At 44.7% G+C, this 284,526-nt stretch overlaps 3 protein-coding genes across 7 annotated transcripts; 2 read left to right on the top strand and 1 right to left on the bottom strand.

Annotated features, from left to right (window-relative positions):
- Positions 1-21,513: 21,513 nt before the first annotated feature.
- Positions 21,514-54,805, top strand: MAF1 (MAF1 negative regulator of RNA polymerase III). 3 transcript variants are annotated; one of them, XM_075211488.1, is made up of 9 exons: positions 21,514-21,607; positions 37,173-37,395; positions 40,586-40,694; positions 43,174-43,302; positions 44,870-45,035; positions 45,999-46,120; positions 46,398-46,517; positions 51,169-51,264; positions 53,657-54,805. In XM_075211488.1, the coding sequence occupies exons 3-9, from the start codon at positions 40,612-40,614 to the stop codon at positions 53,676-53,678; spliced, it is 738 nt and encodes a 245-aa protein (XP_075067589.1). In that variant the 5' UTR covers positions 21,514-21,607; positions 37,173-37,395; positions 40,586-40,611; the 3' UTR covers positions 53,679-54,805. The 3 variants fall into 3 exon arrangements, with proteins under 3 accessions (XP_075067589.1, XP_075067590.1, XP_075067592.1); XM_075211489.1 differs by lacking the exon at positions 51,169-51,264; XM_075211491.1 differs by lacking the exons at positions 21,514-21,607; positions 37,173-37,395 and having other exon boundaries at positions 40,603-40,690.
- Positions 54,806-87,649: 32,844 nt separating this feature from the next.
- On the top strand, positions 87,650-216,707 carry WDR97 (WD repeat domain 97). Of its 3 annotated transcripts, XM_075211486.1 has the most exons (24): positions 87,650-88,598; positions 88,857-88,960; positions 96,489-97,078; positions 104,985-105,106; positions 109,551-110,205; positions 118,455-118,603; positions 130,470-130,706; positions 152,334-152,424; positions 156,326-156,458; positions 166,546-166,670; positions 173,817-173,886; positions 173,957-174,112; positions 177,120-177,278; positions 179,294-179,410; positions 180,183-180,416; positions 187,250-187,297; positions 190,027-190,239; positions 194,071-194,247; positions 195,353-195,474; positions 196,097-196,262; positions 197,272-197,346; positions 201,560-201,735; positions 214,418-214,476; positions 216,331-216,707. In XM_075211486.1, the coding sequence occupies exons 2-24, from the start codon at positions 88,904-88,906 to the stop codon at positions 216,528-216,530; spliced, it is 4,131 nt and encodes a 1,376-aa protein (XP_075067587.1). In that variant the 5' UTR covers positions 87,650-88,598; positions 88,857-88,903; the 3' UTR covers positions 216,531-216,707. The 3 variants fall into 3 exon arrangements, with proteins under 3 accessions (XP_075067587.1, XP_075067586.1, XP_075067588.1); XM_075211485.1 differs by having other exon boundaries at positions 87,650-88,960; XM_075211487.1 differs by lacking the exon at positions 179,294-179,410 and having other exon boundaries at positions 87,650-88,960.
- Positions 216,708-223,897: 7,190 nt separating this feature from the next.
- On the bottom strand, positions 223,898-232,540 carry LOC142157597 (fucolectin-like). The gene is made up of 4 exons (XM_075211200.1): positions 232,323-232,540; positions 232,100-232,191; positions 228,848-229,124; positions 223,898-224,201 (listed from the first exon to the last, which is right to left on the bottom strand). The coding sequence occupies exons 2-4, from the start codon at positions 232,176-232,178 to the stop codon at positions 224,039-224,041; spliced, it is 519 nt and encodes a 172-aa protein (XP_075067301.1). The 5' UTR covers positions 232,179-232,191; positions 232,323-232,540; the 3' UTR covers positions 223,898-224,038.
- Between the last annotated feature and the right edge of the window lie 51,986 nt (positions 232,541-284,526).

Below are 284,526 nucleotides of genomic sequence, written 5' to 3'. Positions count from 1 at the left end.
GGGGGGGATTAGACTTAGTGTGGTGGTCGAGGGGAGGTTAGGCTTATGCATAATAGATAGGTAGATAAAGGATGGATACTTCAAAAAATGCAACAATAAGACCATCCCAATAAGTAGCAGCACATTAGACAGGGCAGAAAGAATACAACTTGCCTCGCCCCATATTATTGACTGCTGGCTCAGTTGGCGTGTGTTCGACCATGATGGAGCCCACGCGGGTGCTTAGCGTGTCTCTGCTTTTATAGCATTTAAGCGTCGCATCAGAGAGGTGCTGCAGTGTCACCTCCTCCTGCTGGAACCAAACAAAGGAGCCCGGCAGAGCGGGTCCTCTGGTGTGCAGGTCACCAGCTTTATGAGGATGGCTTCACGTACATGCCCTGCGCAGTGAATGAGGTGGAGCCATGGGGGGTTATGGGGGGGGGAATAAAGATGAATGAAATTTAGTTTGATTGTGTAGAGCTAAGGGTGAGCAGAGGGGAGTTAAACCCTTCCCAGATCCATAATGTAGGAGCTATGACCTGCTAATACCAGGATGTAGCTTCAACCTCCTCATGATGCCCCCATATTGGAAGCAGAGGGGTTGGTGTTGTGTGTGCCAGGTGTCCCCCCACACAGAGCAGTCTCAGAGGCCGCCCTGTTCTCTAACCATGGGTCAGCAACATTTATGCTGCTTATCACTTTTATGCTTAATTCTAATTTTCTTTAGTGTCTCCTATGATGGCGGAGAAAGGAAAAATATATTGAAAAAAACCTTCATCTATTACAGTTTCCATGAACATCATACACACAACCTGAAGTAGGTGCACAGTTTGTTTTCCCTGTAGTTAGAAGTAGAGAAGATAAAGCTGTTTCCTTCTTCCCTGTTTTAGGTATCGTGGAGAAGTAATTTTTGGGTAAATACCCTTTAAGGTAGTTGGTGGTGGTCACCTGTGGTCTTTATTTGGGACCTTGAAGGTTTGTTTTCTTGTTCTGGGCCCCACAAGAGGCGGAGCCCACAGGTTGTGGACTGGAGAAATGTTACTGTAACAAAGGAACCCGCTTGGGTAGGTAACGGGGGGCAGACAGGTTTTACAGAGCGAAGACTGTGACACTGATCTCTCAAGTTTATAATAAACTTAGATTTTAAGAAGGTTTTTAATACTGTTCAACACAAAATGTTTATAAGCTAAACTAGGTAGATTGATACATTCATAGCAATAATGTAAAGTTACATTCCAGAGACTGAGTATTTATAGACACCACTACAGCCAATCACAGTGCTCACTCCACACAGACACGCCCCTAGAATTACCTTGTAGTCCATACCAAGAAGCATCATCTGCTCAAATATAATATAATGGTGAATATTCTATAGACACAGAGCCAAATATAAAGGATGTAATATGGTGAATATTCTATAAACACCGCGCCTAATATAAAGGATGTAATATGGCGATTATTCTATAGACACAGAGCCTAATATAAAGGACGTAATATTGTGATTATTCTATAGACACAGAGCCTAATATGAAGGACGTAATATTGTGAATATTCTATAGACACAGCGCCTAATACAAAGGATGTAATATGGTGAATATTCTCTAGACACAGCGCCTAATACAAAGGATGTAATATGGTGGTGGATATTCTATATATACAGGGCATAATACACAGGATATATGTTGGTGAATATACTATATTTACTGGAGATAATATGAAAGATACAATATAGTATGTATATTCTATATATACAAAGTATAGTACACAGAATATAATAAAATAATAGATATTTTATATATATTAGGTACAATTCACAGGATATACACCGGCTACAATATAATGGTGGATATTTTATATATACACACAGTGGTACAGTATGTGAATTGGTTTGAGAGGACCTGTGCTTTGTGACATGGTGCGTTGTTCTGCTGGAAGTAGCCACTAAAAGATGGATGGACTGTGGCCATAGATGGAAGCGCTGGTAGTCAGGAGAATTCCGATGCCTATTCTAGCGCTGCCAAAGTTACATGTTTATAAAACAGACCCTACACTTTTTAAATCTGTTTATTATCCACAACAATAATAAAAATGAGGGTAGAAAAGAGAAAAAGGGATTGATTATACATTGCATGTGAGGTTTACATACATACAGTAACAGAGCATAAACCGATCAAGTGTATAATTATAAGAGTACAGACAGAAGTAAAAAAAGATATTAATAATCAAAATTTGTAACCTCTACGGTCCAGCTAGTAGATGTCATTGAACGAAGGTACCCTATAGGGTCCCTAAGGGATTCCTCAGAAAGATACAAGTTGTTGGAGTTTTCCATTATAGGGGAGGAGGAAAGAAAGGGAGAAAAATAAAAATAAGGGGGTAGGGGGAGGAAGGGTCTCAGAGGGAAAAAAAAAAGAGAAAGGGGGAAGCTGGGTCCACGCAATGGGGGTAAAAAGAGAGAAAAGAAAGAGAGGCTTAGCTGCAGACAAACGGAGGGTGGTGTGATGTGTACCGGCTGTGGAGAACCCAGGAGCAGAGAGTTATGGCAGACAGCGTATCCAGGGAACAGGCCGAGGTCAGGGGTCACTTGCTTGGTAGAATAGTCAGAAAACACGCCAGGGGTCGGGGTCACGAGCAAATCAGCAGTATCCAAGGTTCAAGCCAGAAGGTCAAGGGCACAGCAAACAGACAAATCCAAGGTACAGGCAGGGGTCATACACGGCAAACGAAAGTCCAGAGGTTTAACACCAACAGCACAGCAGCAGGCAGCAAACAGTAGTCTGCAAGCTATAACCGGCAGGGAGGCTTAAATACCAAAAGCGACCAATCAGAGCCTAGCTCTGAAATTGCCCTCAGCCTGTGCCTAAATAATAAATTAGTAAATAATTAGTCCACAGGCTTGTTAGTATCTTGCGCATGCGTCCAGCTGCCTCATAGTGCCGGGACGCAGCGCTGAACAGAATAGCGTCTGACCGTTGCCTTAGCAACGGTCGGGCTGACCCCGGAAGTGATGTCCCGGTCGCCATATCGTCGGCCGAGACGCAGGTAAGAGAGTCGCGGCGGCTGGGCACCGCCGCGGCTCGTAACAGTAATGAGATGTGTGTGACAATATAATGGAGGTTTATAGGCTATAATATAATGAAGGTATATATAGGGTGTGTGTGTGTGTTATAATTAGATATGCTCACTGACCCCCGTGTTTTGGTTTTGGATCTGGATTACCATCGTGTTTTGGTTTTGTTTTGCTATTTTGTTCAAAAATCAATGTTTTTGGGCCTAAAATAACCAAATTTAGTGCTCCACCTGTTTCTTGGATAAGTAATGTAATTGTAAAGCTAATAAATTATCAAAAAAAGAGTTTAATTCCTGGTAGGCCTTCATTAATTCTACACACAAACCAGATTGTCTTCCTCTCCATCTATGCATATTGGCAATGCAGCCATCATCTTTGGGTGTATATTACACCCTACACTTATAGTTAAATATGTAAAGAAATGGACAAAGGCAGTTTGGTTTCTGTCTCTCTAGGCCCCCCTCCACTTGTAGAAAATACAAACAAATTCAGCCGTTATAGACTGTACAATATTAAGAGAAATGGACAAAGCCAGTTTAGGGTCACTCTGTGTATGACACCCTACCCTTAAGAAGAAATTGCCCAAACAGCAGCCTTTCAAGACGGTACGTGATATGGAAATGCCCCAAGTCCCTTTCCTCTTTGGGGTTAGATTGCACCCTACACTTAAATAGAAAGTTTTAAAAAGATGTTATCGTCATCATCTTCAGCTTCATCCTCACCCTCATCAGTGTGTACGTCATCATTACAGACTAGCAATTCATCGCCGCTTGTATCCGCCATTAGAGAACAGTCAGTTCTTGGATGGTGAAGGCCTTCCTCGTGGAAAATGTAGTTCATTTTTATAAACATAAATTTCTCCACATTTTTGGGAAGTAACCTTCTACGGCGATCACTGACTAAGTTCCCTGCTGTGCTGAACACTCGTTCAGAGTACATACTGGAGGGTGGGCAGCTTAAGTATTGCAAAGCAAGTTTGTACATGGGTTTCCAAATTGCCTGCTTTTCTTCCCAGTAAGGAAAGGGACTGTCTGACATTTCCATATCAATTGCCTCTTGAAAATAATCCTCCACCATCCTTTGCATGTTAATACTCGTATTGGATGGAGTTATGGGCAAGGTCACACATTTTTTTGAAAAATCCTTCAAACCAGCCCAGATGTTAAACTGTTCTAGTCTGCCCTCTGCATCTTCCCTGCTTCTTTTTTGAAAATTAAATTTTTTACGAGCAGCAGCTGCTTGAGAAACTGAAGGAGGACATGTCGTCAAGCCAAGGCCCAGTTCAGCGGACAACTTGCTGAGCAATATCTCCTTGCAAAAGTTCACATCTCGTTCATTTTGAAGCAAAGACTCAATGTAGGTCTTAAACCTTGGATCAAGCACTGTGGCCAAAACGTACTGATCCGAGTTCAAGATCTTAATAACTCGAGGATCATTGTGAAGCGAATTAAGTACTTGATCGACAAGGCCAACATACTTTGCTGAATTGCTTGCTTTGATCTCCTCCTTCAGTTTGTCAAGCTACTTTTCCAATAGTCTAATTAAAGGAATGACTTGGCTCAAACTAGCAGAATCTGCACTCACTTCACACATCACAACTTCAAATGGTTTCAGCACCTTGCACAGCACTGGAAGGATTCCCCACTGTGCAAGAGTGAAATACATCCCCCCTCCTTTCCCAATGTCATGGCTTGTGCAATACACTTGGATGGCTTTGCGCTGTTCCTCCATCCTCTGAAGCATGAACAGGGTGGAATTCCACCTAGTTACCACTTCTTGCTTAAGTTGGTAGCAGGGCAAGTTAAACTGCTCTTGCAGCTGCTGTAATCTCCTACATGCTGTGGCAGAATGCCTGAAATGGCCTGAAATTTTACGGGCCACTGAAAGCATCTCCTGCACCTCACGGTTATTTCGTAGGAAGCTCTCCACCACCAAGTTGATGGTGTGTGCTAAACCGGGAATGTGATGGAATTCACCCAGCTGTAATGCTCGCACTATATTGTTGGCGTTATCAGAAATGACATATCCTGGGGAGAGTCCAAGTGGTATAAGCCATGTATCAATCACATCTCTTAGTTTGCGTAACAAATTGTCAGCTGTATGCCCGTTAGTGAAGCCGGAGACACAAAGAGTGGCCTGTGTGTGACAAATGTTACGTAGTGGTGTACATGCTGCTGCTGTTCCTGCTGGTGAAGGTGAATGACCAACCCAGTGGGCTGTCACAGTCATATAGTCTTTGGTTTGACCACTTCCACTTGTCCACATATCTGTGGTTAAGTGGACAGTGGGCAGAATGGCATTTTTCAGCGCAATCTCTACATTTGTACACACTTTTTGCTATAGTTGTGGAATAGCTTTACGGGAAAAATGGTGTCGCAATGGAATTCTGTAACGCGGACACAAAACCTCAATTAACTGTGAAAAACTAGCTGCATTTATTGTGGATATTGGACGCAGATCTAACACTAACATGGCAGCCATGGCGTCTGTGATTCGCTTGGCAACTGCTATCATATTTGCTTCCCCTCGCAAATGATTGTTTCACAGTTAATTGTAGAAATGTAGGACTGCTCTTTTTCTTGGCCTTCCTCTGGGCTGACAACTCACCCCCAGCAGCAGCAACAGCAGCAGCAGGACTAACGCTTTCTTCAGAGGAATCAATTATAGTGCAGGAGTCATCCAGCCTTAATAAGTGGGATGCAGGGCTAACTCCGAGCACTACTGAGGATATTGATGAGGATGGTGTGGTGGGTGTATTTTGTAGCCGTCGGGATGTCGGTGACCGGAGGGTCCTAGCTGATGATGGAGTGCTTGTAATTTTTTTGGAAGAACTTTGAGCTTTTCCCAACACTTTGCCATGAACTCTCGTTAAATGGCATAACATAGACGAGGTTCCAAGATGGTTAAGGTCCCTCGATCGACTGACTGTGGCTTGACATACACTACAAATGGCTATACAATTGTTGTCTGAATTTTGGTAGAAATAATTCCACACATAAGAAGTGGATTTTTTTGTTTTATGCCCAGGCATGACTATGGCCTTTTTCTCGTCACGTGCCAGAACTGCTGCCACTGGTGCAGGACTTACACAAACAACCTCATCCTCATCAACATCCTCATTAGCGCCCTCGTCGCCTAAACAAATCTCCCCCTCATCCTCTTCTATTTCCAAAGTGGCATCCTCAATTTGTGTATCACCGGCTACACTCGGGCTGTTCAGGCACACATCAGCAGAAGTGCTGAAAGGGCCCTTCTTTATGGGTACACTAACAGAATGCTCACGATTAGACATACCACTGTTGGATGGACTCTCCACAGGGATTGGTGTCATTTCTGATTCAGAGCATACATTATCCTCTAATGCCTTACTGTTATTTTGCAGCTCGGCTTTGACGCGTAACAGTAGTTGTGCACCACTTTTAGACTCCAAATTACTTGGTCTTGCTTGGTCACGAGTGACCGTACAAGAAGAAGGCTCGGTAACATTTTTGGATCTGCCACTAATAGAGCAAGGCGAAGGCCTCATTCTCTCTTTGCCACTGCGTGTGTAGAATGGCATGTTGGTAAAAAAAAAATTATCGGCAGTTAACTTTTCCTCAGTTACACTTCTTTTTCGCATCAACACAGTAAATTTTTTGTTGGTGTGTGTTTTTTTGCCTGATTTAAAAAGACTATGTACTTTGACATCGCCTTTCCCAGATGATGTACTGGGAACACTACCATCAGGACTGGTGAGAGAACCTGGTTGCTCATTCTGCTCATATGTGGACTGCTTTGAATCCATTTTAATGAGCCCAAAGCACTTGGAGTGCAAAATATTGTTTTAGATACTGCTGACAAATATGACTTTTGACAACCAGAAAAATTACTGTAAAACACTGGGGAATATGGGACACCCCAAAAGCACTTGGAGTGCCAAAAATTGTAAAAAAAAAAAAAAAGCCTCCTCTATCCTACTCTCTTACTGCTCTAACAATTGCTAATACAATTGGTATTAATATTAGAATTGTATAGAATAGAATCAATAATGTGTACAATTATTTAACTTGACTTAACCCTGCTCTTTCCCTCTGGCGATGGATTGCTGTGGAGGTATTTATGCTTTTCAAATCTCACAAGAACTGAACTCAGAAATACGAATCCGTCACAATGACGTTTTGCCTCGATTTCGATACCGAACGGGCGAGAGAGTACCGAGCGTGCTCGGCTCGGTACTCGGATAGGCGAAATTCGGATGGATTCGGATCTCGGAGAACCGAGCCCGCCCATCTCTAGTTATAATGTAATGGAGGTACATAAGGTATGAGATATATATGGGATATAATGATATATACATTGTGGCAAAGAGAGGTCCTCTCTGAGTGGAATTAGCTCTGCAGCTGACAGTCTGGTATAGCAGTGCACCTAGGGCCAGAAATATACAAGTGTGAGATGTGTGTCAGCAAGCTGAAGCGTAAAATGTGATTGGATCACTTATAAATAGCGTATGGTGTAAATTTATTTAAAGGAAATAGAGCAGGACGCTTATTTCTATTATTGCAATGTATTAATTTTACCATATCGTGTGGCACTTTGTAGAGGAATGGCATTCATTTCTGAAGTGTTAATTTCTGATGCAATAAGCATTTGTTGAGGATGTCTTTTGTGTATTTTGGTAGAGGAAATTTTTTTGGGGGGGTTTGTAACTTTGCTCCAGGAAATCTCCAATCAGGCATATGTGCGAACTCCGTTTTGTGGATAGTGAGTGACCAACACTTGAATGCATGTCAGGGACTGCAAATAAACCATCACTTGTTTCAAAGACCTGCTTGAAAACATCTTCCATGCTGAAAATCCAGGGTGGCACAGGCGGTCCATCCTGTCACAGATTTCTGGTGGTGGCAGCGGTGGGATAACCCTAGGTGACTTTTCATGCACCAGTCAGGAGAGCCGAGTTATTCAGGAGAGGAATAACTGCAGCCAGGAGAACGCACAGGATGTCTGATTACACCAACGTATCCAGGGCGGATCTTGAGACTCTGTGCAGTGCCAAGGGCTTTGACCTCAGCCATTCACAGAACAGGGCAGAGATGAGAGAGTTTCTGAAAGAATGGGACAGCATGGTACCCAGCAAGAGGAAACTGATGGCGGCAGCGGCCCAGTTGACGACCGGGAGCTAGGTGAACCAGACCCCCAGACAGCAGCAACCTATTCTCAACAGACTGTATTCGCACAACCAGCCTCTCTGTCCTATGATGAGTGCAGGGCTGCCGGGTTGAAGATCCAGCTGGCGGCCTTAGGTGACAATGCGACTGCAGCTTAGCGGGCAGTAAAGGGCACCAGCCATGCAGCCTAGGGGGGAGGCGCCCCCTAGAGGATCAAGACTTTCATCTCTACTTTGCCCTAAATTTGAGGACTGTGTTGGGTATTTGAGAGTACCTGCAGGCTACACACTGTACTCAGGGAGGAATGAGTTATGCATCTGGTGCCCACACTGCAAGAACGTGCAGTGGACGCCTACTGTGGGGTGCCCTCAGACGACTGTGCGGACTATGATATAATGAAAAAGGCACTCTTTAAACTGTACACTATTACCCCAGAGACCTATCGTCTGAAGTTCCGGGAACTTACCGAGAACCTCCAGGCCACTGTTGAGGAGTTTGTTAACCTGCTGCGGGAGTCTGCCAGGAAGTGGGTGCATGAAGCACATGGATGAGGTAATAGACTTAATATGCCAAGAACAGTTTCACCACCACTATGTGCACCGGAGGTGAAAGAATGGTTGCTGGACAGGAAGCCAGGCACCCTGGAAGCAGCCGCCCAGCTGGTGGATCAGTATGTGGCAGTGAGGAAACACTAGCAGAAGCGTCAGGTTAACAGACAACACCAAAGGACTGTACAATCAGGGGGACACCTCTCTTTTACTCACCCCCAAAAGCAAGTACCTAACCCTTCGTGTAACCCTCGCCAGCCACCATCCCGCCCCTGGGAGTTATCAGAGACCATCGGAGTCCAGGCTGGAGAAGAAGAGCTACAGCTGCGGGAAAACCAGTCATTTAAGGATGAAATGTCCCACAGCCCCAGCACCCCAGACTCGTGCCCCTTATCCGAGTCCTGGGGCCTGGCTGACTTGCTTAAGTGGCGAAGGTAAGCCAGAAGAGACTGTTTCCACCCCTGCCAGCCCAATGGAGTGTGGCATGTCTGAAGGTGATTCAGCAGAGAGAATCACTTGTTTGTCCAAAAGACCCCACAAAAACATGTGAAGGAACCTGCAGCAGGTCCAAGTGGGACCACTGCAGGGTGAAGGACTTAGAGACGCAGGGGCCTCAATTACTGTTGTGAGTCCCCATCTTATTGATACTGCTGCAGTATTGCAGGGTCGCACTGCCAAAGTTACTGTAGCAGATGGACTGGAGAAGGAAGTGCCTGTCCCAAGGGTGTATCTGGACTGGGGAGATGGCCAGGAGTTACGAGATTTTGCCGTTATGTATGGCCTCCCAACTGATGTGATCTTGGGCAACAATGTTGATGGTGGAATTGTGACCTCATTTCTCAACTCCATTACCCGGAGCCAAGCTGCCCGACTACAGTCTTAAAGGTCTACACCTGCAGAGCCCAGACCAGAGGAAAAGACCACAGCAGCTAGACAACAGCCATCACCAGCAACCACAGCTTCAGCCAGACCAGAGAAAAAGACCACATCTGCTATTTCTTCAGGAAACAGCCAGCCCTTTACCTCTGGAAAGACTATGTCCCCTAGCAATGCAGAGGATGTGTCTCCTGCCAACCTGATATTGTGGGGGTGTCCGGTGATGCTCCTGTCCCTAGCAGTATGCCAGCTCCAGCGGTGAGTATAGCTGACCACAGTGACCTCCCTTTAACTGACCCCACTTTGACTGCCCCTAGTCACCCCAGCATTCACCCCCCATGCAGCGTATACTGACTTAGATGATACTAAGGGCCACAGGGAAGAGTTCAGGGCAGCTCAGCTCTCTGACCCCTCACTGGAAGGCATGAGGCGCCAGGCTGACGGCACTCTTCCAGCGATGGAGGTGGGGAGTGTGACTTGGCATAAAGGGTTGTTGTACCATGTAGCTAGGAAGGTAGATGGGGATAGATCAGTCCGGTAACAAGTTCAATGGTGGTACCACAGGGCTTTCGCGCACAACTAATAGCAGTTGCCCATGAAATCCCTATGGCAGGACACTAGAGAAGAGACCGAACACTGAAGCACCTGACACAGAACTTTTTCTGGCCTGGAATGTCGGATAACGACGGGGGCCTACTGTAAGTCCTGTGATGTGTGTCAGCGTCTGGGCACCCCAGTGCTCGTGCTCCCCTCAGGTCCTTGCCAATAGTTGGGAAACCTTTTAAGCGAGTGGCTGTGGACATAGTAGGTCCCCTGCCTGTGCCCAGTACATCGGAGAAGAGGTACATCCTCACCGTGGTGGACTACGCCAGCCGGTATCCAGAGGCTGTAGCTCTGTCCTCCATAACTGCGGAAAAGGTAGCAGACACGCTGCTAGGAGTATTTAGCAGAGTAGGGTTCCCTAGTGAGATTCTAACCGATCAAAGGACACGAGTTCATGAGTGACCTGGTCCAGTGTCTCTGAACAAAAAGTGTGACGTGCAGCAACTCCGTACTGCTCCCTACCATCCCCAGACTAACGGACTGTGCGAGCGGTTCAATGCACTCTGGAGCACATGTTTCGGGCATTTGTAACTTCCGAGGGGGGAGACTGTGAACGCTACCTGCCGCACCTCCTGTTTGCTTTCTGGGAGCTGCCGCAGGAGTCTACTAGCTTCTCCCCCTTTGAACTACTATATGACCGCAGAGTCCCTGGACCTCTTGACCTGTTCCGGGAGTCTTGGGAAGGGGAGCTACCCACCCAGAATGTCTCTGTGAAGGATTATGTAGAGATCGGTTAGAGAATCTCATGAGGTTCTTGCAAGCTAACCTAGTGGAAGCTCAGGCGAAACAGAAGAAGTGGTATGATCAGGGCGCGCGTGCCAGAGTGTTTGAGGTAGGGCAGAAGGTCCTTGTTGTGATGCCCACACACCAGAACAAGCTCCAGGCTGCCTGGACTGGACCGTCCATGGTCTCAAAATGGCTCAGTGACATCACTTACGTGGTGTCATTTGATAGCGACGGTAGGCGGCAGCGGACCCACCACGTGAATATGTTGAAGGCATACCGGGAGCGTGTGGAGTCGGTAGCAGCGGTTTTCTGCTTACCGACTGAGGAACCAGGAAGTGACCCACTACCTGACCTCCTCGTGGATGCCAGAGAGGAAGGTGGTGTAGAGGAAGTGAGCTGGGATGAGCAGTTGTGTTCCTGCAAGAGGGAGCAACTTAAGGCAGTGCTGTGGCCTTTTGCGACTCGGTTCAGTAGGAAGCCCAGTCGGACTTCCTTGGTGATGCACCATGTGGACACTGGTGAGCATAGGCTAGTTAGGCAACCTGCTTACCAGCGGCCAAGGAAAGTATACGAAATGCTTGAGCTAGGGGTGATCAAGCCATCGCATAATCCGTGGGCATCCTCTATTGTATTGGTTTCCAAGAATGAAGAATGACAAAACATGGTTTTGCGTAGACTACCGCCAGTTGAATGAGGTGACCGTGTCTGATGCCTATCCCCTGCACCAAATTGACGCTCTGTTAGACGAGTTAGCTGGAGCAAAGTATATTTCAACCTTTGACTTGAGCAAGGGGCATTGGCAGATACTGCTGACCCCTGAGGCTCAGGAACGGTCGGCCTTCATCACTCCATTTGGCCTGTTAAGTCCATGCCATTTGGGATGAAGAATGCACCAGCACCTTCCAGCGGGTGGTTTATTACCTGCTGGAGGCGTGTAAAGGCTTTGCTCAGGCTTACGTGAATACATTGTCATTTCTAGTAAGTCTTGAGAGGACCATCTGAAACATGTAGGGCAAGTGTTGGAGAAAATTCAGTGGGCAGGTCTGACCATTAGAGTATCAAATGGGGATGTCAGAGGTACAGGGTCATCTTGTGGGGGGAGGCAGGGTTAAGCCAGAACCAGCTAAGGTAGAGGCAATCAATGACTGGCCTTGGCCCACAACCCAGAAACAAGTACTGGCCTTCTTAGGGACCTCAGGGTACTACAGATGTTTTGTCCCAGACTTTAGTACTGTACCAAAGCCCCTGACAGATCTCACTAAGAAGAAACTCCCCAAAGTAGTTACCTGGATACCCATTCGTGAGCTGGCATTTCAGTGATTAAAGGAAACCCTGGTTCCTGCTCCAATACTGTTGGTGCCCAATTATGACAAGAACTTTATTGTGCAAACTGACGCGTCACAGTATGGATTGGGAGCAGTACTTAGCCAGGTGAGCAGGAGCACCCTGTGATCTATTTGAGCAGAAAACTGCTAAACCGGGAGGTGGGGTATGCCACAATTGAGAAGGAATGTTTGGCTATAGTTTGGACAGTGAAAAAACTTCAACCTTATTTGTATGGACAATATTTTATTGTGGTGACTGATCATAATTCTTTAAAGTGGCTGCAACACACCTCAGGGGAAAATGGCAGATTGTTGCGCTGGAGCCTTGCCCTTCAAATTTATGACTTTCACATAATTCACAAGCAAGGAAAGGCTCACAGCAATGCGGAAGGACTGTCTCTGCAGGAAGAGCTGGATCCCCCGGTCATCCCCGGTAACCCTGAGAGACTGCGGGACAAGGAGCGATATCGTGGGGTCATGGCACACTGCCGCATGGACAAGGGGGGGGGGGGGGGGATTGTGACTGGATCACATATAAATAACTTATGGTATGAATTTATTTAAAGGAAATAGCACAGGTTGCTTATTTATATTATTGCAATGTACTGATTTTATTATATCGTGTGGCACTTTGTAGAGGAATGACATTCATTTCCGAGGTATTCATTTCTGATGCAATAAGCATTTGTTGAGGAAGTCTTTTGTGTATTTTGGCAGAGGAAATGGCTTGTTTGGGGGTTTGTGACTTTGCTCCAGGAAATCTTCAATTGGGCATATGTGAGGAGGGAATCTGTTTTGCGGATAGCAGGAAATGCTAAGTAAGTTTATTCAATGTGAGTGACCAGCAATTGAATGCACAGCAGGGGGTCGTTACCTGTGTCCTGGTTAAAGTGAAAGGAAGTCTCCAATCAATGGGATTCAGGATATCGCAGAAAAGTGTAAATTTTGTTAAGTATAAATTGCATTTAAATCCATGTTTGGGTAAACACATTGCATCCTGTTACTAAAAATAACTCAGACCTCAGGGGGCTGCTCACCCTGTGAGGCTGTTTCCAAACTGTATAAAACAGCACTAGTTTGTACTGAATGTACCATTCTTGTTCCATCTGACCTGATCACTGGTACCTTCAACCAGTGTGAAAGCAAATAAACATCACTTGCTTCAAAGACCTGGTTGAGAACTTCTCCATGCTGAAAATCCTGTGACCTACAGATGAGACCCAAAATCGAATCCGTTTCCGGCTGTCTGAGGTTTGGACCCAGCTTTCCAGCACCGCTCTGCCGCTACCCAGCAGCTCTGGTCAGTGTGATCGGCCAGGGGAGATCCATCCACAGCAACCCTGATCCATAGTAAGAGGTCAGGAGTACCAGCCCAGGTGTACCAGCAAGGGGGTACCCTAGCAGTGACAGTTACCCAAAAGGAACGTGGTACTGGATGCCGGTAAGGAGTCCAGTGGTGGCAGCATTTGTAAGCCCCTCCTACTGCGGTCAGAGGCGCATGTGGGATAAAGAATGGGAACGGTGGCAAAGTAAGCCCAGCCGGTTCTCATCAACAACAAACAAGGTGGCATAGGCGGTCCATCCTGTCACAGTGATTTTACTTACATACTTTCAGTTTCTTTTCCACAGCTAACAAGAGCCAACAAGGTGTGTCTGCAATCAAGAGATGTTACATTACAGGGAACTCCTTTTAAAGGGGGAGTGTCACCTGTCCCTCAAGCCAAGGCTGTGGGACGAGTCTCAAGAATAAAAAGCTTGGTTATGCATTGCGACCGTTGCCAGCTATAGACCGGTGACCAGAGAGGGAAGCTGGGATTAGTAAGTGGTCGGTTTCCTGGTGTCATCCTGACAAAGAGGTGACGCTGTGGTTATTGTGAAGGAACAATAAAAGCACTTCATTCAACCAAGAACTCGTCCATGCGTGAGTCACCTGAGGATGTGTCACTATATAAATATGATTATATTATAAGGGCACAGTCGTGCCCTATTAAGGTTACATCTAAAAAACGCCATTTTGCCACTGGAAATCTGTGAGGGGGGGGGCATGGTGTTTGAGGGTCTACATTTTAAAACGTATTAAAGCTGTTAAGCTGAAATTTGGCATGTGAATGGAGAACTGCCCACATGTGCTGCATGCCAAATTTCAGAAGAATAAAAATTTACAAATTAGGAATAATCTAAAGTTCAAAATCTCGCCGTTTTTTTCCCATTTCCTGTTTTGCAAAAGTCGCCGTTTTTCTTTTTTTTTTGGGAGAGCGTAACTTGGTGTACAGGGCGTTTAAAGACCTGTAGTTTGTTTTGTAAGAAAGCTATTAGGGCTGAGGAGTGCCTTTGAGGGTTTAAAAGTTTGAGAAAGTTACAGTCTTTTTACAATTTGGTAAAATATGCCCCATTTTAAAGATAGGGGATTTCAGAAAAGTTCATAACATTGCGCATGTCCGTTAGAGGCTTATGATGGGTGTAGTATATATGGCTTCACTTGGGAGCACAAATATGGTTGTGCTTTCCCCACATACCGATTTTGATTTGTAAACTGCAGACAAATTAGAGATATTTGTTGGCTGTAGATGGGTTGGTTAGTGTTTTGGGTCTGAGGGGGGGGGGGGGGGGGACATTGTATCATTACTAGCCCTGGCACCGCTTTTATTTCAAAGTTTATCCCTCAGTGTGATGCCAGAGGCGGCTGTTAGGGAATCCATGTTAAACCTCCTTAAATGTCCGGGGGCGGGAGATTTAAAACTGCTATGTGGTTTCTGCACTGATCAGTGGGGGAATAGGACATGATAACTGTTTTGTGCTTTGTGCCAACTTGACACTAATTATCCTCAGGGAACAATGTGGATTGTAGTCATAACCTAACAACTCTCCCCTAAACTGGAGATGTCCTTTCTCTGTTCTTAACAGGGCTTCCAGGCAGCTTTGTCATTCTCAAGGCAGTCCATCACTTCAGCGCCTGACTCCAGCCTCCTAGGTGTCTTGCATTCCTAGTGTCTTACAGCCCTGCTAAAATGCATGTCTCCTGCACTTCACACCACTGCACCCGGATCTACTACTTGCAGCCTAGCATTCACTGTAACCGGGCTGCTTAACTTGGCCATCAGTTCCCATTTTACACACAGCGCCTCAGCCCTCTGGAAACACAGAAGTCTCTCCACTAATCCACTTAACCATCCACCAGCTCAGCCTCCAATCACTCTCAGGACTCGCTGCCAGCTTGTGACCGACTCTGGGAGACCTGTCCCTGCTTCCACTACCATAACTACATAGCGGATACCTCAGTCCTCTATACTTCTTACAGCGCCAGTACCCTATCTAGCATACCCAGTGATAATCAGTGCATGAAACATGGGGATCCTGCACGGAGCCGACAGCTCAGCAGCAACGTGTTTGTACACTGTCTTCAGAGACTCACTTGGTGATTATAACACTATTTAAGAAACTAACTTACAATGGAAAATATGAATGCTAAATGAAGTTTGAGTTAAAGAGCTTATAGATACCTTAACCCTCTACAAGACATGTAGAATAGCCTTAATCACTACGGAATATGTCCGTACAGTTTCCCTCAGATAAATGAATGCATGAGTCTGCTATTTATTCAATATGAGGTCAGCAACCAATGTCTCATTATGTCAAAACAATATAATGATTAGTACTACACGGCATGCAAAGGAAAACTGCTAGTTTAGGTAATGCTACCTAGATCAGAGCTGAGAGATAACTTCTTACCCTGAATGATGTTAGCCGACAGCAGGCTAACATCCAACACTCAGCCCCTCCTCCGTCAGAAAGCAGTACAGCTATCAGGAGAATAAGGGATATAGGTCGACTAACCGGCGTCCCACGCAGTGAGCTAATAAAGAAAGACTCTGAGACAAGTATTTGGCAAAATTATTTTGGTCACAGCTTTATTAAACACTTTCAAACTTGGCAGACAAGCGGCGTGCAAGGCTAATAAAATGTATCACCTTTTCCAGTTCCATCTGGAAAAATAGGGCGTGTTCTGCCTACTACCATATAGGCACTGCAACAATGCCCTCCGGAGACTAGCCCCTTGGCATAAATCACCCTCCAATAAACCTGGCACACTACCAGTATTGGCCCAAACGTTGAAGCTGGAACCAGACGTGTGTCCGTCTTCCCTGGGTGATACTGCCGGGCCTGCTGACTGAAAAACTATGTATAATAAGCTTCCTTACCCCTCTCCTTTAACTACTCTCACCATGTCCTGCCTCCTGTCTCGCCCCCTGCCCCCTCCTTTGCCTGAGTGGCTACCTGCACTGCTCCGGTGTAACAAAATAGGACGGACTTTGTTGTCTGCACCCCCTGTCTGCATGTCACTTGGATCGGGCCACCTAGCGACCATCCTCCCTTATTCCTCTTCAGCGCTATTGCTGCACCTGTGATTCCTTCTAGCTTTGTAATTAACAGTGATAACAGGGATAAAGCAACGCAAGATTAAAGCTAAGAGATAGTGACAGCTCAGCCAGCAGAATGTAGGTAAGAGTCTAACAATCAAACCCTCCTCTCTCTAAAAACAACAACCTTATCATTAATACAATGTTTTCTAACTAACACTCATAAGTAACACAAGATTGTAGCTACAAATAAGGACAGCTCAGCTGGACAGTAAAAACCCATTGGAGATAGGACATAGTGTGGGAAAGGCTGCACAGGAGATACAGCTGTGCATTCTTGAAAGATTAACCCTTTGAGTAGGATTTTAGGTTGGTGCTGTATTCACATAATTAATTACTAATCCATTCATAGGAGAATAACAAAACTGATACTTATTGTAAACTGAGGTTGAAACGGGAGAGTGAGAGCAGCAGCTACTATAGATATAACACAGAACTGCTGAACGGACCTGCACAGTGTGTAGCTGTCAGCAGCAAGCCCCTGCTAGGGGGGGCGATCGCCCCCCCCCCCCTGGATCTGCCACTGTATAGATATAACACAGAACTGATGAATCGGGGTCTCTGGGTTGATTTGCAGGGCAGATTCTGGATTGGCTAGAGGGTATAGGAATAGTCTGTTAGCCCTTGGCTTTGAGATTTACTGCCTGGATCAGTTTAACTTGTTGAGCGTGATAGAGAGTGTCCCCTCTGACAGTGAGAGATGCTGCTGACATGGATTTCTATCTGGAAGATTGAAATGACACTTATCAAAAGAAAAAGAAGACAACTGATATTGTTACTAATCAATATGTAACATTTCCATTGAACAGTAATCCGATTGTTTATGGTTAAATGTGTAGTAGTGTGGTTATCGGTTATCATCATCATAAGCAGCAGCTATTTATACAGCACTACTAACTCCACAGAGCTGGACAGAGCACTCACTCACCCTGCCCCATTGGAGCTTACAGTTTAAATTCCCTAACACACACACACAGACAGACAGACAGACAGACAGACAGACAGAGACAGAGACAGAGACAGAGACAGAGACAGAGACAGAGACAGAGAGAGAGAGAGAGAGAGAGAGAGAGAGAGAGAGAGAGAGAGAGAGAGAGAGAGAGAGAGAGAGAGAGACACTAGGGTCAATTTTGATAGCAGCCAATTAACCTACCAGTATGGTGTTTTTTATGGAGTGTGTGAGGAAACCAGAGCACCCGGAGGAAACCCACACAAGCACAGAGAGAACATACAAACTCCACACAGATAAGACCATGGTTAGACATTGAACTCATGACCCCAGTGCTGTGAGGCAGAAGTACTAACCACTAAGCCACAGTTATTATGATTAGCAGCAGCTATTTATACAGCGCCACTAATTCTGCAGCTCTGCACAGAGAACTAACATCAGTCCCTGCCCCATTATATTACAAATTACCTGTTTGCCGGTCACAAATGCTAATAAACATTCACTCCAAACAATATTTTGGGTTATTGGGTTTTATATAAACGGTATAAACTAAAAGGTATCCTTAAAGATATGGTTTAATACTGCGAAGTGCAGAAGAAATTAGGGAATATTAGGCTTTTCAACCAAGGGAGTCTCCCTTTATTGTTGCAATAGCAATATTTGCACACACACTCTGCATATTCCCTATCGCTCACTATGTTTTAATATTTCACCATCTATTGATTTCAACACGTGGCAGTTGAAATATGATTTTAATCAATGAAATAAAGTATTTTGGATTTTAATAAAAGCAAATTCAAAGTTATTGTGAGTTTATCTGGCATATTCAATTGGTAGCGTTACACTGAAAAGTAATGTGGTGCGCGCACTATTACCGTCATTACGGTACCTTTCACGCTGGACAGCTCGTGGCTCAGGGAGCTGTGAGCTGAAATCCGGCTTAGTATTACCGTAAGAACGGTGATACTTTTAACGCTGCGGGGAATTCAAACAATTGAATATGCCCCTATGAGTGCCCCGTTACAAGAGACTTTTTCTTTTCAATATGTCTACACTGACAGCTCAAACATAAACCTCACTAGAGCAAAAAAAATAATCTATTTAAAAACATGGTACCACATAAGGCATTAACAAGAAGGGAGTCTGGAAACTCGCATTTGCCCGGCAAAAATGATCCATGTCAGGCAACAATCGTCCGGGCGCCTGTGCTGAAGAAGAGGGACAGTGAGAACAAGCAGCCCAGACACCGCTGGACCGACACTCTGTCTTCACCACATACTTCTGGACGTCATCACTTCTACCCACAGCCTGAACTTTCCCCATTTCCCCTCTGTCCCGGCCCCACAGACAGCACCTACCGTGCTCTCCATACGGGTTACAGTTTCTATCACTGCAAGAGCGCAGCCGTGCTGGAAATGACTACTTACCATTATGAAATATATGAGATAAAGGGGGTGTATATATAGTGTATAATGATATAATATAAGCTATAATGTAATTGAGGCATATAAGGTATAATTATATAATATAATGTAGGTTTATAGTATATAATATAATGAGGTATATATAAGGTATAATGATATAATATAATGTAGGGTTATAGTATATAATATAATGGGGTATATATAAGGTATAATGATATAATATAATGTAGGGTTATAGTATATAATATAATGGGGTATATATAGGGTATAATGATATAATATAATGGGGTATATATAATGATATAATGTAGGTTTATAGTATATAATATAATGATATAATGGGGTATAATGATATAACATAATGTAGGTTTATAGTATATAATATAATGGGGTATATATAATGATATAATGTAGGTTTATAGTATATAATATAATGGGGTATATATAGGGTATAATGATATAATATAATGGGGTATATATAATGATATAATGTAGGTTTATAGTATATAATATAATGATATAATGGGGTATAATGATATAACATAATGTAGGTTTATAGTATATAATATAATGGGGTATATATAATGATATAATGTAGGTTTATAGTATATAATATAATGGGGTATATATAGGGTATAATGATATAAAATAATGGGGTATATATAATGGTTTAATGATATAACATAATGGGGTATATATAAGGTATAATGATATAATATAATGTAGGTTTATAGTATATAATATAATGGGGTATATATAGGGTATAATGATATAATATAATGTAGGTTTATAGTATATAATATAATGGGGCATAATGATATAATGCAGGTACACAGGGTATAATATGATGATATAATATAATGGGGTATATATAGGATATAATGATATAATATAATGGGGTATAATGATATAATGATATAATGCAGGGACACAGGGTATAATATAATGGGGTATATATAGAGTATAATGATATAATATAATGGGGTATAATGATATAATGCAGGTACACAGGGTATAATATAATGATATAATATAATGGGGTATATATAGGGTATAATGATATATTACAGGTACACAGGGTATAATATAATGATATAATATAATGGGGTATATATAGGGTATAATGGGTATAATGATATAATACAGGTACACAGGGTATAATATAATGGGGTATATATAGGATATAATGATATAATACAGGTACACAGGGTATAATATAATGATATAATATAATGGGGTATATATAGGGTATAATGATATAATACAGGTACACAGGGTATAATATAATGATATAATATAATGGGGTATATATAGGGTATAATGGGTATAATGATATAATACAGGTACACAGGGTATAATATAATGGGGTATATATATATAGGATATAATGATATAATACAGGTACACAGGGTATAATATAATGGGGTATATATAGGATATAATGATATAATACAGGTACACAGGGTATAATATAATGGGGTATATATATAGGATATAATGATATAATACAGGTACACAGGGTATAATATAATGGGGTATATATAGGATATAATGATATAATACAGGTACACAGGGTATAATATAATGGGGTATATATATAGGATATAATGATATAATACAGGTACACAGGGTATAATATAATGGGGTATATATAGGATATAATGATATAATACAGGTACACAGGGTATAATATAATGGGGTATATATATAGGATATAATGATATAATACAGGTACACAGGGTATAATATAATGGGGTATATAATGGGTATAATGATATAATACAGGTACACAGGGTATAATATAATGATATAATATAATGGGGTATATATAGGGTATAATGATATAATACAGGTACACAGGGTATAATATAATGGGTATAATGATATAATACAGGTACACAGGGTATAATATAATGATATAATATAATGGGGTATATATAGGGTATAATGATATAATACAGGTACACAGGGTATAATATAATGATATAATATAATGGGGTATATATAGGGTATAATGGGTATAATGATATATTACATGTACACAGGGTATAATATAATGGGTATAATGATATAATACAGGTACACAGGGTATAATATAATGATATAATATAATGGGGTATATATAGGGTATAATGGGTATAATGATATAATACATGTACACAGGGTATAATATAATGGGTATAATGATATAATACATGTACACAGGGTATAATATAATGGGTATAATGATATAATACATGTACACAGGGTATAATATAATGGGTATAATGATATAATACAGGTACACAGGGTATAATATAATGGGTATAATGATATAATACATGTACACAGGATATAATATGAAGATATAACATTATACCGGAGCTCGCGGTAATATAACTGTCAGGTAGAACCGGCCCCGCCCCCCGCTGACGGGCAGCCAACCAGCGGGCGCTCTGTGATGACGTCACGTGACAGAACCGCCCGAGCTCAGACTGTTTATAACGAGCAGCCGGAAGTGACGTCATCACAGCAGTGATATCACGGAAATAACATCGCCGCTCAGGTATGTTATATAATGTCCTCTGTACACAGCTGTAGTGTAATAATGTCACCCGGAATTACTGTGTGTGCCCGGATATCCCCCGTCCCCTCCTTGTGTCTGCGGGGGTGTCCCCCTGCCCCCTCCCTATAATACCGGGGCTGTCCCCCTGCCCCCTCCCTATAATACCGGGGTTGTCCCCCTGCCCCCTCCCTATAATACCGGGGTTGTCCCCCTGCCCCCTCCCTATAATACCGGGGGTGTCCCCTCGACCCCCTCCCTATAATACCGGGGGTGTCCCCTCGACCCCCTCCCTATAATACCGGGGCTGTCCCCCTGCCCCCTCCCTATAATACCGGGGGTGTCCCCCTGCCCCCTCGGTGTAGCGCCGGGGGTGTCCTCCTGCCCCCTCCCTATAATACCGGGGGTGTCCCCCTGCCCCCTCCCTATAATACCGGGGGTGTCCCCCTGCCCCCTCGGTGTAGCGCGGGTGGTGTCCCCCTGCCCCCTCGGTGTAGTGTGGGGGGTGTCCCCCTGCCCCCTCGGTGTAGCGCGGGGGGTGTCCCCCTGCCCCCTCGGTGTAGCACCCGGGATATCCCCCTGCCCCCTCGGTGTAGTGCGGGGGGTGTCCCCCTGCCCCCTCCCTATAATACCGGGGGTGTCCCCCTGCCCCCTCCCTATAATACTGGGGCTGTCCCCCTGCCCTCACGTTGTAGCACCCGGGGTATCCCCCTGCCCTCTCGTTGTAGCACCCGGGGTATCCCCCTGCCCTCTCGGTGTAGCGCCGGGGGTGTCCCCCTGCCCCCTCGGTGTAGCGCCGGGGGTGTCCTCCTTCGTTGTAGTGTGGGGGTGTCCCCCTGCCCCCTCAGTGTAGCGCCCGGGCTGTCCCCCCTGCCCCCTCGGTGTAGTGTGGGGGGTGTCCCCCTGCCCCCTCGCTGTAGCGCCGGGGGTGTCCCCCTGCCCCCTCGGTGTAGCGCGGGGGGTGTCGCCCTTCCCTCTCGTTGTAGCACCCGGGGTATCCCCCTGCCCCCTCGGTGTAGCGCCGGGGGTGTCCCCCTGCCCCCTCGGTGTAGCGCCGGGGGTGTCCTCCTGCCCCCTCGGTGTAGTGGGGGGGGGTGTCCCCCTGCCCCCTCGGTGTAGCGCCCGGGGTGTCGCCCTGCCCGCTCAGTGTAGCGCCCGGGGTGTTTCCATGTGCTGGAAGTAGAAATGTGTCTTGTGATGATGTCTTGTGTTGAAACCTTAACCAGTCTGTTCCTCATTTCTTACAAAATGTGGAGTATAACAACATGTACTTTTATAGCCCTGTTAGTGTTCCCCAGCTCACCAGAGTGCAGTGTCTTTGTACCTTTTTTTTTTTTTAATCCAGTATTTTTATTGGAAATTTTCAAGGTACATACATACTAACAACAAAAAAAAACAAACAAATACAGAAAAAAGAAAATAGTCGCAAATATGCCAATATTAAATACAAAATATCAGATAAATTGTAAGACACCAGTATCGCATAATGATAACATTTGTACAATACTCAATCAGGAATGTACATCGTAAATGCTCTTGCATACGTACTCTGCAGAGACGGGGCTCTACTTTTTACTATTGTTATAATGTAATCCAGGGGAACCAGACCCTCATGTATTCGGGACATCATGACTTGGGGATACAAAATAAAATGGAGACTCCACCCACCTATACCATATATTCTCAAACTTTGACAATGCCTGCCTGCTCGTGTAAACAAATCTTTCGTGCCCTATAGTGGCGTTAACCAGGATTTTCCAACTCTTAATTGTGGGACTCGCCGAGGCTAACCATAAGCGGGCTTTGCTAACCTTAGCCACCACAAACAACTGGGAAATATACATTTTTGTCAGCTTGTTGACGTTTCCCTTCAGACGGAGCCCAAATAAACAGGTGGCCGATGACCTAAGTGGGACTTCAATTCACGTTTTTTGAACACATTGTATGACTCTTCGCCAGAAGGTTTGTATACAAGGGCATTCCCAAATGAGATGCCAGAAATTGCCATTTTCCGAGTTACACTTTGGACAATTAGAAGTGCTATCAGGGCGGAACTTAGCCAACTTAATAGGAGTCAAGTAGGCCCTATGCAGAATGAACACCTGTATTTGCTGGAATTTTAATGATGCTGTGTAAGCAATAGTGCTATCCATGACCATCCCCCAATCTTTGTCTGTTAAGGGACCAAAATCTATTTCCCATTGATTTCTCAGGTCATTCAAGTCATTTACTGTGGATTCATGCAAAAGACAGGAGTACATACAGGAAATCAAACCCTTGTTACTCAAAGCCTGTAACTGCTTTCTCAGTGAGGCTATGGCAACCACTGGTGGCTCCCCTTTGAATTGTGTGTACATGGCATGTCTCAGTTGGAGGTAGGAAAAGAACATTGTTCTAGGAACAGAAAATTCCCTGAACAAGTGTTCAAAAGATTTAAGAACATTTACTTCATATAGTTGACCTACAGCCACCACACCATACCGGGACCACCGCCTGGATCCCACCACTGTGTCCAACTCCCTCAATCTCCTCGTCCCCCAAATAGGAGTACATGGATCTATATCTGTGAATCCCACCATTTTATTACTGACTGTCCATATCTTAATTGCCTGAATCAGGAGCGGAGAAGCCTGTGGGCCGAGCCGCCCGGACAACGGTGACTGCAAAGGCGTATGATTGGCATTAAATTGATGAACTAATATCCAGTGTAGATCCTGGTATCCCGGATCAGAAATCTATGCCTTAAGGTGAGTCAGTTGAGAGGCAATATAGTACAATTTTAAATTAGGAAACGCAAGACCACCACTAGCCCTGGACCTACACAACGAGCTGAGCTTAACCTTGGCCCTCCCCCCTCCCCAGACCAGAGAGGTCAAATAACGGTCAACACTACGAAAGAAAGAGGGTGGGATATATATATGTGATTGCTGAAGTATATAAAAACCTTGGCTGCACCACCATCTTGATTAAGTTTATCCTGCCAGACACAGAAAGAGGGAGTTTCCTCCACACATGTATTTTTGATTTAAGATACTCAACCTGAGGCTGTAAATTTAGTTCCATAAATTCTGAGGGGGTGTTAGTGATCCACAATCCCAGGTACTTAAATTTTGGTGTCCACCTCAGTTGGAGATCTTTTAGTGGAGTAACTGGACATTTCCAACCCACTGGGAACACACTGGACTTATCCCAATTAATTTTCAGACCGGAGAATAACCCAAAACAAGCAACCACCCTCAGGAGAGTACCCAGAGACTCTTTATGGTCAGCAAGAAACAGCAGCATATCATCAGCATATAACGCCACCTTATCCTCCCTTTGCTCTGATTGAAGTCCCTTAATATCTTTATTGTTACGAATAAGGCAGGCCAGTGGCTCTATTGCTAGTGCGAACAAAGCAGGAGACAATGGGTATCCCTGTCTAGTGCCCCTTTCCAATTGAAGTGGCTGGGAAACGTGGCTGTTTACACATACCCGAGCCACAGGATGTGAATAAAGTAATTTAACCCATTTTATGAAATTGGAACCCACCCCGAAACTGGATAACACCTCCCACAGGTACGGCCACTCCACCGAGTCGAACGCCTTAGCCGCGTCAAGGGATACCACCACTTCGCTCTCCTCAGGAGGCGACCGCACCTGTAGGAGGGTATATAACCTCCTAAGGTTAAAAGATGTGGACCTGCCCGGCATGAACCCAGTCTCATCCGGGTGAATCAATTCCAACACCACCCTATTTAGCCTCAGTGCCAGCAGTTTAGCCAAAATCTTTATATCACACGTCAGGAGTGAGATCGGGCGATATGACTCTGGGTACAATGGATCTTTACCTGATTTAGGTATCACCACCACTGCCTCCGCCATGGAGGGGGAGAGGGCGCTGGCCTCACACAGCTCGCCGAGTGTTCCCAACAATTTAGCTGCAAAAAGGATCGATGTTTTTTATATATTTTAATGGGTATGCCATCTATTCCAGGCGCCTTTCCATTAGGGAATGACATAATGGCCATATCAATCTCTTCTTCAGTAAATACTCCCTACTAGCCGCAGAGAGTGTGGGAAGAATAATAGCATCCAAGTATACTTGTAAGGTGGCCAAATCATATTTAACCTGTGACTTATATGGACTAGAGTAATATTTGTAAAAAACCTCAACAATATCAGGCATCAGGAATATCTTAGCCCCGCTTCCATCACAAATAACTGGAGCAGCTGCATTAGCCCTCTCCACCCTCGCCAGCTATGCCAAGAAACTGCCATCTCTGTCTCCCTCAGCATACTGCACATGTTTAGAGAAAAGAAACTTACGTTTACCCACTCCCTCTGAGCCACCTGCCAAACACATCCTGAGGCCTCAGTCCTACCCTTTATATATCGCCTTTCTAATAATTTGCATGTCTCCTCCAATTCTTTTTCTTTATGCCTAGACGACTTTTTTATTTCCGCCACACTGGCAATTAATGTCCCCCTCAGAAAAGCTTTAAAAGTGTCCCACACCATGGGGGGTCGTGCTGTACCAGAGTTATCCATGAAAAACCCTTCCCACTGAGTCACCAATGCTGCCCCTGTACCCATCAAGGAGAGCCAAAAGGGGTTCAACTTCCAAAAGGACTGACCTCTAGCAATAGCAAAATCAATATTCAGAAGAAGAGACGAGTGATCAGAAATTCCTCTAGCCTTGTATTCCACCCCCCGTACCGCCGGCACCAGAGAGTGCGACAACAAAGGCATATCAATCCTAGAGAATGCATCACATATGATGAAGAAAAACCGGAGAATTGCACCTCTTCTGGATATCTTAAGCGCCAGACATCAACCAAGCCCAACTCCCCTACCAGGGCAGCAAAGGCCGACACAGAGTCACTGACTGCAAGATTTTGTTCCCCGCCATCTATCTATAGATTTATTCATCACATTGTTAAAGTCCCCTATACATATAGTAGGAACCTCTGGAGACATTGCCATAAACTCACCACATTTTTTTTAAAACTTCACTATTATACGGAGGGGGTATATACACCACAAGAAGGAGCACCGGAACCCAATTAATGACAGATTTCATTAAGGCAAATCTCCCTATCGGATCCACCTGTATTTTTTCCAGGGTGAAACTAAGACGCTTATGAACCAATACAGTAACCCCTCGAGAATTAGTTGTGTGTGTGGAGTGGTACGCACCACCTACCCATGACTTTTTAAGGGAGAGTGTTCTTTCACCATGCAGATGGGTCTCCAATAAACAAATTATGTCAGGATCATTTTTCCTAATTTGACGTATAACAAGGGAGCGCTTTACACTGTTGTTTAAACCTCGCACATTCCAGGAGAGGATTCCCAGCTCCCTGTCGGATGTACCAGAACACATACATAAAGCATAAAATCTTGTAACGGTTCCCCTGAGACCCACTGCCCCGTATCCCACAGCCCCGCAGAGCGTACATAATCAAGTATAGATGTAATCTTACAAAAAGATTGGTCATATTTTTGCGAACACATAACTGCACTCGCATCCCACACCCCTGCAGAGCGTATATTGATATACTTGTAAGCACACATCATTTTTCAATCTGTTTATGTATTTGCGAAAACATTAAAACTATCCACAAATTAAATAAAATAACCTTAATACTAAACCCACACCCCCACCCTGTATACTCCACCCAACTTGAGTATACCTTAATCCCTAACTGAAGTTAACCTGAAGGTCTTTGTACCTTTTTAACTGCATTTGACTGAGTGACTGTAAGAACCCTAGAAGTTACTGGGTATGGTTCCCTGGCATAGTAAGGTACCTTTGGGTGGCCAGCCAGTGTGAAGTGGGTATAATTGGACCAGAGAATTTTTTGGTTTCTTTACAATTAAATTTAAATAAAGATTATTTTTCCCCTGTAGTCCAGTGAAGTTTGGGGTCCTTAGTGGAGCTCTGGTCCCCATTTTGTGGGAACTGGAGCCTGGGGCTTCCAAGGGGTCCCTCCATCTCCTGCCAGTTTAGTAGGGGGCTGCAGGAGCTGCACAGGATCACCTTTGAAAGGCCATCCCTTACAGCAACATCTCGCATTTCTATGCCAGCTCCCCAACTGAGACATTCTGTCGCCATGGGCACTTCTTTCAAATCCATCTGCCACTGTGACACTCTTGCCCAGCAATATTTGAGCAGGATCAGCAGGGGAGAAGGATCTGAGCGCTGCAGGAGGTGGTGCCTACTTGTTGCCCCACAACTTAAGCAGCCGCCCTGACTCTGTTGTTCTGTCTACCTGGTCTCCAGCTGCTGCATTAATACAGAAACGCTGACATCCTCAGGACATTGAACTTTCGCCGCTGGTTCCCTGTGCAGATACTGCTAGGTTTGGCACTGGCCCCTCCTCTTAGTCACAATCCGCTTCCACCTCTGCTGCTCATTATAGGTTATCAACACGCTTTTTGTTTCAGTCCTTGTCGCTGAATAATGAATTTAAATGTTCTTTGCTTGGCACAAGATCTCGAGCTCCGCCTTGGACACTGCGCTGTATTTGGCCATCCTGTACGTTCCCCTGTGCTGCAGGTACTCTTCACTTGAGTTACTCGTCTCTCCTCAGTTGGTTTTCATCAAGCCACCTGGGATTATCCCACCGCTTATAAACTGTGACCGTATAGACTTACTTTGCCCCCCAGCCTGGAGGTGGTCCTTGGGTGAGGGACCTTACACAGTGTTTCTGGGTTCTTTTCTCACCGTCAGTATCCGACTGTTACTGACCACTCCTACTGGTGTCATCTGCCACCAGATACTTGTTTACTGCAAGGCAAACTGTGCAACAGTTGTAGAAGGATAGTGCTGCCACCACGAGGCTCCTTCACTGGCGCTTAGAACTGCTTACTTCTGGGTAGCTGGTATAGCTGCTGCAGCGCCTCTTTGATGTGGGCTGGCTGGTACCTCCTGACCGCTTACTATGGATCAGGCCTGCTGGGTAGCGGCTAGAGCATTGACACAGAGACACTGGGGTTAACACAGGACAGCCGGGGAATGGATTAGAGTGTAAGCTCTTATCTGTTGTTCACAGGTTACAGCGGGCAATAGGCATCAGGCAGAATCTTCAAGCGGTGATGTTTATTTGCTCAAGGGATCCTTACAAGGACCATTACACACTAGTTTGAGGTTGTAGTGATCATCCAGAAGTACAGATAATATACAAAATACAACTCTTTTTTTTTTTTTTTAAACTCTTTATTTGAAGAGGAAACAACAGGAACAGTACATACAACATTTTTGACAAGAAAAATCTTAATAATCAAGGTATTTCCTCTGAGTTTTTATACTTTTATATCGGTGGGGAGGGAAGGGGGGGAGGGGGTAGAGAGGCACAAATATTGTCAACAAAATAGCTAATAAATAGATAGGCGCGTAAACTTGGAACAATGCTAAGAAAAGCTGGAACACACAGTTACAGTTGTTACGTGAGAGAGAGGTAGCGTATAGACATTACTCACCCACCGCGCACCATATCCAGCCTGGGGGGTCCAGAGGCGGCCCAAAATCTATGTTCCAACTGTCGGGGGAGGAGCCGTATTGGATAGGCAGCTACGGCTTTCTAGTAAGTACCACGGGGCCCACACCTTATCAAAGTTATATGATTTATCATGAAGGTAGCACGTTATACTCTCCATGCTTGCGACATGACCTATGTACGACCGTAACTCCTGCATAGAAGGAGCCCTAGGGTCTTTCCAGTGCTTTGCTATTAGGGATTTAGCGGCTGCCAGAATATGGGAGATAAGCTTGTTAGAAGGCGCGCTTTCATCAGGTATAGGGCGAGAGAGAAGGAATGACCAGGGGTCTTTACTTATCTGTTGTTCTGACACAGAGTTTATGAGTGTAAGAACCATGTTCCAGAAAGGAACTATGCGAGGGCAGGTCCACCATATGTGTAGCATCGTACCTCTCTGGCCACATTCCCGCCAGCAGCTCGGAGTGGCCGTAGGAAACATTTGAGACAGCTTATCGGGAGTATAGTACCACCTATAGTACACTTTGTAGGCAGTTTCCTTAATCAAAGTAGAGATTGAGCTCTTGGCAATCCCCTCCCTGACTTCCTCCCAGCATAAGTCGTCTGGGGGAGGACCCAAGTCATTTTCCCATTCCCGCTCATGTCGTCCTGGAGTATCGAAAGTATAATCTATGAGCCAATTATAGATCTGGGAGATCATCCCTTTGGTGAGAGGTGAATGTAAACACATGTACTCAAAGGAGGTCGGGGCCCGGAGAGCCTCCTGGGGGGGCAAAGACATGGCGAAGTGTCGAACCTGGAAGTACTCAAAAAAGAGCGGACGAAACGGTTCAAATTTATGATTAAGTTCTGACATAGAAGCCCAAGTTCGATTAACCACCAGGTCCGAAACCACCCGTAATCCCGCCTTTATCCAGAGTTTAAATTGCTGGGTCGAATTGCCAGGAGGGAAGTGTGGGTTGCCCCAGAGGGGGGTCAGAGGTGAAATAGGGGAGGACAATTTATATTTGACCCGGCATGAGTCCCAGAGGGATAAGCTGAATTTAAGAGATTGAAGAGAGGAGGCCGCTGGTGGTCTATCTATGTTGGCCAACCCCCAGAGTGAAGCCATGGAGGGGACCCCCACATAGTGGGTCTCCAAGTCCACCCAAGCTATGGACTGGTAAGGCGCATAAGTTACCGCCACCTGGGTCAGATGGGATGCTAAATAGTAAAATTTAATGTCAGGAAAACCCCTGCCTCCCCGAGCCCTGGGCTTCTTAAGCACTGCTATCGAAATTCTAGGGGGCTTGGCACGCCATATAAACTTTAGAAAGGAGGAATGCAGATCCCTAAACACAGAGTCGGGAACCCTCACTGGGAGAGTCTGGAAAAGATACAGAAGTTTAGGGACCAAGTTCATCTTAATAGCAATAATCCTCCCCAGCCACGATATAATATAGCTCTTCCAAGTCTCCAAATCCTGTTTGATTTTTGACAGAAGGGGGGGGAAGTTTTCCCGATACAATCTCTCATAGGACGAGGTGATATAAACTCCAAGATATTTGATCTTATTTACCTGCCAACGTAGCGTAAAATTTGTCTGTAAGCTGGACCTAAGGGAAGGGGAAGCGTGGAGGAGCATGGCCTCTGATTTAACAAAATTAATTTTATAGCCAGACAGGAGGCCATATTCATCGATAAGTTTATATAAGGCGGGTAAAGACTCCTGAGGATTCGTCAGAGAAAGAAGTATGTCATCCGCGAAGAGAGATATCTTGAAATCCCGCGGCCCCACTGTCACACCCGAGATCAATGTCGACTGTCTGATCATCGCCGCCAGGGGTTCTATCACTAGAGCAAAGATTAAGGGCGAAAGGGGGCATCCCTGTCTCGTCCCGTTGGAGAGGAAAAGAGGGTCGGAAAGAGACCCATTAACCAGGACCCTAGCTGAGGGAGAATTATAGAGGGCAGACACCCCAGTCAGAAATTCAGCCGTGAAGCCGTACGCCTTCAGCGCTAGGGTCATAAAATCCCAAGAAATCCGATCGAACGCCTTCTCGGCATCTAGTGAGAGCATCATGGCCGGGAGGCGCCTGTGATTAATAATTTGAACAAGGTCAATCGCGCGGCGAGTGTTATCCCTCGCCTGGCGACCCGGGATGAAACCCACTTGATCATGATGAATTAGACCCGGAAGGACTTCATTCAGCCGGGTAGCCAGGATCTTTGCATATAACTTAATGTCAACATTGAGAAGGGAGATGGGACGGTAGCTTGCACAGTCGCTAGGGTCTTTTCCTTCCTTATGTATAACTACAATCCGCGCCTCTAGCATTGTTTTCGGGAAGGGTTCACCATGTAAGACAGCATTGAACAGGGAGCGGAGGTGAGGAACCAAGGTCTGGGAAAATCTTTTATAGTAGGCTGCGGAGAAGCCGTCAGGCCCTGGGGTCTTGGAGGTCTTTTGGGCTTTGATGACTGCCAGTATTTCCTCCGAAGTAATCTCCTCATTTAGTTGTTGGATTAGGCTACTGGAAAGGGTAGGGAGGTTCGCTTGCCGCAAAAAAGCTGCTATTGTGTCCGCAGGGGGGGCACTCCCGGGATTCAGAGCATCCAAGTTATACAGTGAAGAATAAAATTTCTGAAACTCTCGCCCTATCTGATCGGGACGGTAAATAGGTAGGCCGGAAGAAGACTTCAGGGCCATGACGTTGTTTTGAGATCTCTGGGCCCTTAGACGGGAAGCTAGTATTCTGTCAGCTTTATCTCCCTTTTCGTAGAACGTCTGCTTCAGCCGTTTCAAGGCCGAGGCAGTGGATTCGGAGAGTAGGAGGTTCAAATCAGATCTCACCTTTAGGAGTTTGGTCAGTATCTCGTCATTTGGGGAGAGTTTATGCTGTCTCTCCAGAGTCTGGAGTTGAATGGTTAGTGACGCACGTTTGGAGGTGGCCAGCTTCTTACGGCGCGAGGCCATGCTGATAAGATGGCCGCGCACCACTGCCTTATGGGCTTCCCAGAGGGTCATGGGGGAAGTATCAGGGAGATCATTAAAGAGAAAATACTCGTCAAGAAGGTTCCTTAGCTCTAAGATAAGTAACTGATCATGGAGAATGGAGTCATTGATACGCCACGAGGCGGGGCGAGGACGGGGTACAATATCTGATAGGTCAGCTGATATAGGAGAGTGGTCAGACCAAACCATCGGGTGTATGTGAGCCGCCCTGAGTCTTAAAGACAAATCGTGGCTGAGGAAGACCATGTCTATTCGTGAGTAGGTACCATGAACCGGGGAGTAGAATGTGTAATCTCGGGATGAGGGTTCCCTGAGCCTCCAGGAGTCAAAGAGGAGATGATGGGAAAGAAGGGAAACCAAGGCCTTAGATTTACGGGACTCCGAGCCACAAACGGGGGGAGGCAAGGTGGACGATCTGTCTATGGTAACATCTACTACAACATTAAAGTCCCCTGCCATAATCACTTCTCCCTGGCGTACCTGAGAGAGCAAAGAATCTAGGGCAGCCAGGAATGAACGTTGGTTTTGGTTTGGGCCATAAACATTAACTAGGGTGCATATAGTATTATTAAGTTTGCCCACTAGGATTAGAAATCGACCTTCAGGGTCAGAATGAGATGTCAAGAGCTCAAATGTTATGTGAGATGCAAAAAGTGTAGCTACTCCTCGCTTTTTCTGTCTGGGGTCACAAGCATGGAAAGCAGAAGGGTACTGTTTAGATTTCAGTTCTGGGTGTGAATGGCGGGTGAAATGTGTTTCCTGAAGAAAAACTATATCTGCTCTATGTTGTTTAAGTGTGAGATAAAGTGTTGTACGCTTTTGTGGGCTGTTCAAACCTTTGACATTCAATGAGAAGATCCTAAGAGCCATCTGAAGATGAAGACAGGGCCGCCTCAGGTCCCCCAGCGAGGACCGGTCGCACTAAAAAAAAATAAAAAAACAGTTCCAAGTTAACACAAATGCAATAAGGACAAAAAAGATATAAAAGTGCCTGAGGAAAAAAAGGAGAGGAGGGAAAGGAAAAGGGGGGAGTAGGGTAGTGGACAGGGCCAGCGTGTGAAGACACACCTGGTCCATGGAGCCGGCCAGGGAAGGTACGGGGCAGTGCCAGTGGCAAGGGAGGGCCGGGCAAGGGCAATATGCCCATCATGGGAACGTGGCCAGGAAAATGGGCACTAGGAAGGTCTGGGAGAACCAACTGAAAAATGTGGACAACCACACTACCTCCCCGCCAGGGTCAGAGGAGCGATAAAGCAAGCTAGATGGGAAAGGACTGTCGTGGGGAAGAGGAGCAAACCACTACCCAAAGTCAATAAAATGGCCAAACGTATAGAAAATCAACTAAGGGTAGTAGATGAGTAGCATAATAAAACAATTAGAAAATAATACAGTAAAGTAATTACACAGAAAGTTAACTAACAGATTAACCCAATAACTGGGGCGAGTAGCCCCTGCTACCTCCCAATCTACATGAGGGAGACCGAAAACCAGCGATCAGTCATGTAGAGAGAAGGAACAAGAAACCGGGTGGTTTCAGAAATAAAAAGAAAACAAGGCAACACTGAGAACATATATCAAGGCGGTGGAATATTAACAGATGGTTTAACGGCTCTTGTCACAGTCGTCCACTCTGTAGTTGGAAGCTTCCGAGAGGCAGGGGCGGATCCCGTAGAGCCGGACTGCGATCCCGATGCCGCCGTGGGAGGATGAGAAGACGGGGCCGGGAGACCCAGAGTCCCAAGGAGCTGGACTGCTTCCGTCATGGAACGAGCAGAATGAAGCTTGTTATTATGCCAGACCAAAAGGCGGAACGGGAAGCCCCATCGGTAGCGAATGTTACTGTCCCTGAGAATAGAAGTCGCCGGCTTCAATTCACGCCTCTTGAGAAGCGTAAGTGGAGCAATGTCCTGGAAGATCTGCAAGGAGGCATCTTCAAACGTAATTGAGTCAGTCTTACGAGATTCCCGCAAGATCGCTTCCTTGGTGGTATAATAGTGACAACGGAGAATGACATCCCGAGGTTGAGAGGGCTCTTGAGAACGAGGGCGGAGAGCTCTGTGGGCCCTGTCCAAGAGAAGCTGATCCTCTGGGGTAGCAGGAGCTAGGCCGGCAAAGAGTCTTTTAAGATATTGGTCTAGGAGGGATTGATCCACCTCCTCGGGGATACCCCTAATGCGTAGATTATTACGCCTGGCCCTGTTCTCTTGATCCTCTTGTTGTTCTTGCATATGAAGCATATCTTGTTTCAATTGTTGGATGTCGGTCACCGTGTCCTTGTGGGAAGAAGCAGCTTCATCCATTTTAGTTTCCAGGTGGTCCGTCCTATTCCCGAGGTCCTGAACCTCCGCCCTTAGGGAGCCAATGGCTTTCTGTACTTCTGACTGGACAGCCTGCACTGATTTTCTTGTCTCCTTAACCTCCCGAAACAGGGATTGTAGATCCTTGCGTGTCAATGGCGAGGAATCCGAGTCGTCAGAGTCGGAATGAGCTTCACGTTGTGGAGAGGAGGTGCTTGGGGTCTTAGCCTCTGAAAACCCAAATTTCTTGAGGTTCTGAGAGAGATCCGGACCACCCGTCTTCCTGCCACCCTTCGGCATGGTACACTCGGGGGGCCAATCGCCAATAGATCAACTAGCGAAAGCTGTTATGAAGGTTTCTGTGTTTAGATTAGAAGAAAAGACATCCCCACGGCTTTCCAAGCGAGGGCCCTGGCGCAGTGGCCATGCGGGTCGTCGTAACTTACTCCATATCGCGGCTTATATTAAAGCAAAGCAAAGTCCGACCAGGTAGTTGTAAGTATGAGGAAAGGTGTCCGGGGACTGTCGCGACTCGAGCTCTTGGATGGGATTGACACCCAGAGATATGCACTCTTTCTTGATAAAGACAATAGATAGATGATGTAGAGTAGCCAACTCTGGTGAAATGCTCAGACCCTCTTTGTGGAAACTCTTCAGGAAGAGCGCAGGAGGATAGATGGGTACTAATATTTTAGATCCTGTTGTCTCTTGCAGCTACAGAACCTCTCTCTGTAGTTGGGGATCTGCAGCTTTAGTAATAGAGATTGTAGTACCGATTATCGGCCACTGGAGGGCAGCAAAGAGATATTAGACACAGCTTGCAGCCAACACTATATAGTGAGACTGCACAGCAGGAACAGAACGCAGGAGAGCAATCAACACCTTAGACTGAGTCAGCCACTCTTGATTCCTGCATGGGTTTTCTCAGGAGGGAGGCTCCGGATAGACCGTGGAACAAAGCCAGATGTTTAAGCAACACAGGGGGGTCCAGGTCGCCGGATCGATGGAGCGCCGCAGAAACGCCCCCACCGGATGTATATCTCCTGGGAGGCAGCTACCACCCAGCTCCGGGGACCGCTAACCGGAAGTAGGCCTCTTCACAGCCAGGCCGCTTCAGGGCAGCCCCACACAGCGCCGCAGCCTCGAGTGCAGGCACCCACACGAAGGTCGGCGTCTTCAGCTACAAGGTGAGTGCTAAGATGGAGGGGGGGCTGAGCGGGTAGCGGGAGAAGCGGGACTCACTCAGGGCGATCAAGGGGTGACCGCAGGGGGGTAATCAGCGGGGCCACTTATGCGGGCTGCACAAAGTCACTGCTGATCAAAGCTTTACAGAAGGGCATTTAAGGAGCAGGCAGCAACAGGGTGCCACAGTCGCGCCAAACGGGCCGCACCTCCAGCCAGACACCTCCCGCGCCGAAACCGGAGATCCCTCCGGCAGTCTCATAGGCTCCTCCGCCTTCCAGATGTGATGAGAAGAATGCGGGGACTGGATTTTGGGGCTAGTTCTTAGTTTTTGGAGCTTTTCCAAGCTCGTTGTCGGGAGCCCCTGTGAAGCGTGTCTGTCTAGTATGGCGTCCTGGCCACGCCCCCAAAATACAACTCTTTTTACACATGTTGGCAGGGGATAGTCCAGCCCTCTGTCCATACCGGGCACCACCACATCTGAGATATTACATTCAATGTTTAGCATCAGGATGCAATATATTCTCTAAAATTGGATTTGAACACAATTTAAACTTAACAAAATTTACATCAATCTGTAATTTCTAAAATTACTTATGGTTTAATTTTTCAGATCGTTCCCCTATCTCTCTAACAGGATACAAATGATAACAACCCACTGCTTTGCATTCAGGCTGAAAATATGTGTTGGTCACTCTCAGATAAAAGGCTTAAGTAGCATGAAACTTACTTTCTTCAGAAAATGTATCTGCCGATATACTCTGTGCTGCAGTGGCATCCTGCTCCTTCAACTATTTAACTCTCAGTCTGTGACTTCCTGCTCCCTCCATTTCCCTCCTCATATCATGTCACTGCCCCTGTCACATGCAGCACTGTCCTCACTAACACATCACTCATCTCCTGATATACTCTGTGCTGCTGGGGGACCCTGCTCCTTCCGCCATATAGCTCTCAGTCTGTGACTTCCTGCTCCCTCCATTCCCCTCCTCACATCATGTCACTGCCCCTGTCACATGCAGCCCTGTCCTCACTAACACATCACTCATCTCCTGATATACTCTGTGCTGCTGGGGGACCCTGCTCCTTCCGCCATATAGCTCTCAGTCTGTGACTTCCTGCTCCCTCCATTCCCCTCCTCACATCATGTCACTGCCCCTGTCACATGCAGCCCTGTACTCACGAACACATCACTCATCTCCTGATATACTCTGTGCTGCTGGGGGACCCTGCTCCTTCCGCCATATAGCTCTCAGTCTGTGACTTCCTGCTCCCTCCATTCCCCTCCTCACATCATGTCACTGCCCCTGTCACATGCAGCACTGTCCTCACTAACACATCACTCATCTGATATATTCTGTGTTGCTGGGGACCCTGCTCCTTCCACTATATAGCTTTCAGTCTGGCCCTCTCCTGTGAAATTCACTTATAGGAAACTTAGTTCATAAATTCCGTTTGTGTTTCATATGTGCAGCTTATGTTCAGTGTGTGTAACATGATCATGTTGTGCAGAGCCCTTCTCACAGAGCTGAGGACAGATACATGTATGATCCTGTATGATAATCATATGACTGTATCCATACTGGATTAATACTGCATATTGTTCCTTTTTTCAGGATTTGGCCTTAACTCAGGAAAGTGCTATTGAGATCTGGTTTTATTAACGCAGTGATGTCGTGGCTGAGATTGTGCTCGTGTTGTACGCCGAGTCTTTGTGAAATGATGTCAGGAAAAAGACTGAACTCCAGCCAGAAATACTAAAGTGTTGTTTATATACGTGTCGGGTGCTTGGTATCCAAGTGTTGTGCCGAAGAGAAGTTGCGTATTCTTAGGGAACAGGTAAGATGCGGACATGACTCAAGCAATTAGATATAAAAATGCTGCTCAAATGTCTCAACGTTATATATCACAAGCTCTGCACATGTTATGGAAACATATTTTATTAATCTCTGCGTGGACCTTATTGTTTGTGTCATATGTAAGCTAATTACTAGTTCTATAAACTGCAAATATGTGTTTGTGAATTAAGTCAAAGTATTAGCCTGATAGTGCTCAGAGGAGCTGTGAATCCAGCTATGAGTTAAAACCTAAATCTAAATTAATATATTCCTTTTGATTGTTTCTAAACTCTTCTGTTGTCCCCATGATGTATTTATGGATGAGAGTCCTGGACATGTGGATACAGAGGAGTGCCCAATACCAATTTATGGCACGGGACATAAAAAATCTGAGGTCTTTGATATGTCTCTTTAAGGTTACCTCAATAACGTCTGGGATCTCAGAACATCTCAACAGGGAGTCCAGAGCAGCTGAGATAAGTGTGAACGAAGGGCAATAAGGACACATGAAAATGTCATGATATATTATCAAATATCCTACTTACAGGGGTCATATTTGGTATGCAAATGAAGGGAAATTTATAATCTGTTGTGTGGAGGTATCTTTGTAGGACATTCTGGTAAAACGTTAGTCCAGTGTAAAGAGAACCTGACTTAAAAAGTGTTTAAACAGAAGTCATAAACAACTAAATTGCATTTACACAGACTTTCTAGTTCTGACAACACAGTGGAAGGGGGGTGGTGGGTAACTGCAGCATTTTTAAAATTTATTAGCGGTACAGTTAGTCCTGTACCTCTAAGAAATGTGTACATGTATTTGGGAGTGCATGTGATATTGAGAAGTGTCCCTTTATTTTGTGCTCTCCCAGCAAGGCAGAAACTGGTCATTTGTAAGTTATCATTTGTTGTTTTATTCCTTTTTTATTTTACAAGAAACAATTGTATTATGTTTTTGTCATTTTGTTAATTGTGTTTATCTTAAGCATTGTGGATTTATTTCCATATTAAATTACACTCTGGTCTCTGTGTTCGATTGAAGTCACACGTCAGACAGATTGGTTTTAGAACACTACATAGTTGAAATAGATGAGATCATTTGGTTTATGATAACTAATGAAAGGAAATTGTGATAGATTAGTTTAATGGGAGAACTGAAGGTTTCCTGAGTAAGAGTGTCAGCTCTTCACACAAATACCTTGGTGGTGGTATAATTGGTAAGGAGAAGTTAGTGTGTGGCATAGACACGGACGTTATAATCATTTTCAACAGACCAGGTGGTTGTTTTTGATTAACCCTTTGTCACAGATACGTTACGCAGGTGAGTGTAGGATCGTGACAATCTGTAATAAAGTCACCTGAATTTGTTTGTTTTGTTTTTGCTCCGCGGCGGGATAAAGCATGGTGCAAGAAAACATGTCAAGTTATTAGGCGGAAAAATAAATTTGCTCAGAATTGAATTCTCCCCATTTTATCAATTCAGCTGTGTGTCCCAGTGTAATAGTGATAATCCCTGCAGTACATGTTATTGCCATCAGGTGGCAGTGACACATGTCAGAATGTAACACTCTTCAGTGCAGGTAACTGTCAGTCATTTACAGAAAACACCCCCCACCTGCTGGATAGCAGAGAAAACATGAAGACGCACATAACTACAATAGTCTTCAAATAAATAAAATTAGTCCTCCAAAAATATTGCAGTACAAAACCTAAGAATTCTGGAATAAAGTGGAAATGTTTGGTCTTAAAGCCACATAACCACCTAAGATGATATTTTCCTAAAGTCCCCCCCCATCAGGTACATTGTTGTTTTTATATCCCAGATGAAATGGTGGTGGAGTGGGGGTGTGAGGCCTAAATGCACCCACCCCCCTTCCAGCCTATGAGATTGCAATGTTTACATTATTGGGCTTGTGGATTAGATGATTTATTTATGTCCTGAAATATAAAAAGGGCATGTAATTATGTGTGTATAATATGTGTATTATCATATATGCCCTAATAGGCACCAGCTGGATCTTTTCTCCACATTGGACATTAGATCTGCACATGCGCTAAGTAAGTAGGACAAAAAAGGGGGGGAAAGAAATGGATTATTAGAGCACTCCTAATCAAGATCTAATTAAGATTAGGAGTGCTCTAATAATCCATTTCTTTCCCCCCCTTTTTTGTCCTACTTATGTTGTATAATGGACAGAGCACCCCCTCATCATGTTAATGATTTTTTGATCTCTAGATGAGGCATATCCTAACCCTGTGCGGATTACTTTCTCCTTCCTTTCGACATGCGCTAAGTTACCAGATGCCTGGCAGCTATTATATAATGTTTTCATACACATTGGGGGTGTTGTGCTGTCCATTAGTACTGTCTTGTAATTAATGATTGTGTTGCGCAGACCCCATGCGCCCCCGCGTGTCGCGCAGACCCCATGCGCCCCCGCGTGTCGCGCAGACCCCATGCGCCACCGTGTGCCGCGCAGACCCCATGCGCCCCCGCGTGTCCCGCAGACCCCATGCGCCCCCGCGTGTCGCGCAGATCCCATGCGCCCCCGCGTGTCGCGCAGACCCCATGCGCCCCCGCGTGTCGCGCAGACCCCATGCGCCCCCGCGTGTCGCGCAGACCCCATGCGCCCCCGCGTGTCGCGCAGACCCCATGCGCCCCCGCGTGTCGCGCAGACCCCATGCGCCCCCGCGTGTCGCGCAGACCCCATGCGCCCCCGCGTGTCGCGCAGACCCCATGCGCCCCCGCGTGTCGGTGTTGTGCAGACCCCAGTTAGTCTCATTACAATAACCTCATCATTGTAATGAGATAAAGGGGAAGATATGGCATGTTTTCAGGGCACTTTCAGCTTGGAGTTGTGGGCGCCATTTGCACTCTGCAATAAAAAATAATAATTTGCAAAGAGCGTATGAGTTCCTCGTGAGATCTAGCTGGTCAGCGCAAGGCGCTTTATAAGGTGGGATACATTATATTACGGGTGACAACAAGATTATTCACTTTTATTAAAATTAAACTACTACAAAATTCCAAATATAATATTTAGTGCAAAAAAAATCAGTGGTGAGTAATTTTGCAGACTGGCCCACAGGGTAACTGTTTATAGTCGGCCCTATCCCAGGAGGAATCTGCTGCATGATCTTGGTGGGTACATTACGGTGTTATACTATTTACTTGTCTCTTGCTTGTGTTTCAGACTTTGCTGTTTTTGGAAACACTGAGATGAAACTGCTGGAAAATTCTCTCTTTGAGGCTGTGAACTCCCAACTGTGTGTAGAAACTGGGGATTCTCACATCATAGGCAGGTACATAACTGGGTCACTGCAGGAAATGTCATTACTTAATGATGCTCCTCTGGTTCTCTTCTCTTTGACATCTGTCCGTCCCCCCAACGTGAATGTACACTAAGTGTTAGTTGTTAGGATTTATCGCAAGTATAAAGTATAAAAATCCTCCATTCTCTTTCATCCTATCTGGGGGACCCTGCTTCCATGGGTTGTTGGCACTCACACAGTTAATTATTTGTGTGTAACCTACAGACTCTGCCTCTCGGCATCCTTAGTGTACTTTGAGCATTATCTTACAGACTTAGAGAAATTTCTTTTATTTTCATTTATATTATTTTTTCATTACTTAAGAGTAATGTTTTTGTGTCCTCAGATGCCAGTTTTGGCCGCAGTGTTTTGTGAGCAGGACTATCCGATCGGTCCCTCCATTAGGGGGCTGCTTTTGTCCCCCCCAGATAGGATGAGAGAGAAAGATTTTTATACTTGCGATAAATCCTTTTCTCGGAGTCCATCTGGGGGACACTGCGTTCCCTCCCTTCTGCTCTTTTCTCGATTGTCTTACCCTTCCTTGGGGCTTTATAAATACCCTAAAGATGCAGAGGGAAGGGTCTGTCTGTAGGTTATACAAATAACTGTTTGATTGCCAGCTCCTAGCTGCCCTCATACAACCCATGGTTGTAGTGTCCCCCAGATGGACTCAGTGAAAATGTTCCTCCTATATTTACACTGCTACAAACACAGCGTTGTATTGTGACAGGAGGTCACCTATGAAGTTGGTGTTATTGGACACATACAAGCCCTTGCAGCATTACACTGATTATCCTTTTGTACTCTGATAATAAACATAACTGGTTTATTGTCATATTGCTGATTACTAGTACCTGCAAGAATATGTCAGCTGGGACTGATTGTCTTCTTGTCTGTACCCCTAAATATGTCATATTTCTAAACTGTCTTTATCCCCATATTTAGTTGGTCTGCAATTCACTAGGTGGCGTATCTATACAAATCTTCTAAATGTCATTCCTTACAGACCATTATCTGTTTGGAGTTATGCTAGGTACACACTGACCCAATGATTGCATGAAAAATCTCCAATTAGCCGACATCCAGCCGTTGGGTCAGATATTGTGTGAATGAGTAAACTTACACTATGTACTAAAGTCGTCCCAAAGTGCCGATCATTGTTTCATTAGATTGGTCGTACTGTTTAATATTTTCCGACCAATCGCCTTCCGATCCTGCAGTATGTATGGACTGTCGCCAATAGAGGATCTCAGTGTGACAGGTCACATTACAATATGTGTCTGCTGTCATCTCCCTGCACTGTTCCTAGACTCATGTTACAAACTGATTTCCTGAATGCCGCATTAATCACCCCGGGAGGGACCCTCCCGAGTTAGGACTTTACCCTTTTCAGAGCTTCCCTCAGTCGCATTTCATAGTCCTTAGTGCTGGGCTGTCATCGGTATTTCTGTGCAGTGTTACGTCATGGATCTTGCTGTATGTCACTGTCCCTGTGCTCTGTCATTATGTGTGTGACAAATGGCTCCAGTGTTGAGGGGGTTAATGTGATCAAGCATAGGGTCATACAGCTTCTGAACACACATAGCAGACTGAACGCACAGCATACAGATGGTGCTACTGGGCTGCGCCTCTCCAGGGTCCCCCTGCAGCATCGTCTCCGCTAATCCCAGCTCAAACAGTAACAGAACATGCAAGAAAGCCGGTCAGCAGTGAATAGGTTAACAGGGCTTCGTCCCAGGGATGCAGTCAATGAGGGAGGTTATCGGAGAGGTGTGAAGGTCCCTGGAACAGCACATAGCACTCGGCTATACCAGAGCTAGACAAATGTTAATAACATCACAAGAACAGAACATGATGGCACAGCACAGAGTATCAGGTCCCTCACTAAATGCCGGATGAGCCACACACATCGTTTCCACACCCACACAACTGTTGCTAGCAGCCAATGGCTATAAGCACAGATCTGAAGGTAATTGGTTATAGTGTGTACGGGTGAATCTGCAGACTGATCAGTCATTTGTAAAACTGCAAATGATACCGTATCATTTGAAAACTTCTGAGTGTGCACCGAGCCTTGTTTGTATTACACCTACACACAGCATGACCGCTCTCCTGCTGTATTACATGTAGAGTGCATCTAATATGCATCTCCTACACTAGTTGTTTGGTCCAACCCTACCCTAATTAATAATTGTGACGCTCTATCCTTCATTCTTGTTAATTGGCCTTTGACATGAGGGAAATGGATTTCTCTAACTTTTTGGAGCAAAGCATTTGCTATGTATATACTGTATGTAACGTTAAACTGGAGGATTTAATTCTTCCCCATCTCTGTCCTCTCCGTCCCCCGACTACACTGCTGGATTCTATGCTATCTACTGGGATGCAATAAGGCGCTTCTACCTGTAGAGACATGCTGTAATGTGTTCATATATGATAAATACGTCTGTCTACATGTATGTTTTTTCAGGATAGAGAGCTACTCCTGTAAAATGGCTGGCGATGACAAACACATGTTTAAGCAGTTCTGCCAGGAGGGGCAACCGCATGTCCTGGAAGCGCTGTCTCCTCCCCAAACTGGTGGGGTCAGTCCCAGCAGGTAATATAAGACCTGTACACAATGCCATTGTATTAACCACCATGGGTTCAAAAGCCTTAGGAAAAATGCTCTTCTTGCTTATATAATGGTCAACAGAGGGATGGTCAGCCTGGAGATGGGGAGGCCTGATTATGTACTGGAAGGCTTGGTGATATGGGTGAAGGAGGGTGGAGAGGGCTCTGGTAGACTAGGTACGGGGAGGATTGATGATAAGAAGCGTGATATGGGTGGAGGAGGGTGGAGAGGGCTCTGATAGACTAGGTATGGGGAGGCTTGATTATGTAGTGGAAGGCTTGGTGATATGGGTGGAGAGGGCTCTGGTAGACTAGGTACGGGGAGGCCTGATTATGTAGTGGAAGGCTTGGTGATATGGATGGAGTGGGCTCTGGTAGACTAGGTACGGGGAGGCCTGATTTTGTACTGGAAGGCTTTGTGATAGAGGGTGATATGGGTGGAGGAGGATGGAGAGGGCTCTGGTAGACTAGGTACGGGGAGGCTTGATTATGTAGTGGAAGGCTTGGTGATATGGGTGGAGAGGGCTCTGGTAGACTAGGTACGGGGAGGCTTGATGATAAGAAGGGTGATATGGGTGGAGGAGGGTGGAGAGGGCTCTGATAGACTAGGTATGGGGAGGCTTGATTATGTAGTGGAAGGCTTGGTGATATGGGTGGAGAGGGCTCTGGTAGACTAGGTACGGGGAGGCCTGATTTTGTACTGGAAGGCTTTGTGATAGAGGGTGATATGGGTGGAGGAGGATGGAGAGGGCTCTGGTAGACTAGGTACGGGGAGGCTTGATTATGTAGTGGAAGGCTTGGTGATATGGGTGGAGAGGGCTCTGGTAGACTAGGTACGGGGAGGATTGATGATAAGAAGGGTGATATGGGCGGAGGAGGGTGGAGAGGGCTCTGGTAGATTAGGTACGGGGAGGCCTGATTTTGTACTGGAAGGCTTGGTGATATGGGTGGAGGAGGGTGGAGAGGGCTCTGATAGACTAGGTATGGGGAGGCTTGATTATGTAGTGGAAGGCTTGGTGATATGGGTGGAGAGGGCTCTGGTAGACTAGGTACGGGGAGGCCTGATTATGTATTGGAAGGATTGGTGATATGGGTGGAGAGGGCTCTGGTAGACTAGGTACGGGAAGGCTTGATGATAAGAAGGGTGATATGGGTGGAGGAGGATGGAGAGAGCTCTGGTAGACTAGGTACGGGGAGGCATGATTATGTACTGGAAGGCTTGGTGATATGGGTGGAGAGGGCTCTGGTAGACTAGGTACGGGGAGGCCTGATTATGTACTGGAAGGCTTGGTGATATGGGTGGAGAGGGCTCTGGTAGACTAGGTACGGAGAGGCTTGATGATAAGGGTGATATGGGTGGAGGAGGATGGAGAGGGCTCTGGTAGACTAGGTACGGGGAGGCCTGATTATGTACTGGAAGGCTTGGTGATATGGGTGGAGAGGGCTCTGGTAGACTAGGTACAGGGAGGCCTGATTATGTACTGGAAGGCATGGAGTTGAAGAGCATTGAGAGGTACATATAAAGGGGCACTCACACTCTGGTTTTTTTTCAGGCTGGGAAAGAGCCTTGGAGCAGATGAAGAAGGACCGCTGAGTGATAAATGCAGCCGGAAAACTCTCTTTTATCTGATTGCAACTCTGAACGAATCTTTCAGGCCAGACTATGATTTCAGCGCAGCACGAAGTCACGAGTTTAGTCGGGAGCCCAGTCTCAATTGGGTGAGTGACAGTTTGTGTTCAGCATTTTCTTGTTGTTTTGCTATCACCACTGATGAGCAACAGTGAGGAGACACTTGGAAAGATGCAGTGTGGGCAAATGTGACGTGATCCCTGTAGATCTAGTAGATCACAGGTAAATGTCGCAGATCCCGGGAGACCTGGGAAGCCAGGAATACAACCGCTGTCTCATGTATCTGTCTCGCTGCTAACGGGGTAAGAGGAGAAATGTGCTGATATTGGGGGGGAGGGGGGTGTGCATTATAGGAAGTTAGCCATGCCCCTCCCCTGTAAGATGTGACCACACCCACTACATGGGATGGAACAGATTCTGGTGCAAACACTGCTGCTCTCGTGGCGAGACGTTGGCAATACTGCCAGAGCTTCCTATTTTCCTGTAGTAAATTCTATGTATATTGTAGTGGACTCCTGTGTCTTATACACTGTATGAAGGAGGTACTGAGTTTTTGGTAAGCACGTTAGTTTAAGTTTCTGAGGGTGTGACGTATTACACGCTGTGATGGCAGAAGCTGGTCAGATTGTTCCTAGTAACAAGGCTGAATAGTATAATGTGGGCTGGGGGCCCTCCTTTTATCGGGTGAGATATCTAAATGACTCAGTTGGGGGTCTCCCCTTCCTCCCACAGAAGGACTGAGGTGGTGGCGTAATAATGGGCTGTCCTCTTCTCTCAATCCCCTCTACTTCCCCAGGAGCATTTGCAGAAATAGTCATGAAATAAAGACAATAATATGTGTAATGAGGACTGTGCCAATGTCCCGCTCTCCAGAATTCATTTACGACGAGCAGTATTTTAGGGGGATATAAAGCAAAAGTTGAAATAAATGAAGGGTGTGGTCCTAAAGTTGCAGGAGGGTGGACTTTGAAATGACAGTTGTTTCCCACCATGTGCATCTCTAGCTGGACCCACAGATCACATGTACAGGCTGCCTTGTCTGTCGCCCTCAGGTGGTGAATGCTGTGAACAGCAGCCTGGTGTCAGCCCTGGGTGAAGACTTCACCTCTCTGAAGCCTAATTTGTGGGATGCTGTGGATGAAGAGATCAGCCTGTCGGAGTGTGATATCTACAGGTGCTGACGTGTGTCTATATCTGTGTGTGTGCTGTGTATTACGCTCCTTACACAAGACTGACGAGGATTTATGTTGGAGAGAAATGTGCGCCCTGCATCAATGTTTTCTTGTGTCTTTCAGGTCCTCTGTCTTCTTTAACTTTAAACTGTATTTTACAGCATGAACTGTAGAATTTATCTTCTAGAGCTAGAAATCCTAATCTGTGTGGGCCCCCTGTCTGTGGGCCCCCTTGCCTGCCTTGGTCACTGAATGCCACACTGTCCTCTGTCATTGCAGCTACAACCCAGACCTAGATTCTGATCCCTTCGGAGAGGATGGAAACTTGTGGTCCTTCAATTATTTCTTCTACAATAAGAAGCTGAAGAGAATTGTATTTTTTACTTGTCGGTCTATCAGGTGAATTAGGAAATGATTTCCATATTAAGTTTTACAAGACCTCTTATGTGCACAGCTCTACACATTGCCATTTAGAAGTCTCGAGGATGTCCTGATACCAACTCACTTCCCTGTATGGATGTAGATTCTGTGTGTGTGTCTGTCTCTGTGTGTCTGTCTGTCTGTCTCTGTGTGTGTGTCTGTCTGTCTCTGTGTGTGTGTCTGTCTGTCTCTGTGTGTCTGTCTCTGTGTGTGTCTGTCTGTCTGTCTCTGTGTGTCTGTCTCTGTGTGTGTCTGTCTCTGTGTGTCTGTCTCTGTGTGTGTCTGTCTCTGTCTCTGTGTGTGTGTGTCTGTCTGTCTCTGTGTGTGTGTGTCTGTCTGTCTCTGTGTGTGTGTCTGTCTGTCTCTGTGTGTCTGTCTCTGTGTGTCTGTCTCTGTGTGTCTGTCTCTGTGTGTCTGTCTCTGTGTGTCTGTCTCTGTGTGTCTGTGTCTGTCTGTCTGTCTCTGTGTGTCTGTCTCTGTGTGTCTGTCTCTGTGTGTGTCTGTCTCTGTGTGTGTCTGTCTCTGTGTGTCTGTCTCTGTGTGTGTCTGTCTGTCTCTCTAATTTTTTTGTCCTCTAACTGAAGGACACTGTAGACATTGGGGGTACAGTGTGTGTAAGTTTCATTCTAGCCGCCCCACCCTACACCCGGCCTGCTGGAAGCTCTGCTTCTTCCTTACCTGCAGCTTGGCTGTGAGGTGCCTGGAGCAGGGTGCAGAGGGACCACTCCCTTCACTGGAGGACCCCTGGGGAGCCGGGCATTGCTCGTGTCATCTGTACAACCTGCTGGCGCACAGCGCACCAAGGGTGACAATATCAGTGATTACTAGTCACGGTGGGCTTCAATTAAGGGGGGTCTGCACAACTAGGGTACTCATTGGGGCCAGGTCAGGTGGGGATCACTGATCAGTGACCCCCACCTAGCCACTTAGTTGGTAGAGGGGACAGTCTTTAGTGACGGCAGCCATGAAAGAGCACATAGAGGGGACTGCTGAGTCCAACTCTCCCTTTGATACCACTGTTGCTATGGGAGATGTGTTGCTGAGTGATGGACATGTGACACTTCCACTGGGACAGCTGGCCAGTCTGAGGATTGGTTGCCGTGTGCATGATCTGACGGGGGCTTTGCGTCAGGTGTTGGACATCCAAGACGCGATCCGGCGGAAACTTCCCTGTTTATATGTAAAAAGAACATTTTTTTCTTCCCAGCCAGAGGATTTGCTGAGACCTGAAATACACCAGACCGTAAGTTCCCACTGTCCTATAGGCTGAAGAACTGGTGTCCTCTTCCTACTGAGGACTCTCTAGCTTAAGGCCTGTGAGGGGGACATGGAGACCCTTCCATTCTCTGGAGGTGGATAATATTATCAGTCAGGATTTTCTCCCGGTTAAAGCTCCCAAATCTATAGGTCCCATGTTTTGGTTCTTTAGTTTGTTAGGTAAAATGAAGAGTCCGTATCCCAGAGGGCAATCGTCTGCCCCTGGGGAGTTATGCTAAGGGGGGGTAATGTGGCCTTGCTCTACTCCTCTTCCAGGAACAGTGCTTCACTTCTACCACAGATGTCTGTGGATCTGGAATACGTATAATTTTTAAAAAGTTATTGGCGCATTTAGTTTGTAAGACTGTTGCTCTTTTCTAGAATATTAGTATTTATATTATATCCACTTTTTGCTTGTTTTTATAGGTACTTAGGGTGGTTATCAGGTGTGGATCAAGATAGAGGTGCTACCAAATTAGCCAGAATTAACATCTGGAAAAAGAGGAAAGAAGAAAAAGCTGGTTTTAGTTGTGGTGCACAGAAAAGTCTTTGTAGACATATTGTTTATGTTTTACATGTAACCCATGAATATATTAAAATGTAACTTTTTATTTGTATTTCTCATTAAAATTCTCTAAATGTTACAAAACAGTGAAATATTATAATGATCGTAATTTAAAAATGCATTATGCATTTTACACACTAGCAGACGAAATAGGGGAGATAAAATAAAGAGAACATGGGATGCATACAGCAATTTTAAATAACTTTATTCACTTTATCACTAATATTTTGCTGTTTTTTTTAACACTTAGAGAATTTTAATGAGCAATACAAATAAAAGTTACATTTTATTATATATTAATGGGTTACATGTAAAACATAAATAATATGTATGTACAAAGACTGTCTGTCACCATAACTTAAACCAGCTTTCTCTTCTGGAATACATTACAGATTGCCTCCTATCCTTACCCAGGCGGGATTCTCGCATGACCAGACAAACTGGCTCTGCAGCAAGTCCTTCAATCTGTTTGCTGCAGCGGTGTTTGTTGTGGTCCTGGATCACCAGAAGTGTTTGCAGTATCACTGAAACCTGTTTTTGGCTCAAGAATCTGAGGGTTCGTTCAAGCCTATATTGAATCTAAAATCTTTAAACACCCAGCTTCAGTGGACAGATTTAAGATGGAGTCCCTGAGATTAGTAATAAACAGCATGGAACGGGACGAGTTCATGGTGGCTATGAACATCAAGGAGGCATATGAACACAATCTGATCTGTCCGGGACATTGGCCTGATTCATTAAGGAAAGTTAAGTAAAAAATGAGTACATTTTCTAGACAAAACCATGTTACAAATCAAGGGATGCAAATTAGTTTATTATTTTGCACATAAGAAAATTACTGTCTGTTTTTTCATGTAAAACACAAATACTTGATAGCTTATTTGTACACTGAAATTTGGCGTTGATCTAGGACATGTCCTACCCCAACTATAAATCTGCCATCACATTTTAAATTTACCTCCATTTCCAATGCAACTTGGTTTTGCTTTACTCACTTTTGCTTATTCATCGGGTCATTTATCAGATTGTGGACAGGTGAGGTCAGCCAGACGTAAACATGATGGCGTCTCGGTGAGGTCAGCCAGACGTAAACATGATGGCGTCTCGGTGAGGTCAGCCAGACGTAAACATGATGGCGTCTGGGTGAGGTCAGCCAGACGTAAACATGATGGCGTCTGGGTGAGGTCAGCCAGACGTAAACATGATGGCGTCTCGGTGAGGTCAGCCAGACGTAAACATGATGGCGTCTCGGTGAGGTCAGCCAGACGTAAACATGATGGCGTCTCGGTGAGGTCAGCCAGACGTAAACATGATGGCGTCTCGGTGAGGTCAGCCAGACATAAACATGATGGCGTCTCGGTTGAACCACAAGGTGAATCCAGTTGACCTTTCCCTCATGTTATTATGGTGGTCTTTATGCCATGCTTCGGGCAAGGAAACACGTGTGGAGGACATATATTTCCTGGTGGAAGGGGGTTCCTATGTCCTCTTTAGTTACCTAGGTTGCTTATGTTCCTACAAGAAGGATTGGAAGCTAGGTTCCTTTAAGGTTCAGGTGTCCACTCTGTTGCTGGAGTTTCAAATGTTTTTGCAGGAAGTACTACACGTACAACCTTCATACCTTTTTCCGTTGGTTCTTTTAGACTTCATCTTGGTGCTGAATGCTTTAAAGTATTCGCCCTTTGATCCTCTAGACTGTAAGTTTAAAATTTTTGATGGGGAACACTGTATTCCTTTTTAGCCATTTCTATTACTAGAAGAGTTTCAGTGCTGGCAGCTCTGTCCCACATGTCTGCTCTTGTTTTCTTTCTCCATATTTCACATTAACCAGGAAATGTCATTTGGGCCTTGGTTCAGGCTATTTCTGGAGAGTAAGAGGGCTGACTTCAGTCTCTAGATGTAGTCAGAGCACTGAGCACCTAAGTTCACAGGACTCGTGACATTCACATAAAACAGCGGATCGTTTGGCCCTCGTAAGGGGGTTTAGCAGCATCCAAGGTTTCCATTGCTGGACAATCTTACAGTCGTGCAGAATATTTTACATAATACAAGAAAGAACAGTACCATATTAAATAGGTCATTTGTACCCAAATCCTTTTTTCCTTATTCTTTCAAATATTAATAATATTCTGGGGGTCCTACCACTCAATACCTCCTAGTAACCATTTGTCTGGTGCACTGGAGTACTTCAGTGTTTATTGGTGGGCTTTAGAACTAGTTTTAGTGAGATACATAATATGTGGAGCAGTCTTAGGGCTCACTCCAGCAGCTGGGTGAGCGCCTCTTCAGTTCACCAGATCCTATATGTTTGTGTTTAGGGGTACCAGGCTTTGCACTGCTTCCACTGAGCCTACCCACTTGTAAAGTACTTAATGTCTCCAGTGTCTCTCAATTGGATGCCTGAGAACATAGGATTTTCATATTTGTGTTGCATCCATTGGGGGCCACCAGATGTGCTCCCTTTACACCCTAGTTCTCCTTCTTAAGTGTTTCTCCTACTCTGTCATGCTGGGCTTGTAAGCAATAACTGGGGCTATGGCAGATGCTGCTGACACTCCCTATACCCAAAATGTCTCTGGCGCCCCCCAATGGATTAAGAGAAGAGAATTTAACAAGTATAAAAATCCTGTGTCCTCTCTCGTTTTATTTTTTTTCTTGCTCTCCCTTTCTCTGGCCCTTCGGGTAGTTCCATTGGTGGTAATAGTGGCACAGGAGAAGTGTTGTCGGCGGGAGACACACCTGACCTGATATTTATTCCCCCTCTCTCTCTCTCTCCTGCTTCTAATATGAATTTGTGCACGTTATCAGTGGATATACCTATAAACGTGCGGACATAGGTTCTGAACTGGATATGTATCTTGAGGAGGAAATGGAAGATGAACCCAGCAACATTGGAGGAGACAGGTAAGACAGACTCTCCCAACTCCTTTCTTATGACCAATTATGTATGTTACTGGGAGTAATCTGGGTCAGCCACATATATCCATGTTATCCGTACCTCGCTACGTCCGAGGTTGTTCTATATTCTGGTGATTGTGGAGGACATTACAGCAGTATTTCTCCAGCTGTGCTCCTGTAAGACGATCCACGGGTGAGGTGTGAGGATAAGATTCAGAATCATCTCTAGTTATAAGGAATCGCACTAATACCAGATGAAGTGTGAGCTTCTAGTATGATGGGTCACACAGGATTATATTATTTAATGCTGTCACTGTAACTAGATACAAGTCAGGTGTATGTGCTGGAACCAAGGCCTAAAGGATCTGGGTCACCTTCCTATTCCTTATTTGTAACCTTTATAAACCACTGAAATGCTGCACAGTGCTGTACACGGAGGGGATTATGCCACAACGTGATGTGAAACTGGGTCTGCCAGGTGAGCTTACAATCTAAGAGGTGTGGGGATTGATATCTAAGGGAGTGGACAGGGGTGGGCTGGGGGGGGGCAACGGCTCCCCGGCCGGTCCCATACTGGGCTACCTTTGGCTGGGTCACCTTCATTTTTTTGTTTCCATAAATTAGGCTGCTTAGTTGAGTTTTGCCCCCCCGGACTGAAATCTGCCAGCCTTCCCTTGGGAGTGGAATAACCTTTGTAGCTGCTGGTGGGAAAAGTGTGGGTGACTGTTATTGGGCAGAAGTGTTATCAGCCGCCTATAATAAAGCTGCCATTTGTGATTGGCATTCCTATGCAGCTCCTGGTGGTGGACGTGGAAACATGAAACATTAACCCGTCGCTGTAGAATCTTAAGGCAGCTGCTGGCAGCCATGACTGTTAATCGGGATTACCTGAACCTCCTTCCTCTGCTGGTCCTACTGCGTGGACACCTGTGGTGATCCGCCAGCTTGGTGGACAGATGATACTTTTCTTAGGCATCATGTTCACAGTTGGCCACACAACCAGAATAGTTGTGCCAGCAGGGAGGTCACGGAGATCACCAGATAGTGGTAGCAATGATAGACCTGAGATGGTAGTCAGTAGATGTTCCAAACAACCCTGTCCTCTATGGGATAACTCTACCAGTAGCTCTGATCCTGTCTGCTGCACCCACACTACTGTGTACAGGCTCAGATTGTGCTAATTGCCCTTCCCCCCTTCACTCTAGTCAATGTTAGGGCCCCCTCATGCAGTTTAGCTATGCGTTTGCTGTGTACTGTATATTACTGATTTGTCTATTTTGTAGTGCACTGGTTTTGCCTTTATTGCAATATCCCATTTATGATTTGTACTAACTTACTGTATCCTCCATGTACGGAGCTTCACATCCTTTGTGGCGCCTTATAAAAAAAAAAAGCATAATAATAGTATTTGGTTCACATTTAGGTGTATCAAAAAAGAAAAAAAAAGAAAGGGTTAATTACAACCTCCCAGACAGTGTCTGAATCTCTCGTCTAACATATTTATTATATCCTTATAGTGTCAGAGGGAGAGCCGGTCCTCAGTAACCCTGTGATTAGCCAATATTTATTCAGTGGGTAAAGGCCACAAGATGGTTATTACTAATTAGTTATTAAGATCTCAATTTTTACTCTCAACCATTTTACAAAGGAGAAGAAACCCTTTTAAGCCTGGATAAAGGAAATATTAAACATTAGAAATAGAGGTGGGAAAGATTTAGTAGTGGATTCAACAGTTATCAGTAACAAAGTGAATTTCTCTAAATAAAGATAATTTTCTGAATGTTCTCTGTTATTGGTCAGTATTACTCAGCACCTCTCTAGAGATTGCTGCATACCCTGCTCCTTGGGCACTGAACCACATAGAGGATTAGCAGCTGTCTGAGCATACAGGTAGCTGGAACTGTGCTACTTATAAATGTACCTCTTCAGCGCTACAATCCCTATGGACAAATAATACAATACAGAACCCAACTGCTTGCAGGAGATGTGCTCAGTTGTGCTGCAATAACTCTGACCACTTCATTGTTAATGGAAGGTAATGCTCCATGTCACAGGCTGTCTATAGGGGATGTGCTCCACCTGGCTGCTGGGTTTATTCTGCTCCTAAACTCCACAAACCAAATCCCTTCCCTGGGATTAATGTTGTTTATTGCAGATATCTTGAGAAAATTACCCAAGTTAAGGCAGCTTGGATTAGATAATCTACACACACATGCCATATTCTAGAATGTTTACTACATAATGTTCTCTTGTGTATCTGGCCCCTGCGCCTGACTGGTGGGTCATCTGGGTGGGCTTTGAGAGTTAGTATAGCAAATGACTATTTAAACACTTTGCCAAAACCTTATATAATATATATATATTCAATTGTGCCATTGATGTGGTTGTTTCTTTTCAGACTTTCAATGATGTGTACCTAAGAAGATTATGAAAGCGATGATAGAGCACAACACTCAGACTTGCTCCGTTTTAATGAGATTTCTGTCACCTCGCTCTCCTAGTTTTCTTCTATTCATTTATAGTTCTTCCCACAAGGCTCCTTCCCGCTTGTTCCGTCCGCCACATCCCCCCCCCCCTTCCCATGCACTTTCCTTTCCGCGTGGTAGGCCCCCCCACCCGTGCTTTCCTTCCCATGTGCCTTGCTGTACATGTTCATGTGCATTAATCTCTGGTACCACCTGGTTAGATCAGCTCTCCATTTTGTGCTGTTTTACTGAAGCCTCCAGACTGAATGGAAGACTCTATATTGATCTGATTCTCCACGATAAAGAGACCATCCGGCCACCGGGAATGAACATTTTTGTATATAGTTGCTAACTAGAAATTGGTACCATCCTTTGTATATGTATAACGGGACAAGAGTAACGTCATAAAGTGTATGTGATAGGAGAACCGTACTGGGTGATATATATTTGTGTGTATTGAGCTTTCTTCTGTCCTTGGGCCGTGAACATATGCGATATTGGCTTGTGCACTGATGTACAATTAGAGTGTGTTTATGTATATACTGAGATAAGTCCCTTGTACTTTGTATAAAGAGCTTTTCTTTCTTTCAGCAGCCAACACAACAGATGTAGTAGGGATGAGGATGATTCAGGAGGTTCAAGGTGTGAGCAAACTTACTATATAGCTGATCTATTCTCTTGGACTGATGGATGGTCAGTGACATAACTGGACTATCACAGTTCGTCCCTTATTTTGCCAACTGCTAAAATTTCAAAGGTTCAAATTTATAGAGCCTGAAAAAGCACATGGACAACTAATGATAAAGCCTAATTTCAGTAAACGCTGACATTTGTGGATTGTGCTTTATCATTAGAGCAGAGCAGGAATACTCCTGTTAGTCATAAGCTGGATTGGTTAGACTTTATCCAGAGACTGAAGACGCAGTAGATACAAGTTGTCCAGTAATTCCCTTTCAGAGTCCAGGTGAGGGAGTTTATTATGTGAAATGTTTCTTGTACAACTTTATATAATTGTTGGTTGCAGAATGTTTGTGTTTTTAGAAGTTTTTTTATGCAGATTAATAAAGATTCTTTAAAAAGAGCATCTGTTGGTACTCCTTGTTTGGTCAGATGATGTGAACATCTCCTTTGAACTTTGTCAGCTGGATCACGATGGGCATAGATGCCCATCGAATAGAATAGAGTTTCATGGGCGCCCCTGACCCAGACTAAATGTTCCCAGGAGCATTCTCCTCTTAGATAATCTTTGGGTGAAGGATCATATGAAAGTACAGTAGATCTTCCACAAGGCCACGGTAAGTGTACATTGATCCAACTGTCTTCACCAGCACCACACACTGAATCCACAATCGTAATTTGTCACCTATGAAACTAGGCCTTGTTTTTGTGTAACAATATCATAGCTACAAGGCAGAGGCACGTCCTTAAGGTAGGACATTACCTCTATATCGGCTCTATGTCCTAAACCAAACATAAGGCTGGACGACAAGATTTCTTCAGCTGCTGGAACCACAGAACTCAACTGTCAGCATCCTAAACCACATGTCAGCTGCAGGCACTGCCTGTTCTATTAGCCCCAGCCAGGGGGGCGATAATGTAGCCTCCACTTTCCTGCTCAACTTGGATCAATTGTTCCTTCCCACTTGCTCTCTAGCTAATCCACATCTCTCCTTCCCCTACTCAGTCACAACACTTCTCTCCAAACTCCTCTCTCTTTCCTACCAATGGGGTACAGTAGGTGGGACTAGGCGTTAGGCACTTATCATACATGTTTGATCCCCATGCTCCTCCTCTCTGTACAGACCTCAGTTTTTGCTAAGTGCTTAGGAAAATAGGTCATTCGGTCCAGGCTCCTGGTTATACTCTTATTAGCTTTGGGTTTCATGTTTTTATTTTGTTCATTACTTTTTAGGTGCAGCACAGGGATTGAATTCGACCCAGATGAGTGAATACCGTTGGCTTCCCTCACTCTGGGCCCCTGCGGAGGAGGAGCTTCTCGGCTTACTCCTCGCACCAATTGTCGGCAATCTCCTTCCCCTAGTCAGGACGAGCAGGACCTGGGAGCTGAATTCAGGGTGGGTGGGAGTGAAGCTATTAGAGCCTTTCCTCACGTCCTGTGACCTTCCGGCATTGTCCCCCCACCCCACCTGGCAATGAGCATCTAAGGAGAGATGGGTCAGCGATCACACTTCACAGGAGGCGATATGCTGACCAGATAAGCGCTATTTAATTTAGCTAGCCACACTTACAAACACAAATGGACAGCCGCATTACAGTACAGGCTGTTCGGCTGCGCATGGAGGTGGACATGGCCGAGGGAACTGGTGGTGGAATGTCTCCCTTCTACAGTCCTTGGCCGGCTTCTTGCATGGCAGCCATTTCCTGGCATACTTCGAACAGCTGTACACATGGCGCTGAACCTCCTCTGCCTCTAACTGGCACCTCTGTATTGTTTATGCATTTTTAGTGATCTCTCTCATATATATATTCTGGTGCCTAAATTCAGGAGTTACCCACTATATAGACTGGGTATTTTATCCTGCCACACAGGTTAAATTTATATATATATATATATATATATATATAGTGTCTGAAAAGGGTACTTCCAAGGGTAAGACCCTCTGGAACGTCTCTGCTGCATTATATATGTGCACAATGTACTACTAAATCATCTTCTGGACAGCCAACCCCGGGAAGCCCTCTGCTTTATGCAAAGCTGAGATCCACGAACAACGTGCTCCCTCGCCGGTATCGGCAGCTCTGGTGGAGCTGGTCTGGGTCGGATCACTGACAGCATCAGTGACCGAACTCACTAAGGTGATGTTAAGGTCTGCAGAGGTTCGTGAATCTTCCCTTTCTCACACTCAGACCGCACAGTCAATATCTGTAGCAGACACTTCTTCTCAGAAAGCAGCAGATATGCCATTATCCCAGTCTGAGTTCGCCCATGGAGCGGCAGGTTTGCTGACCATCTCTCACAGGGTAAGCGGATTATTTTAGAGGCTGTTCAAGATCCGGATTTGGAACATTCCTCAGCAGAGGATGGCGAGTTGGATCTTGATTTACAAGAGGAAGAAACTTAGCTCTGAGGATTCTGCATCCACTCCCAATATGGATAATCTCATCCTAGTAATCGGACACTCTTTGGATTTTGCGGGATCTGAGCCTATGGCCCCTTCCGCATTCACCCGATTTAAGAGACAGACATCGCAGATAGCCTGTAGGTTCTCCTAGGGTGGGCACTTGGGTAGCTCCTCTGTCCACTACTTCTGCTGTCCCTTCAGAGGACAGGGTTTCTCTAAGGGACCCCACTAACAAGAAGTGTGACTTAGCCCTCCGCTAAGCTTATGTGGCGGCAGGCACTTTGTTTAGACCCTAACATGGCCATAACGTGGGTTAATAAAGCCATCCAGTTATGGTCAGGGCAGCTTGTGAGAGGTATCCAGAATGGCGGAACGGAACTTCTCACCTTAGCAGACTACATTCAGGAAGCCTCTGATTAGGTCAGGCAGCCATGGATGTGGTGTCTGTTAACTTTAGATTTCCGGGCCTCATCATTGCGGCCCGCCACACCTTTATGGTTACACTCTTGGGCAGTGGAAACTGAATTGAAGCGCACCTTAGAAACCTTGCCTTTCAATGGTATTACTGTGTTTGGGTCAGAATTGGAGAAAGTTTATCCAGGTGGCCACTGGAGGTAAGAGTACCTATCTTCCCGTCAGCTCCAACAGGCCATGACAGGGATGTTTTCGAGCCTTTCGGTTGTTTGGCCAAGGTTGGTGTGCCCCATCGTGTGGTCACTCCTCGGCTCCCAGGAGAGCATATAGTAGAGGCAGAGTAGCAGTTAGGCGAGGAACCTGGTGACAAGCCTGTGGCATGACAGAATCCCTCTAAGGGAATCATTGTTGGGGGCTCATCTTCGCTTCCAGCAGCAGTGGTGGGAATCCAACACAGATGCTTGGGTGCGGGGGATAGTGTCTCGAGGCTGTCATCGACCTAGTCCAGTTTCCAGAGGTTCTCCACCACAGCCCTTACCATTTGTCCACTCAGACGCAAAGCACTTCAGAAGGCTATCCAGAAGCTCCTAGCGTCCAGTATTATTGTCCAGGTTCCACAGCAGGAAAGGGGTCAGGGATTTTATTCCAACCACTTCCTAGTCACCAAGCCAGACGGGTCCTTCCATCCCATTTTAAACTTGCAGACCCTCAGACAAGATAGAATTCTCAGGTTTCGGATGGAGTCCCTGCACACAGTCATTGCAGGCATGGAGCGTTCCTGGCCTCCATAGACATCAAAGATGCCTACTTACATGTACCATTTTTGAAGGGGCACCAGTGTCTCCTCTGTTTTGTCACCGGGAGTTCTCACTTCAAGTTCAGGGCCCAGCCCTTCGGTCAAGCCACAGCGCCCCAAGTGTTTACCAAGATTATGGCGGTCATAGCAGGGGGCTACTGTACTCCCGGGGAGTCACGATTTTACCACATCTTGACGAGCTCCTTCTGAAGGCTCCGTCAGCTCCTATTCTCTCACATCACATGCAGCTCACCATTCAGTTTCTGGAAACGCATAGCTGGGTTCTAAACCTCAACAAGTCTTCGCTCAATATAGTGCAGCAGATGCGCTTCTTAGGCCTCATCTTCAATACGGTGACCCAGAGAGTCTACCGTCTACCTACCAAGGGACAAAGACTTTGCTCTTCAGCTCAAGACCAAGACTCTCCTTCTGTGAAAAGAGGCCTCCCTTCTTAGTTGCATGAAGCTTCTGGAAACTATGGTATCAGTATTCGAAGCAGCACCATTTGCACAATTCCATTCTTGACCTCTACAGAGGGAGATTCTTCTAACGTGGTCCGGCTCCCATGTTCATCTGGATAGGCAGATCATCAGTCTGTCCAGGCCCACTCGACTATCCCTCTTATGGTTAGACAGAAAAAGGTCAGTCGTTTTGCGCCAGGCCCTGGCCACAACAGACTAGAGTCTGGTAGGCTGGGGCGAGGTTTGATAAGCAGAGTCTTTGGCGCCCTCTGGAAACTGTTCTTCCAATCAATGTCCTAGAGCTCAGAGCGGCGCATTGGGTGTTGATTTGGGCCCAGCAGTTCCTAACCGGGAAACCTCTGAAGATTGTCACACCCTCAGACTGAATTAATCAATACTATGACGATTCAGTGGCACTTCCGGCTTGTGTACCTGTTCCCTCCAATTCTCTTGCTTTTGCGAGTGCTAAGAAAGTTCAAAAGAGAGCGGGTTCCCGCGATATGGTGGCCCCTCATTGGCCTCAAAGGGCATGGTTCTCAGAATGAAGGGAGACATCGCCACCAGCCCCAGGATGTCTACCAATGCGGCCAGACCTTCCATTTCAGGGACCTCTTCTCTGTCATTGTTTAGATCGTCTAAGCGGCGGTAGGGCTGTTGAGACCCTAATTGTTAAGGCCAGAGGATTTCTACAAAAGGAGATTGGTACTTGATTAAAGTCCATAAAGCATCTTCTTCGGCCATTTATCATCAGGTCTGTAAGGTGTACAGTGGCAGGATGGACCGCCTATGCCACCCTGTCTGTTGTTGCTGGGAACTGGCTGGGCTTACTTTGCCACCGTTCCCTTTCTTTATCCCAAAAGCGCCCTCTAACCGCAGTAGGAGGAGCTAACAAATGCCACCACTGGATTCCTTACTGGCATCCAGAACCATATTCCTTCTGAGTAACTGTCGCTGCTAGTGTACCCCCTCCCTGCTGGTACACCTGGGTTGGTACCCCTGATCTCTTACTATGGATCAGGGTTGCTGTGGATGGTTCCCTCCTGGCCTATCACACTGGCCAGAGCTGCTGGGTAGCGGGCAGAGAGGTGGTACTAGGAGCTGGGTCCAAACCTTAGAACAGCTGGGAACAGATTAGATTTGGGTCTAATCTCTACGTCACAGAAAATTACAGCAGGAAAGAAGTTGTCAAAAGGTCTTGAAGCAAATGAAGTTTATTCACTCAAGTGCTTTGATAAGTACAGTTCATGATGGTTGAAGGTACCAGTGATCAGAAAGTCAGATGGAACAAAAAAGATACATTACATAGTCAAACAGCTTGCTTTTTATACACATTCTGAAACACCTCCGCAGGGGGTAACACCGCCACCTGAACCTAGCTCACTACAACACGATTTTTAGTATCAGGATGCAATATGTTTCCCCAAACATGGATTTACAAGCAATGCAAAAATTAACAATATTTACACTGTTCTATCCTAACTTGCTGCTTGCATTATTTAAACAGGATCTGAGATGCAGACACAAAGGCAGAAGCCCCCTGTTGTGTGTACAGGCTAAACAGACGTATTGGTCACTTCACATGAATAGGTCTAACTAACATGAGTCCACCTATCTCCAGACAGTCACAGAAAACATGTTTCCTCACCTGGCATATGCTCAGAAATAAATACATTTCCTACACACACAAGGTTATTGAATTGGAAATCAATATATGACAATAAGTACATTTATACAACCCAGTGCAGGGATACAGTCCTTTCTGGCGCTGTGCGTCTGTTATTAACCGGCACCACAATGCCAATACATTAAATATTTACCTTTAAATTAACAAATATACCCTTTAATACATCTTTAATGCTTTAGTGCTGAGGTTTAACCCATTTGATGCTGCCCCGGCCACATGTAAATACTTTGGTGTGAATCCAAGGGGTATCACACGTCCTGATTTAGGCTCCCTAGGTTGCTTTCTTTTATTCAGGCCGGTCTGGAAAAGGGGCTTCACCTTGGTTCCCTAAAGTTACAGGTTGCGGCGCTCCCCATTTATGTTTATGGCCCGGCTGACAGACTTATGGGATGTGCAGACATTGCTTCATGTCCAGTTCCCCCCCCTTTAATCATCCTATGGAGCCATTGGATCTCACATTAATATAAGAGGACACACATTAGGGGGTACACGTTATATAAGGACACACATTAGGGATATACGGTATATGAGGACACACATTAGAGGTACACGGTATATAAGGACACATTAGAGGTACACGGTATATGAGGACACACAGAGGTACACGGTATATGAGGACACACATTAGGGGTACACGGTATATGAGGACACACATTAGGGGTACACGGTATATAAGGACACATGAGGGGTACACGGTATATAAGGACACACATTAGGGGTACACGGTATATAAGGACACATTAGGGGTACACGGTATATGAGGACACATTAGGGGTACACGGTATATGAAGACACACATTAGGAGTACACGGTATATGAAGACACACATTAGGGGTACACGGTATATGAAGACACACATTAGGGGTACACGGTATATGAGGACACACATTAGGGGTACACGGTATATGAGGACACATTAGGGGGTACACGGTATATAAGGACACACATAGGGGTACACGGTATATGAGGACACACATTAGGGGTACACGGTATATAAGGACACACATTAGAGATACACGGTATATGAGGACACACATTAAGGGTACACGGTATATGAGGACACACATTAGAGGTACACTGTATATGAGGACACACATTAGGGGTACACGGTATATGAGGACACACATTAGAGATACACGGTATATGAGGACACACATTAGAGATACACGGTATATGAGGACACACATTAGGGGTACACGGTATATGAGGACACACATTAGAGGTACACGGTATATTAGGACACACATTAGGGGAACACGGTATATAAGGACGCAGGGGTACACGTTATATGAGGACACACATTAGGGGTACACGGTATATAAGGACACAAATTAGGGGGTACACGGTATATAAGGACACACATTAGGGGTACACTGTATATGAGGACACACATTAGGGGTACACTGTATATAAGGAGACACATTAGGGGTACACGGTATATGAGGACACACATTAGAGGTACACGGTATATGAGGACACACATTAGGGGTACACTGTATATGAGGACACACATTAGGGGTACACGGTATATAAGGACACACATTAGGGGGTACACGGTATATAAGGACACACATTAGGGGTACACTGTATATGAGGACACACATTAGGGGTACACGGTATATGAGGACACACATTAGGGGTACACTGTATATAAGGACACACATTAGGGGTACACGGTATATGAGGACACACATTAGGGGTACACGGAATATGAGGACAAACATTAGAGGTACACGGTATATGAGGACACACAGAGGTACACGGTATATGAGGACACATTAGGGGTACGCGGTATATGAGGACACACATTAGGGGTACACGGTATATGAGGACACACATTAGAGATACACGGTATATGAGGACACACATTAGGGGTACACGGTATATGAGGACACACATTAGAGATACACGGTATATGAGGACACACATTAGGGGGTACACGGTATATGAGGACACACATTAGGGGTACACGGTATATGAGGACACACATTAGAGATACACGGTATATGAGGACACACAGGGGTACACGGTATATGAGGACACACATTAGGGGTACACGGTATATAAGGACACATTAGAGGTACACGGTATATGAGGACACACATTAGGGGTACACGGAATATGAGGACACACATTAGAGGTACACGGTATATGAGGACACACATTAGGGGTACACGGTATATAAGAACACACATTAGAGGTACACGGTATATAAGGACACACATTAGAGATACACGGTATATGAGGACACACATTAGGGGTACACGGTATATAAGGACACATTAGAGGTACACGGTATATGAGGACACACATTAGGGGTACACGGAATATGAGGACACACATTAGAGGTACACGGTATATGAGGACACACATTAGGGGTACACGGTATATAAGAACACACATTAGGGGTACACGGTATATAAGGACACACATTAGAGATACACGGTATATGAGGACACACATTAGGGGTACACGGTATATAAGGACACACATTAGAGGTACACGGTATATGAGGACACACATTAGGGGTACACGGTATATAAGGACACACATTAGAGATACACGGTATATGAGGACACACATTAGGGGGTACACGGTATATAAGGACACACATTAGGGGTACACGGTATATAAGGACACACATTAGGGGTAAATGGTATATGAGGACACACATTAGGGGTACACGGTATATAAGGACACATTAGAGGTACATGGTATATGAGGACACACATTAGGGGTACACGGTATATAAGGACACACATTAGAGATACACGGTATATAAGGACACACATTAGGGGTACACGGTATATGAGGACACACATTAGGGGTACATGGTATATGAGGACACACATTAGGGGTACACGGTATATAAGGACACACATTAGGGGTACACGGTATATGAGGACACACATTAGGGGTACACGGTATATAAGGACACACATTAGGGGTACACGGTATATGAGGACACACATTAGGGGTACACGGTATATGAGGACACACATTAGGGGTACACGGTATATGAGGACACACATTAGGGGTACACGGTATATAAGGACACACATTAGGGGTACACGGTATATGAGGACACACATTAGGGGTACACGGTATATAAGGACACACATTAGGGGTACACGGTATATGAGGACACACATTAGGGGTACACTGTATATAAGGAGACACATTAGGGGTACACGGTATATGAGGACACACATTAGAGGTACACGGTATATGAGGACACACATTAGGGGTACACTGTATATGAGGACACACATTAGGGGTACACGGTATATAAGGACACACATTAGGGGGTACACGGTATATAAGGACACACATTAGGGGTACACTGTATATGAGGACACACATTAGGGGTACACGGTATATGAGGACACACATTAGGGGTACACTGTATATAAGAACACACATTAGGGGTACACGGTATATGAGGACACACATTAGGGGTACACGGTATATGAGGACAAACATTAGAGGTACACGTATATAAGAGGACACACATTAGAGGTACACGGTATATGAGGACACATTAGGGGTACACGGTATATGAGGACACACATTAGGGATACACGGTATATGAGGACACACATTAGGGGTACACGGTATATGAGGACACACATTAGAGATACACGGTATATGAGGACACACATTAGGGGGTACACGGTATATGAGGACACACATTAGGGGTACACGGTATATGAGGACACACATTAGAGATACACGGTATATGAGGACACACAGGGGTACACGGTATATGAGGACACACATTAGGGGTACACGGTATATAAGGACACATTAGAGGTACACGGTATATAAGGACACACATTAGGGGTACACGGTATATGAGGACACACATTAGAGGTACACGGTATATGAGGACACACATTAGGGGTACACGGTATATAAGAACACACATTAGAGGTACACGGTATATGAGGACACACATTAGGGGTACACGGTATATAAGGACACACATTAGAGATACACGGTATATGAGGACACACATTAGGGGTACACGGTATATAAGGACACACATTAGAGATACACGGTATATGAGGACACACATTAGGGATACACGGTATATGAGGACACACATTAGGGGGTACACGGTATATAAGGACACACATTAGGGGTAAACGGTATATAAGGACACACATTAGGGGTAAATGGTATATGAGGACACACATTAGGGGTACACGGTATATAAGGACACATTAGAGGTACACGGTATATGAGGACACACATTAGGGGTACACGGTATATAAGGACACACATTAGAGATACACGGTATATAAGGACACACATTAGGGGTACACGGTATATGAGGACACACATTAGGGGTACACGGTATATGAGGACACACATTAGGGGTACACGGTATATGAGGACACACATTAGGGGTACACGGTATTTGAGGACACACATTAGGGGTACACGGTATATAAGGACACACATTAGGGGTACACGGTATATGAGGACACACATTAGGGGTACACGGTATATGAGGACACACATTAGGGGTACACGGTATATGAGGACACACATTAGGGGTACACGGTATATAAGGACACACATTAGGGGTACACGGTATATGAGGACACACATTAGGGGTACACGGTATATAAGGACACACATTAGGGGTACACGGTATATGAGGACACACATTAGGGGTACACGGTATATGAGGACACACATTAGGGGTACACGGTATATGAGGACACACATTAGGGGTACACGGTATATAAGGACACACATTAGAGGTACACGGTATATAAGGACACACATTAGAGGTACACGGTATATAAGGACACACATTAGAGATACACGGTATATGAGGACACACATTAGGGGTACACGGTATATAAGGACACACATTAGAGGTACACGGTATATGAGGACACACATTAGGGGTACACGGTATATAAGGACACACATTAGAGATACACGGTATATGAGGACACACATTAGGGATACACGGTAGATGAGGACACACATTAGAGGGTACACGGTATATAAGGACACACATTAGGGGTACACGGTATATGAGGACACACATTAGGGGTAAATGGTATATGAGGACACACATTAGGGGTACACGGTATATAAGGACACATTAGAGGTACACGGTATATGAGGACACACATTGGGGGTACACGGTATATAAGGACACACATTAGAGATACACGGTATATAAGGACACACATTAGGGGTACACGGTATATGAGGACACACATTAGAGGTACACGGTATATGAGGACACACATTAGGGGTACACGGTATATAAGGACACACATTAGAGATACAGGGTATATAAGGACACACATTAGGGGTACACGGTATATGAGGACACACATTAGGGGTACACGGTATATGAGGACACACATTAGGGGTACACGGTATATGAGGACACACATTAGGGGTACACGGTATTTGAGGACACACATTAGGGGTACACGGTATATAAGGACACACATTAGGGGTACACGGTATATGAGGACACACATTAGCGGTACACGGTATATGAGGACACACATTAGGGGTACACGGTATATGAGGACACACATTAGGGGTACACGGTATATGAGGACACACATTAGGGGTACACGGTATATGAGGACACACATTAGGGGTACACGGTATATAAGGACACACATTAGGGGTACACGGTATATGAGGACACACATTAGGGGTACACGGTATATGAGGACACACATTAGGGGTACACGGTATATGAGGACACACATTAGGGGTACACGGTATATAAGGACACACATTAGAGGTACACGGTATATAAGGACACACATTAGGGGTACACGGTATATAAGGACACACATTAGAGATACACGGTATATGAGGACACACATTAGGGGTACACGGTATATAAGGACACACATTAGAGGTACACGGTATATGAGGACACACATTAGGGGTACACGGTATATAAGGACACACATTAGAGATACACGGTATATGAGGACACACATTAGGGATACACGGTAGATGAGGACACACATTAGAGGGTACACGGTATATAAGGACACACATTAGGGGTACACGGTATATGAGGACACACATTAGGGGTAAATGGTATATGAGGACACACATTAGGGGTACACGGTATATAAGGACACATTAGAGGTACACGGTATATGAGGACACACATTAGGGGTACACGGTATATAAGGACACACATTAGAGATACACGGTATATAAGGACACACATTAGGGGTACACGGTATATGAGGACACACATTAGGGGTACACGGTATATGAGGACACACATTAGGGGTACACGGTATATGAGGACACACATTAGGGGTACACGGTATATAAGGACACACATTAGGGGTACACGGTATATGAGGACACACATTAGGGGTACACGGTATATGAGGACACACATTAGGGGTACACGGTATATGAGGACACACATTAGGGGTACACGGTATATAAGGACACACATTAGGGGTACACGGTATATGAGGACACACATTAGGGGTACACGGTATATAAGGACACACATTAGGGGTACACGGTATATGAGGACACACATTAGGGGTACACTGTATATAAGGAGACACATTAGGGGTACACGGTATATGAGGACACACATTAGAGGTACACGGTATATGAGGACACACATTAGGGGTACACTGTATATGAGGACACACATTAGGGGTACACGGTATATAAGGACACACATTAGGGGGTACACGGTATATAAGGACACACATTAGGGGTACACTGTATATGAGGACACACATTAGGGGTACACGGTATATGAGGACACACATTAGGGGTACACTGTATATAAGGACACACATTAGGGGTACACGGTATATGAGGACACACATTAGGGGTACACTGTATATAAGGACACACATTAGGGGTACACGGTATATGAGGACACACATTAGGGGTACACGGTATATGAGGACAAACATTAGAGGTACACGGTATATGAGGACACACATTAGGGGGTACACGGTATATGAGGACACACATTAGGGGTACACGGTATATGAGGACACACATTAGAGATACACGGTATATGAGGACACACAGGGGTACACGGTATATGAGGACACACATTAGGGGTACACGGTATATAAGGACACATTAGAGGTACACGGTATATAAGGACACACATTAGGGGTACACGGTATATGAGGACACACATTAGAGGTACACGGTATATGAGGACACACATTAGGGGTACACGGTATATAAGAACACACATTAGAGGTACACGGTATATGAGGACACACATTAGGGGTACACGGTATATAAGGACACACATTAGAGATACACGGTATATGAGGACACACATTAGGGGTACACGGTATATAAGGACACACATTAGAGGTACACGGTATATGAGGACACACATTAGGGGTACACGGTATATAAGGACACACATTAGAGATACACGGTATATGAGGACACACATTAGGGATACACGGTATATGAGGACACACATTAGGGATACACGGTATATGAGGACACACATTAGGGGGTACACGGTATATAAGGACACACATTAGGGGTAAACGGTATATAAGGACACACATTAGGGGTAAATGGTATATGAGGACACACATTAGGGGTACACGGTATATAAGGACACATTAGAGGTACATGGTATATAAGGACACATTAGAGGTACATGGTATATGAGGACACACATTAGGGGTACACGGTATATAAGGACACACATTAGAGATACACGGTATATAAGGACACACATTAGGGGTACACGGTATATGAGGACACACATTAGGGGTACACGGTATATGAGGACACACATTAGGGGTACACGGTATATGAGGACACACATTAGGGGTACACGGTATTTGAGGACACACATTAGGGGTACACGGTATATAAGGACACACATTAGGGGTACACGGTATATGAGGACACACATTAGGGGTACACGGTATATGAGGACACACATTAGGGGTACACGGTATATGAGGACACACATTAGGGGTACACGGTATATGAGGACACACATTAGGGGTACACGGTATATGAGGACACACATTAGGGGTACACGGTATATAAGGACACACATTAGGGGTACACGGTATATGAGGACACACATTAGGGGTACACGGTATATGAGGACACACATTAGGGGTACACGGTATATGAGGACACACATTAGGGGTACACGGTATATGAGGACACACATTAGGGGTACACGGTATATAAGGACACACATTAGAGGTACACGGTATATAAGGACACACATTAGGGGTACACGGTATATAAGGACACACATTAGAGGTACACGGTATATAAGGACACACATTAGAGATACACGGTATATGAGGACACACATTAGGGGTACACGGTATATAAGGACACACATTAGAGGTACACGGTATATGAGGACACACATTAGGGGTACACGGTATATAAGGACACACATTAGAGATACACGGTATATGAGGACACACATTAGGGATACACGGTAGATGAGGACACACATTAGAGGGTACACGGTATATAAGGACACACATTAGGGGTACACGGTATATGAGGACACACATTAGGGGTAAATGTTATATGAGGACACACATTAGGGGTACACGGTATATAAGGACACATTAGAGGTACACGGTATATGAGGACACACATTAGGGGTAACGGTATATAAGGACACACATTAGAGATACACGGTATATAAGGACACACATTAGGGGTACACGGTATATGAGGACACACATTAGGGGTACACAGTATATGAGGACACACATTAGGGGTACACGGTATATGAGGACACACATTAGGGGTACACGGTATATAAGGACACACATTAGGGGTACACGGTATATGAGGACACACATTAGGGGTACACGGTATATGAGGACACACATTAGGGGTACACGGTATATGAGGACACACATTAGGGGTACACGGTATATGAGGACACACATTAGGGGTACACGGTATATAAGGACACACATTAGGGGTACACGGTATATGAGGACACACATTAGGGGTACACGGTATATAAGGACACACATTAGGGGTACACGGTATATGAGGACACATTAGGGGTACACGGTATATAAGGACACACATTAGGGGTACACGGTATATGAGGACACATTAGGGGTACACGGTATATGAGGACACACATTAGGGGTACACGGTATATAAGGACACACATTAGAGATACACGGTATATGAGGACACACATTAGGGGTACACGGTATATAAGGACACACATTAGAGATACACGGTATATAAGGACACACATTAGGGGTACACGGTATATGAGGACACACATTAGGGGGTACACGGTATATGAGGACACACATTAGGGGTACACGGTATATAAGGACACACATTAGGGGTACACGGTATATGAGGACACATTAGGGGTACACGGTATATGAGGACACATTAGGGGTACACGGTATATGAGGACACACATTAGGGGTACACGGTATATAAGGACACATTAGAGGTACACGGTATATGAGGACACACATTAGGGGTACACGGTATATAAGGACACACATTAGAGATACACGGTATATAAGGACACACATTAGGGGTACACGGTATATGAGGACACACATTAGGGGTACACGGTATATGAGGACACACATTAGGGGTACACGGTATATGAGGACACACATTAGGGGTACACGGTATATAAGGACACACATTAGGGGTACACGGTATATGAGGACACATTAGGGGTACACGGTATATGAGGACACATTAGGGGTACACGGTATATGAGGACACACATTAGGGGTACACGGTATATAAGGACACATTAGAGGTACACGGTATATGAGGACACACATTAGGGGTACACGGTATATAAGGACACACATTAGAGATACACGGTATATAAGGACACACATTAGGGGTACACGGTATATGAGGACACACATTAGGGGTACACGGTATATGAGGACACACATTAGGGGTACACGGTATATGAGGACACACATTAGGGGTACACGGTATATAAGGACACACATTAGGGGTACACGGTATATGAGGACACACATTAGGGGTACACGGTATATGAGGACACACATTAGGGGTACACGGTATATGAGGACACACATTAGGGGTACACGGTATATGAGGACACACATTAGAGATACACGGTATATAAGGACACATTAGAGGTACATGGTATATGAGGACACACATTAGGGGTACACGGTATATAAGGACACACATTAGGGGGTACACGGTATATAAGGACACACATTAGGGGTACACGGTATATGAGGACACACATTAGGGGTACACGGTATATGAGGACACACATTAGGGGTACACGGTATATAAGGACACACATTAGGGGTACACGGTATATGAGGACACACATTAGGGGTACACGGTATATGAGGACACACATTAGGGGTACGCGGTATATGAGGACACACATTAGGGGTACACGGTATATGAGGACACACATTAGGGGTACACGGTATATGAGGACACACATTAGGGGTACACGGTATATGAGGACACACATTAGGGGTACACGGTATATAAGGACACACATTAGGGGTACACGGTATATGAGGACACATTAGGGGTACACGGTATATAAGGACACACATTAGGGGTACGCGGTATATGAGGACACACATTAGGGGTACACGGTATATGAGGACACACATTAGGGGTACACGGTATATAAGGACACACATTAGAGATACACGGTATATGAGGACACACATTAGGGGTACACGGTATATAAGGACACACATTAGAGATACACGGTATATAAGGACACACATTAGGGGTACACGGTATATGAGGACACACATTAGGGGGTACACGGTATATGAGGACACACATTAGGGGTACACGGTATATAAGGACACACATTAGGGGTACACGGTATATGAGGACACATTAGGGGTACACGGTATATGAGGACACATTAGGGGTACACGGTATATGAGGACACACATTAGGGGTACACGGTATATGAGGACACATTAGGGGTACACGGTATATGAGGACACATTAGGGGTACACGGTATATGAGGACACACATTAGGGGTACACGGTATATGAGGACACACATTAGGGGTACACGGTATATGAGGACACATTAGGGGTACACGGTATATGAGGACACATTAGGGGTACACGGTATATAAGGACACACATTAGGGGTACACGGTATATGAGGACACATTAGGGGTACACGGTATATGAGGACACATTAGGGGTACACGGTATATGAGGACACATTAGGGGTACATGGTATATGAGGACACATTAGGGGTACACGGTATATGAGGACACATTAGGGGTACACGGTATATGAGGAAACACATTAGGGGTACACGGTATATAAGGACACACATTAGGGGTACACGGTATATGAGGACACACATTAGAGGTACACGGTATATAAGGACACACATTAGGGGTACACGGTATATGAGGACACACATTAGGGGGTACACGGTATATGAGGACACACATTAGAGATACACGGTATATGAGGACACATTAGGGGGTACACGGTATATAAGGACACACATTAGGGGTACACGGTATATGAGGACACACATTAGGGGTACACGGTATATAAGGACACACATTAGAGGTACACGGTATATAAGGACACACATTAGGGGTACACGGTATATGAGGACACACATTAGGGGTACACGGTATATGAGGACACACATTAGGGGGTACACGGTATATGAGGACACACATTAGAGATACACGGTATATGAGGACACATTAGGGGGTACACGGTATATAAGGACACACATTAGAGGTACACGGTATATGAGGACACATTAGGGGTACACGGTATATAAGGACACACATTAGAGGTACACGGTATATGAGGACACACATTAGGGGTACACGGTATATAAGGACACACATTAGGGGTACACGGTATATGAGGACACATTAGGGGTACACGGTATATAAGGACACACATTAGGGGTACACGGTATATAAGGACACACATTAGAGGTACACGGTATATGAGGACACATTAGAGGTACACGGTATATGAGGACACATTAGGGGTACACGGTATATAAGGACACACATTAGGGGTACACGGTATATGAGGACACACATTAGGGGGTACACGGTATATAAGGACACACATTAGGGGTACACGGTATATGAGGACACACATTAGGGGTACACGGTATATAAGGACACACATTAGGGGGTACACGGTATATAAGGACACACATTAGGGGTACACGGTATATGAGGACACATTAGGGGTACACGGTATATAAGGACACACATTAGGGGTACACGGTATATAAGGACACACATTAGTGATGTGATAGTAACGAGAAAGGAAATCATGTGATCATGCCACGCCCAATCCTCCCGCTAAGCTCCTCCCCCTCATTCTATTACTGTTCGATCCAAAGCCCCGCCCCCGGTCTCCTTGGTAACCGGACAACGCGTCCGAGAGAATCACTGAGGTAACATCGGGAATATAATGTATAATATATATATAATGTGTCCTCATATACCGTGTACCCCTAATGTGTGTCCTCATATACCGTGTACCTCTAATGTGTGTCCTTATATACCGTGTACCCCTAATGTGTGTCCTTATATACCGTGTACCCCTAATGTGTGTCCTCATATACCGTGTACCTCTAATGTGTGTCCTTATATACCGTGTACCCCTAATGTGTGTCCTTATATACCGTGTACCTCTAATGTGTGTCCTTATATACCGTGTACCCCTAATGTGTGTCCTCATATACCGTGTACCCCTAATGTGTGTCCTCATATACCGTGTACCCCTAATGTGTCCTTATATACCGTGTACCCCTAATGTGTCCTCATATACCGTGTACCCCTAATGTGTGTCCTTATATACCGTGTACCCCTAATGTGTCCTCATATACCGTGTACCCCTAATGTGTGTCCTCATATACCGTGTACCCCTAATGTGTGTCCTTATATATCGTGTACCCCCTAATGTGTCCTCATATACCGTGTACCCCTAATGTGTCCTCATATACCGTGTACCTCTAATGTGTGTCCTCATATACCGTGTACCCCTAATGTGTGTCCTCATATACCGTGTACCCCTAATGTGTGTCCTTATATACAGTGTACCCCTAATGTGTGTCCTCATATACCGTGTACCCCTAATGTGTGTCCTCATATACCGTGTACCCCTAATGTGTCCTCATATACCGTGTACCCCTAATGTGTCCTCATATACCGTGTACCCCTAATGTGTGTCCTCATATACCGTGTACCCCTAATGTGTCCTCATATACCGTGTACCCCTAATGTGTCCTCATATACCGTGTACCCCTAATGTGTGTCCTTATATACCGTGTACCCCTAATGTGTGTCCTTATATACCGTGTACCCCTAATGTGTCCTTATATACCGTGTACCCCTAATGTGTGTCCTTATATACCGTGTACCCCTAATGTGTCCTTATATACCGTGTACCCCTAATGTGTGTCCTCATATACCGTGTACCTCTAATGTTTGTCCTCATATACCGTGTACCCCTAATGTGTGTCCTCATATACCGTGTACCCCTAATGTGTGTCCTTATATACAGTGTACCCCTAATGTGTGTCCTCATATACCGTGTACCCCTAATGTGTGTCCTCATATACCGTGTACCCCTAATGTGTCCTCATATACCGTGTACCCCTAATGTGTCCTCATATACCGTGTACCCCTAATGTGTGTCCTCATATACCGTGTACCCCTAATGTGTCCTCATATACCGTGTACCCCTAATGTGTCCTCATATACCGTGTACCCCTAATGTGTGTCCTTATATACCGTGTACCCCTAATGTGTGTCCTTATATACCGTGTACCCCTAATGTGTGTCCTCATATACCGTGTACCCCTAATGTGTGTCCTTATATACCGTGTACCCCTAATGTGTGTCCTCATATACCGTGTACCCCTAATGTGTGTCCTCATATACCGTGTACCCCTAATGTGTGTCCTCATATACCGTGTACCCCTAATGTGTGTCCTTATATACCGTGTACCCCTAATGTGTGTCCTCAAATACCGTGTACCCCTAATGTGTGTCCTTATATACCGTGTACCCCTAATGTGTGTCCTCATATACCGTGTACCCCTAATGTGTCCTCATATACCGTGTACCCCTAATGTGTGTCCTTATATACCGTGTACCCCTAATGTGTGTCCTCATATACCGTGTACCCCTAATGTGTGTCCTTATATACCGTGTACCCCTAATGTGTGTCCTCATATACCGTGTACCCCTAATGTGTGTCCTCATATACCGTGTACCCCTAATGTGTGTCCTCATATACCGTGTACCCCTAATGTGTGTCCTTATATACCGTGTACCCCTAATGTGTGTCCTCATATACCGTGTACCCCTAATGTGTGTCCTCATATACCGTGTACCCCTAATGTGTGTCCTCATATACCGTGTACCCCTAATGTGTGTCCTTATATACCGTGTATCTCTAATGTGTGTCCTTATATACCGTGTACCCCTAATGTGTGTCCTCATATACCGTGTACCTCTAATGTGTCCTTATATACCGTGTACCCCTAATGTGTGTCCTCATATACCATTTACCCCTAATGTGTGTCCTCATATACCGTGTACCCCTAATGTGTGTCCTTATATACCGTGTACCCTCTAATGTGTGTCCTCATCTACCGTGTATCCCTAATGTGTGTCCTCATATACCGTGTATCTCTAATGTGTGTCCTTATATACCGTGTACCCCTAATGTGTGTCCTCATATACCGTGTACCTCTAATGTGTGTCCTTATATACCGTGTACCCCCTAATGTGTGTCCTTATATACCGTGTACCCCTAATGTGTGTCCTCATATACCGTGTACCCCTAATGTGTGTCCTCATATACCGTGTACCTCTAATGTGTGTCCTCATATACCGTGTACCCCTAATGTGTGTCCTCATATACCGTGTACCCTTAATGTGTGTCCTCATATACCGTGTATCTCTAATGTGTGTCCTCATATACCGTGTACCTCTAATGTGTCCTTATATACCGTGTACCTCTAATGTGTGTCCTCATATACCGTGTACCTCTAATGTGTGTCCTCATATACCGTGTACCCCTAATGTGTGTCCTTATATACCGTGTACCCCCTAATGTGTGTCCTTATATACCGTGTACCTCTAATGTGTGTCCTCATATACCGTGTACCTCTAATGTGTGTCCTCATATACCGTGTACCCCTAATGTGTGTCCTTATATACCGTGTACCCCCTAATGTGTGTCCTTATATACCGTGTACCCCTAATGTGTGTCCTCATATACCATGTACCTCTAATGTGTCCTTATATACCGTGTATCTCTAATGTGTGTCCTTATATACCATGTACCCCTAATGTGTCCTCATATACCGTGTACCCCTAATGTGTCCTTATATACCGTGTACCTCTAATGTGTGTCCTCAAATACAGTGTATCTCTAATGTGTGTCCTTATATACAGTGTACCCCTAATGTGTCCTCATATACCGTGTACCTCTAATGTGTGTCCTCATATACCGTGTACCTCTAATGTGTGTCCTTATATACCGTGTACCCCTAATGTGTCCTCATATACTGTGTACCCCTAATGTGTGTCCTCATATACCGTGTACCTCTAATGTGTGTCCTTATATACCGTGTACCCCCTAATGTGTGTCCTTATATACCGTGTACCCCCTAATGTGTGTCCTCATATACCGTGTACCCCTAATGTGTGTCCCCATTTACCGTGTACCCCCTAATGTGTGTCCTCATATAACGTGTACCTCTAATGTGTGTCCTCATATACCGTGTATCTCTAATGTGTGTCCTTATATACCGTGTACCTCTAATGTGTGTCCTCATATACCGTGTACCTCTAATGTGTTTCCTTATATACCGTGTACCCCTAATGTGTCCTCATATACCGTGTACCCCTAATGTGTCCTCATATACCGTGTACCCCTAATGTGTCCTTATATACCGTGTACCTCTAATGTGTGTCCTCATATACAGTGTATCTCTAATGTGTGTCCTTATATACAGTGTACCCCTAATGTGTCCTCATATACCGTGTACCTCTAATGTGTGTCCTCATATACCGTGTACCTCTAATGTGTGTCCTTATATACCGTGTACCCCTAATGTGTCCTCATATACCGTGTACCCCTAATGTGTGTCCTCATATACCGTGTACCTCTAATGTGTGTCCTTATATACCGTGTACCCCCTAATGTGTGTCCTTATATACCGTGTACCCCCTAATGTGTGTCCTCATATACCGTGTACCCCTAATGTGTGTCCTCATTTACCGTGTACCCCCTAATGTGTGTCCTCATATACCGTGTACCTCTAATGTGTGTCCTCATATACCGTGTACCCCTAATGTGTCCTCATATACCGTGTACCTCTAATGTGTGTCCTTATATACCGTATATCCCTAATGTGTGTCCTTATATACAGTGTACCTCTAATGTGTCCTTATATACCGTGTACCCCTAATGTGTCCTCATATACCGTGTACCCCTAATGTGTCCTTATATACCGTGTACCTCTAATGTGTGTCCTCATATACCGTGTACCTCTAATGTGTGTCCTTATATACCGTGTACCCCCTAATGTGTGTCCTTATATACCGTGTACCCCCTAATGTGTGTCCTCATATACCGTGTACCCCTAATGCATGTCCTCATATACCATGTACCCCCTAATGTGTTTCCTCATATACCGTGTATCTCTAATGTGTGTCCTTATATACAGTGTACCCCTAATGTGTCCTCATATACCGTGTACCTCTAATGTGTGTCCTCATATACCGTGTACCTCTAATGTGTGTCCTTATATACCGTGTACCCCTAATGTGTCCTCATATACTGTGTACCCCTAATGTGTGTCCTCATATACCGTGTACCTCTAATGTGTGTCCTTATATACCGTGTACCCCCTAATGTGTGTCCTTATATACCGTGTACCCCCTAATGTGTGTCCTCATATACCGTGTACCCCTAATGTGTGTCCCCATTTACCGTGTACCCCCTAATGTGTGTCCTCATATACCGTGTACCTCTAATGTGTGTCCTCATATACCGTGTATCTCTAATGTGTGTCCTTATATACCGTGTACCTCTAATGTGTGTCCTCATATACCGTGTACCTCTAATGTGTTTCCTTATATACCGTGTACCCCTAATGTGTCCTCATATACCGTGTACCCCTAATGTGTCCTCATATACCGTGTACCCCTAATGTGTCCTTATATACCGTGTACCTCTAATGTGTGTCCTCATATACAGTGTATCTCTAATGTGTGTCCTTATATACAGTGTACCCCTAATGTGTCCTCATATACCGTGTACCTCTAATGTGTGTCCTCATATACCGTGTACCTCTAATGTGTGTCCTTATATACCGTGTACCCCTAATGTGTCCTCATATACCGTGTACCCCTAATGTGTGTCCTCATATACCGTGTACCTCTAATGTGTGTCCTTATATACCGTGTACCCCCTAATGTGTGTCCTTATATACCGTGTACCCCCTAATGTGTGTCCTCATATACCGTGTACCCCTAATGTGTGTCCTCATTTACCGTGTACCCCCTAATGTGTGTCCTCATATACCGTGTACCTCTAATGTGTGTCCTCATATACCGTGTACCCCTAATGTGTCCTCATATACCGTGTACCTCTAATGTGTGTCCTTATATACCGTATATCCCTAATGTGTGTCCTTATATACAGTGTACCTCTAATGTGTCCTTATATACCGTGTACCCCTAATGTGTCCTCATATACCGTGTACCCCTAATGTGTCCTTATATACCGTGTACCTCTAATGTGTGTCCTCATATACCGTGTACCTCTAATGTGTGTCCTTATATACCGTGTACCCCCTAATGTGTGTCCTTATATACCGTGTACCCCCTAATGTGTGTCCTCATATACCGTGTACCCCTAATGCATGTCCTCATATACCATGTACCCCCTAATGTGTTTCCTCATATACCGTGTATCTCTAATGTGTGTCCTAATATACCGTGTACCTCTAATGTGTGTCCTCATATACCGTGTACCTCTAATGTGTGTCCTCATATACCGTGTATCTCTAATGTGTGTCCTCATATACCGTGTACCCCTAATGTGTGTCCTCATATACCGTGTACCCCCTAATCTGTGTCCTCATATACCGTGTACCTCTAATGTGTGTCCTTATATACAGTGTACCACTAATGTGTGTCCTCATATACCGTGTACCTCTTATGTGTGTCCTTATTTACCGTGTACCCCTAATGTGTGTCCTCATATACCGTGTACCTCTAATGTGTGTCCTTATATACAGTGTACCACTAATGTGTGTCCTCATATACCGTGTACCTCTAATGTGTGTCCTTATATACCGTGTACCCCTAATGTGTGTCCTCATATACCGTGTACCTCTAATGTGTGTCCTTTTATACCGTGTACCTCTAATGTGTGTCCTCATATACCGTGTACCTCTAATGTGTGTCCTTATATACCGTGTACCTCTAATGTGTGTCCTCATATACCGTGTACCTCTAATGTGTGTCCTTATATACCGTGTACCCCTAATGTGTGTCCTCATATACCGTGTACCTCTAATGTGTGTCCTTATATACCGTGTACCTCTAATGTGTGTCCTCATATACCGTGTATCTCTAATGTGTGTCCTCATATACCGTGTACCCCCTAATGTGTGTCCTCATATACCGTGTACCCCTAATGTGTGTCCTTATATACAGTGTACCCCTAATGTGTGTCTTTATATACTGTGTACCTCTTATGTGTCCTTATATACCGTGTACCCCTAATGTGTGTCCTCATATACCGTGTAACCCCTAATGTGTGTCCTTATATACCGTGTACCCCTAATGTGTGTCCTTATATACCGTGTACCCCCTGATGTGTGTCCTCATATACCGTGTACCCCTAATGTGTCCTCTCGTACCTCCTTCCCCTCTGACCTCTCCATCACTGTTGACAACTCATCTATCTCCCCTGTTTCCCAACTCCGCTGCCTAGGTGTCATCCTCGACTCCTCTCTCTCCTTTGCCCCTCACATTCACTCTCTCGCCAAAACCTGCCGTTTCCAGCTTCACAACATTGCCCGCATTCGGCCCTTCCTCTCCCAGGATGCCACCAAATCTCTCGTCCACTCTCTGATTATCTCCCGCTTGGACTACTGCAACCTTCTCATCGGCCTCCCCCTCTCTCATCTCGCTCCCCTTAGATCTGTACTTAACGCCGCTGCTAGGCTTATTTTCCTCTCTCGCCGTTCCACCTCTGTATCCCCACTCTACCGAGCCCTTCACTGGCTCCCCTTCCCCTACAGAATCCTTTTCAAGCTCCTCACTCTGACTTACAAGGCCCTCGCCAACTCCACTGCTCCCTACATCTCTAACCTTATCTCTATTCACACTCCCTCCCGCTCACTGCGATCGTCCACTGATCGTCGCCTCTCTTCCCCTCTGATTACCTCCTCTCACGCACGTATCCAAGACTTCTCCCGCGCCGCTCCCCTCCATTGGAACAAGCTCCCCCGCTCCATCAGAACTTCCCCTAATCTGTCCTCTTTCAAACGAACATTAAAAACCCACCTTTTCCTTAAAGCCTTCCAGTCTCATGCCTAAACTCCCACCGGTCGGCTTCCTCTCTTTCTCATCCCTTCTTCCCTTCTCCCCCTTCCTCGACTCCGTCTCCGTTTCTCCCGTCACCTCCACTTTTTTCAAATCAGTCGACTGTAACAATTATCTTCATTTTTCAAGTGCTCATCACTCAAAATGGAAGACCAATATTCCGAAAGGGCAGTTTATACGTTTACGTCGGAACTGCTCAGACGAAAGGGTCTTTCAACAACAAGCAATTATGATGTCTGGGAACTTCATTGATCGTGGCTATCCTCCATCTTTAATTAATCAAGCCCTCGATGAGGTTTCTAAAATAGATAGAACATCATTACTAACTTGTCATAAAACCAAAGACAGATCCGATATGTATAAGACTGAGTCTGTGGGTATACAAATTGAGCAGAGTTCTTGTAAACCAGTGGGGAAAAAAGGAAAAAAGAACTATAATGCAAGACTGGAATTCCGGCCTTCATCTCTAAGTTCAATAAAGCTTCTTCCAAAATTCAACAAATAATTGGTTTAAACTACTCCATCCTAAAACAAGATCCAGTACTTAAGTCACTTCTACCCAAAACACCAATAGTGGTTTTCAAAAAAGCTATTAATCTGAAGAACATTCTAGCCCCGAGTTTTTTGAAAAAACAAAGTATAAAAAAACCGCAGATAAAATCACAGAAAAATTTAAATCCAAATAGTGAAGCAGTTGTTGATACAATACAACCAGATAGGGTACATGGGAACTGGATCCCCTCTATCCCAGATGGGACGTTCAGATGTGGAGGTACACGTTGTATTACATGCAAACACATCTGTAATAGAACTTTATGTGTAGAATCAAAAGAAGATGGAAGACAGCTTAAGGTGCGAGGGTTTATCAACTGCAATTCTGTTTTTGTTATCTATTTGCTTAAATGTAGCTGCAATTTATACTATGTGGGACGGACCACAAGAAAATTGAAAATAAGATTCAATGAGCATAGAAGGAATGTCATGAAGGGTCTGATGACACATAGTGTATCAAGGCACTTTCACGACAAACATAATTGTAATCCTGATCATCTGTCTGTTATGGGTCTAGAGGTCATCAAACCCACCCCCAGAGGGGGTGACAGATTTAGGACACTGTGTAAACAAGAGGCCTACTGGATATACTTTCTTAATACATTGTCTCCAATTGGTCTAAACGAATCAATTGAACTAAATCAGATAGTATAGAGAGGATTTTAAATTCAATAGACCATTATGGCCTATGTTTTGCTTCCAAGAGATGTATAGATAGCCTTGGTTTATACAATCTAATAATACAGATAGAAGGTTGACTGCGAATATGTTCTATAGTGAATCTTTTCGGATGTTTGAAATGTGGGTATAGATATATAATAATCCCCTATAATTCTTTATACTTCTTTCTATATATATATATATGTATTTTTAGAACCTATGTGGGATTATGTGTCTCAGGAAGGATTCTAACAGATACATATGGGAGAAAGGTATGATTGGTTAAGATAACGAGAGGCAAATATCAGAACACAGAAATGTATATTTTTAATACAATATTCTTTTTAGTTTATTGATCGTTTTATAAGATATGGGTATATACCCTTCCAAAGGTTTAAAGAAACTATTGGCTTTAAGACTACATCGTTTGTGTGCATATGCGTACTGTATAATAATAATCTCTATCTAAAATTATGATATAAAGAGGGTCCTGATAAGACCAGTAAGTCTATGATCTCTACTACCAATACTGGCACTATCGCTCATATGGCTCAGTGTCCATAAGGGTTGTCTGGCTCATATAGGGTTAATAGCTAAATGTTTTTTTCCGTAACGATGAATGGAGCTTGAAAAAAGCGGAGGTCTGTTATGCCAAGACTAGCTACCAATATATCGGAGATATTTAGAGCCATATAAATGGATGTGTTTTTAAAAAGTATAAGTATATATATATATATACACAGAAAAATAAGGTCCTTTTTGATCCAATGTGGTTTGTTACTAAATTTCTCTACTGATGCGGTATTTGGTATATAGTTGTATAGTTGTGTAAGTGTGTAATCATACAGCAGTGTAGGGGGCTGTGTGTAATCATACAGCAGTGTAGGGGACTGTGTGTAATCATACAGCAGTGTAGGGGGCTGTGTGTAAGTGTGTAATCATACAGCAGTGTAGGGGCTGTGTGTAAGTGTGTAATCATACAGCAGTGTAGGGGGCTGTGTGTAATCATACAGCAGTGTAGGGGGCTGTGTGTAATCATACAGCAGTGTAGGGGCTGTGTGTAAGTGTGTAATTATACAGCAGTGTAGGGGGCTGTGTGTAAGTGTGTAATCATACAGCAGTGTAGGGGGCTGTGTGTAATCATACAGCAGTGTAGGGGGCTGTGTGTAAGTGTGTAATCATACAGCAGTGTAGGGGGCTGTGTGTAAGTGTGTAATCATACAGCAGTGTAGGGGGCTGTGTGTAATCATACAGCAGTGTAGGGGGCTGTGTATAAGTGTGTAATCATACAGCAGTGTAGGGGCTGTGTGTAAGTGTGTAATCATACAGCAGTGTAGGGGCTGTGTGTAAGTGTGTAATCATACAGCAGTGTAGGGGCTGTGTGTAAGTGTGTAATTATACAGCAGTGTAGGGGGCTGTGTGTAAGTGTGTAATCATACAGCAGTGTAGGGGGCTGTGTGTAATCATACAGCAGTGTAGGGGCTGTGTGTAAGTGTGTAATCATACAGCAGTGTAGGGGGCTGTGTGTAAGTGTGTAATCATACAGTAGTGTAGGGGCTGTGTGTAAGTGTGTAATCATACAGCAGTGTAGGGGGCTGTGTGTAAGTGTGTAATCATACAGCAGTGTAGGGGGCTGTGTGTAATCATACAGCAGTGTAGGGGGCTGTGTATAATCATACAACAGTGTAGGGGGCTGTGTGTAATCATACAGCAGTGTAGGGGGCTGTGTGTAATCATACAGCAGTGTAGGGGCTGTGTGTAAGTATGTAATCATACAGCAGTGTAGGGGGCTGTGTGTAATCATACAGCAGTGTAGGGGGCTGTGTGTAATCATACAGCAGTGTAGGGGGCTGTGTGTAAGTGTGTAATCATACAGCAGTGTAGGGGGCTGTGTGTAATCATACAGCAGTGTAGGGGGCTGTGTGTAAGTGTGTAATTATACAGCAGTGTAGGGGCTGTGTGTAAGTGTGTAATCATACAGCAGTGTAGGGGCTGTGTGTAATCATACAGCAGTGTAGGGGGCTGTGTGTAATCATACAGCAGTGTAGGGGGCTGTGTGTAAGTGTGTAATTATACAGCAGTGTAGGGGCTGTGTGTAAGTGTGTAATCATACAGCAGTGTAGGGGCTGTGTGTAATCATACAGCAGTGTAGGGGGCTGTGTGTAATCATACAGTAGTGTAGGGGGCTGTGTGTAAGTGTAATTATACAGCAGTGTAGGGGGCTGTGTGTAATCATACAGCAGTGTAGGGGCTGTGTGTAATCATACAGTAGTGTAGGGGGCTGTGTGTAAGTGTGTAATTATACAGCATTGTAGGGGGCTGTGTGTAAGTGTGTAATCATACAGCAGTGTAGGGGCTGTGTGTAAGTGTGTAATCATACAGCAGTGTAGGGGGCTGTGTGTAAGTGTGTAATCATACAGCAGTGTAGGGGCTGTGTGTAAGTGTGTAATCATACAGCAGTGTAGGGGCTGTGTGTAAGTGTGTAATCATACAGCAGTGTAGGGGGCTATGTGTAAGTGTGTAATCATACAGAAGTGTAGGGGCTGTGTGTAAGTGTGTAATCATACAGCAGTGTAGGGGGCTGTGTGTAATCATACAGCAGTGTAGGGGGCTGTGTGTAAGTGTGTAATCATACAGCAGTGTAGGGGCTGTGTGTAAGTGTGTAATCATACAGCAGTGTAGGGGCTGTGTGTAAGTGTGTAATCATACAGCAGTGTAGGGGCTGTGTGTAAGTGTGTAATCATACAGCAGTGTAGGGGGCTGTGTGTAAGTGTGTAATCATACAGCAGTGTAGGGGGCTGTGTGTAAGTGTGTAATCATACAGCAGTGTAGGGGGCTGTGTGTAATCATACAGCAGTGTAGGGGGCTGTGTGTAAGTGTGTAATCATACAGCAGTGTAGGGGGCTGTGTGTAAGTGTGTAATCATACAGCAGTGTAGGGGGCTGTGTGTAAGTGTGTAATCATACAGCAGTGTAGGGGCTGTGTGTAAGTGTGTAATCATACAGCAGTGTAGGGGCTGTGTGTAAGTGTGTAATCATACAGCAGTGTAGGGGGCTGTGTGTAAGTGTGTAATCATACAGCAGTGTAGGGGCTGTGTGTAAGTGTGTAATCATACAGCAGTGTAGGGGGCTGTGTGTAAGTGTGTAATCATACAGCAGTGTAGGGGGCTGTGTGTAAGTGTGTAATCATACAGCAGTGTAGGGGGCTGTGTGTAAGTGTGTAATCATACAGCAGTGTAGGGGGCTGTGTGTAAGTGTGTAATCATACAGCAGTGTAGGGGGCTGTGTGTAAGTGTGTAATCATACAGCAGTGTAGGGGGCTGTGTGTAAGTGTGTAATCATACAGCAGTGTAGGGGGCTGTGTGTAAGTGTGTAATCATACATGTTTTCTAGGGCCTCTCTGGCCAGCTACAGTGAGAGACATTAAAAGAACACAAATGTTAATATCTACCTATTATTGTCAGGAACCTAATTTTCCAGCATTTGCATTCTGTATATAAATAGCTCTGGCCAAGATGCGGGTAATATTCTTTTGCAGCGTAATATGTTAGTTATCACAGTGCTGAGGACTGATATTAGAGACACCAGCGAGCACTGGGTGAACCCATCTATCTAATAAACAGCTGTGTGGGGAATACAGAATTGCCAACTGTCCTGGAATCTCCCGAAGACTCCGGTGTTAGCAGACTATCTCCCTGATGCCGAGCTAGAATAGATGGAGAATGATGATGTAATCCTGCCACATCCTCTGTAAGCCAGGGGGAAATCCAGACACAGAAGGGTCTCTACAATCTATCCATAGTGCAGAGCATGGAGTAAGGCCATGATATAGATATAGATATAGATATATATATATATACATATATATACACACACACACACACACATATACATATATGTATACATACATACACACACTGGGTTTTCCTGCCAGAGTGCATACAAACGGCGGGGCTATCATTTGTGACAACGCTAGGTTGCTCTCCAACTCTTTCCATCCCCTTCTAATACCCGGGTAATGGTAGCAAGCTGTCCTGATTGTGGTGGAGTAGTCCCCGTTATGTGTGACTGTCCCGCTCAGTCAGGACATGAATAGATGGGATGTATGTCCTGATTTATACTGTGCTTCTTATTAAGCTGTTTGCCTCTACCTCTAGTGCATGTTACTTGCACATAACGAATAGTACAGTGTGAGCTGGACTTACATCCCAACTATCGTCTCAGTCGGAACAAAGTCCAAGCTGACCAGGACAGTGCCAGAATCTTAAGAGAGTATCCCAACGTCTTATGGAGATGGAATCAACTTCATAAATGTGATCTTGTCTCCAAACATAAGAAGTCTCAAATTCAAGAACAAAACATAGTCCCAAGTAGAGGCAACATCCACTGGATGGAGTTCTCACTGGCAGAAACTTGTGGTAAAATACTCAGATTGTGCAGAGACGGTGGAGCAAATACAAGGTGACCATCAGATGCAAAGTTTCCACAGTCCTTCAGAGATCTGGGGGTAAATGTATCAAACTGCCAGTTTGCCAGCGTGTTTAAATCGCGGCAAATCGCCGGTGTTTACCCGCGATTTTTTTAAAAAAAACGAAATGTATCAAGCTGCGATTTTGACACTCATGTTCAAAATCGCTGGTCATCTCTGGCGATTTTGAGCGATGTAAACACTCCCGAGTTTAGCTAACTCTCCTTTGTTTGGCAAACTCTCCTGTGTTGTAACAGTGAGTTGTGAACACATCACTGTTACACTGACCTGTCATACAGTTGCCAGAGCTCCGGCAGCTGTTAAAGAACAGATAAAAGTTTTTTTTAAAAAAAAGCGTGGTGTCCCCCTGCTATTTATGCTTAACCCTAGTGCTGCCTGACTAGTGCTGGTCCCGTGAAATTAGGGGAAAAATTTTGCGTGGGGTTCCCCCGATTTTCACTTTACCAGCACTAGGCAAACCAGCCAGGGTTGGCGGCACTATAGCAGGGGGACGCGCGGCAGGGGTCCCCCTGCCATAATGACTAACCAACCCTAGACTGTTCAGCGCTGGGCTGGATTTCCTAGGGAGTGGGGTCCGCTGAAAAAAACGAGCGGTCCCCCCCCTAGAAAGAACCAGCCCAGTGCTGATAGCACTAGGGCTCTTCCTACTACCCCTGGGCTGTGGGTAGTAGGGTAATACGGCGGTAAATAGTAGAAAAAAACAAACTGACACCAATTTTGTTTGTGGAACTATAAGTCCCAGCCAGCCAGGTTGCCAAAAACAGTGTGGCCATGCTGGTGCTTGTATAACTACAGGCACCAGCATACCCACGGCAGCCAGGGCATGTTGGCACTTGGAGAACCACAAGTGCCAACATGCCCTGACGTCCCTGGCTTGCTGGGCCCTGTAGTTGCATAAAGAAAAAAGTTTACAAAGCCACAACACCCTCTTATAAACCACATACATTTATTAAAAATAAAAACCCCACAATAAAGACACTAGCCACCCTCTTGTTAACCACCACTATTTATTAAAAATAATAAAACCCAAATACTTACCAATGATGTCTTCTTTCTTGATGGCTTGGTCCTGTCCTTAAGTATTTGTAAATCCATCTTGCCGGCTTGCCCCAGTCCCAGCCATTTATACCTCCATAAGGCAATCTTTCCCAACAGGAACTCTTCGCCCAGAAGGGGCACATATTTGTAACATCCCGACTCTTTAGGCTTGATTGAAGTTCCCAAAAAAAATAAACTTGAGGCGCCGCAAACACCTCCTACCTAGTAGGAGGTCCTAGCCGCAATGCTCTTACGCCGTTTGCATAAGAGCTGACTACTGTATTATGGTATTTTCCCACGCTAGTGGGGAAATCACATATTACAGTATCTAGCGCTTACGCAATTAAAGTAGCGCATTGCGCATGCGCTACGCTACTTGCGTAACCTGTAATACAGTAAATTCAGGTTACGCAAGTTGCGTAGCTCATGCGCAATGCGCTACGTTAATTGCGTAAGCGCTAGATACTGTATCTGGCGTGTTTAGAAGCAAACTCTCCTGAGTTTGCTAACTCGCAGCTTCACACATTGGAGACTTGTATAGCTGCAGTGGCAAACAGTGGTGAGTTTGATCTCTGGCGATTTTGCAAGTAGCGATTTTGACAGAAGCAGAACTCTGGCGATTTTGTATGAAAACTCAGCTTCATACATCGGCGAGTTTCAACCCTCTAAGAAAATCGCTGGAGTTGCAAACTCGCAGCTTGATACATTTACCCCCTGAACTCTGATAAGAATGAGGAAAGTCACAGAGGAAACTTCAATAAAGGTATTAAGCAAAACGCAGAAGCACAGTCCCTGTTCACTTGCTGATGCCATAAGTTGATGTTCCTGGCGTACAGTGTTAGAGCAGCGGCAGTATTTGTACTCCAGGAACATGATGATCAGGCAGCACCACAGACACACTATTACCAAACAGAGATAATGATATCTGCACTTAGGAACCCAAGCAAATAGTTCAGGAGACAATCGGTGTTAGAACAAACAGCAGGGTCAGAATGGCAGGCAGCCGTCAATGGAGATCAAACAAAGATGGGTCAATTCACAGGAACACAGATAACAGTTTTGGGGAGACTTCTTGCACGGACTGGCTCTTACTGCACCTTGGCCCCCTGATAACATCACTAGTCATCAAGATACACATAACCCTTATTCTGTGTCCTATGCCTGACACCCACTGACAACCTAGCCTGCCTTCTTATTTACAGTCACTCTAGTGGGTATATATACTAAACTGCGGGTTTGAAAAAGTGTTTATTAGGCAATCAGATTCTAGCTGTCATGTTGTAGAATGTACTAAATAATCATCATCATCATCGTCTATATAGCGTCACCATTTCCGCAGCGCTGTACAGAGAGCGCTCTCACATCAGTCTAAAATTTCCCAACACACACACACACACACACACACACACACAGACTAGGGTCAATTTGATAGCAGCCAATTAACCTACCAGTATGTTTTTGGAGTGTGGGAGGAAACCGGAGCACCCGGAGGAAACCCACGCAAACACGGGGAGAACATACAAACTTCTTACAGATAAGGCCATGGTTGAGAATTGAACTCATGAACCCAGTGCTGTAAAGCAGAAGTGCTAACCACTGAGCCACCATGCTGCCCCATAAATGATAACTAGAATCTGATTGGCTGCTATAGGCAGTTTAGTAACTATACCCCTAGGACTCTGAGCCTCAGATGTCCTCACAGCTGAAACAGCTCTGACCCTCTATAAAGAGCAATGTGGTTATATAGTAACTGATATGTGATTGTGTTTATATAACTCCTCAGCTGACTCTTCATCACTATCGTTACCTCTTTCCAAACTATATGCTCCTCAAATAGGACGTATCTGGAGCTACCTGGAGCTATAGCGACATTTAAATATTGTATTAAGTACAGTAATTAGACAAGTAGCTTGATTCGGTGATTGAGGGAATGCCATTCCTAGATCAACCTTGGACAGGAGGTACCAATGGATGAGTTGTTCCTCAGGGAGGCTGTATAAGGTCAGGATCCTTTGTCTTTTGTCTTTGGTAAGTGGATCAAAGCAGCATTCAAAAGCAGGTATCAAGCCTCAGGCTCAACCTCAGCTAATTCTGCTGCTGCGTTTTCCACTTTGCTCTGTCATTATCACTCTGCTCCGTGAAACTTTGCTTTTATCCTGATTCCATTCCCACTTCATTGTCTCTGCTATTTCCCTTTTGGATGCCATTTTCTCACCACTCTTCCCACTTCCTTACCCCCTTACCATTGCTTCCATCATTGTGTAATGTCTCTTATCTCTTACATAGGTCTTCAAGTATTCGGCTTTTCCGAGGCTGATAGAAGACTGAAGGATATGGCTTGTCGCTTGTGGATTCGTCTTAGGAAAGAATTTCCAAGTGTTGTTACTAAGGTGCTTAGTATATCCATACACGCTTCCCCGGCCGATATAATCACAAGTGCCCTGGCCAAAGTTACTAATGACCTCCTCTAGACCAAATCCAGGGGTCCCTTCTCCCTGCTCATTCTCTTGGACCTGTCTGTGGCCTTCGACATTGTGGACTACTCACTCCTTCTGCAGACCCTTCTCTTTCTCAGCCTGACTAGCACTGTCCTCACATGGTTCACCTCTTACCTTTCCAAACGCTCCTTCTCTGTTACCTCTCCTGACTCTTCTTCACCCTTGTTATCTTTCTCTCACACCGCTCTTCCTCTGCCTCCCCTCTTTGCCTTGCCTAACTCCCTTTCCCCTACAGAATGCTCCTTAAACTCCTCACCTACAAGGTCCTCTCGCACTCAACGGCCCCTTATATCTCTAACCTCCTCTTCATTCACACTCCCGCCCGTTCCCTGCGTTCGGCCAATGACCGTCACCTCTACTCGACACTAATCACCTTTTCCCACGCCAGAATTCAAGACTGCTCCCGTGCTGCCCCCTCCACTGACTCACAAAAACAGGTAAAGATTTTTAAGAAGTTTTGTATCCATGAGCCATGACCTGACCAAGCCGTCCTGTTAGATCGTAGATTCCAGGTGATTTCTAAGGTCAGATCCCTCTGAGGATCCCCGAATGTGTGCTGATCTGCAGTATTGTGACATAGAAACAGCTTTTCGGACACAACTGAATGAAAATATAATCCAATATGATCTATTGGAAATTAGTATTTATATCAGTCTGATATTGTTACTAAAAGGTGGAATGAGAAGACTGATATTTGGAAGCAGCTCCTCAGATAATATAGAGGAGTAGTGTGATACTGTGACGAGTAGTGTGATACTGTGGCGAGTAGTGTGATACTGTGACGAGTAGTGTGATACTGTGGCGAGTAGTGTGATACTGTGACGAGTAGTGTGATACTGTGACGAGTAGTGTGATACTGTGACGAGTAGTGTGATACTGTGAGGAGTAGTGTGATACTGTGACGAGTAGTGTGATACTGTGACGAGTAGTGTGATACTGTGACGAGTAGTGTGATACTGTGGCGAGTAGTGTGTTACTGTGAGGAGTAGTGTGATACTGTGAGGAGTAGTGTGATACTGTGACGAGTAGTGTGATACTGTGACGAGTAGTGTGATACTGTGACGAGTAGTGTGATACTGTGGCGAGTAGTGTGATACTGTGACGAGTAGTGTGATACTGTGGCGAGTAGTGTGATACTGTGACGAGTAGTGTGATACTGTGAGGAGTAGTGTGATACTGTGGCGAGTAGTGTGATACTGTGGCGAGTAGTGTGATACTGTGACGAGTAGTGTGATACTGTGGCGAGTAGTGTGATACTGTGGCGAGAAGTGTGATACTGTGGCGAGTAGTGTGATACTGTGACGAGTAGTGTGATACTGTGACGAGTAGTGTGATACTGTGAGGAGTAGTGTGATACTGTGAGGAGTAGTGTGATACTGTGACGAGTAGTGTGATACTGTGGCGAGAAGTGTGATACTGTGACGAGTAGTGTGATACTGTGGCGAGTAGTGTGATACTGTGACGAGTAGTGTGATACTGTGAGGAGTAGTGTGATACTGTGAGGAGTAGTGTGATACTGTGACGAGTAGTGTGATACTGTGGCGAGAAGTGTGATACTGTGACGAGTAGTGTGATACTGTGGCGAGAAGTGTGATACTGTGAGGAGTAGTGTGATACTGTGACGAGTAGTGTGATACTGTGAGGAGTAGTGTGATACTGTGAGGAGTAGTGTGATACTGTGACGAGTAGTGTGATACTGTGGCGAGAAGTGTGATACTGTGACGAGTAGTGTGATACTGTGGCGAGTAGTGTGATACTGTGACGAGTAGTGTGATACTGTGGCGAGTAGTGTGATACTGTGACGAGTAGTGTGATACTGTGACGAGTAGTGTGATACTGTGACGAGTAGTGTGATACTGTGAGGAGTAGTGTGATACTGTGACGAGTAGTGTGATACTGTGAGGAGTAGTGTGATACTGTGGCGAGTAGTGTGATACTGTGAGGAGTAGTGTGATACTGTGGCGAGTAGTGTGATACTGTGACGAGTAGTGTGATACTGTGGCGAGTAGTGTGATACTGTGACGAGTAGTGTGATACTGTGACGAGTAGTGTGATACTGTGACGAGTAGTGTGATACTGTGAGGAGTAGTGTGATACTGTGGCGAGTAGTGTGATACTGTGAGGAGTAGTGTGATACTGTGGCGAGTAGTGTGATACTGTGGCGAGTAGTGTGATACTGTGAGGAGTAGTGTGATACTGTGAGGAGTAGTGTGATACTGTGACGAGTAGTGTGATACTGTGACGAGTAGTGTGATACTGTGACGAGTAGTGTGATACTGTGACGAGTAGTGTGATACTGTGAGGAGTAGTGTGATACTGTGGCGAGTAGTGTGATACTGTGAGGAGTAGTGTGATACTGTGGCGAGTAGTGTGATACTGTGGCGAGTAGTGTGATACTGTGAGGAGTAGTGTGATACTGTGGCGAGTAGTGTGATACTGTGACTAGTAGTGTGATACTGTGACGAGTAGTGTGATACTGTGGCGAGTAGTGTGATACTGTGGCGAGTAGTGTGATACTGTGACGAGTAGTGTGATACTGTGACGAGTAGTGTGATACTGTGACGAGTAGTGTGATACTGTGAGGAGTAGTGTGATACTGTGGCGAGTAGTGTGATACTGTGAGGAGTAGTGTGATACTGTGACGAGTAGTGTGATACTGTGACGAGTAGTGTGATACTGTGACGAGTAGTGTGATACTGTGGCGAGTAGTGTGATACTGTGGCGAGTAGTGTGATACTGTGGCGAGTAGTGTGATACTGTGACGAGTAGTGTGATACTGTGACGAGTAGTGTGATACTGTGACGAGTAGTGTGATACTGTGGCGAGAAGTGTGATACTGTGGCGAGTAGTGTGATACTGTGGCGAGTAGTGTGATACTGTGACGAGTAGTGTGATACTGTGGGGAGTAGTGTGATACTGTGAGGAGTAGTGTGATACTGTGAGGAGTAGTGTGATACTGTGACGAGTAGTGTGATACTGTGAGGAGTAGTGTGATACTGTGACGAGTAGTGTGATACTGTGAGGAGTAGTGTGATACTGTGAGGAGTAGTGTGATACTGTGAGGAGTAGTGTGATACTGTGGCGAGTAGTGTGATACTGTGACGAGTAGTGTGATACTGTGAGGAGTAGTGTGATACTGTGAGGAGTAGTGTGATACTGTGGCGAGTAGTGTGATACTGTGAGGAGTAGTGTGATACTGTGGCGAGTAGTGTGATACTGTGACGAGTAGTGTGATACTGTGGGGAGTAGTGTGATACTGTGAGGAGTAGTGTGATACTGTGAGGAGTAGTGTGATACTGTGACGAGTAGTGTGATACTGTGAGGAGTAGTGTGATACTGTGACGAGTAGTGTGATACTGTGACGAGTAGTGTGATACTGTGACGAGTAGTGTGATACTGTGGCGAGTAGTGTGATACTGTGGCGAGTAGTGTGATACTGTGGCGAGTAGTGTGATACTGTGAGGAGTAGTGTGATACTGTGAGGAGTAGTGTGATACTGTGGCGAGTAGTGTGATACTGTGGCGAGTTGTGTGATACTGTGAGGAGTAGTGTGATACTGTGGCGAGTAGTGTGATACTGTGACGAGTAGTGTGATACTGTGACGAGTAGTGTGATACTGTGAGGAGTAGTGTGATACTGTGACGAGTAGTGTGATACTGTGGCGAGTAGTGTGATACTGTGACGAGTAGTGTGATACTGTGACGAGTAGTGTGATACTGTGACGAGTAGTGTGATACTGTGAGGAGTAGTGTGATACTGTGAGGAGTAGTGTGATACTGTGACGAGTAGTGTGATACTGTGGCGAGAAGTGTGATACTGTGACGAGTAGTGTGATACTGTGGCGAGTAGTGTGATACTGTGACGAGTAGTGTGATACTGTGACGAGTAGTGTGATACTGTGACGAGTAGTGTGATACTGTGGCGAGTAGTGTGATACTGTGACGAGTAGTGTGATACTGTGGGGAGTAGTGTGATACTGTGACGAGTAGTGTGATACTGTAAATGACGGCCTCACATAATGTATGAAGATACCTGATAAAAATAGAAAGCAAATGAGAATATATCCTAGGATAAGGGAGTGTCATATAGCGACCGGCAAGTCTAACCATAATCACAGAGGGCCTGATTCATTAAGGATCTTAAATTAAGAAGTTTCTTATTTGAGTCTCCTGGAAAAAACCATGTTACAATGGAAGGGGTGCAAATTAGTTTTCTGTTTTGCACATAAGTTAAATAATGACTGTTTTTTTATGTTTTCATTTGCACTTTGCGGAATTTATAGTCAGAAATAGACTGTGGGGGCCTTGGAATAGGACTGGGGATAATGTAGTACATACACCAGATGATATTCATACCATGGAACTGGTGTCGCCTACTGATCACTGTGAGGATTGTAGGAATTGTTATCTGTTATCAGTCACACTTGCAGCATCTATGGGCCCTCGATTCAATAAATAAGTCTTTAAAATTAGCAGAAATTGGGTACCAAATTAGATAAAGAGGCAGAAAAGAAAAATAAATGTCCCGAATGATGTGCATCACCCCATGATCATAGACTAAATAAATCTTTTATTGAAATATTAGCATCAGACAGACTCGCCCGATCACCCACCTGTTATGTACTCCTGACGTTCCACCAATGACAACATGATCTGGGAGGGAGAAGAAGGAAAGTGAAGTCTAATGTTGTCAGAGGCCACCGTCTATCTGATGTAAAATCACGAGATTCAGTAAAATAAAGTATTATGACTGTACTTTCACAGCGTTATATAGTGGAAGGAGCAGGGTCCCCAGCAGCACAGAGTATATCAGGAGACTAATGATGTGTTAGTGAGGACAGGGCTGCATGTGACAGGGGCAGTGACATGATGTGAGGAGGGGAATGGAGGTAGCCGGAAGTCACAGACTGAGAGTTATATAGTGGAAGGAGCAGGGTCCTCCAGCAGCACAGAGTATATCAGGAGATGAGTGATGTGTTAGTGAGGACAGGGCTGCATGTGACAGGGGCAGTGACATGATGTGAGGAGGGGAATGGAGGCAGCAGGAAGCCACAGACTGAGAGTTATATAGTGGAAGGAGCAGGGTCCTCCAGCAGCACAGAGTATATCAGGAGATGAGTGATGTGTAAGTGAGGACAGGGCTGCATGTGACAGGGGCAGTGACATGATGTGAGGAGGGGAATGGAGGTAACCGGAAGTCACAGACTGAGAGTTATATAGTGGGAGGAGCATGGTCTACCAGCAGCACAGAGTATATCAGGAGATGAGTGATGTGTTAGTGAGGACAGGGCTGCATGTGATAGGGGCAGTGACATGATGTGAGGAGGGGAATGGAGGCAGCAGGAAGCCACAGACTGAGAGTTATATAGTGGAAGGAGCAGGGTCCTCCAGCAGCACAGAGTATATCAGGAGATGAGTGATGTGTAAGTGAGGACAGGGCTGCATGTGACAGGGGCAGTGACATGATGTGAGGAGGGGAATGGAGGTAACCGGAAGTCACAGACTGAGAGTTATATAGTGGGAGGAGCATGGTCTACCAGCAGCACAGAGTATATCAGGAGATGAGTGATGTGTTAGTGAGGACAGGGCTGCATGTGGTAGGGGCAGTGACATGATGTGAGAAGGGGAATGGAGGTAGCCGGAAGTCACAGACTGAGAGTTATGTAGTGGAAGGGGCAGGGTCCCCAGCAGCACAGAGTATATCAGGAGATGAGTGATGTGTTAGTGAGGACAGGGCTGCATGTGACAGGGGCAGTGACATGATGTGAGGAGGGGAATGGAAACAGCAGGAAGCCACAGACAGAGTTATATAGTGGAAGGGGCAGGGTCCCCAGCAGCACAGAGTATATCAGGAGATGAGTGATGTGTTAGTGAGGACAGGGCTGCATGTGACAGGGGCAGTGACATGATGTGAGGAGGGGAATGGAGGCAGCAGGAAGCCACAGACTGTGAGTTATATAGTGGAAGGAGCAGGGTCCCCAGCAGCACAGAGTATATCAGGAGATGAGTGATGTGTTAGTGAGGACAGGGCTGCATGTGACAGGGGCAGTGACATGATGTGAGGAGGGGAATGGAGGTAACCGGAAGTCACAGACTGAGAGTTATATAGTGGGAGGAGCAGGGTCTACCAGCAGCACAGAGTATATCAGGAGATGAGTGATGTGTTAGTAAGGACAGGGCTGCATGTGATAGGGGCAGTGACATGATGTGAGAAGGGGAATGGAGGTAGCCGGAAGTCACAGACTGAGAGTTATATAGTGGAAGGGGCAGGGTCCCCAGCAGCGCAGAGTATATCAGGAGATGAGTGATGTGTTAGTGAGGACAGGGCTGCATGTGACTGGGGCAGTGACATGATGTGAGGAGGGGAATGGAAACAGCAGGAAGCCACAGACAGAGTTATATAGTGGAAGGGGCAGGGTCCCCAGCAGCACAGAGTATATCAGGAGATGAATGATGTGTTAGTGAGGACAGGGCTGCATGTGACAGGGGCAGTGACATGATGTGAGGAGGGGAATGGAGGCAGCAGGAAGCCACAGACTGTGAGTTATATAGTGGAAGGAGCAGGGTCCCCAGCAGCACAGAGTATATCAGGAGATGAGTGATGTGTTAGTGAGGACAGGGCTGCATGTGACAGGGCCAGTGACATGATGTGAGGAGGGGAATGGAGGCAGCAGGAAGCCACAGACTGAGAGTTATATAGTGGAAGGAGCAGGGTCCCCAGCAGCACAGAGTATTGATGTAAGGTGTAAGTAAGAATGCTAGCCCTTTCACATGCAGCCCTGCACTCATTAATACAATCACACTTATATACAGATTACTGACTCCCATAAGATTAGTGAGCTCATTTCAGAAAATACTGTTTGTGATGTGAATAATCAGATTTCTAACTGGATGCCAGTTTTTCTATCGCCACCCACTTGAAAGCTGGATATTCAGGAGATGAATACTGAACAATTTTGCTACACTGAACTTAATTAAACACATTTTGAATGTGTAATATCAGTTTCCCTCATCTCATTTTATTTGAAGCAGACAGAGACATTACTAGAGGGTTTATTTACATTTCATATTTAACATAAATATATATTTTAGTCTCTTTTTTCCTTTTGCGACACCCTCCAAAATACTAATTACACTTTACAGCTGAGGTGGAAGAGGTCCCCAAATAATAATTATCTGTGGACAATAGACAAGACATGATGAACATATACAGGACTATGTAACAAGAACACACAACAGCGTATTCATCAGAACAAGTGGTAACTAAGTATCAGATTATGAGCGTTCTACAGGTTAATGATACATCTGAGAAGCACCTGAGGTCTGACCCTCCCCTACAGAGTAGAACCAGATCTGTATCCATCCATGACCCTTATTCAGCCATGATAAGTAATAGACTGTTCTGTGTTTCTCATTTGTAGATGAAGAAAGAAGACTTACAGCCCATGGTATATACTCATGGACTGCAGCTAATGCGCCATCTCTCCTTTCCTGTCCAGCTGAAGTACGTTCGTCATGTCCATGGACAGAATTGTCTGGTGTCTCTGGACTCTGCTGGAAGCCTCAGGTTACACCATGAAGATGGTCGTGTTTGGAGCACCATAGACTTCCCAGGGCCTATTTCTGGTCTGCTCTACGCATATCACGTCCAGCACTACGTAGCCTGGAACCTCCAGGAACTGCTGGTATTTGACAAGTCTTTCAATCTTGTGTCACAGAGTTCGGTGGAGCAGAACATTCTGTGTTGTGTGTATGATCCAGGGAGGAACCTTGTGCTGAGCGGTGGATGCGGTACGGTCACCGCATGGAGCTTCAGTCACAGCAGACGGAGTCTCATATGGTACCAAACACTGAGTCAGGGAATGACGGCTGAGGACAAGGTTACGGTTATTATTACAGACACTGAATCTCAGAGTACACACACATGTTATGCTGCATGTGGGACCAGTGTGTGGGAATATGACATCAATGATGGAACTCTGCAGAGAGTGAGGAAACGTCTACACATCAGGTATAATACATTAAGTCTATGGTAGAATACCCAATACTTGTCCTGTGTTATTATTGGTTTAACCATAGTGTTATGGATCCACCACTGGGATAAAATGTTCTTTACCATTCGATGTCTGAACTTCTGCTGTCCCACTGCTTACATTGAACAGATAGATTACAGAATGATATAATGTCAGTAACAGAGGAAGGGACCTCAGAGTTATAGTATCAGATGATATGAAGGTAACAAGCAGAGTAGTCACCCGTGGGATCAGTCAATCCGATACTTGGCTGTATAGAAAGCTATTTGTAACAGGACGGGAGGTTATATCACCACTTTATAGGTCACTATTGAGACGTCACCCCGAGTACTGTGTACAGTTCTGGCGCCCTATCTCCCAAAAACATTTTAATAGAGAAACAAATCAGAGAATGGCGATTAGAACGGTACATGGGCCGAATATCAAAACTTATTGGGAAAAACTTGTAGAACTGAATATGTCCAGCTCAGTGGAGAGAAATGACAGAGGGGATATGATAGATAAGTAATAATATGGATCAGCAGGACAGTATTTATATAGTAAGTGGATTTCTAGAACAAGGAGACACTGATACTAGAGGATAGAGGAGAGGGAATGTGATCTACAATGGGATCAGGAAGCCTCAGATCATTACTTTGTGCTGTTTGGATTGGTTACAAGATACCCCAACTCCTCCCACTTATATCTACCTACACAGGGACACTTAGGAGTAATCAGTGCCGAGATATTTTGTGCAGCCAATAACATTCTAAGATAACAACTGTCTCTGTACAGTCTACGTAATATGTTGGTGCTATATTAAGGATAATATAAGCACAGCATTGTCAGACCATAGTTATCTACTCCTCCAGAACGCCCGGGAGTCTTCCGGAATATTGGGAGACCTGTCGGGCTCACAGGAAAGTAGGATACCCTCCCGGATACACCTTTCTGACCCCGATCAACCTCCCACCTCCCTGATGTGACCGCTTTCAGCTGTGTTATAGGCGCGCTCTGATTTGTCAGCGCTGTAGCCCTTCGTGTTGCTTCGTCCTCTCAGTCTGCACTCACAGGAGCCGGTGCTATCTGTGCAAAGTGCTGCTCTCCATGTCCCCAGTCTTGTCGCGCTGTTCAGCAGCCGGCAGCTGTTGGTTAATCAGGACACGAGCCTTTTACACTATACAATATAATGTATCTACTACTAAGACAGAGATAAGTTATAATGTTAATGCCATTTTTATATGTGTTTTAGAAGGGATAATATCTTCCTTAGTGCTTAGTGCTATATGCCACAAGGCTGTGGTAGGTGTACTGTTACCAGCTATCTAAAGAAATAGTGAATTAGACATTTAATATAAGTCTAAATACAGGTAAATATACAGAAACCATTTGTCCTCTCATTCTGCTATTTTGCTGAACCATTATTGGAATAGATGTATTTTAGATATCATATAATTGGCTGCATCATTTGACACATGCAGTTGGTGCTGAGTTAGGGGGATATAGGGATGTTTGTTCCCCCTGCCGCCCTTATCATCGTTCTCGCACATTACACAGTGTTATTGTAAGTGCCGTCCTGTACATAACATGCACTTTGCGGTATTTCCCCACATGTCACACAGACAGTTGGTGTCTCCATGCTCGTAGCATGAACTGTCACTACAGATAGCAGTCATGGTCTTTAATAGCTACTAGGGAATACAATTAAGCATGACCTTGTTGGGGCTTTATTACTAAGGCTTGAAGGTGTTGCCACAATGTTCATATACACATAGTTGCCTGACTTCCTAGAATATTGGGAGACTTCCCAGGAAGATAGTATTACATCCTGGATCTCCGCTGCGCCTCCGAGCTGCCAGCTCGCGCATGTGATGACACGATCCACACCAGCCCCTCTTTCAGCAGGCTGCACACAGTACTAGAAGTTCCAACTAGATAGGCCCAGGTGTGGAACTACATACACCCCATGGGTGGGCTGGGACACGCCCCCTTCAGTGACCAATTTCATTATCTCCCTGACATTATTTCTCAAAAGTAGGCAAGTATGAATATATATCCATCTCTCTCTGTCTCTTTCTCTCTCTTTATGTCTCTATCTATATAGATATATCTATCTATATCTCTCTTTCTATATATAGAGACCGGGTGCTCGGGCTCAGCATATTGCGGATCGGGTGGACAGATTGTTGGGAGGTGCTGGGAATGACCCAGTGGTTTTGGTGCATGTCGGCACCAATGACCAAGTTAGAGGAAGAAGGGGTGTCCTAAAGAATGATTTCAGGGACATAGGTCGCAACTCTAAGGCAAGGACATCCAAGGTAGTATTTTCGGAAATACTGCCTGTGCCACACGCTAGTCCAGGGAGGCAGCGGGAGATTAGGGAGGTTAATGTGTGGCCAAAACATTGATGTAGGAAGGAGGGTTCTGGATCCTTAGAGCACTGGGCTGATTTCTCGGTCAGTTGCCATCTTTATTGTGGAGATGGATTGCACCTGAATGAGGAGGGGGCTGCTGTGCTAGGGGAGAGGATGGTTAGAAAGTTGGAGGAGATTTTAAACTAAGGTCCGGGGGAGGGACAAGCAAGTGTTTATCTGATAGACATTGAGAGTAGTAAGGAGGAATTCAACAAGAGTAAAGGGGGTGGAGAGGGGAGAAAGGGAAGCATAGCCGATAAGGAGCGGCCCTTTTTAAAGCAGAAAGAAATACCTAAGGGAGGCAATAGACTTAAGTGTATGCTTGCAAATGCAAGAAGCCTGACAGGTAAAATGGGGGAGTTAGAACTAGTAGCATTGAATGAGCAGTATGAGATTATAGGTATTACGGAGACCTGGTGGGATGATACACATGACTGGGCAGTCATGGAATGCTATACTCCCTACAGGAGGGATAGGGTAAATACAAGGGGAGGAGGAGTATGTCTTATATTAAGTCAGTGATAAAACCAAGTATTCAGGAAGTTATATACGAGAATATTGGTGATAATATAGAGGCATTGTGGGTGGAAATATCCAGCGGAGGAAAAAGTTCAGGGAAGTTGCTGATAGGGATATGCTATAAACCGCCAGATATTAGTATGAGTGAGGAAGACCAACTTCTACAGCAAACTGAAAAGGCTGCACAACTAGGTCAGGTTATAATTATGGGGGATTTTAATTATCCGGACATTGATTGGGGTAACCGGTTTCTGAGCACGCTAAAAGACCATTACATGTCCCAATTAGTAGTGGAACCGGACTATACTGGACCTAGTAATAACAAACAATGTAGACATAATATCAAATATTCAAGTAAGGGAGCACTTGGGAAACAGTGATTATAATATGGTTTCATTTGAAATTAGTTTCCAGAAGCAACGTTATAAGGGATCAACTAGGACTTTGAACTTTAGAAAGGCAAATTTTAATATGCTAAAGGAGTCTATAAAGTGCATAGACTGGGACACAGTTTTTGAAGGAAAAAATACGGAAGAAATGTGGGCTGTCTTTAAAATGTTGTTGGAAACATACACGTATAAGTTCATTCCTATGGGAAATAAATGTAAAAGAATTAAGTCTAAACCAATGTGGCTAAATTAAAATGTAAGGGAAGAAATGCAAAGTAAGAAGCGTGCATTTAAAGTGTTTAAGTCTGAAGGGTCTGAGGAGTCCTTCCGTAGGTACAAGGAATGCAGGGGCGCACAGAGGATTTTTAAGGGGGGGTTTCCCCTCCACCCAAAAAAAAAAAAAAGAACGAGAGAGCTGCCGCGCATGCGCAGCAGCTCTGTTTCGACAGCACTGTAACATACAGCAGCCGCGGCGCTGTCAAAGAAGCATCTGCGGCGGTATACAGCACTGTAACATACAGCACTGCTGCGGATGCTTCTTTGACAGCGCCACGGCTGCTGTATAATACAGTGCCGCTATGTACTTTTTAGCAGAGGGAGGGGTTTTAGAGACCCAGAAACCCCCCCTGCGTGCGCCACTGGAATGTAATAAAACATGCAAAAAGGAAATTAGATTGGCTAAATTAGAAAATGAAAAACAAGGGAGTAAAGTTTCTATTTTTGCAGATGACACTAAAATCTGAAAGGTAATAAAATCAGAGCAAGATGTAGCTTCTCTACAGAGGGACTTAAATAAACTGGAGGATTGGGCGGCCAAATGGAATATGAGGTTTAACACAGATAAATGTAAGGTTATGCATTCAGGGATCAAAAACAAGAACGCAATCTATAAATTAAATGGAATTAATTTGGGAGAATCTATAATGGAAAAGGATTTGGGAGTGCTCGTAGACAGTAGACTTAGCAATAGTGCTCAATGTCAAGCAGCAGCTGCAAGGGCAAACAAAGTATTGGCATGCATAAAAAGGGGCATAGATGCAAGGGAAGACAGTGTAATTTTGCCACTGTATAAATCGTTGGTAAGACCTCATCTTGAATATGGAGTACAGTTCTGGGCAACACTCTATAAAAAAGATACTTTGGAACTAGAAAGGGTTCAGAGAAGCGTGACAAAATTGATAAAGGGTATGGAGTCATTAAGTTATGAGGAAAGGTTAGCCAGTTTAGGCATGTTTACTTTAGAAAAGAGGCATCTAAGGGGAGATATGATTACTATGTACAAATACATTAGGGGTCAATACAGAGAGCTTTCATGGGAACTTTTTACCCCAAGGACCATACACAGGACACGCAGTCACCCCCTACGGTTAGAGGAGAGGAAGTTTCACAACCAGCAAAGGAAGGGATTCTTTACAGTAAGGGCAGTCAAGATATGGAATTCACTACCAGGGAAGGTTGTGATGGCAGATTCAATGGATATGTTTTAGAAAGGGTTAGACAATTTTTTTGCGGAAAAGTGTATCCAGGGATACGACCGTTAATTAAAATAAAGAATAGTAGTGGATATAGGGTAAAAATAGGACTGCAATATTGGGTCTGGGGGGATTTTCATAATTAAAACAGATTGGCGGTTGCTTACTCTGGATCAATTTCAAATATAAGTGCAGGATCGCAGGAGATCCAAAATAGGTTGAACTTGATGGACTGACTGGTGTCTTTTTTCAATCTCATCAACTATGTTACTATGTTACTATCTATCTATATATATCTCTCTCGCTATCTATCTCTGGGGCCTATTTATCAATGATTGTTTTTTCTTTTGTATTGAAACTATTTATCATGTAAAAGCTCAGGGACAGCAGTGCTGATAACCTGCTGTCTCTGAGCAGTGACTCATCTCCTTATCGCAGCCTCTTCTCAGACGAAGAAAGCTGCGTTGGTGTACTCCTCGAGTGCTGACCGGAGAGCTGGGGCATGAGCCAGGGCAGCCTAGTGTATAGTGAGGAGAGCGGCCCAATTCTGAGCATGTGACAGGGAGGGATCACATGATCCCTCCACACATGCGCTGTCAGAGCAGAGCTGACAGCTGAGAAAGATTTCATTTAGGAGAATGTACGTCAGCTTCAGACTTTGATACATAGCGCTAATGAGCACTCCCCATATACTGTTATGGGGAGTGCTCAGAAAAATGATAAGTGATGCAAAGCAGCAGATATCTGAGAGATCTGCTGTGATGCTACAATGATACATAGCTGTTTAGTGGTTAATCCCCAAAAACTGTTGTTTTCCGGAATTTAATAGGGGGGGGGGGGGACTTTGATTAATAGACCCAGATAGATAGATAGATAGATAGATTAGAGTGATAAGCAAGCACAGCAAACAGATGATGTACACACAGGTTTGCTGAACTGTATTCAGTGATACCAGAATGGCAAAAATCAGCAAGAGGTGCAGTTCCAGCGAATCAACAACAACAATAAAAGTACTTACAATTTCCTGTGCTGCTGCTTCTGACTACACATCCAGTCTCCTCACTAGTCACCTGCCAGCTAGCCCACAATAGAAACGAGCTATTTATGCTTCCTCTCCAGCACTAGCTAACTACTAAACCAGAAATGAATCCCACCTATGTCCTCCACCTGTGACCCTGTGTGTAGAGGACAGTAGCGGATTAACCCTGTCTGCAGCCTGAGCCTGCAGACTCTCTAAACGACTATCAGTCTCTCTTTTAACAATTTGTGGCACGCTGTCCTTTTTGCCACAATATCTATCTATATTAAATCTGAAAATATCCCATTGATTGCCAATAACAGATTTATATGCTGACCAGAATTTTATATCCTGCACTGAGGAGTCCTAACAATGACAAAACAGGCTTTATGTGGATTGTCAAAGAGCTGCCAGAAAACTGCATTACGCAGACGTCTTTTCACCAAGAAACATTTTGGATCTGATTCATCATTGAATGCAACCTGCATGCAAGTTGTGTTTTTAAAACGTGCACAGAACTTAAGCGTATCTGAGCCTATATTAAATTCCAAGCAGATCTCGAGATATATTTCCATTTGAATCTGGATATAAATACTCTCTCCCTAACAGACTGCATAATACGCACATACATCATACTTGCCAACTCTCCCGGAATGTCCGGGAGACTCCCGCATTTTGTGAGAGTCTCCCGGACTCCCGGGCGAGTGTGGCAATCTCCCGAATTCTGCCCACTTCACTAGGAAGTGCCCCACTTCCTAGTGAAGTGGGCAGAATTAGATCCCAAACGCCGCGATTCCCGGTGAATCGCGGCGTTTGGCCCCGCCCCCGCTGTCAAATGACGCAATTTGCGTCATGACGTCACAGGGGGCGGGGCCGAAATGACGCGATTTCGGCCACCCCGCCCCTTCACGCCCCCCTCCACTGGCTGGCTCCCGGAAGGGAGCTGAAGAAAGTAGGTAAGTATGACATACATATGTGCAATATAAAGTCACATCAGCAAAACAAAAATATATAAAATAAATTGTCGTAATCAGTAATAAACATGCTTACAAAAAATGTTTTTCAATTTTTTACATTAAATACATAATTCGTTATGTTTTTAATGTGTACTGTACATCTTAGTCGCCTACTCTTCCAGAATGCCCGGGAGACTCCCGGGAGAGCAGGCAGGGGGGCTTAGTGACGCGATTCACACATCATCGTGGCCCCACCCTCTGCTGGTATAGGGCAAAATGGTGATGTTCGCTTAGGGGGCGGGGCATAGTGATGTGATTCTCCGAGCCCCGCCACCACACACCCACCTTCCCCTGGACCTCCTGAAAGACAAATTAAAAAAATAGGCAAGTATGCTGTACATACAATGCATTTATATAGTCAGTCTTCTTTGCATACACATTTTCTGTGCTATCTAGTGGCGTTCATACGTGTAGTTTATAATACAAGGACTATGCTGTGTCAGTCATCACCATCCGTTGGCACTTACTTCTGCCCTGTAGCTGGTCAAATGATATGGCAAAAATATGTACTTTTAAGAAACATAGGCCTTGAATTGTCCACATCTGTGTTGGCACGTCCTTACTATACATTGGCAGATTAGTTCTCTTCTTCCCTCCCCAGTTCCGCCTCTCAAGTCGTGCGCCGTCATAAGTGTTATTTGCGTTCAGATATGAATTGCATGCAATTGTGTTCACTAACGTAGGGTTTGTTTCTCAGCATGTGCACAGCTAGTTCACGCGAGATACGCAACACAAATGGACTACAAGATGACTCAGTCCTTTGGTGTAAGGATCCACTTTGCGGAACTTCGCAGGTGTGTTTTATCTTACATACATAATATGGCCGGACTAGATATCAGTTATTCCTAGGAATCCAGACTGTATCTCACTTCCACCAGTTCATACCCCACAGTACCTTCCCCATATGACCATGACATATGACATGAAAACATGGCTTTACCATATCACTTGGCTATTTGCGAAGAAGATTATTTCTTAAGTGTTCACTCAGACTTCTCAGCGTGTGACAATGACTCTAATAGGCGCTGTGCTTAGCATATAATGAGCTGTATAATTAAGTGTATTTTCCCTAAACAGGACGATCACCGACCTATTATACTCAGAGTGTCTTTGTCTTCTAATCTCTGGATCCAGAGATGGAACAATTAAAGTGTGGGATAGAGAAGCCCAGCTCATAACAGTGTATATTGGACACACAGGTATGTTACACTATGCACAGATTTATATCACAGTCTCTATAATGTCCTGCAGGAAACAACTTCCCAATTGTCAGAAAAATCCCATTACAGTTAGAATGAGTTGCTGCTTTTATTTACTCAGGAAGATAGTAAGAATATTGTTTCTGCTGCAGCAACAGCGGGAATGGGCCCCACTAGAATAATACAATGTTTATGAGGATTTACATAAAACAAGGGACACAAAACAGATGGATGAGGGGGAGTGATGGGAGTATGGATAGAACATAGGAGGGGTGATGGGAAGTGACTATAGATAGTGTATTGGAGAAAGGAGGAATTACATAGAGGAGTGAAGACAGTGGTAGGGGTATAACAAGGCAACAGGGCAGAATAGGAGTAAGGAAAGTGACAGGTGAACCCTAAACCCAGGCCCTGTGTCCCTAATAGATGTGTTATCCTTCTTGATCCCTCACCCACAGGTCCTGTCTCCCCCATTTATGTGTTATCCTTCCTGTTCCCTCACCCACAGGTCCTGTCTCCTCCATTAATGTGTTATCCTTCCTGTTCCCTCACCCAGAGGTCCTGTCTCTCCCATTTATGTGTTATCCTTCCTGTTCCCTCACCCCCAGGCCCTGTATCCTCCATTAATATGTTATCCTTCCTGTTCCCTCACCCTGAGGTCATGTCTCCTCCATTAATGTGTTATCCTTCCTGTTTCCTCACCCCCAGGCCCTATATCCTCCATTAATATGTTATCCTTCCTGTTCCCTCACCCTGAGGTCATGTCTCCTCCATTAATGTGTTATCCTTCCTGTTCCCTCGTCCACAGGTCCTGTCTTCCCCATTTATTTATTATCCTTCCTGTTCCCTCACCCACAGGTCCTGTCTCCTCCTTTTGTGTTATCCTTCCTGTTCCCTCAACCATAGGCCCTGTCTCCTCCATTTATGTGTTATCGTTCCTGTTCCCTCACCCACAGGTCCTGTCTCCTCCATTAATGTGCTATCCTTCCTTTTCCCTCACCCTCAGGTCCTGTCTCCCCCATTAATGTGTTATCCCTTCTGTTCCCTCACCCTCAGGTCCTGTCTCCCCCATTTATGTGTTATCCTTCCTGTTCCCTCACCCTCAGGTCCTGTCTCCCCCATTAATGTGTTATTCTTCCTGTTCTCTCACCCCCAGGCCCTGTCTCCTCCATTTGAGTTATCCTTCCTGTTGCTTCACCCTCAGGTCCTGTCTCCTCCATTTGTGTTATCCTTCCTGTTCCCTCACCCTGAGGTCCTGTCTCCCCCATTTATTTATTATCCTTCCTGTTCCCTCACCCACAGGTCCTGTCTCCCCCATTTATGTGTTATCCTTCCTGTTCCCTCACTCTCAGGTCCTGTCTCCCCCATTTATGTGTTATCCTTTCTGTTCCCTCACCCACAGGTCCTGTCTCCTCCATTAATGTGTTATCCTTCCTGTTCCCTCACCTCCAGGCCCTATATCCTCCATTAATATGTTATCCTTCCTGTTCCCTCACCCTGAGGTCATGTATCCCCCATTTATGTGTTATCCTTCCTGTTCCCTCACCCACAGGTCCTGTCTCTCCCATTAATATGTTATCCTTCCTGTTCCCTCACCCACGGGTCCTGTCTCCCCCATTTATGTGTTATCCTTCCTGTTCCCTCACTCTCAGGTCCTGTCTCCCCCATTTATGTGTTATCCTTCCTGTTCCCTCACCCTCAGGTCCTGTCTCCCCCATTAATGTGTTGTTCTTCCTGTTCCCTCACCCCCAGGCCCTGTCTCCTCCATTAATGTGTTATCCTTTCTGTTGCTTCACCCTTAGGTCCTGTCTCCTCCATTAATGTGTCATCCTTCCTGTTTCCTCACCCACAGGTCCTGTCTCCCCATTAATGTGTTATCCGTTCTGTTCCTAAACCCTCAGGTCCTGTCTCCCCCATTAATGTGTTATCCTTCCTTTTCCCTCACCCACAGGTCCTGTCTCTCTCATTAATGTGTTATCCTTCCTGTTCCCTCACCCTCAGGTCCTGTCTCCTCCATTTATGTGTTATCATTCCTGTTTCCTTACCCACAGGTCCTGTCTCTCCCATTTATGTGTTATCCTTCCTGTTCCCTCACCCCCAGGCCCTGTATCCTCCATTAATATGTTATCCTTCCTGTTCCCTCACCCTGAGGTCATGTCTCCTCCATTAATGTGTTATCCTTCCTGTTCCCTCACCCACAGGTCCTGTCTTCCCCATTTATTTATTATCCTTCCTGTTCCCTCACCTACAGGTCCTGTCTCATCCTTTTGTGTTATCCTTCCTGTTCCCTCAACCCCAGGCCCTGTCTCCCCCATTTATGTGTTATCCTTCCTGTTCCCTCACCCACAGGTCCTGTCTCTTCCATTAATGTGTTATCCTTTCTGTTCCCTAACTCACAGGTCCTGTCTCCCCCATTTATGTGTTATCCTTCCTGTTCCCTCACCCTCAGGTCCTGTCTCCCCCATTTATGTGTTATCCTTTCTGTTCCTTTACCCACACGTCCTGTCTCCTCCATTAATGTGCTATCCTTCCTGTTCCCTCACCCTCATGTCCTGTCTCCCCCATTAATGTGTTATCCCTTCTGTTCCCTCACCCTCAGGTGCTGTCTCCCCCATTTATGTGTTATCCTTCCTGTTCCCTCACCCTCAGGTCCTGTCTCCCCCATTAATGTGTTGTTCTTCCTGTTCCCTCACACCCAGGCCCTGTCTCCTCCATTAATGTGTTATCCTTTCTGTTCCTTCACCCTTAGGTCCTGTCTCCTCCATTAATGTGTCATCCTTCCTGTTTCCTCACCCACAGGTGCTGTCTCCCCATTAATGTGTTATCCGTCCTGTTCCCTCACCCACAGGTCCTGTCTCTCCCATTAATGTGTTATCCTTCCTGTTCCCTCACCCTCAGGTCCTGTCTCCTCCATTTATGTGTTATCCTTCCTGTTCCCTCATCCACAGGTCCTGTCTCCACATTTATGTGTTATCCTTCCTGTTCCCTCATCCACAGGTCCTGTCTCCACATTTATGTGTTATTCTTCCTGTTCCCTCACCCACAGGTTCTGTCTCTCCCATTAATGTGTTATCCTTCCTGTTCCCTCACCCTGAGGTCCTGTCTCCCCCATTAATGTGTTATCCTTCCTGTCCCCTCATCCACAGGTCCTGTCTCCACAATTTATGTGTTATCTTTCCTGTTCCCACACACTCAGATCCTGTCTCCACATTTATGTGTTATTCTTCCTGTTCCCTCACCCACAGGTTCTGTCTCTCCCATTAATGTGTTATCCTTCCTGTTCCCTCACCCTGAGGTCCTGTCTCCCCCATTAATGTGTTATCCTTCCTGTCCCCTCATCCACAGGTCCTGTCTCCACAATTTATGTGTTATCTTTCCTGTTCCCACACACTCAGATCCTGTCTCCACATTTATGTGTTATTCTTCCTGTTCCCTCACCCACAGGTTCTGTCTCTCCCATTTATGTGTTATCTTTCCTGTTCCCACACACTCAGGTCCTGTCTCCTCCATTAATGTGTTATCCTTCCTGTTCCCTCACCCAGAGGTCCTGTCTCCCCCATTAAATTGTTATCCTTCCTGTTCCCTCACCCTGAGGTCATGTCTGCCCCATTTATGTGTTATCCTTCCTGTTCCCTCACCCTCAGGTCCTGTCTCCCCCATTTATGTGTTATCCTTCCTGTTCCCTCATCCTCAGGTCCTGTCTCCTCCATTAATGTGTTATCCTTCCTGTTCCCTCATCCTCAGATCCTGTCTCCCCCATTTATGTGTTATCCTTCCTGTTCCCTCACCCACAGGTCCTGTCTACCCCATTAATGTATTATCCTTCCTGTTCCCTCATCCACAGGTCCTGTCTCCCCCATTAATGTGTTATCCTTCCTGTTCCCTCATCCACAGGTCCTGTCTCCTCCATTAATGTGTTATCCTTCCTGTTCCCTCACCCAGAGGTCCTGTCTCCCCCATTAAATTGTTATCCTTCCTGTTCCCTCACCCTGAGGTCATGTCTCCTCCATTAATGTGTTATCCTTCCTGTTCCCTCACCCAGAGGTCCTGTCTCCCCCATTAAATTGTTATCCTTCCTGTTCCCTCACCCTGAGGTCATGTCTCCTCCATTAATGTGTTATCCTTCCTGTTCCCTCACCCTGAGGTCATGTCTCCCCCATTTATGTGTTATCCTTCCTGTTCCCTCACCCTCAGGTCCTGTCTCCTCCATTAATGTGTTATCCTTCCTGTTCCCTCACCCAGAGGTCCGGTCTCCCCCATTAAATTGTTATCCTTCCTGTTCCCTCATCCACAGGTCCTGTCTCCACAATTTATGTGTTATCTTTCCTGTTTCCACACACTCAGGTCCTGTCTCCTCCATTTATGTGTTATCCTTCCTGTTCCCTCATCCACAGGTCCTGTCTCTCCCATTTATGTGTTATCCTTCCTGTTCCCTCATCCTCAGGTGCTGTCACTGCTCTGTCTCTCAGTGCTTCACAGTTGATTCTTGTTTCTGGCTCTGAGGATGCCACATTGCGGATGTGGGACTTAAAGACACAGGAACAGATCGGAGAGGAGCAAGTGTCAGGGTCTCTGCTTGGAGTGGATGCTTTTTACAGCAATGAAGACTGTGTTGTTTCTTATACCAGCCATAGTCTGCATGTTTGGCATTTTCATCACTTGTACCAATTGCACAGGCTTCTGGGAACAAGTGTGACCGATATTAGAGTCAGTAGAGGACTCTTACCCTCCAGAGCTCTGTGTGTGTGTGCAGACTCCACTGTAAGGCTGATATCGGCTAGTACTGGAGATCTTATTTCTACGCTCTTGCTGGACAGGGAAGAGCAGATGATGGGTGCAGATTACTGTATGCATAGGGAGACCGTTTGTGTGTTGCTGAAAGACGGAGACCTTATGAAAGCCAATGCCCTGGTGAATCCCATGAGTGTCATCAGTAGGGCCAAGGTCAGCAGTTCTCAGTCTCTTCCCTGTTGCCTTATTCTCTACTCCTCCGTTGTGGATGTGAATGCGGCTGTCACTGAGTGGAAGCAAGTGGTGCAGGAGGTTGGAGACAAAGGACCACATGAGAAAGATCATTCATTCCGAGGGACGAAAAACAGGTAAAACCCCACTTATCTCCTGATCGGCAGTGACACTTACATATTTGTATTCTTTTCAATGTAGTTTATATCAACAGTATTTCCACAGTTAGAAGATAATTTAATGTTTATCTCTATTATATTATTTTGCAATCTACGGAGTCTCCACATCTTGCACAGCAGTTGGTCTCAGCTGGTGACATCTCTTACTCTATACACATAAATCTGCTGCTGAATACACTATATTTATTGTATTTGTAACTGAGGTATGTATAACACTATAAATACATCTGAGCAGGGTGTAATGTTTGTCACCTTCAGCTACCTCCTCATCCCTTAGTCAGATGTGTTTAGTGGTACTTGGTGTCTCCAGGTCTTGTGACCAATTCAAATGTATTTATATACAATGACTACCTGAATGGTAAACTAGGAACTGTCACACTTTACACTGGGAATATCACTGACTGGTATTAGCGCTACTAACCTGAGAGGCGCGGAGTCTAACGCACCACCGGTGGTCACCAGGGACCCCCGCAAGGAGGTTTGGGCTTTGCTGCGTGTGATGTGCAGGTTGCGGTTCTCCCAGGAAGTCACCAGTGGAGGGTAGTCAGACAGGCCGAGTCGAAACCAAGGAAGCGAGGTTACCACGGAGAGAAGACAAGAGTAGTCAGGGACGGTCCAAAGGTCAATTCCAGTGCGGGCAGCGAAGTACAAGGGAGATCCGGAAGAGAGGTCAAACAAGCCAAGGAGTTTATACACAGGAGATCAGGAACAGTAATAGTAATATAAATGCTGGAGCTGGATGGAACCAATACTCTGGCACCCTAATGGACAGGAAGCCCTAGGGAGGCCGGGAAGTGTCTGGGTTGCCCAGCAACCGAAGCGGCGCATCGCGCCGCGATCACGTGAACGCGTCCCATTGCCTAGCAACGAGAAGTCTCTTCCGGGCAGAGGGTGTCCGTCTCCGGCACCCAGCGGAGGTGCGGAGACGGCACCTGACAGGAACAAGATCAGACCAAGGATGTTGGACACACAGAATGATCAGAATAGTTATTCAGGGAATAAGAGCCAGAGAGCCAGAAGAGATGTCCGGTCAGTCGTTGGAGTAAGTCAGGAGTTTCTGGGATACCACAATCTCTACTGATTTCCTGGCTGATGCTTGGTGGACAACAACTATTCATGTATTCCCAGAATTCTGAATGTAACTTTGTATTCTTTTTATTAGAAATTCAAAGCTAAATGGTATAATCCATGGAGTAGGGGTAAAGTTGCCAACACATAGAAATATTCCTTTAGAAGACTTCACTTCCTTTAAAGGAATATTTCCTAATTAAACCCTGCAACTTTTTTTGTCATGTGTTTGTTGTGTGACACCTCATAAGTTCAAAAACGTCATCAGTAGATCATGTCCTTAATCTCTCGTGGGGCAAGCTGCTCATTTACTGTGGGATGCTTCAAAGGACAGGAAAATCCAAACCCTACAAAACGTTGTTTCTTTTATGAAAGAGGATTGAGTATACCGTGCCTTGCAGTCGCCTGCCCTCTGACCAGTGCCTGTTATCTGGATTCTGCCTGTGACCATTTCCTGACTGACTATGTTTGTGGATCTTACCTGTCAGTACACCAGTTTTACTATCTTATCACTGTTACTATACTGTGCCTGCTGCTCTCCTAATGTGTCCTGATCATTACCTACAAATACCCTGACGTTCATAAGCCCCAACTGCTACAACAGGTGAAGTCTTGGGGCAAACAGTTATTTGTGAACATATAGCATTCTACAAGAAAGAGGGCTGCTATAAGTGAAAACCCTGTAAAGTGATTCTAGGGGTCTGATTATATCACAGGTATTTCATGGTCTTCTTATAGCCTCCGCTTGTCCACACAGAGGTCGGTATGCTCTTCTTCAGGACTAGTCTATTCAGACATCACGGAACATTCACAGCAACCTGCTCTTCTCAACAGGTGACTATGTGACTTTCGCTACATACTATTGTAAAACTCTATAATTCCTCATTTACTCCCCTTCATAAGCAGTGTATGGCTGTAAAGCCCAGATTTTAATGGCGCAAATAAACCGCCTGTTATGTTCATTCTGCCTGTGACCGCTGCCTCTTATTTTGATTCTGTCTGTGACCACCACTTGTTATCTTTATTCTGTTTGGGACCAACGTCTGTTTTCTTTCCTCTGCCTGTTATGTGACCGCTGTTTGTTATCAGGATTCCGCCTGTGACCGCCACCTGTTATCTGGATTCTGCCTGTGACTGCTACCTGCTATCTGGATTCTGCCAGTGACTGCTACCTGCTATCTGAATTCTGCCAGTGACTGCTACCTGCTATCTGGATTCTGCCTGTAACTGCTACCTGCTATCTGGATTCTGCCAGTGACTGCTACCTGCTATCTGGATTCTGCATGTGACTGCTGGCTGTTATTTGGATTCTGCCTGTGAGCGCCACCTGTTATCTGGTCTCCTACTATGTCCCGTCCTGTAACTAAACTTACCTTTCCACGCTCCAACGCTGGCTTCAATGTGCTGCATGCGCCACTTTTGGGTAGTGGGGCACAGATCGTGCTGATTGGATACTCACCTGTCACTCGCTCCAGCACTAGTCTCTGAATGCCGGGATTGGCTTTCCTGATGCAGATCACATGATCTGGTCACTGGGGCAGGAGTTTCAAATCTTCTCCGATATAAACCTACACTGACACTTGCTTGGTGTCCATGCAACTAGTTTGCTCTGCCTCTTATTACCCTGTCGTTCTCTTTTGCTGCATTATCCTTGGATCTTCTGTGAACCAGTTATTGTCTGTCTGACCAAGTCTGCGAAATTTCCGAGTGTACCTGTCTGTCTGATATCAGTGTACCAGTTCCTGGCTTGTCTGACTACTCTCTACCTGATATCCGTGTACCAGTTCCCGGCTTGTCCGACTACTCTCTGTCTGATATCAGTGTACCAGTTCCGGCTTGTCTGACTACTCTCTGCCTGATATCCGTGTACCAGTTCCCGGCTTGTCTGACTACTCTCTACCTGATATCAGTGTACCAGTTCCCGGCTTGTCTGACTACTCTCTGCCTGATATCCGTGTACCAGTTCCCGGCTTGTCTGATTACTCTCTACCTGATATCCGTGTACCAGTTCCCGGCTTGTCTGACTACTCTCTACCTGATATCCGTGTACCAGTTCCCGGCTTGTCTGACTACTCTCTGTCTGATATCAGTGTACCAGTTCCGGCTTGTCTGACTACTCTCTGCCTGATATCCGTGTACCAGTTCCCGGCTTGTCTGACTACTCTCTACCTGATATCCGTGTACCAGTTCCCGGCTTGTCTGACTACTCTCTACCTGATATCCGTGTACCAGTTCCCGGCTCGTCTGACTACTCTCTACCTGATATCCGTGTACCAGTTCCCGGCTTGTCTGACTACTCTCTACCTGATATCCATGTACCAGTTCCGGCTTGTCTGACTACTCTCTGTCTGATATTCGTGTACCAGTTCCGGCTTGTCTGACTACTCTCTGTCTGATATTCGTGTACCAGTTCCGGCTTGTCTGACTACTCTCTGTCTGATATCAATGTACCAGTTCCTGGCTTGTCTGACTACTCTCTGTCTGATATTCGTGTACCAGTTCCTGGCTTGTCTGACTACTCTCTACCTGATATCCGTGTACCAGTTCCCGGCTTGTCTGACTACTCTCTACCTGATATCCGTGTACCAGTTCCCGGCTCGTCTGACTACTCTCTACCTGATATCCGTGTACCAGTTCCCGGCTCGTCTGACTACTCTCTACCTGATATCCGTGTACCAGTTCCCGGCTTGTCTGACTACTCTCTACCTGATATCCATGTACCAGTTCCGGCTTGTCTGACTACTCTCTGTCTGATATTCGTGTACCAGTTCCGGCTTGTCTGACTACTCTCTGTCTGATATTCGTGTACCAGTTCCGGCTTGTCTGACTACTCTCTGTCTGATATCAATGTACCAGTTCCTGGCTTGTCTGACTACTCTCTGTCTGATATTCGTGTACCAGTTCCTGGCTTGTCTGACTACTCTCTGCCTGATATCCGTGTACCAGTTCCTGGCTTGTCTGACTACTCTCTGTCTGATATCCGTGTACCAGTTCCGGCTTGTCTGACTACTCTCTACCTGATATCCGTGTACCAGTTCCCGGCTTGTCTGACTACTCTCTACGTGATATCCGTGTACCAGTTCCTGGCTTGTCTGACTACTCTCTGTCTGATATCTGTGTACCAGTTCCCGGCTTGTCTGACTACTCTCTGTCTGATATCTGTGTACCAGTTCCCGGCTTGTCTGACTACTCTCTGCCTGATATCCGTGTACCAGTTCCCGGCTTGTCTGACTACTCTCTGTCTGATATCTGTGTACCAGTTCCGGCTTGTCTGACTACTCTCTACCTGATATCCTTGTACCAGTTCCCGGCTTGTCTGACTACTCTCTGTCTGATATCAGTGTACCAGTTCCCGGCTTGTCTGACTTCTCTCTGTCTGATATCTGTGTACCAGTTCCAGCTTGTCTGACTACTCTCTACCTGATATCCGTGTACCAGTTCCCGGCTTGTCTGACTACTCTCTGTCTGATATCAGTGTACCAGTTCCCGGCTTGTCTGACTACTCTCTGTCTGATATCTGTGTACCAGTTCCGGCTTGTCTGACTACTCTCTACCTGATATCCGTGTACCAGTTCCCGGCTTGTCTGACTACTCACTGTCTGATATCTGTGTACCAGTTTCGGCTTGTCTGACTACTCTCGGTCTGATATCAGTGTACCAGTTCCTGGCTTGTCTGACTACTCTCTGTCTGATATCTGTGTACCAGTTCCTGGCTTGTCTGACTACTCTCTGTCTGATATCTGTGTACCAGTTCCTGGTTTGTCTGACTACTCTCTGCCTGATATCTGTGTACCAGTTCCCGGCTTGTCTGACTACTCTCTGTCTGATATCTGTGTACCAGTTCCTGGCTTGTCTGACTACTCTCTGCCTGATATCTGTGTACCAGTTCCTGGCTTGTCTGACTACTCTCTGCCTGATATCTGTGTACCAGTTCCCGGCTTGTCTGACTACTCTCTGTCTGATATCTGTGTACCAGTTCCTGGCTTGTCTGACTACTCTCTGCCTGATATCTGTGTACCAGTTCCTGGCTTGTCTGACTACTCTCTGCCTGATATCTGTGTACCAGTTCCTGGCTTGTCTGACTACTCTCTGCCTGATATCCGTGTACCAGTTCCTAGTTTGTCTGACTACTCTCTGCCTGATATCCGTGTACCAGTTCCTGGCTTGTCTGACTACTGTCGGCTTGTGCATGGGTTTAGGGCAGACCTGGGCAAACTCCGGCCCACGGGCCACATACGGCCCGCCAGCCTTCCGAATCCGGCCCGCCGGGTCTGCCCAGGAGATTTAATTAATTTTGCTGCCAGCCACAGGTTCTGGAAGGGATACGGAGCTGGTCGGCGATGCGCGTCCCTTCCAGAGCATCAGATCATGCCGGGGCCGGATACAGCGTAATCCCCTGCGCTGCTGCGTAGGGAGGAAGTGCGCACTGTCCATACACCTCTCCCGCCACATTCACAGCAGTGCCGCGGAAGAGAGCACAGAAGAGTATGGAAGAAGACAGTAAAAAGGTAAGTATTACCGTTACAGACAACATCATGCCGGGTGCAGCAGGGCTGTGGGGCAGCACGGCATGATGCGGATCACCACAGGACAGCGGGCATCATGCCGCGCTGCCCCTCAGCCCTGCTGTGCCCGGCATGATGTTGATTAAAGATGGACACATGGACGGATAGAGCTCTGGTATAGTGGGGTAATATCTAGGTGGGGGTTCCAGTCACTGTGTTTATTGATGGTGGTACTGTGGGTCACTGTTTTTATTGATATTGGTACTGTGGGTCACTGTTTTTATTGATGGCTGTGCTGTGGGTCACTGTTTTTATTGATGGAGGTACTCATCCATGTTAGAAGCACTGCATGCTGAGTTTTCATTGCGATTTCAAGACTTCAAAAGACTTGAGAGTGAAATGGACATGGTTTCTTCTCCCTTCAGCTGCAATGTGGATAATGCACCCAGTGATGTTCAGATGGAACTCATTGACTTGCAGTCTGACACACTTCTGGCAGCGCACTTTAGGTCTGTCCCATTGCTTGAGTTTTACTCATCACTCAAAGAGGAGAACTTTCCACACATGAGGAGACATGCTCTGAAAATTCTAGTCCTCTTTGGATCTACCTACATATGTGAACAGACATTCTCAAGTTCAACAAATCCAGACACAGATCCTGTATCACTGATGACCACCTCTCAGCTGTCCTTCGCATAGCCACCTCAGATATTCCGCCAGATTTCAGTGCACTTGTTCAAGCCCAAGACAGACTAGATTTCTCCCACTGAATAGGTAAATGATTCTTATATATAATTTGCTGCATTTTATGATGGGCCCTTTATAATGGCCTTTTATAAATTTGGTTCGGCCCTCGAACACAGATCTGATTTTCCATGTGGCCCCCGAAAGAAATTAATTGCCCACCCCTGGTTTAGGGAGTAGGTTGGTGGCGTTTGCAGATGTACATTTTTGCAGTCAGAAAAAACATTTAGATTTCTTGCAAGTACTGAGTATAAGAGATAGAGATAAGTTGTTATATTAGTCTCACAACAATATTTTTCATAGGAAGATTGTTCATCCCTTATACTTTAAAAAAAAACTTTATTACATATTAATTTAAATAATCCCATGTACTGAGTATACCTGGTTTTGCGACCCAGTGCAGAAATGAGGTTTAATTGTACAGAGTAAGATTATTGAAGTAAGATAAAGTGGGGAGAGGGTGTAATTTTAGGGAAATTCCTTACTCTGCTGAGGGGTACACAGCCATTTTCACTCCACAAAATAGGTTACAGCTGAGACCTGCAGACACCAAATCTCATCCCTATACTTTTACTTGGACCTATTTTGTGCCTGGAGAAGCGGATTTATAATAGAAATCTTCACACATACAGATTACAGAACTGCCACATGTAATACAGACAGTCCCGGTCTCCTATCACTCACATGATTAATCCAATCCATTAAGGAGACTAAACAAAGTAGTCTTTAAAGAGGATAACAGAAAACTGTAACTGAATGAAAGGTGATAGTAAAGTGGTAGGAGGGTGGACTTAGATTTACATTGCTCTTCTTCCCTGCCTCTCCACACACCTATGTGCAGTTCTATACAATGCAGATATCTCCCACGAGAAGAGAGTAAGTGTCCACCACGCTGTGCACTGGGCAGACCCTCCATGTCCATCAGTGTAAGTAATTGACCTCTGGTGTATGCACTGAAGAAATGATTCCTTACTGCTTCTTCAATTTATTTTTTCACCAGTCTGCTCCTTTTCTGTTTGCTTTTGGCCAATTAAAGCCGCAACTCCTGTGGCAGGCGATAAGAAGTAACACATATTTTTCCTTTTTTTGTTTCTTTTGGCTGCTATTGATGATTTATTATTCTGCACAGTTTGTACAGTGTCCTTTGATTACCATGGCAACCACAGTCATATGGCACATGATGTAGTAAGCAAAGAGGCTTCGGAACATCCCTCTATGCTCAAACTCCTGTCACTCTTTCTCCACCCTCTGTGCTCACATGACCACAGAGAATTCATACCCAGTGCACAACATGGAAAAGTATGGACGTAGGAGAAATTAAACTTATAGAAAGCAAATCAGACAAGAAAATGTATTTGTAAATGTGATTCCAGCTGTCTCCCCCAAGAGAGAATTTTAAAAGGAGATGATGAGTTGGTGGAGGATAGCAAAAAAAATGCGTAAAAAGGTTCTTAACTTGCTATTAAAGAAAAAAAGTATGTGGGATTGATGCTTTTATTTTCTTATATCCCTTCCACTGGTTTTCTAATTGACTTGCTAATGTTCTTTTCTTATTTTCTTTCCTCCTACTGCTTTTGGAATTGATTTAGTCAACTGTAGACATTTTGTGTAATTTAGAAATCTCTCTGGATTATTAGTCTTGCAGCTTTTTTTTATTATTTATTATTCCGCTTTACTGCTTGGTAATGGAAACTCCTTAAACCAGGAGCCATTTTGCTTAGTTTTGAGATCTGATTTTAACTTTAAATTGCATCTGTTTCATCCCAAATGCAGATCAGTAGGATGAAACCATTGAATATAATAGGGGGCAGGTGGGGCGACTGCTCAGGACACAGAACCATTGACTCTGTAAGATGATAGCTGCAGATTCATCCAACTTATGTGTTCCAGGTTTTTCCCCGTCGTTGGGTTAGATGATGGCACCCTCTGTGTCTGCGACTGGTACTCAAACCAACCTATATGCCAGACGAAGGCGCATTGTCCGGGCCAGGTCTCCTGCCTGTTATCTGACTCAAAGCACAACTACATCATCTCAGCTGGTGAGTACACAATGTGGAGGGTTAGACACATAAATCAATGAGAAGCGCACGGGGCCTGAGTCATAAGGAAAGTAAAGCAAAAAAAGAGTAAATGTTCTCCGGGACAAACCATGTTAAAATACAAGGGGTGTAAATTAGTTTATTATTTTGCACATAAGTTATATACTGGATGTATTTTTATGTAGCACACAGATACTTGATAACTTTATTGTTACACTGAAAACTGAAGTTGATCTAGAACATGTCCTACCCCAACTATAAATCTCTCCCCATAGTTTAAATTTACCTCCCCCTCCAAAGCAATTTGGTTTTGCCCAAGTGCAAAGTTTCTCTTTTTTTATGCTTTGCTCTCCTTACTGACTCAGACCTATAATGTCTGTCTGTTCCCTGCGGTATCATCCTCACAGCTGTCTCACACTGTTGGACTCATGTTGGACGTCATTTTGCTGTCACACTTCAGTTGAAAAGGGGGATTAGCTGAGGAAGGGGTGAGACTTTCCAGCCACAGAAGCCCTCTCCTGAACACTACAGCACATAGGTCAGAAACCCATCACTACAAAGACCTATTTTTGGGTATTTGCTGTGAGGAGTGTCAGAGTCTAATGGGCACTAGGTCATCGTCCTCAGTTAGGAGGCAGCTTACTGAAGACCAGGTCAAAAAAGTGCAAAGTTCAGGGACAGGTGGTAAAGGTGCGAGGCCGGGACAGTAACAAGTTCACCTGTACTTAGTGTATCCTCCACATACCGTAACTCACAAGGCACACATCCTCTAGTACAAATCACACAGTTATCATTTATTAAACACCCAAAATTTAAAACTTGCTTCAAAAACTTAATGAAAACACTCAAATATTCATACTTTTCATCTTATTATACATGAGGGAAATAAATAAATAAAAGAGTAAAGTCATCAAATAAGTTCACTAAATTCATATATTGAATTAAGAACTATATATAAAAATGTAATAGTCCAGAAAAAGATGCAGGATCATTGGATTGTGTCACAGTCCATCAAACAATATAAACATACTTAAATTCATCAAGTGCCGGTTCTTGTTGGTGACCAATGACGTTTTCCAAATTGATTTAACTATCTGTACTATGTGAATTACGATGGTGTGGACCACATTCCTTCAATAGAAATCCCAACGTTGATTGCGTGTGTTCCACTTCGCTCCTCTGGAATGCCCGCGTACTTCCGGGTGTGCGCACAACTTCCGGTCACAGTCATCAGTCATCCAGGGACCAATCCTCTCATTCCCAACACATTTCCTCATTCTGGACTTTCCCAAGTGGTGGATCATGTTCCACTACCTCTTTAATAGCGAATTCTTTTTTTAACCTCCCATTCATACAGAACGTGGAATTCGTAATGGGAGAAAACGTCCATTTTTGCATATTTCACCATATGATTTTCAGCTAAGATTTCTAGCGATTCTATATATCTCATATTATACCACAACTAATAAATTGAGTCTCAATTATAAACCACAATAAGCTAAAAAAAAAGCATATTCTCAACAATAATTAACAATTTATTATGTTAAAAAGATATATAGGAATCAGTGGACATATATGAAAATAATGTATGTGCTCCCTACATATACAATATCACCTTCTAATCAATAAAATCTTTCTGAACAAAGTATAAAATAAGGACAACTATCATACATTATCTTTCAGCATTACACAGTCATTATCTACAATGTAATGCAGGGTTGTCCAACCCGCGGCCCGCGAGCCACATGCGGCCCAGCACATCTGTAAATGTGGCCCAGAAGGAGTTTTGGTTGTGGCAAGGGGGCAGCGCTGTTAATGGAAATTTTTTTTAAAAAAATTACCTTTTGGTCACGCGGTCACGTCAGCTGGTACTCCTGCTCCCTCACTTGTCTCCTCCTCCGTGCGGTGCTCGCAGTGAATGTCGGGCGTGATGTCATCACGCTCAACATCCATTGTGGAGCGCAGCACAGAGGAGTCACCCGCACGAGAAGAACAATCAGCAGCACAGAATTGGAGAAAAGAAGAGAAGAGGACAGGAGAACAAGCCGATTAAAAAGTAAGTTAAGGGGGATTTTTTTTTTATTATTTCAAGGGACGCTGACAAGTGAATAAAAGTCACCTGGTCCTGGAGCATCATGGACCTTATCTCCCTGCTACATACTTCTACTTGTATTACTAATGGGGCATTATATATTATTCTCTTTGGCCCATTATAAGTTGTTATCCCTTAACTAACATAGTGGTGTAATTATCAAAACAGGTGACAATTTGGGGGTCACAGTGGTGTATATGTCAGGTACCGCAGGCCTGGTCAGGGCACCCTGATATACAATGCCTGCCTTAAATGCACTTTATTCATATTGCATCGAAACAATACAAAAAGTGATTATAGTATAATAACTAGAGAGGATTTTTTGAACAGGGCGATTGAAAGGTAAGTATAGGGGAATTTGAAAAAAAAGTGATTTTTAGATAGATATATATATATATATATATATATATATATATATATATATATATATATGTTAACTATGTTTTCTATGGTTTTTGGGATGTTCAGCTATCGTTATTGTTAGTGTATCTTATGTGCGGCCCAAACCAACTCATCGTCTTCCAATGTGGCCCAGGGAAGCTAAAAGGTTGGACACCCCTGATGTAATGTATTAAAAACGTTACACAGTTGTTATCTAGAAAAAAGGGTTGGATTGTGGTGATAATAAGAATCTAGCAGCTAACATATTCCAGATCAGACCATATTCTTATAAAAAGGAATTCAAATCAAATTCTATATTGATCACTCTTGGGGGGAGATTCAATTCTAAAAATACCATACGAGGTGTCTCCAGAATGACTGTGAGACACCTCATGCAGATTTTGTTTCACAGAAAAATAATTTTTGCTCACGCCCCATAGAGGTACGAGTAAAAATGAGCAGATTTATTTACTGTGTTGAATTCTCCCCTTGGAGTCAAGGTGCCTAAATTAAAAATCCATTTACTCTCTTCTTGTGAGATCTATCATAAGTACCACTTCACCACTGTGGTTTAACATTGTAGATGCCCACAAAGTTCAGACTTCCATAGTCTCTATTATGTACTCATCACAGTGGTGACACACTATGGGTTTGAATTCCTAGGTGTATATTGCACATATGCTCATATATTCTCGTTTTTAAACCTCTCTTAGTACGTCTTATATATTGCAATCTACATGAACAATTTAATCAATAAATGACATTCTTTGTGTCACATGTAATTTTCTGTTTTTATTTCACACTCATACTTGTTTGTGAATGAGCTGAATTTTTTTTCTCTCATTTTAAGAATGGGTTCCTCATATGTTTACACCTATAACGACTCTGAGAGTTAGAAATCCTCCTATTTGTTCATTTAGCCACAAATTTATACCTATTTTTTTTTCTCTTTCACATAACTGGAGACCAATTTCTGTTTAGCAGGTGAGAACTCTTCCAGTGTTTCATCTTTCAGCAAACTATGCCAGTATTCTGACAAAATCCATTTTAATTTCTCTGCTGAACTACTATATCGCGCAATGAATTTGATTTCTGATTTGTAATCCTTCCTAGTTCTTTCCCCCACATCCGTGTTATTACCAGTGGTCTGTTTTATAAACAAGTCATTTGGAACTATCCATATCCTCAGGGCCGGTGCTAGGGTTCTCAGCGCCCTAGGCAAAATTTCAAGATACCATCCCTCGCGAACACACCAAATACCTGCCTTACAGACCCTTACCTACTCGACTGTGTGCATTTGTGTTTAAAAAAAATAAATTAGCCTTACCTCCTCCAGCGGTCCAGATGCCGTGATGTTTGATGCAGAACGCTGTCCAGACTTCACTGCAGACACAAGATTTCTAGAGGGGAGGTATCCAGGTGTTAGATTTCGGAACACCTGCATCGCACCACTGCACCCCCCTCTGAATCACTTGCAAACTATGGTGTAGAAATTGTACCCCATAGATTGAAAATCAAATATAGAGCATGAGGTGGCAAATAGTCATTTTTATGTTGTAGAAAAATGACTATTTGCCACCTCATACTCTATATTTGACTTGCAAAGTATGGGGGAGAAAATTACTTTTATTGGTACCTTACGCTCTATTTTTGACTTGCAGCAAGTCAAATATAGAGCATGAGGTGCAATAAAATAATAATTTTCTCCACCATAGTTTGAAAATGAAGTATAGAACATGAAGTGCCAAATAATAGTAATTTCTCTCCCAAATACCTTGCAAATGAATCATAGTGGCAATAGTGATGTTTATATAATAGAAAATTGACCATTTGCCACCTCATACTCTATATTTCATTTGCAAGCTATTTGGGAGAGAAATTACTATTATTTACCACTTCATGCTGTATCTTTGATTTAAAAACTATGGTGAATAAAATAATTATTTTATTGGCACGTCATGCTCTATTTTTGACTTGCAGCAAGTCAAATATAGAGCATGAGGTGCAATAAAAGAATTATTTTATCCACCATAGTTTTTAAATCTAAGATACAGCATAAAGTGCAAAATAATAATGAAATTCCACCCCCAACATTTTTTTTGCCTCCACACTTTATGAATTTGCCTTTGGGTACTACTTTTTTTTAAAAAAAAAATTAACAATACAAAAAAAATAAAAATTAAATATACTCACTGTTTTTGAGGCTGGTCAGCAGATGCAGGGAGGCTCTCATTTAATGGCTCAGCAGAGCGGTGATTGCTGGGAGGGGAGGGGGTGTTGGGTAGAAACTTTATTCACACTGTCTGTCACTGACAGACAGTGTGAACCTGCAGACAGGCGCCGCCGGGTAAAGACTGTCACATGATCACTGACTGACATGTGAGATGCGCCGGGCAGCCCGGGCGCATAATGAAAAGGACGGCGGACAGTAAAAAAACAGCGGCGGCAATTCTCTCCCGAGCCGCTGACTAGATTTTAAAATCTAGTCAGCGGCGCCCTGCAGGTCCCGGCGCCCTAGTCAACTGCCTAAGGTTGCCTAATGGGAGCGCCGGGCCTGCATATCCTTCACTTCCTCAAAATCCTTAATATTTTTATCCATGTCATATCCCTTTTTTTCAAACCTTTTTTCAGATTAGAGCCTTGTTTCATATAATTTGTTAATTCGGAACAGTTCCTCGGATTCCTCTTAAACTGTTCCTTAGGTATATTGTTCATCCAACATTTGTAATAGTTAGTCAATGCCGGAATAAAACCTTTACAGTCTACTGGTTTAGAAAATGTTTTTGTACATTCTGAACCCTCATTAATAAAAATCTCCACATCTAAAAACAGTACACTCTCTGACTAACTTCTGCCTCAAATTCCAAATTTAAGTCATTTTATTAATGTACATTATAAATTTTTCTAAAAGTGATAGATCACCTTGCCAAATAATCAAAAGATCATCATCAAAACATATATCTGTACCACTGTACAAGATGCTCCATATATGGATTATTGTCCCAAATTTTATCTTCTTTCCACTTATCCATATATAAATTGGCGAAACTTGGAGCAAAAGTTGTCCCCATTGCTGTGCCATTTACCTGTCTAAATTGGGGCCCCCCGAGCCAGAAATAATTATGTGTTAGAATTAAGTAAATACCTCTAAAAATAAATTCAATTTGTACTTGTTCTGAATTGCCCACTGATGACAGAAAATGTTCAACATGGTCACAGCCTTCTTTATGTAGGATACATGTGTATAAGGACTTCACATCACAACTGGCTAATATAAAATCTGCCTTCCACTTTATAGAATTTAAAATATTCAGACCTTGTGTTGTATCTTTTAAAAAGCTTTTTTTGCTTTCCCACTAAAGGTTTGTAAAATAACAGGCATGGTGTTACAACCCCTTAATCTACTCCATACCTGAACTGTACTTTTCAGCCATGTTGTTATCAGGAAGTATTAGTGAGGTAGCTATAACATATACTTGGAAAAGTACTTCAGGGGTTAAATTCCACCTCCACAGCGAACACTCAGGAGTTAAGTGACTTGGACCTGCTACTGTTAAGGGGACTGTGCTGTACCTATCCCACTGGATTTATTTGAACTGATTTCCTCACTTGTTGGACCTGCTATCGTTAAGGAGCCGTGCTGTATTTAATCCTGTTCTGCAGAATAAATCATCTTTCTATTTTTCCCCTAATACTGTGTCTGAGTGATTTGGGAACCATGTATCTTCACATTTGGTGGCAAGCGGTGGGATCACTCAGTAACAAGCACGGAATTGGAAAGGCACAGCAGAATGGAGACAGCAGCACAAACATACAGAAACACAAAGAAAGGAATCCTGCAGGAACTTTTTTGACAGTAAAGAGAAATTGGAATCAACCCAACAGATACCAGGGTGTCCCTAATCGAAAAATTGGCTCAATGGGACGTAGAAAACCCTGGTAATGAGGAGAAGAGGAGGATGCGGTTCAGGACCTGTCAGGGGAACTCAGTAATAGAACCAGGGGAATGACAAACCAGGCAGCTGCAATAACCGTCGGCAACTTGGAACAGCTGCAGATTTGGTTGGATGTACTTGCACCAGGAGCTGCTGCACATGAGAGGGCAGCAGTATTAGGAGCAGCGCTGGATAAACAAGCCGTGGTACCAGCAATGGCATCAGTGTCAGTATTGGAAGGAAGACAGACGCCGCGATTGGGTTATCACGATGTACCACACATTGTGGAATCAGCCACGGACATTCACACTCACCTTCAGGTATTTGAGTCCATGATGGCAATGCATGATATACCTGTGTCAGAGTGGTTGAAATATTTGATACCTAGTTTGATGGGCCGAGCGCAGAAGGCATACCATGCCCTGAGCCCAGAGCAGGGTAGAGACTACCAGGAGATTCAGAAAGTATTATTGGCTTGATATGCGGTCACCCCTGAATCCCACCGCGCTAAGTTCAGAACCATGGTAAGAAGCAGTGACACTTCTTATACGGAATTTATCAGTTTATTGCAAAGTGTTAGCAGTCACAGCGGTGCCCGTGGCAGCCGCGACTCTCTTGGCTTCCCTGCTGGCGTCCAGGCCGTCGCTATGACGACCAGGACGTCACTTCCGGTTTTTGCTCCCCGGTTGTCTGGGCAACAACCGGGACACTCTAGGCTCTCTGTCGCCGCGCCCGGCCAGCTGGACAATAGGTGGGCGCGCGTGCACAGGACAAGTTAGGGGAAAAGCCAATTGGGGCTTTCAGGTGATTATGGGAGGCACTCTAGGCTGGATTAGTTATTATGCAGCTGAACTCTGCATTTACTATTGGCCACCAGTACTTGTATTAATTAGGCTGCTCCTGGGGTTACTTGTAGGCTTGATTCTGATCGGTCCCTTGTACTATTTAAGGCAGTGAGGACTGAGCCTCACTGCCGGTTATAGCGTCCTTTTCCAGTACTGCTGCCTGCTACTTTGTTCCTGTGATTGGTGTTTAACCTGAGATTGTTTCCCATGTATGACCTTTGTCTATTCCTGGACTTTGAACCTTTGCTTCTGACCCTGATCTATTGCCTGAACCTGGATTCTGAACCTCTGCTAGTGACCCTGATCTTGCGCCTATCCCTGGATTCTGAACCTGTGCCTGTGACCTTCTGCCTATACCTGACATACCCTTTGGTGCCCGGCCCAGTCCGCTGACATCTGGCCTGTCACTACTCCGTGTGCAACCTCCTATACCTGTGCGCTACCGTGTAAACATAAACTCATACTACTCTGAGCGTAAGACTTGGGGGCATCTGAGTACCTGTGAGCATAACCTGTCTCTACAGGAAAGGCGGCTGCTAAAGGCGAAGACCTCTTCAATCTGTTATATGAGTTTATGCTGCACTGGTAGTCAAGACACAAAGAAACTGTAATCGGTGGCTAGAAGGGAAACAAGCCACAACCTTAACAGACATTAAAAACATCTTTATATTGGAGCAGCTAATGAATAAAATGGCTCCATAAATTAGAGAGCGGGTGGTGGACAGAAATCCTACTACCCCAGAGAAAGCAGCAGCATTAGCTCATGAATTCCTGGAAAACCATCCGCAATGGAGGGGACTTAGCAGAAGTGAATGGGCAACTATTCGAAGGACCCCACCCGGTCGAGATACACCACTAGCTACATCACGCCCCATGCCGCCATGTACCCCAGCTGCGCACTCTAGTGCGCCCAGACCCCGTGATCCAGCAGTATACGACCCTAGGAGGTGCTACACTTGCCAACAACCGGGACACATACAAAGAAATTGCCCACGGAGAGGAAGACCGTTCTCTGGATTGAGACCAGCTGTGCCCCAAGTGTCGGTGTGATAAGGAACATCAATTGAGGGTGGGGAGGGGTACTACGATCCTGATGCGCCAGAGGCTGAGGAAGTAGTCTATCAGGTGGAGGTGGTAGCGGCAATCGGGAAGGCTACCCCTGCAAATATGAAGAGATAACTGCAGTCTGTAAAAGTGAATGGCCAGGAACTGCAGGGACTGTAGGGACTCCGGGGCTTCTATTCCTCTGATACGGCCCAGTTCAGTCCCACCTAATCAATGTCTAAAGAACTGGAAAATCATTTGGATTGGGGCCAGGGATCGGGGGAGGTGAATGTGGGACTTTTGGATGGATTACCTACCCACGTTATTCTGGGGAATGATCTGGGTGGTCAATTGGCCAGTTACTTTGTGGGAGCTATCACACGGAGTCGAGCACGGGCTTTGGAGGACCCACCTATACCAGCACCAGAGGTCACAGTTGGATCAGCTGACACACCACCTGAACCGCTGTCGGTGAGTAACGCTGTACCAGACTTACCTGACATTGACATGAATCTGGGGGAGGTAGATAGGACTGCATTTAGGGAAGCCCAAAAGACTAACCCATCCTTAGATGGTCTCTGCAGTGCAGCGGTATAGAAAGATTGGGGACCTCAGGATAATAGGATCATGTGGGAAGCAGGGAGGTTGTACCGGGTACCCGCCAAGGCTGACCTTCTAGGTCCAGGAGTGGCTAGGAGACAGCTGATTGTTCCCCAGCAGTACCGTCGCCGGTTACTAACACTAGCGCATGACATCCCCCTACTGGCCACCTAGGGGTTCGTAAAACCCGTGCCCGGTTACTACGACATTTCTTCTGGTCTGGAGTTAACCAGGAGGTCAAACACTATAGGTCCTCACGCGATGTATGCCAACGTCTCAGGGGACCCCCACGTCGGGAAGGAACCAGACTCCTGGAACTGTCCAGCCAGTCTCTCTCACCACGGGGTACATGGACTAAAAAGTTGGGGGAGGAATGTAAAATAGCAGGCATGGTGTATGATGTTACAACCCCTTAATCTACTCCATACCTGAACTGCACTTTTCATCCATGTTGTTATCAGGAAGTATTAGTGAGGTAGCTATAACATATCCTTGGAAAAGTACTTCAGGGGTTAAATTCCACCTCCACAGGGAACACTCAGGAGTTAGGTGAATTAAGATATCATTGTTATTTCTGTTTGCTCCCCATTGTCCACTAGTGAGCTATACAGCCAGCCAGGAGCCAGACCCAGTAAGGGACACCTGTTTGAAGACACCTGGGAAGGTGGGGGAGGGGGGGCTGGATAGTGTAAGCAGCCCACCAATCAAGACCTTTTGCAACTTTCCTGGGTAGGCAGATCCCAAAGGGGGATTAGGAAGTGATAAAAGAGGCTACCCTGGATGCTGGACACGTGTGTGATTAACTTTTGGCCAAGAGGTGATGCTCTGCCAGAGAGTTGCTGTGGAACATATCTCACTGGATTTACTTGAACTGATTTCCTGACTTGTTGGACCTGCTATCGTTAAGGGGCCGTGCTGTATTTAATCCTGTTCTGCAGAATAAATCATCCTTCTATTTTTCCTCTAATACCGTGTCTGAGTGAATTGGGAACCACGTATCTTCACAAGGTTGAAGAAAAAAATCTCTATAAGCAGATACTTTGGATGTCAGAGAGTGAATACCAGAGACTATTGGTTTCCCTGGTGGTTCAAATGAATTTTTATGTATTTTCAGGAGGTAATAAAAAACAGGTACATAAGGGTGTTTCTCCCTAAGATACTCAAATTCATATTTATTTAGGATCCCCAAGGATCTTGCTTCATTCAATAATTTGGAAAGGTCATTCTTATATTCCATAGTAGGGTCTTTCTTCAGAATTTTTTAAGTTTTATCATCAGACAATAATTGTTCTGCCTCTTTTATGTAATCTATCTTATTCAGCTAGTTGTTTTTATTCTTGTATGCTCCACCTTTTTATACTAGAAGTTGTTTGTTGCCGGAGCACTGGTTGGACAACAACACACTTAAACTTACTAACACATTCCAATGTCTTCCAGTTATTCTTCTGATGTATCTCTTCCTCAGCTACTATTCACGTTTACTCCTATTTTTATTACTTTACTCACATAGCCCCTTGTCCATTATCTACAGTGTGGGAAAACTGTCTTCTCAGCATACTATATCCAACCCATTTTATTTTCAGTTATCCCTTTAACCTTTTTCACTCCCATTCTACGTTGGTTACTCTTATGCACAACCTGGGCCGCCATCAGGGAATTACGGCCAGTACTGCTGTGAGGGGCCCGGACAGACTAGGGGGCCCGGACAGACTCTCTGGACTGTCCGGGCCCCACAGTCACTGACCGTGCCTCCCCTTTTTTTTTTTACTTACCTTCTCCGCGATGCTGCAGCTCTGCCTCCCAGACTCTGATAGGCTGGGAGCGCGGGGCGCGGTGACATCAGCTGCAGCGTGATAGATACAGCTTGTAAAAGGTACAGTCCCCAGAGACATGGCTTGTCTTACTTTTATAATGTATGCACAATATGCTCTATTGTCTAATTTTCCAATGTCATTACACTGCTCTAGAGCAAATAAAAAAGCTGCTTTTGAAGCATTCATATGTCAATCCATTTTATGTGACGCATCTAAACAATCTTGCACATGGGATTTTATATACAAACTTCCTGTATACAAGCGTTTGTTACTTTTGTTACTGCGAGCTGAAATCCAGCGAGAGATTACCGTATTAACGGTATTAGTTTTTCCGCGCTCGAACCTGCGGACAATTGAATACCCCCCTATAAGTATATCCCTGAGTAACAATGTAACAGATATATTACTGAGTAACCTTATAACATATATATCATCATCATCATTTATTTATATAGCGCCACTAATTCCGCAGTGCTGTACATAGAACTCATTCACATCAGTCCCTGCCCCATTGGAGCTTGCAGTCTAAATCCCCTAACATAGTCACACACAGACAGAGAGAGAGAGACTAGGGTCAATTTAAAAGCCGGCAATTAACCTACCAGTATATTTTTGGAGCGTGGGAGGAAACCAGAGCACCCGGAGGAAACCCACGCAAACACGGGGTGAACATACAGGGCCTGAGTCATTAAGGAAAGTAAGGCAAAAATAGGAGTAAATTTTCTTTGGGTCAAACCATGTTACAAGACAAGGGGTGCAAATTAGTTTATTATTTTGCACGTAAGTTAAATACTGGCTGCTTTTTCATGTAGCACATAAATACTTGATAGCTTTATTTTTACACTGAATTTTAAATTTGATCTAGGACATGCCCTATCCCAACTATAAATCTGTTCCCACATTTTAAATTCACATCCCGCTCCAATGCAACATGGTTTTGCCCAGATACAACCTTACTCATTTTTTATGCTTTGCTCTCCTTAATGACTCAGACCCATAGACTCCACACAGATAAGGCCATGATCAAGAATTGAACTCATGACCCCAGTGCTGTGAGGCAGAAGTGCTAACCACTGAGCCACCATGTAATGTATATATTACTGTGTAACCTTGTAACACTGTGTTCCCTGCTCTGTTTCTGTTGGATTCTCTTAGGTTCGGACCAGACGGTGAAAGTCTGGAGATTCTTCCCGTACAGCGAGGAAAGTCTCAGTCTGTGTATGAGCTTTTACTGCTCCCAGCATGTGGGGCTGATGTGCAGCTTTAAGACGCAGCTTTTTGTAGCCTTCCATGATTCAGCCAGTGCAACATACGGCCTGGTGCAATACTGCCTGCAAAGTGGAACTCGGAAGAATCATCCGCCCAGCGATGACCATCAGGACCAGATAACAGGTATATATAGTAATATTTCTAAAAACACTTTACATAGTTCATGTACACCTCCTTGTGGGTGGGTGCCTTCCTTACAGATATTGGAGGGTCAGTCCAATCAGACAAAAGGTTCTATAGGAAAAAAAGAGACAGAACAAGGGCGCTCACTAGTGTAGTATTATTGGGGAAAAAAACCATTTTGCCCAAATATGTGGTAAATTACTCTGCGTACCAGATAGCTGAATATAACAAGCTCATCGATGTAGATTATTTCCCGATTTCTTCAAACGGACCTTATTTTTGAAACCACGGTGCAAGATACCATTAGGGAATAAGGAAACCAGAGATAGTGTAGTATTGTTTAATAAAAATATAATATGAAGAAATATATCACCCAATGGTATATGTGCGTACCAGATATATAAAATTGTAGGATTATCTGTACTGTATCTCATCGTCAAATCACTTTTGGTACATACTGTTGTTTTCCAAAACACAGAGAAAAAGACCATATAGTGTAGTAAATTATGCACAAATAAATTTTAATGGTAAACACATATAGATTTCACACACACAATAGACAAGTGTTAAACATGTTAAATCCTGACAGCCTATTCAGGATATCCTATGGTGTCAGTCCAAAATGTCCTTAATGCCAAAAGCGGGGAACATTTAATGTGAACAAGATCTTCAAGACAAAGAAAGGTAAGTCTGCTGGATTCTCAAGGGTTAGCACAATTCTTCTCAACGTGTTTCACCTCCATCTGTATTCCCTATCCCTATGTTGTCAGTCCACAGTGTCCTTAATGCCAAAAGCGGGGAACATCCGATGTGAATAAGATCTTCAAGACAAAGAAAGGTAAGTCTGCTGGATTCTGAAGGGTTAGCACAATTCTTCTCAACGTGTTTCAGAGAAAGGCGGACTCTCTTCTTCCTCTTTGGGAATATGACTGCACAATCAACCTTATCCCCGGTTCTGAGTTTACTAAAGTACATTTATATGCCCTATCCATTTCTGAGACCCAAGCGATGGAGCAGTATGTGGAGGAGACTCTTCGGAAAGGGATCATTCGACCTTTTAAGTCTCTGGTAGGAGCTGGGTGTTTCTTTGTAGCCAAGAAAGATGGCTGTTTGAGGCCTTGAATTGACTTTCGCAGTCTGAACAAAATTACGGTCAAAAACACATACCCGCTTCCTCTCATCTCTGCACTCTTTAACCAACTGAAATCAGCCACGATCTTCTCTAAGATTGACCTTCGGGGCGCCAACAACATGGTTCAGATAAGAGAAGGAAATGAGTGGAAAATAGCCTTTAATACCCAATCAGGACTACGAGTATTTGTTTATGCCATTTGGCCTCTGTAACACTCCGGCAGTGTTTCGAGATTTAATCAATTATGATCTTCCTGGACGATATTTTAATATATTCACAGTCCTTGGTTCAGCACCGTCAGCATGTCCATGAGGTGCTCCTTAAACTCCGCTAACACTACCTATATGCTAATCTCAAAAAATGTGAGTTTGAGTTCACCCGTGTTTCCTTCTTGGGTTATGTCATCCCCTCCAGCGAATTCTCAATGTATCCTGACAAGGTCCGGGCTTCCAGGACTGGGTACTTCTCACTAATTTGAAAGCCATTCAGAGTTTCCTTGGTTTTGCCAACTATTATCAGAGGTTCATCCACTCATTCTCAGTATTAGTGGCGCCTATCACTGCTCTTACTCTTAAAGGTGCTGATACAGCTAATTGATTGCCGGCAGCTTTGGCGTCGTTTTCAGCCCTCAAGGATGCCTTTACATCCAGTCCTCAGGCATCCAAACCTGGAACTCCCGTTTATTGTTGAAGTGGATGCTTCAGACGTGGGGGCTGGTGCTATTCTTTCTCAGAAATACCCTCAGAACCAAAGGCTGCATCCCTGTTTGTATCTCTCCCGAAAATACTCGGCCATCGAGGACAATTATGTGGGCAACCGCAAATTATTAGCCATCAAATGGGCTTTGGAGGAGTGGTGACACTGTTTGGACAGAGCTACCCATCAAATTACCATCTTCACGGACCATAAAAACCTTCAGTTCATTCAGGCTGCCAAGACCTGGAATCCTAGACAAGCCCGATGGGCTCTCTTTTTTACCCGTTTTAAGTTCATAATCACCTTTCGACCAGGCTCTAAAAACATCAAGGCTGAGCTTCGTGTCCTGTCATGCTCCACCTCCTGATCCTCGGCCCATCATTCCGTCCTCCTCAATTCATCCTGGTTTAACTCAAGACCTTGGGGTTATGCTTCGTCAGTTCCAAAGAATTGCCTCCTCTGAAACCCCTAACAAGTTGTTTTTTCCAATTCATCTTAGAAAAACGGTGCTTGCTGAGTGTCATGAAAACAAACTTGCTGAACACCCAGGAAAATCTAAGACCATCGAAAATCCTCTCACATCTGGTCTGGTTGCCCACTTTGTCTTCCGATGTTAAGAGTTATGTCCTTTCTTGTAAAGAATGCGCCAGACGCAAATCCAGTAGAAGCCACCCTTCAAGTCAGTTGATACCCTTGCCTACTCCAGCTAAACCATGGACTCACCTTTCAATGGATTTCATAGTAGATCTACCATAGTCAGCTGGCCACAATACCATATGGGTGGTCGTGAATCGCTTCAGTAAGATGGCCCACTTTGTACCATTACCTAAACTACCTGATGCTCGAACACTAGCCTCGTTGTTCGTTCAAAATATTTTTCGGTTACACAGTCTCTTCCTTTTACTGAGGACATCGTTGTGAGGATACCACCCTTAGCTGGGATGGCAGTTTCCCTCTGGGATTGAACTCACTCGGGTAGTCCAGAATATATCCAAAATAAGGCTTTGTTACGACAGCACAAGATGTTCACAAGACACAGGGTAAATTGTAGCATGTATCCTCTCCAGCCTCTTGCAGTCAGCACTCCAAAATAATAATCTCTGTCTCTTTCAGAGTCTTATCTTCCTGCAATATTAGCACTACCGATTAGTTTGACAGTTAAGGTGTCGCTCAGCCTGGGTTACTGGCTCGCACAGACCCTGTCCTGGTTGGGTTTCCTCCAGCGGTATCACGATGCCTGGCCCAGAGTCCTTTTCGCTGATGTCTTGTACACCAGAATCCTCCAAGCTAGATTAGCTCTCTTGGCATTCTCCTCTCCCTATATATTCTTTGCTGTATGCACAGGGAGTAGGGTCAAATGTCTCAATCCTCCCCCTTACAGCAGGGTCTTTCAGTGGACACTTTAGCTGATAGACATACAGTATCTGTTATCTTGATTATACAATGGAATGGCTTGACTCAATTAGCTATTTTGCTGAATACATTAAACAAAGATTACAATATAACATCAAGGAATGACATTTCACGCTTGCGTGAAACACGAAGACATTTGACACATGGTATCTGCAACTTTACACAATCTGAGTCTGTGGTATATTTTGATGCAATAACATTTATATTGATACATATTAATACATTTCCCAATGCTATTTCAGCCAGTATATTACTGTGGAGGCACATTGCATATCATCTAGAAGTTCTTATCTAATTACCTCTCAGATTACCTGTTGACCTAGCTAATTAGCATGGGCTGCCAGCTAGCTATGTCAAGTTGCTTAGACATTGTTCTGATTACAAACCAGGTCTATGCCACACCTCATAACAATGGGCATTTGAGACAAATGGAAATTGCCTTAGCTAACACAAGCAAAATTACTTCTGCTGTCGTGTTATTTTCACACAATATGGCAATGACATAGATCTTGTGCAGAACGGAGATATTTTGAGACAAGTGAGGAGATGTATGTTGGTGCAATTTTGTTGATGGCCTTGTATGTTAGTAGAAGAATTTTATATTGGATTTGTTGAAAAACAGGCAACCAATATACAGACTGACAGAGTGACTCAGCAGATGTAAAACGATTTGCAAGGAAAATCAATCTAGCCGCTGCGTGCAAAATGGATTGTAAGGGCTCGAGTCTGATTTTGGAAAGACCAGTAAGGAGGAAATTACAATAGTCGATGCGGGAGATCATGAGTGCTTGAATTAAAGTTTTTGTAGTGTCTTGTGTGAGATATGTATGTTTTCTGGAAATGTTTTTTAGATGTATGCAGCATGATGTAAATATAGAGTTGATGTGGGGTGCAAAGGATAGTTGCCAGTCAAGGATTACACCTAGGCAGCGAGTTTATGGGGTGGGATTTATGGTCATGTTGTCAACAGAAATAGAAATGTCAGGCAGTAAGCTTCTATTGTTGGGTGGGAATATTATTAATTCTGTTTTTGAAGGATTGAGTTTGAGTTGGCGAGAGGACATCCAAGATGAAATGGTAGAAAGACAGTCAGTAACGCAAGACAACACAGATGGTGAGAAATTGTCACGGTCACTAGGAGTCTCGACCCAGAATTTACCGATAGTTGGTTATTACTCACCAGAGGCGCGGAGTCTAACACAGCAGCTGGTCTTCTCCAGAAACTCCCGCAAGGAAGAATGGGTTTTAGTGGCTTCCACTGTGCAGGTTGCAGCCCTCTGGAGAGTCTGGTAAATGGACGGGTACAGCTATACATGATGGGGTCAGATGGCTCTTTGAGCTGGGTAGTAGTGTCAGACGCTGTCTCCGCTGATTCCCTGTCAGACGGGAAACGGACGTCTGATCTCCCCGTCGGCTGCCGCAGGACTTCCGGATAGCGGGTGCATGCGCCCTGGGCTCAGTTCCGTTGCTAGGCAACGGGACGCTGCTTCTGTTCCCGCTGACGCCTCCGCTCTCCACCAATCAATTCAGTCTGGATTCTATTTAAACCTGCCTCTGGCGCCATTAGGGTGCCAAAGTAACAGGTTCACCACCAGTGTTCCTGGCTTCCCTATTCCTCCATACTCCTGAGTATTCTGATTCCTGATTACCTGTTGTGACCCCGGCTTGGCGACCATTCTACTCTTCTGTGTGACCCCTTCTGTACCGTGACTTTGGCTTGGCGACTATTCCTCTGGATTACCCTTTTGTACCTGATATTCCTGACTGCTGTGACCCGGAACCGTCTGACCTCTCTACGCTACACTGGTAACTGGCTAACAGGACCGCGACCTGCGTACCTCCTTGCGGGGGTCCCTGGTGAACACCAAGGGTACGTTAGACTCCGGGCCTGTTTGACCAGTGGCACCAATACCGGTTAGTGTCATATTATCTTCAGCCTCATAGGCCTACAGCGTGACAGTTTACTCTGGGCATGACTAACGGTACCGGAGAACCCTCATCCCGAGACCTCCTGATCCATTTAGGAGTACGGGTAGAACGCCAGGAGGCCAACCAAGCACAACTCTTGCAGTGTTTACAAGGAGTGATTTCCCGCTTGGATGCCCTGAGCACTTCTCAGGCAGCAGCCCCAGTTCCTGATCCTGCTCCGGCTGCTGCCCCACCAAGCGCAGCACTGGCTACCTCTAGAACACTGCGGATTCCTACTCCAGAGAAATACGACGGTAATCCCAAAGGATGCCGTGGATTCCTAAATCAGTGTTCCATCCAGTTTGAACTTTCACCGGAAAACGTCGCATCTGAGAGAGCTAAGGTGGCCTATATAATTTCCCTCCTGACGGGACAGGCCCTAGCTTGGGCTTCGCCACTGTGGGAATGAAGAGATGGATCTCTCCTTCATTCTGACACTTTCATTGAGAACTTCCGGAGGGTATTTGATGAACCTGGTCGTGTGTCTTCGGCTGCATCCAGTTTGTTAGCTCTTCGCCAAGGTTCTTTAACTGCAGGTCAATACGCAGTTCAGTTCTGTACCTTAGCCTCAGAATTAGGCTGGAATGACGAAGCTCTCTCCGCCACCTATTGGCAAGGCCTGTCAGACCCTATCAAGGACGCACTGGCTTCGCAAGAGCTTCCATCCAAGCTTGACGACTTGGTCTCTTTGTGTGTCAAGGTAGACATTCGCCTTCAAGAGCGCTCTCAGGAGAGGGTCCAAGGTCGTCGCACTGTACGTTTGGCTCCTCGTTTTTTAATCTCCAGCTCTTCCGGCGGAAGAGCCAATGCAAATTGGACGCTCTCGCCTGTCACGGGATGAGAGAGAACGCAGGATCAAGAATCGTTTGTGTTTGTACTGTGGAGAATCCGGCCATCTGCTATCTTCTTGTCCCAAGAGGCCGGAAAACTTCACCGCCTAGGCAACACCAGGGAGGTTGTTCTAGGTTCATGTCTCCATTCTCCCTCTCCTTCCAAAGATAACAGTTTTCTGATGCCTGTCACCCTCACATTTTCGGACTCTTCCCTAAATTGTTCTGCTTTTGTGGATTCCGGATCTGCAGGAAATTTTATCTCTGCCACTCTGGTGTCGAAGCTTCACATACCCTGCACTCCATTGCCGCAACCTCTGGTTCTTACTGCAGTTGACGGTAACCGTGTCAGCAACGGTTCCATCACTGACACTACTGCTCCAGTTCAGTTGCAGGTAGGGGTTCTCCATCAAGAGTGGATTCAGTTCCTGGTTATCCCACAGTCCGTTAATTCCATCATTTTAGGGCTACCATGGCTCAGGAAACATTCGCCACAATTCGATTGTGCTCTTGCTCAAGTTACCTCCTGGGGCTCCTCATGCTTCAATCAGTGCCTCTCGAAAATACTTCCTCCTAACCAACTTCCTTGTCTCTCTCTGGATTCCCACCTCAAACTACCAGAGCCGTATTCAGACTTTATTGATGTGTTTAGCAAAACCGCTGCAGAGACGCTCCCTCCACATCGAGCATGGGATTGTCCTATTGAGCTAATTCCCGGCAAAACTATTCCCAAAGGTAGAGTTTATCCTCTGGCCCTCCCTGAGACTAAGGCAATGTCTTTATATATATCAGATAACCTTCAAAGAGGATTTATCAGAAAGTCTACCTCGCCAGCAGGAGCCGGATTCTTTTTTGTAAAAAAAAGACGGTTCATTAAGACCGTGCATAGACTACCGCCGTCTTAATGATATTACCATCAAGAACAGCTATCTGCTCCCATTGATCACTGAATTGTTCGACCGGATTAGAGGAGCCAAAATCTTCTCTAAATTAGATCTCAGAGGGGCCTACAACTTAATCCGCATTCGAAAGGGCGATGAGTGGAAAACGGCATTTAACACCCGTGACGGGCACTATGAGTACTTAGTCATGCCGTTTGGACTTTGCAATGCCCCTGCAGTGTTTCAAGATTTTGTCAACGAGATCTTCAGGGATCTTCTGTATCAATTTGTAATTGTCTACCTGGACGATATTTTGATATTTTCATCTGACTTACATATTCATTGTCTCCATGTCAAGACTGTTCTTTCTCGCCTCCGGAAACATTCCTTATATTGCAAGCTGGAGAAATGCCTTTTTGAGCGTTCACAAGTTCCATTTCTAGGATACATCGTTTCTGGCACCGGCCTGCTGATGGATCCGCAGAAAGTGAAGGCCATAGTCAACTGGCCATTACCTATTCGTCTCAAAGCTACCCAACGCTTTATCGGCTTTGCCAATTATTACCGGCAGTTCATTAAAGGCTTTTCATCCATTATCTGTCCAATTACAGCTTTAACTCGAAAAGGTGCCTGCAGTAAACCATGGCCTGTCGAAGCCATATTGGCCTTCAAAACTCTTAAAGACGCATTTCTTTCGGCCCCTATACTCAAACAGCCAGACCAAGGGAGACCGTTTTTTATTGAAGTGGACGCTTCTTCAGTTGGGATTGGAGCTATACTTTCCCCAAAAATCTACTTCAGGAACATTAGAAACTTGTGGATTCCTGTCTAATAAATTCTCTAGCACTGAACTAAATTATGGAATCGGTGACAAGGAATTATTAGCCATCAAGATTGCCCTTGAGGAGTGGCGGCACTTACTAGAGGGTGCCTTACATCCCGTCACGGTCATGACAGATCATAAAAATCTTACTTATCTCCAGGAAGCACAATGTCTTAACCCCCGTCAAGCTCGCTGGTCTCTTTTCTTTGCCAGGTTCCAACTCATTCTCACCTTTCGTCCCGGTTCCAAAAATTCCAAGGGCGATGCTCTCTCCAGGTCCTTTGATAATGACGGTACTCTCACTTGTTTAGACAACAAAATGATTCTAAATCCAATACAAACAGTGGCCATCACCAATTCTTCAGTAATCTCTCCCCCTCCAGGGCGTTCATTAGTGGAACCTCATCTCCGCTCTAAACTTCTATGTTGGGCTCACGAGTCCAAATTTGCCGGCCATGCCGGTTACAATAGAACCAAAGAATTCCTCTCCAGATATTATTGGTGGCCTAAACTGGCTTCAGATGTTCAAAAATTCGTATCTGCATGCTCGGTTTGTGCATGCCACAAGGTGCCAAGACAAAGTCCTCCTGGTCTTCTCCTTCCTCTGCCTATTCCGGATTCTCCCTGGACCAGCATTACGATGGACTTCATCACCGATCTCCCTTTGAGCAATGGCTACAATACCATCTGGGTCGTGGTAGACCGCTTTTCAAAAATGTCACACTTCACTCCTTGTAAAGGACTCCCTTCGGCTCCTAAACTCGCAGATTTGTTTCTAAAGAACATTTTCCGTCTTCATGGATGCCCTCAAGAGATCATCTCTGACAGGGGAGTACAATTTGTCGCTAAGTTCTGGAGAGCTTTTTGTAAAAAGATTGGAGTCAGTCTCAAATTTTCTTCTGGATATCACCCCAAACTAACGGACAGACAGAACGAGTGAATCAAGACTTGGAGTGTTTTCTACGGTGTTTTGCTTCTGATCATCAAACGACATGGAATGATCTACTGTATTGGGCCGAATTCGCCCACAACAATCTTCTACATTCCTCCTCTGGGCGTTCTCCATTTTTTATTATCTACGGCAGACATCCCACTCCTCCTCTCTTGTCCGAAGCTCCCTCCTCTCTAGTACCAGCGACTGATACTCTCATCCATGACTTCTCTCAAATCTGGTCTCAAACCAAAGAAGCACTGTCTACTTCTGTACAGAGACAGAAGAGAGCGGCTGATCTTCATAGAAGAGTTGCTCCAGTACTAAGGGTAGGAGACCGTGTCTGGTTGTCTACACGCAACCTTTGACTTCAAGTTCCATCCATGAAATTGGCTCCTAAGTTTATTGGTCCCTTTGCCATATTACAAGTCATCAATCCTGTTTCCTTCAAACTTGCATTACCTCCCTCTCTTAGAATCCATAACACATTTCATATTTCATTGCTGAAACCGCTGATTCTCAACGAATTCTTCAGAGAATCTGCTCCTCCTCCACCTATTAAAACATCTTTAGGGGATGAATTCGAGATCGAGAGGATTCTGAAGAGACGTTTCTTCCAGCGCAAACCTCAGTATCTTGTACACTGGAGAGGTTACGGTCCGAAGGAGAGATCGTGGGTCTCGGAGGCCGACCTTCATGCTCCTCGTCTCCTTGCAAAATTTCTGAGGAAAGGCAATCCTTCTCTGAGAGGGAGGAGGGGAGGGGGTACTGTCAGACGCCGTCCCCGCTGATTCCCTGTCAGACGGGGAACGGACATCTGATCTCCCCGTCGGCTGCCGCAGGACTTCCAGATAGCGGGCGCATGCGCCCTGGGCTCAGTTCCGTTGCTAGGCAACGGGACGCTGCTTCTGTTCCCGCTGCCGCCTCCGCTCTCCACCAATCAATTCAGTCTGGATTCTATTTAAACCTGCCTCTGGCGCCATTAGGGTGCCAGAGTAACAGGTTCACCACCAGTGTTCCTGGCTTCCCTATTCCTCCATACTCCTGAGTATTCTGATTCCTGATTACCTGTTGTGACCCCGGCTTGGCGACCATTCTACTCTTCTGTGTGACCCCTTCTGTACCGTGACTTCGGCTTAGCGACTATTCCTCTGGATTACCCTTTTGTACCTGATATTCCTGACTGCTGTAGAGCAAAAAACGGTATGCAGCGTTTCATTACAGAACGTAACTTCTTCAGAGGGAATGACCAGAGTCATTAGAGGTTTATGGTAGCCTTTATATACACTGCAATTTCAATCAACTCACTAATTAGACTTTATGTAACACACATTTGTGACAACTCGAGATCAGATCTAGCAGCACACATATGTAATTATATGTGTCTGCTCCAAACGGAGGCAAGTCTACTATAAAGTTTGTTTGAACTGAGGCTCTAGTTCATCTCTGCCCAGCACGGAGTTATATATATGGCCTTATAGACATTATCATTCATAGGAAGAAATTTACCACCACGTGTGGAATGATGATTACGGCAACTATCAGCACTATATATCTTTTTGTGGGGAAATCGTAGAGCATTGCTCATGTTTTTTCATCAACATTTTTGACCACACAATTGGCTACATAATATACAGCTGTCACATTTTTTCTTTCATCAGTAGCGTGTGGTTCATATACGTCATAGTGCACTGTGATGTAGTTTGGGTATTTCTCCTCACAATATATCTTTGAAAGCATATAGGTATTTACATGCATGATTTTTAATATACACAATAAACATGTTGATTTTATATACTTGACCACTCGTGATCTGCCACTCATTATTTTTATTAGCCTATATTGGAGACAGTTAGATTTGAGCGCTGCATACCGTTTTTTGCTCTATATCTCTGTATGTTGGTGGGCGCAGCCACTTAGTTTGTGCAGCAGCTTGTCTTCTGTCCATATATTATTGGAAATTGTACATTTTATTATTTTAATATTTTTTTCTATCATCCCATTTACCTTCATTGGTATTGTATTGGCGCCATATCAGGGTTTTTTTTTCTGTTTTTTCCTGACTGCTGTGACCCGGAACCGTCTGACCTCTCTACGCTACACTGGTAACTGGCTAATAGGACCGCGACCTGCGTGCTCTCTGCTGCGAAGTCCAAACCTCCTTGCGGGGGTCCCTGGTGAACACCAGGGGTACGTTAGACTCCGCGCCTGTTTGACCAGTGGCACCAATACCGGTTAGTGTCATATTATCTTCAGCCTCATAGGCCTACAGCGTGACAAGTAGGAGACACACTGAAAGAATAGGAAAGTCTCTGGAGGGTAGCCGCTGTACAGATACAGTGAATGATGAACGCAAAGTCAAGGTGGCACAATATGGGACACTAGAAGAATATACTGCAGTAGACGGATTTCACCACTAGCATGGAGTAGAGGCTTGTCCAGATTACCAATGTGATACAAGGTAGCGTGGAGAGGTCTGCAACTGACAGGTATTTACCACTGGCGTGGAGTAGAGACTTGTCCAGATTGCAGGTGCGATATAAGGTAGCGTGGAGAGGACTGTGGCTGACAGGTATTTACCACTGGTATGGAGTAGAGACTTGTCCAGATTGCAGGTAACATGATCCAGGAGCAAAGGACTCCTTGGTTACCTCAGAGGAATGAGGACCAAGAACAGGCAATGGTAGTAGAGCCGAGGGAGTCTTAAATAGTGAGAGGTAATTAGTCATCTAATAGGGAAAGAGCGGAGGTTTTACCAGTCTTCCGATCCGCACATGCGCAGAAGCATAGCTAAGATGGTGGACGGCCGCGGCGCTGCACAGGCGCCGGCAGAGCAGAGAGAGCCCTAGATCTTGAGTCAGAGGGACCAGCCGACCAGTGAGTGACAGAAATCAGGAGAGGATAGATAAATTTTATGTATCATCCGCATAGAGGTGATACTGAAATCCAAGGAGCTTATTAGTTTTCCTAGAGAAGTGGTGTAGATAGAGAATAGCAGAGGACCTAGAACAGAGCCTTGTGGTACTCCAACTGAGAAAGGAAGTGGAATGGAGTTTGTTCCAGAGAAATTAACACTGAAAGAGTGATTAGATAGGTTGGATGAGAACCAGGATAGGACAGTGTCTTGAAGACCATCACAGGCCCTTCTATGTATTTAAGGCAGGGAGGGCTTAGCCTCCCTGCCATTTATAGCATCAGTTCCTGGTTGCTGACCTGCTCCTGTGTGTTGTGCAGATTCCTGGATTGATTTATTGTGTATGACTTTTGGCTCGTTTCCTGGACTTTGATGCATTGCTGGTGGGCCTGACCTTTTGTTTGTGATTCGGATATCCTAGTCTTCTGCCAGCCCTGACCCTTGCCTGTACCTTACCTCACTGCCTGCTTTTGTCATTTGACCCCAGCTTGTTCTAGGCCACTGTTGTCTCCTGTCATCACCTCCTATTCCACACTGCAGTGATATTCAGTGCGCAGAGTTTAAGACCTGGGGGAACCTGAGTACCTGTAAGCGTAACGTGCTCTACCGAAATGGCGGCTTCTATAGGTGCAAGTGTCACTCACCGGACCGTGAGTGCCTCTACGCTGGTGCGTGGCTCCCTAGCCTTCCTGCCGGCACCTGTCCTTGAACCGCGGCCGTCCGCCATCCTGATGGACTGCGCATGCGCAGCACCCAAGGCAACTCTCCCTATTTAAGGCACCTGTGCTCATTACCTCATTGCCTGATCTTGAGTCTCATTCCCTGTGAGTCTCTGAAGGTGTATCCTGTGTTCTACTAGTGTCTTCAGTTTCCTGTGGATTCCCTGTGCTACTCATAGCTGGTTTCCATACCCGCTACAGTCTCCTGTGTTCTACTAGTGTCTTCAGTCTCCTGTGGATTCCCTGTGCTACTCATCGCTGGCTTCCATACCTGCTACAGTCTCCTGCTTCCTGCCTGTGTCCTCAGCTGGTCTCTGATTACCGCTTCTACTCACCTGTGGTTCCTATACCCGTTGCTGCCGTTCAGCATCTCTGCAGTCCCTGCATCTTCCTGTGGACAGACTGTTCTACTGAATAGCGGTATGCCTATTTGTTATTGACTTTCCACGTTTACTATGCATATCCGCTAGGACTAGCTTCTCCTCTCGGCAGTGGTATCCATACCCGCTATAGACTGTTATTGTTACGCTGAATATCTGTGCTGAGCCAGTCTCTCTACCCAGCAGCGCCACACATACCGTTATAGACTTTGCTGGATATGCTGCATATCTGTTGGGATCAAGTTCCTCTGTGCTCTCAGTGTCTTCATCCTATTACCCTTTGTGTCACGGGCACTAAGAGTCTTTGCCCAGGATATCACCAGATGATGGACTTGCCAGAGAAATAGAGTTGGTACTATGGTTCTCTGGTAGCAGGGTGACAACGGAACAGGAGAAACAGCAGATGGTGAGAGAATGCTCGAGGAAAGTCTATGACTAGCAGCAACTGGTAATGAGTAGATGAATGTACACGAGGAACCAGATGGACAAGGGAACGTGAGGAAAGTCAGTGGTCTGCGTATAGCAAGTTGTACCACTGCTATAGTGAGGAGGAATGTCCAGGAGTAGCGAGAAGGTAGTGAGAGTCAGCGGTCTGCGTATAGCAAGTTGTACCGCTGTCTATAGTGAAGGAATGGAATCCAGGTGAAGGTAGGTAACGGGGAAGTCAGTGGTCTGCGTATAGCAAGTTGTACCACTGCTTATGTGAGAGGATACTTGAACTGGTGTCACGGGGAACAGGAGTCAGTGGTCTGCGTCAGCAAGTTGTACCACTGCTATATATATGTGAGGAGGGGCACGAGGAGATGAATGTAAAGCAGAGTATACACGGGGCACACAGAACTTGATCCCACGATGATATCCACAATACAATGATAACTGACAAGCACTGCTTGAAGTATACAAAGTCACAATAACTATCCAGGCAATAGGAAACAAAGTCAATGTAACAATAGCTTCAGTGGATAGGAGGCTCCGGAGGAGAACACAACTCAGTCCAGATGGATATGCAATACACAAGCAAAGTCAATGGAAAGTATGCATACCGCGGTTCAGGAGAGCAGGCTGTCAGAGAGACGTGCAGGGATTCCTGAACGGCTGAAGGCCGGCAGGAGGAGAGACCACTGGAGGGTGGAAGCGGTAATCAGGTTGGTGCAGCGCACGGCAGGTAATCCAGAATCCACGAAGCAATACTCAGGAAGCAGTAGTAAGTGGAACTGGAAACATGAAGAACACGGGAGAGTTGAGGCTGTCTGGTATCCAGTAGTAGAGGTGGAGGTAGCGGAGAGCTGACACGATAAAACCCAGGAGAGTTGAGACGATCAGGAACTCTGTAGAAGTAACGGAGGCAGCGGATAGGAATCAGCTGAGTGCAGGTACGATGAACACAGGAGAGTTGAAGTGAACTAGAACTCTGTAGAAGTAACGGAGGCAGCGGATAGGAATCAGCTGAGTGCAGGCACGATGAACACAGGAGACCTTCAGAGGCTCATGGGGAATGAGACTCCAAGATCAGGCAACCAGGTAATGATCACAGGTGGTTTAAATAGGGAGGGTGCCTGATCATCCAATCAATTAAAAGTAACAGGTACTGAAGGTTTGAAAGGGCTGCACATGCGCAGACCCTCAGGATGGCGGACGGCCACGGTTCCTGGATACACGGGAAATGGCACTCACAGTCCGGTGAGTGACACTTTGTATGCCTCCACTCATCGGCACCTGTCAGAGCCGGATTTAGACCTCATGGTGCCCTAGGCAAGATATTGGTTTGGGCCCCCCCTCCAGCCGCCCGCACGCCCCCCCGCCCCCCACACACCCCCCAAACCCTCCGCACACCCCCACCCCACGACCCCCCCCAGTCCCCTGCCTCTCTGAAACAATCCATAGCATTATATTTTTTTTAGCATAGCATATACTCCTATAGTTAAGTAGAAGGGTAAACTATGTGCCGCCTCACATCACGCTGCTCCTCCTGCATCACCATGCGGCCCCTCATTATTGTCCCTCTCTTCACACTGTGCCCTCCTTTATCATTACACTGCATCACACTGTGGTCCCAGCAGTTAAAGAATAATGACCATGGACCCCATATTTTGTCAAAGGATCTACCAGAATTTTGAATTATGCTAATCATATACTCCATACAATGAATATTAAGCTCAGTGGTTGAAGTGGAAGTTTAGAAGTGGCGGTATGAAAAATGTAATGAGAATGTAATCAAATGAATGGAATTTTATTATTTTACAATGAAGGCAGTATGAGAAGTAGCGGTATGGCCTACTACCATATACACCCCACTTCCACCACAGATTACCTTTCAATTCACACAAATTGTACTTTTTCTTTAACTAAACTTAGGTATTAATCATAATTAACATGTCAAGAAACTGCAGTTCATGGTTAGCAAGCCCAGTAATAAAAAAAACAGCAGTCTCCTATCACTACCACGTCACAGACCGACCGCCTCTACAGTTACTGACTGCAGCCCTCTACCTACAGAAACATGAAAAATGCTGGAATGCAATAATTATGTTAATATGTCAGTCTTCTGCATGAATCCCATAGTATAACATTTAAACAAGTCAGACCTCCTCATAATATAAATCCCACCAGATTCAGGATAGTTGGCAGACTGCCCTGCTCTCTCCTACCTGTTCTCGTCACTTTCACGGCTTGTGGCTGCTGGTGTCTTTAGATCAGCTGCTGCTTGTCTGGATCCTGGAATGTTGGAGGCCCTATTTGGAAAAAAATGGGTACACGAAATTTAGTAAACTCCAACCAGCCCCAGTGTTAAATCAATATAGCACCCACATTTTATAAGTAGACCTCCCTCCAACCAAAACATTAAATTAATAGCATACACATTTAATAAATAGACCTATTTCCCTCCAAACAGCTCCAACATTAAAATAATAGTGTTACCATTTAAAAAAATAAACCTATTTCCCTCCCACAAACAGCCCCTCATACACACACATAATATAAATACACTGGCCCCTCACACACACATAATATACATACACTGGCCCCTCACACACACATAATATAAATACACTGGCCCCTCACACACACATAATATACATACACTGGCCCCTCACACACACATAATATACATACACTGGCCCCTCACACACACATAATATACATACACTGGCCCCTCACACACACATAATATACATACACTGGCCCCTCACACACACATAATATACATACACTGGCCCCTCACACACACACACATAATATACATACACTGGCCCCTCACACACACACACATAATATACATACACTGGCCCCTCACACACACATAATATACATACACTGGCCCCTCACACACACATAATATACATACACTGGCCCCTCACACACACATAATATACATACACTGGCCCTCACACACACATAATATACATACACTGGCCCCTCACACACACATATTATATTAATATAAATGGTGCCTCTTTATTTTGAGGTAAGAGAGGTGTCAGGATTGAGGCAGCGGGTCAATTGAGGGAATAGTTAATGAGCACGTGTCATGGGGAATGTCAAAGAAAATCTGGGGAGAGTTGTAAGGGTATTGTTGGCTGAGGAGGGGCCGTGTGGGGAAGACTTCTAACTCACATGCCCGCCCTGTGCCCTGCAGTTTCCATCACACATGTCCCCCCCCCTGCAGCTTCCATCAAACATGTCCCCCCCTGCAGCTTCCATCAAACATGTCCCCCCCTGCAGCTTCCATCAAACATGTCCCCCTCAGCAGCTTCCATCAAACATGTCCTCCCCTGCAGCTTCCATCAAACATGTCCCCCTCAGCAGCTTCCATCAAACATGTCCCCCTCAGCAGCTTCCATCCAGCATGTTCCACACAGCAGCTTCCATCAAACATGCCCCCCTGCAGCTTCCAAACATGTTCCCCACAGCAGCTTCCATCAAACATGCCCCCCTGCCGCTGCCAAACATGTCCCCCTCAGCAGCTTCCATCAAACATGTCCCCCCCCTGCAGCTTCCATCAAACATACCCCCCTGCAGCTTCCAAACATGTCCCCCTCAGCAGCTTCCATCAAACATGTCCCCCCCCTGCAGCTTACATCAAACATGTCCCCCCTGCAGCTTCCAAACATGTCCCCCACTGCAGTTTACATCAAACATGTCCCCCCAAGTACCCTACTTACCTCTTTCCACATGAATGATGCCAGGAACAGAAGATGTGATGGAACTCCAGCAGCCCGCCTTCACTGCCTACCATGTGACTGCTGCGATCACATGACCCCATACCGAGTGCAAGGTACAAAACCTTAAGGGGACTTAGGCTCTACCCCTAGCTTTATCACCAGCCCCTACCCTGAATCGCGCCACCCCCTCCCCCGCTGGGCCCCTGAGAGCCGCTAGGCCCTAGGCAGGTGCCTAGGTTGCCTAGCGGTAAATCCGGCCCTGGCACCTGTACACATCCTCAACTATTAAGCAATGGTACAACTTGCTGTACGCAGACCACTGACTTCCCCGCTACCTACCTGCACCTGGACAAGTCTTCTCACCATAAGCAGTGGTAAAACTTGCTGTACGCAGACCACTGACTTCCCCGCTACCTACCTGCATCTGGACAAGTCTTCTCACCATAAGCGGTGGTACAACTTGCTGTACGCAGACCACTGACTTCCCCGCTACCTACCTGCACCTGGACAAGTCTTCTCACCATAAGCGGTGGTACAACTTGCTGTACGCAGACCACTGACTTCCCCGCTACCTACCTGCACCTGGACAAGTCTTCTCACCATAAGCAGTGGTACAACTTGCTGTACGCAGACCACTGACTTCCCTGCTACCTTCCTGCATCTCCTCACGTCCATCCTGATCTCCGTGTTCAAATCTGCCTTTATACAACAGCAACTAGTCGCTGACTCATTGACCAAGATAGCTGCAAGTCACTGACTTTCCTATTCTCTATTGGCATCCTCTCTCCATCTGCTGTGATATATGTTCCGCTAGTCACCCTGCTACCAGAGGACCGTTGTGTTAACTTCACCGCTCTGGTAAGCCCAGTCATCTGGTGAATTCCTAGGCAAGACTCCTAGTGCCCGTGACAGCAAGCTTATGATAATCAGCCGTTAGCCGTAACAGTACACCTACCTGTGGAAGCCTTGACTGGGTACTGTTCCTATTTTCCGGGTCCCTACACCGCCTCTCTTCTTACGTAGAAGTGTTGACCGAATGCTTGACCACTTGTCACTCTGTCACAGGGGATTGCTCATCACCTGACCTGTCTCTCTGTAGCTGTACTGGTTCTGAAAATAAACAGATGTGTAAATGACCCAGGTAAAATTGAAAGGTATACTTCAGACACAAGATTTCCAACTTACCATCCGGATCAATGTGCATCTCGTCCAAACTCTTGCCTCTGAATTCGCCCAGTCTGCCACTTTCGAGAGCCATTAACAGTTTGCTGATCTTGGAGAGTTGAAGGGTACCTTCTGGGAGGTGGTAATACTGCCAGTGCACCCTAATGTTGTGCCCAAGGAAGTTTGCCAACTGATCCAGTTTTGTGTCGTTTAGGTTGGGGACCTATGAGAGAGTAGCAACGTGCTTTCAAAGCTTCGTGGAAGACAGCATGTGGGGATGTTTGGTCTCACAATCTCAGGCAAACAGTTTGCGAGATCAGAGCCTCTGAACTGTGATAAAGCAGCTGGTCTGGCAAACATGTAGACATTTTGGATATCCACTTTGCATTGTTCACGCTTCTCTGCGAGAAGTTCCATTGCAGCTTGCATCGCTAGTGTCCGCAGGATGGGGACTTTTATCCCTCGTATTCCACGGATTTCAATGCGAGTGAAGTGCCGGCATAGCTTCCTCTTAACCTCGGAAAGCACTAGGGTCACATCATCACCTAGATATGAAGTATTTCTTGAGGAGAAGATAGTCAGCGACATCTTGGAAACTTCTCGGTCCCTTCTTCGATTGAACAAGATTACCTGTGCCAGGGTGAATTTTGCAAGCAATGCCCAGTGGTTAAATGTAGGCTTGGTGGATAGACCACATTGGTAGACTTTCTGCTTCTCGTTGAGCTACAAGTGCATCTTTTTCACATCTTCCGTGAAATGTAAGAGCTCCACTTGGACTCCTTAAGAGTTTTTAAGGCAGCTGATGAGAGCAACTCATTCCATCTTGCCTCATATCTTCGTGATGTTGCGTGCATATTCTACCACAGCTGTGCAGCCTCCATCATGGCTCGGCACTCCACAATGCTCGCTATCTTTTGCAGACCATGCCCGACCTTGAGTGACAGCGAAGGTGTCTAAAATGTACCCGTCTCCTCGTCATAGCCAGTTACCAGCTTCATAGAGTCTATTACATGCAGAAAGTTTGATGGGATGGTAAACTCTTCTATCTTCTCCAAAGGCATACCTCTCCTGGCCTGTAGCATTAGCCTTCCCCATTCTCTAAGCTACTGACAGATGTACTTGTGCCTGCCAACATCTGAACCAACCCGAATGCTCCTCCATCTGCATAATACATCGGCCAATTTTGACTGCGAGTAAGATTTCATCTGTCGTCATGTCACTCAAGAGCTACCACTGATGTCAGGTAGAACAGGCTGAGCAAAGGCGCACAGTGACTGTACTCTGTTTTGCCAGGTCTGGGCTTGTTGCCTCTTCAGTTTAGCCTACATTTCTTCTTGTGTCACCACATATATTTTCTTGCAAACAAGCCTTGACAGGCAGTCTGGAAGTTTTCACAGGACCAGAATGCCATGTCCTGTCCTCAGTGTATGTACAAAGTTGCCCTTATTGCAAAGATGCGCCAATTGCATGCACCTTTCATTCGAGTGCTTGGGGAATTTCACGGCCCAGGCTATTTTTGAGAGGGGCTTCTCACAGTACAAGCATTACTGCTTTTTCTTATACACCCTGCAGCCATCACTGTTTCTGGATAGCGTTTGGACAGACACTGCGTTATCTCTCTGACCCTCTGTGTTTAAAACACAGCTTTCAGAAGGTCGAGAATGGTTGTACATTGAACTCATCTCTGGGTACCTGCACTTTGCTCCACTGGCGGGAAATGGGGCATCACAGCTGGTGTCTGAAATGCTGAACTGCTTTCCTTCGAAGTGTCAGGGGCATACTCATCTCCACTGCTCTCTGCCCTATAGTCGGAGCCACCGGTGGGCTCTGTCATGCTCCGCTGTCCACACTTTATCTTCAGCAGCAGACGGATCTAACCGTGTCTTGACCCGTTTGATGTATAAAGCCTTCCGGGAAAGTTGCAGTCACTTCCTCTTCCTGCTCCTGCTAAATAGATGGACGGTCTACTGGCCTCTAGCGGTGGGATGCACACACATTCTCCCCACTACATTGGACACACACACACTTTTGGTCCCACAAAAGTGACTCGCGGAGACATGCTTGATTTTTATGCTGAGCATATCAGCAAGGTCCCCTACATTGATTAGCCTTGGGAAGCATTGTGGGGACCTCAATTTGTCTCCCTACTACGACTAAGGTCCCCACAGTGTTGGTGTATAAACAGGTCACTGTCCCCACAAGCATGTGAATGCAAGTACACACACACACACACACACACACGTCTATTTAATAGCAGCCAATTAAGCTACCAGTATGTTTTTGGAGTGTGGGAGGAAACTGGAGCACCCGGAGGAACCCCATCATGCTATCATGTTATCATGGATCAGAATCTCTAAGAAATGCTTCCAGCACCTTGTTGTATGTGTATATATATATATATATATATATATATATATATATATATATATATATATATATTGCCAAAGACACAATTATTGTTTAAATTAGACAACTTGTGGCATAACATGTACATAAATACTGTAATCCCTTTTCTCATTCACGAGCTGTCTCCTGTAATTCTTCCGCCTCTATATTCTGTTCCCCCCCATAATTCACTCCGACATCCCTTCGTTTTCTTGCCTTATATACAAGCAGCAGGCGGAGGTGAGGCTGTCCCTGGGTATCACACACCATGCTGCTTCCCTGAAGGGCAGTGAATACGCGCAGTACATCACCATGCAGCCAATCAGTGACACAGAGCAGCATCATGTAATGCCAGGGTCATCCCCTCATCTGCCCTTTGTCTGTATACATGGTAAGAAGTAGAGGTGATGGGGGGAGAACGATTTACAAGGAGAGGAAGAGTAGCAAGTGTGGAAGGTGGTCAGACATCCTATGGACTCTAAACCTCTAAACTTCCGCAAATTCTTAATGGTCATCTACAAGCTCTCTGTGTCTGGTCCACACACACTTCCCATTGAAAAACATATATCGCACTTCATGCACAAGGTTTAGAGCGGCCAGTGAAATGTGGTGGGTTAATATTTCACACATTGTAGCATTTGAAGCTCGACCCCCGTTTAGTGGACATAATTAGCCCGCTCACATTATAGGCTGTGGACATCTGTATAATCAGGACAATGAGTTCTCGGTGAAGGCTCCACAGTATACAGATATTTGTACAATGTTGTATTCCCAGTTCCAGCTATACCTGGATACTACAGCCCTAGATGACTGAAAGATCACTGTGAGATGAGACCATCAACATGACAGCTGCCAGTTCCACCCCATAAAGTTCCATCCTGACCCCAATAGTGGCAGTTGGATATATTCCTTGGATCAATCACCCCCATAAGGTGCTAATCCATATTTACATTCTGTTAGTGAATTTGTCTTTGCCTCACCATGTGGACAGGAATCTACAGACTAACCACCCTTAAGAACTCTTCCTATGTTCATGGTGAAATTGTGTTCTGTAATATGCGATAGATGACCCCTTGGCCTCACATCTCACATCTGAGTCTTGGAGAGAATAATAAATTAGCTGGTTTAATTATTCTAACATCCAATATGCAGATTATATGCTTTATGTTCCCTCATGATGGGACCATTCCCTGAAACGCAGTCTAAAGGTCAGTCTCTGTTTCGTCAGGTCTCTGCTCCTGTCCAAGGTTGCGATTAGTGGCCACATGTGGAAGAGACAGAATGGTCCGAATTTGGAATGAGGAGAACCAGCTGCTCAGGTAATTCCTCTATCTCTCCTCAGGTGGCATTAGATGTGTATTATGTATAATGGCCAAACTGCTCACAACAGGTCCGTGCAGCAGATGACCGCACCTACATGACCGCAGCCAATTCCTGCCTATAGACCAGCGACATCTTTCATACGTCAATGAATTATACACATGGATGGAATATTAACTATCATACATTATCTGTATCCTTACATAATACAGATGACACTATCTCCCTTTGGTATTATTATTAGCTTTTGTTTATAAAGCACCAACACATTATGTAGCGCTGTATATTGAGAGGATCATGGCACCGATTGGGGAACAATCGATATATAAGCTACCAGAGTAACAGTTGTAGCTGGTGGTGGCTAAAGTGCCTGTACGATACCTGTGGTGGGATCGGACCCACGCCAGACAGCATTCTCTAACTGTAACTATGCACCCACAGGCTTTCTGCCTAAATTACTGGGTTAAATAGTTGGCCTCATACTTCATCGTATTACATTTAACCAGAACTACTGAATGATAGTTCATTTTACATTGGCTGAGTATTAAACATGAATCTACTAAATGCTATTGCTTGTTACCACATATATTGCGATCCGATATTGGAGAGATAATTCACGCTTAACTTAAGCAAAAGATACAGCTGCAATTAATTTAAGCTTGATAGCAAATTGAATTACAAGCTTTACAGAAACTGTGGTAGACATTTGTTCACAATTTTTTTATGTTTTTTTTAACATTAGTTGGAGTCCATGATATGAGATAATTAGAGGTGGAGCGTGACCTCTTGTTATATCATTTTTTTTAAAATGCATGAGTATCATCAGACTTTCATGTGATAAGTTGGTTAGAAAATAGCAAACTCAACACAAGTTTATTTTAAATTGTTTTTGTTCATATTATTAAAGTGTATTTTATACGTTTACTTATATTCACTGTGTTGCTACTTTATTTAAGGCGTGGCCTTTCTCAGCACTGTTTTGTCTTTTTATTGTAGTTGTTGCTTTAGCACAGTGGGGATACACATAATTCTCAGCAGCGAGTTTGGTCCAAACTTTTGTTGCCTTGATTATAGATTTTGATTAAATAGGCCATTTCACGTCTTTAATATACAGACCTGCAGTGCGCCTTATTATTATTATTATTATTATTATTTATTTAAAAGGCGCCACAAGGTTTCCGCAGCGCCGAACTCATTAGAGCTTACATCCTAAAGGGAGGGCAACAGACAATAGGCACAGAGGGAGTCAGAGGAGGGGAGCAAGCGCACCCTTTTCAAAGGAGGATCCAGGAGATGAGAGCGAGCATGGAAAGAGGGTTAGGTGGAGGGCTGGTAAGCCTTGAGGAAGAGATGAGTTTTGAGTGCCCGTTTGAAGGAGCACAAGTTAGGGGATAGACGGATGGAGCGAGGGAGGTCATTCCAGTGCAAGGGGGTAGCTCGGGAGAAGTCTTGAATTCTGGAGTGGGATGAGGTTATTAGAGTGGAGGAGAGGCGACGGTCATTGGCCGAGCACAGGGAACGGGCGGGAGTGTGGATGGAGAGGAGATTGGATATATAAGGGGCAGTAGACTAGGAGAGGGCCTTGTAGGTGAGGGTAAGAAGTTTGAAAAGAATTCGATAGGGAAAGGGGAGCCAGTGAAGGGCAAGGCAGAGAGGGGAGGCAGAAGAGGAGCGGTGAGAAAGGAAGATAAGCCTCGCCGCCGCATTAAGTATAGAACGAAGGGGGGCAAGGCGAGAGCGGGGGAGGCCGGTGAGGAGAAGATTGCAATAGTCCAGCCGGGAAATGATGAGCGCGTGGATAATAGTTTTGGTTGCTTCATTAGATAGGAAGGGCCGGATGCGGGCAATGTTACGAAGTTGAAAGCGACAGGATTGCGCAAGAGATTGAATGTGGGGGGTAAAAGAGAGGGAGGAGTCGAGGGTGACGCCCAGGCAGCGTAGTTGGGGGACGGAGGAAATGGTGGAGTTGTTAATAGTGATGGAGAGATCCAGATAGGATAAGGACTTAGACGGAGGGAAAACAATAAGTTCTGTTTTTTCAATGTTAATTTTGAGAAAGCGAGAGGACATCCAAGAAGAGATGGCAGAGAGGCAGTCAGATACACGAGAGAGGAGGGGAGGGGAAAGATCAGGAGAAGAGATGTAAAGTTGAATATCATCGGCGTATAGGTGATACTGAAGGACGAATGAGGTGATGAGAGCACCAAGAGAGGAAGTATAGAGTGAGAAGAGTAGAGGGCCAAGAACAGAGCCCTGAGGGACTCCTACAGGGAGGGCAGAGGGGGGGGGGAGGATGAACCGGACATAGATACAGAGAAAGAGCGGTTGGCGAGATAGGAGGTGAACCATGTAAGGACAGAGCCAGAGAGACCGAGAGAGTGAAGTGTCTGCAAGAGGAGGTGGTGGTCCACGGTGTCAAAGGCTGCGGATAGGTCCAGGAGGATGAGCAGGGAGAAGTGACCCCTGGATTTAGCAGAGAGGAGATCATTTGTTACATTGGTCAGGGCAGTTTCAGTAGAGTGGAGGGGGCGGAAGCCAGATTGGAGAGGGTCAAGAAGGGAATTGTCAGAGAGGTTACAGGTGAGGCGGTTGCAAACAATACGCTTGAGAAGTTTAGAGGCGTAGGGGAGAAGAGAAATGGGGCGGTAGTTGGCGAGTGTGGTGGGATCGAGATTAGGTTTTTTTTAGAATAGGAGAGATGAAGGCATGTTTGAAGGAGGAGGGGACAGTACCAGTGGAGAGAGACAGGTTGAAGAGGTGAGCTAAGTAAGCGCAGACAGTGGGGGAGAAGGAGCGAAGAAGGTGAGAGGGGATGGAATCTGGGTGACAGGTAGACGGGGGAGAAGAAAGAATGAGGGAGTGGACTTCATCGCCTGTAGTAGGGCGGAAGGAGTCCCAGGGTGGGATAAGGGGAGAGGGAGGAGCAAAGAGAGGGGCCGGAGAGGAAGGTGATGAGGATATATCGAGTCGGATAGTCTCAATTTTGGAGGAGAAAAATGAGGCAAAATCTGTAGCAGAGAGGGAGAGTGGGATAGGAGGAGGGGGAGGGGTGAGGAGAGAGGTGAATGTGGCAAAGAGGCGGCGGGGATTAGAGGACTGAGAAGAAATGAGGGACTTAAAAAAAGATTGTTTAGAGAGGGAGAGGGCGGAGCAGTAGGAGGAGAGGATAAACTTGAAGTGGAGGAAGTCAGCCAGGGAGCGAGATTTCCTCCAAAGGCGTTCAGCAGCACGAGTGCACTTCTGGAGGAAGCGGGTGGAATTAGAGTGCCAGGGTTGGGGAATTAAGCGGCGGCGGCGGACAGAAGTGGCAGGGGCAACAGCATCCAAGGCAGTGGTGAGAGAGTGGTTGTAAAGAGAGGTGGCGTTATCAGGGCAGACCAGGGAGGGAAGAGGGGATAGCAGAGTTTCAAGAGAGGAGGAAAAGGACGTAGGGTCAACAGCAGCAAGATTACGCCTAGTGAGGGTAGTTTTAGGGAGGGGGGAAGCAGGGGAAGAGGACAGATTGAAGGAGAGTAGATGGTGGTCAGAGAGTGGGAAGGGAGAGTTGGAGAAGTCAGAGAGATCACATAGATGAGAGAAAACAAGGTCAAGGGAGTGACCAAGGCAGTGGGTGGGGGAAGAGGTCCACTGCGTGAGGCCAAGGGAGGAAGGAAGGGCGAGAAGTTTAATGGAGGCAGGGTCAGAGGGGAGATCAATAGGGATGTTAAAGTCTCCAAGTATGATGGAGGGGAGGTCAGAAGAGAGGTAGTGGGGAAACCAAGCAGCAAAGTTGTCGAGAAAGAGGGAAATGGGGCCAGGGGGGCGGTATATGACTGAAACACGGAGGTGAATGGGGCCTTAGGAATCTTTTTTGTTTTTTAGACATGAGGGTGTTAGTCTATCTCTATTGTCTTATTTCAGGAGCCTTTGTCTGAACTGTACACCTGAGAGCTTGGCATTCAGCCATGACGGAGGGGAGCTGCTGGTGGGACTTGGCTTTCACATTTTCCGAATCAGCCTGGGCAAATTGCTGCCCCACTCGTACCAACTGAAGGTAACAATGTCCATTAGTAAAATGTGTAACAAAAAATTATTTAAAAAATATATTATTGCAGTACCGTGTCAGCCAGAAAAATCTATGTGATGTTAAATACTTTCGTGTCAAAAAAGAAAAAAGTATTATAGGAATGATACCTTTATCGGCTAACCCAAAAAAATATTATTATATTATTATATTTGCTAGCTTTCAGAGCACAGAGGCCCCTTCATCAGGCAACTTTACAAATGAATGACTGAGAAACAGGAACAACATTTAAGAGCGGTTACATTAGTAATAGGAGGAACTTAAAGCATTTGAACCATCGCTTAAGTCCTTTCCAGTCTGTGCTAATATATTGGTTCTCCAAGTAAGAACATGACATGTAAGGTAGCAAGCACCACAGCTGCCAGTGTTTATAACTAATAAATGTGAGGACCCTAACCCTAAATCATATACTCTCCCAGCAGCAACAGATCAATCACAAAAGCTGACAATTCAGGAAAATAAAACAATCGTAAACACTACAGATACAGATGAGTCAAGCCATCCAGCAAATTAGATGATGGCTTTGGATTAACATCCATCAAGCATGATCCTTCAGTATCCCAGCACTGTTGTCTGGGTACTCTATCATGAGTCCCCTTGACAGAGTATAGCATCTTCCGTCTCCAACATCCATCCATGTCGAATGGATAGGAATGTGACTCTTCATATGTTAACACAGTGGCTCCCAAACTTTTGCAGTTCGCGGCACCCTTAGAGTCTCCATAATTACTGAGCAGTCCCGTTTTAGAAGTAGTTGGGTCAAAAAAAACTTATTAAGTATTTAGGTCAGGACAGAAATACTTATTTAGTTGTATGCAAAAATAATACACACAAATCCAAGGGAAAATAATATATTTTTTTCAATTCTATTTCTGTCAAAGAATAATTGACAGCTAACTCACACTATTTCCTCCTTCATCTCCACACATGCTGCCCCCTCTCACTCTGCCCCCTCTGCATCCACTCACGCTGCCCCCTCTGCATCCACTCACGCTGCCCCCTCTGCATCCTCTCACGCTGCCCCCTCTGCATCCTCTCACGCTGCCCCCTCTGCATCCTCTCACGCTGCCCCCTCTGCCCCTTTTCACGCTGCCCCCTCTGCATCCTTTCACGCTGCCCCCTCTGGATCCTTTTACGCTGCCCCCTCTGCATCCTTTTACGCTGCCCCCTCTGCCCCTTCTCATGCTGCCCCCTCTCACGCTGCCTCCTCTGCCTCTTGTCACGCTGCCCCCTCTGCATCCTTTCACGCTGACCCCTCTGCATCCTTTTACGCTGCCCCCTCTGCATCCTCTCACGCTGCCCCCTCCGCCCTCTCTCACGCTGCCTCCTCTGCCTCTTGTCACGCTGCCTCCTCTGCCCCTTGTCACGCTGCCCCCTCTGCCCCTTGTCACGCTGCCCCCTCTGCCCCTTGTGATGCTGCCTCCTCTGCCCCTTGTTACGCTGCCTCCTCTGCATCCTTTCGCGCTGCCCCCTCTGCATCCTTTTACGCTGCCCCCTCTGCATCCTCTCACGTTGCCTCCTCTGCCCCTTCTCATGCTGCCCCCTCTGCCCTCTCTCACGCTGCCTCCTCTGCCTCTTGTCACGCTGCCTCCTCTGCCACTTGTCACGCTGCCCCCTCTGCCCCTTGTCACGCTGCCCCCTCTGCCCCTTGTCACGCTGCCCCCTCTGCCCCTTGTCACGCTGCCTCCTCTGCCCCTTGTCACGCTGCCCTCTCTCTTGCTACCCCCTCTGCCCCTTGTGACGCTGCCTTCTCTGCCCCTTGTTACGCTGCCTCCTCTGCCGCTTTTCACGCTGCCCTCTCTGCCCCTTGTCACACTGCCCCCTCTGCCCCTTGTCACGCTGCCCCCTCTGCCCCTTGTCACGCTGCCTCCTCTGCCCCTTCTCACGCTGCACCTTTTGCCGCGGCCAGCCAAAGAAGAAACAAATTTACCAATCCGCGCGGCGCTCGGGACCCAGCATCTTCCTCTCTCCCGCAGCTATGTCCTCCTTCATCTCCACACACGCTGCCCCCTCTCACTGCCCCCTCTCACTCTGCCCCCTCTGCATCCTCTCACGCTGCCCCCTCTGCATCCTCTCACGCTGCCCCCTCTGCATCCTCTCACGCTGCCCCCTCTGCATCCTCTCACGCTGCCCCGTCTGCATCATCTTACGCTGCCCCCTCTGCATCCTCTCGCGCTGCCCCCTCTGCATCCTCTCGCGCTGCCCCCTCTGCCCCTTGTGACGCTGCCCCCTCTGCCCCTTGTCACGCTGCCTCCTCTGCCCCTTGTCACGCTGCCTCCTCTGCCCCTTGTCACGCTGCCTCCTCTGCCCCTTGTCACGCTGCCCTCTCTCTTGCTACCCCCTCTGCCCCTTGTGACGCTGCCTCCTCTGCCCCTTGTTACGCTGCCTCCTCTGCTGCTTTTCACGCTGCCCTCTCTGCCCCTTGTCACACTGCCCTCTCTGCCCCTTGTCACGCTGCCCCCTCTGCCCCTTGTCACGCTGCCTCCTCTGCCCCTTCTCACGCTGCACCTTTTGCCGCGGCCAGCCAAAGAAGAAACAAATTTACCAATCCGCGCGGCGCCCGGGACCCAGCATCTTCCTCTCTCCCACAGCTATGTCCTCCTTCATCTCCACACACGCTGCCCCCTCTCACTGCCCCCTCTCACTCTGCCCCCTCTGCATCCTCTCACGCTGCCTCCTCTGCATCCTCTCACGCTGCCCCCTCTGCATCCTCTCACGCTGCCCCCTCTGCATCCTCTTGCGCTGCCCCCTCTGCATCCTCTCGCGCTGCCCCCTCTGCATCCTCTCGCGCTGCCCCCTCTGCCCCTTGTGACGCTGCCCCCTCAGCCCCTTGTCACGCTGCCTCCTCTGCCCCTTGTCACGCTGCCTCCTCTGCCCCTTGTCACGCTGCCTCCTCTGCCCCTTGTCACGCTGCCCTCTCTCTTGCTACCCCCTCTGCCCCTTGTGACGCTGCCTCCTCTGCCCCTTGTTACGCTGCCTCCTCTGCTGCTTTTCACGCTGCCCTCTCTGCCCCTTGTCACACTGCCCTCTCTGCCCCTTGTCACGCTGCCCCCTCTGCCCCTTGTCACGCTGCCTCCTCTGCCCCTTCTCACGCTGCACCTTTTGACGCGGCCAGCCAAAGAAGAAACAAATTTACCAATCCGCGCGGCGCCCGGGACCCAGCATCTTCCTCTCTCCCACAGCTATGTCCTCCTTCATCTCCACACACGCTGCCCCCTCTCACTGCCCCCTCTCACTCTGCCCCCTCTGCATCCTCTCACGCTGCCTCCTCTGCATCCTCTCACGCTGCCCCCTCTGCATCCTCTCACGCTGCCCCCTCTGCATCCTCTTGCGCTGCCCCCTCTGCATCCTCTCGCGCTGACCCCTCAGCCCCTTTTCACGCTGCCCCCTCTGCCCTCTCTCACGCTGCCCTCTCTGCCCCTTGTCACGCTGCCTCCTCTGCCTCTTGTCACGCTGCCTCTTCTGCCCCCTGTCACGCTGCCCCCTCTGCCCCTTGTGATGCTGCCTCCTCTGCCCCTTGTTACGCTGCCTCCTCTGCATCCTTTCGTGCTGCCCCCTCTGCATCCTTTCACGCTGCCCCCTCTGCATCCTTTTCCGCTGCCCCCTCTGCATCCTCTCATGCTGCCTCCTCTGCCCCTTCTCATGCTGCCCCCTCTGCCCTCTCTCACGCTGCCTCCTTTGCCTCTTGTCACGCTGCCTCCTCTGCCCCTTGTCACGCTTCCCCCTCTGCCCCTTGTCACGCTGCCTCCTCTGCCCCTTGTCACGCTGCCTCCTCTGCCCCTTTTCACACTGCCCCCTCTGCCCCTTGTCATGCTGCCTCCTCTGCCCCTTGTCACGCTGCCTCCTCTGCCCCTTGTCACGCTGCCTCCTCTGCCCCTTTTCAGGCTGCCTCCTCTGCCCCTTTTCACGCTGCCCCCTCTGCCCCTTGTGACGCTGCCTCCTCTGCCGTTTTTCACGCTGCCCTCTCTGCCCCTTGTGACACTGCCCCCTCTGCCCCTTGTCATGCTGCCCTCTCTGCCCCTTGTGACACTGCCCCCTCTGCCCCTTGTCATGCTGCCCCCTTTGCCCCTTGTCACGCTGCCTCCTCTGCCGCTTCTCACGCTGCACCTTTTACCGCGGCCAGCCAAAGAAGAAACAAACTTACCAATCCGCGCGGCGCCTGGGACCCAGCATCCTCCTCTCTCCCGCAGCTATGTCCTCCTTCATCTCCACACACGCTGCCCCCTCTCACTCTGCCCCCTCTCACTCTGCCCCCTCTGCATCCACTCACGCTGCCCCCTCTGCATCCTCTCACGCTGCCCCCTCTGCATCCTCTCACGCTGCCCCCTCTGCATCCTCTTACGCTGCCCCCTCTGCATCCTTTTACACTGCCCCCTCTGCATCCTTTTATGCTGCCCCCTCTGCATCCTCTCGCGCTGCCCCCTCTGCCCCTTTTCACGCTGCCCCCTCTGCCCTCTCTCACGCTGCCCCCTCTGCCCCTTGTCACGCTGCCTCCTCTGCCTCTTGTCACGCTGCCTCCTCTGCCCCTTGTCACGCTGCTCCCTCTGCATGCTTTCACGCTGCCCCCTCTGCATCCTTTCACGCTGCCCCCTCTGCATCCTTTTATGCTGCCCCCTCTGCATCCTCTCACGCTGCTCCCTCTGCCCCTTCTCATGCTGCCCCCTCTGTCCTCTCTCACACTGCCTCCTCTGCCTCTTGTCATGATGCCTCCTCTGCCCTTGTCACGCTGCCTCCTCTGCCCTTGTCACGCTGCCCCCTCTGCCCCTTGTCACGCTGCCCCCTCTGCCCCTTGTCACGCTGCCTCCTCTGCCCCTTGTCACGCTGCCTCCTATGCCCCTTGTCACGCTGCCTCCTCTGCCCCTTGACACGCTGCCTCCTCTGCCCCTTGTCATGCTGCCCTCTCTCATGCTACCCCCTCTGCCCCTTGTGACGCTGCCTCCTCTGCCCCTTGTGACGCTGCCTCCTCTACATCCTTTCACGCTGCCCCCTCTGCCCTCTCTCACGCTGCCTCCTCTGCCTCTTGTCACGCTGCCTCCTCTGCCCCTTGTCACGCTGCCACCTCTGCCTCTTGTCACGCTGCCCCCTCTGCCCCTTGTCACGCTGCCCCCTCTGCCCCTTGTCACGCTGCCCCCTCTGCCCCTTGTCACGCTGCCCCCTCTGCCCCTTGTCACGCTGCCTCCTCTGCCCCTTGTCACGCTGCCTCCTCTGCCCCTTGTCACGCTGCCCTCTCTCTTGCTTCCCCCTCTGCCCCTTGTGACGCTGCCTCCTCTTCCCCTTGTCACGCTGCCCCCTCTGCCCCTTGTCACGCTGCCCCCTCTGCCCCTTGTCACGCTGTCTCCTCTGTCCCTTCTCACGCTGCACCTTTTTCCGCGGCCAGCCAAAGAAGAAACAAACTTACCGATCCGTGCGGCGCCTGGGACCCAGCATCCTCCTCTCTCCCGCAGCTGACAGCGGAGGATGCTGGGTCCTGGGCGCCACGCGGACTGGTAAGTTTTTGTTTTTTCTGGCTTGCTCGCGGCACCCCTGTGATAGTGCCGCCGCACCCCTGGGAGCCGCGGCGCACACTTTGGGAACCGCTGTGTTAACGTGTCATATTGGAGACTTGGATGGAATATTCTATCCCCCGACATTGGAACACCTAAATTTACTGCATTGTACCCCTGCTTTTTTTCTCCAGAAACTGGGGCTAGAGAAGAAGTGTTACAGTTCAAGTTCTGGCAACTAGCCACTGCATGAGCCACCACTTTGTATGATTCCAAGCAAAGGGGGCGATAAATTGTATTATCCTCTGTCTAAGGTTGAATGTATAGTGACCATTATGGAGGGATGACACTATGAAACGGTCCCTCCCAGTTTGCATACCAAGGACCTGTCTTATGGACCGAACTACAAATGAACTGTCGCTTTATATTGTATGTGGTCCTCAAGGTCGACGTAGTAATGCTTCTTTTACTGTCTCCAATTCGACAGATGGCCAGGTAGTTTAATGAGACTCTGAAGCCCTGTAGTCTTCTGCAAGACTGCATAATCTGTCACACGTGTCCCATCAGTGTGAACCGGGATCCATCAACAAAAATGACTTGGTCATCCGGATGTGCTGTTTGTCTAAGCAAAAGGCATTGTTTCAACAAGTGGCATTTGTCCACAGTCATGTTCTGTCCCTGCTGTGTTTAGCATTTGAGACAATACATGTTTGGCCTTCTGACTTACTGTGAGATTGTGCCCACTCAATTCCATTATCCATCTCCCAAACCTCTGTTGAGAGACACCAGGCAGCATGTCCCGAAGGCTTAATGGAGAGTGTAGGGTCTATACACAATATGTTCTGTAACTTTGACAGCATAATGTATTGCAGCCAGTTGTTTTGTGCATCCATCAAAACCTCTTTCCACAGTAGAAAGAAGCCTAGAGAAATACCCTAGTGATCTAGTCACAGATCCTACTTCTTGTAGTAAGACTGTTGACATGGACTCTGGGCCAGTGTGAGCCTGAATTGCCAGCTCACCCTCTGGGTGAGGAGTGGCCAAAACTGGGTCTCTTTTCAGGGTAGAAAATTCCTCTTCCTGTGTTTCTGCCCATCCTTTCAATGAAGGTTTCTAACCTATGAGCTTTGTGAGGACTCAATAGGAGACCTGCACATACAAGGAGGCCTAACAATTCCTGTCGAAGTGTCAAAATGTTCCTCCATAGTCTTTGTATGGAGTAGTAGATCATCCACATATTGCAGCAGGCATTCTGGGTGTGAAAACACACTCAGCACTTCTGCTAATGCCTGATGAAAATATGTGGGACTACTGTAAAATCCTTGGGGTAATACGCAAAACTTGTATTGCGTATCTTGCACGGTGAATGCAAATTTGTAACGGCAGCTTTCTGTCAATGGTATCGAAAAGAAAGCAAAGGCTACATCAATCGTAGTGAATACATTACTTTTGCTATTTATTCTTGCTAATATGTCTGGTGTCTCTGCTACCAGCTGTGCTGACATGGGAGTGTATTCATTCAAAGCCCTGAAATCAATTGTGAGTCTCCAGGTGTTTGTCTCCTTCTTCTTGACAGGCCATTGTCACGAGCCGCGGCGGTACGCCGCATCCTGGCATGAACTAGCAGCCGGGCGTGTATTTTAGTTTCTGTGCTCTGTTATTATCCTTGTGGCATAGATGTAGGAGGGTGTAGGGACAGCCTCCAACACCAGGGGGAGCTCTCATATGATTTAAACTGGTTTACTTATATTTTTATACATGCTTCCTGGTTATGTTATTACCTATGCTAGTTCTAGCTAGTAATTTATTAGCTGCCTCCTGAGGCTGATTGTCAGCCCTATCCTCCTCTGTCCTGATTGGCTCTTAGTACTATTTAAGGCAGGGAGATCAGAGCCTCACTGCCGGTTATAGCTTCTGCTCCTTGCTCCTGCCCTTTGAATATTCTGCTGGATTGCCCGTGTATGACCCCTTGCCTGGATTTGGACCCTGCCTGTGTTTCTTGTGACCCCGACCTCCAGCGTGTTTACCGACCTTCCTGTTTGCTCGTGACCCTTGACCTTGGCTTGTCTATTGGATTCGTTGTCTGCTGCAGGCCCTCGACCCTTGCCTGGACTTTGCCCTGCTTTCCTGGGTTCTCCCCAGCCGGTACGCACTTCACGACCCTCTGTCAGTCTGCGGCCCAGTCTGTCCCCACCACTAGGGGCTCCAGTGAATACCTGACTGGCAGAATAGATTCCGGGTTGTGCTGTATCGGCTAGAGGGGTTCCTAACAGCCATAAGGATTTGTTGCACATGGAATTTCACTTCACGACTACTCCCATTGCTTCTAAATCAGTCACAGCTTCTATCACTAGTTCCATGGCTTCAGGGGAGAAATGATATTGACGTTGTAGTGGTGGATCTGGTCCTTGTATGTCCACCTGGGCGTCAATCATCTTTCCACAATCATTCCTCCTTTGGGCCCATAGCTCTGGGTATTTGTGCACAATGGACCTGATTCATTAAGGAGCGTAAGGCAAAAGAATGAGCAAGTTTTCTTCTGGACAAAGCCATGTTACAATGCAAGGGGTGCAAATTAGTTTATTATTTTGCACATAAGGAAAATACTGACTGCTTTTTCATGTCCTAGATCAAATTTAAATTTTTGAAGCAGTGATGTTTTATTAGCTCAAGTAAGTCCTGAAAAGGACAGTTACAAACTCCAGTTTACGGTACTAGCAATCTTTCCAGACAGTACAGATGGAGTAATACATTACATGGTCAAACAGTGGTTTTTTATGCAGTTTAGGACACAGTCTGGCAGGGGGTAACACCACCTTCTGATCCTACATGGCTCTGCAACGTCTGCGTTATTACATCAGATCTCAGGATGTAAAATCCTCCAGACTAGGAGTTAATGTGATTTAAGCTTTAACAAAAGTTACATTAATCTCTTGATTTCCTGCATCCTGTCTTAGAGTCATAGGAAGTCTAAGTTTACCCCCCCCCCCCTCTCCCCCATGCCTTGAGGCTAAGGGATGTGTTGGACAGGGAGATGAAAAGGTCTAATTAACATGTGATTACCTGCCTTCGGACAGTCACAGAAACCACATTTCCTCATATGCCGATGACCTCAGAAATCAGTACTTGGCTAATACAGAAATAGAACACAGTATCAAAATCAACACATTTGCAATCATATAAATTGGTGCCTGTGCAACTAATTCAAATAAATTTCTACAAAAAAAGTATTTCTATGTGATCCAGTCACAGTCGCGTCTTGCATTTGCAACTCTGTACAACTGGGGAGGCAGAATGGGGAGGAAAGCTGAGGGCCAGTGTAGTCCAACTATGTCAGGATACTGGGCTTATGTGTTGCTCTTTTGCTGCATAGACTAGCTGGTTTGCCCATAGACAGACCTTATGTCCTATCTGGGACACCTGGTATTTTTCTGGGTTTGTAATCACCTAGGGGTAATATACAGTTGACAACAACAAGGGGGTTCACCACACAAAGAGTCTGCTACTCGACCCTACCCTACTATTCACCATCTTCCCTGGAGTGCTGCCTCAGTCTCCATGCCACCCTCTTCACTCCTCTACCAGTAAGGCAGAGACAATGCCCAATTTCTTCTGCGTTTTGCAGACCCACAGTGGTGTGGCCTTGGTGGAGCTGATCTAAAATAACAATGGATTGAATACCTGCATCACAAGGGGCCACCAAAAGTCATTGGATTGCATCAGGCACAATATGGGGAGGGGCTCTGACTAGATTCACTAGAGAACAATGGACACCCATTTGTCAGACAATGAAGGATAATTCCTTTAAGTCTCTGGTACATCCCTCAGTTATCTCCTGATTTCTTTTTGGCAGAAACTGGTCCTATAGTTAGGCGCGGGCTGGCAGGTTTCATCCTGGGGGGGCGCACAGGCGGCCGCATCGCGTGTAAAATTAAGCTATTACTGCATCCACGGGGGGACGGGGGGCTGGCCGGCCCGAACAGCCGATAGACTGAGCCCCCCTGCCCCCCGGTCCAGTCCGCCCCTGCCTATAGTTCTATAGTTGACAAAACTTCCGACACAACATGGCCAACTGCTAGCCCAGGAATTCACACAAAGTCGTTAGCCAGCGGTCACAAAAACTCCTCATGGTGTCTCCAGGTGGCTGGTTTACCCTATAGCCCCAAGTTAAAATAGCCCTCTTAGGGGACATGTTAGAGAAACTTACAGTACCTACCTCTATGTTCGAAGTACAGCTCCATGCGTAAACCTGGCGTAATAGCGTATATGCTATTAATTCGTCATGAGCATATGATTTTAAACACACTTTTTGATGTTCAGGGTACACATTAGTCTAACTCTTCATGAGCCCCTTAGTGTACATCGTTAATACCGTGAGTGGGTGTAATGACTCTATTTACATGGACCCTTGTAGGGGCATTATAAGCTTCCTCTGCAGTCTCCCTTATTATGCATGTGTCACAGCCCATCCGGCCTCTGTGAAGTTTAGTGTTTCATACTTGTGTATCTGCTACCTGCTATATGCATTTACATTAAATGTGGGGCCTCTCTCACTGTTTACGCTTTTCTCATAGGTGATGTGTATGGAGTCTCCCTCAGCAGTTGCAGATCCTCCTGTTCCTGTACTTGAGTCAGATCTGTTGTCTCTTTCCAAGGAGGATAAAACAAGACTCGCTCTGCCAAAGTGCTGGGTACAAAGGTATTAGCAGAACTTCATCTGCCCACTCTGCTTTGTGTTTTCCTTCATTTTCCTGCTCTACCTCGTGTTCTCCTGTCTCTGCCCACTCTGCCTCATGTTCTTCTTCTGCCCACTCTGCCTTGTGTTCTCCTGTCTCTGCCCGCTCTACCTCATGTTCTTCTTCCTCTGCACGTTCTGCTTCATGTTCTTCCTCTGCCCACTCTGCCTCGTGTTCTTCTGTCTCTGCCCGCTCTACCTCGTGTTCTCATTCCTCTGCCTATTCTACCTCATGTTCTCCTTCCTCTGCCTGCTCTACCTCATGTTCTCCTTCCTCTACCCATTCTACCTCATGTTCTCCTTCCTCTGCCTGCTCTATCTCGTGTTCTCCTTCCTCTGCCCGTTCTACCTCATGTTCTCCTTCCTCTGCCCGCTCTACCTCGTGTTCTCCTTCCTCTGCCCGCTCTACCTCGTGTTCTCCTTCCTCTGCCCGCTCTACCTCATGTTCTCCTTCCTCTGCCCGCTCTGCCTCAAATTCTCCTTCCTGTGCCCGCTCTACCGCATGTTCTCCTTCCTCTGCCCGCTCTGCCGCATATTTTCTATTCTATTATCTTAATGCAGCTTTTTCATTTGTCATTCCCAGAAAATTTCATTGGTTGTAGTAATGTAGGATTAAGGAATGCAGGATTTGTCACACAAGGTCTGTAATGAGCTGTGGTGACAGGTCTCATAGCGGGTACACTGCCCTGCGGTTATTTCTGTAAGGTGTATGTATCCCATCGTGGTTGAGCACCAGCCAGTTTCAGAGACAAGGGGATGTTCTGGCCTCAGGTGCACAGCCAGAGTATGAAATGTGTCCCGAGTTCTCAGTGTAGCTGCTGTTAAGGCTGGGCTTCTTGAATCATTAAGGATTTATCACTTGAATAGTCACATTTTAGACTGGGGCTCAGATACTGTAGAGGGTGTCACCTCTCTTTACAATCAGCCTGTTTAGTTTCTTATATAGCAGTCATGACGCTCTGGGGGCTTTCGGCTAAGGCCAACTGAACACATTGTAGGAGAGATGGTCCAAACCCTGCTGACGTTGTACTGGGGGACGACATGACTAATCTCCTCCTATTTCCCATATTAAAAGTAAGAGTCATCCACTTTCTAAGGCAAGACCTAAATGCAGTTTTCATTGTATATGTTCCAGACATTTTCAATACATGGGCTACAAAAATAGCATGATTTGTGCTTCTCATTCTTTCTTTGAGGAGAGTTGGCCGAAGGTGACCTCAGTTCTTTAGTGGCATAATAGTAACATCAGCTAGCCAGTACTGCACATATAAGTTGCCCTTGTTGGGCACTAGATGGCATTACCCAGTTAAGTCTCAGCCAGTGAGTTATTTATTAAATTTCAGAATCAGCCAAATGATTTCTATTTATAGTGGAAGGAGCACAAGAGAGATGCTGTAGTAGCAGGACCAGTTCTCAAGTTAATAAGCCCCTTATATGAAAGACTCTCCTCTGAGATCCTCTCATTGGGCCTGATTCATTACGACACGCTGTTACGGATAACGGCTATTATCATAAGCTTGTAAAACAGGATGTAGAGGTTTTCACCTTTAGCAGCCGCCTTTCCCGTAGAGCTTGTTGCGCTCACAGGTACTCAAATGCCCCCAGGTCTTAAACTCAACATAGTACAAAAATAAAATATGGCTAAGTCCCCTGGCGCAAAAGGTATAAAAAACTGAGAGGCAGCTTGCAGCAAAACAATAGGTAACACCAAAAACCTATACAGTAGTACAGAACCAATAAAAATGATTTGCAGGCAAGTGCCAGTCAGGAGATACAATAAACAATTTAGAAAAAACAATAAAAAACTGTCAGGAAGTTCAAATAATCCTATATTCAAGGAATGAGTAGATCTTCTGATAAAGTCCAAAAAACTTCATAGATCCTCGTAGATCAAACATACAAAAGAAAAAAGAAGACAAAACATAGTGCACACTGCAAATATAAACAAGAATTAAAGGGACAAAAAGACCCTTATAATCTCCGTGTATTCAATAGCAGGACTGGATCACCACGTGAAAACGAGGGTTAAAACTTAACCCCTATGGGGTACGCACTCACCAAAAAGTATATATCATCCAGCTTATAATATGCATGTCGCTCCTTCCACAGAAAGATCCTCTAATATGGAGTCCCACTCATTCATAAAGAGATCCAAAAAAGAAGGGAAGACTTCATAGTGTAAAACCATACATGAAATATTTATTCCAGATAGCAATAAAACCAAACAAAAACGGCAGCGTCAGGCGGACCCTGAAAATGGGGAATAGATGGACCCTTACCGTCCTCAGGATGGCTAGAGGCATGTCAAAAGTTAAGTAGTATACCGGGAAACTCTCACTAATCGATCACTGTTCTGCCAGCAAAAGTATACCCGAGTCCGATAACGGAAGAAGTCCCCGCTGTTCAGTATCAAAACGTCTGACGTCACGCGTATCCCATCACCCAACGCGTTTCGGCTCATCAAGAGCCTTTCTCAAGGCATGTACACGGGATACAAAGTGTATCACTTAAATAGCAACCGGGTAGGAACAGCAGAATCCCGGAAGTAACAAATATATAAATAATATCCAGAAAATACAGAAAATACATAATATACATACACAGGATGATTCCAATATACAAAAAACATGGAAAATAATATGAATAAAAATAAAAACAATTTAAAATACAAAAACTCATCAAGGTCTCCTATCCAAAAAAGCGACCCAGGATACCCCTGCTTAGCTTCCCAAATAATGCAGAGACATATCACATTACAACAGACAGGCATATTCAAATTATTCATCGATTAGAAACCATTTAAGTTCAAAATCTTGGTTTAAACCTCCTGGGATTACAGTCCCCAGGTTATAGATCCATTTCATCTCGCATTTCGCGAGAGCAATTGAGGAATCTTTCTGTCTCCAGTTACCTTCTATCTTATCTATGGCTAAGAAATTCTTCAAACCATTCACCATACACTTAAAATGGGAGGACACAGAATGATTTTCGTAGCCTTTCTTAATATTACGAATATGCTCAGACAGTCTGATCTTAAGTGGCCGTGAAGTACGACCAACAAGTTTTTTGGACTTTATCAGAAGATCTACTCGTTCCTTGAATATAGGATTATTTGAACTTTCTGACTTTTTTATTGTTTTTTCTAAATTGTTTATTGTATCTCCTGACTGGCGCTTGCCTGCAAATCATTTTTATTGCTTCTCAACATAGTACAAGTTTATAAGTAAGACCACAGCGTGATATAGAGGGCAATGACAAAGCGTTGTATAGAGGGCAATGAATAAGCGTGGTCAGAACCGGGCTGGATTAACCCGAGGACTTTCTGGGTTAGATGCCAGGGGCCTCGGGCATCTGGGGGTCACTTGAAACTATATTAATTTGATTTTTTTAAAATATTTTTATCTCTGTACCGCCGGCATTATTCATCGGGCCAGGGGCGTCCATGCCTGCTGTCACTGTAATGCTTCTGTGGTGTGGAGTAATCTCCTTACTGAGGAGATCTTGCAAGAGTGAGACTATGAATCATAGTCTCACTCTCACGAGACCTCCTCAGTAAGGAGCTTACTGTGCACCGCGGAGACACTACAGAAAGTGACTGAACGCCTGCTGCAGCCTGCACTGAAGAAAGACTGGATTTGGACCACAAGGAATAGGAGGTAAGCGCTCGGGGAAGGGGGGAAGGGGGAGCACAGGATGAGCAGCAGAGCTATTATATTATGTTGTGTTACCCTTAGCCCAGGAGCCTCCATTCCCTTAATCCGGCCCTGGGTCAGAAGCAAGCCGAGGTCCAAGGGCAGAAGCAAAGGGGTGAGGTTCAGGCAAATGGTCAGGGGCAGGTGGAAAAGAAAGGTCTCCGAGTCACAGGCAAGGGTCAGGGTAACCAGCAATATATCACAGTCCAGGAAACAAGCCAGAGGTCATTGTCATGAGCCGCCGCGGCTCCGGGCACCGCCGCAACTCTCTGCCCTCACGTCCCAGCCGTCGGCACGACGATATGGACTTCACTTCCGGGTTGTCCCGGCCGTTGCTGCGCTGCGCTCCGGCATTCAGGAGAGCCGGGCGCATGCGCAAATAATAAAGAAGCCAGCTGGCTAATTATGATCCCCGGGGCTGCCTTCCTTCCATTGGCCAGTGCTAGTATTTAAGGCAGGGAGGGGCAATCCTCCCCTGCCGGTTATAGTTCCTGCTTGTGCATACTAGCCTGCAATGTTCCTCTGCTCTCTGACTACTTTTTGGATTCTGACTACTGTTGCCGACCTTTGCCTTGTTACTGACTACGATTGATTGCCTGTGCCCTTTTGACCTTCTTGCCTGGACTCTTACGCTGCTGATTTACCTGTGACCCCTTACCCCGGTTCGTGTACTGGATATTTTGTCTGCTGCCGGCCTCGACCTTGCCTGACCTCACTCTGCTATTGCTCCCACCTTCTATCGCTGGGTTCTCCCCAGTCCGTGCACAATTCATGACCCTCAGCTGTCTGCCGCCAAGTCTATCCCCACCACTAGGGGCTCCAGCGAAAACCAGACTTCTGAGCAGACTCCGGGTTTTGTGTTGCTGGCTGTGGGGGTTCCTAACAGTCATACACAGAAAATCAATCCAGAAGTTAGCACAATATACAGGAGCAAGTCCGCAGCCAGGAACTGAACGCTATAATCGTCAGGGAGGCCCAGCCCTCCCTGCCTTAAATGCATGGAAGGACCAATCAAAAGTGGGAGGCACAGCCAGAGGAAATCAGCATCAGGAGGTAGATAATTAATTTGGCTCCTTTTGCGCAGGCGCCCGGCTGCCCCTTTTGACAAGGTGCGGTGATTTGACAGCTTGGCGTCCCAGCTGTTACCTTAGCAACGGCCGGGGAAAAACCGTAAGTGGTGTCCCGGTTGTCATGGAGATGCAGCCAGCCTGGGACAGCGAGTCGCGCAACTAGGGGCACCACCATGGCTCCGGATATACGCATACTGAGGGCTATGTGCGTTTCAGAACGCACGTAATTTGGGTCTGTGCATGCCCGAATTCAACAAGAAACGGATGCGTGTGGTGATGAATTCAGTTGTAGGTCTGTTCTGCTCTACTACACAAGACACTGCAGGATACGTGCAATACCGATGTAGAATATAAATTCTCAAAACAAGGCACAGAGAAAAAAGATAATGCATTAATGTCACCTGTTAATAATATAGTCATTAATGACAAAACATTAAAAAGTAAAAAAAATACATCAGCAAAAAACAATACATAAATACATTTATTGGGATGTTAATGTCTGCTGAACATAAAATACATTTTTACAGTTGCTACTGATTGCATACACCTGTTTTAGCTGCATACACAGCTGTCATCATTAGTATGCAGCACTCCGACTAGCCCTGTAACTGGAGCAAGAGATATGGCTGAAAAATAAGCACTTCTGAGATGCCCAGAGTTTGGGTCGGACACAGTAGCGTGCACTTGCGATTGGCATGCCCTTGCTGTACATTGACTACAGCCAAATGCCCCTTCTCGCCTGAAATTGTAGGCTGCAGTAATTGTCCATTGCGCTCCAAGATGAATTAAACGTGGCTTTGTTCTGTGGCATATGAGCCAGTTCTGGGCTTGTGCAGAATAATTTTGAGGATTGCACACACAAAGTCGCTCTTTACGTTCCTTGATTAGTCGGGTCCTTTTTATGCTGAGTGATGTCTACTAGTTAAGGATTATCATTAATTCTTGTAAGTTATTTGTTGAGGTATGATGGTAATGGTGTATAAGTTACAGTTTGAAAAATACTCACATTATAAAACATTATTATACAGAGGAAGAGACCAGTAGATGAGGTTCTGCTCACAAGAGCTTACAATCTAACAAAAAGCAATGGAGTGACAAAAAAGTTATATTTTTATCAATGGCCCAACTCCAATAACTTGATTGAGGAATTGTACTGGGCTGTAATGTTCTGCCTTAGCGGAACAATACAGATAAATCAGATAGGTAGATAACATAAGAGACAGTGAATGGGCATAGACTTCCTTGGAGAGATGAGTTTTCAGGAGCTGCTTTCAGGATAGAATTTCAGAGGAAGATTGCAGTGCAGGAGAAGTCTTGGAAAGAGGAGATGTCAGCTCATTTCAAGGAATACCACGTCCCATAATCATCATGATGAAATATAAATTTGACGCCATCATCAGTATGTCTTTACCCGTAAATGTAAGTACAAGGGTTGTGACATCACAATTGCATTGCTCATTGTATCTGTTCTCCCCTGACTTATTTATTTGTATGTATTGCAGGGCAGACATTGAAAGATCAGTTACAAGATAAATGTGTATAGAATAGCATAGCTTATAATGCAATATAGTGTATAATTGGGCTCACTAGTCTGTAGTCTAAACCCTAAAAGAAACGCGGTATCAGCTGCTTCCTGACTGCATGGTCGGAACTGACCTGTCCAAAACTATCCTCAAATGTTACCAACTGTCACATTTTAATGCTGGTAGCTGGCAATGACAGCTATGGAGCCCAGAATATGGTGAAAGCACATGATATTTAATTGAACAGATATGATCCAGAAAATGCAGAATGGTACAAACAGAGTATTGCAGATACTGAACAAGGATTGCTAAGAGAGGCTGAAGGCAAATAACAAGGAACACGGCTGGTGCAGATGAACAGGCAAAGAGATGTCGGCAGCAGCTTGTAGAGGTCCCAGGGAACAGGAGAAACAAAAGTGCACAACAATGTCAGGCACAGGAACATATACAAACAATGACCTGCAAAGGTAACTGGGAGAGGCAGGTATAAATAAGGAGACAACAAGTACAGGTGATTAGGTAGTGAAGCAGGTTAACCCTTGGTAGAGAGAAGGAACAAGACACAATAGCACAGTAACAGCACCTCTGGTGGATTAGAGGTACTGCAGGATATATTCATCTAACAAATCCAGAATAGTTCAAAGACAGGAGCTGCCAAGAGATGCAGAATTTCAAGACAGCTATAGTAGAAATGCAGGCAGATAATGACACCAACTAACCAGACATCTGTTTTAGCTGCCCATTATTATAATATAATATAAAATACTGGAGAATATTGTGTTCCTCATTACAAGCTCATACCTTTTATTTTTCTCTTTACTTTAGGGGTTTTGAGGACTGTTTCCATATCAGGAAGAGTGGCTCAGCAATGGGGGGAAATGGACTCAAAGAACAGGTAGATGCCAATAGCCTGAATTGTTTCATATAAGAGAAATTTACCTAATCTGGTAAATTTACATTTCCAGGAATGTTCATTGCTTAGTGCCAGAAACCAGGAACTGCATCTTATTCAGGATGGGAAGCTGAGACCATGCAAGAGACGTAAGAGCAACAAGGAGACCAAAAGGGAAGCCATGGAGAAATATCTGCATCTCTTCTACCGAGAGAGACCACCCATTACAGTAAGACAACCAGATAACATGTAGATGATATACAGTCATGGCAAAAAAAATTCAGAATGACACAAATACTATTTTTCAAAAAGTTTGCTGCCTCAGGTTTTATGATGGCAATTTGCATATAGTCCAGAATGGAAGCTTTATAAGGAGGGTGGTGCTTGAAATCATTGTTCTTTCTCTGTTAACCACGGTTACCTGCAAGGAAATATGGGCAGTCATCATTGCTGTGCACAAAAAGGGCTTCACAGGCAAGGATATTAAGATTGCACCTAAATCAACCATTTATTGGATCAGAACTTCAAAGACAGAGTTTCTATAGTTGTGAAGAAGGCTTCAGAGTGCCCAAGAACGTCCAGCAAACGCCAGGACCGTTTCCTAAAGTTGATTCAGCTGTGGGATCAGGGCACCACCAGGGCAGAGCTTGCTCAGGAATGGCAGCAGGCAGGTGTGAGTGCATCTGCATTACAGTGAGGTGAAGACTTTTGGAGGATGGCCTGGTGTCAAGAAGGCCAACAAAGAAGCCACTTCTCTCCAGGAAAAACATCAGTGACAGAATGATATTCTGCAAAAGATACAAAAATTAGACTGCTGAGAACTGGGGTAAAGTCAATTTCTCTGATGAATCCTCTTTCAGATTGTTTAGGGCATCTGGAACAACGCTTGTCTGGAGAAGAAAAGGTGAGCGCTACTGTGACTGAATCGCTTATAAATAACTTATTTAAAGGAAATAGCGCAGGGCGTTTATTTATATAATTGCAAATGTACTTATTTTTGATATTGTGTGTATGTTGGTAAAAGAGATATCTGTATTTCTGAGACCAGGTGTTAGGAACCCCTCCAGCCAGTGTATCAAAACCCGGAGTCTGCTCTGAAAGTCTGGTGTTCACTGGAGCCCCTAGTGGTGGGGACAGACTTGGCCGCAGACAAACAGAGGGTCGTGAGATGTGCACTGACTGGGGAGAACCCAGCGATAGAGTATAGGAGCAAACAGCAGAGTGAAATCCAGCAAGGTTCAAGGGCCGGCAGCAGATAGCGTATCCAGTAAACAAGCCGAGGTCAGAGGTCACAGACAAAACAGCAGCGTAAGAGTCCAGGCAATAGATCAAGGGGCACATGCAGTCAAACGTAGTCAGATATCCAGGCAAGGGTCGGCAACAATAAACAGGTACAAAGGCAACCAGGTACAGAGAGCAGGCTAGAGCACTGAAACAGGAACTATAACCGGCAGTGAGGCCCAGTCCTCACTGCCTTAAATACTATGATGGGCAAATCAGAAAGGAGGAGGACAGGGCTGATAATCAGCCTCAGAAGGCTGCTGATTAATTACTAGCTGGGAACTAGCATAGGTCATATCACAACCAGGAACATGTATAAATGACAATAAAATCATGCGAGAGCTCCCCCTGGAGTTGGAGGATGTCCCTACAACCTCCACAAATATAACAGTGCATTGAAACTAATGCACGTGCTCGACTGCTACCTCACGCCAGGATGCGGCATACTGCCGGGCTCGTAAAACACCAGGGGAAGAAATTTGTCTGTTTTTACTTTGCTAGAGGAAATGCATTATTTATATCTGATACAATAAGCCTTTGTTGAGGAAGTCTTTTGTGTATCTTGGAGTAGGGAAATGACTTGTTTGGGGTTTTGTAACTTTCTTTGGGAATGTGTATTCTGCAGCTGTCTGAAGAAAGGACCCATGTTATTCTCATATTAATTAGACCTTTTGATGTGTGAGGGTCCAGCATATGAAGGCACAGCAAGGTTTAATTAGACGTGTTACTAGATTTATTGCGTCTAAAACAAGATGCAGGAAATTACAGCAAGTTTTAGAATATCACAGATAAGTGTAAATATTGTTAGTTTTGCATTCCATGTTTGGGTAAAGTTAAAACAAACACATTTATTCTCCTGGTCTCAGAAATAAAGATATCTTGTTTACCTTTATACACACAATATCAAAAATAAGTACATTTGCAAGTTATATAAATAAGTTCCGTGCGCTATTTCCTTTAAATTTAAATCATAAGTTATTTATAAGTGATCCAGTCACATCCTCCCTTTCATATTCCCTACAACGGAGCTTAGCAGGCAGCCATCATTCATCATCATGATCACTTATTCTTATGACGCCACAGATTCCGTGGTACCTGACATAACTGACATACACGAAGCGGAATAATAAAAGCATGGATGCAATTATCTGAACAAACAGCATCAGACATGACAAGGGACATACAAGTTAAGCATAAGACGGGCAGACATGAGACAGAAGGTAGAGATGACCCTGCCATTGTGGGGGGGGGTCGGTGGAGAGACAGCAGGACCAAGTGGGACAGTTTAGTATGGGGTGAAGTAGAGGTTACTTTGCTAAGATGTGTGATGGTGAGGTGGTGAGTGGATCTGAGGCATAGCGAAGGTAGGAAACATACAAATGAAGAGCCAGGTGTGGTAAACAGATTGAAAAAAAGATTGTGTGAAGTCTATCTAAACACAGTAGTCAAGTTATGCTGACAGCATTATGCAATAAGAACTGGCTACCAGGACAAAGCAGGATGAGGATATGCAATAATGTATATGCTTAAAGTTAGAGACTTTGTATTAAAGGAACATACATTAAGACTAAATGCAGATACAAGACATTCAGTGGGAGTTTATGGACAATATGGAAAGAGATATCACTAGGTGAGATTGACTGCTGTGAAGACTCCTGACGCTGTGCTAGAAGGAAAGAAGGTGAGGTGATCAGGGCTGTAATTCTTCTACCACCCTAGTTGTTACACATATGACCCCTCTAGTGGTGGGCACACCCACTGGTGGTTGGCCACATCTCCTGTCGTGGCTGGCCAAGCACCTACAACAGTGCCTCAAAGCATTATTTCATGGCTTCCTACAATTGCATTCCCCTGGTGGACCCTTCATGCCCCAATCTGACACTGGCTGCGGACAGTATGTTATACATATGTGTGTACATCAGCTTCCAACCTAAATCTCCTTTACTCTCTTATAGATACCAGAACAGGATTATTTTAATCCAGATGAGCTGTTGATCCCACCGGTTTTTAAACAACAGGAGACAACCCCACTTGTTCCACTGAATGGCAATAGAGGATTCTTTACAGATTCAGCGTTGGGACTCTCCATTCATTCCTTGCCCAAACATCTTCAGGTATTTGTTTTTGAGAATGAAGAAGGGGTGATATAGACTTGGATGCATTGGTTTTGTGTGTGGTTATTTTGATCATAAAATAGAATTAGTCATACTGCACACAACTTGTGCCAGTATTTTCATCTGCATGTAATTGACACTTGTGGCACTTTGAGAGACAGATCAGGGGGTACACATGAAAGTAAGTGCAAACATAAATTAAATGTACCCTATTAAGATGCGTTTTATTTTGGGTAATACACATCTTTGAAATACGGTGAACTGTAAATCCTCCTCTTACTCTTCATCTCCATCCTTTGTGCTGTGGAATAATGAGCAGACACATTGATGGCAGGTTGCAGACCTCTGGGGAGATTACAAAATTGGATCTCCTTGGCGCTTAAAGTGTGTGTACGGTAGGTGGTAGAAGTGATTATATGAAGTATTACACCTTTCCTAAGGCTATACCATACGGATAATGAGTGATCACAAGTTATTATGCATACAGACAAGCTTAAAGACAGAGAGCCTGATTCATTTAGGAAAGTAAGGCAAAAAAAGAGGACAAACCATGTTACAATACAAGGGGTGCACATTACTTTATTATTTTGCTGTTTTTTCATGTAGCACACAAATACTTGAGAACATTATTTTTACACTGAAATATAAAGTTGATCTAGGACATGTCCTACCCCAACTATAAACCTGTCCCCACATTTTAAATTTACATCCTCCTCCAATGCAACATGGTTTTGCAAAGTGCAAAGTTACTCCTTTGTTTTGCTCTACTTTCCTTAATGAATCAGGCCCAGAAACAGTAATTGTCCTGGCCAGAACAAGGCTACATATACACAAATAGTGTGTATGGGGCAATAAGTTAACATGCACACTTTGTGTTCCACTTCGCAGTTGCCTCTGTAAATAGGTACCTCATAAAGGATAGATAAGATACCATACCATAACAAATGGTTGTTAAGGGGTACTCAGTGAAGCATCTCCTCCTTGTTGTAGTCACCACAGCTACAGGGAACAGCAACATTTAGCATGTCCCTCCACGTCCATAGTGTCAAGCACCGTCCCCGCACTCACCATCAGTGCCAGGGACGGACGCCTTCCTTTGCCGACAGCGCGTCCCATTGCTAGGCAGCGGGACGCTGGCTTCTTCCTCCAGGGTCTTTCATTGCCCTGCGCATGTGTGTCCACTCGTATCTCTGTTTCCAAGCAACGGGACGGTTCTCTGCACTTCCTGACGGCGGTCAGTTGTGTGGGCTGCCAGTTCCACTGCCACCAATGAGGGAATGGGCTTCACTATTTAAAGCTGCCCCAAACACACTAGGGAGGCGCCAGAGTATCCAGGTCTTCCTATGTTCCAGCCTGATACCCTGCTCTCTGACTGACCTCCTGTGTACCGCCCTGACTACCTCTTCTATTTCTGCTCGTGGAACTCCCTTCGGCCCGATTGCTCCCGCTGTATCTGACCTTTGGCTTGCTGACTTCGATTTGCCTTAACATATCAGATTCTTACTTGCATCCAAGAGTAGAAGGACTTAGGGATAATACCTGGGGAAAGTTTGTGCTATTCCACATGGGTCTAACAAAGGAGCTAGGAGTAGAGAGGGGTTAGTGAGGGGTAGGGTGGTGGAGATGTGTATATAGTTGGTGATGGAGGTTGGGAAATGGTCGGTAGGGTAGGGTTGTGGAGATTGGTATGTGGGAGTAGTGGGTAGTGTGGCGGAGGCTATTATATGGTTGTAGGGTAAGGTGGTGGAGATCTGTACATTGTTGGTGAGGTGTAAGGTGTATATCTGTATATGGCTGGTGGTGGAGATAGGTAAATGGTTGGTGGTGCAGATAGGTAAATGGTCGGTAGGGTGGTGGAGATTTGTGGGTGGGGTGGGTAGTGTGGAGTAGATAGGTATATAGTTGGTCTGCGGTTTATAGGTGTGTATGACATTGGGCAGCTAAGTGCAGTATGGCATACTGTATCAGAAAATGTATACATGTTGTTGATGTTGTTTTTGTTCTATGGCTCTTAGACTTCCTTATCATCTGTTGGGGCTGTTCCAAACTCTGCTCTTCTCCAGCTGCTTTGGCCTATGGAAATTTTAGAGAATATTCGACCATTGAAAAAGCCAAATAAATTGTATTCTCTGGTGAGTACCGTACATGACCAAATACACAGTTCAAGACTTGGTGTTAGTGCAGGTAACAGAAAAGGGTCTGGAAAAGAAATATGGGAGAAATAAGTTGCATTTTCCAGATGATTATACTTTATTACTCACTGGGTTGTGGTACTTGCTACTCATATATTATAACCAGTTCTACTTACCCCTTTGACTTTATAACAAGTTATACTCTACCCTTATTACACAATAATATTATTTGGCACATTATTACCAGCTATACTCATCTATCACAAACAACTCAGTGAACTATTGGCCAAAATATTTGTTTGTCATTTCTACATCTTATTTGATGTTTCGTTTGTAGAAATGCACTGTGTTGTATACGCCTTTGTATGTGGACGAAATGCCAAAAGTCAGGTCCGTCTTCTGCACATTTGTATATTCTTATGCCAGCAACTTATGTGCAATTTGTAATGCTGCACCAGGCTAAAAATATGTCTAACTTGTTACAGCTTCAGACCAACCTAATCCACTGTTATTTTACCACTGAAGATTTTAGCTCTGTGGTTACATTCTGTGCTCCATATTACGTCATCTGAACCATGCACATTTTAATTGGCCCTGTGATTTGGAAAGTCTATAAACTCTAGGACTATGCAACATCTGTGTAACAAGATAGGAAATCAGCAAACCGTGTGATACAATGTTATCAGTAACAGGAGCGTGAGCTATTTCTGTGGGTAAATTCCAGCTGCGTCCTCTGACAATAGAGTGACGGATTCTTCACTTTTGTCTTTAGATTACAGAAGAATTGCTGCCATTTCAGAATATTCCCAATGTGGAAAAAAAGAAGGAAGTGATTACAGAGAAGGTAGAAAAGGCCACTGACGAGAGTGAGGAATTAAATGAAATACCAGCCATCCTTCTGAAGATTTCACCCATAAAATCTCCTGCTACGTCAGATAAAGGTTCTCCTCCTCGTCTCTCACTTCCCCCCCTGAGCCACAAGACAACAAGTGCCTCAGTACCACAGGTAATACACAAACAGTAGTTTCACTTATGATCACAATATGCGTATTTGAAATTTGAAGTGAAATCGCCAGGGGCCTGGGGCTATTCACTAATGGGCAGCCCCCAAAGCTTTAGGGTTTCTGATAGTGTAAAGTTACCTCTTCCTTATGTTTTACATGTTTCATTTGTCTGTTCTCTCTCCCCTTGTGCCCCCTATCTTCATCCCAGGTACCCCCTTCTCTCACTTCTGCTTTTCTTACTGCCTTACTCACTCTCTGCTCCTGTATACCCATAACTGTAGTGGATTTGGAGTATCAAAGACAAAGCTTATTAAATTTTAGATTTAAATCCAAAGGTACAGGGCATTTGGATACAATAAAACAGATATTAAATTACATACAACATAGAACATATAATATGCAAAAAATGAATGCTGAACAGTTACCAAAACAAATAGGATGAATTTACAGCTAATAAAACTCACGTATCATAATCTTTATATCTGGGACAAGGCAAAATTAATTGGACAGTCCTTTAATTAGTTTGAGCCCCAGAAGCTGACAATCTGCTTCTCATGCACAAGATATTTAAGCGGATTCACTGGGGAGGCATTCAGATCGCCAGTGTATATGCTAATGTGGGGGGGAGGAAATGTCCCCTGGGTGTCATTTATAGTTTGTCCAAAAATCGTTCAAAAGTTTTTATCTTCCATATCTTTTCTCAGACATATTCCAGAGACATAATTCCCATTTCAATAAACCAGTCATAGTCTCCTGCACATTTACAGATCAAATATGATGGAATTACAAAATAAATAAATAAATATCATTCCGAAAGATATGTGACTACTGTGGTTTTCCTGTACAGTTGTTATTTATCTGTGCGATTTTTGCCCCTAAGTACAGAGTGGCCCACTGATTTCCCCAAATTTTAAATATGAAGGCTAAGTTATAATTTTTGATATTTTGTATGGGTCTAAAAAGTTCTCTGCCTAACATGTGGCTTCCCTAATTTACACCTAGTAGTTTACTTGTTTTTGCAATACCTTAATTAGACAGTCTATTCAGTAGGAAAGTACATAAATGATCAGAGGGAATGCGTGGCTGTGATCTGCATATGTTGTGTTAGTTTCCTGAAAAGAATGTCTGAGCTTATAGTAATTACCTCCCCTGGGCTGACTGAACACTTTTGTATAAGGGGAAATCATGTACATGCGTATTGACCAAGTTTATTTGAGCCATTACTAGACATTTAGTGCCTGGGTAAAACAGAACACTGGGCTCCCCCTTTCCCCCACGTGGGAGTAGATGCTACCTCTCAGCGGTAACACATCACTGGGGGCGTGGGGACGTGCCATAGGCCTTTACAAGAACAAGGGGCTGCTCCCTCCTACCTGGTGCTGCTGGTGTCTCCTCACCTGTTCTTCTGCTCCGTGCTTATTGCAGCAGCCTGCCTGGAGTTTCTGAAGTATTGGTATTTTTGTTTATTCTTCTGTACTGTTTCACCCTGTATAGTCTACTGTTTGTACTGTGTACGGCGCTGCGGAAACCTTGTGGCGCCTAACAAATAAATGATAATAATAATAATTATAATATGCTGCTTGCCCATATTCTGGAATGTTGGGTCACAGGTTGGAAAAAAATAGTTACTATTCACCTCCTGGGAAGATGAGCAGTGAGGGAACAATTCCTCCCAAACAGCCAGACATTAAATCAGGAGCTTTTTGTTTAATAAACAGACCTCCTTCCACCCAATCAGTTCCAGAATTTAATGAATAGCATTTACATTTAATAAATATATCTATCCCATATAGTCCAAGCATTAAATTAAATTAATAGAACCCATGTTTAATGGTTAGACCTCTTTTACCCCAACCAGCCCCAGCATTAAATTATTAGCATTCCCGTTTAATACAAAGGCCTATTTCGCCCACCACCCTGAAATCAAATTATGGCTTACAATTTCCTCCACATTTAATAGAGATTATTATTGCTAATGAATACATTACTGATTTTTTTATGTTACTTATGTTTCTATAGTAATTATGAATCATATATTTATGTACTCCAAAGGAAATCCACCTTCTCTCCAACCCTTAAATCTTCCTCTAGTCTCTCCAGCCCCCACACTCTTTCCATTCCCCATCCTGTCCAGAACCAGTCCTCTCCAGCCCCCCTATTGTACCCTCTAGCTGCCTCTTCTCATCCATGCATGAATTTATTTACCAAGGTGATGGGAAGAAGCAGAGACCCCGCACTCCAATTACAACACCTCCATTCTAGTCAGGGCCCGGGTTCAGGGCTGCATATATTCACGACAGAGAAGTATCCCGCTCAAATATCTTACTCACCGATTTACTGGTGAGGATCCCATCAAGAGAAAGACAAAACTGAACAAGGATACTCTTTGGGTAGTCACTGTCTCCTTTTGATGGTTGTCTGTGACTCCAGGAATGGCGTCTAGATAATGCGACACACAACAGCCCACCCACAGAGCTGTCTACCAAGCTAGTATATAGCACCCACACTAGTGCTAGCCATAACAACAACTGCACGCCCTGGTCCTAACAATGTTCTGCCGGACTGGTATGCTGTGCAACACTAACTTCTAGCGTTAGAATTAGCGTACTACCCTTTCTACAATTCTCACCGTTCCAATAAGCCAATCCACAGAACAACAGACAATACCAGATGCCAAAAGCCTTTAATGGGGGCTTGACTGTGAGGGGGTGTACACAATAAAGTTGTTCTCACAGGTCTATAGGAGACTACCACTTAATGGACACCAGGGGGTAAATGTATCAATCTCCGGTTTTGTCAACTCACGGGAGTTCGGTGAGATGACAGCTAAAATTTAAAGCGGCGCTGCCTTGTAAAGGGAAGTTTCCCTTTACAAGGCAGCGCCGCTTTAAATTTAAGCTGTCATCTCGCCGAACTCCTGCGAGTTGACAAAACCGGAGATTGATACATTTACCCCCAGGGATTTAAACGGGCAAATGAGAGCCGACCGGGAATATTCTCACAATAACAGGGCTAGCCTCCTACCGGTGACAAGCCAAGTCTAAGTTTGTCTCTACAGCCCTAGTGCCTGAAGTAACATAGGCCACAGGCTATTCCTGTATAACTGTGTCCCTCAGACAGAGGTGTAGGAACCAGGGGGCAGAGGGGGCAGTTCCCTTCCCCCTCATGATTTCTGTTGAGTGGGCAAGGACTGTGTTTTGCTCTCCCTTGAACTACACAAAAGCCTTCATGCTACTTTCTGAAGTCATGGGATCTGTACTAAGATTGTGAAACATTTTTAAATGATAGATTGTCTTAGTATAACTAACAAATGTTCTTAAATATAAATTGCCTTAGTATAGATTTAATACAGATTGATTGTTTTGTTTATTTAAAAAACTCTAAGTGTCGCATTCATTAACATTTAATCAAAACCTGTATTGATGATGAACAACTATTCACTTTTACCCTGAATTTCGTAAAGTGCGGCCAGTAACAAACATGAGATAATTTAAAGCAATTTAAATTGAGCAATTTAAATGTATAGCACAGACCATAACCAGTGAGGCAGTGACTATAAATTTAAAAATACTTCCAATCAAATGAGATTAGGCTGTCAACGAAATCTGAATAAAAAAGTTAATAACTATGAAAAATATAATTTTTTTAGATGAACAATTGAGTTATCTATCTTTCTATCAGCTATTGTACTAATTGGTAATTAATATTAATAATAATATTTATTTAATGATGTATGAATACATTTTTGGCCAACCCCTGAATCACTGACAAAAATTAACATAGTGACTGTAGATATACAAAGACTCCCAATCCTGTTACAATTGTCGTAAAATGAGATACCAAACGCAAGAAAAAGGGACTCCAAACCCTATTGTAATCCTTGGCCTTTTGCGCCCCCCATGAAAATTTTCGTTCCTGCGCCAATTCCCTCAGGCTTCTAAGCCTGAAACTACTTTGCCCCTAAGCAGGGTGTGACCACAGGTTGCCTGAATATGCAATGTGACCCAGATAGATGAACAAATGAGTCCTACAATATCCTAACTGGTGTGACAGTTAAATAATTGGATGAAGTAAATTAGGTTACTCAATATTGCTTTACCGAGTGATTGCGATTGATACGCTATGTGTTATGATGCAATCGCACAGATTAATAGCACACATTTACATTTGCACTTTCACTTGTAAATAATACACGTTTATTAAGGTTTCAATCCACATTTATTTATTAGTAAAATGTATTAGAGATTATTTATACATAAATTATATTATATTAAAGGTATCTAAGGCTCCGGATATAGGAGATGTATCATGTTTAGTGTCATTTTGATCTGTTCATTGCTATCAGGAATCTGCTACTATCCGCGAAGTGATCACTTCCTGCGATCGCTAGTTATGGAAGATAAAGCATTAATGCTTAAAATGATATTGTGTTTGGAATGCAGATAGGTTGCTAAAAACTGGATTAGGTCAGTTCCCTTTGGCACAACATGTGCTCAGCTGTTGGAGTGAGCTGGCCACACCTTATCAGAGGAATCCTATGAACTGACCTATGATTTGCATTATACTGGACTGACTTGAACCCTGGACCAAGGAAGACCTTTGTTAGTGTTACATAGTGACATCATCAGTGTTTTTTGTAAACTGAAACTGCATATAAGCAAGCTTCTCTGGACCATTGTTCTCTACCTTCCTGACTGCAAACTACATGGACCTGGGCCCAGGTGAAGCACTAGCAAAAATGTAATGTATTTGGTTTTTATATTTTCCTGCTTTATTGTATTATATCTTTGTGCGTTGGAACCACAATAATCGCATTGGACAATGTTTATTGGTAAGCGATAAAATGAACATAACTCTGTTTCCACGGGCTTTGTGCCCACTAATGCTGCAGGGGCCTTGTGCCCAACATAGGTGACAGTGATTATTGAAGTAGAGCATGGGAACCATACTTACCTGGTCCGTGCAGAAAACAGACCTTATTCCCACGATTTTGTCTTCTCCAGTCCTTCCAGCCGGTGGCGCCACTTTTCCCATTCGGCGCTTCTCTTGATTGCAGAAACTCCGTTTTCTTCCATCCGCGTCAGCTTCCTTCTGTTACTTGCAGAGGGCTCTCTCTCTTCTTCCGGTGTCTTTCTTCTTCTTTGTTCACACTCCTGTGTCTTTTTTCTGTCTTTCCGACTCCTCTGGAAGCCATCTTCTCTCTTCAGCTTCCTGTACTGGTCTGATCTGATCTGACCAGTGTAGGGCGCGTGGCTTAACAAAGTGGCTAGCGCCATTTGGCTCACCATATGCCAAATTCAAACGTCTGGACGACAGCCCTGATTGTCTCATTGTCTTGGCCACTTATCAGCTGACAGAGAAGCTGTACAAATTTGCTGTCACCAATGCCGGGGAGCGCTGTCGAAAGAGAGCACTTACCTGTGCTGGATCTCTGGTCCGGTGAGTGACATGCTCTACTCCTCGCCCTCTTCATAGGTTCTGCATCAAGGGGACACCATTCTACACTTCCGTGCTGGCTCCTCTTGTCTCCTCTATTCTGACAGCATCCGAACGTAATTTTTGCACTGTGCCAGCTCTCTGCCAATACAACCCTGAAGCACTGCCCCGTCACATACACCGCATTATGGTTTGGTGGTGAATTGGCATATAGCAGGCGGTTGTTGCGCCGCGCCACCTTAGCTTTGCTCCCGCACTGCTCTCGTTACGGTCCTGTCTGCAAGCATCTCATACACTCACAGGCTGGAAAATATCAGATAACAAAGTCAGCCTGCAGTGAATGTAAATAACCCATAAAAATTTGCAGAGACTCCTATACAGATTACACTGTAGAACACATGAGCTAACATCCCAAACAGATATCGCTACTCCTAACCCCTCACACTGATGTTGCTCAGGAAGAATTAGGTTATTAGACCAGCTGCAGCAAGAGATTACTTTACACTGGGAATCCAAGGCACCCGCCCCCCCCCCCTGAAATAAACAGACCTGTTCACTGAACTGCTGCAGTGTGTTCTCCCACGCACTACAAGTGAAGCACCTGCTATATAGAGCAGTATATCATAACGGCACATACCGCCCCACTTCCAGCACTGTGTGTAACATACAGGTGCTCAGACGCGGGCTGGGAGAGGCGTGGCCGGGGGGCACACAGGCGGTTGCATCCCCTGTCATGTGATGCGGCCGCCTGTGCGCTGATGCGGGGGAAAGAATTGTCTTTTGCGGCCGGTCGGCCTAGCAGCCTGACCGAGCGGCCCGGGGGGCCCCCCTGCCCCCCCCGGCCCGCCCGCCTCTGCAGGCGCTGTATAGACAGCATAGAAAATGCTGGCAGATTATATAAAATGCAGGTAGAGTATTGATAGTATAGAGTAAATAATGCTGCAGTATAGAAAGTATGTAAAATGCAGGGTTAGCACTGGGAAGACATACCTGGCTGTAGAATATTGCAGAGTGCCCAGGAAAACATGCTGGAAGTACCCTGAAGATCCCAGGTAAGTGTAGAGCAGGGGTCAAAGAGGATGATCGAAGCTGGTTCAAGATTCATATAGCCCCTGGCTCTGCTTTAGGTAGGAGCTGTGACCTTCACCCCCCTTCCCACAACTCCACCCTGCCAGGAGTGATTAATCACTGGTATGTGCTGTATTGCTGCACTCTTCATCGTCCGACGAGTGGATGACCCGTGGCTTAAGCTCCGCCCCGCGGACACATTCATACTGCCCTTTAATTTAGATCCCCAGATCTATGTTGTTAATGCATCAGATAACAAACTCTGTGTTTTTCTATAGAATGCTTGGTTTACATAGCTGTACCCTAACAAATAAATGTCTATTTCCTATAGAGGACAATTATATCTCGGATTCCTAGACATCGACCACTCCAAACTAAGGTAAGAAAATCAGACATCTCACCTGCACCCTGGTTGGTAACATGCTTCAATAATATTTATCCACACTTCTCAAGCAAAATATATTATATCATTGTATCAGCAGAATGGCCTGAATATTGTGAAGCTTAAGTGTAGAAATAACTCCTTAATATAAGAATATTATACTTTGGTAAATATATGGTAGAGTTTCTGTTCTTTGCATTTATGTATCTGTAATTGAAAAGTAAACATGAAGAACAAGTTTATCAAGACAGAGCATGAAAACCCAACATGACCTGACCGCTGGACATGATCATAATACAATTCTATTCCACTCTATACAGACATAGGACACTACACCTCCAACATGACCTGACCACTGGACATGATCATAATTCAATTCTATTCCACTCTATACAGACATAGGACACTACACCCCCAACATGACCTGACCACTGGACATGATCATAATACAATTCTATTCCATTCTATACAGACATAGGACACTACACCTCCAACATGACCTGACCACTGGACATGATCATAATACAATTCTATTCCATTCTATACAGACATAGGACACTACACCCCTCAACATGACCTGACCGCTGGACATGATCATAATACAATTCTATTACACTCTATACAGACATAGGACACTACACCTCCAACATGACCTGACCGCTGGACATGATCATAATACAATTCTATTACACTCTATACAGACATAGGACACTACACCTCCAACATGACCTGACCACTGGATATGATCATAATACAATTCTATTCCACTCTATACAGACATAGGACACTACACCTCCAACATGACCTGACCGCTGGACATGATCATAATACAATTCTATTCCACTCTATACAGACATAGGACACTACACCCCTCAACATGACCTGACCGCTGGACATGATCATAATACAATTCTATTCCACTCTATACAGACATAGGACACTACACCTCCAACATGACCTGACCACTGGACATGATCATTATACAATTCTATTACACTCTATACAGACATAGGACACTACACCTCCAACATGACCTGACCGCTGGACATGATCATTATACAATTCTATTACACTCTATACAGACATAGGACACTACATCCCCAACATGACCTGACCACTGGACATGATCATAATACAATTCTATTCCACTCTATATAGACATAGCACACTACACCTCCAACATGACCTGACCACTGGACATGATCATTATACAATTCTATTACACTCTATACAGACATAGGACACTACACCCCTCAACATGACCTGACCACTGGACATGATCATTATACAATTCTATTACACTCTATACAGACATAGGACACTACACCCCTCAACATGACCTGACCACTGGACATGACCATAATACAATTCTATTACACTCTATACAGACATAGGACACTACACCCCTCAACATGACCTGACCACTGGTCATGATCATTATACAATTCTATTACACTCTATACAGACATAGGACACTACATCCCCAACATGACCTGACCACTGGACATGATCATAATACAATTCTATTCCACTCTATATAGACATAGGACACTACACCTCCAACATGACCTGACCACTGGACATGATCATTATACAATTCTATTACACTCTATACAGACATAGGACACTACACCCCTCAACATGACCTGACCACTGGACATGATCATTATACAATTCTATTACACTCTATACAGACATAGGACACTACACCCCTCAACATGACCTGACCACTGGTCATGATCATTATACAATTCTATTACACTCTATACAGACATAGGACACTACACCTCCAACATGAACTGACCACTGGACATGATCATAATACAATTCTATTACACTCTATACAGACATAGGACACTACACCCCTCAACATGACCTGACCACTGGACATGATCATTATACAATTCTATTACACTCTATACAGACATAGGACACTACACCCCTCAACATGACCTGACCACTGGACATGATCATTATACAATTCTATTACCTTCTATACAGACATAGGACACTACACCCCCAACATGACCTGACCACTGGACATGATCATTATACAATTCTATTCCACTCTATACAGACATAGGACACTACACCTCCAACATGAACTGACCACTGGACATGATCATAATACAATTCTATTACACACTATACAGACATAGGACACTACACCTCCAACATGACCTGACCCCTGGACATGATCATAATACAATTCTATTACACTCTATACAGACATAGGACACTACACCTCCAACATGACCTGACCACTGGACATGACCATAATACAATTCTATTACACTGTATACAGACATAGGACACTACATCCCCAACATGACCTGACCCCTGGACATGATCATAATGCAATTCTATTACACTCTATACAGACATAGGACACTACACCCCCAACATGACCTGACCATTGGACATGATCATAATACAATTCTATTACACTATATACAGACATAGGACACTATACCCCCAACATGACCTGACCACTGGACATGATCATAATGCAATTCTATTACACTCTATACAGACATAGGACACTATACCTCCAATACCTGTAAGAAAATAAAATGTGATAACAAACAAATTTGGTAAACACTGTTTTATCTAGTGTAGTAAGTGAATGTGAATCACTACAAAATTATAATTAATTTAATGAAGCCAAATCACATTGCTGCATTCAGCTATCATATAATTAACATCTAATGAACTTTTGTTATTAGATTCCCCGCCAGTCCTCAGTCTCCGTGCAGCCTCCCTCGATAGAGGACCCCTTATCTCCTGTTCCAAACCTTTCAGAAAAATCCTCTGCTCCTTCTCCAGAGCTGCACAAAGCGGAGCAGCAGGTAGAGCCCCCAGAGGTTCAGGAGCCCCCTCCATTCATACTGCAGTTCCAAGAGATGAGTTGGTTCCCCGACATTCTAGCAAATGTCCAGGTGAGCTGACAGGTAAAAAATCTGATTGAGTGTAATGCTGCTAACTACGTACAGATGTGTATGTGTACATGCTACGTGAGGCTCACTACAGACCAGTGAACCTTGCATCAGTAGTAGAGAAATTGATGGTAACACTCTTAAAGGAAATATCTCAAATCCAGAAACTTACAGGATCCCTAACAGCACGGATTTACTGTCAAACAAATCTTATTGACTTTTTTGACTGGGTGACTAAAGTAATAGATCAAGGAGGCAGTAGATGTAGCTTATCTAGATATCAGTAAAGCTTTTGACACTGTCCCACATCACAGACTGTTAAATAAACTGGAAAGCTTGAGATTGGATTCAAAGATTGTTGAATGGATACGATCTTGTTTGCAGGACAGAAACCAGAGAGTTACAGTAAATGGAGAACATTCACAGGAGGGAAAGGTTACCACAGGAGAACCCCAAGGATCTGTACTTGGACCAGTGCTTTTTAATATATTTATTGGAAACATTGCACATGGTGTTGAAGGGATAGTATGCCTTACTGCAGATGACACAAAGATATGTAACAGGGTAGACACACCAGGAGGGGTACAAACAAATGATTAATGATCTAGGTAGACTAGAGGAATGGTCACTAAAGTGGCAGCTACAGTTTAATGCCAAAAAATGCTAAATTATGCACTTAAGTCTCAAAAGCGCAAAGGCTAAAGATAGTATTAATGGCACTATAATGGAAACTACCAGGTAAGCAATGTAACGAGGCAATGAGGAAGGCAAGTCAGATGCTTGGTTGTATAGGGAGAGGAATCAGTAGCAGAAAGAAGTAATAATACCACTGTGTAGGTCATTGTACGGCCTCATCTAGAATACTGTGTTCAGTTCTGGTGGTAATATCTCCAGAAGGATATAAATACATTACAGACTGTACAAAGAAGGGCAACTAAAATGGTGCATGGTCATCAGCACAAAACTTACCTGGAAAGACTCAAAGATCTTATTATGTATAGTTTGGAGCAGAGAAGGGAACGGGGGACATGATAGAAACTTTCAAATATATCCAGGGTTATAACAAGGTGCAGGAGGGAAACATTCTTCAGAGGAAGAGAAGTATTAGAACACGAGGACATGTACTGACACTGGGGGGGAAGAGAAGTATTAGAACACGAGGACATGTACTGGGGGGGGAGGAGGTTCAGAGGAAATATAAGGAAAAACTACTTCACCGAAAGGGTAGTGGATAAGTGGAATAGCATCCCATCAGAGGTGGTAGAGGGTAATACAGTAGTTCAATTTAAACATACTTGGAATAGACATACGGATATTTTTACAAAGATTAAAGGACCAAATAGGGTTTGAGGTTACCATAGGTTAATTAAACAATGGGCATACTAGATGGGCCAAGCGGTTCTTATCTGCTGTCAATGTCTATGTTTCTGTGTTTCTAGGGGCATTTAGGTAGCTTGTACACTGATCCTGTATCTATAGTACATCTCTAGAAAATAGTTATATCTTAGTGCTTAGTAGATACTTGCTGCTTACCTGCAAAAATCATTCCAGATACCCGTCCATCCTTCTTCTCATATTCATAATATAGTATGAATAAGGAGGCCTCTGATTAAGAAAAGGAGAAACACTTCCCAAAAATATCAAGTGTATTAAAAAAATGTGTTTAATAAAAACCACATAGGGTGCACACATTACTGAACCAAATAATAGCATTAGGTTAGAAACATTTACCAGCCAGCCAGCTGGAGACCTTGTGTGACCATGAGAACATCGTAAATGTCATTACATCCCAAGGGTACAACAGTATTTAAATTATAAATCAGATTGGCAGAGTAGGTTAAATCTGTTGCCGACTCCACAACCCAGATCACCCTGTTCAGTGCCAAAGCGCTGCAGAAAGATCACTGTTATTTATGTTAGTAAATGAGAAATTGCCAGCAAATAAAATTGATTTTATAGATTGTACAAGGTTGGATTCTGACGTCCCGGATGAGTCTCAAGACTGAATTATTATCAATATCGTCCGTATATTTGCTGCCGAATTTCTTCCCCATATGAAGCCGGTTTGATTTCTGTTTGTGACAGTTTAATCATTAATTATTTATCGTTTAACAGTCGCAGACCAGTAGCTACAATTGTTATTACGCTACATGCTGTATGAAGTGTTCCCCACACTGCTTAGATTGGCCGGGTCATCGTTATCTTCTGTTTCATGTCAATGTATGTTATTTGTATCATGAACCCCTCAGTGTACAGCGCTGTGTGAAATGTCGGAGCTTGTGAGGATACCAGGTTTTTTGGCCCAATTCTACCCACTTCACTTTGGCTGGGTACCCACAGGTGCCTTCCTAGGCCAGGGAAGCCTACCCAGTACCTTCATCCCAGAAACCCCTTCCCCTGGGTGCACTGAACTGTTTCATCCCTTCTTTTGGAACCTTTTTCAACACTGGGCGGTGATCTGCTCCCATTTCCAGAGCTCACACCCATTTTACTTTCACGGATCACCTCACTGTGAATTCCCCTCCTTGAGACACGGTTCCATCTTCCGCTCTCCACTGGCGGGGTGTGTCTCCCCTTATCAAATTGGCACTTAGGCGGCATCTTACCTCGGCTAAAGCCCACAACGGTTTCGTGACACTTTCTACCTTAAAGCCTTTAGGAGTAAGTTCAGGATAATGTGGTAACTGGTTTCTAGTGCTAACTGCTTTGCAGAGTCCTGGAATGTATCACGATACCGTTCCCCTGCAGCTCTACCCAGAGAGGACCTGGGACTGAGTAACCCCACTGCTTACCACCAAAAATGTGAAGATACTGGGTTTTCTGGCCCAATTCTACCCACTTCACTTTAGCTGGCCACCCACGGGTGACTTCCTAGACCAGGGAAGCCTACCCAGTACCTTCTAAGATTCTTATTAGTCACTCAGGCAAATGCAGTTAGAAAGTAAAGCAATACATTTATTGAAATAAAAAAAAGCACTTGATTATTATGTACACACAGTAAATAAATGCCAGGCAGGTTTACAACATCATCTGTCCCTTACCCCACTATCTTAAGGAGTTAGTCACCTGGATGTCCTGACTTAAAGACCATGGAGTTCATCTCTTAGCTGCAGCTGTAGTCCATTGGTAGAGAACGAAAACTCAAAACCAGCTACACTGCACCTTCCATGAATCAAATCCCAAAATGAACATCACCTCCTCCCGTGGAGTGGCTCCTTATATCTAGGGTCAAATTTCCACACTGCTCTCCCCTCCCTTGGCAGACCCCTGGGCCTTTCCTTGTTAAACATTGGTGAGTCATGGACTAGGGGGGTTGGAGAGGGGAGTGAAGATGAGCTGTACTTCCACAGAACCTCCCCTGCCAGATTGTAGACCAAACATCTGGAGTAGTCTTGTTAGAACAGTGGATACTAATTAGCCTTCTCCCTCACCAGTATCTTGCAACCTGATCCCTACCCATAACTCCCCCTGGCTTCACTTTAAGGACAATGAATAACAACCTCACTGCCACATCAACAATATACAATAAAAAAATATACATATTTACAATGAGCTACAATGTCTCCTTATCCACATGTAATTAGACACTGCAGTTGTAGTCTGTTGAGCTGGGGAACAAAAGCAAGGGATATAAAAAGTACATGCTATATTTTGTGAGAAACGAGGGACAGGCTGGTTAGAGTAATATTAATGCTCCGTTTCACCACAGAGCTTTATAAAGAATTGATAATAATAATATCACACAAGGAAAAGCTGGTCAGTATCCACATTTTTTTCATCTCTTCCTCTTTCACTTTCTCTGTTTTTAGTTGACCTCTCCCCTCTTACTTGCAGACAGGATATTCTGACTTTGAGTCCTGCCTATTACAAGGTGTCCTTCAGGCAGATTTTCCAGTACGAAAGCAACTTCTACAGGCTGTCCATACACTACACCAACAAGGACACCTGATAGACCCACAGAAGACTTTCCACACCCTGGTAAAGGCAATAAACACAGTGACAAGGACTCAGGTAAATGTAATTTCTATCTTCTAAAACCTGTCATTAATGAGACCGGCTGTATACAAACTGATATGTGAACTACCAAGTGTTGTGCAGGCTACAGAGCCTCGTGCGGGCTACAGAGCCACGCGCGGGCTATAAGTGATGTTCGGGCTATAAAGCCACATGTGGGCTGCAGAGCGATGTGCGGGCTACAGAGCGATGTGCAGGCTACAAAGAGATGTGCGGGCTACAGAGAGATGTGCGGGCTACAGAGCGATGTGGGGGCTACAGAGCGATGTGGGGGCTACAGAGCGATGTGCGGGCTACAGAGCGATGTGCGGGCTACAGAGCGATGTGCGGGCTACAAAACGATGCGCGGGCTACAAAGCGATGTGTGGGCTACAGAGAGATGTGTGGGCTACAAAACGATGTGTGGGCTACAGAGAGATGTGTGGGCTACAGAGCCACATGCGGGCTACAAAGAGATGTGCGGGCTACAGAGCAATGTGTGGGCTACAGAGCGATGATCAGGCTACAAAGCTACATGAGCACTACAGAGCAATATGTGGATTACAACATGATACGCGTATTACAATGCCATATACGTATTACAAAGTGCTATGCAGGCTATTAAAGTGCAGAAACAAACCAGAAAATAGAAGAAGCACAATACCTCTAACATGAACGTGATTCTATAATGGATATGGGTTTTCTCCTATGGGGCATGTATGTTCACATGTTACAGTACCAAGGAAATATTATTATCATTTATTTATATAGCGCCACCATATTCCGTAGCTTTACAATTGGAAATAAACACAGGAATAAAACAATACTGTGTAATACATACAGAAAGGTAAGAGGGCCCTGCTAACAGACGCACAGTCTATGGGACAATGGGAGTTTGATGTATGAGGGTAAGTGCTACATCATATTGTATAATGGTTCAGCCAGAGTGTAGTTTGGTTGTCTGGTAATGTTATTATTATGTACTTGGCAGTGACTCGCGCTTCTTGTTCGTGTTTGGTTGTACTCGTGCATGTTACTCACAATGGTTGGAGGTTGCTGACATGGAATGTCTGTGACAGTAATGATAATCCCACCCAAAACTGTCTCTACAAATCCATCCCAGGTGTTTGAAGATTGTGAGTTCCTCTGGTTCTTACTGCGCGTCATGATGGATCTCTTCCGTGGGAGCTCGGAGCTGGTGTTAGAGCTGCTGGTGACCTGTGTACAGGTGCACCCTTCCCATAGGTAGGTGCACCCTTCCCGTAGGTAGGTGCCCCTTATCTACATCATGCTTATTGTATGTTTACAGATTCCAGACAAGTCTCATTTTCTTACTGATTACAGTCAGTTGGATAATGTGTTATCAGCCATAGATAATGGATAATGTGTTATCAGCCATAGATAATGGATAATGTGTTATCAGCCATAGATAATGGATAATGTGTTATCAGCCATAGATAATGGATAATGTGTTATCAGCCATAGATAATGGATAATGTGTTATCAGCCATAGATAATGGATAATGTGTTATCAGCCATAGATAATGGATAATGTGTTATCAGCCATATGACGGTTTCCGTCAGTGTGATTTGTGCTGTATCTAACCCCAATAGTGAATCTGTTTTAGAGCCTAATTACAATCTACAATTATTAACACACATATAATTATTGGGAAATAATAAATCTGTCCCTTCTTTTTTGTGTCTTAAATACCTGAAGTAATTTTTTATTTATATGTTGGTTGTAGTAGGCTGAGATCATGTTATCATTCAGAACTAATGAAATCCTTCTTTTCTCTATATATCAGATAATGTTTCTCTAGTGTGTAATAAAACATTGGCTCCGCCCTTTGCCCTGTGTCTATAGGGACAAGTTCCTCGCTCTCTTTGATGAAATTGGTGTTCAGGACCCCCATGGATTTATTGGCAAGAAGTGCAGCTCCTGGGACAACTGGGAGCAGACCGAAAACAGCAGAAAGACCCAGAAACAAACATGTGAGGAGTGGCTGAGCCGCTGGACCGCTCAGCTGATAGTACGTAACAAGCTGTCAGATCATTGGGTATAACTGGGTGCCGATAGCATGGTGCCAACATGTAATACATCAGCACCAAACAATTTCTGGCAGGTTGGAAGTAGGATAAGAGATAGTGTCTGGGGATATTATCCCTTGATATATCTATCTATTTATCTATATATATATATATATATATATATATATATATATATATATATATATATATATATATATATATATATACATATACATATACAAGTTAACCCGTCATCGCCACATCTATCCAGATGTCTATCCAGACACAGGGATCTCTCTCAGCGGTCCTGAGTATCACACTCCTCTCACTCTGTCACCCCCGGCAACCACTCCCCACTGTCACCCCCGGCAACCACCAACCACTCCCAACTGTCACTTCTCCTTCAAGAAATATATATATATATTTTTTTAAATCTTTATAAACACTTTTAACAATTAACAAATTAAATTAACAAATTGAAAACATCTTAGTATACCAAATTTCAGCCCTTTCTGAATTTTTTTCCCCACACACACTAAGAATTTAGTAGGTCAGGGTATAACTCCGCCCAGCAGGTGGCGCTGCAGCTTGGTTTTATTTTTTCCACACACACACACACACACACACACACACACACACACACAGACTAACACATGCCACTAGACATTTATATTATAGATATATATATATATACACACACCTTTCCTGTGGCTGAGTACTCAGCCCTGAGCTGAGTAATCCCCCCCCGTCCAGTCACATGACTGCTCCTTACCTTCACACCATCCTCTTCCTACACCTTCACTAATACCCTTCTCCGGGCTCTGCTTCACATGCCAAGAAATCCAGAGTTACTTACACCTTTATACTGTAATAAGACATTCGGCTCTGCACCAGCAGTGACTGGGTCACAAAGAATCTCTTTCCTGTGATCTCTTTATATATTTACACATATCCTGTGTTTGATTAACTATTTAGTGGCCTGCACATAATATTGTCATATAATGTCCCCAGGATTACTTGCAAGCAGCTATGACACATCCTAAAGGACCAAGAACATCACAAGTACTAATTCCAGTTAGAAGTCAGGTGAGAATATCACATGCATATTGTTGTAATCTGTATTAGGAAATATGGGCTATAATAATAATACAAATGTGTCGTAAACATAGAGAATTAACAGTTATTTAGAAGGGTTAACCCAACACATAATTGTAAGGAATAAGGCCTAAACCATAACTGCTGTGTAAATATGGTATATCAAATTAATCCATTGATAAATTGAGCTTCTAAAATGTAAAATGTGAAGCCAGAGAGTCTGTTGTGTGTTTATTTGGTAGCTCTGCACATCCCAGTGTTAGAAGATAGCAGTGTCACCTCTGTCAGCTTCAAAGGTCCCTGCGGTGAGATATATCCTGGCCTAGCATGGAGTTTTAACACCTGAATAGACTTTTAGGAACCGCTCAGCAAGGTGTCTGGCTCAAGGAGACCATGTGCTGACTTATAGTATATAGACAAGAATAATTCAGTTTTAAAATATGCCACTTAAAATCAATAAAAGTAGTGATCAACCACAAATTCCTCAATAGCATGATGAAGGGCAGCTCATATGTCAAATTAAGAATTCTGCCACACAGAGAAGTTGAGGAAATGAGTATAAGCTCAATTGATAACCTGTACCTAGGCTTGTTTGATATTAATAGATGTGTAAATTCATAAGGGATCTATTAATAATAACATGGTCTCTTCAATGCTCCACAGAAATGTTAGGTCACATAGTAGAATTGCGTAGTAAATCAGGCAACATGCAAATGGTGATTGAAAAAAGTGTCACAGACCACAACCCCTTGGGGTAGGGACAGGTGCGAAAGTGTCTTTAAAAAGCTGAGACCAGTTACAACAAATTGTCAGTCTTTTGGAAAAATCAATCCACATTTATAAGCTGTCCAACCTCCAAGCCAATTTTCTCATGGCACAGATTATACAACTCATGTAAATTAAACTCTGGATGTAACCCCTTTTATTTAAAACTGATTTTGCTTTTTTATGTTATGTCAGTTGTTTATTAATTGTTTTTTTTCTATATTTGAATGCCCTGTACCTTTGTATATTAAATCTATAAATTTAGTAAGTTGCGTGCTTGATACTCTAACGAATCCATTAGCCTGTTAAGAAGAATATAGCTCGACCAAGTTAACCCCTTTGAATGCCGATGTGTGATTTGTTAACACATTTGACTAACAAGCCTAGTGTGTGCGTGCATTTACATTTGTGTAACAGTATGGAGGTGTGAAGAGTTAACCCTTTGTTTGCTGGTGTGGGCTTTGCTAACCTGTGGGTAGCCAGAAGCCGTGTGTGCCAATATATTGGGGTCCTATTGTCCGTATTCAACAGGTGGTGGCAAACCTGAAGTGTGTGGGGGTGTGAGAGCGCTGTCTGGGGTAATTCAGTAGGTCTATAACCTGTGTGATAGGTAGAGAGAGACTGCGGGATGAAATCGTGTGTAACCTCATACAGCAAACACCCAAAGTCACAGAGCTGGGAGCGTGTTTGTGACAAAATGCAGCAAATCTTAGTAATAAATTATCTAATTAATTATTGGGGTATAATACAATTTGCCACAACATGTTATAGTGTGTCCAGCCTCGTAAAGCCACCACCAGACTGGTCGCCCTATAACATGGAAACCCCTGTCATAGTGGGATACAGTCCACACTTGTAACCAGGTCCACCAGTCTAGTACAGGCATACAAGGTCCTTGTTAGGAATACACATAAATGAGGTCATGTTGCAGTAAAGGATGGTTTATTGAGACTCGGCAGCCGACAGGGAATAACGACATAGTACAACGGTAACACTGTGGTGAAAAGAGAACAGCAATGTACAGACATATATGGAGATACACGTTGTAGCAGAATGTCTCTGTCAGTAGACAGTCACTGTAATGCAGACGTATCTCTGACACTGATTCACATCAGTAAACAGTTTCTAGTATAAATTGTGATCACTTGAGGCAGGTATGCAGACAGGCTGCTGGTAACACAGTCAGGTGATGGTAACAGCCCCAAAAGAACACTCAAAAACAGTGGCACTACTGAGATAGGCCCATAGCCCCTCAGTGTGGATTAAAGAAATGCTGAATCAAAAGTAAGTGCTCTAGTATGCTGTAACTGGAGGAGGTGTCCGAAAACCAAGCTGAGTAGACTATGTCAAAGTCAGGAACCAGTACCTACAGAGATGCAGAGCAAAGGACGGAGAGCCAGAGGTCACCACAATGTTGAGCCAGGGGTCAGGAGCCAGAAGTCACAGTAATGAAGAACCAGGGGTCAGGAGCCAGAGGTCACCATAATGTAGAGCCAGGGATCAGGAGCCAGAAGTCACCGTAATCAAGCCAGTGGTTAGGAGCCAAAGGTCACCGTAATACAAAGCCAGGGGTCAGGAGCCAGAGGTCACCGTAATGCATAGCCAGTGGTCAGGAGCTACATAGTCATCATAACGCAGAGCCAGAAGTCACCATAATGCAGATCAAGGGATCAGGAGCCAGAGGTCACCATAATGCAGAGACAGGGGTTAGGAGCCAGAGGTCATTGTAATGCAAAGCCAGGGGTCAGAGGCCAGAAGTCATCGTAACGCAGAGTCAGAAGTCACCATAATGCAGATCAAGGGGTCAGGAGCCTGAAGTCACCATAGAGGAAGTTCACTCCGGGCGCTAGGCACTGGGAGAGGGAAACTGTGTAAAGTGTAGTGCAGCTATGTGTATGTAGAGTGTAACTATGTGTCTGTAAATGTATAAAACGAAACTCGTATGTGTATATTACAATAAAAATTGCACGTACTTCCATGGTGGGGGCTGCAGAAGCAACCCTTGATCCTTCACCCCCCGGCAACCAGCTCCAGTGGCTGCCAGAGGTACTTACAAGCTAGCCATCTGGATGCAAATAGATCCAGGAGGTGCTAAACCGCATACCGAAGCTCAGAGAGCTCCTGGGGAAATGGGGCAGGAACTGCTGCCCCGTGATCTGGCTGACTTTCCCCTGGTACTGTTTTCGGTCAGGGGGGGAGAGTCAGACCCCAGTGCAGCGTCCTTGAAAGTAATTTTAGGCCAACTTTCCTGCTGTAATTTCTGTGACCTACAATTTAGACCAATCTAATCCCTTATCCAGCTGTTCTGAGGTTGGAACCCAGCATCCAGTACCAACGCTCTGCCCGCTACCCTGCACCTCTGGCCTGTGTGATAGGCCAGGAGGAACCATCCACAACAACCCTGATCTATAGGAAGAGGTCAGAAGTACCAGCTTGGTGCCCAGCAAGGGGGTGTACTAGCAGCGAGAGTTACCCAGAAGGAAGCGGTTCTAGGTGCCGACAAAGGAGCCTAGTGGTGGCAGCAGGCCTCTCCGGGTGTAATTGGGATAAATAAAGGGGACGGTGGCCAAGCAAGCCCACCGGCACCCCAGCAACACGGACAGGGTGGTTAGGAGGTCCATTGTGTTACACCAATGTGGTGGAATTGAAGGAAAGGGACAAATTCAGTTTAGCTGTAATACAGTTAGGCAGGCTTGGGGCAGATGAAGCGGTAATTTTCATTTTCAGCCTGAGACCGGAAGGATCCACAGAAGTATGCCGTGCTCCACCTCTTATACTTGAGGAATCAGCGATTGATCGTTCGTGGCTCCAGCCCAATTAATATACACCCATCTCCACCACTCTTGGTCTGGACATATTAGGGTTAGGGTTGAGGAATAGAGGACCAGCTTGGAAGGTATTGGCTGGACTTCTATGGTACCTGGGTGGGGATTTAAACACACAGTCCTGTTTGTGTAGAGCAAAGTCTGCCTATGTGTAATGTACGGAGGCTGTTAGCCCTTCTCGTGGCAGAATGGTCAGAAGCCTTTAAGTCCTCACCCTCAGAGCACATGCAGGAAGCTGACTAATTTAACAGTAACCTTTCCTGTCACTATTGTTGTAGTATTAGGCATCAGTATTTAGATTGGCCATATTATTAAGGACTTTTATAATTATATTAGAGTCTTCAGAAAGCTCCAGATAAAATGTGACTTGTTTTGAGACTCCGATCACCTGGAAGGATCCGATCCTCCTTCTTTAAGCAGTTGGGTTGTGCAGATACTTAGAATGAGTGGAGCTTGAGGTAGTGGTGTCCTAATAATTATAAGTATACAGTCAGTCTATCTGATGGTGCATTGGTATTGGTACATGTAAATGACAGCGATAATAATAATAATACTACTACTACTAATAATAATTATAATAATAATTATAATAACAATAATAAATGCTTTTGCAGGATCGTGTCCGAGCAAGAAGACATAAAACGCTGTCAGAATCGTTGTCTTGTGATGTGACTCCTAGTGATGTTCTGAATTATTACTGTGAGATCCAGATGAAAAAAGAAATCCAGGACATGAAGGACCATGATCCAGAACATGGGAGCACGGTGCTGGCTCTTCCACCTATATATAGGTAACACATCTTATTGTGCTCTCTCCCTGTGATCGGAAGCTTAAGGTCACACGCAAGCTGGAAATAGGGAGTCTCAGCACCCAGCATTGAAGCCACCTAGATATCGTCTGCCCTGTTACATTACATGTGTTCAGGAACAGAGAGAGACACATTTTATCTGTCACATATCACGTATCTCCCCTCATCTCATATTACATAATGCCACAAAGCGGCCGTCTCTTCTGCATACACTTCCAGCTTCACCAGGTGATGGAATGAATGTCAGTAAACCCTGAAGCACCTGCCCTGTTGTTTGTTTCCTTCGGATGGGAGGGATTTATGGGCAGTCCTGCAGAGGATTGGTGGATTAGAGATCTGTGGGAGGAGTAATGTTCAGGGACTGTTCTTCCATCCTGGGACATTTTCCAACTGCAGTTGGGAATAAACTGATTTTGGTACAAACACATTTGGTGGCAAGAAATTGAGTTTAATTTATGTTTTGCTGCAATTAATTGTAGGACAAATAAGTATGATATGTAATGTAGTGATCTACAAATAGGGCAGGTTACTGGGAGGACCAAGTACATTAAAGGAGGGGGCTTCTATGATGACACCGGGGAGGATTAACACCAAAGCTCTTTATTCCTCCTTTACACTAACCTTTATTCCCACTTATATGTGGCACTACTGGTCCCAGCAGTCCCTGGCATCGCTGGCCCACTGGTAACCTATTTAAATAAAGACCCCCAATCACTCGTTCTCCAGTTTATTACACCCCTTGTTTCAAAGAGATCCTCTTATGTCTTCTTCCTTGTAATGGAAAGGGAGTTACAACTAAAATGTATACAGTATAAGTCACTGATCCCATGACCACCAGGCAGTAGTCCTGTCAGCAACTAACCAATCCAGAGAGGCCTCTCACTGATTGGTCAGAGTATGGGAAAGCCGCTCTAATTGGTTAATTGTTGTCACAATTTCAAGTTTTGCAAGAAAATAGTCTAGTAAACCCCTGACACCCAGTAGTAAGTCTCTGGGGAGAGTTAGCCATTCACTCCCTGTATGTAAGACTGTGACCTGGAGGAAGAACCTGCTCTGAATGGTGAACGGCTTCACTACCAGGATGTCTGTAACACAAATCTTCCAGTGCTGCTGGTTATGCAAGAAATGAAGGCAGTGGATAGGAAAACTGGTCTCAGATACACCATTCCCAGAGATGTCAGGGATAGATAACAAACTCAGGCCCAGCATACAGCCTGGACAGATAGCAGTCCAAGTATCAAAGTGGTTCAAGTAAGTATGTACTAATATCAAATACTCTGGAGCAAATTAAGTCTTAATAAGATTCAGGATCACCAATACTGAAGGAGTGGCAGCAGATCCTGTAACATATATATATATAGAATAGGAATCCTCAGCAGGAATGCAGCATTAGTACAACAAGAGAGCACAGTTTACTGATAAACAGTTGGGGACAAACTTAGCTGCTTCAGATAAATATAGCAATGGATAGTCAAGTAATAGCCAGGTATGTTACACAGTAAGGAACATATCACAAATCACTGAAGTATATTCTCATGACAGGCATGGAACAATAGCGGTGGTCAGAACAGGTAGACGGGTCAGAGGTGCAGGCAGCAGACAAAGCGGTGGTCAGTACAGGTAGATGGGTCAGAGGTGCAGGCAGCAGACAAAGCAGTGGTCAGAGCAGGTAGTCGGGTCAGAGGTGCAGGCAGCAGACAAAGCGGTGGTCAGAGCAGGTAGACGGGTCAGGTGCAGGCAGCAGACAAAGCGGTGGTCAGTACAGATAAATGGGTCAGAGGTGCAGGCAGCAGACAAAGTGGTGGTCAGTACAGGTAGACGGGTCAGGTGCAGGCAGCAGACAAAGCGGTGGTCAGAGCAGGTAGACGGGTCAGGTGCAGGCAGCAGACAAAGCACTGGCCAGAGCAGGTAGTCGGGTCAGAGGTGCAGGCAGCAGACAAAGCAGTGGTCAGAGCAGGTAGTCGGGTCAGAGGTGCAGGCAGCAGACAAAGCGGTGGTCAGAACAGGTAGACGGGTCAGGTGCAGGCAGCAGACAAAGCGGTGGTCAGAGCAGGTAGTTGGGTCAGAGGTGCAGGCAGCAGACAAAGCGGTGGTCAGTACAGGTAGATGGGTCACAGGTGCAGGCAGCAGACAAAGCGGTGGTCAGAACAGGTAGATGGGTCCGGTGCAGGCAGCAGACAAAGCGGTGGTCAGTACAGGTAGGAGGGTCAGAGGTGCAGGCAGCAGACAAAGCAGTGGTCAGAGCAGGTAGTCGGGTCAGAGGTGCAGGCAGCAGATAAAGCGGTGGTCAGAACAGGTAGTCGGGTCAGAGGTGCAGGCAGCAGACAAAGCAGTTGTCAGAACAGGTAGACGGGTCAGGTGTAGGCAGCAGACAAAGCGGTGGTCAGTACAGGTAGATGGGTCAGAGGTGCAGGCAGCAGACAAAGCGGTTGTCAGAACAGTTAGACAGGACAGAGGTGCAGGCAGCAGACAAAGCGGTGGTCAGAACAGGTAGATGGGTCAGAGGTGCAGGCAGCAGACAAAGCAGTGGTCAGAGCAGGTAGTCGGGTCAGAGGTGCAGGCAGCAGACAAAGCGGTGGTCAGAGCAGGTAGACGGGTCAGGTGCAGGCAGCAGACAAAGCGGTGGTCAGTACAGATAGATGGGTCAGAGGTGCAGGCAGCAGACAAAGTGGTGGTCAGTACAGGTAGACGGGTCAGGTGCAGGCAGCAGACAAAGCGGTGGTCAGAGCAGGTAGACGGGTCAGGTGCAGGCAGCAGACAAAGCGGTGGTCAGAGCAGGTAGTCGGGTCAGAGGTGCAGGCAGCAGACAAAGCGGTGGTCAGAACAGGTAGATGGGTCAGAGGTGCAGGCAGCAGACAAAGCGGTGGTCAGAACAGGTAGACGGGTTAGGTGCAGGCAGCAGACAAAGCGGTGGTCAGTACAGGTAGATGGGTCAGAGGTGCAGGCAGCAGACAAAGCAGTGGTCAGAGCAGGTAGTCGGGTCAGAGGTGCAGGCAGCAGACAAAGCGGTGGTCAGAACAGGTAGTCGGGTCAGAGGTGCAGGCAGCAGACAAAGCGGTTGTCAGAACAGGTAGACGGGTCAGGTGTAGGCAGCAGACAAAGCGGTGGTCAGTACAGGTAGATGGGTCAGAGGTGCAGGCAGCAGACAAAGCGGTTGTCAGAACAGTTAGACAGGTCAGAGGTGCAGGCAGCAGACAAAGCGGTGGTCAGAACAGGTAGACGGATCAGGTGCAGGCAGCAGACAAACCAGTGGTCAGAAGCAGAAGCCAAGGTCCGGTACATACGCAAAAAAATACAGTTGTTGTCAGTGCTTGTCCTTATTACTGCATATCTGTGTGTATCTAGCAAAATGAAAACATGAGGTATTAGTTCATATTTTGATTAAGGCATATACAGTATATTGTATGCTGGTACGTGAACAGTCAGTAATAATAGTATATTCTGACATCTTTGCCTATCAGGAACTCACCTCCATGTTCTGTTATTCGTACAGTATACTTCTGTAATGATACTGGTACATGTAACCCCTTACAACCCTTTTCTATGTGCGTAGAGATCTTAATGGCCCCTTTTTATTATTTCTGCGCAAAGTACAGTGGATAAAATTATGACAATTATAGAGCCAACCTGTCAGGTTATATAGATCATTACATACAAGACCTATTAAATCACCTGGTTAAAACCTGGTGATATTTAAAATACATATGAACCATCATACACTTAATGCAGTCACATAGCAATTACTGGCTTAATCTCTATTTCCTGAATGTGACCTTACCAGCCCCCAATCATGAGTGGGTATTTATTTTTCACATTTTGAAGAAGTTGGCACTTCTTCAAAACTTATTTATATGTTATATTTACACATAAGGGGCCTGTTACATTAAGGAACATAAATGCGGATACATGCCATATTGTGCATTAATCTGCACTGCGTATGCCCAGAAATAGTCTGTACACCAGTGAGCACAAGTACATCCAATTATCTTCAAAACTAAATGACCGTTCCGAAAGGCTACAATTTCATGGGCGGAATGGGCAGGAGACAGGGCAAATGCATCTCTCAAGCATCATCAACATAAGTATCAGTGACATGTATTATGTATATAGGCATATATATCAGTGGCATATGTATCAGTGATATATATATAGCCGTATATATCAGTGACATATGTATCAGTGACATGTATATCAGTGACATAAGTATAATGTATATAGGTATATATATATATATATATATATATACACTCTGTATATTTAGGCATACATATCAGCGACACATGTATATGTACTGGCCTATGCGTACAGTATGTTTCAGCGACATATGTATCAGTGACATATATATATGTATCAGTGACATATGTATCGGTGACATATATATCAGTGACATAAGTATAATGTATATAGATATATATATATATATATATATACACACTCTGTATATTTAGGCATACATATCAGCGACACATGTATATGTACTGGCCTATGCGTACAGTATGTTTCAGCGACATATGTATCAGTGACATATATATCAATGACATATGTATCAGTCACATATGTAACAGTGACATATATATATGTATCAGTGACATGTGTATATATATATATATATATATATATATATATATATATATATACACAGGGTGATTCAAAAATCGCAGTACACCCATTTATTTAAAAAACTACAGGAATTGGGCCGATTGGCCGATTTCAAGATGGCGCCCATGTTTGGTACATACCGTTAAAGATAGACCACGTCACCCATACCTTACTGGAGTATTCAGGTTTCCCAATTTCCTGTAGAGTTTTTGAAATAAAAGGGTGTACTGCGACTTTTGAATCACCCTGTATATATATATATATATATATATAGCCGTATATATCAGTGACATATATACCAGTCACATATGTATATGTATCAATGACGTATGTATATGTATCAGTGACATATTTATCAATAACATGTATATCAGTGACATATGTATATGTATCAGTGACATATATATCAGTGACATATGTATATGTATCAGTGACATATTTATCAGTGACATATATATAGCCGTATATATCAGTGACATATGTATCAGTGACATATTTATCAATAACATGTATATCAGTGACATATGTATATGTATCAGTGACATATATATCAGTGACATATGTATATGTATCAGTGACATTTATATGTATCAGTGACATGTATATCAGTGACATATATATAGCCGTATATATCAGTGACATGTATATCAGTGACATATTTATATGTATCAGTTACATATCTATCAGTGTATCAGTGACATGTATATCAGTGACATATTTATATGTATCAGTGACATGTATATCAGTGACATATTTATATGTATCAGTGACATGTATATCAGTGACATATGCATATTTATCAGTTACATATCTATCAGTGTATCAGTGACATGTATATCAGTGACTTGTATATCAGTGACATATTTATATGTATCGGTGACATGTATATCAGTGACATATATATATATAGCCGTGTATATAAGTGACATGTATATCAGTGACATATTTGTATGTATCAGTTACATATCTATCAGTGTATCAGTGACATGTATATCAGTGACTTGTATATCAGTGACATATTTATATGTATCAGTGACATGTATATCAGTGACATATGTATATTTATCAGTTACATATCTATCAGTGACATATGTATAAGTTTATCAGTGACATGTATATCAGTGACATATTTATATGTATCAGTGACATGTATATCAGTGACATATGTATCAGTAATATATATATATAGCCGTATATATCAGTGACATATGTATCAGTGACATATTTATCAATAACATGTATATCAGTGACATATGTATATGTATCAGTGACATATATATCAGTGACATATGTATATGTATCAGTGACATATTTATCAGTGACATATATATAGCCGTATATATCAGTGACATATGTATCAGTGACATATTTATCAATAACATGTATATCAGTGACATATGTATATGTATCAGTGACATATATATCAGTGACATATGTATATGTATCAGTGACATTTATATGTATCAGTGACATGTATATCAGTGACATATATATAGCCGTATATATCAGTGACATGTATATCAGTGACATATTTATATGTATCAGTTACATATCTATCAGTGTATCAGTGACATGTATATCAGTGACATATTTATATGTATCAGTGACATGTATATCAGTGACATATTTATATGTATCAGTGACATGTATATCAGTGACATATGCATATTTATCAGTTACATATCTATCAGTGTATCAGTGACATGTATATCAGTGACTTGTATATCAGTGACATATTTATATGTATCGGTGACATGTATATCAGTGACATATATATATATAGCCGTGTATATAAGTGACATGTATATCAGTGACATATTTGTATGTATCAGTTACATATCTATCAGTGTATCAGTGACATGTATATCAGTGACTTGTATATCAGTGACATATTTATATGTATCAGTGACATGTATATCAGTGACATATGTATATTTATCAGTTACATATCTATCAGTGACATATGTATAAGTTTATCAGTGACATGTATATCAGTGACATATTTATATGTATCAGTGACATGTATATCAGTGACATATGTATCAGTAATATATATATATAGCCGTATGTATCAGTGACATGTATATCAGTGACATATGTATAATGTATATAGGTGTGTGTGTGTATATATATATATATATATATATATATATATATATATATACTGTAAATTATTATTATTATTATATATGTATATTTAGGCATACATATCAGCGACACATGTATATGTAGTGGCCTATGCGTACAGTATGTTTCAGCAACATGTATCAGTGACATACATATCAATGACATATGTATCAGTCACATATGTATCAGTGACATATGTATATGTATCAGTGACATATGTGTATCTATCAGTGACATATGTGTATGTATCAGTGACATATGTATCAGTGACATATGTATATGTATCAATGACATATGTATATGTATCAGTGACATATGTATATGTATCAGTGACATATATATATATATATATATATATATATATATATATATATATTCTCCCATGATGCTTAGCACTCTGTTGCCGTGTAGAGCATTATGGGCTATGAAGTTCTTTTACCTTGATTTAAGTAACTGATGTTTTCTCTTTTGTATATTTGTCCTCCCCACACACTACAAGCCCCCCTCTATTAAGACACTCACAGAAAGGATTCATGTGAGATGTGGTCACCCGACACTTAGCGATTATAAGCAGAACATCCTGCCTCGACTGCCGGCTACAAATAGGTGCAGACAACCCAGCAAATCGGGGTGAAACCTCGGGACTAGGGATGAGCGCACTCGGATTTATGAAATCCGAGCCCGCCCGAACGTTGCCGATCCGAGTCGGATCCGAGACAGATCCGGGTATTGGCGCCAAATTCAAATCTGAAACTGAGGCTCTGACTCATAATCCCGTTGTCGGATCTCGCGATACTCGGATCCTATAAATTCCCCGCTAGTCGCCGCCATCTTCACTCGGGCATTGATCAGGGTAGAGGGAGGGTGTGTTAGGTGGTCCTCTGTCCTGGTAGATCTCGTGCTGTGCTGTTTAGTTCTGTGCTGTGCTGTGCTGTGCTGTGTTCTGCAGTATCAGTCCAGTGGTGCTGTGTGCTGTGCTCTGTCCTTCTGAGGTCAGTGGTGCTGCTGGGTCCCGTGCTGTGTCCTGTTCAGTCCAGTGGTGCTGTGTCCTGTGCTCTGTGCTTCTAAGGGCATAGTTATTTCCCCAATATTCCCCTGTGTTTAAAAAAATAAAAAAAAGTTATTTAAAAAAATACCAAAAACTAATTTAATTTTTTTTAATTACCACAAAATTTGCACAACCAATCCTGCAGTATAAGCCCATTGGTACTGCAATATTACCAAGTTCACACATTCAGCAGTAAAAGTCCAGTGGTACTGCAATATTACAAAGTTCACACATTCTGCAGTATCAGTCCAGTGGTGCTGTGTCCTGTGCTCTGTCCTGCTGAGTTCCGTAGTGCTGCTGGGTCCTGTGCCGTGTCCTGTTCAGTCCAGTGGTGCTGTGTCCTGTGCTCTGTGCTTCTAAGGGCATAGTTATTTCCCCATTATTCCCAAGTTTTTAAAAAATAAAAAAAAAGTAAAAAAAAATAAAAAATAAAAAATTAAAAAAAAAAAATATAATTATAACCAAATTTGCAAAACCAATCCAGCAGTATAAGTCCATTGGTACTGCAATATTACCAAGTTCACACATTCTGCAGTATCTTGTGCTACATATAATGGAGACCAAAAATTTGGAGGATAAAGTAGGGAAAGATCAAGACCCACTTCCTCCTAATGCTGAAGCTGCTGCCACTAGTCATGACATAGACGATGAAATGCCATCAACGTCGTCTGGCAAGCCCGATGCCCAATCTCCTAGTACAGGGCATGTAAAATCCAAAAAGCCCAAGTTCTCAAAAAACAGCAAAAAAAGAAACTTAAAATCATCTGAGGAGAAACGTAAAGTTGGCAATATGCCAATTACGACAAGTAGTGGCAAGGAACGGCTTAGGCCCTGTCCCGTGTTCATGACTAGTGGTCCAGCTTCACCCAAGGATCTAAGCCCTCCTCCCCCCCCCCTACAAAAAATTTAAGAGAGTTATGCTGTCAGCAACAACAACAAAACAGCAAAGAACTCTGCCTTCTAAACAGATGACATCACAAATCCCCAAGGCGAGTCCAAGGGTGTTGTTGGTTGTGAACCCTGACCTTCCCATCACTGTACGGGAAGAGGTGACTCCATCCAGCATTTGCAGCACGCCCTCTGCATATGCTGGAAGGATCACCCACAGTCCAGTTACAGATTTGGCTAATGAAGGTGTGAATGTTGTACACTGGGAGGAGGATATTGATGTAGCTGGCGCTGAGGAGGATGTTGATGATTATGATGCAGACAGATACCAAATTGCATTTCTCAATTTCTATTTATAGTCTAGATTATATAACGGCTGAAAAGTTTTCTGTTTTACTCCTAGTGGAGAGGGGATCTGATGCAGACAGATACCAAACTGCCTTTGTCCATTTCTTTGTATATTTGAATTGCTAGTTCTACAGTCTATGCAGGCTGCTTTATTTATATTCAACTACAAGTGTAGGGCGGGGGGGGGGGGGGTGGGGGGGGCATAGATAGCCACCAAAGTAACGTGGTCCATTTAATTTCACTTTCTAGCTCCACAGTCTGTGCAGCCTGCTTTTTTTTTATCTTCAAAGTATTTATATTTACAAGCCTTGAAATCTAAATTAACTAGAGGTAGTGACGTGGTAGAACTCCAAAAGGCAGTTTGGAAGCCCCTGTACAAACTGGCTCTATTTTTTAACTGAGTTGTCCCCCCTCCAGTGTGTACTCGGGAAGAGTTTTTAGTGCAGCGGGGAACCTGGTCAGTGAGCGGCGAAGGAGGTTGCTTCCTCACAACGTTGAAAAAATGATGTTTATAAAAATGAATAATCAATTCCTCAATGAAGTACAGCACTGCCCTCCAGACAGTACAGAGGGACTGTGGTTGTGGAGTCCAGCGGGGACGAATTGATAATGTGTGAGGAGGAGGAAGTACACACTGTAGGGGGAGAGGAATCAGAGGTTAAGGATAAGGACGACATCTTTCCTCAGTAGAGCCTGTTTAGTTTGTACAGGGAGAGATGAATTGTTTTATTGGTGTGGGGGCCCAAACAAACCAATCATTTCAGCCAAAGTTGTTTGGTAGGCCCTGTCGCTGAAATGATTGGTTTGTTAAAGTGTGCATGTCCTATTTCAACAACATAAGGGTGGGTGGGAGGGCCCAAGGACAATTCCATCTTGCAACTTTTTTTTTGGCATTATGTGACCATTCAACAGTCGTTTGCCATGTTCAAAAAGTAAAAGAAAATGCCAACAAATTCAATAAATTAAATCAAAAGTTAAATGCCCTGTCATTATTTAAAACAAGAGGTTTTGACGTGCTAGAATTAGTGTAGTGTTAAGATGTTATAAACACTACACTTGGAAATTGGAGGAGGTAATGTGGCCCCGGTATCAAATTGGGTACCGGGGCCACCCCACTACGCAGTCCAGATACTTGTTTGGTGGAATTCAGACCAGTTGAGGGTGTATTTATTTTATTGTGGCCCCGGCACCAAATTTACTACTGGGGCCACTCCACTGTGCAGTCCATATTTAGGTGTATCATATATTAAACAACGGTGACAGTTGATGCCCAATTTTTTAATTATATTGTGGCCTCGGTACCAAATTGTGTACCGGGGCCACCACACTACGCAGTCCATACCCTTTTTTGGTGGAATTCTGACACGTGGAGGGTTTTTTAATTATATTGTGGCCTCGGTACCAAATTGTGTACCGGGGCCACCACACTACGCAGTCAAGATAGATAGATGCGTATCATAGATAAAGTACATTCAGTGGTGTGGGGCAAATTAAAAAAATATTCAAAATGCACTGACATTATCAAAAACAAGAGGTTGTCACACGCTAAAACTCCAACATGTATATGATGGAGAGGATGGAGGAGCAACCGTATGTGTAGTGTAATGCAGACCTGTTGAAGGTTTTTTATATATTTTATTGTGGTGCCCAGTGCCCACTCCTCTACGCAGTCCAGGTACATTTATTGGTGCGAATCATAAAAGTTCAGGGTTTTTAATATATATTGTGGTGACCCACTCCTCTACGCAGTCCAGGTACATTTATTGGTGCGATTCATAAAAGTTCAGGGTTTTTAATATATTGTGGTGACCCACTCCTCTACGCAGTCCAGGTACATTTATTGGTGCGATTCATAAAAGTTCAGGGTTTTTAATATATATTGTGGTGACCCACTCCTCTACGCAGTCCAGGTACATTTATTGGTGCGAATCATACAAGTTGATGGTTTTCTTATTATATATATTGTGGTGACCCAATCCTCTAGGCAGTCCAGATACATTTATTGGTGCGAATCATAAAAGTTCAGGGTTTTTAATATATATTGTGGTGACCCACTCCTCTACGCAGTCCAGGTACATTTATTGGTGCGATTCATAAAAGTTCAGGGTTTTTAATATATATTGTGGTGACCCACTCCTCTACGCAGTCCAGGTACATTTATTGGTGCGATTCATAAAAGTTCAGGGTTTTTAATATATTGTGGTGACCCACTCCTCTACGCAGTCCAGGTACATTTATTGGTGCGAATCATACAAGTTGATGGTTTTCTTATTATATATATTGTGGTGACCCAATCCTCTAGGCAGTCCAGATACATTTATTGGTGCGAATCATAAAAGTTCAGGGTTTTTAATATATATTGTGGTGACCCACTCCTCTACGCAGTCCAGGTACATTTATTGGTGCGATTCATAAAAGTTCAGGGTTTTTAATATATATTGTGGTGACCCACTCCTCTACGCAGTCCAGGTACATTTATTGGTGCGATTCATAAAAGTTCAGGGTTTTTAATATATTGTGGTGACCCACTCCTCTACGCAGTCCAGGTACATTTATTGGTGCGAATCATACAAGTTGATGGTTTTCTTATTATATATATTGTGGTGACCCACTCCTCTAGGCAGTCCAGGTACATTTATTGGTGCGAATCATAAAAGTTCAGGGTTTTTAATATATATTGTGGTGACCCACTCCTCTACGCAGTCCAGAAAGATACCTTGTTGCAACATTTTGGACTAATAACTATATTGTGAGGTGTTCAGAATACACTGTAAATTAGTGGAAATGCTTGTTATTGAATGTTATTGAGGTTAATAATAGCGTAGGAGTGAAAATAAGCCCAAAAACTTGATTTTTAAACTTTTTATGTTTTTTTCAAAAAAAATCCGAATCCAAAACCTTAAATCCGAACCGAGACCTTTCGTCAAGTGTTTTGCGAGACAAATCCGAACCCCAAAAATAACGAAAATCCGGATCCAAAACACGAGACCTCAAAAGTCGCCGGTGCACATCCCTACTCGGGACACCATTTATTTTGTGCTTCCTGTCTCAAGTAAACACACGCCGTCATGTGACCGGAGGCTGGAACCTCCCCTTACAGATGCTGCAGCCGGGGCAGGCGAGTTATCTGCCGCATGTGGTTCAGCTCTTAATCATATTCTCTGCAGTGATGATCTATCCTTGTGTTCTCTTAGAGAGTCAGTCATGTCTATATATATATATATATATATATATATATATATATATATATATATATATATATATATATATATATATGATATAGACATGACTGACTCTCTGGAGAGAACACAAGAATAGAACGGAATTTAATTACAGGGACGGATGTCGGGGGAGGGCCCCCCTAGTACCGCTGGGCCCTAGGCAGGTAAATCCGGCCCTGTTTATATGTATCAGTGACATGTATATCAGTGACATATGTATCAGTGACTTATATATCAGTGACATATGTATATGTATCAGTGACATGTATATCAGTGACATATGTATCAGTGTATCAGTGACATGTATATTAGTGACATATGTATCAGTGACATGTATATCAGTGACATATGTATCAGTGACATGTATATTAGTGACATATGTATATGTATCAGTACTAGCACCGGGTAAAGTGATGATTTGTATATTTTGCAGAAAGCGAGCATTGCTGCGTCTGGGAGAGACTGGGACATGTTTAAGGCGCAGAGAAGAAGGTAAATCACTGATGGACAGTAGATGGAATCTATACTTGCATCTATTGTTTCTATACAATATATTCTATATATTTCGTCTACAAAACCGTGTTCATAAACCCTGCATCATGGCCTTTACTCATGGAAGATTACTTTTGATACTTTTACATTGAAATTAATCTAGAGACACACCAATAAGTGGGACATTAATCTTGAGAATCAATTTGATCTTCTAGCAAAATAGACAAGATGGCAAAATTCTTATTTACATCTTCCGAGCAAATTTCCCAAAGTGATCACATTGTAAATCTTTAAATATATTAGTGGTGCTGGCTTATTGGGATCTCCTATGGTGTCCATTATTCCCCTCAATTACCTACCAAAATGTCTTCTCTCTGAGCAATTTACACTGACCTACCAGGGGCGAGTGGTCTAATTGGCACCGGCAAGAGAGAGACACCTGGATGCCCACAGCAGGGCCGTAATGAGGGTGGTGCGGGCGGTGCCGTCGCCCAGGGCGTAAGGCCAAGGGTCGCAGTAGCAGCCCACTACCTGCCTCAATACCTTCAGCCCTTAAGTTCCGCTTAAGGGCTGAAGACAGAGAGACTGATTAACATTAACTTACAAGAATTTGGTGCTTCTGCCCTTAAGTTCCGCAGTGGAACGCATGTGCGTTCCAGTGACAGGGAGTTCGGCATTAGCGTTCCAAATTCCGAACTTCCTGTCGGTGGAACACACATGCGTTCCACATGCGGAACTTAAGGGCAGAAGCACCAAGCTCTTGTAAGTTAATCTCTCTCTCTTTCTCTCTCTCTCTCTCTCTCCCCCTCCCCTCATTGTCTGAGGTGCTGTGGCATTTTGCGGGGGGAGGGTTCTAAAATTTTCCTAAGGCAGGAAATCTTGAGGAGCCTCCAAGGTGGCCTCCATGCATTACACCATACAATACCAGGAGAGCATATGACAGTATGCCCTGGACTAGATGGCATCAGTAGATGAAAGATTGTCTACGTATGAATATAGACATTAGTTGTGTGACTGCTAACAATCGGATCAGTGTACCCTGAACTATTAGTATATAAGCTTGTTTAGAGGAAATGGGCCTTTTATTAATATTCCTGAACTAATAAATGTAATTTTCAACACACTAAGATTACCTAGAGAAAGAGATCTGGTTTCTTTTGGTTGGACATAATTGTAAATTACTGTGTCATTTTCCACAATAAAGTCCAGCTAACAACATATCCTAGTAGTTAAAGTCATTACTGCCCTGTAGATTCCTGGTTAAGATATGACTGTGGATTAATAACTATAATACAGTATATCAAAACATGTAGCATTTATTTTGTCAAGTAATTATATTTCCTCATGTTTTTCTGTTGGCCTCTCAAGGACTTTACAATGACCTTATACCTCAGACATTATTCTCTCTCTTTTACTTTCAGTAAAGTGTTAGCCACACCCACACATTAGGTTGGCCACACCCATTTGTCAAATGCCACTCCCACTTAGATGGGGGGCGCCGGCGCCCTGTCTCGCCCAGGGCACTAAAATGTCTAGTTACGGCACTGGCCCACAGGTTGTGGCCCCAACAAGCTGACAAGGATTGGTTAGATAAATATGTATAATCAGCATGGAGGACACCAGTTAGAGACAGCTCAGCGTTACGGGAAGCCTAGTACGTTAGTAATATAATAGTGAAAGGGGAATGTTAGAAACTAACACTCATATACCTGGTGCTCAAGCACTGTGCCAAGTAACCGACTGGTCAAAGAGCCAGAGAGGCGTCTGTACAGCGAGACGCATGTGACCCTAGAGATCACGTGAGGTCAGATATCACTGTCTATTATACAATAATGTTTCTCTTTCCTCTTTCAGGTGACAGCCTTCCACCGATCGCACAGTCTCTTCTTCCCGGTATAATTACATTTATTAATCTACCTTTGAATAAGGTGACTCTCAGCCCACTGACGACCTCCCCTGACAGATCAGTGACAGCCCCTCTCACTGGCTCCCTGAGACAAGAGTTTCACAGATATTTCATTTTGCAGCAGTCTTATTTAGAAAATTATTATTGAGTCTGAATCAATGTTTCCCTCTGAACCAACGCTGTAGCCCAGTTCATCCACAGCCGAGGTTAGCATGCTCTCTGTGCCAATACCCTGTATGACCGCATCACACTGCTCAAACTACCTGAAACCAATTCTATTCGTAATAAACAAGGTTGCCAAGAAAATTGTTTTGTCTACTTATCATAAGATATTTAGTGTATGAACCAAAATAATTTGATGTCACCAAATACACTGCCTCACTTATTATACAGTAAACAACCTAACACAAGCCAGTGATACCAACCTCATCCTAAAATACTTTGACCCGACCCTCCTAGCTTTACATGGGTAGGTCTATACTTACATAGCTCCTGTAAAGGAGAAACTGCATATCTGGGACTATCTACAATAGTAACTGAATTTGTTTATACTCATTTATATATATTAATTATATAGCAAACCCCAATCAGTATGTAAATGATGCCTCTCTCTACACTTGTTACATTTTCCTCACATATATTCTTCTATATATATATATATATATAGTGTAACATGCAGCAGAGAGATATTTAGACTGTAAGCTCCAATGGGGCAGGGACTGATGTGAGTGAGTTCTCTGTACAGCGCTGCGGAATTAGTGGCGCTATATAAAAACCCACGGACTGTGCAAAAATTGAGAAATGTGTCTTTCAAGCAGAAACTATGGAGTTCTTGGGGCACATTTTTTCCTGGAAGAGGACGGAACTGGATCCTGTTAAAGCTGGAGCCATTGAGGACTGGCTGGTGCCTAAAGATGTGAAAGCTGTACAACACTTTTTTGGGCTTTGCTATTTTATTACCGAAAGTTTATTTTTCCAAGATTGTCCAGATAATGTCAGCCTTGACACATAAATAATGTGCTCAAACTACGATCTCACATTTCAGACCTTCGGGTCTTTTGCAACTTTTAAATATTTATTCTGTTCCTTGCAATGAGATTTGTATAGATTTGATCACGTCCTCCAGTGCAGGGATTTACCAAAATCTGGGTGGTGGTCTTACGTATTACTAAGAAGGCACATTGTGTTCCCCTTAAGAAGTTGCTATCAGCACCTCACACAGTACAGTTGTTTGTGAACAATCTTTAGACTGCACTGAGGTTTGGAATCTATTGTGGCAGATAAGGTGATACAACTTATGGCACGATTCAGGAAACAGGTCTCAATATAGGACTTATAAGACTCAATCACATGACCTGATAGAAAGGGTTAATCAATATTTGGAACAATATATAAGAGTCTATGTCTAATTCCAGCAAGAATATTGGGTGGATTTAATCCCTACAGCTGAATACAACAATGCCGTATATAGGTCAACTACACAATGCCCTTTTTTGACCACCATAACTACCACCTTGAACCCATCCCTGATACAAATTTTCAATTTAAGGAGGTCTAGGGGATAAGTAGATGCTGGTGGCAAATGGTAGAAAATGGTGGGGGATAGTTATAATAAGAGGGATAAAGGGAGACAGACACACACAAAGTCCCCATCCCTTTAGATTGTAAGCTCTGTTGAGTAGGGCCATCTTCCTTCCTCCAAGTCCATTACCACCAGCATGCCAGGGCCTTCCCTGCTCTTCTCCATCACAGATTCTGATCCTGTTTACTGGGTACAGGTTCAGCTGTTTTACTCCCTTTAATTTCTCACTCTTCCCATGTCTCATGTTCTAGGGAGAGGTTACCCCTCTTCCTCCACACCTTACCTTCTCAGTGCTGGTGTCACTCACCGGACGGTTAGTGCCTCTGGTCTGGTACGTGGCTCTCTCTCATTCCTGCCGGCGCCTGACCTAAGCCGCGGCCGTCCGCCATCTTGACTGGATTGCGCATGTGCAGGACTCTTGAACTTAAAACCTTGCTTTTAATCCTATTGGTGAATCAATCACCACTCACTATTTAAGGCACCTGTGTCCTTAGTATCATTGCCTGTTCTTGGTTCTCATTCCCTTGAGACTCCTAGGTGTTTCCTGTGTTCTGCTTGTGTGATCGGTTTTGCTGTGGACAAGTCCTCTCTGCTCATCCGTGGTAAACTTGCCCGCTACAGACTACCTCTACTCCGCTGCATGCCTACACCTGGACAAGCCTTATCTGCTCTTCTGTGGTAAACGTACCCGCTATAGACTGCTTGCCATTCCGCTGCATACCTGCACCTGGATAAGCCCGCTCTGCTCATCAGTGGTAACGTACCCGCCACAGACTATTTGCTATTCAGCTGCTTGCCTGCATTTGGACAAGTCTCCCTTGCTCATCAGTGGTATACTTGCCGCTACAGACTACCCGCTATTCCACCACCTACCTGCACCTGGACAAGTCTTCCCATCACCGCAGTGGTACAACTTGCTATCCGCAGACCACTGATGCTCCCGCTACCTACCTGCACCTGGACAAGTCTTCCCATTTCCGCAGTGGTACAACTTGCTATCCGCAGACCACTGACGCTCCCGCTACCTACCTGCACCTGGACAACTCTTCCCATCACAGCAGTGGTACAACTTGCTATCCGCAGACCACTGACTCTCTCCGCTACCTACCTGCACTGGCTCGAGTCTTCACTGCACATCAGTTGTTATACCTACCTCCGCATTATAGTTGCAAGTCGCTGACTCTCCTGCTGCATAGCTGCAAGTCGCTGACTCTCCTGCTGCATAGCTGTAAGTCGCTGACTCTCCTGCTGCATAGCTGCCAGTCGTTGACTCTCCTGCTGCATAGCTGCCAGTCGTTGACTCTCCTGCCGCATAGCTGCAAGTCGCTGACTCTCCTGCCGCATAGCTGCAAGTCACTGACTCTCCTGCCGCATAGCTGCAAGTCGCTGACTCTCCTGCCGCATAGCTGCAAGTCGCTGACTCTCCTGCCGCATAGCAGCCAGTCGCTGACTCTCCTGCCGCATAGCTGCAAGTCGCTGACTCTCCTGCCGCATAGCTGCCAGTCGCTGACTCTCCTGCCGCATAGCTGCCAGTCGCTGACTCTCCTGCCGCATAGCTGCCAGTCGCTGACTCTCCTGCCGCATAGCTGCCAGTCGCTGACTCTCCTGCCGCATAGCTGCCAGTCGCTGACTCTCCTGCTGCATAGTTGCAAGTCGCTGACTCTCCTGCTGCATAGCTGCAAGTCGCTGACTCTCCTGCTGCATAGCTGCCAGTCGTTGACTCTCCTGCTGCATAGCTGCCAGTCGTTGACTCTCCTGCCGCATAGCTGCAAGTCGCTGACTCTCCATTGACATTCCTTATACTAAGTTGTTGTACTGCTCCAACCATTAACCATACTGCCCAGAGGATCACTGTGATAAACTCCGCCCCTCTGGTAAGCATAATCACACCTGGTGAATCCTGGGTAGAAACTCCTAGTGCCCGTGTAGCTGGTTTCATTCTTCAGTCTATATTGTAGTGTCTCTGCATGTTATGTCTTAGTGCAATTCTCTGTATGGCACTGGGGACCTCTCTCTGGCCTGGCATTGCGGACCCCTCTCTCTGTGTGGCACTGCAGACCCCTCTCTCTGTATGGCACTGCGGACCCCTCTCTGTATGGCACTGCGGACCCCTCTCTCTGTATGGCACTGCGGACCCCTCTCTCTGTATGGCACTGCGGACCCCTCTCTCTGTGTGGCACTGCGGACCCCTCTCTCTGTGTGGCACTGCGGACCCCTCTCTCTGTGTGGCACTGCGGACCCCTCTCTCTGTATGGCACTGCGGACCCCTCTCTCTGTATGGCACTGCGGACCCCTCTCTCTGTATGGTACTGCAGACCCCTCTCTCTGTATGGCACTGCGGACCCCTCTCTCTGTATGGCACTGTGGACCCCTCTCTCTGTATGGCACTGCGGACCCCTCTCTCTGTATGGCACTGCGGACCCCTCTCTCTGTATGGCACTGCGGACCCCTCTCTCTGTATGGCACTGCGGACCCCTCTCTCTGTATGGCACTGCGGACCCCTCTCTCTGTATGGCACTGCGGACCCCTCTCTCTGTATGGCACTGCGGACCCCTCTCTCTGTATGGCACTGCGGACCCCTCTCTCTGTATGGCACTGCGGACCCCTCTCTCTGTATGGCACTGCGGACCCCTCTGTATGGCACTGCGGACCCCTCTGTATGGCACTAAGGATCCCTCTCTGTATGGCGCTGCGGACCCCTCTCTGTATGGCACTGCGGACCCCTCTCTCTGTATGACACTGCGGACCCCTCTCTCTGTATGACACTGCGGACCCCTCTCTGTATGGCACTGCGGACCCCTCTCTGTATGGCACTGCGGACCCCTCTCTCTGGCACTGCGGACCCCTCTCTCTGGCACTGCGGACCCCTCTCTCTGTATGGCACTGCGGACCCCTTGTGGTGCCTTACAGATAGAAGATAATAATTGTAACCCCCTGTCACTGTGTGTAGTGTGGGGTGCAAAGGGTACACAGTGCACCTCCTTCTCAAGCCCTGGCTAGCTGATGGGCATGGGTGTAAATGATCAGGGGGTCCCTGCACATGCAGGTGTTTCTTTGTAGTTAGTGGGACACAGGTAATGTCACTTTGGTGCAGTGTAATAGAAGTCACAATAATTTGGGCGCCAGACCATCTCTATAACAAACTCAACTCTTTATTTACACTCTTCCTCCAGCACGATAATCATAATGGTTGCAGCAATAAAGAAATATATGTACAGCTCCTTACTCTCTCCAGCACAGTTCTTAATGAGCAATACGAATATGGTTGCAAATATATCTCATTACTCCTCCTGCACAGTTCTTAATGTTATCCAGATGTTATGTAACATAAATCATTGGTCTCTCTTACACTCCATACTCACTGCAGATACCCTTTCTGCAGGGGCACATGCATGGATGCTAATAGGCAGGCAGCCTCTCCTCCATGCAGCTCTGACACACTCTGTGTACCTCTCAGCTGCAGCTCATCCCTCCTCTGCAGGGGCACTCACATGGATGCTAATAGGCAGGCAGCCTCTCCTCCATGCAGCTCTGACACACTCTGTGTACCTCTCAACTGCAGCTCACCCCTCCTCTGCGGGGATGATGTCTCCTGTGCTCTGACACGTCACTCTGTGTACTCTCAGCCTCAGGATCTGACACTACAGCTACCAGGCCTCTTGTAGCAGCCCTCACTCCAGGGCCTCTTCCATGCAAAGTGTCCCCCTCTCTCTTGGGTTCTCTATAGTGGCATGGAGTTCTCCCCCTCATCCAGTGCACACATTCCTTGCCCTGGCTCAGTCACCATGCTCAGACTTCCAGGCAATGCTGGGGGAGCCTGGGAGCTTCCACCCCAGGTCCCCAGCTACAACTCTCCTCTTGTGTCTCCCTTCTCAGTTCCTCTCCCCCCTTAATGACAGCCCCTCCTTCCTCTCACTTAGTCTCACAGGCTGGGCTGGGTTATCACCATGGTAACCAGTTTATGTAACTTTTCAGAAACTTCTATCTTACCCTCTAGGTGACCCCTCCTCTATTCACTGAGGTAAAGGTTTAACTAAAACACCACTAGGGGGGTGTTACATAATAAAGGAGGGGGGCAATGAGAAACAGATGGGGTGACAGAGGTACACATGAAGAGAAAAAGATTGGCACAGGCAGGGGAAGGGCAGAGAGAATGATGAGAAACAATAATATCAGAAAGAAAAGTGACAGGAATATGTGCCTATGTATATATACTTACCTAGATATGCAAGGGGAGGTGGTCTGGAGCCCAGTTTAGGAGGAGTAGGGGTGGGGTCAGGGGACGCATAGAAAATATTGTGAAACTGGATGACCGTTGACCACACCCCAGATGAAGAGTTAGGGCTGCTCCTGCCCCAGTACTTTGTACCCACCCCCTCTCAGCCCCCCGGCATCTCTTTCTTACAAACTACAGATGAATGGCCTCTAATCACTAGAGCAGCCAATCTCTTTATTTAGAACTGTCCTATGTGATTTTTTCATCCACTTTCCAGGTGCTTTGTGACCTTCCTTACACAGCACCATCTACTGACCATCTACACTTACGTGCACTTGACTCACAAACAACAGTTTTTGGGGATTAACCACTAAACAGCTATGTATCATTGTAGCATCACAGCAGATCTCTCAGATATCTGCTGCTTTACATCACTTATCATTTTTCTGAGCACTCCCCATAACAGTATATGGGAAGTGCTCATTAGCGCTATGTATCAATGTCTGAAGCTGACGTACATTCTCCTAAATTAAATCTTTCTCAGCTGTCAGCTCTGCTCTGACAGCGCATGTGTGGAGGGATCATGTGATCCCTCCCTTTCACCACTGCCCCCATGATTTCATAAATCTAACCACTTACCAATGAATGAATGTGGCTAGCGACAGCATTAAAACAGAGAGGGAAATATGTTGAATGTCCTAGCCCTATTGAAATAAATGTTGTGTTTTGAGTGACCGCATCCAGAACGTCTCCCTGAGGTCTTCGTGTTGTCTCTGTGTCTCCTTGTTCGATGCTGTAGTCTCTGCTCTCTGTGCTTACTGTACTCAGTTTTTCTTACTATTCTAACTAATCCCTGACTACTGCCCATGCTAAGCTCATATTTTATCTCTCTTGATACCCATCTTTCTTAGTCTGTAACACCCACCCCTTGCTTTTTTACCCCAGGAGGACCCTTTTTGTCTCCCTCCTCTTCTATTTCTGCATTAACTCTTCCTTTCTCTCAGTTCTCTTATCTATCTTTATCTCAGTTTAATACTATATGGTTCTTGTTCCCTTCTCCTTTATAGGATACTACACCCCTGTGCTCCTCTTCTTAATCATTCTCTCTCACGTTCCTGTAATGGCTCTGACCTTAAGTTGCTGAAATCATTACAGAATCTTATACTCTCATCTGGTTTAGGAGTATCACACTGAATATAACCCTTGCTGGAGAACTTCTTCCTGTCATGGGAGAGTTTTTGTTAAATTGTCAATAAAAGTGTGTTACATATCACCAAGGTGTAAACTTATAAATATTGATTATTAGTAAGCTGTGCGGTAAATGTATTCATCACAAACTATAGGGTTATGGTCTATACAGTTATGATCGATTGTGTTGACAGATGCAATCAACAGTTTAAGGTGTTAATGTTTCTTTAGAAACATAGAATATGTTTAGAGGACATCATTTCAAAATAAGATGGAATATTACTACCTGGACTTTTGAATATAAATTGACAATTTATGTAATGGTGTGTTTGCTTACTGCAAGTGCTGTACTAAAATGATTAATGTGTTAAATTATTTGTGAACTAAACAGATTTTTTCGGTGGTGGTGATCGTATGTCACGGCAGATTCTGTGGCGGCTTCTAAATAAAATATGATGATGATAATGATAATTGTGAATATAAACAAAGATGAAAACAATTAATGATTTGAGGATCATTTATTATATGATTTACATTTGTTATAGAATTTGCTCCAAAAGCTTTTAAATGTATTTATTTAGCTACAATGAGAAAGCCATCATCTAATGATTTATTGTAGTATCTCTACTCCAGCCTTGTGTAATGAGAACAGACATTGTGGAGCCTATAATTACACACATGGCTTCTCCGTCCCATCCGGATAGACCTCAACCTCACACAAGTTAAGGAGATCGTCACGGCCAGGAATGACGACACTGACATAGCGGCCGACCATCCCGTTACAGCACAATGTGGTGACGGACCCAGGCTCCACCTCAGAAATAGTTCCACACCTGAGAACACAAAAACTGCATTAAAAATCAAGTCCAGGAGCAAATATCATCTGCTCTTTCTGTGCAGGATATCTACAGGCTGTGAGTATGTGCAGAATCCAGATGAGTGATGCAGTATACCGAGGTGAGGATCACAATACTTGGTCCTTCCATCTCTCGCTCCCAAAGTACAATGCTTAACCTACTTTACAGGTCTACATTTGTTACAACTTGACCAAAGCGAAGAAATCCACTAGTGGAGAGTTTACTTCTCCCTCTAGATACAAGAATCGACAGGCTCAAATCTTCTCCATTTATATGGCTCAAATACTGTTATATTTGGTCTATGTGATACCACACTAATGTAGATGCTGTGTTGCTATCAGTGAAATACATTAAACACTCAAAATTTCAATTGTATGAAGTGTAACAATCGTTGCAATTTATATAAAAGTCCTTACACTGTGGCTGTGAGTGCACTATGAAGGACAGTAATACAGTAACATCCATTTCCAATCTGCTGAATTTAAGACAATCTATAATACAGTGATATTGTTGTCCTACCAGGGAAATATCAGAATTCCTTTGTATTACAAGAATATCAGCAGGACCCACTTGTTGCAGTCTCTTGATATGTGCTGAGGTGACACTGTGGATCAAAGCTCATTGCTGTCATTATTGTGACTGCCTGCTCCCCCCTCCTGTCTTCCCCGCTGCCCCTCCTGTCTCAGGAAATTGCCGCAGGTAAGTATGCGTCAAAGGTTCTTGAAGCAGTGATGTTTATTAGCTCAAGTGTCCTAATGAGGACAGTTACACTAGTTTGTAGTACTAGTGATCTTCAAAAGATATAGATGGTATGATGATACATTTCAGGGTAAAACAGAGGTCTTTAAATACAATTTTGAACACATAACCTGGCAGGAGGTAATCCAGCCTCCTGCCCCTTTAACCAATCCAGACCGATTCATGCAGCATCCACATCAATCAGACCAGAGGGGTTAACACCTTTTAACATTGAAAAGGAGAGAAGAGTATATCTGGGGCACTCCTAGTATAATAAAACCTAAATTTTATTAGATATGCATTAAAAAATGGTAGGGATGAGAGCGAAATATTTAAAATAAACATATAGACATACAGTGATACAGTAAATTAAAAATGCAAACTAAGTTGCAAGGGCTAAAGCACTAAACAATTGTGAGTGCAAAAAAAAAGGGCTATAATAAGCCTTCATGAGAACTAATAATATATGTTAGTCCTCTGGAAAATAATATTCTGTAGATATAGTGAATATCAATTGGCTTTATAAAAAAACAAAATTGTCTGTTTGGTACACTCTAAAAAATCCACTATGTTAAGGATAGTTATATGTGGATACAAAATTATGCTCTAATTAAGTAGCGAGTAGTAGCGCAGAATCCACAAAAAGAATGTATTCCCCCTCTGATCGCGGGATTATGTGAAATGTCCCTACCTAAAATAACTCGCAGGCGATCAAGGGGATAAATACGCAAAATAAGAAGCAGATAGTGGAGCCCAGAAACGCCAATGCGCATTTTGCTCGGCTGCTTTTTCAAGGCTGATGCGGGGAGACAAATGACAGCTCTTATATAGTCCCATTTAATAGGTGTATCTGGCCACGTGGTTTTAAAAAGCCAATCTGAAAAATGGTATTGAATGTTGGTGTAGAGTGATTCTACGTTGAAAGACGCTAATTTAACATTGGGACCAACTGTTATATCCTGTATTTTTGAAAGGACGTCCAGGCTATCCCTAGTGTAGGATGGTAGACCCACCACATAAGGTCGCATGTAGTGGTCTACAAAGGTACTAGCATTTTCCGTTAACCCACCAATCCTGGAAATGATGGGTCTTCCTGGGGGGTTAGTTTCATTTTTGTGAGAAGGATAAACCTTTACTCAAAAGGCTTAAATGATTTGGTTGAATTATTTTATCTGATAAATTGATAATTCTAAAATTAGAATCTAGATCTTGTGTCGTCTCTGACTCCTGCGATAGACTATGTCTTCTTAGGTATCTGGTCTTTTTCTCAGTTTCTTACCCCCAATCCGTATTTTTTTTGTTTTGTACCTCCTGTGTCTGAGGACATTAAGTCCTTTCCTAAAAAATCTTGGTGAGAGAAATCTCTACTGGAGAATGAGCTCATGGAATTTTCTCACTCAGTAGAGTCTAATTCAGAGACAGAGATGAATGTATGGGGTCTCCTTGTTCTCCATCCACCCTTTTTAAAGACCTTTTAACATTGAAGCTAGTGGCAGGGAAGAGTGTACCTTCTCTGTCCCAATCTGACAGGGAGAGGGGGGCTCAGCCTCCTCTCCTCCGCTGGTGCCTCTCTGAGGCTGGAGATTTATCATAGATACATAGATACATAACCCCTAATCTCCCCAGCTCCTAGCGCTGGGGTTTAACCTCTTATGTGCTGCAGCGCTGGGTATCCCCTTCCCAGCGCCGCAGCGCACACTTTAAAACACATTTTTATTTAATAACTACACCTCAAAACACCACTTTATTCATGCGGTGCCTGGATCTGGACTTCCGACACTGGAGTCCATGTAAAGATGGCCCCCTGACACTCGGGACCTGGCCACATGACACATGACCCTATCTATGTTTTAACATTTTTATTTTGACTTCAGTAAAATCTTGTATCTGGATTTACTTGTAAGAAAACACAAAGAGGTTTCACATAACATGCACGTGCCGGACGCACACAGATCTAAGTGTGATATAGGCTGTGTAAATATTTTGCATCACAATAACTGACATTGACTTCTCATACATTTCCCTGGTCGGTTTGGTGAGCAGACGGCTGTTTAACACATGAACTGTATCAAATATGATTTCTGTTCCACTAAACAAACCACTCTTTATCTTTTTGAGCAGGAATACCTGTGAATATGGTTCAGCAATGAGTTGGACTGCTTTATGTTTTTAGTTCACATTGTATATTTATGAATTGATTTATGTATTTTTCATTTATTTTTATTGGATCATGCATATCTTTTTACCTTTCCTGTCTTTAATAAACCCTAACCCTCTACCAGCAGACCCGGTGATCATCGCTGTCCTGTATCTTGGGAAGCTGCTGCTCCATCTGGGAGCCTGTCATCACCTCCCTCCATCGGGAGATACTCACCAGGTTCTGGGTAAATTGGTGTACCAACAAGAATAGGGAGATTGATACCCGTAGCCCCACCATGCGGTTGGAGATTTGGCTAAGCAGCCGGGAATAGCAAGATACCAGGACTCCCTGAACCTCCCATGGACAGACTCATTTGTCTGTGGAGCTGTTGCATGACTAAGGTGGGTGGGGAACTTTGCTGCGACCCCTATTGACACTGGTGGTCCCCTCACCTATTGTTTAAAGTGTGCAAACTGTTGTGTTACTGTAGAAAAGGTAACAATATCGTTGTATGTCCTCCTTCTTGCCTGTGTGGTTCCTGAACCTAAGAGGACCAGTTACCTAGTGAACTTCGGTTATAAAAACCCATTATCTTCACATTTTGGTGGCAGCAGTGGGATCACACAGACCCAACGTTGGGTAGAGCGCAGGGACTTGTATTCTGATACCTCACATTCGTTTTATTGTAAAATTAGTTACATCCCCTCTCGCCCCCACTGTCTAGAATTCGAACAACTGGCATCTTCTCCTTAATGAAGATTTTACCATGGTTAACTATAATAAGGAGCATCGTCAAATTAAGATATCTAGAGGGAAAATGTATGTAATTCTTTATGGAGGCTTCTGTCTTCAATAGGGAGAGAATAATGAACAATGAATGAAATATAATGAAATGTATCATACTCTGTGCTGTCCCATAAGCTTTTATTACTTTTAGATGTTTTAATTATTATATTATAATACTGTTAGAATATAAGATTATTTCCTCATTAGTCTCTGTAGTGATCATGTGATCTTATGATATTATCTTATCGCAACAATTGTTTTCTTTAGTTAAAATATATATGTTTGATGTTATTTTACATTCTGTTGCCTAATTGACCTAATAAATGTTAAATTATGTACTGCGTTAGATTTCGGAGCACTTTCTGCCTTTAGACAGTCTGGCCACCCCTTCGTTAGAGCGTCTACCATGGGGGCTCACATTACCGGAGAGTAAGAAACATATGTCTTAGATAGGGAATCAGATGTGGGGAGTTTTCTGGAACATCCCCCATGAGAGACTCCCCAGTTCCTCTACTGATCTGATGTATTAATAATACAAAGTTACTCTCTACCCACGCCCATTACATTGGAGGAGACAACTAATGCATAAACGTTCTAAAAACAAGTTTAAATGGTGTACAAATAAAATATTAAAAATGATATGTAACGTAATCAATAAGAAGAAGAATGAATTTAATAAAGATACTGCTTCATTGTAGGTAATTTGTGAGGCTCCCTAATTATTATTCAAAATGTAAAGGAGCATCACACCCAGGATATTATAGATCCTCAGACTATGTGGTAAAATAGTTTCAGGAAATATTCGGGTTTTGGGGGCAATATGACAGTTTTGTATAATACTATTTAATGCTCGATTCATATGTCTTGTGAATAGTTTGCACACAAGGGTTGTGTGTGTTGGGTTGTAGCTGTCACACATATTAGGAGATAATAGGTGACTGTTGCATCTCATACTCACACTGGATTTTGGTTGAGTGTGGAGTTTCCAACACGAACCTCCGCTCCAAGGAGACGATGCCAACAGCAGTCATACCTATTAACTACAACTACAGCCCCGACTTTCCGTGGTGTATGAAAATCCAATCTCCACCAAGGAGACGTCTCGCTTCTTGTCAGGCTGCAAGATTTCATTATGAGCTTTCCTTCACGGTTTCCATCAATAGCATTAATGGCATTTCCATAGGTATGATAGACGGAGATTTGACTGGCTTTACCCTCAGGGGCAATGTTCCTTCCTATAAAATATATAACACACAGACTTAATATAACAAATAGATATGAGAGAGATCGATGACAGATATGAGAGACAGAGATATGTATTAGATAGATAGATAGATAGATATATATGGGATAGATATGAGATAGATAGATAGATAGATATGAGATAGAAATGGGATAGATAGATAGATAGATAGATAGATAGATAGATAGATATGAGATAGATAGATAGATATGAGAAAGATAGATAGATAGAAATGGGATAGATAGATAGATAGATAGATAGATAGATAGATATGGGATAGATAGATAGATAGATAGATAGAAATGGGATAGATAGATAGATAGATAGATATGAGATAGATAGAACGATAGATAGAAATGGCATAGATAGATAGATAGAAATGGGATAGATAGATAAATAGATAGAAATGGGATAGATAGATAGATAGATAGATAGATAGATAGAAATGGGATAGATAGATAGATAGATAGATAGATATGGGATAGATAGATAGATATGGGATAGATAGATAGATATGGGATAGATAGATAGATAGATAGATATGAGATAGATAGATAGATATGAGATAGATAGATAGATAGAAATGGGATAGATAGATAGATAGATATGGGATAGATAGATAGATAGATAGATAGATAGATAGATATGGGATAGATAGATAGATAGATAGATAGAAATGGGATAGATAGATAGATAGATAGATAGATAGATATGAGTAAATAGATAGATAGATAGAAATGGGATAGATAGATAGATAGATAGAAATGGGATAGATAGATAGATAGATAGATAGATAGATATGAGATAGATAGAATGATAGATAGAAATGGCATAGATAGATAGATAGAAATGGGATAGATAGATAAATAGATAGAAATGGGATAGATAGATAGATAGATAGATAGATAGATAGATAGAAATGGGATAGATAGATAGATAGATAGATAGATAGATAGATAGATAGATATGGGATAGATAGATAGATAGATATGGGATAGATAGTTAGATAGATATGGGATAGATAGATAGATAGATATGAGATAGATAGATAGATAGAAATGGGATAGATAGATATGGGATAGATAGATAGATAGATAGATAGATAGATATGAGATAGATAGATAGATAGATAGAAATGGGATAGATAGATAGATAGATAGATATGAGTAAATAGATAGATAGATAGAAATGGGATAGATAGATAGATAGAAATGGGATAGATAGATAGATAGATATGAGATAGATAGAATGATAGATAGAAATGGCATAGATAGATAGATAGAAATGGGATAGATAGATAGATAGATATGGGATAGATAGATAGATAGATAGATATGAGATAGATAGATAGATAGATAGATAGATAGATAGATAGATATGGGATAGATAGATAGATAGATATGAGATAGATAGAACGATAGATAGAACGATAGATAGAAATGGCATAGATAGATAGATAGAAATGGGATAGATAGATAGATAGATAGATAGATATGGGATAGATAGATAGATAGATAGAAATGGGATAGATAGAAATGGGATAGATAGATAGATAGATAGAAATGAGATAGATAGATAGATAGATAGAAATGGGATAGATAGAAATGGGATAGATAGATAGATAGATAAATAGATAGATAGATAGATAGATAGATATGGGATAGATAGATAGACAGACAGACAGACAATACTGCTATATTATGTAAATAGACAGGACAGAGATTATAAAAAATGTATAAGTGAAATGCTATTTTTAATGACTCAAATAAAAAAAATAAAAAATTAATTAATTAAATTACTTTTTACTTCACAAATTAGTGTTCTAACATATTTTTTAAAACAACTTTATATTTACATTTCAATGCCCCATTTAAGGTATAGTACAACATTGTTGGAAACACACCTGCAAAATATTGTGCTCCACCACTTTTGATAAATCTATCTCTCCTATCTCTCTCCACTGGTGCTGATTGATTGAGGCAGATATATATACTGAGCACAATATGCATTTGTTTTACAACGCACGTAAATCGGGTAAACACACCCCAAATTCAGCAAGGAGCGGATGTGAAGATATGTGTGGTAATGAACGGGGTGCAGGTCTGCTATATGGGCTATGTACAATACATATGTTCGATAAAAAAAATCACAAAAGAATTCCATTAAAAAAGAAAAAAACATCTATTGTTACCAGGGGGTAAATGTATCAATCTGCGGGTTCTTCAACACCCGCGTGTTCAGCCTCTTCCGTGATTAAATTTCAAGCGGCGCTGCATTGTAAAGGGTTAACTTCCCTTTACAATGCAGCGCCGCTTGAAATTTAATCGCGGAAGAGGCTGAACACGCGGGTGTTGAAGAACCCGCAGATTGATACATTTACCCCCTGGTAACAATAGAGACAATAATGATAAAATAATGAAAAAAATAAGAAAAAGTGTTTTTTTTTTAAATAAAATACATTAGTATGTTATGTATGTCTACTGTACATAAAATATTTTTGTACAGTTGCTCCTGATACAAACACATGTCCTAGCTGTATACACAGCCGTCATCATTAGTAAGCGGCACTTAGACTAGACCTGTAGCTGGAGCAAAAGATATGGCTGAAAAACAACCTGAGAGATGCCCAGAGATTGATCGGACATTGCTGCGTGCGCTCCAGCCTGGCACGCCCTGACTGTACACTGACTACGGGCATACGCCCCTTCCCTGCCCGTTCTCGCCCTGATACCATAGGCTGTAGTAAGTGTCCTTTGTGCTCGAAGAGGAATTGAACGTTGCTGTGTTCTGTGGCGTATGGTTCGGTTCTGGGCATGCACAGGGCGAATTTGCGGATTGTACCCACAAAATCACCATTTACGTCCCTTTATGAATCAGATCCTCAGTGTTTCCCTCAGATATAGAACAACATTTACTTCTTATCCTAAAACCAACAGACATCATTTGTACATGGACAGAAGATCTCACCTTTCACCACACAGTACGAATCCACCTGTGTTGTCCCGAGTAAGCCCAAGCACAGGAGACAAGTCACTAAGAAGATCATCTTGCTCAGGTACCTGTGATATAGAAGTACAGTGTAACGTATAGACCACTAGAAGATAATATTATTTACTTCCTTTCTGTAAAATTCTAAACAGTGAATAAAGAGCGGAGAGTAGATATCAACAAACACGTTACAGTATCTCACCTAATATCTGACAATCGTATATTGATGATCTGACTTTATCAGTCCCCCATTTTTATATACTCGACAAGAGTCACTGACTAATGACCCATATCACACACACAATACCGCAGTGTCCTCAATGTTTATTGTGTTACACTCTTCCCATCGCCACTAGCCAAGATCAATATGATTACATTCTGGACACTCCAGCGTCTTTATAAACACAAATCTTGTCAATACAACATTAGAGTCATTGTTGCACTTCACAAATAAAGGATTTAAAGAATGTCATTTCTGATAAATTAGTTCTGCAGATCTGCCAAGTGAGACTATCAGGGTACGTGTTACCTGGCCTCCTCTTTCTATCCTGATCCTTTAAGACACATTAACCCCTTACTGCATTTTTACATTTATTAATGTCATGATTTTCCTCGGCCATCTCTGGACCCCAACTGTAATTTACAGCCTTGGAGTTCAGTTCCTGGGCCTCTAATCTCTAGAAATTGCCCTCAAACCTGATGTACCCTTACCAGAGACTTCCCCTGGTCCCGGGTACTTGTGTGGGGAAGCTAAATTAGTTCTTTTAGTTCATCATCATCATCATCATAAACACTTATTTATATAACGCCAGCAAATTCCGTAGCGCTTTACAATTGGGAACAAACATTAATAAAACAATACTGGGTAATACATACAGACAGAGGTAAGAGAACCCTGCTCACAGGCTTACAGTCTATGGGACAATGGGAATTTGAAACGCAAAGACATTTTAGTTACTTTTAGGCCCAGTTTGCTTGGATATTTTATTGGAGTTTGTGGTGACTCCTCAAGGCCCCGCTCTGCGATAAAAAGTAAAAGAAAAAAATTGTAAAATCAAAAGTGTAAAGCTCCCCGCACTGAGTGGTATTGTAGAAGAAAAATGTTGAATGTTCCAAAAATGGTAATAAGATCATTTCCTTTAGTTGCAGTCAGCCATGTCGTGCCAGAAGTGCCCGTCAGTCCAGGACATGGATTCACCAAAAAGGCTCTAACTTGAGGCTTGGCCAGATGAAGCGCCTTTGCCTGGCTAGGTAGGTCCTCTATCTAGTACGTGGGTTCCCTATTGTGATGAAACAAGAGGTTTATTTTTTCGTAACTGTGCCTCAATTCTCACAAGGAATGGACTTTATATCAGAGTTACTATGTACTCCTTCTGTTCCCCGGGGCCCAGCTTACAGGAGAGGTGGGTACCCCAGCAGGGACCTACTGTCCTAGGGACATTTTCTCCAGTCCCGGAATATATCCAAGATTCAGCCCTTTTTCATCATCAAAACTTGTATTTACTCCCCTGTATCCTCCTTCGCTCTGGCCCACCCACCTCCTGCATTGCTCCTCTTAATTCTCAATGCTGCTGCCTGGTTTATGTTTCTCTCCCCCCTCTCTATCTCTGTAAATAATTTCATCAGCATTATTCTGTTATCTGTGTATTATTTGTTTAATTAGTAGATGTCTTTGTGTTATTGATCCTTGCTGTCTGTTTATTATATGCTACTGTAAATCATTATCATCCTCACCATTTATTTATATAGCGCCACTGAATCCGCAGCGCTGTACAGAGAACTCACTCACATCAGTCCCTGCCCCATTGGAGCTTACTGTCTAAATTTGCTAACACACACACACTCACACACACACAGACAGAAACACAGACTAGGGTCAATTTGTTATCAGCCAATTAACCTACCTAGTATGTTTTTGGAGTGTGGGAGGAAACCAGAGCACCCGGAGGAAACCCACGCAAACACGAGGAGACCATACAAACTCCTCACAGGTAAGGCCATGGTTGGGAATTGAACTCATGACCCCAGTGCTGTAAGGCAGAAGCGCTAACCACTTAGCCACCGTGCTGCCCCACTGTAAATGTCATATACAGTGCTGCAGACCTTTTGTGGCACCTTACAAATAATAATAATACCCCCAAACTCTGTGTTTAACTGCTGTCTTGTAATATATGTAGTCAGTGCCGTAGCTAGAGCCCTGGGTGAGGCACCAATGCCCCCATCTTTGCGGGAATGACATTTGCTGAGTGGGTGTGGCCAGCTTACTGTGGGGGCGTGGCTAGCACTTTACTAGCTGTAGACCACTCTCAAACTCCCTCCTATTCTTCATGTTGTGGCTTTATAATGATCTTTATGCAATGAGCCTCCATATAATCACAGTGCATTCAATGCAGTTATCACATGGTAGCTTTATTGAAAAAATTAATTGGTTATTGAAATAAAACTCACTGAAACACATTGTAACAAATAAACTATATTTCCCTTTAAAACTCTGTAACTAAAATAAACGTCTTAATGAACCAATACAATAAATAAATGTTCTTATAAGTTTATAGCAGTGTCATCTGAGCCTTCACACTTGCAAACTCTTCTATCACAAAGTTAATGGAACTTGTCAGTTTATGTTCAGTGGGGAGAATTGCCAAGTTTGAGAGGCGTTGTTGTCCAGTTGGAGACCTCAAGTAGTTCTTCACTAGTTTTAGTTTACTGAAGCTGCAAGTATGAAGGGTACTTCTGTGCCAGGTCAGAAGCTTCTTCATATCAGTTATTGGCATGTTGGAGACGGCAGACCCAGTAAGAAACTAAAACTCAAACTCTGCAGAGATTCCCATCAGTGTTTCACCACTTCAGTTGAGCATTCACAGTGTCCAGTACATTAAGAATTCTCTTCTGAAAACCTGCTCAGTGGTCATACTGGAACCCTCATCATTAGCTTCCTCATAGTCCATTCTTCTTATCTTTCTATTCCACTTCATTGGAATTTCTAGAGGAAGATCCATTGACTGAGCAAGACCAGCTGCACCTTTCAGTATTGCATCAACCCCTTCTTCACGCATATGCTGTAGTCCATTCTGAAGTCCACTTATCAGTTTTGCAGCTGGGTCAACAGATAATCCTTTCTGTGCAATTCTTGGTTGACAAAGTCAATATTGTTTGAAGCTTGGCCCCACACTGTCAGGCGCCGTCCCGCTACCTCTTCGGGACGGCCGCCTGCATTTCCTCCCTTCGGCCGCCAGGCGCGGCTGTCTGCTCATGCGTGTCCTATTGCTAGGCAACGGGACGCTACTCGAGACTCACAGCGGCAGCTGAGGACAGCGCTGCTGCCCCTGCACACTCATTGGCTCCTCAGCCTTTATAAGGAGCTTCCTGTTTGCACACCAGTGCCAGAGTATCAGATCTTACCTGCCTCCAACGTTCCCTGTGTTCCAGTTCTTAGCTTGTTCCTGACTTTTCTTGCCTGTTTGTGACCCTTCTGGACCGTTTGACCACCCCTTTTGGATCTCCCTGTTGTACTGCGCTTCCAGATGTTACCGACCCGGCCTGTCTCGCCATCCCTCCAGATATCCCTTGTGTACTTCCATTGCCAGCACAGTTACCGACTCGGCTTGTCTGACAACTCTTCTCACGTACCTCGCTACCGACTCGTGGAAGGACCGCGACCTGAGTGTCTCCTGCAGCGGAGTTCATACCTCCTTGCGGGGGTCCCTGGTGAATACCAGGGACACGTTAGATTCTGCACCTTCTTCCGAGTAGTGCCAACGATAGCAGGTACGCAATGCATAGTCGTTGCACACATTAGAAGTAAGCAAGTGAATTGTAACACTTGTGTAACGTGCAGTAAATAAGTAATAAATATAGAGTACTTGTCTTATTCTAGATAAGTGCTGGCCGGCCGGTGGTGGGGAGTCTAACGTACCTCCTAGTGTTCACCAAGAACCGCCGCAAGGCGGGATGAGCTTCGCTGCGGAGGAACGCAGGTTGTGGTCCACTGGTCTGCCTCTAGAGGTAAGGATGCGGGAGATATAGACGTGGTCAGCAAGCCGGGATCTGGTACACTGGAGCAGAGATTAGACGTGGTCAGCAAGCCGGGGTCTGGTACACTGGAGCAGAGAAGCAACGTAGTCAATCAAGCCTGGGTCTGGTACACTTGGAGCAAAGAGGTAACGTGTTCAAACAAGCCTGGTCTGGTACACTGGAACAGAATCTGGAAGATCAGCAAGGTTCACTGGAGATCACAGGAAACGCTTAGTCAGGAACAGGAAGAAGTTGCTCTGACGCTGCCTAGGCGTCAGAGCAGAGTTTTTGTAGTGCATCTTTGAATTCCCCGCCTGCAGTGTCATGTGACAGCGCTGCCGAAACCCGGAAGCAGCGGAGATCGCGGCACTGGAACGGGGACAGGTAAGTGTGTAACATGAATTTAAAATTAATTTGCATCACCAGGCTCTCGGATGATGAAACTGTTTCTGTACATGACGTCTGTTTGTATTTCTTGTGCAGTGCCTCAAAAACTCCTGGCAACTGGTTATTTAAGGACCTGATTGCACATGCTTTTGACAACCACCTGTTGTCACTGTGAACTTTGAGCATAATTTTGAGAATACTTGTTAAGGTTTCCCATCTGCGTGTTGAACTAACAAAAAATTTAAAGTCTCCAAACAGTTCCAAAGAATGACACCATATCAACATACTTCCAATCTATTACCTATGCACAGGCTTCTAACCCCAAACGCCTTTTTAATACATTTAAATATCTTCTAAATCCTCCCACCCCGAACCCTCCATCTACTATCAGTGCTCAGGATCTTGCTTCCTACTTCAAGGACAAGATTGACAAGATCAGACTAGAAATGGTATCCTCTTCCTCGACAAGCAATCAGCTCAATTCCTTCCCACTACCCTCTGACACCCTCTCTTCATTTGACCCCACAAATGAAGATGAAATTTCTACGCTCTTCTTATCTTCCTACTCTACTTCCTGTCCTCTTGATCCTATTCCCTCGCAAATTGGTAGATCCCTGTCTTCTGTGCTCATTTCACCTCTAACTCAAATCTGTAATCTCTCACTCTCTACTGGCATCTTTCCATCACTATACAAGCACGCAGTGATTACTCCTATTCTAAAAAAACAAAACTCCGACCCAAACTCTCTCTCAAATTACCATCCCATCTCTCAGCTCCCTTGCCCCTCCAAGCTTCTAGAGAGACTTGCCTACACTCGCCTCACACGCTTTCTTTCCGCTAACAACCTGTTGGATCCTCTTCAGTCTGGCTTTCGTTCTCAACACTCCACAGAGTTGACCAAGACTGCGTTGTCAATGATCTGATCACTGCTAAAACTGAACGCCATTACTCTCTCCTAATTCTCCTGGATCTCACGGCTGCATTTGACACCGTTGACCACTCTCTTCTCATACAAACGCTGCAATCCCTAGGGCTTCAAGAAACTGTTCTATCCTGGTTCTCAACCTACCTCTCTAATCGCTCTTTCACTGTTAATTTCTCTGGAGCCACCTGTGCTCCGCTTCCCCTATCAGTTGGAGTACCACAAGGCTCAGTGCTAGGTCCTCTGCTGTACTCTATCTGTACCGCTTCTCTTGGAAATCTAATAAGTTCCTTTGGCTTTCAGTATCATCTCTATGCGGATGATACCCAAATCTATCTATCCTCTCCTGATCTCTCGACATCTGTGTTGTTCCATGTAACCGACTGTCTTTCTGACATATCATCTTGGATGTCCTCTCGCCAACTCAAACATAATCTTTCTAAAACAGAGTTAATAATATTCCCACCCACCAACAAGAGCATACCTGACATTTCTATCTCTGTTGATAACATGACCATAAATCCCACCCCACAAGCTCTCTGCCTAGGTGTAATCCTTTGTTTAGGGTTTACATTTCCAGAATTCGCACATATCTCACTCAAGACACTGCAAAAACCTTAATTCATGCAGTTATCACCTCCCGACTATTGCAATTCCCTCCTTACTGGTCGTCCCAAAAACAGACTCAAACCCCTACAATCTATTTTGCACGCTGCGGCAAGACTGATTTTCCTTGCAAATCGTTATTCCTCTGTTGAATCACTCTGTATGTCTCTACATTGGCTGCCTGTTTCATACCGAATCCAATATAAAATACTTTTACTAACCTACAAGGCCATCAACAAAGCTGCACCAACATACATCTCCTCTCTTGTCTCAAAATATCTCCCAACTCGGCAACTCCATTCTACACAAGATCTGCGTCTCTCATCCACCCTCATTACATCCTCCCATTCCCGGTTACAGGACTTTTTTTGGGCTGCACCCACTCTATGGAATTCTCTCCCTCGCACAGTAAGACTCTCCTCTGGTCTACAAACTTTCAAGCATTCTCTGAAAACCTACCTCTTCAGACAAGCTTATAATATTCCTCAGCCACCCTCTTAACCTCACTACCTTTAGCCTGTTACACAATTTCACACAAGACAACTACCCCCTGACCAACATTGTTGTGTGACGGGATCATTTAGCTTATAAGTCACTTTTACCTTTGCAGTCTGGCTGGGCCAAAATGCAAAATGTAGACTTAACCTCGTGTCAATATCCCATTGTCTCATAGATTGTAAACTTGCGAGCAGCCTTCTCACCTCTGTCTGTTTTACCCAGTTTGTTTATTAGTTTATTATGTTTGTCCCCAATTGTAAAGCGCTACGGAATATGTTGGCGCTATATAAATAAATGATGATGATGATGATGATGAACAGAGGAACTGGCTGCATGAAATCCTACTAAAGGAGGTAAATGTGCTGCACATGGACCAAATCTAGCCAGAATGTTTACTTGTTTCAGTCTGGTCTGTACACCATTGTATTTTCCTGCCATATTTCCTCCGTTGTCATAACCCTGTCAACAAATATTATCAGGATCTAATCCATCATTACAGAGCTTCTCTTCTCTTTCTGCAGTAAGACCACTACCTGTCTTTTCAATGGTTTCAATAAAGTCTATAGAGCTCTCTTAAACACTGCATTGTCCGTCAGCAATTCTAACATATCTGATTATTCCACAGAGCTGTTCTTTGAGTGAGGTGCACGGAGTGCAGTCACAGATAATAGAGTAGTATTTTGCTTCTTTGATTCTGTTAACTAATTCTTGTCTCACTGTGTTACCAGGGGCGGATCTAGACATTTGTCCTACCCCGGGCGATTTTAGGGGGGGGGATTTAGGCCCCGCCCCCTTTCTGATGTCTATGGCTGCCGGCGGCTGCACAGTATGTGTAGGTCCGTTCAGCAGTGGCAGTGTGCTGCCCCGCTGCTCTGATTGTGTTTAAAACACAATCAGAGCAGCCGGGCAGCACACTGTCACCGCTGAACGGACCTGCACAGTGTGCAGCTGTGGGCAGCAAGCCCCTGGTAGGGGGGGGGGGGGGCGATCGGGGCGATCGCCCCCCCCCTGGATCCGCCACTGTGTGTTACCAAGAAGGTTAATAAATTCATTATGAAAAATAGAAAACGCTGCTTTTGTTATGTTTTTTAACATGATCTTCTAACTCAGGATTGTAATCTATTCAAGTAAATTCAGAAATGTCCCTAAGTTGGGTTGACCATTTATGTCACATGAACCCCGAAGAGCGAGATCGATTTTTGTCACAGATAATAATTGCTGACAATGAGGGGAAAGCTTCCGCACTTCCTCTTCCCTACCTCACTTCAGCTTGCGGAGTTCTGCACCAAATGGTTTCTTTTGGGGCATTGTTTAATACAAAAATTTAAATCAGACTTCAATTTATTCTATACTAAATACAGTATTAGTGCTAGTGCTATTAGTTACTATTGCAGTTACCTGTGTTGAAATAGTAAATTAAAGACCAGTAATTCAACCTAGGTAACCAAATTAGGTGGGAAGTTCAGGAGAAGAACATTTTGTATCAGTTGGAAGGGATCATGCTGGAGGGTCTGCTGAATGCGAACAAACTAACCTTGGCTCAGTGAGTTAGGCTTTGTACACACTACAGGGTCTTCAGCCGATTATCGGGCCAATCACACAATAAACGACGGTTCGGCCCAATATCACATTAGTGTGTACTCTCCAAGACCTCCAAAACTCATCGTTTCATTTCATTTGAATTGTAAACCGAACTAAATTTCACCTCGAACCCTGCTGAGGGTTTTTTTCTTCAGCAGAATTTGCTGATTTCCTTAGCAGTGAGTTCATGGTCATCCTCCTCCTACTCCTGAGTACAATGCACGGTGTCTCCTGGGCTCCTCCTGAAGCAGCCCCTGTACCAAGAGGTGACATTAGAACTCATCTTGCCCAGCAGCACTTCTTCATCGGGTTTCTTCATGAGCTTTTCATTTTAGCAGACGGTTTGCCATGAGACTGATGAGACAGTCGTCTGAAAGTCTCTGTTGGACAAATCTTCCATCCAGATTCATCCAAATACTCAATGTGGACATCTGGGGCCTGAGTCATGAAGGCACACAACGAAAGTAGCGTCCGAATTCAACAAGGAGCAGATGTAGATACGTTTGTTGGAATATGAATTCACAAAAGAACGCACAGGAAAATAAAAAATAAATTAATGTCACCTGGTAATAATATAGGGCCTGATTCATTAAGGAAATTTAAGCAAAAGCAAGTAAGGCAAAACCATGTTGCATTAGAGGGGGGGGTAAATTTAAAATGTGATGGCAGATTTATATTTGGGGTAAGGCATGTCCTAGATCAACTTTAAATTTAAGTGTACAAATAAGCTATCAAGTATCTGTGTGTTACATGGAAAAACAGACAGTATTTTCCCTATGTGCAAAATAATAAATTAATTTGCACCCCTTGCATCGTAACATGGTTTTGTCCAGAAAACTTGAGTAAGAAACTTACTAAACTTTTTGCTTAACTTTCCTTAATGAATCAGGCCCAAGGTCATTAATGGCCAAACATGTAAAAAATGTTGTTTTTTATTTCATTTTCATCTTCAATAAAATACATTTATCAGGATGTTAATAATGTCCACTGTACATGTTCTAGCTGTATACTCACCCCCAATGTGCAGCTGGTGCAAGTGATACGACTGAAAAACAAGTACCTGAGAGATGCCCAGAGCTTGGATCGGACGCTGCTGCGTGTGCTGAGCTCGGCACATCCTTATTGTACACCGACTAGGGGCGTACGTCCTTACTGTACACCGACTACGGGTGTACGTCCTTACTGTACACCGACTACGGGTGTACGTCCTTACTGTACACCGACTACAGGCGTACGCCCTTACTGTACACCGACTAGGGGCGTACGCCCTTATTGTACACTGACTACGGGCGTACGCCCTTACTGTACACCGACTAGGGGCGTACGCCCTTATTGTACACTGACTACGGGCGTACGTCCTTACTGTACACTGACTACGGGCGTACGTCCTTACTGTACACTGACTACGGGTGTACGTCCTTACTGTACACCGACTACGGGTGTACGTCCTTACTGTACACCAACTACGGGCCTACGCCCTTACTGTACACTGACTACGGGCGTACGCCCTTACTGTACACTGACTACGGGCGTACGTCCTTACTGTACACTGACTACGGGCGTACGTCCTTACTGTACACCGACTATGGGCGTACGTCCTTACTGTACACCGACTACAGGGCGTATGCCCTTACTGTACACTGACTACGGGCGTACGCCCTTACTGTACACCGACTACAGGGCGTACACCCTTACTGTACACCGACTACGGGCGTACGCCCTTACTGTACACCGACTACAGGGCGTATGCCCTTACTGTACACTGACTACGGGCGTACGCCCTTATTGTACACTGACTACGGGCGTACGTCCTTACTGTACACTGACTACGGGCGTACGTCCTTACTGTACACCGACTACGGGCGTACGCCCTTACTGTACACCGACTACGGGCGTACGCCCTTATTGTACACTGACTACGGGCGTACGTCCTTACTGTACACTGACTACGGGCGTACGCCCTTACTGTACACCGACTACGGGCGTACGCCCTTACTGTACACCGACTACGGGCGTACGTCCTTACTGTACACCGACTACGGGCGTACGTCCTTACTGTACACCGACTACGGGCGTACGCCCTTACTGTACACCGACTACGGGCGTACGTCCTTACTGTACACAGACTACGGGCGTACGCCCTTACTGTACACCGACTACGGGCGTACGCCCTTACTGTACACCGACTACGGGCGTACGCCCTTACTGTACCCCGACTACGGGCGTACGCCCTTACTGTACACCGACTACGGGCGTACGCCCTTACTGTACACCGACTACGGGCGTACGCCCTTACTGTACACCGACTACGGGCGTACGTCCTTACTGTACACCGACTACGGGCGTACGCCCAGTGCCCTCCATATATATGACAGATAATAAATGCAGAGAAACTTATATAGTGTAGTATATCAAACCAATTCAATATTACACGGCATGCCAATCCAGATTAATAAAGTAATGATTTGTCCCCCTGTGTGGATAAGATTTGTATCACAGAACCAAACCATAAAAAAACATGTGATGAATACAAGAGGAGACAACTGGAAAATGCCCATATAAATCAATCAGTAATCGTCTTGAGATTATATATTGAAACAAGTTAACCCGTGCATGATACTCATGCATTCTAGTCAAATCAAGCTACTTAAGGTCTTAAAAAGGTTCTTGTCATGCATTTGGGCCTAGCCCAGGCCTCCTCAGGGGAAGAGCGTTACTTCCCGACGCAAGCGCCCTTTTTAATGTGTGTTCATGAGGTAAAATTACCTCACGGAAATGAGTTTGACCCCTCAACTCGTAAATTTAGCCTTTACTACCCCTCCCACGGGGGGAAGGGGGGATGATGGAAGTTAACCGACTTCATTATTCTAATTTTTTTTGTCAAATAATGTCAGTATACCAAATTTCAGGTCAATTGGATGAGCCCTTTCTGAGAAAATAGTTTTTTCCACACACACACACACTAACACACGCCGCTAGGCTTTTACTTTTATATATAAGATAATGCTAAGAATTTAGTAGGTCAGTGTATAACTCCGCCCAGCAGGTGGCGCTGCAGCTTGTTGTTTTTTTTTCCACACACAGACTAACACACGCCTCTAGGCTTTTATATTATAGATCTTCAATAAACGACACTACGATTTTCTAAATGTAGGTTATTTATCTATATGTAGGTTATTTATTTACATATAGGGTATTTATTTAGATGCAGACTTAGGGAAGACTGTGAGCCAGTGTGACTATGGATTATGACTTTTTAACACACTTTGATAAATATCTGGAGGTTATCCTATCGTCTATTCCTATCTAATTATCCTATAGGTCGCTGTGCTTTTATCTCACATTCTCTAACCTTCCTCGGTCTGTCCTATGATGCACCGTCCTTCTCACACTGAACCCGCTCATTAGGGGTCTGGTCTTCTCCTTTCCTCACTGTGTGAGGAAACTGTGTGTGTGGGAATCTAGTTGTGGCCTCTTTCGTAGACCCCTCGGTTCCCTGGATTATAGGAAGAGAGTGTCACCAACCACGACGCAGAGAGAGGCGAGACCCCAAGATGCAGACTACTTTAAATAACTAGAAATAAAATAAAATTGTCATTTATTTTTTTATTTTATTTTAAAAATGTTTCTTTAAATGACTTTAAAAAACAGACATAAAATATTATAATCTGATAAAAACATGTGGCAGAATTGTTTCTGTCCTCATGCGCTGGCCATGTCGAGCTATCACGACACCAGGGCCAGAACCATTCCTTGTACCCATTTCAGCCAAGTGAGATATACCCAGAGCCCTCTGTGAGATATGCGCAGGGCAAATGGCATTAAATGGAAATTACCACCAGACCCCTGTGATATTGTGCCAGGGGTTAGATCATTATATGGGGTCTATTTATCATAGGCAGAAGAGCCCTAAATCCAGTGATAATAGATGTTTTCAATGTAGACAAGGCCGTACCTATGTACCAACCCCTGAACATGGCTATAGATGTTGTTGGGTACAACTGCCAGCTGCATTCTGTGACAGCTCCCAAAGTCTATTGAAGAAGGTTCGTGGTGGTACCTGTCCTGCCGCAATCACCATCTCAGGATTTAAGTAAATAAAGTATTTTTTTTAGTTACAATTATTTTAAAATTGTTGTTTTTTAAAAAAATAATTCATTTTTTATTTTAATTGATTCTGTTGCTGTAAGACCAAGACCGGGCGTCTAGTGCTGTGTGGACACATGAGCCAGCAGTGCCAGGTCATGTATATGCAGAAGGGACCGTGACTGGCCAGAGAGGTGAGTCTGTGCTTACTGCTGCCAGTGTCACTGAGCATCACTCCGATGAATAGCAGTGATACAAAATAACTTCAACGCTTCTCTTTGCTAAATAGAGCCCTATCACTGTATGAAGAACATTACACGTGGTACAGTACACGGTGTGTGACAATACAGAACATATATGAGCATTGGTCATTGGTCAATGGATGTATGCCCAGCATTATTAACAGGTCATCAATGGGCGTATGCCCAGCATTAATAACAGGTCATCAATGGGCGTATGCCCAGCATTATTAACAGGTCATCAATGGACGTATGCCTAGCATTAATAAAAGGTCATCAATGGCCGTATGCCCAGCATTAATAACAGGTCATCAATGGTCGTATGCCCAGCATTAATAACAGGTCATCAATGGTCATATGCCCAGCATTATTAACAGGTCATCAATGGGCGTATGCCCAGCATTATTAACAGGCCATCAATGGGCGTATGCCCAGCATTATTAACAGGTCATCAATGGGCATATGCCCAGCATTATTAACAGGTCATCAATGGGCGTATGCCCAGCATTATTAACAGGTCATCAATGGTCGTATGCCCAGCATTATTAACAGGTTATCAATGGGCGTATGCCCAGCATTATTAACAGGTCATCAATGGGCGCATGCCCAGCATTAATAACAGGTCATCAATGGTCGTATGCCCAGCATTATTAACATGCAATCAACAGGCAAAATATGGTTTAAATGTTTCGCATTTTTTGCATCAATAAATACAATACTGAACAAATATAAACCATAATGTAAATGTTAGATGTAATCTATCGTACACAATTCATTTGTTCCCATAATCTATTAAAATGATTGATAGATGGGAAGTATTCTTTATTTAATTGGCTAATAGATTTGCAATTGTTATTTTTTTTCTCAAGTGTGTTAAATTGCTACAGAAATGTTATCTTACGTGCTATAATTTATCATTTTTCTCCACATCATGCAATGAATAGATCTGGACAGAATCCCACTCAACAGACCATGACCTCAGACAAAGGAAATCAGAGCAATTGAACCTAATCGGTTTTGTGCCTATAAAAGACACATGACAGTTTGTTTGTGTATATTTACATCTGTCAGAAGAGAAAGGGAAGGACATCAATCATAAAAGACTTTTCATTTCGTAATACAAACACCTGACTTATGAGTTACAATAAACTGTACAAAAGCCGCTCACGCTTCATTATATAATACAGATATTGGTGGTGATATCAGCTCACGCCATGCAGGCCATATGTAATAACTTTAGTATTTTACAAAATCATACTGAATGATCATACCTACCAGATTACAAATCATACTACATGTATGTAATACTGGACACAGCATAGTTCCAGTGGGGGACATAGGTCTGTTTAATAGGGAGAATAAACCCATCTGCTATTATCTGGGGCCTTGGGAGCTCTGATCTCCAGGCAATATTTAGTTCTGTGCAAGGACCAGAGACAAGTGGAAGATAATTATACATACTGATGTAAGGGGTAAAAGGACGACTTCTAACAATTGTAATGTACTATGAATATGAAAACATGAAAATATTTACTTAAGCTTTATACAGTTGTGATAGGTATAAGTTATGTGAATTGAATGTTGTACTATGGTAATATTAGGAATGGAGAGAAGAAAAGCATGATGGGAGAGAGCTGTAGAGAAGGAGAGTGAGGAAGAGATAGGGCAGAAGGATTGGAGAGGAGAGGAGGAGAACATGATGGGAGAGAGCTGTAGAAGAGCAGTGTGAGGAAGAGTTGGGACAGAATGAATGGAGAAGAGAGGAGGAGAACATGATGGGAGAGAGCTGTAGAAGAGGAGTGTGAGGAAGACCTGGGACAGAAGGATTGAAGAGGGGAGGAGGAGAACATGATGGGAGAGAGCTGTAAAAGAGGAGAGTGAGGAAGACCTGGGGCAGAAGGATTGGAGAAGAGAGGAGGAGAACATGATGGGAGAGAGCTGTAAAAGAGGAGAGTGAGGAAGACCTGGGGCAGAAGGATTGGAGAAGAGAGGAGGAGAACATGATGGGAGAGAGCTGTAAAAGAGGAGAGTGAGGAAGACCTGGGACAGAAGGATTGGAGAAGAGAGGAGGAGAACATGATGGGAGAGAGCTGTAAAAGAGGAGAGTGAGGAAGACCTGGGGCAGAAGGATTGGAGAAGAGAGGAGGAGAACATGATGGGAGAGAGCTATAGAAGTGGAGTGAGAGGAAGAGCTGGGACAGAAGGATTGTAGAGGGAATGTGACAGGAGACAATTATCCAGACTGTGATAAGAGAACCTTCGAGAGAAACACCAGGAGACTGCAGATGCCCCTGAGTGTACAGGACATCAGAGACAGATGTTATTGTCATGAGGTATTATAGCAATCAGTTTTAAGAAACTGTGTGAGAGACAAAAAATATTGGATAAATAACTCCTCAAGTGACAGCTTTAAAGAGAATAAAACAAACATTTTCCTGTCAGTCTAAAAACGCTAGCTAGACTTAACACAGGCTACATGAGGACTGTTCAAGGACATCTACAATGTTAATAGAGACTGTACCAGTTACTGGAATTGAAGAAGGAGAGCTCCAAATTAAGTGGCTTTATACCCATTTCCAGTGTATTCACAAAGCTGTATGAAAACCCCCCCTTACTCCTGCTAAGGGGTGTACATGTACAATTGTCGTGTGTTTATCACTTACTCTTCATGTGCAGTGCCCCCATCAAGTCTTAGTCTGGGTATGTATGGAAGTCGATGTAATGACCACCAGGGGCGACTTGGGAACCCCCAGTAACCACACACACTTCACACAATAAGATTTCTCTTTATATAAAAATATTTACTTGGGAAATATATATTTTAAATAGATGTACAATTAGGGAATAAATAATAATTAAAATCACAAACACTTTTATGAGGTTGAGCATTAGACTCACTATATAACACATTTGGATGTTATAGTATCTATGTAATTTTGATTTTATGCTAAATATTTATAATACACTACAAAATTCCCTTTATAATCTAATCCTAACTCACTATTGTCACGATCTGTATCCTGCAGCTTCTGTCTGCCAGGAACTATGTTGGACCTTTGTAAATATATACATATATGTATCCTGCCTGTTTCTGTACCTTCTCCATCCTTTGACGAAGATTTCTCTGCTACATGCCCGATTTTGAACTCTGACTCTGACTTTTTTCACCAGCCTTGGTAATTTGGGCATATGGAATCCGCCCTTAAAGGAGGGGGGGGGGAGGGAGGGTTACTGTCACGATCTGCATACTGCAGCTCCTGTCTGCCAGGAGCTGTGATGGACCTTTGTATATATATATATATATATATATATATATATAAAGCCCTGCCTGTAGTACCCTTGTTCCACCTAAGGGGCCGCAGTGGTAATAAGACTGCTCTCTTACCTGCCACGGCTGGCTCGTTATTCCAGGATGCTTAACACCTGTCTCTGGTCTATAAAAGCCTGCTTGTCCCAGCAGCCTTTGCCAGATCATCTGTTGCCTTTACCTGTGTTGCTTGTCCTATCCTGATTGATCTCCTGGTATTGACCTCTGCTCGTCCCTCCGTTTTTGGACTTCTTTCTGTGACCCATGACTTGGCTTGTCTGTGACTCTGTACCTGCTTGCAGATCTCCAGTGTTTCAGCATCATCCTGCTGCAGAGTATTACCACTAATGCCTGCTTTCAGCTCTCCAGTGTTTCTGCATTATCCTGCTGCAGAGTATTACCGCCAATACCTGCTTTCAGCTCTCCAGTGTTGCAGAGGACTAACCTGTTGCAGATTGTTACTACCTCATGGTAAAGTCCTGCAGACCATCACATTCTATATTGGTTACCTTCAGTGCCTTGCTCCGCAGACCGTCGCACCTTGTGTGAGTTCTCTTGCTATTTCTGCTATACCCTACCGTACTGCATCCTAAAAACTGTGTAACCAGTGTTTAATAAAAACCACTTTGTTCACTATGCTCTCTTTGTAGTCTTATATTGGGATTCCTGACTACTATAAAATATCACTATGTCTAACACTTATATGTAGATCATATTACTTTAGAAATAGCCCGAAAATCATACTAAATTACACTCATTACTTATAAATATTAACTAATTAATATTAGAGATGTTCACTGACCCCTGTGTTCTGGTTTTGGTTTTGGATCTGGATGAGACCCATGAGACCGTTTTCCACACTTCAACACAGTAGGAACACATTTGACAACTAAACCAATTGCTAAGATGACACCCAGTATAAGGAGAAGGAGCTTACCTACACTCGCAATCATTTCCTGTACCCACTCCCCCAGACCGGAGAACCATTTTGCTGGGTTCAACCAAGAAAACCAACCCGCCACCTTTTCCCCGACCTCATATAACGAAGAATTATGGCTCTTTCGAAATTCCCATTTCAGCTGCAAAATTTCATCCATCTTCCGGTCTATAACCTCTTTAGGGTCTTCAGTATTATTAGTAATGTACGTGCAACATTTGACACCGAACTGGGTGGCCAGTGTCACACAGTACCCACCAGTAATAGAGGTGAGATAATTTAGTACCAGTCTATGTTGCACCAACTCCTTTTTGTACGCTTGTAGCTCCCTTCCAGTATACCTGAAAGTGTCATCATACATCTCGGTGATATTATCTATTAATTTAGCTAGGTCTTGGATATATTTAAAGTTTAATGTTCCCCGAGCGGTCCTGGTGAGATCTAGAGCAACCATAACTTGGAAACCAGCAGTTTCACTAATCAATTTTGTAGCTATGGGTTCCTCACCAGGAATCATATTTCTCTTGCCACGGTGTTCATACTGTGTGTGTATGTATGGTGGTGATGTAGTTTTGTGAATATCTACCATTTCTTCATGAGTAATAGTCATGATTTCAGGAACCAGTTTAGCTAAGAAACACAAGCCCTTGGAACTCGGAGTCACCCAGGAATAAGCTTTCCTTCCACAAACAAAATACACATCATCAGGGAGAACATAAGGGACGGTATGCCCATGAATTATGTCACACAGAGTTTTGATAAAACTACCCATGCCTAGTGTCTCCATCTGCTCTAGACATGTGTCGGCATTAATGACATTTTCACATTTATCTGTAGAGACTTTTCCAATAGATACCTTCTTATGTTTGGTTATACGCCCTAACTTGTGACTTCCATCAGCATTCCTGCCTAGTAGTGACCTTGTGAGTCTCTCTCTAAAATGAGTGTGGCGAGCCATTGTCTGATCTGATAGGTCAGCCTCCCAATTCTCCAGGCGCTTTGCATGAGATATGTTTAGGCACAGCAAAGATCTGCCTATGGAGTATTGTCGAAGCGTCAGACTAGGGGACCTAGTGTTATTGTACCTCCCTTCTATGGGCCTCCCACCCCTTAATTCGAGTACTTCGGATATGTTTAAAGGGAATGGCACTAGTCCTATGTTATGCTGCCCTTGAGGCACATGAGAGCACACCCAACACTCGGTTTGGTTTAGTACCTTACCCACCAGGGAGTGATAATCCTCCAAAGGATGCCCGCCTATATTCAGAGTACTGGGGGACTGGCATCGTTGGATGCATCTCTCTTCAACTAGGGAGTTGCAGAACTTGCAGATACAATACTCATCAGACAATAGCCCCTCACACTGCCTCCGAGTTCCTGAGCTAGCAGACCTTTTCATAACCCCTGGACCAAGTTTGATAATGGGCTGCTCAGGATATCCTATTAACTTTTCTTCGGCCTCCATTTCATCCGTATCACTCCCAGAACTCTCCTCCGTCCTCCATTCTCCTTCACAAAAATAGAATGTCCTAGAAAAAGTAAAAACAAGGAAAATCCTGGAACAAAAGAAAAACAAAAACCGCCACTCCATCGCTGGAAAGATAGTTCTGAGGCAACGTCTCTGGTTCAGGTGTCTCAACTGCAGGCTTTAGGTCTCCCGGAACAGGTTCACAAGTGACAGTTCTATGTCGTCGGTCTGAGTCTTGTCTTGCACTTTCTCCGGATTATGGACTCTCCTGCAGTGGGTGGAATGGACCCAAGTGTCTCTCTCTGCAACCTTCAGTGATGTAGTACTGGTCAGCAGCACTTGGTACGGGCCTTCCCAATGGTCTGTTAAACAACCTGAACGTAAGAAATTGCGGATCATAACATAGTCTCCAGGTTCAACATCATGACAGTTCGTTTCTGGCATACCAGGTGACAGCATTTTTAGTTTTTGTTGTTGTTGTTTCAGCTGTCTACTCATTCTTATAAGATATTGTACAGTCACTTCATTATTACACTTTAAGTCGTCTTGTGGACTCACGATCAAATGAGGTTGTCGTCCGAACAGTATCTCAAAGGGGGACAGATTAAGAGGAGGTCTAGGAGTGGTTCGAATGCTGTGGAGGACCAACGGCAAAGCCTCAGGCCATGCCAACCCAGTTTCAGCCATTATCTTACCTAGTTTGTTCTTGATAGTACCGTTTACTCTCTCCACCTTACCACTGGCTTGTGGTCGGTAAGGGGTGTGAAGTCTGCTACTGATTCCCATGAGTTTACACATATTTTGGAAGACATCACCAGTAAAATGGGTACCCCTATCACTTTCAATGATTCTAGGGATACCGAACCTACACACAAAGTCTTGTACAATTTTCTTTGCAGTGAACACAGCAGTATTAGTGGCTGCCGGATATGCTTCTACCCAACCGGAAAACACATCAATACACACTAACACATACTTTAGATTTGTCACGGGCACTAGGAGTCTTTACCCAGGGATCACCAGGTGGTAAGCTTACCAGAGCAATGTAGATGGTAATAGTGTACTCTGGTAGCAGGGTGATCACGGAACAGGCAATAGTAGATGATGAGATGCTCAGGAAAGTCTATGACTAGCAGCACTGGTAATATGGAGGTAATAATACACGAGGAACTGTATGGACAAGGGCAAGTGGAGGTAGTCAGTGGTCTGCGTTAGCAAGTTGTACCACTGCTATAGTGAGGAGGAATGTCCAACAGAAACGAGGAGGTGATGAGAGTCAGCGGTCTGCGGATAGCAAGTGGTACCGCTGTCTGAGTGAAGGAATGGAATCCAAGTGGAGGTATCCGGGAAGTCAGTGGTCTGCGGTAGCAAGTTGTACCACTGCTATGTGAGAGGAATGGAACAGGTGATACCGGAACAGGAATCAGTGGTCTGCCTTCAGCAAGTTGTACCACTGAAAATATATGTGAGGAGGTGTACGGGGAGAGACTGCAACACAGGATGTACACGGGCACATTAAACACGATCCACAGTAGTATGCACAATATATATAAATGACTGAACAGGTCTGCAAATGTAGAAGGTCTCTGAAGTAATCCAGCACAAGGTAACACAGTCAATGATGGCAAAAGACTCAGCGGATTGCAGACTCCAGAGGAGAACCAACACAGTCCAGCAAGATATGCAATACACCAGCACAGTCAATGAGAAGTATGCATACCGTGGTTCAGAAGGCAGTCAGATAGGAGTGCAGTGATACCTGGGCGGCAGGAGGCCGACAGGATGAGAAGTCCCTGGATGTAAGAGGCAGGAGTCTAGTAGGTGCAGCGCACAGGTAAGTAGACCAACAGGGACACGAATCCACAGGAATCAGTAAAACATGGAACTGGACTCATGGAGGGCCCAGGAGAATGGAGATGATCTAGCAGAGGAGTAGCTGATGAGATACGAATCCAATGCTGACAGGAGGGTAGAGACCAGGGGAAACAGGAAGGCGTGGAGAGCGGATCAGCAGTAGATGGACGATAGGACTGGCAGCGGCAGCAGGACTCTGCGGACCCACGGGCGAGATGAGATGAGGCTGACGTGCACAGGAGCAGCGGATAGGAATCAGCTAGCAGTCACGATGATGCACACAGGCGAGTTGCCAGCTGGAGGCCGTAGTGCACGGAGGCAGCGGATAGGAATCAGCTCACGGTCACGATGATGAACACAGGCGAGTTGCCAGCTGGAGGCTGTAGTGCACGGAGGCAGCGGATAGGAATCAGCTCACAGTCACGATGATGAACACAGGCGAGTTGCCAGCTGGAGGCTGTAGTGAACGGAGGCAGCGGATAGGAATCAGCTCACAGTCACGATGATGAACACAGGCGAGTTGCAAGCTGGAGACTGCAGTGCACGGAGGCAGCGGCTAGGAATCAGCTCACAGACTTGATGATGAACAGGTGAGTGGATAAGGAGAGAAGGCTGTAGTGCACGGAGGCAGCGGATAGGAATCAGCAAACAGTCACTATGGAATATAATAGCGTTGAAGTGGTATAGGAGACTGTAGTGCACGGAGGCAGCGGATAGGAATCAGCAAACAGTCACAATGGAATATAATAGCGTTGAAGTGGTATAGAAGACTGTAGTGCACGGAGGCAGCGGATAGGAATCAGCAAACAGTCACAATGGAATATAATAGCGTTGAAGTGGTATAGAAGACTGTAGTGCACGGAGGCAGCGGATAGGAATCAGCTCACAGTCACGATGATACAGTTGATGGTAGAAGTGGTATGGGAACCACAGTAGTAGAAGTGGTTTGGAAACCACAGAGGTAGAAGTGGTTTGGAAACCACAGGAATCAGCAGCGCTGAATACACGAGGAAACACAGGAACACCTTCAGAGGCTCATGGGGAATGAGACTCCAAGATCAGGCAACGTGGTGTTGACCACAGGTGCTTAATATAGGGAGTGTTGCCTGATCTGCCAATTGAGTTAAAGGGACATACACTGAAGTATAGGAAAGGGCTGCGCATGCGCAGACCCTCAGGATGGAGGACGACCACGGTTCCTAAATGTCCGGGAAGAGGCACTCACGGTCCGGTGAGTGACAGTACCCCCCCTTTTAAAGGTGGGCACAGAACGCCTGGAACCGGGCTTGTCCGGATTTTTGGAATAAAACTTCTTCAAAAGGGCAGGAGCATTAAGATCTTCAGCTTTGATCCAAGAGCGCTCCTCAGGACCAAAGCCCTTCCAATGAACGAGGAAACGGAGTACTCCTCGCGAAATTTTTGCGTCTAGTACCTCAGTAATTTCAAAATCCTCCTCCTGATGAACTTGAACTGGCTGCGGAGCTGAGGGAGGTTTTGAAAAACGGTTGATAATAAGAGGCTTGAGTAAGGACACATGGAAGGCATTAGAAATCCGAAGATTCTTAGGAAGAAGAAGTTTCACACATACTGGATTGATTACTTGAATGATCCTATATGGACCAATAAAACGAGGGGCGAATTTCATAGATGGGACCTTCAAACGAATGTTTTTAGTAGATAACCAGACACGATCTCCAATTTTTAGTGGTGGAATAGCCCGCCTCTTCTTATCTGCGAAAGATTTATATTTGATAGATGTTTTCTTCAAACAGGTTTTGACCTGCGACCAGATATTTTTAAAGGTCTGACAGGCCGTCTCCACCGCTGGAACTTGGGTGGGCGGGAGGGCAGGAAATTCCGGAAAACACGGATGGTGACCGTAGACCACAAAAAATGGAGTTTTGGATGATGACTCATGGTACATGTTGTTATGGGCGAATTCGGCCCAAGGAAGCAACTCTACCCAGTTGTCTTGATTGGCTGAAGAGAACATCCTTATAAAAGTCTCAAGATCTTGATTGACACGCTCAGTCTGTCCGTTAGATTGCGGATGGTAAGAAGATGAGAGTGCTAATCGTATGCCCAAGGTTTTACAAAGGGCTCGCCAGAATCTGGAAACGAATTGTACTCCTCTATCTGACACAATCTCAGACGGACATCCATGGATGCGGAAGATCTCTTTAATGAAATGTTCAGCCAGGATAGACGAGGAAGGCAAACCAGACAGAGGGACGAAATGAGCCATCTTCGAAAATCTGTCCACCACCACCCAAATAGTGTTATGATTCTTACTAGGTGGTAAGTCAGTAACGAAATCCATACTAATATGGGTTCACGGCTTGGACGGAATGGGTAGTGGTCGCAGCAACCCTGCTGGAGTTCTGCGGGAAGATTTGAATTGGGAACATAATTCACAGGAAGCAATGAACTCTTTGACGTCTCTCCTCATTGAAGGCCACCAGTAACTTCGAGAGAGCATCTCAAAGGTCTTGTGTTCACCGGCGTGTCCAGAAAAACGAGAGGCATGGAACCACGAAAGGATTTTCCTCCTTAGAGTAGGAGGCACGAGAGTCTTCCCAAATGGTAGCGTTTTGGTGGATGAAGCAGCCAGTGAGATACATTTGGGGTCTAGAATGGTATGGTTGGAAACCTCTTCTATATCAGAGGACGTCACAAAAGCTCTAGATAAAGCGTCAGCTTTTTTGTTCTTGGCAGCTGGTTTGAAGGTTATTATTAATTCGAAACGGGAAAAGAAAAGAGACCATCTTGCTTGGCGAGGGTTCAAGCATTGGGCAGACTGAAGATATGACAAGTTCTTATGATCCGTGAAGATCGTCACCGGATGGCGAGCTCCTTCCAATAGGTATCTCCACTCCTCTAATGCAGCTTTGATAGCCAGTAACTCCTTGTCCCCGATAGTATAATTCTTCTCTGCGGGCAGAAGACCCCGAGAATAGAAGGCACAAGGATGGAATTTTTGCTGTTCAGAGCGTTGGGAGAGAATAGCTCCCAAGCCCACATTAGAGGCATCTACTTCTAGAAATAAGGGGAGTGTCACATCAGGCTGTCGAAGGATTGGAGCCGAAGAGAAGGACTCTTTGAGTGTTTGAAAGGCTTGAAGAGCCTCAGGCGACCATTGCTTAGGATTAGCCCCTTTTCGAGTCAGGGCCACAATAGGAGATGCAATGGAAGAAAAGTCTTGAATGAAGCGTCTATAGTAATTGGCAAAACCTAAAAAATGCTGAATAGCACGAAGAGTAGTTGGCTGGGGCCAATGTAGTACAGCATTCACCTTGTCTGGATCCATCTTCAGGCCAACTCCGGAAACTATATACCCCAAGAATGGAATCTGGGGCAATTCGAATGAACATTTTTCTAATTTACAGAACAATGAATTTTTTCGTAGCCTGGAGAGGACTTCTGCCACATGTTGGTGGTGAGAAGGCAGGTCCTGGGAAAAGATCAATATGTCGTCCAGGTAGACGACGACACATACATATAATAAGTCCCGAAAGATCTCATTGATGAAGCCTTGAAAAACAGCGGGGGCATTACACAGCCCGAAAGGCATTACCAGATATTCGTAATGCCCGTCTCTGGTGTTAAACGCTGTCTTCCATTCGTCACCGGAACGGATTCTGATTAAATTGTAGGCACCACGAAGATCCAACTTAGTAAAAATACGGGCTCCCTTGATGCGATCGAATAGCTCAGTGATCAGCGGAATGGGATACCGATTCTTGATAGTAATGGCATTGAGTCCACGAAAATCTATGCAAGGGCGTAATGATCCATCCTTCTTTTTGACGAAGAAGAACCCAGCTCCAGCGGGAGAGGTGGAAGGTCGAATAAACCCACGCTGGAGGTTCTCCTGTATATACTCAGATGTAGCTTGAGTCTCAGGTAACGAGAGTGGATAGACCCGGCCCCTGGGAGGAGTCTTGCCAGGTAGAAGGTCGATCGGACAATCCCAAGAACGATGAGGAGGAAGGCGTTCAGACTGAGCTTTATCAAACACATCGGTAAATGAAGCATATTGAGGAGGGAGTCCCGGTGAGGTAGATGAGATGGAAGATTGCTGTACTTTGAGAGGAATAACTTGGGAAAGGCAACGATGGTGACATTCAGGCCCCCAAGACGTTACTTGAGGGGTGCGCCAGTCAATCTGGGGAGAGTGACACTGAAGCCATGGAAGACCTAAGACAATCGGACTTGTCGTAACAGGAAGGATTAAAAACGATATTACTTCATGATGCAGGGCACCAATCTGAAGTGTTACTGGAGACGTACTCTGAGTGATGAGACCGTTGATGAGACGTGATCCATCTATAGCCGTCACAGTAATGGGTGTTTTTAAGGTAATCACTGGTAGAGACCATTGATTTACTAATGATTTGGAAATAAAATTTCCTGCTGCTCCGGAATCAATTAATGCCTGTGACTCAAAGGTTTTGGTAGCAGAGGAAATCGTAACATCAAAAGCGCAGACTTTAGATTTCATGGAAGATGGAGAGGACTCCAGGGACCCTAACTTCACCTCTCCAGAACTAGTTAGGGCCTGGCATTTCCCGATCTCTTAGGGCAGGAGCTGAGAATATGAGTGGAATCAGCACAATAGATACAGAGTCTATTCTTTACTCTTCGTTTTCTCTCCTCGGAAGATAATTTGGAACGTCCTATCTCCATGGGAATCACAGAGGGGGAAACTGGACGAAATTGAGGGTTAGAACGAAGAGGTGCTTTAGCAGAAGTTGTTTTCTCAGCCTCCCTTTCACGAAATCTCATATCAACACGATGGCAAAGAGAGATTAAATCTTCAAGTGACGAAGGAAGCTCTTGAGTAGTCAGTGCATCTTTAATTTTATCAGAGAGCCCCTGCCAGAAGGCGGCAACTAGGGCTTCAGTGTTCCACTGAAGTTCAGAGGCTAAGATCCTAAATTGAATGACGTACTGGCCTACTGTATGAGGTCCTTGTCGTAGGCGGAGGATGCTGGAAGCAGCGGAGGTCACACGACCTGGTTCATCGAACACACTTCGAAATGTAGAAATGAATTTGGCACTATCTTGCAATATAGGATCATTTCTCTCCCACAGAGGGGAGGCCCAAGCCAGGGCTTGTCCTGAAAACAAAGAGATAAGATAGGCCACTCTGGAACGATGGGTAGAAAAATTTTGAGGTTGGAGCTCAAAATGGACTGAACATTGGTTAAGGAAACCCCTACAAGTTTTGGGGTCTCCATCGTACTTTGACGGAGTAGGCAGGTGAAGCGTGGAAGCTGTAGACACCTGGGATGGCACTGGGGAAACGGAGGAAAGCACAGAAGCCTCAGGAGTAGCTGTCACAGTCTGTCCAGATGTTCCTTGGGAGGTTAATGACTGATAACACTGAAGTAACAGCTGTTGGCGGGCATCCTGTTGCTCCACACGGCTGACCAGATGCTGCAGCATCTCTTTGGCGGTAGGTTCCGTATCTGGGTCTGTCATGGCCTGATCTTACTGTCACGGGCACTAGGAGTCTTTACCCAGGGATCACCAGGTGGTAAGCTTACCAGAGCAATGTAGATGGTAATAGTGTACTCTGGTAGCAGGGTGATCACGGAACAGGCAATAGTAGATGATGAGATGCTCAGGAAAGTCTATGACTAGCAGCACTGGTAATATGGAGGTAATAATACACGAGGAACTGTATGGACAAGGGCAAGTGGAGGTAGTCAGTGGTCTGCGTTAGCAAGTTGTACCACTGCTATAGTGAGGAGGAATGTCCAACAGAAACGAGGAGGTGATGAGAGTCAGCGGTCTGCGGATAGCAAGTGGTACCGCTGTCTGAGTGAAGGAATGGAATCCAAGTGGAGGTATCTGGGAAGTCAGTGGTCTGCGGTAGCAAGTTGTACCACTGCTATGTGAGAGGAATGGAACAGGTGATACCGGAACAGGAATCAGTGGTCTGCCTTCAGCAAGTTGTACCACTGAAAATATATGTGAGGAGGTGTACGGGGAGAGACTGCAACACAGGATGTACACGGGCACATTAAACACGATCCACAGTAGTATGCACAATATATATAAATGACTGAACAGGTCTGCAAATGTAGAAGGTCTCTGAAGTAATCCAGCACAAGGTAACACAGTCAATGATGGCAAAAGACTCAGCGGATTGCAGACTCCAGAGGAGAACCAACACAGTCCAGCAAGATATGCAATACACCAGCACAGTCAATGAGAAGTATGCATACCGTGGTTCAGAAGGCAGTCAGATAGGAGTGCAGTGATACCTGGGCGGCAGGAGGCCGACAGGATGAGAAGTCCCTGGATGTAAGAGGCAGGAGTCTAGTAGGTGCAGCGCACAGGTAAGTAGACCAACAGGGACACGAATCCACAGGAATCAGTAAAACATGGAACTGGACTCATGGAGGGCCCAGGAGAATGGAGATGATCTAGCAGAGGAGTAGCTGATGAGATACGAATCCAATGCTGACAGGAGGGTAGAGACCAGGGGAAACAGGAAGGCGTGGAGAGCGGATCAGCAGTAGATGGACGATAGGACTGGCAGCGGCAGCAGGACTCTGCGGACCCACGGGCGAGATGAGATGAGGCTGACGTGCACAGGAGCAGCGGATAGGAATCAGCTAGCAGTCACGATGATGCACACAGGCGAGTTGCCAGCTGGAGGCCGTAGTGCACGGAGGCAGCGGATAGGAATCAGCTCACGGTCACGATGATGAACACAGGCGAGTTGTCAGCTGGAGGCTGTAGTGCACGGAGGCAGCGGATAGGAATCAGCTCACAGTCACGATGATGAACACAGGCGAGTTGCCAGCTGGAGGCTGTAGTGAACGGAGGCAGCGGATAGGAATCAGCTCACAGTCACGATGATGAACACAGGCGAGTTGCAAGCTGGAGACTGCAGTGCACGGAGGCAGCGGCTAGGAATCAGCTCACAGACTTGATGATGAACAGGTGAGTGGATAAGGAGAGAAGGCTGTAGTGCACGGAGGCAGCGGATAGGAATCAGCAAACAGTCACTATGGAATATAATAGCGTTGAAGTGGTATAGGAGACTGTAGTACACGGAGGCAGCGGATAGGAATCAGCAAACAGTCACAATGGAATATAATAGCGTTGAAGTGGTATAGAAGACTGTAGTGCACGGAGGCAGCGGATAGGAATCAGCAAACAGTCACAATGGAATATAATAGCGTTGAAGTGGTATAGGAGACTGTAGTACACGGAGGCAGCGGATAGGAATCAGCAAACAGTCACAATGGAATATAATAGCGTTGAAGTGGTATAGAAGACTGTAGTGCACGGAGGCAGCGGATAGGAATCAGCTCACAGTCACGATGATACAGTTGATGGTAGAAGTGGTATGGGAACCACAGTAGTAGAAGTGGTTTGGAAACCACAGAGGTAGAAGTGGTTTGGAAACCACAGGAATCAGCAGCGCTGAATACACGAGGAAACACAGGAACACCTTCAGAGGCTCATGGGGAATGAGACTCCAAGATCAGGCAACGTGGTGTTGACCACAGGTGCTTAATATAGGGAGTGTTGCCTGATCTGCCAATTGAGTTAAAGGGACATACACTGAAGTATAGGAAAGGGCTGCGCATGCGCAGACCCTCAGGATGGAGGACGACCACGGTTCCTAAATGTCCGGGAAGAGGCACTCACGGTCCGGTGAGTGACAAGATTCCTGCACGGTGGTAGTTGGATATAGTCAATTTGTATTACCTGGAAAGGTCCGTCTGTAGGAGGGATGTGGGATGGCTCAGTTGGAATAGTTTTCCCAACATTTTTCCTCAAACAAGTAAGACATGACATTGCTTTCTTACCAGCTTGAGAGGAAAATCCGGGAGCACACCAGTATGCTCTCACCAGTTTGCACATACCTTCTTTACCCAGGTGAGTCAGGCCGTGTGCTGCTTCAGCCAGGCTTGGATAGTATGTTCGGGGAGCTACAGGCTTACCTTGTCCATCCCTCCAGAGTCCTGAGGACTCTTGACCACATCCCTTCGCCTTCCAGACCGCCTTCTCCTGCAGGGAACACAAATCTTGCATTTCAATTAATTTCTGCGTGTCTAATGTCTGAAAAACCATCATAGTCTCGGTCGATACAGTCATAGGTTGCCCTGCTGCCCATTTAGCAGCTTCGTCTGCCCTGTTGTTGCCCAATGACACTGGGTCTTCTTCAAAGGTATGGGCTTTGCACTTTATGACGGCTACTGTTCTGGGTAACTGTATCGCTGTCAGAAGTCCTTTCATGTGTTGTGAGTGTGCCACTGGTGTACCTGCTGCTGTCGTAAAGTTTCTAAGACGCCAAAGGGCCCCAAAATCGTGTACTACCCCGAAGGCGTACCTAGAGTCAGTATATATATTGGCTGATTTACCCTCTGCCAGTTCACAAGCTCTCCTTAGTGCTACTAGTTCCGCCACCTGGGCTGAGTGAGGTGGACCAAGGGGTTCAGCTTCTACCACATCCTGATCGTCTACAACAGCGTAACCAGTACATAGCTCTCCTGTCTCTGTCTGTCTATGGCAACTTCCGTCTGTATAAAACGTAAAATCTACATTTTCTAAGGGGGTGTCACGTATGTCGGGCCTTGCAGTAAAGGTCTGATTCAGGTGTTCCATACAGTCATGCGTGTCAGTATTCTTGCCTAACTCATCATCAACCAGGGTCTCCTCACCTCCCACCCTTTGTGTCTCTTGAGACACATACGGAAGGTATGTAGCTGGATTTAGGGTGCTACATCGTTTGATGGTGATGTTTGAGGGTGCCATCAGGGCTAGTTCCCACTTTGTGAATCTAGCTGAAGAAACATGTCTGGTTTGGGCTGAATTTAACAGAGCTGATACAGCATGGGGTGTATAGATGGTTGAATTATGTCCTAATACTACATCCTCGCTCTTACTTACTAGAAGGGCCGTTGCTGCTACACTTCTGAGACATGTTGGGAGTGACCTTGCCACATTGTCTAATTGTGCACTGTAGTATGCTACCGGTCTGCTAGCGTCACCATGTTTCTGTGCGAGGACACCTGCTGCACAGCCATCAGCTTCTGTACAAAATAGCTCAAAAGGCTTTTCATAATCAGGTATTCCCAATGCAGGTGCTTTTGTCAGACTATCTTTAAGATTAAAGAACGCTTGCTCTGACTCTTCTGTGTGTACGACACGTTCTGGTTTTGAGGAGGAGACTAGCTCCTGCAATGGTAATGCCAGAATAGAAAAACCTGGGATCCAGGACCTACAGTATCCACACATCCCCAAGAAAGTACGAATCTGCTTCTGGCTCTGCGGCAGGGTCATGTGTTGTATGGCCTCAATTCTGTCGGTTGTCAGGTGTCTTAGCCCCTTAGTGAGGCAGTGTCCTAAGTATTTGACCTTAGTCTGACATGGCTGTAATTTATCCTTTGCCACCTTGTGCCCTGTTTGTGAAAGATGAAGCAACAACAATTTAGTATCATGTAAACATGACATAAAAGAATCAGAGCACAACAACAAATCGTCCACATATTGAATTAGAACAGACCCATTGTGGGGTTGAAAGGATTGCAAACAGTCATGTAAGGCTTGGGAGAAAATACTGGGGCTGTCAATGAACCCCTGGGGTAGTCTGGTCCATGTGTATTGCACTCCCCTGTAGGAGAATGCAAAAAGGTATTGGCAGTCAGGGTGAAGAGGGACTGAGAAGAAAGCAGAACATAGATCAATGACAGTAAAATGACTGGCAGACGGTGGAATCTGCATGAGGATGACAGCTGGATTCGGCACTACGGGGAATTGGCTCTCAACAACTTTGTTAATTCAACTTAAGTCCTGGACTAATCTATAGCCTCTCCCCCCACTCTTCTTCACAGGGAAAATGGGACTATTTGCTGTACTGGCTGTACGAATTAAAATCCCTTGTTGTAACAGCCTCTCAATAACAGGATATACCCCTAGTTCCACCTCCGGTTTTAATGGATACTGTGGGATTTTTGGAGCTATCCTACCACATTTTAGATTGACCATGACAGGGGCTACGTTTGCCATCAGTCCAGTGTCCTGTCCATCTCTGGTCCATAGGGAACCTGGTATTTTTAGCAACATCCCCTTTACTTGAGATGGACTTTGTTCTATAACAGGAGAGTGTAACATTAACCTTTGAGGGGTGTCCAATATGTCCTGTACCTCATGTGCAACCTTCTCGGGTATATCTAGGAACACACCATCTGAAGTACAGTATATGACACATCCCATTTTACATAACAAGTCTCTCCCTAGCAAGTTAGTAGGAGCCGCTGCAGCCAAGAGAAACGAATGCTTAGTATGCAGAGGCCCGATAGTAACTTCGGCGGGTTTAGTTAGAGGATAATGTAACACTTTTCCCGTCACCCCCATAGCTGGAATAGTTTTGCTGGTCACCTGTAGATTGAAAGGAGAGGTTATCACAGATCGGGCCGCCCCTGTATCTACAAGAAAAGTTTGTTTCCTGCCGGCTATGTCAACTATCATTGTTGGTTCTTCACTCTGACTCTCAGTTAACCTTACTGGCTGTAGACTACAGGTATGACCTGACCCCTAGCGCTGACTATTGATTTCCCGCGCAGCATTTGCTGCCGTAATATGCGCGGGTAGATGTGAGTCTGCTAGTCTATGTGAATCCTTTCTTGGAGGATATCTATGTGACCCACCCCTATGTGTATTGAGTCTTTCTTTATTACAATCTCTCCTGTAATGTCCTTCCTCGTTACAGTTGAAACACCTGATCACTTTAGGTTTCCTGTTATATGGGTTGTATGCTGGTGGTCGTGTGTGCACCCCTTCTAGAGCCTGTATACTTACCGTCATTAACTTATCACTTTTCTCTTCCCTTTTTCTAAAAAGGTTCTTGTCATGCTCCACAGCAGACTCCCTAAGGAAGTCTACCGTGACGCCTCTCCAATTAGGTAATGTGGTTTGTACTCTCGTCTTTAAATTTTCCCTAAGGCCATCCATCAGTACCCCTACAGCTACCTCTCTGTGATGTGGGTCCTCACTTATGTTGGATATCCCAGTAAATCGTGCGATCGCTGTTATAGCTCTAGCAAAGTAATCTGAGGCAGTTTCACTATCCTTTTGTTTAATGGTGAAAATCTTACTCCAATTTACTACTACTGGAAAACAGATGGCTAATTGTTTGACAATTTGTTCTATATTCCGTTGGTTAATCTCATCAGTCAAGGTGTCATCTTCCTCCAACAAACAATCTTCAATAAATTTTTGTATGTTAGTATTGGGAGGAAGACACGCCCTCAACACTACCCGCCAATCCTTACTGGTTGGTTCGTGAGCATTTCCTAAGTCTTTAACAAATTTCTGACATTTAGCTAACTCTTTTCTAGGATCTGGGAATTCAGTCATAATGGAACGTAATTCTGATCTAGTCCAGGGACAATGCATTGTAACATTTCTTAAAGGAACTACACCATCCTTATTCGGTTTCCCATTGGGAACTGATATTGTGCGGACCGGGAACGCACCCTCTGGTACACTGACTTCAGGAGACACTACAGGATTTACTGGTCCTAGATTTAGAACGCTTTCACTCCTAGTGATCACGCTACTCTCACCTATCTCAGCCATTTTCTCATACTTGCGCTGAGCCTCTAGTACACTAACGGCATGGGCAATGGCCGAAATCACAGTGGGTTCATCTTCACTTTCAGATACACTTGATTTAAACTGGTTTAAAACAGGATACAACTTAGCAATTTTTCTATTTTCAGTTTTAACAACGGCTGTACTTACCCCTCCCGCCACATAAGGTGGCGGGGGCGCGCTTGCGCTGGGTTCGCCACGCTTCGCAACGGTTACATCCGCCTTGCGCGCGCTTTTCGTCACGCCTACTTCCGGTTTGCATTCGCTGCTCTGCCACGTGTTACTTTCCATTTGCCACAATTTTAAACAATCATTATGTCTATTTCTCTTTTTCGTTGACTTGATCAACCATATTTTATCTTTTACAGTATTTAGTACCTCTGCATTAAAACTCCCTATTGTTGGGAAAGGCCTATCACAAGCTTTGGTCATCCCGACCCACGTGTCACAATACACAGTTGCATATGCACCATATTTCTTACACATGAGAAACCTCGCTGAACCAATAGGGCCTTCCTTAGGCAGTACACTGACCATCTCTAGCGTATGCTTAGCACCCATGTTGAACAATATACCTTCTACCCGGAACACAGACACACCGCAATGCTCTGTTCCTTCCGGCCAAATGTGAAATACAGACACACCGCAATGCTCTGTTCTTTCCACCTAATGATTTCAACTCTGTTGCTATACTCACCGCTAGAGATCTATAATGCTCGGTGAACGTATTTCCTTTAGCCGCGCTCACTCGCTTTTCTCGCCCCTGGCGAGGGTCCCTAATACAGAAATATCACTGTGGGCCCCAAGGGCTATCAGCTCCTCGATACCCTGGCTCAACCACAAAAATCTGCTGAGTTTATTATTGCTGGGAGCGCAAAGTCGATACAATCAACCTGCCTTTCCAGTATAATTCCTCCTAGCTGCTTCACCAATTCGCACTAACGGTGCGACCGGATCGCACTGCCTACCAATACTAATTATTAGCAAACCTTGCGATCTATTGGTAGCGCTTTGCGAAAACCCAGTTTTCGCATTCGGTATACCTGCCCTGTATACCGTCCTTCAGTTGGGCAATCCGCCTCGTCAGACAGCAACTGAGCACCTCAACAATAAAACAGTGTATCTACGTTACAACATCACACACTATACACCTTTTCTGCGCAGAAAATCAAAAGTTCCCAACAATAGTAATAATGTCTCAGAGGCTTTCACAAGTAATTATACTATGCATGTATAATAACTATCAAAACGATTGTTTAACCACGTGGCAAGTTTACCGGAAGTTCGCGTACGCACAGCAGGAAGTACACATACGCTAAACAATGCAATACAGTTAAAACGCACAATGACAGAAAAAAGAAACAGTTTTCTCTTTTGTCCCTAGGTTCTAGTTAGCGTGCCCTAGATAATGCAAAACGGACATTCGGTTTCGCAACACAGAGTAAAATTCAGGTTTTGAACACCATGCGTTCTTACCCGTTTATGACGCGTCTCCACCCTTTGTTGAGGAACCGAAATCCGTTGGTCTTGCGTATCATCGGCAACGAAACCTCCAAAGCTCACGAGCCCCCAATTGTTATGTGCGTATCGTCGCTAACCAATAACGATTGTCGAACCTCGATTTGTGTTTCCAAAGCACAAGGATTTATTCGCAATAAGTGGAAAAATATGCTCAAGCGAAGTAATAGTAAATACAGCCGTTACTTATCGCAGGCGCTCTGGATCCAGTGCAGTCATTCAATCCTGAAGTCTGGGGACAAGAAGTCTGCACTCTGGATCACAAGCTGCTGCTTATATACACAATCAAATACAGTAATACAATGAAGATGGTATAGCTTGCATCTATTGGTCCGGGTCTCAGAAATGTCCAAGGGGTCATCAATCATTGGCTGGTTCATCCTAAGGAATCCAAAGGAGGGGGTCATCTCTGCAGGGGGTATGCTCTGCTCTTCCCGCCCGGATTCCTTAGTCTTAAGTAGTTCATAATTCCCTATCATTCATAACTTGCGTATGCACTCTGCGATTCCCTCGCAGAGTGAACCAAACAGTAGGATATGTAATAAGGTTCATTATGATACCACTCATGATGTTATTCCTTTAACCCATTCCGTGTATTTCACTAATATGCATGTAACTCTGATATAACATATAAATACTACTATATTTCGACATAACTGACTATGTGTTGCAATTACCATTAATGTGTACTATTTTATAAGTATGCGTGTTTGTGCGAATGTATGGTAAAAGACCGATTACTGTTGCTGCCATGTGTAGTGGATGCGCACGCCCTTTCACGCCGTAGCGTGCCCTTGTACGTCATAGCGTACCGTACGCATCTTTTCAGACAAAGACAACCAAGTTTGCTAGACTTTAATTGAAATGACTTTATCCAATTTGCTGACTTCGACAGTAGCCTCAGCGTTAAGTCAGGCAGTAGGCCCGTGGCCACGGTCAGGCACAAGGCCTGTGGGGACATTGTATTAGGGGCACAAGGCCCAGGAGTTGGGCATTAGGCCCCTATTAGGTGTTGGGCAAGTGGCCCAGAGTCTTAAAAGGGCACAAGGCCCCATTAGTTAGACAGGCAGGGGGGCTCAGAGCCCCAGGTGTACAAGGGCACAAGGCCCTTAGGTAGGTAGTGGCCTAGAGGCCATAGGAAGGCCACAGGGCCTAAGTAGCGGCTGATAGCCCATAAGCTGTGGAAGGGCACAAGGCCCTAGCAGATGGCTAGGGAGGCCACAAGGCCTAACTAGGCAGGGGCTACTGTCCCCTGGAAGAACAGGGCACAAGGCCCTAGCTAGAGGCATAAGGCCTTGGTGGATCAGAGGCATGAAAGCCCTGGGAGTGTAGGCGCGGTCCTGTGTGAGGTGAGCACACGGAGTTAGGAGGTACAGTTGAGCGGAGGCTCCTGTGGGTGCTGTAGCAACCAGCTGATTGGCTAGCAGCTGTGTGCTCTGGTGAGTAGCGTACAAAGTACTGTATTACTGTATTCTGTCTGTGCGGTGAGTATTGGCTGTATTACTGTATTTTGGGGTGTGCTACACAATTGTGTCCAGGGGCAAGACGTCAGGCCCCCATTAAAGGTAGGCTCTTGTTTCCTGTGTTTTCCTGTACTAACCCGGGCTGTGGGGACAAGTGTAGTTACCAGCTTACACATAGTCAAGGAAGAACATACATAGTTTTCCTGCCCCTTAGGTCCCTGGGGTCACGCTCGTTCCCAGAGGGGGTGACTGAGTGAGTCAGTGGCAGTGCAGCACAGCTCGAGGCAGTTCCAGGGGCGGCCCGTGGTTCTGGTCGAGGGTCCCCAAGCCTGAATTCCGTGCAGGTCTCCTGGCGGTTCCAGGTGTAAAGACACGTGTTCGACACCCGAGTACAGGCAGTCGGGCGGTTCATTTTCGATCGGCTGTTCCGTGCGGCAGTCGGCCCGCGGGTTAGTGTGCTGTTACAGTGAGCCTCAGTCGGACCTGGTGCAGCCGGTTCTTAGGGTCCGTGGGTGACCCCATAGTAAGGAGACAGTCTCCTTGGTTAGACCTGGGTGAGGGGGTTAGGAACCGCCCTCCGGTATAGTCTGTGAACACCGGCTGGTGTTCCCCGTAGTGGTTAGTGAGCAGTTCCCGTTAGTGCACCACACCTAGTTAGTCATAGTTGTTTGACTTAATTGCGTTGCCGACCATTAGAGCGTTGTTAGGGTCGGGTCGCTGTTGTAGTCAGTTTAGCGTTTGTGGGTGCACACCTTTAGTCTCACCATTAGCGCAGAGGGAGGCTGTGTGTTCCTTGTCATCCGCAGATGTCGGGGAGGTGCAGGAAAGCAGGACCGGAAGCGGGAGTGTCCCGGTGAGTATCACGCTCGATTCCCCCTTTCGGTTAGGCCCTCACCGGGAGGTGTGCGAGGTACTTGAGGCGGGACTGTTCCTGGTCTCAAGTGCCTGTAGTCCCCCGTGCCTTGGTGAGAGCAAAGTGAGGAGTTCTCGGAAAGCCCTTTCCTGGTAGGCACGGCCGTAATCTCTGTCTCTTTCATAGAGGGACGTGGTTGGAGGTGACAAGGGTTGCGGCTGCTGATCTGCTGGGATCGAATCGCAGCTGGGACATCGGAAGCGGACTGGAGGTGACCATCGTTTATAAGGTAAGTTCTTCTGTGTCGCGTCTGTCCTGTTCCCCGCAGGCGCTACATTACAACACTTGACTGTTAAACAATCCTTAGAAAGTATGAAAGCTGTCACCCAGTTGCAAAGCGGATCACAGACGCCATGGCGACTATGCTAGTATTAGATCTGCATCCAATATCCACTATTAATGTAGCTGGTTTTAGACAATTACTTGAGGTCTTGTGTCCCCGTTACCAAATTCTATCACAACACCATTTTACTAGAAAAGCTATTCCTCACCTCTACCAGAAGGTTCGTAAAAATGTCATTATTGGGCTACTAAATGCCATTCTACCCACTGTACACTTAACCTCAGATATGTGGACAAGCGGAACTGGGCAAACTAAAGATTATATGATTGTGACAGTCTCCTGTGTTGGTGATTCACCTTCACCAACAGGAACAGCAGCAGCATGTACCCAAGTACGTCACATTTTTCAGAGACAGGCTACTCTGTGTATCATCTGCTTCACTAAGAGGCATATTATTATTATTATTATTATTATTATTAATAATTTTTATTAGTATTATTATTATTATCGTAGATTTGTAAGGCACCACAGTGCTCCACAATGCCATACAGTAGGAAAAACAAGGACATACATAAAACAAGAACAGACAAGGCAGACAAAATGAATGGAGACATGAAAACAAAGGCTCTGGAGGACCCTGCTCATTACAGAGCTTACATTCTAAAGGGAAGAGGGCACCGCTGAAATAAGAAGAGCGAGTGTGGCTCAGAGTGGAGATTGGGACAGTTGTGAGGGTGCATTAGTGTGAATAATATTATCGAGGATAAGGTCACCTCTTAAAAAGAGATGGGTTTTCAAAGAGCATCTATAGATTTGAAGACTTTGGGAAAGTCTGATTGAGCGTGGTAGGAAATTTGATAAGTGGGAAGCAGCACGGGAGAAGTCTTGAAGGCGGGAGTGAGAGGTGGTTATCAGAGGTGAGACAAGGCGCAGGTCAGAGGTAATACGCTGACAACCTGTTTGAAATACTAAGGGATGTCATTGCAACATGGCTTATCTTGCTTGGACTCTCCTGAGGATATGTGATTTCTGATAACTCCACCAATATTGTTAGAGCATTACAGCGGGGGGAATTCCATCACATTCCCTGTTTTGCTCACATAATTAACTTGGTGCTACACAACTTTTTAAAAAATTAAAATGACATGCAGGCGATGCTGTCTATGTCCCGAAATATTTAGGGTAATTTTCGGGATTCTGCAACAGCATGTAGGAGAATGCAGCAGCTACAAGAAGAATAGAATTTAGGAGAAATGTACTTTAGTCCAGCGCAGTGGAGATTTCTTTCTGTGTTGTGCAAGGTGCTGAAACCACTGTAAGTACTCACCTGTTAAGAGAGTGCAGACACTGTTAGCTTGAGTCAAGTGATTCCCCTAATTAGACTTTTTGAAAAGCAGTAAGAGAAATTGAAGGAGGAAATGAAACAAAGCAAATCTGCTAATTATGTTGGACTTGTAGATTAAGTACTTTATTCACTTCGCCAGGATCCAAGAGTTATCAACATTACTTTATTACATTTTGGCAACTGTGCTTGATCCTAGGTTTAAGAGCTATGTCTTTTCTTTCTTTCCAACTGACCCAGATCTCAAGAGATTCAATGAGCTCCTGGTCAGCAAGCTCAAGCTCAAGTGGTACATGACACAATGACGTCTCCTCCTTCAGTTTCTCTGGAAATTGCTGCTAGGAAAAATTTAGCTTTCCCAAGACACCCAGCGGTGATGCAGATGAGTCTGCACAACATTTTGACATCTGGTCTAAAAGAATTGCCCAAAAATCATGACAGCTCTCCCATAAAATGAACTACAAATTCCATGAGGAAGGCCATTACCGGCAATTGCAAAGTACACAGACTTCTGTGATAGTGTATTTCAGCGGTGATGAATTAGTATTGTTTGAGGATAATGTACACACTGATGAGGGTGAATATGATGACAGTGTAGATTGCAGGTGCTGAGATCTAGCTGAGAGAAGGGAGCTAGCTGATGCTGGTATGCTTGGTAATATTTTGGGTAGAATGGCATGTTGGCATTTTTATGTTTTTCTACAGAAAACTTTTACCTTTATTAGAGAGGTGTTTTTTTCTTTAAAAAGGTACAAGCTTTTTATTTACATTTTTGTTTCCCAGACTTAAAACCACTATGCACTTGAACATAGACTTGAACACATGAGGTAGAGGGATTAGTCTCATCATGACTGAGACTGGAGAGTGGCAAGAACAATGTCAGCCCTCCTGTTTCTGTATGAGCTATGGCACAGTAAAAGGTCACTGGAGACTTTTAAGAACACTGACAGCCCTATTATTACAATTTCGGTTTCAGCACTGAACCCTGCCACCTCTCCTGTTTCTGATTGCGCTATGGTACAGTAAAATGTAACTGCAGATTTAGACCAAGACTGCCAGCCCTAGTGTTTGTATTTCAGCAATGACAATTAGCAATGGAGCAATGGAGCTCTCCTCTTTGTGTGTAACCCATATAACACCGTACAATTTGACTGCAAATTCAGAAGACCAACCCTGCCAGCCCTAGTATTTGTATTTCAGCAAGGACAATTAACAATGGAGCTCTCCTCTTTGTGTGTAACCTATATAACACCGTACACTTTGCCTGCAAATTCAGAAGACCAAACCTGCCAGCCCTGGCATTTGTATTTCTGCAATGACAATTAACAAAGGAGCTCTCCTCTTTGTGTGTAACCTATATAACACTTTGCACTTTGCACTTTGACTGCAAATTCAGAAGACCAAGCCTGCCAGCCCTGGTATTTGTATTTTAGCAATGACAATTAACAATGGAGCAATGGAGCTCTCCTCTTTGTGTGTAACCTATATAATACTGTACACTTTGACTGCAAATTCAGAAGACCAAGCCTGCCAGCCCTAGCATTTGTATTTCAGCAATGACAATTAGCAATGGAGCTCTCCTCTTTGTGTGTTACTTATATAACACAGTACAATTTGACTGCAGATTTACACCAAGCCTGCCAGCCCTAGTATTTGGATTTCAACTATGACAATTAGCAATAGAGCAATGGAGTTCTCCTCTTTGTGTGTTACTTATATAACACTGTACATTAGGGGACTGCAGATTGAAAAGACCAAGCCTGCCAGACCTTTTAATTCTTTCTATTTCAGCATTGACAATTAGCAATGGAGCTCTCCTGAATTTCACTGTAGACTTTGAAGAACACTGCTATCCCCTCCTCTTTCTATTCTACCTATGACACTGCCTAACTGCTCTACAGACTGCCAAGAAATTTGTTAACCCTTCTGTGTCCCTCTGTGAAATGGCGCTTGATCGCCGTGGAGGGCGGTACTTATAGAATCCAAAACTCACGGGATCCGATGATGTAACAATGGAGTTTTGCCTCGTTTCCGATTTTGAGAGAGTGCGAAAGTACAGAGGCTCGGTACTCGGATATGCTAAGTTCAGGTGTATTCGGTTCTCGGGGAACCGAGCCTGAGCATCTCTAATTAATATTAACACACTTAAAATTTCACAGTTCACAGTATTGATTCTTGCAATATCCCTCACTTCCAGGTCAGGCTACTATAGGTACACGTATAATACCAAAGGTAGCTACTTCTCACTTAGTTGTATGTACATTGTATTTTATCCAGTTATGTATTTAAATTCAATGTCACTAACAATGCAGATGGTATAATAAATTGATATATAATTCAGTCTCTGAAATAAATATTTCTAAAGACTCATATAATATATTGAATGGACCAGTATCATAGTCTCTGAAATAAACATTTATAGTGATGGAGATGATATCTTGAATGTGTCAATATCAGAACCTTTGAAATACATATTTAAACTGATGCAGGTGTTAAATCTATATCTCCCCTCACTTCAGGTTTATGTAATATAAGTATATGATAGTTTCTCAGGTTTACTCACAAGAATCAGGATTTGATTATTCCAATACCGCCTTTCTTACTGTTTGTTTTCCCAGAGTGTTGTTTCTCCTCACAGATGCATAGATAATTTTCTTTACATATTTTTCTATCATCTGATGCTTTTTCTCATACATGCTGATCTCTACTAGTACAGCCTTTTACATATACATCTCTTAATAGATCAATCTCATTCATATGTATATTATATGTAATATTTCTGTCTTCTCACAGATCTGTCTCCTTTAGTTTTCTCCTCCTCCTCATAGGTCTGTCTCCACTCTCCCTCCTCCTGGTGTTCAATAAAACCGTTATTCCTCTTCTCTCCACTGTAACTGGCACACTCCCATGTTAGTTCTCATGTGATTGGGGGGTAATTAGACTTGATGTTAGTCAGGATGCAAGTAATATAGGATACTTAACAACATGGAGTTTAGGAAATAGGAGCAGTTTGCCAGCGAGACTCCTCCCAATACATCAATCAGAGTATGAATAGCCATAATAAACAAATCTATGCCCAGTACATATATGTATAGTAAGGGCATATAAATACAAGCTACAAATGCACTGGAGGAACAAAACTGCTACTTTTTTCTGCGCGCATGCGCCCGGCTGTAGTACAGCTGGCCAGGCGCTGCGGCAGGCGAGACAGCGCATCCAGGTTGTTGCCCAGGCAACCGGGAAGTGTGGGGCGGAAGGGATTTGGAACGAGGATGAAATCCAAGGTTACAGAAAAATGGGGACACCAGAGTAGAAGAATGACACGAGTTGTTGTAGGAAAACTCTGCCCATGGAAGCAGAGCAGCCCAGTCATTATGGCATTTGGTTACATACAACCGGAGGTATTGCTCAAGGGATTGGTTGACCCTTTCTGTTTGTCCGTTGGACTGTGGGTGATACCCAGAAAACAGACAAATCTTGATTCCCAATTGAGAACAGAACGCCCTCCAGAAAGTAGCGACAAATTGGGAGCCACGGTCTGAAACAATGTTAATGGGAAGTCCATGGAGCCTGAAAACATGCTGAATGAATAGGGAAGCCAATGTTTTGGCACACGGTAGTCCCGCAAGGGGCACGAAGTGAGCCATCTTACTAAATCTGTCTACTATCACCCAGATGGTGTTAAAGCTGGATGATCGAGGCAGTTCCACGATGAAGTCCATGGATATGTGTGTCCAGGGTCTTATTGGAACAGACAGAGGCATAAGGGGACCTGCAGGAAGTTTGCGGGAGGATTTATTCCTGGCACAGGATTCACAGGATAAGACAAATTCCTTGGTGTCCGCGAATAACGAAGGCCACCAGATGGAACGAGACAAAAGTTCCACCATTTTGGATACTCCAGGATGACCCAAAGTCTTGTTATCATGACATTCCACCAGAACCGTTCCTCTCAAATGGTCAGGTACGAATAATTTACCCTTAGGCGTAGCCGGAGGCGCCAAATGCTGAAGGTCATGGAGAATCGTACTGAGATCCTGAGTCAGACCAAGAATAATCTTGGACGCGGGAACAATAAAAAAGGATTCTGTGGAAGGAGGATGCGAGGCAACAAAGCTCCGAGATAAGGCGTCAGCTTTCGTGTTTTTGGATCCTGGCCGGAACGTAATAGTGAATTTAAAACGGGAAAAGAAGAGGACCCACCTTAGCGGATTGAATATATTGCAAATTTTTATGGTCGGTATACACCGTGATAACATGGTTAGCTCCTTCTAGCCAGTGTCACCATTCTTCGAATGCCCATTTGACTGCTAACAATTCCCGATTACCCACATCGTAGGGAGTCTCCGCAGAAGAAAATTTCTTAGAAAAGAATGCACAGGGGTGCAGCCTGTGGTCATCAAGATCCTTCTGCGAGAGGATGGCAACGGCCCCGACGTCCGAGGCGTCTACTTCAATAACAAATGGAAATTCCGGATTGGGATGTCTGAGGACGGGTGCAGAGACGAAAGTGTCACAAATCGGGATCTTAGCCGCACTTACCTCATCCGCCGATGTCATATTACGGCTACCTGGGTCCCTTCTGGTCATCTGCAGCATTCCCGTTCTCCACACCTTCATTTGTAAACAAACACATACTGTCTGTCCTGCAGCATGGGCGCGGCCATCTTGGATGCAGTCAGGTGATCATTCCAAACCAACCAGATTCAGAAGCTGTGATCACATGAACTGATCAGCCAATAGTTGTTTGGGACATCCTATTTAAACCTGCTGCTGTGATCTGTTCATTGCCAGAACAACACACTTCTCTCCAGAGGATAGTTCTTGGCTCCAGTGTTCCTGACTGCATTACAAGTGCAGTAATCCTGTCTGCACTCCTAAGTGCAGTGTTCCTGACTGCATTACAAGTGCAGTGTTCCTGACTGCATTACAAGTGCAGTGTTCCTGACTGCATTACAAGTGCAGTGTTCCTGACTGCATTACAAGTGCAGTGTTCCTGTCTACATTTCCAGACTGCTAATTCCCCTGCTATATTCTACAATCAGCACGAACATGAGCAAGAAGTTCATCCAGGCTGCTAAGTTCTGTTTCACTCCTGCTCCAGCTAGTCCCAAGGGTCCCGAATCGGATCAAGAAATTCAGACGACCGTGACAGAAAGCATCCTTGAGAGCCTGGAAGGATATCACTGCAGCGGAAGGCCAATTAGCAGTATCGGCCCCTTTTCGAGTAAGGGCAGTAATAGGCGCCACTAACACTAAGAATGATTGGATGAATCGTCTATAGTAGTTAGCGAATCCTAAAAACCTCTGATTGGCCTTTAGATTGCTAGGCTGGACCCAGTTAAGAATTGCCCGGACCTTACTGGGGTCCATAGAGAAGCCACAAGGAGAGATGACATATCCGAGGAACCTGACCTGCCCAGTACATATATGTATAGTAAGGGCATATAAATACAAGCTACAAATGCACTGGAGGAACTAAACTGCTACTTTTTTCTGCACGCATGCGCCCGGCTGTAGTACAGCTGGCCAGGCGCTGCGGCAGGCGAGACAGCGCATCCCGGTTGTTGCCCAGGCAACTGGGACGTGTGGGGCGGAAGTGACGTCCCGGTCGTCATGGAGACGGCCGGGACGCCTGAGGAGACCGGAAGTGAGCCGCGGCGGCCCGTCGGGGAACCGCGGCTCGTAACAGTAATATCTCAAACATTTTGGTGCCAGAAAGGATCAGAGGGCTGGTTTACCCCCTGGCAACATGTGTCTCTAAAACTGTATAAAAAGTGCCCTGTTTGACCATGTTTTGCATTATTCCATCTGTAACTTCTGAAGATCACTAGTACCTCAAACTAGTATGTAACTGTCATTAGGACTACTTGAGCTAATAAAACATCACTGCTTCAAGATCCTGCTTTGACGCCTACTTACCCTGCTGTAATTCCTGTGATTTACAGACTAGACCAATCTAATACATTATCCGGCTGTTCTGAGGTTGGGACCCAGCATCCAGTAGCAATGTGCTGCCCGCTACCCTGCAGCTCTGTCAGTGTAATAGTCCATGGGGAACCATCCACAGTTGCCCTAATCCGAAGGAAGAGATCAGGTGTACTAGCCCAAGTGCCCAGTGAGGGGGTACAGTAGCAGCAAAAGTCACCCGGAGGGAAGCGGTTCTAGGCACCAGTGAAGGAGCCTAGTGGTGGCAGCAGACCCCTCCTACTGCGTTTAGAGGGGCGCTATTGGGATAAAGAAAGGGGATAGTAACAAGGCAAGCCCAGCCGGTCCCCTGCACCATGGACAGGGTGGCATAGGCGGTCCATCCTGAGTCAGAGCAGTGAATACATGCAAACAAGTCCTTTGTCATGAAGCCTAGTGAAAAAAAAACTGAGCTGGAAACTCCACTCTACTTGGGGGACCTTCCCCAACCCACCTCAATTGAACAACATTATGCCGTTTAGGCGGAAGTCCCCCTAAACCTGATTGTACATTTGTTGAGGTAGAAGAACCATAAACTGCTCCTGCATAAGAAATAGACTTTACACATTGCTGACCTAACACACCTCCACCAGCAGGTGGAGTAGCACGATTACCCCTGTATTTGTATTACAGCTAGAAGTGCCTAGAGCAGATTCAGCAGCCTGCTCCATAGCAAATGCCTCAGCATTGCCAGGTACCACTGTTCTGAATGTGCTACCTGTATAATTTATTTGCTTGTCATTTGTTACCCTCTGGTAATCTGTTACCTGCTGCAAATCTGTTACCCGCTGCAAATCTGTAACCCTCTAGTAATCTGTTACCTGCTGCGAATCTGTTCCCCTCTAGTAATCTGTTACCCGCTGCCAATCTGTTACCCGCTGCAAATCTGTTACTCTCTAGTAATCTGTTACCCTCTGCGAATCTGTTACCTGTTGCAAATCTGTTACTCTCTAGTAATCTGTTACCCTCTGTAAATCTGTTACCTGTTGAAAATATTTTACTCTCTAGTAATCTGTTACCCGCTGCGAATCTGTTACGTGTTGCAAATCTGTTACCCTCTAGTAATCTGTTACCTGTTGCAAATCTGTTACTCTCTAGTAATCTGTTACCCGCTGCGCATCTGTTACCCGCTGCGCATCTGTTACCCTCTGCGAATCTGTTACCATCTAGTAATCTGTTACCTGTTGCAAATCTTTTACTCTCTAGTAATCTGTGTTACGTGCGTATCGTCGCTAACCAATAACGATTGTCGAATCTCGATTTGTGTTTCCAAAGCACAAAGATTTATTCGCAATAAGTGGAATAATATGCTCAAGCGAAGTAATAGTAAATACAGCCGTTACTTATCGCAGGCGCTCTGGATCCAGTGCAGTCATTCAATCCTGAAGTCTGGGGACAAGATTTCTGCACTCTGGATCACAAGCTGCTGCTTATATACACAATCAAATACAGTAATACAATGAAGATGGTATAGCTTGCATCTATTGGTCCGGGTCTCAGGAATGTCCAAGGGGTCGTCAATCATTGGCTGGTTCATCCTAAGGAATCCAAAGGAGGGGGTCATCTCTGCAGGGGGTATGCTCTGCTCTTCCCGCCAGGATTCCTTAGTCTTAAGTAGTTCATAATTCCCTATCATTCATAACTTGCGTATGCACTCTGCGATTCCCTCGCAGAGTGAACCAAACAGTAGGATATGTAACAAGGTTCATTATGATACCACTCATGAGGTTATTCCTTTAACCCGTTCCGTGTATTTCACTAATATGCATGTAACTCTGATATAACATATAAATACTACTATATTTCGACATAACTGACTATGTGTTGCAACTACCATTAATGTGTACTATTTTATAAGTATGCGTGTTTGTGCGAATGTATGGTAAAAGACCAATTACTGTTGCTGCCACGTGCAGTGGATGCGTACGCCCTTTCACGCCGTAGCGTGCCCTTGTACGTCCTAGCGTACCGTACGCATCTTTTCAGACAAAGACAACCAAGTTTGCTAGACTTTAATTGAAATGACTTTATCCAATTTGCTGACTTCGACAGTTCCACCCTTTGATAGTGTAATAAACTATCACCCAATCACCGTTTCAAGTTCAGGATTATACAATACTTCTTCACAGACCATGATCTCAGTATCTGGTACCACCCTTTCAGTCTCTTTCTCAGTGTTACTCCCATGAGACCGTTTTCCACACTTCAACACAGTAGGAACACATTTGACAACTAAACCAATTGCTAAGATGACACCCAGTATAAGGAGAAGGAGCTTATCTACACTCGCAATCATTTCCTGTACCCACTCCCCCAGACCGGAGAACCATTTTGCTGGGTTCAACCATGAGAACCAACCCGCCACCTTTTCCCCGACCTCATATAACGAAGAATTATGGCTCTTTCGAAATTCCCATTTCAGCTGCAAAATTTCATCCATCTTCCGGTCTATAACCTCTTTAGGGTCATCCGTATTAGTAATGTACGTGCAACATTTGACACCGAACTGGGTGGCCAGTGTCACACAGTACCCACCAGTAATAGAGGTGAGATAATTTAGTACCAGTCTATGTTGCACCAACTCCTTTTTGTACGCTTGTAGCTCCCTTCCAGTATACCTGAAAGTGTCATCATACATCTCGGTGATATTATCTATTAATTTAGCTAGGTCTTGGATATATTTAAAGTTTAATGTTCCCCGAGCGGTCCTGGTGAGATCTAGAGCAACCATAATTTGGAAACCAGCAGTTTCACTAATCAATTTTGTATCTATGGGTTCCTCACCAGGAATCATATTTCTCTTGCCACGGTGTTCATACTGTGTGTGTATGTATGGTGGTGATGTAGTCTTGTGAATATCAACCATTTCTACATGAGTAATAGTCATGATTTCAGGAACCAGTTTAGCTAAGAAACACAAGCCTTTGGAACTCGGAGTCACCCAGGAATAAGCTTTTCTTCCACAAACAAAGTACACATCCTCAGGGAGAACATAAGGGACGGTATGCCCATGAATTATGTCACACAGAGTTTTGATAAAACTACCCATGCCTAGTGTCTCCATCTGCTCTAGACATGTGTCGGCATTAATGACATTTTCACATTTATCTGTAGAGACTTTTCCAATGGATACCTTCTTATGTTTGGTTATACGCCCTAACTTGTGACTTCCATCAATATTCCTGCCTAGTAGTGACCTTGTGAGTCTCTCTCTAAAATGAGTGTGGCGAGCCATTGTCTGATCTGATAGGTCAGCCTCCCAATTCTCCAGGCGCTTTGCGTGAGATATGTTTAGGCACAGCAAAGATCTGCCTATGGAGTATTGTCGAAGCGTCAGACTAGGGGACCTAGTGTTATTGTACCTCCCTTCTATGGGCCTCCCACCCCTTAATTCGAGTACTTCGGATATGTTCAGAGGGAATGGCACTAGTCCTATGTTATGCTGCCCTTGAGGCACATGAGAGCACACCCAACACTCGGTTTGGTTTAGCACCTTACCCACCAGGGAGTGATAATCCTCCAAAGGATGCCCGCCTATATTCAGAGTACTGGGGGACTAGCATCGTTGGATGCATCTCTCTTCAACTAGGGAGTTGCAGAACTTGCAGATACAATACTCATCAGACAATAGCCCCTCACACTGCCTCCGAGTTCCTGAGCTAGCAGACCTTTTCATAACCCCTGGACCAAGTTTGATAATGGGCTGCTCAGGATATCCTATTAACTTTTCTTCGGCCTCCATTTCATCCGTATCACTCCCAGAACTCTCCTCCGTCCTCCATCCTCCTTCACAAAAATAGAATGTCCTAGAAAAAGTAAAAACAAGGAAAATCCTGGAACAAAAGAAAAACAAAAACCGCCACTCCATCACTGAAAAGGTAGTTCTGAGGCAACGTCTCTGGTTCAGGTGTCTCAACTGCAGGCTTTAGGTCTCCCGGAACAGGCTTACGAGTGACAGCTCTATGTCGTCGGTCTGAGTCTTGTCTTGCACTTTCTCCGGATTATGGACTCTCCTGCAGTGGGTGGAATGGACCCAAGTGTCTCTCTCTGCAACCTTCAGTGATGTAGTACTGGTCAGCAGCACTTGGTACGGGCCTTCCCAACGGTCTGTTAAACAACCTGAACGTAAGAAATTGCGGATCGTAACATAGTCTCCAGGTTCAACATCATGACAGTTCGTCTCTGGCATACCAGGTGACAGCATTTTTAGTTTTTGTTGTTGTTGTTTCAGCTGTCTACTCATTCTTATAAGATATTGTACAGTCACTTCATTATTACACTTTAAGTCGTCTTGTGGACTCACGATCAAATGAGGTTGTCGTCCGAACAGTATCTCAAAGGGGGACAGATTAAGAGGAGGTCTAGGAGTGGTTCGAATGCTGTGGAGGACCAACGGCAAAGCCTCAGGCCATGCCAACCCAGTTTCAGCCATTATCTTACCTAGTTTGTTCTTGATAGTACCGTTTACTCTCTCCACCTTACCACTGGCTTGTGGTCGGTAAGGGGTGTGAAGTCTGCTACTGATTCCCATGAGTTTACACATATTTTGGAAGATATCACCAGTAAAATGGGTACCCCTATCACTTTCAATGATTCTAGGGATACCGAACCTACACACAAAGTCTTGTACAATTTTCTTTGCAGTGAACACAGCAGTATTAGTGGCTGCCGGATATGCTTCTACCCAACCGGAAAACACATCAATACACACTAACACATACTTTAGATTCCTGCACGGTGGTAATTGGATATAGTCAATTTGTATTACCTGAAAAGGTCCGTCTGTAGGAGGGATGTGGGATGGCTCAGTTGGAATAGTTTTCGTAAAGTTTCTAAGACGCCAAAGGGCCCCAAAATCGTGCACTACCCCGAAGGCGTACCTACAGTCAGTATATATATTGGCTGATTTACCCTCTGCCAATTCACACGCTCTCCTTAGTGCTACTAGTTCCGCCACCTGGGCTGAGTGAGGTGGACCAAGGGGTTCAGCTTCTACCACATCCTGATCGTCTACAACAGCGTAACCAGTACATAGCTCTCCTGTCTCTGTCTGTCTATGGCAACTTCCGTCTGTATAAAACGTAAAATCTGCTTTTTCTAAGGGGGTGTCACGTATGTCGGGCCTTGTAGTAAAGGTCTGATTCAGGTGTTCCATACAGTCATGCGTGTCAGTATTCTTGCCTAACTCATCATCAACCAGGGTCTCCTCACCTCCCACCCTTTGTGTCTCTTGAGACACATACGGAAGGTATGTAGCTGGATTTAAGGTGTTACATCGTTTGATGGTGATGTTTGAGGGTGCCATCAGGGCTAGTTCCCATTTTGTGAATCTAGCTGAAGAAACATGTCTGGTTTGGGCTGAATTTAACAGAGCTGATACAGCATGGGGTGTATAGATGGTTGAATTATGACCTAATACTACATCTTCGCTCTTACTTACTAAAAGGGCCGTTGCTGCTACACTTCTGAGACATGTTGGGAGTGACCTTGCCACATTGTCTAATTGTGCACTGTAGTATGCTACCGGTCTGCTAGCGTCACCATGTTTCTGTGCGAGGACACCTGCTGCACAGCCATCAGCTTCTGTACAAAATAGCTCAAAAGGCTTTTCATAATCAGGTATTCCCAATGCAGGTGCTTTTGTCAGACTATCTTTAAGGTTAAAGAATGCTTGCTCTGACTCTTCTGTGTGTACAACACGCTCTGGTTTTGAGGAAGAGACTAGCTCCTGCAATGGTAATGCCAGAATAGAAAAACCTGGGATCCAGGACCTACAGTATCCACACATCCCCAAGAAAGTACAAATCTGCTTCTGGCTCTGCGGCAGGGTCATGTGTTGTATGGCCTCAATTCTGTCGGTTGTCAGGTGTCTTAACCCCTTAGTGAGGCAGTGTCCTAAGTATTTGACCTTAGTCTGACATGGCTGTAATTTATCCTTTGCCACCTTGTGCCCTGTTTGTGAAAGATGAAGCAACAACAATTTAGTATCATGCAAACATGACATAAAAGAATCAGAGCACAACAACAAATCGTCCACATATTGAATTAGAACAGACCTATTGTGGGGTTGAAAGGATTGCAAACAGTCATGTAAGGCTTGGGAGAAAATACTGGGGCTGTCAATGAACCCCTGGGGTAGTCTGGTCCATGTATATTGCACTCCTCTGTAGGAGAATGCAAAAAGGTATTGGCAGTCAGGGTGAAGAGGGACTGAGAAGAAAGCAGAACATAGATCAACGACAGTAAAATGACTGGCAGACGGTGGAATCTGCATGAGGATGACAGCTGGATTCGGCACTACGGGGAATTGGCTCTCAACAACTTTGTTAATTCCCCTTAAATCCTGGACTAATCTATAGCCCCTCCCCCCACTCTTCTTCACAGGGAAAATGGGACTATTTGCTGTACTGGCTGTACGAATTAAAATCCCTTGTTGTAACAGCCTCTCAATAACAGGATATACCCCTAGTTCCACCTCCGGTTTTAATGGATACTGTGGGATTTTTGGAGCTATCCTACCACTTTTTAGATTGACCATGACAGGGGCTACGTTTGCCATCAGTCCAGTGTCCTGTCCATCTCTGGTCCATAGGGAACCTGGTATTCCCAGCAACATCCCCTTTACTTGAGATGGACTTTGTTCTATAACAGTAGAGTGTAACATTAACCTTTGAGGGGTGTCCAATATATCCTGTACCTCATGTGCGACCTTCTCCGGCATATCTAAGAACACACCATCAGAAGTACAGTATATGACACATCCCATTTTACATAACAAGTCTCTCCCTAGCAAGTTAGTAGGAGCCGCTGCAGCCAAGAGAAACGAATGCTTAGTATGCAGAGGCCCGATAGTAACTTCGGCGGGTTTAGTTAGAGGATAATGTAACACTTTTCCCGTTACCCCCATAGCTGGAATAGTTTTACTGGTCACCTGTAGGTTGAAAGGAGAGGTTATCACAGATCGGGCCGCCCCTGTATCTACAAGAAAAGTTTGTTTCCTACCAGCTATGTCAACTATCATTGTTGGTTCTTCACTCTGACTCTCAGTTAACCTCACTGGCTGTAGACTACAGGTATGACCTGACCCCTACCGCTGACTATTGATTTCCCGCGCAGCATTTGCTGCCGTAATATGCGCGGGTAGATGTGAGTCTTCTAGTCTATGTGAATCCCTCCTTGGAGGATATCTATGTGACCCACCTTTCTGTGTATTGAGTCTTTCCTTTTTACACTCTCTAGCGTAATGTCCTTCCTCGTTACAGTTGAAACACCTGATCACTTTAGGTTTCCTGTTATATGGGTTGTATGCTGGTGGTCGTGTATGCACCCTTTCTAGAGCCTGTATACTTACCATCATTAACCTATCACTTTTCTCCTCCCTTTTTCTAAAAAGGTTTTTGTCATGCTCCACAGCAGACTCCCTAAGAGAGTCTACCGTGACGCCTCTCCAATTAGGTAATGTGGTTTGTACTCTCGTCTTTAAATTTTCTCTAAGGCCATCCATCAGTACTCCTACAGCTACCTCTCTGTGATGTGGGTCCTCACTTATGTTGGATATCCCAGTAAATCGTGCGATCGCTGTTATAGCTCTAGCAAAGTAATCTGAGGCAGTTTCACTATCCTTTTGTTTAATGGTGAAAATTTTACTCCAATTTACTACTACTGGAAAACAGATGGCTAAGTGTTTGACAATTTGTTCTATATTCCGTTGGTTAATCTCATCAGTCAATGTTTCATCTTCCTCCAACAAACAATCTTCAATAAATTTTTGTATGTTAGTATTGGGAGGAAGACACGCCCTCAACACTACCCGCCAATCCTTACTGGTCGGTTCGTGAGCATTTCCTAAATCTTTAACAAATTTCTGACATTTAGCTAACTCTTTTCTAGGATCTGGGAATTCAGTCATAATGGAACGTAATTCTGATCTAGTCCAGGGACAATGCATTGTAACATTTCTTAAAGGAACTACACCATCCTTATCCGATTTCCCATTGGGAACTGATATTGTGCGGACCGGAAACGCACCCTCTGGTACACTGACTTCAGGAGACACTACAGGATTTACTGGTCCTAGATTTAGAACGCTTTCACTCCTAGTGATCACGCTACTCTCACCTATCTCAGCCATTTTCTCATACTTGCGCTGAGCCTCTAGTACACTAACGGCATGGGCAATGGCCGAAATCACAGTGGGTTCATCTTCACTTTCAGATACACTTGATTTAAACTGGTTTAAAACAGGATACAACTTAGCAATTTTTCTATTTTCAGTTTTAACAACGGCTGTACTTACCCCTCCCGCCACATAAGGTGGCGGGGGCGCGCTTGCGCTGAGTTCGCCACGCTTCGCAATGGTTACATCCGCCTTGCGCGCGCTTTTCGTCACGCCTACTTCCGGTTTGCATTCGCTGCTCTGCCACGTGTTACTTTCCATTTGCCACAATTTTAAACAATCATTATGTTTATTCCTCACTTTCGTTGAGGTAATCAACCATACTTTATCTTTTACGGTATTTAGTACCTCTGCATTAAAACTTCCTATTGTTGGGAAAGGCCTATTACAAGTTTTGGTCATCTTGACCCACGTGTCACAATACACAGTTGCGTATGCACCATATTTCTTACACATGAGAAATTTCGCTGAACCAATAGGGCCTTCCTTAGGCAGTACACTGACCATCTCTAGCGTATGCTTAGCACCCATGTTGAACAATATACCTTCTACCCGGAACACAGACACACCGCAATGCTCTGTTCCTTCCGGCCAAATGTGAAACACAGACACACCGCAATGCTCTGTTCTTTCCACCTAATAATTTCAACTCTGTCGCTATACTCACCGCTAGAGATCTATAATCCTCGGTGAACGTTTTTCCTTTAGCCGCGCTCACTCGCTTTTCCCTAATACAGAAATATCACTGTGGGCCCCAAGGGCTATCAGCTCCTCGATACCCTGGCTAAACCACAAAATCTGCTGAGTTTATTATCGCTGGGAGGGCAAGTTAATACAATCAACCTGCCTTTCCAGTATAATTCCTCGTAGCTGCTTCACCAATTCGCACTAACGGTGCGATCGGATCGCACTGCCTACCAATACTAATTATTAGCAAACCTTGCGATCTATTGGTAGCGCTTTGCGAAAACCCGGTTTTCGCATTCGGTATACCTGCCCTGTATACCGTCCTTCAGTTGGGCAATCCGCCTCGTCAGACAGCAACTGAGCACAATCCACAATAAAACAGTGTATCTACGTTACAACATCACACACTATACACCTTTTCTGCGCAGAAAATCAAAAGTTCCCAACAACAGTAATAATATCTCAGAGGCTTTCACAAGTAATTATACTATACATGTACAATAACTATCAAAATGATTGTTTAACCACGTGGCAAG

The sequence above is a fragment of the Mixophyes fleayi genome, chromosome 5, assembly GCF_038048845.1.
Source record: "Mixophyes fleayi isolate aMixFle1 chromosome 5, aMixFle1.hap1, whole genome shotgun sequence".
In the NCBI taxonomy this organism is placed as follows: Eukaryota; Metazoa; Chordata; class Amphibia; order Anura; family Limnodynastidae; genus Mixophyes; species Mixophyes fleayi.
Note: the sequence above shows the minus strand (reverse complement) of the source record. Positions and strands in the feature narration are given on the sequence as shown.

What these genes read in the sequence shown, in the direction of transcription:
- MAF1 (XM_075211488.1), top strand. Translation starts at nt 40,612, where the DNA reads ATGAAACTGCTGGAAAATTCTCTCTTTGAGGCTGTGAACTCCCAACTG. An exon ending in GGGAGCCCAGTCTCAATTGG is followed by an intron (nt 45,036 to 45,998) that starts GTGAGTGACAGT and finishes TGTCGCCCTCAG; the next exon opens with GTGGTGAATGCTGTGAACAG. An exon ending in TTTACTTGTCGGTCTATCAG is followed by an intron (nt 46,518 to 51,168) that starts GTGAATTAGGAA and finishes GCACGTTATCAG; the next exon opens with TGGATATACCTATAAACGTG.
- WDR97 (XM_075211485.1), top strand. Translation starts at nt 88,835, where the DNA reads ATGTCTCTTATCTCTTACATAGGTCTTCAAGTATTCGGCTTTTCCGAG. An exon ending in AGGAAACGTCTACACATCAG is followed by an intron (nt 97,079 to 104,984) that starts GTATAATACATT and finishes TTCCCTAAACAG; the next exon opens with GACGATCACCGACCTATTAT. An exon ending in GAGGAGAACCAGCTGCTCAG is followed by an intron (nt 152,425 to 156,325) that starts GTAATTCCTCTA and finishes GTCTTATTTCAG; the next exon opens with GAGCCTTTGTCTGAACTGTA.
- LOC142157597 (XM_075211200.1), bottom strand. Translation starts at nt 232,178, where the DNA reads ATGATCTTCTTAGTGACTTGTCTCCTGTGCTTGGGCTTACTCGGGACA. An exon ending in TTCGTACTGTGTGGTGAAAG is followed by an intron (nt 229,125 to 232,099) that starts GTGAGATCTTCT and finishes TATATTTTATAG; the next exon opens with GAAGGAACATTGCCCCTGAG. An exon ending in ACACTCAACCAAAATCCAGT is followed by an intron (nt 224,202 to 228,847) that starts GTGAGTATGAGA and finishes TTGTGTTCTCAG; the next exon opens with GTGTGGAACTATTTCTGAGG.